Source organism: Pongo abelii, chromosome 8 (genome assembly GCF_028885655.2).
Source record: "Pongo abelii isolate AG06213 chromosome 8, NHGRI_mPonAbe1-v2.0_pri, whole genome shotgun sequence".
Classification (NCBI taxonomy): domain Eukaryota; kingdom Metazoa; phylum Chordata; class Mammalia; order Primates; family Hominidae; genus Pongo; species Pongo abelii.
The window spans coordinates 15,608,082-15,875,327 of NC_071993.2; the positions used below are offsets into that span (position 1 = coordinate 15,608,082).

General features: G+C 40.4%; 1 protein-coding gene across 2 annotated transcripts; it reads right to left on the bottom strand.

Moving 5' to 3' along the window:
• Window positions 1-25,655: 25,655 nt before the first annotated feature.
• ITGA8 (integrin subunit alpha 8) lies at window positions 25,656-224,971 on the bottom strand. Of its 2 annotated transcripts, XM_024253918.3 has the most exons (30): window positions 224,405-224,971; window positions 223,606-223,739; window positions 193,949-194,049; window positions 190,027-190,150; window positions 184,780-184,841; window positions 183,641-183,686; window positions 178,704-178,829; window positions 177,693-177,737; window positions 172,573-172,616; window positions 170,694-170,750; window positions 167,064-167,116; window positions 158,863-159,068; window positions 155,795-155,986; window positions 128,321-128,366; window positions 125,453-125,560; window positions 120,043-120,098; window positions 119,486-119,640; window positions 118,094-118,231; window positions 117,537-117,604; window positions 116,024-116,171; window positions 109,016-109,108; window positions 103,999-104,078; window positions 98,348-98,428; window positions 86,918-87,023; window positions 83,608-83,766; window positions 69,524-69,652; window positions 60,262-60,375; window positions 42,572-42,673; window positions 31,000-31,122; window positions 25,656-28,953 (listed from the first exon to the last, which is right to left on the bottom strand). In XM_024253918.3, the coding sequence occupies exons 1-30, from the start codon at window positions 224,611-224,613 to the stop codon at window positions 28,867-28,869; spliced, it is 3,192 nt and encodes a 1,063-aa protein (XP_024109686.2). In that variant the 5' UTR covers window positions 224,614-224,971; the 3' UTR covers window positions 25,656-28,866. The 2 variants fall into 2 exon arrangements, with proteins under 2 accessions (XP_024109686.2, XP_024109685.2); XM_024253917.3 differs by lacking the exons at window positions 25,656-28,953; window positions 31,000-31,122 and adding an exon at window positions 38,604-40,323.
• Between the last annotated feature and the right edge of the window lie 42,275 nt (window positions 224,972-267,246).

Sequence of the window (267,246 nt, forward strand, 5' to 3'; positions counted from 1 at the left end):
ACCTAAGTAGTCACACGGCAGCCCATGGCCACCAGGAGCGAGTCCAGATTCCTTACCGTGGCCTGGGTTCTGTAGTTAGATGGGGCTGCACTCAAATTCCAGCTCTGTTGTTATAAGTTATGTGACCAGCTCTGTTAACCTGTGAGGGCAGACCTCAGTTTTGTCATCTGTAAAGTGGGCATCATTATTAGTAGCCATCACTTTTCTTTTTACTTTCTTTCTTTATTTTCCTTCTTTTTTTTTTTTTTTGAGACAGTGTTGCTCTGTCGCCCAGGCTGGAGTGCAGTGGCCCAAACTCAGCTCACTGTAACCTCTGCCTCCAGGGTTCAAACGATTCTCCTGCCTCAGCCTCCCAAGTAGCTGGGATTACAGGCGCCTGCCATCATGCCTGGCTAATTTTTGTATTTTTAGTAGAGAGGGGCTTTCACCATGTTGGCCAGGCTGGTCTTGAATTGACCTCAAGTGATTGGCCCGCCTCGGACTCCCAAAGTGTTGGGATTACAGGCGTGAGCCACCGCACCTGGCCACTAATATTCTTTCTTATCACTGTTTTCTCTCAGCATTTTCCCTCACTCATTCTTACATGATCCTTGCCCTAGTTTTTGTTGGCAACTGCAGAACGTTGTCTCTTAGCCTTTATCCTCTCATCCTTTTCTGTCACTCCTCCTACCTGCCTCTGAAACGGGCCTCCAGCATCCCTGACTCTTGGAAATCTGCTGGTATCCTCTTCTCTGCGCTCACTCCTGTCCCCAGGACTTATTGAGTATCGGTGTTCCCATCCCACCTGGTACCTCCCTTGCAATGTTGCGTACCTTCATCTTTCCATACCTGGCTAACTGTTTCTCTAGGATAAATTCCCAGAAGTGAAATTGCTGGTCAAAGGATAGGTGTATTTTGAGTTTGGACACCCAGTGCCATATCACCTTAAAAGGGAGTGTCAATTTCCACTCCCACAAGCAGTGGATAAAAGGATCTCATTTTCTCACACCATGCTAACGCTCGGTAGGGTCACTATTTTTAGTCTTTGCCAATCTGATGGGTGAAATATGATCCATCATTGTTGTTTTAGATGATTTTCTTTGATCTTTAATAGCGTTCCATGGTATGTATATTTCCACCTTTGTGAATTGCCTCGGTTTTTTGCCCATTTTTCTAGTGGGGTTTGATTTGTAAGATGCTCTTCTATATTCGCCTTTAAAAATGTGCATTGCAAATATTTCTCCTATCTTATTATTTACCTTTAAACTTACAGTATATCATAGGTCTTTTATTAATTTTTGTGGTAGGGAAGTTTAAAACTTTTACGTTGCTGAACTTATTTATATTTTTTCTTTTCAAAATCAGAGTTTTTTTCTTACTTAAAAAGACATCCCTCATAGTAGAATTATAATACTCTACTCATTTTTCTTCAAATACTTTTAAGAGATGATGATGATGATGATGATGATGATGATGGGATGATTATATTTTAGAAATGGAGCCTCGCTCTGTCACCCAGGCTGGAGTGATGGAGTGCAGTGGCACCACCATAGCTCACTACAGCCTTGAACTCCTGGGCTTAAACAATCTTCCCATCTCAGCTTCTGAGGTAGCTGGGACTACCAGCACATGCCACCAGACCTGGCTAATTTTTTAATTGTTTCATAGAGATGAGGTCTAGCTATGTTGCCCAGGCTGGTGTTGAGCTCTTGGCCTCAAGCAATCCTTCAGTCTTAGCCTTCTAAATAGTATTTTAACAATATTTAAACCTCAATCTATTTAGAACTTATTTGGATATAGGATGTAAAGTAAGGATCAGTCTTCATTTCTCCCCCAAACTGGTAGTCCATTGTTTCAATAGTGTTGAAGAGCAGTTCTTTTCCATGAATATATTTGAATCATACAATAAATTTTTGTATGTGCATGTGCGCTGTTTGCCTCTAGTTCCTGGACTCTTCATTTCTTTCCATTGCTCTCTTTTCTTTTCTTTCTTTTTTTCTCTTTTTTGAGACAGAGTCTCGCTCTGTTACCCAAGCTGGATTGCAGTGGCGCGATCTCAGCTCACTGCAACCTCCACCTCCCAGGTTCAAGCAATTCTCGTGCTTCAGCCTCTGAGTAGCTAGGATTACAGGTGCCTGCCACTACGCCTGGCTAATTTTTGTATTTTTAGTAGAGACGGGCTTTTGCCATGTTGGCCAGGCTGGTCTCGAACTCCTGGCATCAAGAGATCCTCCCACCTCGGCCTCCCAAAGTGCTGGGATTACAAGTATGAGCCACTGAGCCCGGCCTATTGGCCTATTTTTCTATTTCTACATGAGTTTTATAGCATTAGGTTGGTGCAAAAGTAATTGTGGTTTTAGTGGCAAAAACCTCAATTACTTTTGTACCAACCTAGTTAAATGTGGCATGATAGTATATTTTGATATCTGGCAAGCTAGTCCTCCACAGTCTCATTTTCTCAAATGTTCTTATACCCCTGCCCTTGTTACTGGGATTGAGATAAAGACTCATCCATCTGCAGGCCCAGGAGATGCTTGGGATTCTGGGGATGCTGGTGACCTGAACAGACTGAATGGCCTGGATTAATGTGTTCTTTTAGAAATCCTCAGGCTTTGGGGGATGGCCTCAGATTTGAGGAAACTCGCAGAGATCCTGGGTCTAGTGCCGGCTCTGACCTCTGGGGATCTCTGTGCAGGTCTGGACTGTTCTGTAGCAGGGAAGGTTCTAGGGATTAGGTATGTCCTTTCTGAGGATTGATCGCTATGCCTTGCTGAGGGCAAGAATAGTGGTGAGAGAGGGCCAGAGAAAGAGTGATAGGCTTTTGACCTCTGTGTCATTCTGATTTATACTCAGTACCAGCCAGCTTCCTAGAAAAGGAAAATTTCTACATTCATAAAATTGGTACACCTAAGCTGTTCAATTACTCTTAAAATAAGAATGTGAGAAATGACTGATTGCAAATGTGAATGCTGGTGACTAGGACACGGTGTGAAATGTTCATTTTCAGAAGGAATGAGGCATTGTTGGTGCACACCATGAAATTCTTTTAATATTTCTAGGGCAAAGAGAAAAGGGACTTTACCCTAGTACCTTATATGGGTCTCGTTCCTACCCTTTTTTGAGGAGAGTGCACATGAGTTCACCATGCCTTCATTCACACGTTCGTGTTTCCAGCCACTGAAACCGTCTAACTGTTTTAACTCAATCCAGTCCCTCTAAATACGACTCGCCAGAAACAGATCAGGAAAAACAACAGGAAGCAAGGTTTAGATTAAGCCTCTGAGGAGGGGGAAATGGTTACACAGGTCAAATTCCACTGAGGCAAGACTTGGGCAAAATCTACGATGGTCTGCGTTTTCTTACTGATCAATAGTTTTTCTTCTGATCAGTAGTTTTCCTTAGGTAGGTTTTCTCTTTAGGCTGCAGCCATCTTTCGTTATTGTACATTTTTGTGGTGACCAGATTTAACCTATAAATAGAACTTGCATGACTTTGTTCTTCTAGGAATTAGGAGCAAATCGGCCCTAAACTCAGCTTTCATAGGTGACTTCTCAAATTACGGTCAGGGTACAGTTTCTCCTTCCTTTGTTGGGAAAGAACACATTTTTGCATGGTGGTGTCATCAAAATATGGAATACATGGAATTTCCCTAAAATGCTGTGATTGTGTTTAAGGAGATCTTCAGGCAGCTGATTTCTGCCCTGAGTTTGCAAAATGAAACCCAGATTTCTTTCTGGATATGTAAACAGAATTACTCCCATGTAGAAGCAAGGCCAGGGCGTGTAAAAACAAGTACTTCATTAGCTTTCAATTGTGAGGCCATCCCATGGTGGGAGAGTTGGGGACCTAAAGGGCACCCCTGGAAGTCTCTACTACAGTACAGCTTCTTGCAACGTGGTCTAAGGTTTCTCTGATTTGTCATCACCTAAGGGAACCAGGGTCCTGGGAGTGGGGTGGGTGTGGCTCCAGAATTCTGCATTTGTACAAGCACTCCAGGTACTGCCCATTCTGTCCACGCTGAAGTTGACAACAACTATCTTAGATTGAACAACAAATATTGAGAGCCCTATTTGGCCTGATGTTCATGAAAGTTTATACAAAAATCATCTAACGGCTGGACATGGTGGCTCACGCCTGTAATCTCAGCACTTTGGGAGGCCAAGGCTGGTGGATCACAAGGTCAGGAGATCGAGACCATCCTGGCCAACATGGTGAAACCCCGTCTCTACTAAAATACAAAAAATTATCTGGGCATGGTGGCACGTGCCTGTAGTGCCAGCTCCTTGGGAGGCTGAGGCAGGGGAATCACTTGAACCCGGGAGGCAGAGGTTGCAGTGAGCCAAGATCGCGCCACTGCACTCCAGCCTGGTGACAGAGTAAGACTCTGTCAAAAAACAACAAAAAAAATCATCTGAGACAGAAAGTTAAAAATCCTACTATTAAAAGTTGCCAGAGGACCGGGCACGGTGGCTCATGTCTGTAATCCCAGCACTTTGGGAGGCCGAGGCGGATGGATCCCTTGAGGTTAGGAGTTCGAGACCAGCCTGGCCAACAGCGTGAAATCGCATCTCTACCAAAAATACAAAAATTAGCCAGGGGTGGTGGCAGGTGCCTGTAATTCCAGCTACTTGGGAGGGTGAGGCAGGAGAATCACTCGAATTCGGGAGGTGGAGGTTTCAACGAACTGAGATCTTACCACTGTACTCCAGCCTGGGCAACAGAGTGAGACTTTGTCTCAAAAAAAAAAAAAAAAAAAAAAGTTGCCAAGAATGGGACTTTGAAGGCTTTCATTGGTTTAGAACTGTATACTATTTCTTTATATTGAATCCAAGACTCCTGAAGAACTCAAAGCTTCTTTTTGGTTATGTACTTAGGGTTTAATTGGATATTGCAAGCTCAAATGTATTCAGAGGCTAGGCTGGCATCATAAATAAAAGACAATTAGAAATGATGGGACCCATGAGAAAATGGAGATTGTGTGCCCCCAGTAAAGGCTTCCAAATTCGAAATCGTGTTAAATACCATGGTCAAACAAAACGTATGTCTCAAAGCTGAGCAAGTAAAGCTGTGGGTTTAGGACCTTTGCTAAGTAATTTCTGCCTCCTTCCAAACAAAACGATTCTAAGTTCTTTAATCTTTATTCATGAGCAGGCATTTTTGTTATTGTTTTTAGACCTTTCTGCCTCATTTTTAAAGAGGTAAAGGAGGAAGGTCTGCAAAAGTTAATTTTATAGCATGGAAACTATCAGGGCTGAGAAAAGTTCTTTGTTTTCAAATGTCATTATTACTACATGTTATCAGTGTGTTTGTTTAAAAAAGGTATTTAATTTTTTTGTTATGAAGCTAATATATTAACACACGCCTAAAAGAATAATTGGAAAAGAAAAAGAAAAAAATAAGCAAAATTAACTCATCCTTTGGTGAACGTTTTGATGTATTTTTTCCAGTTCTTTTTTTCTATATAAGTTTGAACATAATTTATTTTTATTTTTATTTTTTAGAGAGGGTCTCAATCCCATCACCCAGGCTGGAGTGCAATGGTGCGATCATGGTTCACTGCAGCCTTGACTTCCCAGGCTTAGGTGATCCATCCACCTCAGCCTCCCAAGGAGCTGGAACCACAGGTGTGTGCCGCCATGCCCAGCTAATATTTTGTATTTTTACTAGAGATGAGGCTTACTCATTTTGCACAGGCTGGTCTTGAACTCCTGGGCTCAAGTGATCTACCCAGTGCTGGGATTATAGGTGCCCAAAGTGCTGGGATTATAGGTGTGAGGCGCCGTGCCTAGCCCATAATTTATTTTTCTAATTATACCTCATTCCAAAAAGGATTAAATACTATTATTGAAGACTAAGTGATCCATTATGTTCTTGTATATTTATGCATACATGTATATGTACATGTACGCGTATCTTTTTTTTTTTTTTTGAGATGAAGTCTCGCTCTGTCGCCCAGGCTGCAGTGCAGTGGCATAGTCTCAGCTCACTGCAACCTCTGCTTCCCGGGTTCAAGCGATTCTCCTGCTTCAGCCTCCCGAGTAGCTGGGACTACAGGCATGCGCCACCATGCCCCTGTAATTTTTGTATTTTTTACTAGAGACGAAGTTTCACCATGTTGGCTAGGCTGGTCTTGAACTTCTGACCTCAGGTGATCCACCCGCCTCGGCCTCCGAAAGTGCTGGGATTACAGGCGTGAGCCACCGCACCTGGCCTAGGCATACTTATAATAGCAATCATATTGTGTATGCTCACGACAGTATTTGTATGCATTTTTTTTTGAACATGCGTTTCAGAGATCTTTCCATGTTATTACTTATAACCGCCATAGTAACCACAGCTAACATTTATTGAACACTTTGTATGTGTACAGCACTATTCTGAGAACTTCACGTGTACTACTTATTTAATTCTCACAACAAAGGGGCTGTTGTTAATTCTGCCTTTCAGATGACACCGAGGCATGGAGAGATTCAGGGGTTGCCAGTGACACAGATAGTAAATGGTGCAGTTGGGATTTGAGGACTGCCAGTCTGACTTCAGAGTCTATGAGCTCAAGAGTCTATGCGTTTCAGCGTCTATGAGGTTAAGAGTCTATGAGTACCTTGTGGTAATGCCTCTCAGGCTTCTGAGCTATTGCAGAGTGTTTATATTGAATCCAAGATTCTTGAAGAATTCTAAGCTCCTTTTTGGTTATGTACTTAGGGTTTAATTGGGCACTGCAAGCTCAAATGCACTCAGAGGCTAGGGAGGCATCGTAAATAAAAGACAATTAGAAACGATGGGACCCATGAGAAAATGGAGATTGTGTGTCCCAGTAAAGGCTTCCAAATTCGAAATTGTGTTAAATGCCACAGTCAAAACACGTCTCAAGGCTGTATTGAGCAAACGAAGTTGTGGATGTCTGGGAGTGGAAACTTTGCTAAGTAATCCCCTCTTTAAAAACTGTACCACGTTTTGAAAAAACTATCAATACTAATTGACTTTAGGTGGTTCAAAAATCTTATTATTACAAGTAAGATGACAGAGATATCTTGGTATACACACGCTCATATTTATGTAGATTAGATATTAGACAATGGGCTCTGCTAAGTCACCAGCTAATAGATATTTAACATTTTATTATATACTACCACAAAACTCTACCAATTTGTATTCCAACCCACAGTCTATGAGAATGACTATTTCTTTGCCAACGCATGATAACATTCTTTTAATTTTTGCTAATGTAGTGAGTAAAAAAATGATGTCTCATTAAAAAAATTTGCATGTCCTTAATTACTAGTGAGGTTTTGTACGTTTGTTGGTCATTTAAATTTTCTTTTCTGTGAATTGTCCACTAAGAATCTTTGCTGAGTTTTCTGTTCTTTGTTTTTTCTTATTGATTTTGGGATTTCTTTATATATTGGAGATATAACTTCATGGTCTCTTTTAGGTAGCATTAAAAGAAATGAGAGGGGGCCAGGAGTGGTGGCTCATGCCTATAATCCCAGCTCTTTGGGAAGCTGAGGGGAGCAGATCACTTGAGGTCAGGAGTTTGAGACCAGGCTGGCCAACACAGTGAAACTCTGTCTCCACTAAAAATACAAAAATGCCGGGTGTGGTGGTTCACACCTGTGTACCTACTACTCGGGAGTCTGAGGCAGGAGGATGGCTTGAACCTGGGAGGCGGAGGTTGCAGTGAGCCAAGATTGAGCCACTGCACTCCAGCCCGGGCAACAGAGTGAGACTCCATTAGCCCTACCCCCCCCAAAAATGAGAGGTGGCATCGGGTATGGGTTATGTGCACAGTCCATGAAGTGAGGCTGTCTGGATTCTAATCTTGGTTGTGCCACTTACTAGCTGTGTGATCTTGGCCAAGTGACTCAACCTCTCTGTATCTCAGTTTCCTAGACTGAAAAGTGAGAAGGATAATTATAGTGCCTACTTCACCCTGTTGTAGGAGTAAAGGAATAAGGCCCCATTAGGTTGGCAACTGGCACATAATTAGCAGCATTTGAAGCAGTTATTATGGTATTAATGTTACTTGTTGTAAATATCTTCCTATCTGCTCTTTGTTTTCAACTTTGTGCTGCCTTTAGTATTAAGCAAGTTTAAGTTTAAGGATATATATATATATATATATATATATTTGAGATAGTGTCTGACTCTGTTGCCCAGGCTAGAGTGCAGTGGCATGTTCATAGCTCACCACAGCCTCCAACTTCTGGACTCAAGCAATCCTCCTGCCTCAGCCTCCTGAGTAGCTGGGATAACAGGTGTGCACCACTATATCAGGAAAAATTAAATTTTTTTTTTTGTAAAGATGGGTTCTTGTTATGTTGCCCAGGCTTATCTTGAGCTCCTGATCACAAATAACACTCCCACCTCAGTCTCCTAAAGTACTTGGATTACAGGCCTGACACACTGCTCCTGGCAGCAAGTTTGAAATTTTTGAATAGTAAAATCCATCAGTCTTTCTCTTCAAAGCTTCCGAATGTCAGGTCTTTTCCAAAGGAGGCCTTCTCTGTCTTAAGTTTATTTATGAACAAATTCTGTTTATTTTACTACCTATGTCGCATTTCTCCACTGTTTAATCCATTTAGAATTCATTTTTGTGTGTAGTGTGGAATAGAACTCTTCCCACTCCATGAAAGAGGCATCCAATGTACGGTGTCTACCTGCAGACTGGCTGGTCCCCCTCCGGAATGTTGCCATGCCAGAGGCTTGCTTGGTCTCTGTTAGCTGGGTGGGCACTCTGCAGTGGTGGTAGCCTGGTCAGTCTTGGGGAGGAAAAGTCAATGTTGCTGAGCTGGTGAATGGCTTCCACCCTACACCCCGTTGACCATTGCACATACTCTGTTCTGTGCGCCAGGCAGCTGACTATGTTGTCCTGTGTTGGCCTCTGTCATCTGCTTGAGTCTGACCAATGACAGGTATTGGTGGGCGAGCAGAAGACAGAATGAGAGAAAGGTCAGAGTGTTGATTCCACTTGCTCTTTCCCTGACTGGCCACAGATTTGTCCTCTGTAAATAATCCTTTTAACTCACGTCAGTCCAATCTTTTGAATGTTCTCTAAGTGTCCTGCAGGGACTTTGATTCATAGAGCAATAGGAATGAAGTGAATGAAAATGTGAAATGACAAGGTTTCAGATGGAAGGAAAGCCGGCAAGGCTGACACATACAATAGAATTTGATATCAATTTAGCCAAAAATCTGTGAATAAGGAAATACTGAATGAAATCTATCATTGATGGCCACTCTAATTTTTTCACCCATTTGGGGAGGAAGTTAATTGTTTCAGCAATTGCTAGTTGTTTTGACACTCTGGAGTGTTTAGCTGAGATTTAAAGTTTGTGGCCATGTGTTAGAACATGACACGTGATCTCCCAGGATGAATATTTGTGTTATTTCTGTTGGGGGAGGAAGAAAGAATCTTGGAGAAGGAGGGAGTGGATGGTGCTACTGTCAACACATAATTAAAAGAATTTTTTCAAGGTCCTGTGTTTCAGGAACCTATGATTCCAGTGCGATAACAAGAATAAAATGTGGCTTGAACTACAGAAGCTTTGGAAGAATTTTTAGTGATTGCATACAAAACCCTTTGACCCAGGTCCTAAGATTTGCCCCATGCTTTAAACTCCTTTAAAAATAACCTCATTACAGCTGTGTGAAGGATGGCCATATTTTTATCTACCTCCTATAAATCAAGACACCATGCTGTAGACCTGGCCAAGATAAAACAGTAGAAAGGTCGAATTAGCAACTTAGTGCACCTTCTGTTATGGTATATTAATTATAGGTGGATAATAGTTAAGGAGTGGAAATCCACTCTACACAATTGTGATTATCTCCTTATTTCTCATTTAACTGACTTAAAAAAACTGTCCATTTCTCCCTCTAATTTGTTTTGGGCAGTTTGGTACTTCCTACTGATTCAACTACCATGAACTTAGCAGGAAGGGATTAAAATGTAAATACCGGCCAGGCGCGGTGGTTCACGTCTATAATCCTAGCACTTTGGGAGGCCAAGGCAGTTGGATCACTTGAGGTCAGGAGTTCGAGACCAGCCTGGCCAACTGGTGAAACCCCATCTCTACTAAAAATACAAAAATTAGCTGGGCATGGTGGTGCATGCCTGTAATCCCAGCTACTCAGGAGGCTGAGGCAGGAAAATCACTTGAACCCGGGAGGCAGATGTTGCAATGAGCCGAGATTGTGCCACTGAACTCCAGCTTGGGTGACAGAGCAAGACTCCATCTCAAAAAAACACAAAAAGCAGAAAACAAAATGTAAATACCCTTGATCGGCTGTTCTGGTGGGAGGCGGGGAGCATGGGACAGGGGAGGTGTTGTCGTTTAGGGATTTATGTGGAGAGTCGTGAGACACCTGATTCTGCGCCATGGAAATCTCTTCCTGCCGGACTCTAGGCAGAAGGTGCCATTTCCCATCCATCATGTTTTAGCGAAGGCCATCTCCTCCTTCAGTGTCCTGATCACCTACAGGGACTGTACAGAGAGTTCAGTTAGAAGAACAAAGAGCAATAGAATTTCCAAGACACAGCCAATATTTGTCAAGCCAATTAGGAGAAAAATAAAGCCTCCATAGAAATAAATAATAATGAAGTATTTAAATATTAGTTACTGGTTAGCTTATTTATGGTTTGTTCATCCAAGAAATTGTAAACTCTGTAAGAGCAGGGAACATCTTCTTTACCAGTCTATGTTTAGTTCCTAAGCAGTGCTTGGCCTATGGTATTTACTCAATGGCTATTTATTGAATGAGTGAATGAATTCACAAACAAGGATTTAGCACAAAGGACTCTGAAAAAATGAAGGAATCCTGAGCACACGCTGTAGGGTTAGTTAGATCACCCTGAGATTACAGAAGGTAATTAATTCAGTTCATACCTTGTGTTAGGCAAAATAATAGCCTGCTAAAGATATCTGTGTAAAGGGGGAATTAAAGTTTCAGATGGAACTAAGGTTGCTAATCAGCTGATCTTACATTAAGGAGTTTATCCTGGATTTTCCTGATAAGCCCAATGTAATCATAAAAGTCCTTTAAATTAGCCAAGGGAGGCAGAAGAGGGAGTCAGAGTCAGAGAGAAATTTGAAGGTTTGCTGGCTTTGAAAATGAAGGAAGAGGCCACAAGCCAAGGAATCCAGGCAGCCCCTGGATGGTGGACAGGCAAGGAAACAGCTGTCCTCTGGAGCTTCCAGAAGGAACCCAGTTCTGCGAACACCTTGACTGTAGCCCAGTGAAACCCATTGCGGACTTCTGACCTGTAGAGCCAGGAGATAATAAATCTGTGTTGTCTTAAGTCATGACCTTTGTGGTGATTTGTTATAGCAGTAATAGTAATCCCTGTATGTAGTAGATATTTGTTAGTTTTCACCTGTCTCCCATGAACAGTGCCCACATTATTCTTTGGGGAACTCCCTTTCTCAACCCTCCAGGTACTTTGTGTAAAGTCAGTTTCCTTCTTCATATTGGATGTGAGCATGTGATTCAGACGTGGCCCTTGGGAATGTTATATTTGCCTGGTCAAAGTTGTTAGTTAAGGGTTGGTCAGATTTGTGTCCTTTAAAAGTAAAAGTGTTTTTCTCTGGGATCCTGGGGAGCAAGGCTTGTAGGCTTGAACTCTGGAGATGTGGGGAGCTGTCCCACCACCATGGAGAGCCTAAAACTGAAGCCAACATGGAGGAGCTCAGAGCCAAGACAGGGTGACATATTGGGTCTTCGGACCAAGCTGCTCTTGAATTTTACTATTACATGAGTCAATAAATTCCTTTTTCTGCATAAGCCAGTTACTTTTGCTTTTCCAATTCTATCATCAAGTTTCAGTGAGGAGGCATAGGAAACTAATAGAAACAACTCTATGTCTTTTATAGTTCATGTTTACATGTATGTGTGATATAGTTTGGATATTTACCCCACCCAGATCTCATGTCAAATTGTAATCCCCCATGTTGGAGGTGGGACCTGATGGTAGGTGATTGGATCACAGGGTGGATTTCTCATGAATGATTGAGCATTATCCTCTTGGTACTGTCCTCACAATAGTGAGTGACTTCTCACAAGTTCTGGCTGTTTAAAACTGTGGTCCCTCGCCCTCTTTCTCTCTTGCTCCTCCTTTCACCATGTGATGCACCTGCTCCCCTTTCACCTTCCACCATGATTGGAAGCTTCCTGAGGTCTCCCAGAAGCAGATGCCGCTATGCTTCCTGCACAGCCTGCAGAACCGTTGAGCCGATGAAGCCTCTCTTCTTTATAAATTACCCAGTCTCAGGTATTTCCTTAAAGCAATGTGATAATGGACTAATACAATGTGTGTTTGTAGATATATATGTATATAATACACTGTATATATTCTCATCATAGCCATTCTCAGTTGCTTTTTCATCTTTGTAAAAATCTGAGTTAAATATTTCCAACCCCAACACCATCAGTTATAGCTCTATAGAGTCGGGTTGTCTGCTTGACATTACGTGACTATTAACATCAAGACTGTATCAGAAAGACAGTACCCTATGATGGAAGTGTGCTGCAACACATCTTAATTCTGTCTTTGAATGTTCCACATTATAATCTTGCTTAGCATAATGAAACGCTTCATCATTTGAAAACATTAGCTATGAAAGGTTTTAAGTATTAACAGGAGGCCATTTTTAAAGTGCAATAAATTTTTTAATGATTTGTCTTCACTAAATAATTTCACTTGATTTTCTCAATATTTAACTAATCTATTTCTTTGAAACTCACCAACTTGTATTTTGACACACCAGTGGCTTTTCTTAGTTGAGGCTTATCTCATCACTGAGTTATTCAGCATCAAAGAGTAACATTTTCTCTCTGATTGTGTGTGTGGGAGCCTCTTGTAGGAGATTTCATTCTAGGTTTAAGGCTGTCATTCCCTTACAAAGTCCAGACTCACCAGTTCAAGTGCCCACCATGGCCAGGCAGGTAACGAGTGAAGTGGGTTGGATGGGGACTGTGGTTGATCAGAAAGCCCACGCCTGTCTAGGGCCCCTGCCGCTCAGGACCAGTGCTTGTTCTTGTAGAATGTAAACTCCATTGCTGATCTTTTAGGTTTTCAGCAGAGGCCAGAAATCCACATATTTATCTACAGCTCTGAAGCTTTACCTATAGGATTCAAATTAAAATAAAAAAAATACTATGTGGGTGAAATAAATCCTAAACAAACAACAAATCCATGCTTATCGGCTTCACTGTGGCCCCAGGCCACCAGTTTGTCCTTCCAGAATACATTGACTCATCCGTGCATCCACAGATGTTGTGAGTCTTACTTTGATCGTTTGTCTAATTGTGTTTATTGCACTCTGGCTTCATTTTCAGGTGTGTTGGGACATTATTAATCCTGACATGCTCAAAACACTAGTGAGGAAAGGCATGCATTTATGATGGGAGAATATTCTCGAGAAAAAAAAAAAAAACTGCAAGAAAATGGTGAGAAAAGGACCAAAGTTGCGCACACATACTGGATGAATCATTAGGGAGCTGGCATGATTCTGAAGGAGAAAGAGAATCCTACAATGTGTGACAAGTTCATGCCCTTGCAATCTACAAAATTAGCAAGAAAAGAAGAAAAGTGATTGAGAAAATTAAAATTAAAGAGTGCTTGACTAGAAGATTTAGTCTGAAAAATAGATGCCTAGTAACCTAACATTAATTCAGAAGGCTAGCAATTTGTTGAAGAACTTAAAAATTAATACCTTGAAAGTCCTGCTGATATAATTTTTATGGCAACCCATGGTCATGTCCATTGGATCAAGGTCTATTTTGGTGATGAGGTAGTAAAATTATGAATATTGGAGCTATTAAGGAATTTTCTGTGATCTTTGAGGGTGTCACCAATGAAGAGATTTATTTGCCTCAGCAGATTTTCAATATTGATGAAGCTTTTTTAAAATTGTGGTAAAAAATATATAACATTTACCATTTTAATCATGTTTAACTACACAGTTCAATGGCATTAAGTACACCTGCATTGCTGGGCAACCATCCTCACCATCCACCTCCAGAAATTTTTCGTCATCCTCAACTGAAACTCTGCAAGTACTAAACACTAACTTCCTATTCTCCCTCTCCCAGCCCCTGGTAACTACTACTTTCTTTTTCTGTCTCTATAAATTTGACCACTCTAGGTATTTCATATAAGTGGAATCATACACTATTTGACTTATTGAAGATGTTTGTGGCTGGGCACGGTGGCTCATGCCTGTAATCCCAGCACTTTGGGAGGCTGAGATGGGCAGATCATTTGAGGTCAGGAGTACGAGACCAGCCTGGCCAACATGGTGAAACACCGTCTGTAGTAAAAATACAAAAGTTAGCCGGGTGTGGTGGTGGATGTCTGTAGTCCCAGCTACTTAAGAGGCTGAGACAGGAGGATTGCTTGAGCCTGGGAAGCAGAGATTGCAGTGAGCAGAGATCTCACCACTGCACTCCAGCCTGGGAGACAGAGCGAGACTCTGTTTCAGAAAAAAGTAGAAGATGTTCTTTTTTACAAAAAGATTTATTCAGTTAACAGATATTTGTTGAACTCCTTAGTATGTGCAAAATAATGATTTACTTGCTGAGGAAATTGTGGTGAAAACAATAGGCATGGTCCTTGCTGTTGGGGTGAGGGTCGGAACAAACATAAAGTGAATAAGATAATTTCATAGTATACTTTGAATATGTAAAATCTAAAATGCTGTCCAGGCACAGTGGCTCACGCCTATAATCCCAGCCGAGGCCGAGGCAGGTGGATCACCTGAGGTCAGGAGTTCAAAACCAGCCTGGCCAACGAGGTGAAATCCGTCTCTACTGAAAATACAACAATTAGCCAGGCATGGTGGTGGGTCCCTGTAATCCCAGCTACTTGGGAGGCTGAGGCAGGAGAATCACTTGAACCCAGAAGGCAGAGGTTGCAGTGAGCCGAGATTATGCCACTGCACTCCAGCCTGGGCAACAGAGCAAGACTCTGTCAAAAAAAAAAAAAAAATGTGAAACGCCTATTAGGTGTCCAAGTGCAGATGTTGAGGGGACAGTAGGGTGACAGATTTACCTACCGTGGCATGACTGGAGGTAGAGAATTGGAGTCACTGTCATCGAGATGTTATCTAAGTCCACGGACCTTTCGGTGGTAATCCAGACAAAGTGTAAACATATTCAATGAGAGAGCCTAGGATGGAGCATGACAGAGCCTCACATTTGGAAACCGACCAGTGGAGAAAGAGACCAACAAAGAGACCCAGACAGAACAGTGAGCAGAAGGTGAATGTGCTGATGTAAAAGCCAAGAGATGAGACTATTTCCAGAACGACCGAATGGCCGGCTGAGCTGAATCCTGTGTGGAACTGGGGAAGAGGCAAAACAGATAGCCATTGGCTTCTTGGAGTCTAACTTATTACCTTTAGAAATTAAAAAAAATTTTTTTTAAAAGAGATGGGGATCTTGCTATGTTGCCCAGGCTGGTCTCGAACTCATGGGCTCAAGTCATCCTCCCACCTCAGCCTCCCTAAGTGCTGGCGATCCTAACTTATTTCTAAATAAAAGACTGTCCCTAAACAATCTTTGGTCAAGCCTAAAAAAGAGTTTAAAACATTTCAGCATTTTTTTTTTCTCTGAGGCAACTCGGGGCAATGATTTGCATAGCAGGTCATGTTTTAGCATAGACAAAACACTATTTTATACTCTGATGGAAATTTAATACTATTTTATACTCCGATGGGAGTATAAAATCAAAATGATTTTATGTGCCAGAAGTATTATTTTTCATTAATCAAATGGTGCAGGTAGACAGGTAAGAGAAGAAGAGAAAGAATGACAAATTCTGATGATTTTAATAAAGGCACGGAGGCTGGGGGATGATAGTCGCTGGCAACACTCAAGGCTGTTAGTCACCGTCTCTTCATGATATCAGCCTGGATTATCAGAGCAGACACCACAGGGGAACGATATATGAAGACTTACATTTTCAAACCCTTTAAAAGATATTCTTCACGAAATCTCAACAAAAGCTCTGTGTGTACCCAGTAACTGCTGTACAAGATTTAGGGTTTCCTTAAGATCTCCCAATTTTAGTTAACAGGATCTTCCTGGTCAATAAATTTAGGGCAAAAGTGGTTTAACAGCCTAAATAAACTGTCGAATTTCTTCTCTGAACACACAGTGTTTTCCTTCTGTCTCAATAAAACCCGCAACCATTAGAAAACATGCCCCTTTCCAAGCGAAAGCAAAATGGTCACACCAGGGAAATCGCCGCATGACATCTTCTCAGCTGCTTTTGCGGCCACACAACTTAACTCTCTCCAGATGTAACCCTTCATTCCTCCCACCTCCTCATAATTTTTGTCTTGAGTGAAACTACTAAAGGAGGTTTTTCTCTTTTTTTTTTTATGTGAACTCAAAAGTGGGAGAGACTGAATTGCAAGTTCAGTGATAAGTACTTGATAGAGTGGGTTTTATCTCCTGACCCTGGGATGAACATATAAGGGTAATGGTATTATGAGGAAAAAAAAAACCTAACAGAAATGGGTCAGAAAGACTAGATTTTAAAAATCATGATAACTCATATTGGAGTCTACAGGCTGCCAGGGGATCAGCTGATCTATACTGGACTTGGGAGGAGGTGGCTCTGCTCCTTGTACCTCTAACTTTTATTCTCCTCCTAGGATAAGCAGCATAGCCCTGGCATATGCTTCTTATGGTGACAGTAGAGGTGAAGAAGACCAGGCTTCATCGTGCATGTGCTTTTTCCAACATATTTGCTTTCCATTTGCTAATATCCCACTGGCCAGAGCATGCCATGTGGCTGAACTCAGAAGCAAGGGTCAGGGAAAGCTAGTTGGCCTTTTGATGGGAGGAACAGCAAAGCCATGTGGCCAAGGGCTTAGATAAAGGGGAAAGTGAAGGATTGGGGCTGCTAATACAACCTACCGTTTAGGGGCATATCCAGTTCTCCTAAATGAGATCATTGAAAGGCATTGCAACACACGAGGAAAAAAAGGTCCTAACCTTCATGCTACATATGACTTCCCCATTGTCCATGGGATGAAGCTCTTTGCAGGGATTTCTGTTCTTCGTGGCTCCCCTGTCCCTGACTCTGTCCCTGTATAAACCTGCCTTTTTTCAGTCTCCATGCTGTAAATCTCATCTGCATTGAGGGAAACTCCCTTCTCTCTCACCAGACCTCTCCTTAGAGTCAGTCCATTCTTCTCCAAAGCATTACATTTCCTCACACTTGAGCATTTAGGCTGGTAGAATGTTCCTTAGGATGCTTGATGGTGCGTTTTGACTTCCCATGTGACACCTTTGAGGTTTTTCCATGAGCATGCATCACAAACTTTCTTCTTTCTCCACATACATATTATCTCTCTCTCTCTCTCTCTTTCTCACATACACACACACACACACACACACACACACACACTTCACACATATTCCTCTAAAGTCCTAAGGATAAATATTAATTCTTGAAGACAGTCGGGTCTTCATAAAGAGAAATAAGAATATTGTCTGTATTTCCCTCTCTTTCTGTCCGACCATAATGAAATGCTGTCAGTCCCAAGATGGCTTCACATCCCACAACAGGCAAAACTACACCATCGCCTTTCTTTCTCTGACCCAGTATTCAAGCCAGAAACGATGATTATCTTTTCCCTCTCTCCATCCTACGGGGGAGTTAGGAGAAATTCATTCTTCTAATTCTACACACAGCATCTCAATTCAAAAAAAATGTATAGCGTTTCAACATCACATAACCTGAATTACATATGAACAGAGATTGCTGTTGATGCAAATGAACAGACCTCCTAGGTTAAGGACTAAATCTGAATTCTGTTTGTCTGGGTTAAACTTTAATAACTTCTAGTTTAAAGAAGATTAAAAAAACTGTTAGATTAATCCCCTAAGTAAGGAGATCTTTAGACAGCAATTGTTTGGGGCCATTGCATCCCAGTTATTTGAGGTTGTAGTTTCCTAAAATGAAACAGAGAAAGGCAAGATTTTTTGATTTGACAAATGAAGTTTTCTCTGCCATTTAAGCTTCTAAGAAGTAGCTTTTTCATGTAAGGAAAATGATTTTAAATACACTGTTCTAAAATTCTGAAATCCCATGGCCTTGGGAGTCAGTTCCAACCTTAGCAGATGACCTAAAGAATGAGTTTCTCTATGGAGTATGTTGAAAATTAAATAGCATAGGTATTAGCCTGTTCTCATGCTGCTAATAAAGACATACCCGAGACTGGGTAATTTATAAAGGAAAGAGTTTTAATTGACTCACAGTTCTATGTGGCTGGGGAGGCCTCACAATCATGGCAGAAGGCGAATGAGGAGCAAAGTCACATATTACACATGGTGGCAGGCAAAGAGAGCATGTGCTAGGGAACTCCCCTTTATAAAACCTTCAGATCTCATGAAACTTACTCGCTATCATGAGAACAGCAGGGGAAAGACCTGCCTCCCACTGGATCCTTCCCACGCCACGTGGAAATTATGGGAGCTACAATGCAAGATCAGATTTGGGTGGGGACACAGCCAAACCATATCAGCATATATCAAAATTTTTAGGTGTCAGAGAATGTTGAGAATGTTTAATCATGTGCATGAATCTAAATAGAATTCTGAAAATAGAGGGGGACAAAATGTATGTGGTTCTCATTCCCAACTCTTTGTAAACTAAAGGAAGGATTCAGCTTTGTAGTTTTGTATCTAGCAGCCCTTCGCAGATCTTAGCTCCTTTTATTCTCTGATTTTGGGAGAATTTAAAAGGGATCATTGAGGTCATGGCAAACCATTTCAACCTCATTATTTTAAACGGTTCTTCCCCTGCTTTCAACATGTGTCTAGTGGGAATTCTCCATATTTGTTACCTGTGGCAGGTTGTAGGATCCTGGTCTCTGGAATTAGGCAGACCTAGATTTGAATGTCAGTTCTGTCATTTGCTATGGGGCAAACCAGCAGAGGAAGCTACGTACTCTGTCTAGCCTGCGATTCATCAGCAAAACAGGGATCATTTCTATATTGGCAAAAATTCTTTCCTTGGACAAACTTTTGTCAGGCTCCTCTGAGCCCTCTCCTTGACCAGAGCGAAACCTGGGCTTTTATCTTTGTCCTTGTAGTATCCTATTTTAGCAAGAATCCTAAGCTCATTTGGAAACAGCTCCCATCCTTTACATCTGACCAAATTCCTCCCCCTCACCATGCCCCAGGTGATGTCTGATTACCTTTGTCTGCCTCGGCCTTAGCCGGAATCACCCCTGACTCTGATGTTTCCTCTTTGTGATTTTCCATCCACCAACCACCACCCTACTCCTTGTCTATAATCCCCACTTTTCCTTGTTGTATTCAAAGTTGAGCCCAATCTTTTTACCTACTGCAAAACCCCATTGCCATGGCCCCTACACCCACGGCGATAGTCCTGAATAAAATCTGCCTTACCATCTTAGTAAGCGTCAGAATAAATTTTTCTTGGTCAGTATCTGTCTTGTATGGTTGTGTTAAGGATTAAATGGAAGATGCACATAAACTACTTAGCGGAGGGCTTCATACAGAGTGGATGCCTAATGCATTTTCATTCTTCCGCTTCTTTTTGTTTTTTTTTTTTTTTTTTGAGACGGAGTCTTGCTCTGTCACCCAGGCTAGAGTGCAGTGGCGCAATCTCGGCTCACTGCAAGCTCGCCTCCCGGGCTCATGCCGTTCTCCTGTCTCAGCCTCCCGAATAGCTGAGACTACAGGCGCCCACCACCATGCCAGACTAATTTTTTGTATTTTTAGTAGAGATGGGGTTTCACCGTGTTAGCCAGGATGGTTTTGATCTCCTGACCTCGTGATCCACCAGCGTCGGCCTCCCAAAGTGCTGGGATTACAGGTGTGAGCCACCGTGCCCAGCTGCATTTTCATTCTTATTGCTATTAATGTTGCTTTTATGATGTCACCCTCAACTCGTTCCTACTTTACTTCCTCTTCCTCAGAACAGTCCATTAGAGACCTGGGGTCAGTGTTTCCCCCAGACATTCTCCTCTTCAGGTTAATCAATCCCAGGTGACTCAGCTCTTCCCTGCGTGGTGTGGTTGAGGCATCTCCTATTTTTGTTGTTTTTCTCTCAATGATGAAATGCAGCTGGTGTCACTGATGCCTGGGGCTCAGGGGCCCAGAGAGACTCCTTAACCTGAGTGTGGGGTGAGAGGCCACTGGCCAAAGGGAAATATTCAGTGCCCTCCACCTGGAGCTGGAGCCACTCCTTACATATAAATCAATGGAAATTCCCCAATCAATACTGGGAAAGAAGGCAGTGGGAAGAGCAAATAGGTGGGGTGGAAGCAAGAGAAAAGGGTAGCTTAGGGGACCCGCAAGCCAATTGCCCAACCTGTGAGACCATGGCGATGTCTGTGGGCAGGCACAGTTCACTCTCACCAGTGGCACCAAGGGCCCTGCCTACTTTTGCTTGGTAAATTCACTTCTACCACAAGTGTGTGGCCCAGTGCCACATACAATATTTGCCCAGAGAATGTTCATTATCTTTATTTTCTTCATTCTGTCACCCACTGTGGCAACTGTTTTTCCCACCACTGGGTCACTGCAGATTTAAACAATGTCTTCTCTGTGTTAATAGTGGGCTGGGGACCAAGCCCTACAGCCCAAATACAGGGACTTCCTCTCTGCTTCCCACTAACTCAGTGATCAGCATCCTTTGGGTTATAACCAGCGAGGAATCTACTCACATATATCATAAAACTCATATTTATGCCTATTGCCCGTGAGAATAAAATGATTATTTCAACGGACAAGAAAAATGGAGAAAGAGAATATGGCTGCTGGTAGTAAGAAATTGCAAAGCAAGACAAAGCAGATGAGTAAATTATATGAAAAATGCAATCGCCTTAATCTTGTAATATGTGCATACAGGCAGTAAGTGAAGGGAAAACATAAATATGTATAAATCTATTATGCACTCAGCAAACACAAGCATATTACCTGGGTGAGTAGAAATCAAAAGACTGATGTAAAGATATCCTCTTTAAAATCTTTATCCTATCCTTAACTCACATACTTAGGAATTTTATTTTTATTGTTAGAAACAGGGTCTTGCTCTGTTGCCCAGGCTGGAGTGCAGTGGTGCAATCATAGCTCACTGCAGCCTTGAACTCCTGGGCTCAGGTGATCCTCCCAGCTCAGTCTCCCAAAGTTCTGGGATTGTAGGCAAGAATCGCCATGTTCAGCCTAGAATAGACACTTTTGGGGGGATGTTATGAGTTGAATTGTATCCCCTCCAAAAGACATGTTGAAGTCCTACCTTCTGGTATCTCAGAATGGGACCTCATTTGGAAAGAGGGTCTTTATAGAAGTAATCAAGTTGAAATGAGAAAATTTAGGGCTGACTATAATTTAATATGATTTATATGTCCTTATAAAACGGGGAAACATGGACCCAGGTCCTCACAGAGGGAAGATGATGTGAGGACATACGGGAACACGATGTGATGAGGGAGTATCCATGTACTGCGTTTACAAGCCAAGGAACACCTGAGACTCCCAGAAGCTGGGAGAGACGCCTGGAAACAGATGCTTCCCTAGTGCCTTCAGAGAGAACACAGCTCCCCCAGTACCTTGATTTTGGGCTTCTGGTGTCCAGAACTGTGAGACAATACATTTCTGTTGTTTCAAGCCATCCAGTTTATGGAAATTGGAGCCCTAGAAAACTAATACGGAAGAAAACTATGGAGTTTTGAAAAATTAAAAACCCTTATGGAAATAAAAATTATAGTTATACATGTACCTTTCAATCAATGAAGTAAATGAAAGTGGAAATACAAAACTTTAAATCCAGGAAAGTCCAGTTATTGCTTAAAAATCAATCCCACCTAAAAGTTGGCTAGCAGAACAATTTACTAATGACTTAGTTGTTTCTACAACACAATCAACAATCAAAACAAGCCATAGCACAGAAAGATGAGGAGCCATTCCTACTGTGTCATATCATGGCACCAATAGAAGTTAAATCCAGTTGGGCATGGTGTCTCACGCCTGTAATCCCAGCACTTTGGGAGGTCGAGGCATGTGGATCACCTGAGGTCAGGAGTTCGAGACCAGCCTAGCCAACACGACGAAACCCCGTCTCTTCTAAAAGTAAAATAATTAGCCGGGTATGCTTGTTCATGCCTGTAATCCCAGCTACTAAGGGGGCTGAGGCAGGAGAATTGCTTGAATCCACAAGGCGGAGGTTGCAGTGAGCCAAGATCATGTGCGCCACTGCATTCCAGCCTGGATGACAGAGCAAGACTCCGTCTCAAAAAAACAAGAACAAAAACAAAAACAAAAAAAACACAAAACGTTAAATCCAAGACTTTTTATTGTCAGGAGGTCCTGGTGTCAGGCTACATTTCTATATGGATTTTGGCCCATAATCACAAATAATGGTGAACTTGCTCATAAGTAATTCCAAAGGTAGATGATATTTGGGGGGTCGGGAGAGTTTTAAATTGCAAGCAGAGTTATACCTAATACACGCTGGCCATCCTGAATGTGCCATTGACTTATGTATCACCGGGGCATTTATCGTTTTACTTGGCTCCCAAAATGAGCCTAAAGTTTCAATGCTTTAAATTTCTCATGCTAAAGAAATCAACATTTTAATGTAATCAGAGTTCTGGAGTAGAAAATCTGCTATACTTGGGGAAAAGAATATTAGACCCTAGGGAGGTACCGTCTTAGCATTTATGGACATCAACCAAAGATTTGCATGCTCTAGATCTTCCTGCGGGCATCAGAATGAATGCTCTTTCCTCTACAGGTAACCTGTGAGGATGGTGCAACTTTTTCAGAGGAAGTGTGCAATCCACAAGAGAATTCTACCTTAGAATTCTGCAAGGTCCATTTCGCCCAGTCTAGGCACCCAAATCTCAACTCAACATTTAGGAAGTATTGCCACAGTTAAGTGTCTACATATAAAATGATGGGAAGTGGCAAAGAGATCAACAGAATTCATTGAGAAGACTGACCTCCCACCTCATTTGTCCAGCTACAGGGCATTGGACTATGATGAAAGACCTCACAGGAGTTCCTCTTCTTCTTTGCAATGAATATGTGCAGGCTTTAATCAGTGGGACTGGCCAAGATGGAGCCTTCTTGTGTATGTCTCAGGCAAGTCTTGCCCCACACAGGCTAGTTTATACTGGATTGAGTGCTTTGCTCTTCAGCATCAGGCCAGGCATGGTGGCTCACGCCTGTAATCCCAGCACTTTGGGAGGCCAAGGTAGGTGGATCCCTTGAGGCCAGGGGTTTGAGACCAGCCTGGCCAACATGGCGAAACCCTGTCTCTGCTAAAAATACAAAAAATAAGCTGGGCATGGTGGCATGTGCCTGTAGTCCCAGCTACTCTGGAGGCTGACACATGAGAATTGCTTGAACCTGGGAGGCGGAGGTTGCAGTGAACTGAGAGTGGAGTGATCCTAGCTCACTGCAACCTCAAACTCATGGGCTCAAGCAATCCTCCTACCTGAGCCTCCTGAGTAGCTGGGACTACAGGTATGCACCACCATGCTAGGCTAATTTTAAATGGTTTTTTTTTTGGTAGAAATGGGGGCTCACCATTTTGCCCAGGCTGCTCTCAAACTCATGGCCTCAAGCATTCCTCCCGCCTCAGTCTCCCAAAGTGCTGGGATTACAGGGATTACAGGATTACAGCCACTGTGCCTGGCCAGGTGTAGGTTTTGAAGTGTGAGTGGTATATAATACAAAGTGAAGGATTCATCCTACTGCTTGCTGTGGGGTACAGGGTAAACACCCAGATAAGTTGTTCTCACTGGGATTCACGAATGCCAGAGAAGTGGCAAGTATTTAAATATCTTATGGGTTATGTGCTCATAACCCATAAGATTGGTTTATATTCTATTATAATATAATATAACCCATAAGATTGGTTTATATTATATTATAAATTGGTTTATATTGAGTGGCTGATAAATATTAGAACTCAAAATTAAATGTGTACATTAAATTTCCTAAATTCTAATAAAATGTAAATTAACATAAGGTAATATTTGAAAACAATTACCAAACTATTTAAACTATGCTGAAATAATTGGGAAGGAAACGGTACACTTAGGTTAATGCAAACTAACTTTGTCCTTTTAAGAGCAACATGTTATCGAGAGCTACAAAACTTTTCATATACTTTGACCAAGCAATCTCATTCTTGAGAAATTCATTCATTGGAATAAACAAAAAAGAAACTCTAAGTATGTAAGTATGAAAGTATTCAATTTAATGCCATTCTTCTTCTTCTTTTTTTTTTTTTTTTGAGGCCATCTCACGCTGTCACCCAGGCTGGGGTGCAGTGGGGCTCACTGCAACCTCAACCTCCTGGGCTCAAGCTATCCTCCCACCTCAGCCTCCTGAGTAGCTGGAATTATAGGCACGCACCACCACGCCCTGCTAATGTTTTGTATTTTTTGTAGAGACTGGGTTTTGGCATGTTCCCCAGGCTGGTCTCAAACTCCTGGACTCAAGCAATCTGCCCGCCTCGGCCTCCCAGAGCGCTGGGATTAAGGCCAGAGCTACTGTGCTGGACTTGTAATGCTGTTCTTAATATAAGAAGCTGTGAACAGCTATTCCCAATAAGAGGGGGATGGTTAAATGAACCATGGTTCACTAACTGAATAGAACATTTACTATTACAATCGCATTGTATGAACATTGTAAATAGGAGGATGCACACACATGTGTCTGTAGCTGGTGCTTAGTAATGAAAGGGAATGACAAAAGCACATGTTCATGTGATTATGACTATGCGTGTATATATACTCATGCATTCATTCTAGCAATTGTTTTGATCACTGATTATATAACAGGTGTTGGTGCTAGGTATACGAAACATACTGAGGAAATGATGTGGTTTCTGCTCTCATTGAGGGGTCACTCAGCCGGAAGGTGGCCTTGGGAAGAAATGGAAAAGTACGGAAATTCACAAAACGCTAATGGAGTACACTTAGGCAAAGATGAAGGGAAGGCTTTGTAAAGGAGCTAACATGTATCTACAGTGGAGAAATCACTTGTATAAGGGTGGAGGTACTAGAAGGTACTTAAAAATTCTTAATGTCTTTATTGAGATATAATTCTCATACGTTAAACGTGCTCATTTAAAATATACACTTTAATCATTTTTACTATACTCACGGAGTTGTTTTGTTTTGTTTTGTTTTTTTGAGATGGAGTCTCACTCTGTTGCCCAGGCTGGAGTTCAGTGGTACGATCTCGGCTCATTACAACCTCCACCTCCTGGGTTCTAGCAATTCTCCTGCCTCAGCCTCCTGAGTAGCTGGGATTACAGATGTGCGCCACCATGCTCGGCTAATTTTTGTATTTTTAGTAGAGACGGGGGTTTCACCATGGTCAGGCTGGTCTCGAACTCCTGACCTCATGATTTGCTGCCTCGGCCTCCCAAAGTGCTAGGAATACAGGTGTGAGCCACCGTGCCTGGCCACTCATGGAGTTTAATACAAACATCACTGAAATCTAAGTAGAACATTTTTATCCTCCCAGGGAGCATTGCATTTTTGCTCTATTAAATTTCTCCCAATGTTAAATATTTTTCTAATAAGGAATTAAGATGTAGAGACAGAAACCTCTGATGTCTGGCCACAATAGGGAAACTTATGTCGCATGTGAAATAAACCAAAAGTATGCCATCGTGTCTTTCAGTTTTAATTTTATTAGTGACAAGGTAAATAGGTACATGAAAATCTTCACAGATATCTATGCACGTATTTAAATAAAACAAGAGTTGAGTTCTAAGAATGCAGTTTCAGGGGTGACTAGTACATATTATTCTTTTATTTACTGTATAAAAATCTCCGAGTTTATAAAACTTAATTTGCCCCATTATTGTGTCTTAAAACCCAGCTGCAAGAATTTAAAAAGGGAATTCTTTGAAGAGAAATACAGACAGACCCTCAGAGGAGCTCAGCACATTATGAATTATGAAGGCAATCGGCAATGCTCTAACTAGAAGCAGATACACTCAGTGTGTTCTCTGTCGTCAGTATGTTCTCTGGGCAGAACTGATTGCTGGAAGGTTTGCCTGACCTCAGTTTCCTCCCGTCCTCCATTTGCTTCCATATTCTTTTTTTGTTGTTGTTTTTTGTTTTTTTTGTTTGTTTGTTGAGACAGAGTTTCGCTCTGTCGCCCAGGCTGGAGTGCAGTGGCGAGATCTCAGCTCACTGCAACCTCCGCCTCCTGGGTTCAAGCGATTCTCTCTCTGCCTCAGCCTCCTAGGTAGCTGGGATTACAGAAGACTGCCACCACGCCTGGCTAATTTTTGTATTTTTAGTAGAGACAGGGTTTCGCCATGTTGGCCAAGCTGGTCTTGAACTCCTGACATCAGGTGATCTGCCCGTCTCGGCCTCCCAAAGTGTTGGGATTACAGTCACGAGCCACCGCACCCAGCCTTTGCTTCCATATTCTAAAGGGCAGAGGGCCACTGCGTGCACGTGCATGTGTACAACGGCCTTCTGCAATTCCCATAGGTAGCAGTGCCTGTGGGCAGGTGGAAGGTGCCCGTCCCTCTAGGAAGGGGCCATCTTGGCTGAGACTCTGGGATGGTGCAGTTCACTTTGGAGCCCTCATGCCTTGCTTCATTCTGGGTCTCAGTCTTCCTCCTGGCATCTCTAGTTCCTTCCAGGTATCTGCATAAACAGTCTCAACAGGGGTCTCTGTTTATGTAGCCCTAAGAGTTCTCAGTTCCTTCACAAATATTGGCTTAAAGACAAGGGGTGCATTTTTTCAGGGACCTTTTAGGACCCCAAATCCCGAGGAGCTAATCTCTATTGGTCACAGATCAGTCAGGATCACAAGAGTCAGGGTATTACCTGGGGGCAGAGAGAGCTGTCTGGCATCGCTCACATCACATCCTGTAGATGGCCACCTACTTGTAAAACCACCTCTACCTGGAAGACTAACACCAAAGACCCCCAGAGGCTGGTGTGGACACCCCTTACATCCTTTAAGGCAAGTTCAGTGCTCATCCATAGTCAGCCACACAAACCAGCCTTGAGCTCCTGACAGACCCGAAACTGCTACCAGGACAGTATTCAATTCACAGGCAGGAAGAACATGAACTGCACCAGCGTGCTTGTCCATGTGCCTTTCATTTGCTCCTCAATGAAGTTCCGCAGCTGTAGCCAAATGGCTCCTCTCCAGCTTATGGCATGACATAAAATTTAGTGTCTGTGAGCTTGGCTCATCTTTCAAATAAAGCATGATTGTTGAAATCGGGACACAAAGTTTTCCAACAGCTTTGTAAACTTAAGGATTTGGGTCAGCTTGTTCTATCATACTTACCATTTAGGAAATTAATTAAAAAAAAATAATGCCAGTGTAAACATGCTTCAGATACATAGGTCTAAAAATATTGCACATAAAAATTTGTTCAGTATTTCTTCATAGTAATTTTTCATTATTAAAAAAGGATACAAAATTGTGCAGACTACCTATAAATTTGGCTGGTCAATTTTACTTCAAAAATGATAATATTACATGATTATGAATTATTTACAAGAGTTTTAAACACAAAAAATTTGTGGTGGTTAAATTCAAGATGATGGGAAAATAGCTTAAATAAAAGATTATTCTCCAAAGTTACATATTATAAAGATTAGCAGTAAAAATAAGTAATAAAGTTGGAATAAGCAATTTTAAATAAAAATCTTTAGGAATCAGTTTTCCCAGTTTGGCTCATGCCTGTATAATTTTATGTTTTTGTCTAAGTTATATTCAACATGTTTTCTCTGTGTATACAAGCACAAGGCATAGCAGGAAAAATAGGTATTTAATCCCAAGCTAAATATCTATAAGAAGTGTTGCTTCTTAGAGATATTAAAAATAATATTTACCCATAATGTTAAATTGCTTTTTAATTAATGAACTCTAGACATTTTACCATTCTTTTTAAACACTCCAAAGGTAGAGAGTACCTTGAAATTCAGGTATTAACTAAGTCAATGGAAAGATACACAAGGAAATATAAATGCAACATCTTGCAAAGCTAAATTAAGCAGATGTGAGTCCCTGGATAATGTGAGTGAAAGGAATTTCAGATCGAAGGCAGCAAGGTATTAAATAGAACTGATTCCTAATGCCAATCTTCCTTTCCTTAGCACTGTCTAAATTCTGAAGAAGCTCTGCTAAATGAGTTATCTGCACGCAGTGATTCTTAGGAGGAAACTGAGTGAGTGATTTTGAAAACTAGCTAACCAAATCTTAATTTCGAAATTCTCTAGATGACGGTTTCTCAACCTAGAGACATGGAAAATAAATAAATAAACTTTCAGCCTCACTCACAAGATTATTTTTGTCCTTTCAAAAGTACTTTCACAGTACCAACAACATATTGCTTGTCTCCCTGAGCCATAACGTCCTTAGAAATGTTTCTTTTCCATAGGGAGGTGTCAAATGTTTCACTGGATACAGTAGTGTTGGACGGTGCGGTCTTAGTTCTAAGTTCTATAGTAAATCAGTCATTTCACCTTAGTTCACCTTGTAAATTCTATAGTGATTCAGACATTTCATCTCGGTAACTTATGCTGGATTGATCTGGACTGCAACTTACGTTCCCATACCCATTTCAAAGTGTCTGCCAAGTACAGAACGATTAAAGCAAAAGAAAATCTTCCACAATTGCTGATGGCTTCTCCAGCTTTGGTGTTTCCTTTTCCAACAGGGCTCACTGGGCACCCATGACAATTTCTCCAAAGTGCGGTGTAGATGAGGTGATGTTTCCAGGGTCCCCTCCATTTCCTGGGTCACTGTCAGGTATCAGAAAGCCTTGATTTTTAACCCTCATGTTCTTTCTTTTTCTTTGAACAGGACCAGTGTTTGAGGTCTTTGGTCTTCTTTTTTTTCTTGTCATGCCTCAGGGGTCTTGTCATTTGTCAGCTGTTCCCTGTCAGTCATGTCCTCCTGAGGAGGTCTGGCTCTGTCAAAGAATCCACACTATAAAGAGAAAGATGGGCTATAAAATCATGTCATTCTGGGAACCTGTGAAACCCCTCATTCAAAGAATTTTCACTTTTTTTTTTTTTTGGTAACTGAGTCTCGCTCTCTATCCCCCAAGCTGGAGTACAGTGGCGTGATCTTGGCTCACTGCAACCTCCGCCTCCCGGTTCAAGCGATTCTCCTGCCTAAACCTCTGGAGTAGCTGGGATTACAGGCCTGCACCACCACACCCAGCTAATTTTTGTATTTGTAGGAGGGATGGGGTTTTGCCATGTTGGCCAGGCTGGTGTTGAACTCCTGACTGCAAGTGATCCACCTGCCTCGGCTTCCCAAAGTGCTGGGATTATAGGTGTGAGCCACCACGCCTGGCCCTTTATGTATTTTCGAAGGAGCCTGGAGCTCTGCACATATAATCAGTCTGTTTCTCCAAATTAGGAGGTGCGAGCAGAGTGTTTGTTACTTGTAGAGAGCAGTTTATTGCATAGGGCAAGGTGAGCAGGAGGGCAGAGTGCTCACACCCTTTCTCCTGCCCTGTAGTTGGAGTGGAAGATGTCCCTCTTTCATACAAACCACTTATGGACCTTGGATATTTTCCTGAGATCACAGCAAGGTGTCCCAAGGATTTCCCACATGCTTACTGGAGCAGAAGCACTAACTATTGACTAGGAAAAGGAGATTGTCTCCTAAAGTATCCTGTCGGCTTCTTTGGGATGGATTACAGGAAGAAGTGAAGAGATGGCCACACATCCCTCAGTGCTTGGTGGAACATAGAGCATATATAGAGGGAGAATAGATTTGTCACTTATTTCAATGCCAAAACCAGGTAGGCACAGAATCTTAGTGACTTTCCAAAGGTTAGCCAGCAACTCAGGGAAGAGGTGACTCTAGAATTTTTCTCCTTTTCAGTGTCGAATTAGTACTTTGCCAAGTAAACTATATCTTTTCCTAGACACCTGGAACCTCAATTCTTTCTTCTGTTTCTCATGTTGGAAGCCAATTAACTGGGTTTGGCTTATAGACATTGAGTCATCTCTCTTTCCCAGAGCTACTGGAATATCCTGTCAATTGGCACACATGGTTGTACCTTATACTCATTGGAAATACAGTTACTATGAGTGACAGAACAATACAAAAGTCCATTCTAAAGGTATGTCATAGACCACGTGGGTGTAGGTTGGACAAAGAGCTGATAACGATCAGAAACGCCATTCCTTAACTCAAAGCCAAGGTTTTCTCAGTTTATAGGTCTATCAGTCATGCTGCATATTGTTTCAAAATAAAAACGCACTATGATTTTAGGGAAAACCGCATAGTTATCAAAGATGTGACTGGGTTAATTACTCTTATAGTCATGTAACTGGGATGTCATTTCCATTTTGGAATGGATGGCTCTGTGAAACTTGGCAATTGTTTAGGTTGGTGGGCCAGAAATTAATTCCTGTTGTGGACTTTTAGAACAAACCTCAGTAAAACACATCAAAGACTAAGTTCAGGCTTCCCAATGGAGACAAACTAATTGGCAAGATTAAAAACCAAGTCCAGGCATCCTATAACATGCACGATCTATTTGGCCTCATTAATAGTTGAAATAAAAAATCAGAATTGACCTATATTAATTGCATTTGCATAGTGCTTATAAAAAATCTCAAAGGATTGATGATAGGGCCATGTCAATAACAAGCTTATGATCTTGGTTAATTAAACCAGAAAAAGAAGTTTTCATTAGAATATTATCACTCTAAGCATATTGGAAAGAAGATCACAGGCCTTAGTTAATACAGCCTAACTATCTCTATATTTATTTACAAGAAATCTGAAGATGAAAGCAACATTAAGCACCTCCAGTCATCTTAAATGTCAGCTATATAAACATATTAAGTATGCCAAAGCAAACAAGACAGGATTTTCCCTTTATATCCTTCAGACTGTTCAAAATTTCCAAAAATGCCTCCATAATTGTCTTTTAAAATCCCTAACTATATCCCTCTAAATTCCCTCAACAGCCCCTCTAGTTTAAAAGGAGAATAAAGTAAATCAACTTACCTTCCATAAAGCTAAGGTTAAAATGGCCAGAACCAACAATCCAAGAAGTATTGCTAGTATTATTACCCATAATGGGATTGAGAAGGAAACATTTGGAGTTGCCCAAATAACTGATGTCTTAATCTGAAATGGAAAACAAAGCAAATGAGCTCTAATGTGAAAACTATTTGGTGAAATAAAATAGTAATTACCAGTACAATATCGGAAGTTGATCTGAAAGGATCCATATGACAATTGAAATCATCTAGGGGATATCTGAGAGGTAGCACTAGAACATGAACTCTTAAAAGCTAGCACATTCCCAGATCTGCTTGGTTCTGTAAAAGTCTAATTAGAGATTTGGTGGGTGGGTGGCTTCGAGTCACAGGAACCCTACAATAGAATTGAGTGGGTCAGGAATCGACAAGGTGGAAAGGAATGGCCTTAACTTGGGTTGGAACTTTTATGGGAACAATGGCCAAAAGTAGACTCAATAAAAAACTGAATGAGTCTGTCTAACATGTGTCCCCTTAGAACTCAGCTAGCCTCATTGAGAGAGGTAAGCTTGTGAACAACCATGAATCCTTGGATGTGCAAGAAGGGTAGAAATCATCTAATCTAATCCCCTCATTTTACAGATGAGAAAATTAACTCCCAGAGGGACGAAGTGATTCATTCACACAACGAATTAGTGTCAATACTAGGTCTCTTTATCCCCAGATTCTGTGCTCTATCAATGAAGGATATCCCAGAGCATGAGGCTAGACATCTTGCATTTTATGGAAGTAACTGCAGTGTGCAAAGCGAATGTTTAATTGTCCTGATGTGTTGGAGATGACTTTAATCCTAAATCCAAAGATCAGGCCAGCGCAGTGGCTCATGCCTGTAATCCTAGCACTTTGGGAGGCCAAGGTGGGTGGATTGCTTGAGCTCAGGAGGTCGAGACCAGCCTTGGCAACATGGCGAAACCCCATCTCCATGAAAAATACAAAAAATTAGCTGGGTGTGGTGGCACGCACCTGTAATCCCAGCTAATCAGGAGGCTGACACATGAGAATTGCTTGAACCTGGGAGGTGGAGGTTATAGTGAGCCAAGATTGTGCCACTGCACTCCAGCCTAGGCAACAGGGTGAGACTCTTTCTCCTCCCCGCCAAAAGACAAAAAAACAAAAACAAAGATCAGATGGGGACTGGAGCCCATTTCATCCCGCACCGCTGCAAGGGGCCTTAGAGGAAAATGAGACCTTCCCAATCTGACTGCATGCTCAGTGTCTATGAACCACTCCCTATGTGGGCAGAAGCACTTCTATTGCTCCTGTGTTGGAGGCCTGTGCCTCCGGAGGCCCAGGCAGCAAAGAAGCTGCAGATTTCCAAAGAGAGACCCAGCCATACTGCTAAAACCTTTTGTCAAAGAAAAGAGCAATACATTATTCTTGGATGCAGACATTATTCACTAACGTAGTATCTGGTTTTATCAGAGTGGCAAGCATTGCCTCCACTCAGCTGGTCTAAGGGCTCCTAGTTTTAATTGTGTTGGTTGAAAGGATCATTTCAATCCTGAAACACACTCAAGAACTCCAAGACACATTCTATAACCCACCCATCGGGAGAGGATGAGACTAATGACTAAGGTTGGCGGCTCTGAGATTTGCCCTAGCAGGAAACGTATGGGTGTTTTCACAGCCTGAACCCTAGCACTGAGACCTAACCATGCTCACTTTGTTGCCTCTGTCTTCTTTTGTGTATTTGTTTGTTCGTTTGTTTTTGTGACACAGAGTCTCACTCTGTTGCCCAGGCTAGAGTGCAATGGCACGATCTTGGCTCACTGCAACTTCCGCCTCCCAGGTTCAAGCAATTCTTGTGCCTTAGCCTCCCCAGTAGCTGGGGTTATAGGCGTGTGCCACCACACCCAGCTCTTTTTTTTTTTGTAATTTTAGTATAGACCTGGTTTCACCATTCTGGCCAAGCTGGTCTAGAAGTCCTGACCTCAAGTGATCCACCTGCCTCGGCCTCCCAAAATGCTGGGATTACAGGTGTGAGCCACTGTGCCCAGCTGCTTCTGTCTTCTTAACTAGAGTTGAGCGCCCTGATGGTGCCCTTCTCAGCTTGTCTTTGTTTTTATTGCTCCTTCCTTCTTGATCCACGTCCTCCATGCAGCAGACACTGATGACTCAATTCATTCGATTCTCCAGCCCAAAATGTCATTTATATCTACACTAATAAAGGGATCGACAGAGGAGTGAGATAGGGAGAGAGTCATTCCATCCTGACAGGAATGTGCCAAGTATGTGATAGATGTTCTTCATGAGAAAAAGGCTGGCCTCAACCTACTCATCATTACATTTTCTTCCTATGCCTGTTAACTTTCCTCGCTAGGAATTATTTCATCTTATCCTTATTTCATCTGACACATCAGTGAGAAGCAAGACAGTCCATCACCACGGTGACATTACGTACACTCTGCTCACCACTGTTTAAAGATGAGACACGTAGTTCATATGTTGAAGAAATCCATTTCAAGGACCCACCGTGGTTGCAATGCTACCTGGATGCTGCAGCCTAAGTAATTTATTCTGAAATGACCTAAGACAAATATTACACGTTCTCATTCATAAGTGGGAGCTGAACAAGTGGATCTCATGGAGGTAGAGAGTAGAATGATGGTTACCAGAAGCTGGCAAAGGGTGGGGAGGGCTGGATGAAGAGAGGTTGGCCGACAAACATACAGTCAGGTAGAAGGGATACATTCTAGTGTTCAGTAACACAGTAGGGTGATTCTAATTAACAATAATTTATTGTCTATTTCAAAATAGCTAGAAGAGATTTGAAATGTTCCCAACACAAAGAAACGATAAATGTTTGAGACAATAGATATCCTAAATACCCTGATTTGATCACTATACATTATGTTCATGTGTGTATCAAAATATCACAGGTACTCCACAAATTTGTACAATTATATATCAATTGAAAATAATTATTTGCATGTATACAGCTACATGAGCAAATGAAGAACAGATTATTTCTCTTGTTATGTACCCTTCCTTAGTTAATTACACCTGATGACATGTATGAAATTACTGCTGAATCCTAACATTTTACTGTACTCAGAGGAACAGCATGAAGTGGTATTTCAAGATGAACATAACATTGCTGGAAGTGGACTCACATAGCTTTGATAATGAGAATTTCAGAGTTTTGGAACTGAAAGGGACGGTAGTGGTCATCTACTCACAGGCCAGTTACAATGACCCCAGGAGAGAGAAATCTGGAGCCATGGAAAATTCCAAGGTTTCATGTAAATGTTACTTCCTCATAACCCCCAAGTCCACTGAGGACACAATATAGTTTTAGTCCCTATTTTGAGCATGTGTCAGAGCTCACCAAAATTTTCTAATAGGTAATTCAGGGTGAGCCAGGCAATGGATCTTTCCTCTCCTGCTTTACCTAATTAATATCTTAAGGCTGGGCACAGTGGCTCATGCCTGTAATCACAGCACTTTGGGAGGCCAAGGCAGGTGGATCACCTGAGGTCAGGAGTTTGAGACTAGCCCGGCCAACATGGTGAAACCCCGTCTCTACTAAAAATATAAAAATTAGCTAGGTGTGGTGGCAGGCGCCTGTAGTCTCAGCCACTTGGGAGGCTGAGGCAGGAGAATCGCCTGAACCCAGGAGGCAGAGGTTGCATTGCAGTGAACCAAGATGGTGCCGCTGCACTCCACCTGGGTGACAGAGCCAGGCTCAGTCTCAAAAAAAAAAAATATTATCTTAAGTTGCTGCCTATTATTTTATGTTAAACAGAAAAGACTTCAAGTTTTATAAGTTAGAGAAAACACAAAACATGCTAAAGGAGTTGAAATAGAGGCTTTTCAAATTGTTAGCTTAATAAAAAAGAAATGGAATGGGCTGAGTGGATACCCACTGAGTACTTTGCTAGGTGACTTTGCCACTTGGTTATTGCAGGTTTTGATGTATCATCTATAAAACTGGTCTATCCATAGCAATAAGCAGAGAAAGTCACTTACAAAAAGCTAATAAAGATATTTGAAGTTTTTTTTGTAGCAGTGATGAAAAAGTACAATGAAAATGTGAAATTGATGAGGATATGCTACTTAGGGTCTTTTGAAGCAGAGAATAACTTTATAGGGATAGTTACAGAACCTACTGGCTTTTTGTTTACATTTGCTCCCAAAGAGCCTGACAGCAGCATCTTTAAAAAGTCTGTGGGAAGATGATGCCCATGCAGTGATCACAAATTCGGAAAGTCCCTTTCAGTTCCCAAATTCTGAAATTCTCATCATCAAAACTGTTGCCAGTCTGCTTCCAGTAACATTAAGTTTGTTTAAAAAATACCACTTTGGGCCAGGCATGGTGGCTCATGCCTGTAATCCCAGCACTTTGGGAGGCTGAGACAGGTGGATCACTTGAGGTCAGGGGTTCAAGACCAGCCTGGCCAACATGGTGAAACCCCATCTCTACTAAAAAAAAAAAAAAAAAAAAAAAAAAAAAATTAGCCAGTTGTGGTGGTGGTGATGCATACCTGTAGTCTCAGCCACTCAGGAGGCTGAGGCAGGAGAATCACCTGAACCTGGGAGGCAGAGGTTGCAGTGAGCCAAGATCGCACCACTGCACTCCAGCCTGAGCAACAGAGCGAGCCTCTGTCTCAAACGAAACAAAACAAAACAAAAAAACAAAAAACACTTCATACCTTTTCTCTGATGTTAGGATTGTGCATATCATATGCATTTCCTACATGTCATCATATGCAATTCATTAGCCGGAAGGAATACACAGAGTCTTAAAAGAAGGCAGCCTCTGAGTGACCCTCCTCTCATGCCTGCTTTCTGCTTTCCTGGTCCTTTTACCTGTAGGATGTCAATATGGTACTGAGGCTGCCCAATCTTCTCAATCTAAAATGGGTGCAGCTGCAGAGACCTTCCTTCACCCTTGGTGTTTTCCTAAACTTATGTAGGCTTTTGCAGCATAGTCCAGAAGTCACTACAGTAAAAACAGTGGAAATACAGAAAACCAACAACAGCGACCCAGAGCATTTCATCTGGTGTCCAGTGCAGAGGAGATGCTTTACTCTTACTGGAAAGAGTTAGACAAGGAGCCGAAGGTAATTATTCAAATAATTGAATAATTTGTTTCTGCTTCACTGTAATGATTCAGTGTTCAGACATATTTCTCCGAATCAGGTGACCTTGTCCTTGCCTCTGCACACAACATCATTAGAAGAGTCACGTATATGTCTCGGCAAGAGAGGTCGTTCTGGGATAGAGTGATGGGGAGTCATGTGACATATTCATGTCTCTAAATCAGTAAATGGCAATGGGGCTTTCCATGTGCAGGTGGAAACCAGTAAAGCAAAGCTTTTCCTGAAACTCCATGCTCTGTATAAATAAACTAGAGACTTGACTGCATAGGCAAGCTTAAGAGAAGATGACTTAACTGATCACTTTTACAGGACCAAAGTTTCTTTAAATATGTGTTAGTGCTGTGGGACTGCAGGCTAGTTTTGGGGAAAGCTTGGGCAGGAAAGAAAATGTTGACAAACACCAAAACTTTGTTATTTCTAATATCTATATTTGTCTTACAGCTCATTTTGAGAAAACTACAGGAAGCTTAGATCGAAGTAGCCATTAGATAATAAATAATGAGGAAAAATAAGTCATAAATGTTAGAGTTTCTCATGACTAAACACTGACATATATGAAGAATCTTTCATTCATTTCAAATAACATTTATTTATTTATTTATTTTTGGAGACAGGGTCTCGCTCTGTTGCCTAAACTGGAGTGCAGTAGCATGATCATAGCTCACTGCAGCCTCCAACTTCTGGGCTCAAGCAATCCTCCTGCTTCAGCCTCTTGAGTAGCTGGGACTACAGGGGTGTACCACCATGCCTGGCTCATTTCAAATAATATTTATTAAACACTCTATGTTCTCTGAAGTTCTGTAGGTATTATCAGCTTCAAGACGTAACCTTGCCCTTGGTCAGCACTGCCCAATAGAAATACAATGCAAGCCACAAGCATAACATAAAATGTTCTAATAGTCACATTAAAAGGAATAAAGGGCCAGGCACGGTTGCCCACACCTGTAATCCCAGCACTTTGGGAGACCTAGGTGAGCGGATCGCCTGAGATCAGGAATTCAAGACCAGCCTGGCCAACATGATGAAACCCCACCTCTACTAAGAATACAAAATTAGCCAGGCGTGGTGGCACACACCTGTAATCCCAGCTACTTGGGAGGCTGAGGTAGGAGAATCACTTGAACCCAGGAGGTGGAGGTTGCAGTGAGCCGACATCATAGTGCCACTGCACTCCAGCCTGGGTGACAGGAGCGAAACTCCGTCTCAAAAAAAAAAAAAAAAAGGAGTGAAAAGAAGCAGGGGATGTTAATTTTAATAACATCATTTATCTAACCCTAAATATCAACTATTATTTATTAATGATAAAAGTATTATCCTTTCAACATGTAATTGGTTCTTCATTATGAATCATCTATTATTTATTAATGATTAAACTATTATTATTTTAATATGTAATTGATATAAAAATACTCATAATTTACTTTTTTTTTACTAAGTCTCCAAAATCCAATGTGTATTTCACATTTGCAGCACATAACAATTGCTAAATTTTTAATGGTTAAAGTGAAATGTACTCCTATGAAAGTAATACAACTGTGTTTAATGGAAAAATACTATCTACTGCTTCAGTTTTTAAGTTTACATTGAAATGTGTGAAAATGAAATAAAACCACAAGTTCTTCAGTTCCACTAGCCAAATAGCTAACATATTGGACTGCATAGTTCTAGAACATTCTGTATAATTTCACACAATGGTGAGATTGCCTGAATTACCCAAATCTTTCATTATAAGATTCTTTTTTTTTTTTTGAGATGGAGTCGTGCTCTTATCGTCCAGGCTGGAGTGTAATCTCGCGATCTCGGCTCATCGCAACCTCCACCTCCCAGGTTCAAGAGATTCTCTCTTGCCTCAGCCTCCCGAATAGCTGGGATTACAGGCATGCATCACCATGCTCGGCTAATTTTGTATTTTTAGTAGAGATGAGCTTTTACCATGTCGGTCAGGCTGGTCTCAAACTCCCGACCTCAGGTGATCAACCCACCTCGGCCTCCCAAAGTGCTGGGATTACAGATGTGAGCCACCACACCCGGCCCATTATAAGATTCTTTTTACCAAGAAGGTAGACTCAGGGCAGAAGACAAAGCATATTTAGGACTAAAGGTTTACTTTCGGCACAGGGGCTTGTGATGAGATATTTCAGTTGCTTTAAGAAAGAAGTTTCATGTTGAATAACTGGAGTACTTAAATTTAGGGAAAACAATTCAATCTTGTGCCAGCTAGTCAATAAACTATTTTAATACAGTTTTATTTATCAAGAACTTCTAGCTATTTTAAAAATAGCTTTAAGTAAGTTTAACAAATCACTTTATTATAATTATCTGCAATTTTAGAAAGTAGTATTCATAAATTGTAAGTGGTTTAGATTTTCTTAAAATGATTCTAAGTAGGGAACATTTAATCTTACCTTCATCATGTCGTAAATCTTGTTGTTTTTTATTATGGAGGAAAGACCATAAATAAACCTTTAATATGTCTACATTTTATTGTGGACATTTATGATATGTTTTTGTATATTTTCACAAAAAATACCAAGGTAGAAGGAAAAAGCTCCCTTGTATTTGCAACGGTAATTAATGTTGACATCTCTATTTATGTATCACAAAATCTTGTGTAAACATACTTCAGTGGGGTCAGAAGAATGTTTTAAATAAATGTACCAAGACACCCTACCTACAGTGCCATTTAGAACAAAATAATAACATGAGGTGAACTAGCTGAGCCCACATTTTGACAACATTTAAACAGTTTCCTTATGAGACAAGCAGTTCCCATCATAAATTTCAACCCCAAATAATTGTTTAATATAAGAGTTCCATATTAAGGTGCAGAAGTTTTGCTAACAATTCTGAAAACCAAATGGGTTCACAGTTTACATATGAGTTTTTAAATAAAGATTTTCATGAAATATTTTGTAATAACCACCTTTGGAATTACACAAGACAATCCCACTTTCTGCTAGATGTAAATTATAGAATTGAGTGTTACTTGTATGGCATGCAAAGGCCAAAGTTCCTTGGTGAGCCAAAAAAGTGTTCAAATAATTGAATTTCAATTTCTTCTGTTGTACTGTAATGATTCAGTGTTCAGGCATATTTCTTTGAATCATGCAATCTTTCCCTTGTCTCAGGACATGACAAGCATCACATGACATGAGGAATTTTATTTGTTACAAACACAGATACTATGCAAGCAGCAAACGGGAATTGTGATTTTCTTCCATAAGTAAAGCTAATACGGGCCTCAAGAGATGGCTGAATTATGACCATGTTGAAAAGGGAGTACAAACCAACTAATCATCACACAAAAGGGTCTAGGAAAACAAGCAAATAGTAGTCTCATTATAGAAGAAGGAACAAAGAATGACTTTCCTCAGGGGCAGATTAGAGCTCTGATGCTTCTCAAACTACCAGTTCCAATGGATCCTACCACCTTAAAGCAATTCCCTTTCTGCTAGGCTTTTTTTTTTTTTTTTTTGAGACAAGGTCTTGCTCTGTTGCCCAGGCTGGAGTGCAGTGGCGTGATCTCAGCTCACTGCAATCTCTGCCTCTCAGGCTCAAGCAATCCTCCCGCCTCAGCCTCCTGAATAGCTGGGACTACAGGCGAGCATCACCACGCCTTGCTAATTTTATGCTTTGTTGTTGTTGTTGTTGTTGTTTGTTTGTTTGTAGAGGCAGGGTCTCACCATGTTGCCTAGGCTAGTCTCAAACTCCTGAGCTGAAGCAATCTGCCTGCCTTGGCCTCCCAAAGTGCTGGGATTACAGGTGTGAGCCGCCCTCTTGGCCCTGCTGGGCTCCCTTCAAGAGAAGAATGGCAAGACCTTTGAAAAGAGCTCACTATAAAAAAATGTCTGCCAGTTCCACTCAGAGTTCTTCTCTCACATCAAGCCACAGTAAGGCAGCATTTCCCTGTGTGCTGCATAGCTAACTTCGCACTGGCAAGGTCTTCTCCAGTTAGTCAGATATTGGGAGACTTGAAAGTGTTTCCATTCCTGGATCTTTTTCCAATAACCTTCACATAACTGATGTGGTAAATCACCTACATCAGATAAAAAGTCTTTTTTTTTTGGCATTTCAATAAAAGGGGTGGCAGGGCTGGGGAAAGCATGTATCGGATTATTTTGTGGATCTTTTGAGATGAGTTGAGAACAGCAGGCTGTCACCTGTGGCCAGCGCAGAAAGATGCAATCCTGTGGATGGAACCAACCGTAACGTGTTTCTGTTAGGGAACACGTGCTTGGAAAAAACAAAACGACTCAGGTTTATTTTCCTCAGAGCTATAAGCCTTTGAACATTTTTAGATGAAACTTCTATATTAAAATCCCAGAGCCTCTGTTTTCTAGGTTGAACATAAATCCAAAACACAGAGGACATCGCCGGAAAGAAAGAGAGGTGGTCTAAATGAAGAAAGATGTGGCTGTGCTTGCTTTAAATACCACCGAAGTTTACTGAAATATTTTGACTGTGCACATCTATCTTTCTTTTCTTTTTTTTTTTTAGAGACGAGGTCTCACTTTGTTGCCCAGGTTGAGTGCAGTGGGTACGATCATAGCTCACTGTAACCTTGAACTCCAGGGCTGAAGTGATCCTCCCACAACTGTGCAAATCTTAATTGCCACTTTCAATTTGGACTTATTGGACTTAGCCAGAGAAGGGGAGACATTTTGAGAGGCTACTCTCATTTATTGAGATTTGACACTAACTCGTTCCAGGTACAATGCTAGAGCTTTACACAGATAATCTTATTGATCTTGTTAATAATTCCATCAGGTGGATGTGGTGGACTGTCTCAGAGAGGCAAAGTGACTTCCCAAAGGTTTCTTAATTAGAACAAGGCAGAGCCAGGATCAAACCCAGGTGACTCTATCTTGAAAACCTTGGATTTTCCTCTAGGCCACCTGCCTGCGATAGACGCTCTCAACCCTGGCTCCGCTGCAGAATTGTCTCTCATAAGACTTTTAAAGCACAGTGTCAGGGTCCCACCCCAGACCTACTGAATATTTGGGGAGAGGTCTTAGCAGTATGTATTTTTTAAGTTGCATGAGTGATGATTCTGATGCATACTCAGCGTAGAGAATCACAAATCAAGTGGTGAATTTAGATCACTGAAAGTAGACTAGGCTAGAAAGATTCAGTGTTACAATTAAGTTTATGATCTAGGCTAGAAAGAGATGACAATAGTATCAACTTATCTAGCATCCAAAGCAGTGCTTCTCAAACTTGACTGTGCCTAGGAATGCTCTGATGATTTTGATAAAATGCAGACTGGCTCAGCAGATCTGGAGAGGTCTGTTTCTGTAGTTCTAAGAACCTCCCAGGTGATGCTGATGCCATTGATCTGCAATCACATTTTGAGTAACAAGGTCTGGGGGACCAAGAGTTCAAGCTGTGGATGGGGAATATCCACTGGCTACCAAGGGATGAAGGTGGAACCCTAATATTGTTTTTTGGAGCACTATGTTTTTCAAAAGTCTCTGACCACCTTCACAAATAACTGAAAAGGCAGAGTTTTGGTGATGGTGCCTGCTGGTCTCATCATTCATTCCTTTATCCCCTTTGCGTGGCCTGGCTGGGTTGCAGAGGATGATCAGAGTTGTTCTGCGATAGATGTTTGGGTGTCAGTAATGTTTAGTAGTTTCAATTTTTAATAAAGACATTTCGGCTGGGCGCAGTGGCTTATGCCTGTAATCCCAGCACTTTCGGAGGCTGAGGCGGGCGGATCACAAGTTCAGGAGTTCGAGATCAGCCTGGACAACATGGTGAAACCCTGTCCCACGAAAAATACAAAAATTAGCTGGGCTTGGTAGCAGGCACCTGTAGTCCCAGCTACTTGGGAGGCTGAGGCAGAAGAATTGCTTGAACCTGGGAGGCAACGGTTGCAGTGAGCCGAGATCGTGCCCCTGCACTCCAACCTGGGTGACAGAGCGAGACTCTGTCTCAAAAAAAAAAAAAGACATTTCATTCAGTTGAAGCTCAGAGTAGACTTTTTTATTCCCTTCTAGGTCAAAATTAAGGTTCTTTGCATAGCAAGAAAAAATGACTGTCCATAGCCATGCGGCTGCTCCGTAGCCTACTCTCCCTAAGAAAGAATTTCCTCCCTTCTTACCTGACTAATCATGCTGTTTAAAATGAAAGAATCAGTGCGATTTCATAGTAATGATAACTGCTATCTGAATTTCTCTGAATAAAATGTCTTCATTTAAAAATGGTATTAGTCCTGCCCTGTAATTTTCTGGGGTAGACATTTATATTGAAAGTTCAAAAACCAGATCAAAAGGCACTAGGAAATTTCCAGACCAATGTAAGAAATTGGTGAGCTGAAGAGGAAAATTTTTCTCAAGTCAATGTAAACACTAAAGCCTAGCACAAGCTAGACAGTGATTAAAACAATTATTTCAATTAAATTATTTGTGCCTATATATATTTAAAGATACTCACGGCTATGCTTCCTTCTGGGAGTTTTGCTGGCTGATCTTTATAAGGCATCTTCTTAACTTCAAAGGAAACCAGGGATGCAAGAGCATAGGGATCATTTTTTCTCTGAAAGTAAAAGTATTTATTTAAATATATTTCATATAAAGTTTTTAAGAGTTATACTGGCAGCCACCCAATTATTTTCAGTGTTTTGCATTTCAAGGCAAAATTTCCTCCTTCCCTTTTAATTTTCTCTCTTTTAACTTCTTTCCTCCCATCCAAGCATTCATCCATCTACCCACACATCCATCCATCCATGCATCCATCCATCTAAGCATCCAAGCATGAATCCATCTATCCAAGCATCCATCCATCCAAGCATCCATCCATCCATCCATTTATCTTCTTCCTATTTCTAAGGAGAATTTGTCTCATTAATAAAAGACTGTGTATAATAAGGTTAAAATAAAAACAGAAAATCAGAGTCCTAAAAAGGAGCAAGCAAAGAATTAATATAATTACTGCTAGTGAAGGACAAAGGAGAAACATAATGGGTGATAAAATTCTTATCAGATGGACGGAAATATTTTAGGAGAGAAACTGGCAGTAAGTTATAAAGAAATGTATTGGCCGGGAGCAGTGACTCATGCCTGTAATCCCAGCACTTTGGGAGGCTGAGGTGGGTGGATCACCTGAGGTCAGGAGTTTGAGACCATCCTGGCCAACATGGTGAAACCCTGTCTCTACTAAAAATCCGAAAAAAAAAAAAATTAGCTGGGCATAGTGGCAGGCGCCTGTAATCCCAACTATTCAGGAGGATGAGGCAGCATAATCGCTTGAACCCGGGAGGCACAGGTTGCAGTGAGCCGAGAGCATGCCACTGCACTCCGACCTGGGCAACAGGATCAAAACTCTGTCTCAAAAAGAAAAAAAAAGCGTAGTATATTTCACAGATTACACAAGACTCACAACAGGGTTTCTTGGCCTAAGCACTGTTACCATTCTGAGTTAGGGTGGGGTGGGGGGGGCCTGTCCTCTGCATTGTAGGACGTTTGGCCAGCATCCCTGGCCCCTGGCTAGATGCTAATAGCACCCTCCCTCAGTTGTGACAATCAAAGATGCCGGCCGGGCGTGGTGGAATCCCAGCACTTTCGGAGGCCAAGGTGGGCAGATCACCGGGTCAGGAGTTCAAGACCAGCCTGGCCAGGATGGTGAAACCCTGTCTCTACTGAAAACACAAAAAATCAGCCGGGCATGGTGGCAGGTCCCTATATTCCCAGCTACTCAGGAGGCTGAGGCGGGAGAGTTGCTTGAACTTGGGAGGCGGAGGTTGCAGTGAGCCGAGATCATGCCACTGCACTCCAGCCTGGGCAACCGAGTGAGACTCCCTCTCAAAAAAAAAAAAAAAAAAAAAAAACGCTCTCGTTACAGCCAAGTGTCCCCAGGGGAACAAAATCACCCCAGTGAAGAACCACTGACCTAGAGCCAAACAGTGTTTTTAACAGAGCTTCTCAGTGAAAGCTCTGTTTGTTTAATTGGGTCTCATATTAACTGTTGATAAAAGTCAATGTTAAAATATTTAAGAGTGACTCAGGAAGGCTGCTTGGAGAACTGAAGCTTCTGTGGCTCTCTTTTGTTGGATACAATGGTTAGATCTACCCAGTGCTGGGTCCTAACTGGCTCATCATGGCTCTTGAGACCCAAGTGTTGACCATTTCAAGACTTTTGGGTGCCGGTTGTTAAACAGAGCCATTATTACAACTTAAATTATATAAATGTAAACTTAAGTAAATTATATTTCTAAAAAAAGGTAATAAATACTCAAAACCACACGCTTGCTATTTTATTACATTTGACTATTATCTGTGCTCAGGATGTGATTTATGTCGATTGTATCTGTAAGACGAAACACTACATAATGGTGTGGGACCTGGCATCTCTTCCCAGCTCTGTATTCCGTGACGATCACGGTGGTGGCTTGAAATCAGTGGCAAATATTATGGATCAGGGCTCTTTTTCCTTCCCAGAAAGTAGTTAGTAAAAATCTACCAGTACATCACTGTCTATAATCCAATGTTGGGCCTCTTGAGTCCAGTCCAACAGGTTGGACTGTAGTAATTTTGCTTAAATATTTTTTACAAAGTTCTTTTTCCCCTATGGCAGAATTTTTTTCTCCATTAGATAAATGCTTTTTTCCTCTACATGGTAAGGGCAGGACATAGTATGTAACTTTTATATACTTAAAGTTACAATATCTTCGAATGTTTCTTTCTTTCTACCCCTACCCTCCAGAATAAACAACTTTACTCATTTGGGAAAATTCCTTTTTGGATGTTATTCTAATGATCTCTTCTCTCTTAGCATTTCCATTTTAACTAAAAGTTGGAGTTTTGTTTGTTTGAGAAGTGTTTTTATACAATTCGGAAACTTTTGCTCATAAAATCGTGTGTACCTGGTGATTTCAATCTAATTTCCTTGCTACCCTCACTGATAGAAACAAGAGAAACTCTAGTAATGAGATCTTGTGTGTAAGGATTATAATTATATTCTCAAATGCGTTTCCATGCTCCCAAACCTCCAATGAAGAAGTTTTCTTTTATCTCCAAGTTCAATAAAAAATTGATAGAAAATATTACTGTTCTTGAAGTCATGTCTTTGATAAATAGTTTGAAAACTTCATCTCTGCATCAAAATCTTTCTAGATGGAATGCTTTTCTCTTACAGATTCTGCATTTATAAATATGAAAGTTTCCTAATGCATCATAGACAGCATTTGAAATCTAGGATGTAGAATGTGGATTAATATGTTTCTCTAAGGGAACTTTCTTTCACTTCCTTCCTTTGCCCTTCCTGCTGTTGGCTGCAGTTTGATTTCTCATATTTTCCATTCATCACATCACCAATCTTTTTTTTTGAGACAGAGTTTCATTCTGTTGCCCAGGCTAGAGTGCAGTGGTGTGATCTCGGCTCACTGCAACCTCCACCTCCCGGGTTCAAGTGATTCTCCTGCCTCAGCCTCCCAAGTAGCTGGGACTACCGGCAAGCACCACCATGCCTGGCTAATTTTTGTATTTTTTTAGTAGAGTCAGGGTATCTCCATGTTGGCCAGGCTGGTCTTGAACTCCTGACCTCAAGTGATCCTCCTGCCTCAGACTCCCAAAGTGCTGGCATCACAGGCATGCGCCACCACACCCAGCCTCATCACCAACCTTGACTGCCATTTCCGGTGGTTGCTGAACTTCAGACATACCTGAGATCAGTCTGAGATTCTGATTCAGCGAGACTGAGATGAGACTGTATCTAACATATTTTTTGGAAGGTTCACATTGTCGTTTAATTTTTAATTTTTCTCTATTACTTTTCTCCCCAACTATGTGATACAAACATGCAAGGCATATTCCATGGAATATAATGTCTATATCTTCTACAGAACCTAGAACAATGTGCACAGGAGAGCTTAATCAATACTGGATGTCTGACCACATGAATGAAGGGTGAATGAACACATCTAATGCTTTGGTCATTTGACGACCCTCCCACTCCATGTACCATCCATTTGATGGCAATTATGAAAGTACTTTCCATTATTGAATTGGACACCCTTTCTTTTCTCCCTTTAATTAGAGTAAGCAATTCAGGAAGTTGTAAAGGGTGATAGTGATACAAAATGAGGGCTACAGTTCCTGTGAAGGGGATATTGATACGCTCTCACCTCCTCAATCTAATTAGTCGTGTGCCTGGATGTAGCCTGGGGTGCTAGCAAATAATAATGAGAGGTGACAGCGTGCTGGCAGCCCTCACAGCCCTGGCTGGCTCTCAGCACCTCCTCTGCCTGGGATCCCACTTTGGCGGCACTTGAGCCCTTCAGCCCGCGGTTGTACTGTGGGAGCCCCTTCCTAGGCTGGCCGAGGCCGGAGCCGGCTCCCTCAGCTTGCGGGGAGGTGTGGAGGGAGAGGCGGAGGTGGGAACCGGGGCTGCGCGCGGTGCTTGCGGGCCAGCGCGAGTTCCAGGTGGGTGTGGGCTCAGTGGGCCCCACAGTCGGAGCGGCCGGATGGCTGGCTGGCCCTGCCGGCCCCTGGCAATGAGGGGCTTAGCACTCTGGCCAGCGGCTGCGGAGGGTGTGCTGGGTCCCCCAGCAGTGCCAGCCCACCCGCGCTGTGCTCCATTTCTCCCCAGGCCTTAGCTGACTCCCGGCGGGGCAGGGCTCGGGACCTGCAGCCCCCCATGCCTGAGCCTCACCCCACCCTCCGTGGGCTCCTGTGCAGCCCGAGCCTCCCTGACGAGCACCGCCCTCTGCTCTAGGGCGCCCGGTTCCCAACGACCACCCAAGGGCTGAGGAGTGCAGGCGCAGGGCACAGGACGGCAGGCAGCTCCACCTGCGGCCCCAGTGTGGGATCCATTAGGTGAAGCCAGCTGGGCTCCTGACTGGTGGGGACTTGGAGAACCTTTATGTCTAGCTAGGGGATTGTAAATACACCAATTGGCACTCTGTATCTAGCTCAAGGTTTGTAAACTCACCAATCAGCACCCTGTGTCTAGCTCAGGGTTTGTGAATGTACCAATGGACACTATGTATCTAGCTACTCTGGTGGGGACTTGGAGAACCTTTGTGTCCACACTCTGTATCTAGCTAGTCTAGTGGGGACCTGCAGAACCTTTGTGTGTAGCTCAGGGATTGTAAACACACCAATGAGCACCCTGTCAAAACAGACCACTGGGCTCTCTGTAAAATGGACCAATCAGCAGGATATGGGTGGGGCCAGATAAGAGAATAAAAGCAGGCTGCCCGAGCCAGCAGTGGCAACCGCTGGGGTCTCCTTCCACGCTGTGGGAGCTTTGTTCTTTCGCTGTTTACAATAAATCTTGCTGCTGCTCACTCTTTGGGTCCACACTGCCTTTATGAGCTGTAACACTCACCTTGCAGGTCTGCAGCTTCACTCCTAAAGCCAACCAGACCACGAACCCACCGGGAGGAACTGAACAACTCTGCGACGCCTTAAGAGCTGTAACATTCACCGCGAAGGTCCGCAGCTTCACTCCTGAGCCAGCGAGCCCACGAACCCACCAGTAGAAAGAAACTGAACACATCCGAACATCAGAAGGAACAAACTCCGGACACACCGCCTTTAACGCCTTTAAGAACTGTAACACTCACCGCGAGGGTCTGCAGCTTCACTCCTGAGCCAGCGAGAGCACGAACCCACCAGAAGGAAGAAATTCTGAACACATCCGAACATCAGAAGGAACAAACTCCGGATACGCCGCCTTTAAGAACTGTAACACTCACCGCGAGGGTCCACGGCTTCATTCTTGAAGTCAGTGAGACCAAGAACCCACCAATTCCGGACACAATAAGATAAACAAACAGCCTGTAACACCACTTCTCCTAGATCAATCTGTTCTTTGTTTTAAACGCATTCTCCAAAAGCAAGGTTTCTTCCACCCTTTTTGGAAGGAAAAAAAAATGCATTTTCTTCACTTTTAAAGAATGCTCTGGAGCTCCAAGGAATGGAAAACGTGGTTTATTAGACTGATCAGCAGAGTCAGCATCAAAGATACCCAAGTCCTGCACTGTAGGTCAGAGGCATGGCACAGGTGAGTATTTAATAACTCTTGAAAAGCCATTACAGGCAGAGTTGTAATAGTGATTCCACATCCAAAGTTAAATGCTTCCAGTTGTGCTTTTTATGTAACAATAGTATTATTCTTATGTTCAAGATAACCTCTCTCCCATATAGCAATCTACTTATGTAATAGCAATCACTGCCACATTGTAGGCAATTTAGGATTGAAAACCCAGCTGGGGTTAATATCCCTTGGCAACATGGAGGACCTTCCTCTTGCCCCAGCTGGCTATTAATCCCCAGAAAATGCCTTGCTCCTCTGTCATTACCGCATCATTTAAACCATGGTTTGTAGCTCATTGGCTGTCTGTAAGATGCACTTTTGCACAATGATTTGCTTATAGGCATGGTACCAATAAATGTAAGAGTTGATAACAAATGGAGGAGTTAGCGACCTAGTGTGTCAGGCAATGACACAAGCTCTCCCACTCCCAACTTCCAGCTGCTTAATTCCTTTCCAATAATTATTTTAAAGCACATATCCATTTTATGTAGCCTGTTTTGAAATACTCAATATTTACCAGAAACCAAGCCTTTTGAGGTGACAAAACCTAAGGAATTACTGGCAAAACTTTCACCTGTGAAGGAAATTTCTATTTCAAGCAACAATCACAGATATAGGGGACCATTTAGGATTAACCTACATGCAATCTGTTTCTGACCACTTTGCATGTTCATTACATGGACAGAAACCAACATAACGCAACAAGTCATATCCACCAAGAATTGTAAACTTTCTAGCCTGGATTAGGAGGGCAGAAAATGTTTCCCTCTTCCTGGGTTGTATGACAAAACTGTTAATAGGCCCCAATGTACAGTGTATTCTTAGATTATAATAACACATTCCTCTTTAGCATTTGGCACCTGACACTGAAATAAGCAGAAATTGTGGCAGTGCAGAAATTTGGGCTAACGATGTGGGTGAGCACACAGCAACTTGTACCCGTCTTTCCCATATCTCTGGAAGTGATGCTTTTCCCTAGACTTAAAAATGTTGCTACAGATTCTTCTTTTCTGACTCTACTTGTGCTAAATATTTATTGTTTCCAAAGCCCCTCAATTACTACTGACTTTTTGCAGACACCGGGTCTTCTTTAACAGGAAAACGAAGATGTAATTTTCACTTGATCAGCCTCCTACCAGAATAGAATGTCGTGTACACAACTGAAGTGTGTGGGCTAAAATAGTAATTTCCCCCTACACTCTAGTGTCATAATGATAGGAGTCCTGCCTCATTGAAAAGTTGTTCTCCCTCTTTTCGGTAGGAGGTGATGCTCAAAAGTAACAGGAGGAATGTGTTGTTGTCATTTAGGTTGTATAGACTTGGGAATTCGTTAAGGCACCTCTCTTCCAACTCTTGGATAAAAAGTAACAATTGGCTGGGCACAGTGTCTCATGCCTGTAATCCCAGTGCCTTGGAAGGCCAAGGCAAGAGGATCACTTGAACCCAGCAGTTTGAGATCAGCCTGGGTAACATAGTGAGACCTCATCTCCACACACACACACAAAAAAACAAACAAACAAAAAAAAAAACAAAAATTAACCAGGTGTGGTGGCATGGGTCTGTAGTCCCAGACAATCAGAAGGCTGAGGTGGGAGGAACCTGGAAGTTTGAGGCTGCAATGAGATGTGATTGCACCACTGCACTTCAACAGAGGGAGACCCTGTTTCTAAGAAAAAAATAAAAAGCAACAGCCAAGCAATAGAGTGATCATAAGCAAATCAACTAAATGCAAGTGGTTCAGTCATCCTGGCTATTCAATTAAAAAGTTCTATAGTTGGCCAGGTGCAGTGGCTCATGCCTGTAATCCTAACACTTTGGGAGGCTGAGGCAGGCGGATCACCTGAGGTCAGGAGTTCAAGACCAGCCTGGCCAACATGGTGAAACTCTGTCTCTACTAAAATATAAAAATTAGCTGGGCATGATGGCGGGTGCCTGTAATCCCAGCTACTCGGGAGGCTGAGACAGGAGAATCACTTGAACCCGGGAGATGATGGTTGCAGTGAGCTGAGATCATGCCACTGTACTCCAGCCTGGGCGGCTGAGTGAGACTCCGTCTCAAAAAAAAAAAAAAAACAAACTATAGTTAAGAAAATTGGCACTCTATGGAAGCCTATGTCACTTAAGAAAAGCAGAATCTAATTTGAAAAGGCCAGTGAAAATATTCAAGTTTATGACAAATTGTTAAGGTGTTAAAATGACATCATTTTTGTTCAGTCTTTAAAGAAGTGCTTTTAATTTAGTTTAGTGCTAATAAATGCATGCCAACAAAATAATTAAATGATAAAAGACTCAGATGACAGTTTATCATGAGGAGGCTAACACTTGGATTCTCTGAATTATTAAACTTAGAATTAGGTTTTCTATGAACTCAGGAGAACTTTTATTTGAAGTTGCAAATTTTACGAAAGACCCTTCAAGAAACCACCTGACATTTTCATTTTCAAGTAAAGTTTTTTTTTTTTTTTTTTTAAAATAACGTTTCCTTAGAAGACAAGGGAATGGACAGACTGGTTATAAACTATACAAAGATCTATGTGTAGCATTTCTGGAAGATATGTTGTATGCAAATATATAGGATATTTTGCAGAGCTTCTTTGGGGTGTGTGCTTACTTCTTCCACTTCAACTACAGAATAGAGGGAAGCTTGCCTCTCATTTCCTCAAAGTGAGAAGGAGTTCGTGAGTGGCTCTGATCATGGAACCTACCTCAAACGAGGCAACAGAATTCTGATTGAATGTCACTAAGGGTCTCTGGTCTCTGTCTCAGTAGATGAAATAAAAGGTATCAAAACACCTCATCCCTTTGAATCTGTCTCCTGGTTGTGTCCAAGGAGCATGGGGAGTTGCAGCCAACATTATTCATCACCATGTCTCTCCCCCAGGTTAAGTCTAGATAAATTATGTCAGCATTGTGGGTTGAGGTCTTGCACTACTCAGACATTTGACACTATCTCCCCTTTGGAAGTGGACCAGAAGCTGAGCCAGTGTGACCCAATACTGCGGGTCATTATTTTGGGCAGGTAATAAAAGAACAATCATGACTCTTTGGACTTGTCTCTGTTCTCTGAGATCCTGAATTGTCTGCCTTGTGGAACTGAAAAGAATCAAATTAGGGTGTGGCTCAAAGAGGAAAGGCAGCCTAATTCTTATTTATTTTTACTGATATCTATTAGCTGCATGCATTTTGGAGGTACATGTGTTATTTTGGTACCTGTATGCAATGTGTAATGATCAACTCAGGGCAATTGGGGTATCTGTCACCTCAAACATTTGTCTTTTCTTTGCATTGGGAACATTACTGATATGATTTGGCTGTGTCCCCACCCAAATCTCGCCTTGAATTGTAATAATCCCCAGTGTCAAGGGTGGGGCTAGGTGGAGATAATTGAATCACGGGGCGATTTCTCCCATACTGTTCTTGTTGTAGTAAGTCTCATGAGATCTGATGGTTTTATAGATGGGAGTTCCCCTGCACATGCTCTCTTGCCACCATGTAAGACATGTTTTGCTTCTCCTTTGCCTTCTGCTGTGATTGTGAGGCCTCCCCAGCCATGTGGAACTGTGAGTCAATTAAACATCTTTCCTTTATAAATTACCCAGTCTCAGGTATGTCTTCATTAGCAGCGTGAAAACATACTAATACAATTACAAATCTTCCTTCTAGCTACTTTGAAATAGACAATTATTGTTAACTATAATCTCCCCACTGTACTATTGACTATTAGAACTTAATCCTTCTGTGTTTTTGTACCCTTTAACCAACCTCTTTTCATCCCTGTACCCCACCTTCCCTTCCCAGCCTCTGGTAATGATGAATCTGCTCTCTGCTTCCATGAGATCCACCCTTTTAGCTCCCACGTAGGAGTGAGAACATGTGATATTTGTCTTTCTGTGCCTGGCTTATTTCACTTAACATAGCAGCCTCCAGTTCCATCCATGTTCTCTTCTCAGTTTGGAAGCCTTCTCATCTCAACCTGGAGGGTTTCAGTTTGAAAGATGTAAGAAAATGAGATGCTCGCCTCTGCCCAAAATGCAAGAAGTCTTTGCTAAACTCACTAAATCAGAAGAGCTTGTGGCTTGAGGGAGGATGAGGTGCAAGTATTTGGGAGGAAAGCCAAATGTCATAACAAACATGAGCCCAAGCTCCTCATGGAAGATTCTTCTGGTGAATGGGTTGGCTGGGCACAGATGTCAGCATAGGTGCATTCTTGGCTGTACCTGTGCTTTTGAGGTATGGGACCGACAGGACTTGTTTTCTGGTCACAATCCTGATGACTAAAACAAGACCTGGTATAGACAGGATGAAGGGAAGAAACTGGCTGAAGGCAGCCAATAGCTACTAAAGCAATCCCTAGCTGCCTTCATTGCTCATCAGCATAAGACACTCCCGCCAGCACCATGACAGTTTACAAATGCCATGGCAACAACCCAGAAATTACTGCCCATTTCCATGGCAATGACCTGGAAGTTACTGCCCCTTTTCTAGAGAGTTCTGAATAACTTGCCCTTCAATTTGCATTCACCTACCCCTTAAGTTGCATATAATTGAACATGGGTATAAGTGGATATAAAGAGAGTTGCCAAGAGCCCACCAAGTCCAGCTCTGTGTGTGCTGCCTAGGAGTTAGCCCTGCTCCTCAGGGAGCAGGGCCAGTTCAATAAAAGGCTGTTCAAGATTGTGACTTTCCTTACATCCTCTCATAAAGAATGAACCCCTTTTTGCCACAAAGCAGTGTCACCTGTCACCTGAAAAGGCAACATGGGGTTGCTTGAATTCTTTTCTGAATGAAGCCAAGAATGCTCATGGGCTAAGCTCCAGTTTTGGGGTTCACCTGCCCTGCATCACTTTTGCATCTCAAACCAAGCCATCAAGGTGGTATTTCCAGAGACCCCAGAGAAAGGCATCAAAAATCACTTCTTGTTCACTTTGTTCAAAGGTATCACAAGTTTTTACATGTCTAGAATATCTGCTGCTTCCTGAGCTAGTCGCCTTAGGCCATGAGGGATAATTTGTTATGATCTCATTTGTTGGTTAGTTTGACTGGTTTCATTTTAAATAGACAAGGACTTGTGTACCAGCCAAACCTAGCATTTGGCCTGAGATGTTTCATTCATTAAAGCATTATGAGCAGTATCCTGTGTCAGGTGATACAAGGGCTGGGAAGAAGATTCAAAGACAAGAAAACATTCCTCCTGCTCTTGAGGAGCTTACCCTCTGGTGTCAACTACAGATATATTTTTGGGGAGATTCCTCCACTTTCCTTCCCAAAACAACTTCCTAACACAACCTCACAAGTTTTTTTTTTTTTTCATTACATATGGCAGAATTTAAACATTTTATTCACTCAGCAGATCTGAATCCAAAAGTTAACTTGCATGCTTCATGCTTATATCTAAACTTTGAAGTAAAGCCAGTATATTCGGCCCCTTGGTCTACATATCACCTCGTTTTGCTGTCTTTGCTCACTACACAGGAGGGCGAGCAGGAAGCTGTTGTGTTTATTCAAACCTGTAACATCACACTTAGGGGAAAGTAGATTCCTGATAGAGATTTTGACTTTTACGGTGGCCAATGACACTGTTATGGGGCAAAGGGGGCCTAATTCTTACTTTACGAGGGGATATAAGGAACGTCACAAAGCTGTTATTAAACACAATCCAGGTCTATAATCATAGATATAATAATTGATTATATGATCGAATCTTGCAATTTTGAATGGAAATATACTTCCCTAATATTTTAAAACAGTGCTGCTGCATAGAACTTTCTTCAATAAGAGAAATGCTCTTAATCTGCACAGACCAATGCAGTAGCCATGAGCTGTGACTCTTAAATACTTAAGATGTGATTGGTGAGACTGGGGAAATGAATTTTAAACTTTAGTCAAATTGAAATACTTTAAATAGCCACACATGACTATTACTACTGTATTGGACAGTATAATTCAAGAATCATAAGATGTTTTCTTTATTGGATTCTGAAATAGCATGCTATCCAATTTAAATATCTTGAAAAAGTTTAATACACAGTATTTAAAACCTTTATATAGAAGTTATAGTATAGTTATCCATAATATAAGAGTTATAGTTTAGCCATCTGTAGTACAGTGATCAAAATATAAAGTCTACAGAGGCTGTTATAGTAATCTTTAGTTCAGCAGTCCAGTGTAGTAACATACATAGGGTAAAAGCTCAAGATTCTCCCCCTTACTCTCTATGTGACTTGGGAAGGCCATATAATATCTATGTCTCAGTTTGCTCATCTATAAAATGCAGCTGACAATAATAATACATGTCCCACGGGATTGCTGTAAGAATTAAATGAGTCATTCATATACAAGCGTGTATCACGGTGCTTAGCTACATGGCAATCACTCAATAATAACCTGACTATTTGCAGACAAACAACCCTCTTTGGAAAGATTGGCGGGCTGTTCCTTAAGTGTAAAGAGCCATTTAGATGTTTCGGTCAACCAAAACATCAACACAATAAAAAAGTAGGCTATTAAGAGCATACAGAGTTATTGCTGGCTTACGCCAAGTAGAATAAACACCATAAATTACCTGTGAGCTACCTATAGAATCAGTGAATTTTCAGGCATGAAAGGAGACTTTAGTCAAATCTCTTCATTTCACAAATACGGAACTTGAGCCCCATGAAAGTTAAGTGCTTTGAACACAACCAGGCAGGAATGGAACTGAGCTCCTGCATCCTGACCCAGTATCTACCAAAGACAGAGAAAATAGACTCTGTCTAATGTTAGTCAGGGGCATTCCTCCTAAAACTTGAATTTAATGTATTTCTGTAGTTTTTTGCACATCCCTTTGCTAATAAGCAGTTTTCACATATGAAATTCAAAAATATGCTCACCCCTGTGTTTACTGATACACTTTTGCCAATATTTACCCAAACTGCAAGAGCATCTGCACTGCATCTCCAGCCCCACTCAAGCCTTCAGATGACTTCAGCCCCAACTGTTCTGGTTCAAAATGTTGCCTATTTAGTGATAATGTCTAAGAGTAGATGGAAAATGTATGTAGTGAACAGAGTCATAACAAAAACAATTTAAACCCTAATTAATTGCTTTCTTCTCATATTAGTAAGATTGGTGAAGTAGTTTAAGGAGCATATTTACTAGATTAAAGAAATTGGTACAATACTGTAGCAAAATAGAGTCAGGCTTTGCTAGTGGGGATGGAAGATTATTGATTTTAGGGGGTTGAATAATGTCTTCCCCAAATTCATGTTCACTTAGAATCTCGTAATATGACCTTGTTTGGAATAATGGTCTTTGCAGAATTAATTAAGGTAAGGTTTGAGATGAGATTGTACTGGGATTAGGGTGGGCTCTAAATCCAATGAGTGTCCTTATAAGAAACAGAAGACACAGGGACACAGAGACACAGAGGGGAAGGTGATGGGAGATGGAAGGAGAGTAGAGTGGTGGTCTACAAGCCACTGAATGCCCAGGATTACTGGCAACCACCAGAAGCTAGGAGGGGCCAGGCCTGGTGGTTCATGCCCCTAAGCCCAGTGCTTTGGGAGGCCAAGGCGGGAGGATCACTGGAAGCCAGAAGTTTGAGACCAGCCTAGGCAACAGAGCAAGATATAATCTCTATAAAAATAATTAAAAACTGAGCCTGGCATGGTGCCAGGCACCTATAGTCCCAGGCACCTATAGTCCCAGCTACTCAGGAGGCTGAGGTGGGAGGGTTGTCTGAGCCCAGGAGTTCAAGGCTGCAGTGAGCTATGACTGCACCACTTCACTCCAGCTTGGGTGACATAGTGAGACCCTGTCTCTATCAAAAAAACAAAACCAAAACAACAACAACAACACCACCACCACCACCAAAACCCCACAGAAACAAATAACTTGAAGGGAGGCAGGGGGTAGTTTATTCCTCAGAGCCTCCAGGAGGAACCAACCCTGCTGACACATTGGTTTCAGACTTCTGGTTTTGGACTTTGAGAGAATAAATTTCTGTTGTTTTAAGCCACTTAGTTTGTGGTCCTTTGTTGCATCAGCCCTAAGAAATGAATCTATTGATCACAACAATATAGCTTACTCCCAGCTTTCATCTGACTAGAGAAAAACAGGATTTATAGTTTATGCTTTCAGACAAATTGCATCTAAAAGTAGGAAATTCAAGAGTTGGCTAACGATCTGTGGTAGCAACCCTCCAAGATGGCCACCAGGGATTCTTGCCTCCTGGTATTCACACCCTTGTGTGGGTGCCTCGCGTACTGAATGAATATGGCAGATATGTGCAAATAATAGGACATTGTGGAAATAACAGAAAGTGGCTTCCTAGGCTAGGTCAGAAAATATGTAAGAGCCTTGGCATCTCCTGGCTTACTTGCCTGGGGGAAGCTAGTTGCCATGTTAGGAGATCGCTCAAGCAGCACTGTGGAGAGGGCCACGTGGTAAGGCCTGCTGTGCATGTCTCTGAGCCATGTTGTGAAAAGAGCCTCCAGCCCCTCAAGTCTTCAGATGACTTCGGCCCCAACCGACATCTCAGCTGTAACCTCAGGAGAGACACTGAACCAGAATCACCCAGCTAAACCATAGCCAGATTCCTGACTGAGAGTGACAGGATGAATGTCTATGGTTTTAAGCTGCTAGGTTTTGGGGAAATTTGTTATGCACCGATAGATAACTAATACAGGGTTCAGAACAGAACTCTTGGTTTCCTCTCCTGAAACAGTGTTCCCCCAAGTCTTCCTCACCATTTGGCTTAGGCAAAAAAACCTTGGAGTCAATCTTGATTCTTCTCTTTCTCTCATCCTCTCACAATAAATTCAACCAGTACTGTTAGTTTTTCCTCCAAAATCAATCCAGACTCATACCTTGCTCCACTTGCTCCACTGTTTTGCCCTAGATTAATCCACCACCATTTCCCTCTGGACTATTGCAGTAGCTTCCAAACCTAGTGCTTTCAATATTGCCCTTTCAAAGCTGTTTTATTAGATGCTGAGTAAACATAAATCATTTATAACACATGATGATAGAGAAAGAAGCCAAGATGAATATCCACATGCCTACCGCTGACTTTAGTGAAACATTACAAGTACCTTTGAAACATTCTCTTCGTTTCTTGCTAAATGTCTTCTACCCTAAGAGGCTACTACTCTCCTGAATTTGTACTTTCATTTCCTTCTTTTCCTTTAAACTTTTACCAACCTACTGCTTAGTTTGCCTGTTTTTTTTTTTAGCTTTTTATAAATGGAATCATAATTGACTTTAAAATTCAGTATTGTGTGCCTGAGATTCATCCATGCCATTGTATCTAATTCGATCCTTTTTATTACTGTGTAGTATTGCTTTGTTAGAGTATGTATTAATTTATTTATTTACTCGTGTTCCTTAAAAAACATAATTATTATCACATCACTCCTTAGGTTAATTTTGTGGTGGTCCATTGCACTTAGACTAAAATCAGGCTCCCATCCATGGTATGTAATTCCTATAATTTCTGTCTCATCAGTGGTAATACTGACACACTGGTCTCCATTTGTTCCTTGAACACGTCTAAAGTATTCTGGCCTCAGGGCCTTTGCACAGCTGGTTGTCTTCTGTCTGGGGCTCTGCCTGCAGGTCTTTGCGTGACTCGGGTCTCAGTTCTGTGGCACCTCCTCCTAGGGCTCTCCTGTGCCCATCATACCTGCAGAAGCAGCCCCACTCCCTACTATTTATCCCACTGCCCTGATCTCACTACCCCATTCCACTTTCTTCCTGGCACTGATGCATCTGTTTGCCTGCTCAGTTTCTGATTCCCTCCACTGAGATAACAGCCCTGTGAAGGCAGGTGCTATGTCTGTTGTGTTCACAGCTATTTCTCCTATAACTAGACCCTGAAGCAGCGGCACCAGTAGGTCCTCCCTACATATTTGATGAGTGAATGAATACACAATGGTTTGATTTTTTAAAAAGTCAAATAAATTGGGCACTGTGCCTCTCCTTAGGTCATTGGTTCAAAATGGGATGATATTGTCCCCCGAGGACATTGGCAATATCTGGAGACAATTTTGGTTGTCACACCTGGGGTAAGGGTGCTACCAGCACCTACTAGGTGGAGGCCAGGGATGCTGCAAAATATCCTATAATGCCCAGGGTGGCTCCCAGCAACACAGCATGATCTGGTTTAAAATGTTAATAGTGCAGAGATTGAGAAACTCTGCCTTAGGAGAAAGGAAAGAAAGGAAGGAAAGAAAGAAAATAAAGTAAGGAAGGAAGGAAGATAGAAAGAAAAAGAAGGAAGGAAAGAGAGAGAAAGAAAAAGAAAGAAAAGAGACACAGAAAAAGTAATGAAAAAATAAAGAAAGGAAAGAGGAAGGAAGGGAAGAAAGGGAGGGAAGGAAAGGGAATGGAAATGAGGGGAAGGGAAATGAAGGGAAGGGAAGGGAAAGGAAGAAAGGAAGATGGCTTCACAATGACCTTTAAAACAAAACTTTAATTTCCCTTGTTTTTATTTTAAAAACAAAAATAAGATTGATGAGACTATAGAAGCATATTAAATCATAGAAAACATAAAAATCTAGAGATAAAAAATTCTATATAGCTAGACTTAAAACTTTAATTTCCCTCATTTTTATTTTAAAAACAAAAATAAGATTGACAAGACTATAGAAGCATATTAAATCATAGCATAAAAATCTAGAGATAAAAAATTCTATATTTATAACTAGACTCAAAGGGATTTGACTCTTTGATTTTTCATGGCACAATAAACCAAATGAGTTCGTTTAGTAGTTAAAATGTGAGCAAGAATGCACAGACGTGGTAAGAGTTAATTTAGGATTAGAAAAAAATCCTCCCCAAGCAATAAGGTTGTAACACAGTAGTATCATTTGAACAGCGCTTTCCAAAATGAAACTCTCATTTTCTTAGCATAAAAGAGATTTTAAACTTTTAAAATGCACACAGTCGGCCAGGAGCAATGGCTCACGCCTGTAATCCCAGCACTGTGGTAGACTGAAGCAGGTGGATCAGTTGAGGTCAGGAGTTCGAGACCAGCCTGGTCAATGTGGTAAAACCCCATCTCTACTAAAAATACAAAAATTAGCTGGGCATGGTGGCCCACGCCTGTAGTCCCAGCTACTTGGGAGGCTGAGGCAGGAGAATTGCTTGAACCCAGGAGGCAGAGGTGGCAGTGAGCCAAGATCACACCACTGCACTCCAGCCTGGGTAACAGAGCAAGACTCCATCTCAGAAAAGCAATAACAAAAAAATGTGCACAAATCAATGGAATGATCCCTGGCTATTGTGGGATGCAGAGTCAACCACAGGAGTGGTGCGTAATCTGTAAATCATACTCACGTACCTGGAGCTTGGCTGAGGGTGCTGTCCTGGTTGGAGCCCATACTGCAGGACCACCTGACAAGAGGAATCTTCTACAACAATCTCCCATTTCCCTTCTAAATTGATTTCTATTTTACTTCTCTGGACATATATATCTTGGATTATGTTCTCATACTCATCATGCTGCCACTGACTAATAGTTACTGTGCCCAACACTGGGTATATAACAGTGGACTAAGTACATTTTCTGAATCTATTCTCAAGGTCTTAGGGACTCAGGATGTTTAAACTGTCTTCACCTGCTGGGAAAAATGACCAGTTCATCTTGTTCAACTCCTCCACATACATTTTATTTGAAATAATTTTTTAAATGGAAACTTTTACATTGAAAAATGTAAAAAAAATTTTTTTAAGTTTAAAATTCAAGTTTTAATTTTTTTTTTTTTTTGAGGCAGCGTCTCACTCTGTCACCCAGGCTGGAGTGCAGTGGCACAATCTTGGCTCACTGCAACCTCTGTCTCCTGGGTTCAAGGGATTCTCATGCCTCAGCCTCCCAAGTAGCTGGGACCACTGGTGTTCACCACCAAGACCAGCTAATTTTTCTGTTTTTAGTAGACATGGGTTTTTACCATGTAGGCCAGGTTTGTCTCGAACTCCTGGCCTCAAGTAATCCATCTGCCTCGGACTTCCAAAGTGTTAAATTAGAAGTCTCTATGAAAGGAGTTCCCACTGAGCTTGTGCGAAGCGGCTCCCAGTGAGCAGTGTGTATGTGCTTCTGTGGTTATTACCTGGAGGAAGGTGTGGGCCCATAATCGTGACCTGACTTTCAGGACTGCGCTTTCTCCTCCTTCGAGTCGTCCCACTGCACAGGAGATTTGTAAACACTCGATATTTGTACAATTCTGCAAACAGCAGTGGGAACACATCAGAGTCTTTAAATCATGGTAGAGACTGAACACTGAAGTTAGCTTATTTACATTTTATTTCCTCAGAAGTCATCACCTTATCATAAATTATTAATGTAAATAAAGAACAATATATTGCAACAACCAAGAAAACACAGTTTAATGGCGAGGATGAATGGAACACAAAATACAGCATAAAATTTAAGCTCTTTTCGAACGACTTTAAGACAGTCTTTCTGCAGCAGCAATTTAATTGTTCTGTTCCTTTTTCTCAGAACTGGGGAAGGCATTGCTTATAGATATTCATAATACCCGATGCTGGGTTCAGCAATTCTGGAAGGGGTTGCAGAGGAAGACTCCTGAGCCTATATTATCTCAAAGATCTACAGTTACTGACCCATTGACATACATTTGTTCCATAACGTTCTTCTGTCTAAATTATTTCCTGGTTATAAAGGAGGCTTTTCTGTGACTTTCATTCATTAGGCTATTTTTTAATCAGTTTCTAGAATTGCCCAGCGTATAATGAATAACCTTTAATATATGAAATGTAGGTTCCTCAAAAGGATTCATTATAATGACATTCTATCTATCAAATCAGATTTTCTTTCTTTCTTTTTTCTTTTCTTTTCTTTTTTTTTGAGACAGAGTTTCACTCTTGTTGCCCAGGCTGGAGTGCAATGGTGTGATCTCAGCTCACTGCAACCTCTGCTTTCTGGGTTCAAGTGATTCTCTTGCCTCAGCCTCCTGAGTAGCTGGGATTATAGGCACCCGCCACCATGCCTGGCTAATTTTTGTATTTTTAGTAGAGATGGGGTTTCACCATGTTAGCCAGGCTGGTCTCAAACTCCTGACCTCAGGTAATCCACCCGCCTCGGCCTCCCAAGGTGTTGGGATTACAGGCATGAACCACCGTGCCTGGCCTCAAATCAGATTTTCTAATAGGATGCCAGCATGGAAATAAATGAACACATCATAATCCATTTTCTGTGTGCCATGCACAGAATGATACTTCTCTAATTGTACTCCCTAATGGGTTTAAATTTATCTTGTGGCCCATGCATATTCATTTTTCATATCTCAAGCCCTCAACATTGGCCTGTTAGTACTCAATAAAAATCAATGTATTGGATATTATGTGAAGTAGTTGACTGAGACATTTCACTTTAATGAAATTGATATAACACAGAATAATCCAAGGAACATATTATGATGAGAACCTTTTTCGAGAACATTTTTCAAGATCCTCAGAATTCTCTGCAAAGGGGTTAGTAATATATCGTCTGATAAATTGCGGTGAGGTTCATTTCCTACAGGATGCTTCCAAAGGCAGGTGGGTGGACTGTCCTTGGGCTGCTAGAGTTGGGTGCTGAGGTGCTGATGTTTGGCTGTGTCCCCACCCAAATCTCATCTTGAATTGTAGCTTCCATGACTCCCACATGTTGTGGGAGGGACCTGGTGGGGGATAACTGGATCATGGGGACGGTTTCTCACATACTGTTCTCATGGTAGTGAATACGTCTCATGAGATCTGATGGTTTTATAAGGGGTTTCCTCTCTTGGCTCTCATTCTCTGCTTGCCTGCCACCATGTAAGATGTGCCTTCTGCCTTCCACCATGATTGTGAGGACTCCCTCGCCATGTGGAATTGTGAGCCAATTAAGCCTCTTTTTCTTTATAAATAACCCAGTCTCGGGTATGTCTTTATCAGCAGCGTGAAAATGGACTAATACAGGTGCCCACAGCAGGAACAGGAATTCTCAAAACTCTGTGGTTTGTGGCCCTTTCAAGGACTCTCATGTTGTCCTGTGCTTCACGGCTGACATGCTGTGTACCACTAACCCTGCCCTTCAGAGGGAAGAGGGGTGTCAAGGTCAGGAGTTGTAGACTCCCTGCAGATGGGGATCACAGTTAGCCAGCTCTGCTAGAGGATTCTGGAGAAGACAATGCTTGGAATGAGACATGAAGGTATGAATGGGAGGTCACCTAGCAGAATGGGAGACCTGGCCCACGATTCTGTTGTACTAGACCAGGGCATGCTCGAGAAAGGGAAGGGCAGGGTATATGAGGGTGAAATGGACAGATGGAAGTAGGATAGCAATGAGAGACAGTCTGTATGAAGAGTCTTCCTATGCATGCTAAGAAGTTTAGATTTTATTCAGAAGGCACTGGGGAGCCTGTGATTCTTTTATATCCAGGGGACAGTGATCAGGTTTGTATTTTAGAGGGATGGGTAATATGAGAGGACAGAGAAGAGAGAGGGAAGAGTTGGGAGCAGGAGGGTGATAGGGGCCCATTGCAAGAGCCCCCGGTGAGTGATACTGAGGCAGTGGAAATGGAGAGAGGAAGATAAATTTTGGAGAAGTTTAGAAAATAGAATAGAGACATGATGACTATACAGAGGTTGCATGGAGAATGCTCTTTGGAGAGGAATGGGGTGGATGGGTGCTGGTAACACTGAGACTGGGGATTCTAGAGAGGAGATACATTTGAGAAGTCACGGAGACAAGGGTTTTGGGTATGCAAGGACAGGGGTGGCTCTCAGACACCCAGATCATGCCTTTAAGGCTTGAATTCAGTAAAGGAGGGCTGAGATGACAGGAGGCACTTAGGAAGGACTGGGAATATGATCATGCAAAAAATTAAATGGATGAGAGAGAAGAGGAGGGGGCTGGGATGGAATCCTGGGGCACAGGGGCATTGAAAGGATGGGCAGAGGGAAATCTTAGATGAGAATTTCTAAGAAGAGACCATCCAAATGGCAGAAAGAGAACCAGGAGGGGATGTTTTGGGGGGAATTTCAGAAATGTGATAGTTTCAAGAAGTGGCCAATGGTATCAAATGCTGGAGAGGCATTAAGAAAGGCAAGGTGGCTGGAAGCTGGGCAATGAAAGGGAAGACAGGAAAGTTTGGAGAGGAGGAGATAGAGGTGATAGCTACAGAAACAGCAGGGGCCCACTATGAGAAAGGGAAGGGTATTCTTAGGCGGAGGAGAAATTATTTTTCAGTGTTTTAGATACAAATTTTTCCTGTGCAAATTGGAAATTATGATCCCAACACAGGATGTTGGTATTTTGCACTTTCAAATTCCTCATCAGAAATGGGATTCAGTAAGTTGTTTTTAACTAAACAAAAAATGTAGGAGGTCTTATTTCGCTTTTGATTTTAGAATAAACTTCGCATAATCACTTTCTATCCAGAGTTGTTTTGACTCCAGGACATAGGAGGTCATAAAATTTGCAATTTTTGAACCAGTAAGAGAGAAAAGAGAGTAATATACATGTTAACGAAACCAGATATGGAAATCAAGAACTGCCTTGGCCTTCATCGGAGAGTTTCTATGATATTCGGAAGTTTAAAATTACCTTACAGCAACACTTAAAGAGAAACAGTAGAAGGAAAAAACTGGACCCTGCAATGCAAATACATACAATTTTCAAAAAAAATTTAGTTATTGATCTCTACTGTCTCAGTGTACTCATGAGACATACCCTGAAGTGGAAATTAAAAAACATACTTGAACTTTGATTTTTCTTTCTTTTCTTTTTGAGACAGAGTCTCACTCCGTCTCCCAGGCTGGAGTGCAATGGTGCCATCTCAGCTCACTGCAAGCTCCGCCTCCCAGGTTCACGCCATTCTCCTGCCTCAGCCTCCCGAGTAGCTGGGACTACAGGTGCCTGCCACCAGGCCTGGCTATTTCTTTTGTATTTTTAGTGAAGACGGGGTTTCACTGTGTTAGCCAGGATGGTCTCAATCTCCTGACCTCGTGATCCACCTGCCTCGACCTCCCACAGTGCTGGGATTACAGGCATGAGACGCTACACCCTGTCGAACTTTGATTTTTCAAATCATTAATACTGCATAGGTTTGGACATTGGTTTTTCAGAGGGATTTTTCCCATTGGTACTGCATATTAGAATTCTGTAGATGTCTCTTTTTTATTATACTTTAAATTCTGGGATACATGTACAGAACATGCAGGTTTGTTACATAGGTATACATGTGCCATGGTGGTTTGCTGCACCTATCAACCTGTCATCTACATTAGATATTCCTCCTAATGCTATCCGTTCCCTATCCCATCACCCCCGGGCAGGCCCTGGTGTGTGATGTTCCCCTCCCTGTGTCCATGTGTTCTCATTGTTCAACTCCCACTTATGAGTGAGAACATGTGGTGTTTGGTTTTCTGTTCTCTGTGTTAGTTTGCTGAGAATGATGTCAATTGTTTTCTGTTCTGTTGTACACCATGGAAGCTTTTTAAAAATGATAACATGCAGAGCTTTATTAATTTATCCTAAAAGGAATAGTATATGGATTCCCTACTGTTATGTTTCTTAAACATTACAGTGTCATAAAAATTTACTTGAGGCTGGGTGCGGTGGCTCACACCTATAACTCCAGCACTTTGGGAGGCCGAGGTGGGACGTTCACTTGAGGTCAGGAGTTTGAGACCAGCGTGGCCAATGTGGTGAAACCCCATCTCTTCAAAAAACACAAAAATTAGCCGGGCGTGGTGGTGGGCACCTGTAGTCCCAGCTACTCAGGAGACTGAAGTGAGAGGATCACTGAATCTGGGAGGCAGAAGTTACAGTGAGCTGAGATTGCACCACCGCACTCCAGCCTGGGTGACAGAGCGAGACTCTATCTCAAGAAAAAAAAAAAAATTACTTGAATTACAATCTTCCAATTGCCATAGTTTTTTTTTGTCCTGTAGCTTCAGGTACTTCTATCATAACAAATGCTTCATTTGACTTAAGTTTAACTGATTATTTAAGTGAGATTTGCTCATTATATTTTTCTGTCCATTTCTATAGTTCAAACATTTTCTACTGTCAAGATGAAATAAATGAATGTCAAAGAGTGTTTAAGACACACCTTTTAAAGCCATTTTAACCATTTTAAAGTGTGCAGTTCAGTGGCATTAAGTACATTCACAATGTTGTACCACCGTCACCTCCATCCAACTCCAAAGCTTTTTCGTCATCCCCAACTAAAACTCCTGAAAACTTTTGCATCAATGAGACACAGAACTAGGATTTGTTTACATGTCTTTTATCCTAATATCCTCTTTGAGGGCTCTTTGCTATGACTAAAAAAAGTTATCCAGCTGGGCACGGTGGCTCACGCCTGTAATCCCAGCACTTTGGGAGGCTGAGGCAGGTGGATCACCTGAGGTCAGGAGTTAGAGACCAGCCTGGGCAACATGGTGAAACCCTGTCTCTACAAAAAATTAGCCAGGTGTGGTGGCATGCACCTGTAATCCCAGCTACTCAGGAGGCTGAGGCAGGAGAATCACTTGAACCCAGGAGGTGGAGGTTGCAGTGAGCTGAGACGGCACCATTGCACTCTGGCCTGGGCAACAAGAGTGAAACTCTGTCTCAAAAAAAAAAAAAAAGTTATCCATGTGATGGGTAACACATTTAGGATTTTCAGGAGTATGATTAATTTAATATGGCATTATCCTACTTTATTGGACTGAAATAAATGATTATCAGAGTTTTAAAGTATTTTGTCATGCTTTCGTTTTTTAAAAATAGTTAATTCAAGGTAAATACAGGAGTGCAGGAATGGAAAGGAAGTTAATTTAGGACTTCCTCAGCTCCCCGCTTGCCACCCATTTGTTTTCCTTAAAAACTCATGAGCTTTCTCTGTATCATCTGATAACTCCAACTGGGACCCCCTGATGAATTGCCGTGAGTTCAGAACTGCAGGAGAGGCAGAGCCTATGGGGGGAGGGGCTGTTCATCTGGCTCCTTGTACCCTAAGCCTATGGATTAGAAAAAATAATGCACTATTCTTTTGGGCTAGTGCCCCTCTGGCATGAAGCCATGGTCTCATGGCTGCCTCGGGGCTGCCCACATCCACCCCTTGCATCATCCTTCCTGAGTCTTGTCTCCTGTATTGGAACTCTGCATCTGTCCTTCCCACCATGTGTGCACCCACACACTTGCACGTATGCACATGCACACAGGTCCCACAGATGCCACTAAATTGGCTGAGAGAATAGAAGACTATTTATCCCCAGTGCATTTTCCACTTTAGTTGAAGGGGCAACTGATTGTTAACATTCCCTCATACTGTCATTACATTTTATCTTTGCAAATCCTTTCTTTCTTTCTTTCTTTCTTTTTTTTTTTAAATGAAGAAAGGAGGTTTAATTGACTCACAGTTCCACAGGCTGTACAGGAAGCATGACTGGGAGGCCTCAGGAAACTTACAAGCATGGGGAAAGGGTGAAGGAAAAGCAAAAACCTTTTTTGCATGGCAGAGAGGGAGAGAGAGAGCAAAGGGGGAATTGCAAATCCTTTCTTAAACTTTAATTTTTCAGTTATGTAAATCAAGTGTATGGATTTCCGTTCTACAGATGAGGAAATTGGGGATTCAATTTCTTGAGCACTGATTTCCTTTCTTCAGTGATAGCTACCATGAATTATTTCAGTTTCATAAATGGCTGGAGCAGTTCTAGTCCCCAAAGCATCCTTGAACATTGTCATAAAAAATGGCTGATTTTATTTATTCATGTCGTAATGTTTTATTTTGAATTCAGCAGGTCCGGTGGCTAATCAATTTGGTCACTACCGACACTGTCTTTTAAATGGCTTGCAATATATCATTGGCTTATAATTGGATTTAGGATTAAGAGCGTGTAGGTTAAGAACATGAAGGGCACACCATGGAGCATTTTAGACGGTGACTCTAAAAGCTATTAATACTGTCTGTGATGAGTTCACTCACTATGTCATTCACATGTTTGTTCAACAGATGAGCTGGTATTATGCTACATGTTGAGAAAACAACACTGAGAAAACAAAACATGACGCCTACCCTAATGGGCTGTCAGGACTGCAGACAGGGAGGGAGGGAGGATCTCCCTTGGGCCAGTGCACCGTGGCACCTCGACAAGTCTAGGAGCCATTCAAAGTTTTTGGGATGAACCCTGTCTGGAGAGGGTCAGCAGCATAGGTAGGTTAGGTGTCTAATGGCTTTCAACCCAGCCAGGGCTGTGACTGCTGCCCCTGTAGAAAGAACTCCAGCATCCTCCTTGGTTCAGGCTCTTCCAGTTCTACCTCCACCTTCCCCCCTTTTTTTCTTTTTTTTTTTTGAGACGGACTCTCGCTGTGTTTCCCAGGCTGGAGTGCAGTGGCACGATCTCAACTCACTGCAACCTCCACCTCCCCAGTTCAAGCGATTCTCCTGCCTCAGTCTCGTGAGTAGCTGGGATTACAGGCACCTGCCACCACGCCCGGATAATTTTTTTTGTGTGTTTTTAGTAGAGATGGGTTTCACCATGTTGGCCAGGGCTGGTCTGGAACTCCTGACCTCAGGTGATCTGCCCACCTCAGCCTCCCAAAGTGCTGGGATTATAGGCTGAGCCACCACGCCCAGCCAGGTCTCTCCTTTGGCTTGCTTCTTTGGATGGACAACCCTGGACTTGTCACTGTGGCCTTTGATTCAGTGTCACCACAAATCACTGCATCTTGGACTGAGCTTCTGAACTGCAGCTTTGGGGCAGGAAGTACCTGCTTGGTCTGTGCCCCCCATACCAGACCCAGTGTTCCCAGCCTGTCCCTGCCCCAAGCACAGAATGTTTGTTTTCTTGATTTATCTTTATTTTATATATCTATTTTAATTTTTATGGTTATGTAGTAGGTATATATATTTATAGGGTCTATGAGATATTTTGATATAGGCATACAATGTGTAATGATCACATCAGGGTAAATGAGGTACCAGCAACTCAAGCATTCATTTCTTTGTGTTGCAAATGTTCCAATTATGCTCTTTTAGTTATTTTTAAATGTACAATAAATTGTTGACTGTAGCCATTCTGTTGTGCAATCCAACAATAGATCTTATTCATTCTATCTAACTATATTTTGTACCTGTTCACCATCCCCACTTCTCTTGTTTGCTTGCTTTTGAGAAGGGTATTAGCTTCTGAGGTGATCTCTGATTACTTCTGCATAGCTGGAGAATGTGCATGCAGCTTCCTACTTTTTATGGACGTGGTCTACAGAGCACAGATAAACCCTGACATTCACTTTGAGCCCTTGCCACATGGTCAGGGAAGAGGATGAATATTCACATGAAAACATAAAGCACTAGAAGCTGCCGCAATAGGATGAGTGGGAGAATAGAATCAAAAACACTGACCCTGACCAGGCGTGGTGGCTCATGCCTATACTCCCAGCACTTTGGGAAGCTGAGGTAGGCAGATCACTTGAGGTCAGGAGTTCGAGACCAGCCTGGCCAACATAGTGAAACCTCATTTCTACAAAAATGCAAAAATTAGCTGGGCATGGTGGCATGTGCCTGTAGTCCCAGCTACTCGGGAGACTGAGGCAGGAGGAATGCTTGAACCCGAGAAGCAGAGGTTGCAGTGAGCTGAGATTGCACCACTGCATTCCAGCCTGAGTGACAGAGCAAAACTCTGTCTCAAAACAAACAAACAAAAAAAGTGCTGTCTCATGAACACTGAAGATAGTATTGCTAAGGGCTGACTAAGCTCAGGCTTGAGCTGCCACAGACCCCAATGCTAAGACTCAGCAGGGGTTTTGGCCCAGGAAACCTGAACACAGCATTCTTTTTTTAAAAAGTAGAGGCTGGGTCTTGCTATGTTGCCCAGGCTGGTCCCAAACTCTTGGCCTCAAGGGATCCTCCCACCTCGGCCTCCCAAAGTGCTGGGATTACAGGTGTGAGCCACCATACCCACCCCTGAACACACCATTCCATTCTTGCCTCTTCCAGATAAGCAGAAGACTCTGAGATTCTGGGACAGGTACAAAACTCCAAGAGTCCATGCTCACTTCAAACTACCGCAGCCCAGCATCTATGTATGGACTAACAACTGAAAGTGAATGTTCCTGAAATGGATTGAAGGTCACAGTTGATGTTTTCACCATTATTCTCCAAAGTGGCCTCCATGGCAGCTTTAGAAAAGTGAAAAGGTTATATTGCAAGTGCTCCTTAATTCTTACAGAAAAGTTCCTTTTCATTCTCGAGATAAATGCTGCCAAACAACGTTAGGAATATCTGAGCACTGAAGGAGACTAAGAACAATCCTTGAAGTTAAAACCATCTGTATTTGGGGGTTCTATCCAAGCCACTCATTTCCCTCAGTTCTATGCACACTGGGATAACTCACCAGTATTTTTGCAGGGCTCTGTCTGTGGAATTCGACCACAGGCACATCCCTCTTCCTGACAAGATGAGGAATAGTAGAGTTTCGCAAAAAGGCGCTGAGCTCAGGGGTGTCCTCTGGGGAGGCAGCAGGCTGCAAAAAGAAAGTGGGAGATACCACATACAAACGCATGAACAGTTGCTGCATTTTCATTAGCCTTGAACTCTAGGCAATTTTTTTTTTTCCTCAGTGGAATATAATTACCATGAGGATCCAGCCACGTGATTACCAGCAGTGTGTTTGACAGTGACGTGACCTGCACGCACAAGGAATAAGCTTTTCCACTCTTCAATGACAGGAATTCATGAAGCATGGGGAATGCATTCCTGGGAAGTTTATCTTGCAAGGAGAAGATTTGAAGCAGAAGTCATTTCCCCATAAGGATAGAAAACATGCAAGTGACGTTTCAGACATGAGCCATCCTTCTCTCATTACTTTCCTCTCATTGTAGAGTGGGGCCGGTTAAACTGAGGAACGTTCTGTATGGGGAGATGAATCCTGAGGTGATAGAATAGTGAGGTGCCAACCTCATTTGGGGAAACAGCCTGATGTGGTCAAAGACCCAACATCCACATGGCTGAACCCCACGTTCCTGCGCTCCTTTTGGAGAAAACTCTGCCCTGATGAAAACGACTTTTCGAAAGCCTGCTACATGTTCACTGTGCTGCAGTGGAGTCTGTTTTCAGCCCTGAGTTTGTTTTGCAAATGTCCTAGAACTTACTATTTTATCTCAGGTTCCATGCTGGGTCCATCTGCTGGCTGGATAAATATTTTGAGAATTCCAATAAATCACACAGAATATCGCATTAACATTCTTTATTTTAGACCCACTGAATGCAAAGACCTAATTTTCTGCTCCCCACTCCCACCCTTGAGAATTATGATTTCTTTTACACAGTTTCTCTTTGTAGTCAGAGGAGCAATAATAGTATGCCCATCTCTGTGGAATGAAGAAAAGAAATTTCTACATTGCAGATGTAGGCTGCGTCACAAAAGATGAAATGAGGGTGCCCAGTATGTCGTAAAAACCTGGAAAAACCTACTAGACAAACAGAAGGATGGAGTCCAAACTCCCTAGAATGGCATACACAGGTCCTCACATGCTGGCCTTGGCCGGTTTCTCCAGCCTCTTCTCTGACCAAGAACCCTAGGTCCCTCACTCCAGCATGTCAACCCGCTCTTCACTCCCGACTGCCCCAGGCACACTCACCAAGCCTCTGTTTGATGTTCTGCATGCTTGGTCTGGGGCCCATCTATGCCTATCCAGCTGTACCTCAACTGCCTGCTAGCTGGCCTGCATTGCCAGATGAGAAAATGCAAAACACAAAGCAGAGAGTCACTTAGAGCCTCCCAGGAAACAGGGAGATGAAGATAATCTGGAGAGGAAAGCTAAGGCAGGGAGATCAGATGTAGGAGGTAATCTAGGAAAGTGTCGTTTTTATAGAAGCCTAAGGAAAAGAAAGTTGCAAAAATAAGAGAGTTACAAAGAATGCCAAATCCTGCAGAGGAGTAAAGAAGGGTGAAGACCTTTATGCACTGAACTTGGCAATTTTGTCATGTCCTTTGTAGGGACATGGATGGAGCTGGAAGCCATTATCCTCAGCAAACTAACATAGGAACAGAAAAACCAAACACTGCATGTTCTCACTTATAAGTGGGAGTTGAACAATGAGAACACATGGACACAGGGAGGGGTACATCACACACTGGGGCCTGTCGGGGTAGGGGGGCAGGGGGAGGGAGAACATGAGGACAAATAGCTAATGCATGTTGGGCTTAATACCTAGGTAATGGGTTGACAGGTGCAGCAAACCACCATGGCACATGTTTACCTATGTAATAAACGTGCACATTCTTCACAGGTACCCCAAAACTTAAATTTAAAAAGATATTACGGGCCAGGCTTACGCCTGTAATCCCACCGCTTTGGGAGGCCGAGTCAGGAGGATCTTGGCTTGAGGCCAGGTGTTTGAGACCAGACTGGGCAACATAGTGATACCTCATTGCTAATTAAAAAAAAAATAGCCAGTGTGGTGGTACAAGCCTGTAGTCCCAGATACTTGGGAGGCTGAGGCAGGAGGATCATCTAAGCCCAGGAGTTCAAGACTGCAGTGAGCTACGATCATGCCACTGATTTCTCAGCCTGGGCAACAGAGTGAGGCCCTGCTTCTAAAAATATAAAAAGAAAAAAAGAACAAAATTACAGATGTCCTTTTATGAGGACAGATTGGTGGAGGTGGAAATTTAACTGCAGTAGCTCAAGAGTGAAAGGATTTTAACAAATGGATAATTATTTAAAAAGATATGAAATTAAATCCTTCTGTTGTTCTTATATTAAATTCCCTGTGGCTCAGAGACAAGATGAGCCTTGTCCCCAAATAAGGCATGAAAACAAATATTGATGTTTGTAGCAACACTATTTATAATAGAGAAGAAAAACAGTAGCTTAGCACTTTGTAGGCATATACAGGTTACTGATTAAGTTATGATCTATTTATACAGAAGGCTACTGGACAGGTTTTAAAAATGATGACATGAAGCTCCATTGGAATTTAGAAAGATACAAGATATTAGTAAGGGGAAAAGACAGCTTTACAACAGCATGCATAGTAAGATTGTATTTTTAATAAAAATGAATGTATCTGACATTGTAGATCTACTATAAATAGAAATAATCTGGAAGGGCAGTCCTCAAAGTGTTAGAGTAGTGGAGATCCAATGATATTAAGGAAGTTTTGCTTATTTCTTTTTAGGTATGATAATAATGTTGTAGATTTTAAAAGGGTCTCCTTATTTATTTATTTTTCATTTTTATAGACAGGGTCTCACTCTGTCGGTCAGGCTGGAGCACAGTGAGTACAATCGCTGCTCATCACAGCAGAGTGATCCTCCTGCTTTAGCCTCCCAAATAGCTAGGACTACAGGCACATCCCGCTGCACCTGCTGAATTTCATTTTTGTAAAGACAGCATCTTGCTATGTTGCCAAGGCTGGTCCTGAACTCCTGGGCTAAAGTGATCCTCCTGCCTCAGCCTCCCAAAACATTGAGATTACAGGCGTGAGCCACTGTGCCTGGCCAAGTCTCCTTATCCGTTGGCTATATATATATGTTTATGGATGTTGTGGAAAAATAAGTTAATGCATAAATAAGTGGAAAAAATAACAGTAAACAGGTGGTAACACTATTAGATATTTAAAATGCTCTTCTTTGTTTTTACATATTGCTTGATATATTCTTATGATGAGCATTTAGCGTTCTTAACATAAAAATTATGAACAATGTACAAAAATGTAAAATTGTAAAAAAAAGTAAATGAGAAATGAAAAAGTAGGGATAGCAAGCACAGCTTGGCTATAAATGGAAGGGGAAAGAGGTCCGTTCTTGGAAGAGAATACAGAGTCAAATTACTGCACTTACTGTTTGTTTTGAAGATGGGAGAAATTTAACAAAGTTTATAGAACCCGAGGAATGTCCAAGGAGAGAGGAAGAGGCTGAAGATACGGGAAATGGGGATACTTGATGTAGCAAAGTTAATTCACGGAGCTGGAGGAATAATCCTGCTTTCTCTGGAAGCATTAGAAAGAAATTGAGGATGGAAGAGAGATAATTAGGGGTGTGTGGAAGGGTGGGGTGGTGTATTAGTCCATTCACACACCACTATGAAGAACTGTCCAAGACTGGGTAATTTATAAAGGAAAGAGGTTTAATTGACTCACAGTTCTGCCTGGCTGGGGAGGCCTCAGGAAACTTACAATCATGGCAGAAGGTGAAGGGGAAGCAAGGTACCTTCTTCACAAGGTGGCAGGAGGGAGAATGAACAGAGGAGGAACTACCAGACACTTATAAAAACATCAAATCTCGTGAGAACTCACTATCACGAGAACAACATGGCGGAAACCACCCCCATGATCCAATTACCTCCACCTGGTTTCTCCCTTGACACATGCGGATTATGGGGATTATAATTCAAGATGAGATTTGTGTGGGGGCACAAAGCCTAACTCTATCAGGTGGGGAGGGGTTTGGGATGGGGAAATGGATCATTCCTAATAGTAATGATAGAGCTATTGCGTAGGAAGGACAGAGAGAGTGGTGAAGGTTTAGGCAAGGCAACGAGGAGGATGCTATCATCACAATGGCAGATGCCCCTGTGAAGCTGGCGGTTCCATGAACGTGCGCCCCGACATCAATCTGTCATGGCACCATCAGGCTATGGGGTAGAGAAGCCAGGTTGTGGGACTGTGCATGACTGAGATTTTCAGGGCAGGGCCTTGGAAGGATATTAGAAACAGGAGGTTATGGGGGCTTGTAAAAGCGTGTTTCAAGTAACTCATCATGGAGTCCAGGCTTAGCAGGAAATAAGGTATGGCCAGAGGAAGTCCTGAGAGTGGGATGGGGTAACTGTGTCAGAGAAAGCATTTATACCAGGGAAGAAAAATTTTCTTGAAGAGAACAAGTGAGACCATCATAAAAATAGGAGATTGAACTGGAGGACAAAGGAAAGTTGAGTCGAATGGCCTGGAGGCAGGGTAGCTTGAGGTGTTGTTGAAGACCAGTGGTAGAAACCCTGGGAGGTGGAGTGCATGGACTGGAGGGGAGGCCTTGGATAGCCCAGCCCTGTGGGTGCTGGGACATCCCAGAACCATGGCAGAGCCTGGCACAATGAGGAGGAGGGGAAGCCCCAGTTGATCGAGGCTGCTGTTATGGTTTGGATATTTGTCCTCCCAAATCTCATGTCGAGTTTTAATTCCCAATGTGGGAGGTGGGGCCTGGTGGGAGATGCTGGGGTCACGGGGGTGGATCCCTCATGAATGGCTTGGGCCATCCCGTTGGTGCTAAGTGAGCTTCCACTCTGAGTTCATATGAGATCTAGTTGTTTAAAAGTGTGTGGCGCTCCCTGCCCACCCACCCTCTCTTTCTTGCTTCTGCTTTCACCATGTGAAGTGCCCGCTCCCCACTCTGTCTTCCGCCATGAGTAAAAGCTCCTTCAGGCCTCCCAGAAGCCAAGCAGGTGCCAGCTCCATGCTTCTTGTACAGCCTGCAGAACCATGAGCCAATTAAACCTCTCTTCTTTATGAATTACCCAGTGTTACGTATTTCTAGCCAGGCAAGAATGGCCTAATACAGATGCCCAATGATCGAGGATCTGATAGAACAGTTTTGATGGCATAAGATAAAAAGTGAGCTTAGACAGAAAATTAAGAATTGTGGAAATCGCTAGCTAAAATTCTCTCATATGTTTTCTATCATATACTATGTGGGTGTACATGTAGATTTTGCTTTGAGATGAATCATGTGAGTTTTTTTATAGGTCATTGACAATTATGTTACAGAGGTTAACTCTGTGGTCAACCAAGCTACAGAGAAGAGGCACTATAAAAAACGAGGGACTGACTCTTATTCCCAAGATATAGCCTATTATTATTATTATTAGCAGTAAGCAGTAATAGTAGTGGTAGTGCTAAAACAATCGCCCAAACAGCCAGGTGCGGTGGCTGACGCCGGTAATCCCAGCACTTTGGAAGGCTGAGGCAGGCAGATCACTTGAGGCCAGGAGTTCGAGACCAGCCTGGCCAACATGGCAAAACCCCGTTTCTACCAAAAATACAAAAATTAGCCGGGCTGGTGGTGGTGCACACCTGTAATCCCAGCTACTCAGGATGCTGAGGCAGGAGAGGTGCTTGAACCTGGGAGGCAGAGGCTGCCATGAGCCGAGAGAGTGCCACTGCACTCCAGCAGCCTGGGTGACAGAGTGAGGCTGTCTCCAAAAAAAAAAAAAAAAAAAAAAAACCACACACAAAAACCAATACCCCAAAGAAAACTCTTTAACTTCCAGTGTGGTTTCATCAGATGTATCTTGTGTACAAATAAAGAACATGTCCTATTAGGGTAAATTGTCATTCACAAACATTTTAAGTGGTCTCTCAATAAAACACAGGGCTTACTTTGAGCTACAGAATGACAGTGTCACATGGCAGGGGTTGATGGAACACATCTCTTTCTTTTGTGACACAGTTTTACAAATAGAGGAATGCCACTCTTAAGCACCATACTCAAAAGGTTTCCAAATAGCTTGCAAACCAGCTTTCTGAAATGACATTCCAGAAATTATTTAAAAACAAAACAAAACAAAAAGGAAGAAGCCACCCAAGAAATCTAAACAACAGTTAAAGCCCATTTTCTACATGAACATTTGGAGCCTCTTTCACAATTGACAATGAACCTACAGGCCATGGTTTTCTACCGAGGGTGGAGGACGCTGGCCTCTTAGCATCCATGATAGGCAGACAGTTCCCAGGACAATTTGTTAAGTGCTAGGAGAAGCTGGTGGTCACCACTAAAGTGTCTTCTGCAGAACAAATGAAAATGACTTCTTTCTGCAATAAGGAAATAATTGTTGGTAAACATGTTTCTTTCTACAGCTGCTACTCAGAATTTAGCCCAACAGGAATTTTCTATTTTCATCATTCTTTACCAAACTCTTCACTGTGTCATAGGTTTAAATTTATGGATTAAAGGGATACTGTGCAGCCAGAATGTGCAGTACAGTCGGAAATGCGGCATTTGAAAAAAGAAGTTGGGTGAAATTAGATGAAGGGCCCTGTGAGCCCAAACAAAAGCAATGCACACTATCTTTTTCTTGTTTGTAATTTGTTTTTGGATTTCAGGTATTCCTAGCACACAAGAAACAACAGACAACTCTCATGTACTTTGCCTATAATTAAACTGAAGTGGAGACAAGTCCCGGGGGGCAGTTCAGCATGTAATTTTCTTTAAGACATGAATGTTGAGGTTTTGTAGGGAAAGATAACCCCCACTTTTTTAACCTCCTGAAAAGTTCATGCAAAGCATAACTAAAAGAATCAACTCACTCCACTGGTGATGTTGATGCTTTCTTAGTATTTCAACATGGTGTTTTTACATTCCAAAATATATGTGCAAACCTGAAGACCATCTCAAAGAGAAGGTAAAAATCGCAGACTATATAATTGTTTTTGATGGTCGAGAATTGGATCTTCAGGCACTCTTAAAAAGGCAGATACAATTCTTCTATCACAGGTAGCATTCCCGTAAGAAAGAAAAAGCATACCTAGGACAGACTGACCAGGTCCGGGGCAAGCCATAGATGTAACTAGCACGTCACAGTTGGAGAGGAAGTAAATTAAAATTGACTACTGTTTTCCTGAACAGACCTTCTAAAATAATAAACAGCTAAGTTTTTTTTTTTTTTTTTCTGGGAGGAGAGTTTATAGAAGACAGCTGAGTATTGAAGGGGCAGGTAACAGCCATCAAATAACGCTTTAGCTAGGACATAAATTACGGTTCCTGTGGTCAAGGCGGTCAAAATGATTTCACAAAGAAATCAGGAGTTAATGGTAAAGATATACTAAATAATCTTCCTTTCATGTCCTGATTTTTTTTTTTTTTTTTTTTTTTGAGATGGAGTCTTGCTCTGTTACTCAGACTGGAGTGTAAGTGACGTGATCTCAGCTCACTGCAACCTCCGCCTCCCGGGTTCAAGCGATTCTCCTGCCTCAGCCTCCTGAGTAGCTGGGATTGCAGGCACCCACCACCATGCCCAGCTAATTTTTGTATTTTTAGTAGAGATAGGGTTTTGCCATGGTTGCCAGGCAGGTCTTGAACTCCTGACTTCAAGTGATCCTCCTGCCTTGGCCTCCCAAAGTTCTGGGATTACAGGTGTGAGCCACTGTGCCTGCCATATGTCTTGATTTTTAAGGGTGTGTGTGTGTGTGTGTGTGTGCGTGCACCTGAGTGAGAGACAGAGGGAAAGAGAACCAAGAACTGTTGTGCTAGGAAGTAACAAGAGCGCCTGCATTCTGAATTAAAGAAAACCAGTACACGAAGGCAGTTAGGAAGAAGAAAGTACCCTTAAGGATAAGACAAAACTATGCAAATTTGCCAAGCCACTGTCTGCGGGCCCACTCATTCTAAAACATAACTCTAAAACTCTCATCCCTAATGAATGGACGGTTTCTGTGTCTCCGCTTTCCATGTTTGTACTATCTGGTTGTAATTTGGACTTCCCATGGGACTGGTCTGATTCAGGAGACATTCTCGGTGGCAACCTCCAGCTTTCCACGGCTCTCACAGCAGTTTTTACAAACAGCATCGGCTTTCTCTCATGTTAAGCCCTTCTTAGTCTATAGAGTCTTTCAGGCCACTTTTATCTTAGGATTATTTTCCTGAACTTCGGCCCAAAATGGTGTTCTGTACTCTTAACATAGGTTATATGTGGGCATCTTATCGGTCTTCCTTTCCTAGGTACGGTCTCACGTCTAAGCCTTTTCCCTCTGCATCTCACACTTAGCTGTCTGTTACAAAATCTTGCCAATTAAAGAAAAATCCTAGGCTGGCATGGTGGCTCATGCCTGTAATCCCAGCACTTTGGGAGGTTGAGGTGGGTGAATTGCCTGAGCTCAGGAGTTTGAGACCAGCCCTGGCAACATGGTGAAACCCCATCTCTACAAAAAAAATACAAAAATCAGCAAGGTGGGGTGGTATATTCCTGTAGTCCCAGCTACTTGGGAGACTGAAATGGGAGGATTGCTTGAGCCTGGGAGACAGGTTGTTGCAGTGAGCAGATAGTGCCATTGCACTCCAGCCCATGCAACAGAGTGAGACCTTGTCTTAAAAAAAGAAAAAAAAAGAGGCCGGGTGCAGTGGCTCACTCCTGTAATTCCAGCACTCTGGGAGGCTGAGGAGTGCTGGGATTACAGGAGTGAGCCACTGCACCCAGCCTCTGAGGAGGGCGGATCACCTGAGGTCAAGGGTTCGAGATCAGCCTGGCCAACATGGTGAAAACCCATCTCTACTAAAAATACAAAAACTATCCAGGTGTGGTGGCGGGTGCCAATGCTAGCTACTCAGGAGGTTGAGGTAGGAGAATGACCTGAACCCAGGGGTCAAAGGTTGCAGTGAGCTGAGATTTCACCACTGAACTCTAGACTGACTGACAGAGTAAGACCCCATCTCAAAAAAAAAAAAAAAAAAAAAAATAGAAAAAAATCCTTTACTCATTATGAAACTTCTGGCTCCTCAATAGGTTTTACTTTTTCGACCTCATCTTATCTAAAGATAACAGTCTGTGTGCAGGACTCTCCAAACCCTAGGATAAAGCCCATCAAATAAGAAAATTGATAGTTTGAAATAATTATTGTACTGGCTTTAGATTAGTTGAGAAATACTTTACTCATCTCTAAAATTTTATTCCAGGAAGGATCTGGAAAAAAATTAGCTCTAATGGATTGCTTTGGATGCTGCAGACAGTTGAACATTTCAAAATGTTGTAGATGGTACGATGTGAATAAGGTGCCATGTTAAAATCCTCTGTCTCTGACCTAGACCCTGAAGCCTGGAGGGAGACCCTTCCCGGGCATCTGCTTATGCCCCTAAATTTACAGAAAACACAGCTGAACCTGATGAAGCAGAAACTATCACTGGAGAAACAGAAACTCAAAGGCAGAGACATTTTCATTGGGAGGCAAAAGAGAAAGTGGGAAGGGACGTCCTCAAGGGACTTCCATGCCCCTACGCTGGCCTCAGTTGGGCCCTGGGGACAATTCACAGGGGAAACACCAGTTGTGCAGCTCACCCAGCCTTTCCTGATCTCCTGCAGCCCCCAGCCTGTTGCCTACCGTTGATTCCACCTTCCCTCATGCCCTAAGGGTTGAAAGTGTCGACAAACCAAGCTGAGTGAATCCCATAAATCCTGATATGAGGCAAGTATTTATTTATTTATTTGTTTAGAGGCAGGATGTCAGGCTGTTGCCCAAGCTGGAGTACAGTAGTGTGATCATAGCTCACTGCAGCCTCCAATTTCTGGGTTCAAGTAATTCTCCTTTCTCAGCCTCCTGAGCAGCTGGGACTCCAGGGACTACAGGCATGTGTCATCATGCCTGGCTAATTTATTTTTATTTTTTGTAGAAATGGGGTCTTGCTATGTTGTCCAGGCTGCTCTCAAACTCCTGGCCTCAAGTGATCCTCCCACTTCAGCTTCCCAAAGAGTTGGGATCATAGGCAAGAGCCATGCGCCTGGTCCAAGACAAATATTCAGAATAAGAACTCACTGACTTCTAGAAGCATTTGTGTGTGGCTGCCCCTGCCCCACCCCAATTTAGTTGCTAATGCTCTGTGTTTGGGCAACAAGTGAGATCGTTGTGGGTGAGAACTTTTCACCACTGTTTTTTAAAGCAGCCATAGGTTACAGGATGATCCCAGTGGTAGCTTACAAAAGCAGTCAGTATCTCCTCCTGAAACTTTGGGGACATTAGGGTAACTTGCTGAGATAACCAAACTGTAACCAGTTTCTACTGTGATTAAAAAAAAAAAAAAAACCTGAACCTTGTTTGGGTCTTATCAGATGCTGAGACTTATGTGAGAAGACTTTCAGGGTTATGTTGTATTTGGAGTGCATATCCAGGTTATAGACCGGTTGTATTTCAGAAGGTTTTAGGCTAGATGTTTGGCATTCAGAATGCATTTCTCTTTAGAAACGATGTTTTAAATGGTGTTTCAGTTCTCAAGCCAGTCCACAAAAACCCAACTTAATCCTCAGTAGGGCTTTGATGCCGTCAAAGTATGTATTTGTAAGAAAAATAACAATGTCCAGGACTGCTGCCATATGAATAATTTAAAAAATAGAAGAAAATCCATTTGTTAAGTACATTACATTCAGCACATTACATTAGGTGGAAATCGATTTAATTGAGAAAAATTAGGAAGTATGTGGGAACTTGTAGGGATTCTCAGGGCATATTTGGGAAGTTGTGAAGGCTTTAGAGTTAGTGGCAATGGATCCCTGGAGTGTGTGACCTCTAAAATGCTTCTTAGGAAGTCTGGCTTATTTTTCACAAGTTTTCCTAGAGATCTGTGGGGGTCAGGGAGAGGTAACGAAGAAGAGAGCGTTTTTCCAGTGGGAAGTGGGCAACTTAAGAATACATAAGGAAGGGGGACGTTGACTACAAAGTGTATCTGAACATGAGGGAAAGGGATTTTGCTGAAAGAAAATCAATGGAATGATTAAAGAGGAAAATGTAGGAAGGAAACGGCCAATCCCTCAGCTTTAGAAAGCTGGGGAGAGAGCACCTCTCTTACAGGCCCACGGTGGCCTGGGACATTTTGGGGGCTAGTCCAGTGGGGACTGGAGCATCCTCAGAAAGGGAGAAGAACTTGTAGATATGAACTACTCACAGATGCAGCTGTTTATGAGACACTTACTACCTAGATCACTCTTCTTATAAAGAAACTGTGGAACCGAATAATCAGGAATTGAACCTTAGTTCACTTCCCCGGTAAGTAGGATTGGATACTGGAATTGAATTCTTGCCTTGACAAATGTTATTTGTGCTGCCTCCCTGTTCATTTTAGTAAGCCCATCCTCTGTCTGCTTCTTACTAAAAATAAAACTAAATGTACAATTTTTTTAAAGAGATGAAGTCTTGCTATGTTGCCCAGGCTGACCTCAAACTCCTCGCCTTACGTGATCCTCCCACCTCAGCCTTCTGAGTAGCTACAAACATCGCTGTGCCTGGCTATGGCACAGTTTTGTTTTTTTAACAGCAATTCATTTTCATGCCAATTTGAATTTAAAATGGTTATTAAAATTAAAAATTCCTCAGATCTATTCTGTTGAAGACAACAGGTAAGAGATTACTTGTTTTTCACTAAAGTCCAAGTCATATCAAGAAAAGATGATGTTTGCATTCTCTAGGAAAAATTAAATTGCCAAGTAAGTTAATAGCAACTTCACCAAAAAATTATTTAGCATCATAAGAGGAGAATAATTTCCAGTAGTCTCAATTATTTATAGCCACTAATATAAACTCTCTTGATTATCTGTTTTTTAATGTCTATTAATAAAAGCTCCTTTAGACTCTCTGGAGCATTTACTAAGTATAGGTGACAGTACTTTGAGAACCTGAAAGTAATAACATTTCACCTTCTCTATGAATTTAGAATTTCAAAAATTCACAAATTGCTATGATTAGTTATTTAAGGGAGATATTACTTTATATTGTATTTAAATCTTATATTCAATTTCCACAGATTGAAAGTTTTAGGAAAATGAACATAATTGAATTGCATTTTAAAAAGTATTAGCCTCAGAGAGAATTTTACTCCAAGCACATACATTAAAGAATAAGTGGGGGCGGGGCGCAGTGGCTCATGCCTGTAATCCCAGCACTTTGGGAGGCCGAGGTGGGCGGATCACCTGAGGTCAGGAGTTCGAGACCAGCCTGGCTAACATGGTGAAACCCCGTTTCTACTAAAAATACAAAAAATTAGTCAGACGTGGTGGTACATGCCTGTAATCCCAGCTACTTGGGAGGCTGAGGCAGGAGAATTGCTTGAACAGAGGAAGTGGAGGTTGCAATGAGCTGAGATGGCGCCATTGCACTCCAGCTTGGGCAACAATAGCGAAACTTCATCTCAAAAAAAAAAAAAAAAAAAAAAAGAATAAGTGGGGAGTAGGGAACACCAGATGCTTAGTATATACTATGGCTTGGTTTGCAAGAATCTGTCAACATTTAAGACAAGTCATCTATTAGTACTATCGCAGTCACAGTATGCCACAAAAAAACAAATAACTCACAACCAACATGGTGTACATTAAACCAGTTACATAATATATACAAACATATATAAATAGTGTCAGATATAAACTAAACATTACACTCAAAAAGAGTTAGAGGTCTCTGCAGAATCATGTGCTCAAAGAATCTATGACTGAAAGTACATGTTAAATGCAGTGCAGGATATGTAAAAGTGTTAATTATTTAAATGTTATACATTTGCATTTGCAGATGTTATTTTACAATAAGCTACTGTCCTTAAAGAATTTAAAATCATCTCAATGAAGAGCAAAGAGGAAATGAGAAAAAAAAATCGAGGAAGGAAGTATTTTAAAGAATCTTGTGTAATACAAGTGGCCTTATGTATTATTTTCACATAAAGAAGGAGGCTGTTGTCTCATAAGTCCTTTACTAATGAACCCCCTTTAGTCTTCCCTTTGAATAGAAGGCATGTTGGGTAGAAAAAGAATGCCTTTCAGAATGAGCAATGACCCAGTGTCACTGGCTGAGGTAGGGGCAGACCTGCTGTGTCCTGGCTGGTGGCGTGGGTATTCCATGAAGCCTGCGCTGCGCCATTTTTAATGGAGACACTGTGTCCTGGTAGCTACTAGGAGAACGTTCATTCTTACATGAAGTTATCTCCTAAGGACAATATCTGACTACAAGATGATGTTGTCTTTTGTTTTTCTTTATACAAATGTGGCATTTTCAAGGGCTTATGCTAATTAATTTCTTTCTTTCACAGAAAAACATGAAAGCCAAATTTGGATGTTAATCTGGATGGGATCAGCTCCTTGCTCCTTGTTAATGAAAGTCGGGCCCACACACTGGCATCAGATACAGGAGGTGGATTCTTGCAGAGAGGCAGAATCTCAGGTCCAACCCCAGCCCCTGCATTTTAACAGACAGCCAGGTGATTCAGAGGAAGTTTGAAAAGCACTGCTCTAGGCTTTAAGCTTCGATTAAAGAATAGGGTCCAGAACATTCCATTCTGGGAGTTCTCATGGCCCTTGGCAAATTATCACAGTTCTCCACTTGCTATGGGCTGCAGCTGGAAGAGCCTCTTTTGGCAAAGACCCTTACGAAATTTGGCAATAGACCAAAAAGACTTTAAAAATAGCATTTTATACTAATTCTCCCAGATGTGACATGTCTATTTATGATTTTGGTTTGGGTGTGCTGCTAATTGAGCCAAAAATAAAAGGTGTCTATTAAAATGGGTGAAATAAATGACAAGTCACCATGGGCAATAAAACTAAAAGAAATTTAAATTTGTTAGGAGGGATATTTTAAATTAGGCTTGATGTTTTAACTATAAAATGAAAAGGTCTGATCAATGATCATTGAAGCAACTTAAAATGATTTCACTCTTCTTTTTTAAACAAGCCCAGTTTGTATTTTTTTCACACCAGAAAAATAAAATCAACAAAGCCACTGATTAGACCAGACTCCTACCTTTATATCCTGTGGATTGATATTAGGATTAGTGTGGCACTGCAGAGGTCCCAGAGTTTGAATATGGAAAATATAGAGAAGAAATTCATCCCGGGCAGAGAAAGGCCAGCCCACCTCCAGGATGGTGTCACTGATGGTACTTGGTCCAATATTGTGCAGCTGTAAACAAGTGACATGTTATCTAATGACACAGCAGAAGGCAGAGAGATGAAATGAAACTCCATATACTCTATACCCATTTTAAAAAGCATGTATTATTGCTTTTAAGTCATCTGGACTATGACTATGGAAAATAAGAAAATTCAGAGTCGATATGGCAAGAAGCACTCTGAAAGCATCATGGGCTGGTGTTTAGAGAAAACTCTTCAATCTATGAAGCTTTAAGAGTGGATTTCCTCAGTTGAAGACCATACTGCCCTTGTCTGATAACTGTGATGCTGGCTTTAAATTTATGTTAATGTAATCGTAGCACTAGAAATTTTAATTTTGATTTTATGCCTTCAAAACTTAGTGACTCTCTCTTTACATTGAAATCTGCCTCCGCTTTCTTGACTACTGACTGTCAATTGCAACCATATGTGATGCACTCTCTTTCACCCTCTGGAAGAACGTCCATCCATCAAGCGCCAAGGCAGGCCCATGATCACCACAGTTCATTTCGAGTGCGTGTTTCAAAGCTGAGCTCCTCCTGTTTCCATCAGCAAATCTCAAGGCAAGAAAGGCCACATCTCATAAAGAGATGAACATTTTTTAACACATGAATCCTATAGTTGGAGGATACAAAATTGTTTGCCTAAAACACTAAGTGCATTTACATTTATTCCAGTGTTTTCAAAATTTAAAGTCAGCAGAGATTTTCTTCTTTTTCTTTTTTTCTCAGTTCTGAAAATTACATTGATCTATAAAACAATGGATAATTGCTTTTGCTTATTAGATGGCCTGTTTAATTCACCTTATCAAAGAAGTTTGGCAACCATTGATTGTATATTTTGAGTCACGAGATTAGCAATGTACAGAATATTTGATGATTGCTTTTTGCACTACCAGTAACTACCCTAAACTTTCATGATCCACATTTATGCTAAGATTTGAAGCAGGACTGCCCTGAGAATGATTGGGTCTGAATATATTTTCAAACTTTAAAGTTTCACCATTCTTGAGCAGAAACCAGGACACACAGCTTTATTAAATTATTTGACAGCTTTTTTTTTTTTTCTTTTTTTCCAGTGAGGTTCTTAATCAGAGTGGCCTTGGAGACTGTGTTATCCTTTTGCTATCAAAAGAGCTTAAGGCAAAGCTTTGATCCAGCTGTGGACAAGGCTCCTGAATCTGGGCCACAGGTTGGGCGGATGACGGAGGGTTTCATGCTGATGCTGCCCAGGAGTTGAGGCATCTTCCCTACGTTTGTAAACAGTTCATCACTTTTGAAAAGGCTTTATTGTTAATCTTAGAGGATGTTATTCATGTCCCTTGTAGCTCAAGATGAAAGTCATAGTCAGAATTACTAGATTAGAGGCATGAGTTACATAGGAAAGGAGCAGAAGGCATTAATTGAGAAGGAACCTCAAAGAGAATGCCTTGGAACATGGTTTTACCAAAATTCCATGCCTGGTCCCTTGAAAATGAATACGAATAACTACTCTTTACTGCTAGCATTGACTGTATTTAAAAAAACAAAAACAGAGCAAAACCAAACAAAAACCTGAATAACTACTAAACTAACCCTTTGCTATATGTTGGTTTCTTTTTAGAAAATTATTTATGTTTATTTATTTATTTATTTTTAGAGATTGGGCCTTGCTATGTTGGCCAGGCTGGTCTTGAGCTTCTGGCCTCAAGTGCTTCTGCCACTTCAGCCTCCCAAAGTGCTGGGATTACAGGCTTGAGCCACTGTGCCCAGCCATATATGTTGGCTTCTAACTGAAAAAAGTTTAAATGTTTCAGGTGATGGGTCAACAGATCCCTGTTCACAACTTAATGCCTGAAATGGGAAAAGAAAATCAGCTCCTTTTTATGCATCACTGGTTCACTTCTGGAAAATATTTTACTAATCAATGAACTATTTAAAATCTCAGAATAAGATATTCATTTCCAATTTGGGTTCTTTGGATGAAAAGTAAAATTATTTTTATCTATGTACCATCTACCCATCTCATATATTACATGTGCTTTTATTTTATTTTATTTTATTTTATTTTATTTTATTTTATTTTAGAGACAGAGTCTCACTCTGTCATCAGGCTGGAGTGCAGTGGCACGACCTTGGCTCACTGCAACCTCTGCCTCCCGGGTTCAAGCGATTCTCCTCCCTCAGCCTCTCAAGTAGCTGGGACTACAGGCTCATGCCACCATGCCCAGCTAATTTTTATATTTTTAGTAGAGATGGGGTTTCACCATGTTGGCCAGTGTGGTCTTGATCTCTTGACCTCGTGATCCGCCTGCCTTGGCCTCCCAAAGTGCTGGGATTATAGGCGTGAGCCACCACACCTGGGTGCTTTTATATATATATATATATATATATATATATATATATATATTTTTTTTTTTTTTTTAGCACAATAGTGAATAGTTCCTATCGTTTTCTATCTGGTACCTTCTAGTTGGTGACCTTCAGTTTAAAAGATGGGTGGGTTTTAAAGATATCTGATATATAGGAAAAAATGAAGTAATGTCTAGGAAGCTAGCCATTTTTATGTCTAGGTTGTTCAAATATTTTAAAAAATGGAAATAACGAAAAACAACAATGACAACAACAACAACAGTAACAAGATAAAGTGTTTTCACCATGTAACGGCTCTCTTACTAAGGGACAGGTGATTATATCCAGGATTACTCAACAGAACACTCCACTACACCCCACTGCAGTATGATAGCATAACAGCACGAACCTAGGCAGCATATACAGCTCAGAACTTGGGTTGATGTCTTCTAAAATGCTGTCTACTGTAGTTGTAGCACTGTGAGGGGCTCAGGTGGGTGGATCGCTTGAGCTCAGGAGTTCGAGACTAGTCTGGGCAACATGGCGAAACCCCGTCTCTAGAAAAAAATACAAAAATTAGCCAGGTGTGGTAGTGTGAACCTGTAGTCCCAGCTACTCAGGAAGCTGAGATGGGAGGATTGTTTGAGCCAAGAAGGGTCGAGGCTGCATTGAGCTGTGATTGCACCACTGCACTCCAGCCTGGTAGACACAGCGAGATCCTGTCTCAATAATAATAATAATAATGATAATAATAATAATGCTACATAGAATTTATTTACACAGAGCTTAAGAATAAACCCCTAACACAACTTTAACATAGACAATGGCTACCTCATAAATATGTTCCACCAATGGTCCAACCTCCTCCTCTTTGTGGGGCTCCTCTTCTGGTTCCCAGTTTTGAATGGGCAGAACAATCTGCGGAGGGTGTGACACTCTGAAACATGAAATGTCCTGTTAATTGTTGACAATGGCCCAGGTAAAGAATGTTTTACTAGTGGACAGTACACTAACAGAAGCAGAAGAAAGTGGCTTTCAATTTATTTGAGTAGATATTCCCTACAGGGAAAAATACTGAAAGTGATGTCCAGTAGAATGACTATAGTGATGGTGAAGATCTGAAACTGCTACTGTAGGCTCTCCAGCCCAGAGGGCAACTATTTTATAGCATCTCATCTCGTGGGCACTAAAGAAGAGAGTGGAGAGTGTTCCTGAGTTGAGATGAATAACCAAACCTATACATATATAAATACATACATCCATCTATTTCACATGTGAGAACGTGTGTGTGTGTGTGTGTGTGTGTGTGTGTGTGTGTGTATGGGTTGTTTAACCCCTGCTTTAAGCCATATCAAGAAATGGGACTCTTTTTTGCAGATAAAAAAAGTCTAGGATGCCGTGTGTTGTGTTAAATGTCCAGTTATGAAGAAATATAGCATCTGGTTGAAGGCATCAGAGTGGAAGAGTGGTCATTGTATATTCCTCCTTCCTATATTTCTTTGGCTTCCCAGGAAAGCCAGGCCCAGAGCCAGAACAAAATAAAGTGTGATTGAGTTATAGAGTGGTCTTATAGATATCTCAAGTGTGAGAGAGAGACAGAGAGTTAAATGGCGTAATCAAGGAAGTAGGATATTAACTTGACATATGATTATTTTTTCCTGTAACGTACACCTAGAAAATGAGCATTGGATAAATGACATACAATACATGGCATTATTTTATATAAAAAGCTGATTACAAGCTAAATTGTTATTTTTATGAAATCTTAAGAGGGTAGTCCTCAAAACCAACCAATGTTTTCTAGCAGTTTTTGGGTAAAACATGTCTTTAAAAGAATTCCTAGACTTTCAACTAAAAGTAACCTCAACAGAAAACATCTCTTTTGGCAATCAGATGTCATAGTGCCCTTTTAAAGGTATCCAATAATTAACATGGCTTCTGGCAACTTCAAATGTTAGCAAAATTTATAGGGTTATATTCTTACCCTAGGGCAAGTAATTTAATGTCTGTATATCCCTCTTTCTTCATCTGGAAAATTATGATAAACTCTTTGGTTTGTGTACCACAAATGTTCGGAAAACATCTCAAATGCTTTTGGTCAAAGTTAATTTGGCTGCATTGTTTTCTAGGAATGAGTACATTTTGAAAACAGACAACCCACAGAAATGTTGCTAAATTGCATAGCTCTTTGCATATGTCCTTACTGTGCAATATTAAATAAGAGGAACAGGGCACAACTTTGCTGGGCTGATACTGCGAACATTTCTACATTTATACTGGTTTGTCATTATGCTATGTTCCCTTTTCTGACTTGGTTTAAGTCATGACAGGCTCCTTTTATCAGAGAGAAGCCCAGAGAGCCTGGGTTTCTATTCCTGTCTTGACAATCTCAACACCCAAAGCTGGACTTTGCTTTCAGCTTCGCAACAGAGAGTTGAGTTCGTGTTCACTATCCATCGTCCATTGTGAGGTTCTTGGGAAACTTTTATTTATTTATTTATTTTTGCATAGAGACCAAACACAGTATAGAAGCTGAACACATTTTCTCTGAAAATTTTTGTTTTCATGGTCATCAATCCATAGGACTGGCCATAAATTCCCTAGGATCATAGAATCATATGTATTTGAATCTTGACCAGTACTATGGAGATGATATCATCAAAACCCTTCATTTTATACATGAAAGGAAGACTGTTGTCCAGAGAAGTAGAGGATTAGTTGCAGGTGAGATCTAGAACTCAGATCCTAAGTACCATCTACTCTATTTCTAATATAAAATGCACCATGGGGGCTCCTAAGCTTCAGTGGTATTTAGTGAAGATGACTTAAATTTCCTGGCACAGTTCTGTAACAAAAATCAAATAGAAGTCTATGAAGCAATATATAATCTATCAAAACATCATGTCAAAATCATTTAAAAAGCATGGCTCACAAAACTCAGTTATTTACCCACTGAAGACTACTTCATATCCAGGGAAACCATGGTAAAGAATGATTTTCTAAAGATCTCAACTAAATCAGTGAAACAGTGTTCATGGTTTTCTTTCTCTTTTTTTTTTTTTTTTTTAAAGACAGAGTCTCGCTCTGTCACCCAGACTGGAGTGCAGTGATGCGATCTCGGCTCACTGCAAGCTCTGCCTCCCAGGTTCGCGCCATTCTCCTGCCTCAGCCTCCCAGTAGCTGGGACTGCAGGTGCCTGCCACCATGTCCGGCTAATTTCTTTTTGTATTTTTAGTAGAGACGGGTTTTCACTGTGTTAGCCGGGATGGTCTTGATCTCCTGACCTCGTGATCTGCCCGCCCGGGCCTCCCAAAGTGCTGGGATTACAGGCGTGAGCCACCGCACTCGGCCTCATGGTTTTCAAAGTGAATTTTTTAGAAAGAAGGAAGAAATCAAGCAAGCAATACAGAATATATTGAACTAATCTGCCTAGGATAAACAGCCAGTGTGGTAATCTTACGACCCTCACTGCATAGCCTTCCATCCTAAGATGGAAGATAGAATGTTATCCCAGTGAGACCCTCAGATAAGAAGAAGACTGGGGTACTGTTAATGGTAACAATAAACATGAGAAATGAATTTTAGGAGAAGCAAGGAATTAGTTGTTTTTAAAATTAAACCTTATTTTGAGATAATTGTAGATTCGTATGTAGTTGTAAGAAATAATATGGAGAGATTCCATGTACCATTTAGCAGTTTCCCCAATGGTAACAGCTTGCAAAACCAAAATGTGATACTGTATATAATATCAAAACCAGAATATTGTCATTGACATAGTCAAGAACACTTCTATCACCACAAAGATCCCCTTTTACAGGAACATTCACTTCCCTCTGTCCTATCTCCTCCATATCTCTTGGCAACCACTAATCTGTTCCTCATTTATATAATCCTGTTATTTCAAGAATGTTATATAATTGGAATCATACAGGATGCAATCTTTTGGGATTGGCTTTTTTGACTCTGCTTACTTCCCTGAAGGTCCATCTGTCAATTGTTCATTCCTGTTTATGGTTGAGTGATATTCTATGGGATGGATGTACCACGATTTGTTTAACTATCAACCCATCAAAGGACATTTGGGTTGTTTGCAATTTTTGGCCATTATTAACAAAGCTGCTATAAAGATTTATGTAGGGATTCTTGTGTGAACTTTAGTTTTCATTTCTCTGGAATAAAGGAATTAGGTTTTCAGTAAGTTGAAGTATATATGCAATCAGGAAATTCAAATCTGAGGATTTGGTAGTGTGCTGTGAATCCTGTTTCAAATCCTTGTTTTCAAACCCTATCATTCCCAAATAGCAAAGACTACCATGTATTGTATGGAACAGTCTTGACTCTACCTGCTGTGGATGGTATCCTATGCAAACCTCGGCTGTTCATGTTTGTGGTCTCTCTTAGTACATACCCATTCAATCCTGATTAATTTACAAAATCTGCAATCTTACTACTCTTCATGAACTCAGTGTATGTGGTGCTGTCTCTTGTGGCCAAGTTTACTTCTCAAAGACATGTGCTAAACTGATCCTTTGTACCACAAAATGCATACAAATCTGCTTAAAGATGATGTTGTCTAGCTTTGAAAGAAATGGAACAATTCTCAGTATTTTTTCCCACTCAAGTAAGTGAATCCATTTTTGTTTATTTTTTAATTATAAAAAACAGTAGATTAAAAAAACTGCTTAAAATAATGCATGATAAATTACATCAGAATAAACACCATGGACCAAAAAAAAAAAAAAAGAAATTTCCGGGAGACGGAACATAGAAGATTTTCAAACAGTAGCTGTTTGTTCTTTGATGTATTAAACATTGAAACCAATGTTTTGCTGCATATTTGCAGGAAAGAGTTTTGCTATGTAAATGGCTAAAAAGGATTTTAACACAGTCTTGGAGAATAAACTGTGGTCAGTTGTTGGACATTAATCTAGCTATTTAAGTAACTGCTTTCATATGAGAAACCCAGTTTTAATGATCTGTTTTGATAATTGGCAAAAGTGAATAGAAATTTCCTTTTTTTTTTAACTGTAAGTAATGACAGTAATATTGAAAATATTAATCTCATAAAATGGATATTGAGAATAAAGACAGTTATATTCAGCCATTAGCTGTCTTGGATTTAGTTACGTCCTAACAAATAGAAACATTTCCCAATTTTAAATTTATTTTGGAATTAAGAAACAGTTTCAACTTATTTTTGGCTAGAAAAACTAAGATACACTAAGCTTAAAGAAGGAGACAAAAGTTCGTATACATTAATTGTAAACTTTGAAAAGATATAAAAATAAGATAGTAAAAAATAATGCTTGTGTTGTTTTCTCTGATTTTTAAAAATAGCAATTTTCTCATCGAGAGAGATAGGAGAATGAAATTAGAAGTCAACAAAAATAAGACATCTATGTTAGCTCCAAATATCTGTAAATCAAACAAGTCACTTCCCATGAGTCAACTCATGACTAAGGAAGAAATCACAAAGAAAACTAGAAAATATTTTGAGCTGAGTTGTAACAAAAAAACCAACATATCAACATTTTGGTATGCTGCTAAATTTATAGCACTAAATGCTTATATACAAAAAAAGTCTGCAGTCAAGCATAAAATTTCTGCATAGAAGAACTAGAAATGGGAGAGAAAGTCAAATCCAAAGAAAGCACAAGAAAGGATAACAAGAAAAGCTGAAACCAATAAAATAGAAAAAAAATAAAGAAAACAAAGAAAAATTAATAAAACAAAAAGCGGATTCTTTGAAAAGATCACTAAACTCTAGCCAGACTGATCAGAAAAAGTAAAAAAAAAAAAAAAAAAAAGAAAAAAAAAGGAGAAGATATAAACTGCCAATATCAAGAATGATGGAGAAGGCATCACTAGAAATCCTACAGCTGTTAAAAGGACAATGAGAGAATATTGTGAACAACTTTATGCCAATACATGTAACAACTTAGATGAAATAGACAAATTCCTTTAATGAGAAACTACCAAAGCCCATTTAAATAGAAATAGATATTATAAATAGCCTTACATCTAAGAATGAAGTTGACTTGTTCAAAACTTTCCTACAAAGAAATCCCCACAAAACCCTCCAGATCATTTTATGGAGCCAGCATTCACCTGATACCCAAATTAGAAAAAGATATCCCGAGAAAGGAAAACTACAGATCAGTACTTCTTACGAACATAGATGTAAAAGTCACTAACAAAATTTTAGCAAGTCCAATCCCAGAATATCTAAAAAGGATAATCATCAAGACTAAATGTGTTTATTCTGCAGAATGCAAGATTGGTTTAAAATTCAAAATCAAAAATCAGTTTACCACTTTAATGAATAAAAAAGGAAAACAATTTAACCATCTTCATATATACAGAATAAGCATTTGAAAAAAACTAAACGTACATTCATGTTAAAAATTCTTAAAAAAAGTAGAAATAAGAGAGAACATCCTCAACTTGATAAAGGGTGTCCACAAAATCCCTGCAGCTGGCATCAAACTTGATAGTAAAAGGCTGAATGGTTTTCTTGTAAAATTGAACAAGGCAAGGATGTCTCTTTTTACCACTTCTATTGATCATGCACTGGTGGTTGTAGTCTATGCAATAAGGGAAGAAAAAAAATGAAAGGCATAAGTATGTAACAAATAATTTAACTTTGTCCAAGAAGAGGTCTGGCCTTTGCCCTCAGCTTCTGGGGGGTAATGAGTAAGATCTTGGAATTTTATGCCTGATAGGAATATCTTTGTTTGCCTGGGGCCTTGAATCACAATGGATATCCTAACAATATGATTTAGAGTAGGGGTTGTTAATACCAGAAAGACCAACAATGTGATATAGAGTGGAAGCTTTGGTCACATCATATCAATCAACTTGGAGACTGAGATCAATTACATGGGCAGATGATCAATCAGTCATGCCTATGGCATAGAACCCCAGTTAAAACTCTGACCACTGAGGCTTGGGTGAGCTTCCCTGGTAGGTGATACTCCAAGCATATTATCACAGGTCAGTAGCAGAAAAGTAACATCCCTTAACTCCACAGGGGAGAACGATGGAAACCCTGTGTTTGGTCCTTTTCCAGATTCCATAGTGTGTATTTCTTCCCTTGGCTGATTTTAATGTCTCTTTTCCCTGTAATAATCTCTGTAAGTGTAATAGCTTTCAATGAGTTCTGTCTACTTCTACTGAAGTTTTGACCCTGAGGGTGGTTTTGGGAATCACCTGAATTTGCAGTTGGCATGAAAAAGGCAGGTAATCTCATGTGGGGACTGTCCCCTCTAACTTTATAATTGGATAAACTTTTACATATGCAGATGGGAAAATAAGAAAACTATGCTGTCTTGATTCGCAGACAGCATAGTTTTATAGAAGATACTAGGAAATGTGCAAACAAAAAACTACTAGAATTTACAAATGAATTTGTCAAAATCTCAGGATATACTCCTACATTTCAAGCCTTACTATTATATAGATTAGAAAGATATACATACATCCATACATCCATCAATAGAAGAGAATAGCAAATCCAGAAATAGACTCTCACATATAATAATGGATTTTCAACAAAGGTGCCAAAGTAATTCAGTGGGGGAAAAATGGTCTTTTCAACAAATGGCACTAGGTATTCATGTGGAAAAGTGGGCCAGGTACAGTGGCTCATGCCTGTAATCCTAGCACTTTGGGAGGGTGAGGCAGGAAGATTGCTTGAGGCCAGGAGTTCAAGACCAGCTTGGGCAACATAGTGGGACCTCATCTCCACAAAACGTTTAAACATTAACTCAGCATGGTGGCGCATGCCAGTAGTCCTAGCTACTTGGGAGGCCGTGGTGGGAGGATCACTTGAGCTCAGGAGTTGGAGGCTGCAGTGAGCTTTGATTGCGCCACTGTACTCCAGCCTGGGAGATAGAGTGAGACCCTGTCTCAAAAAAAAGAAGAAAAGAAAAGAAAAAAAAGAACCTTGGCCCTCACCTCACACCAGATACAATTAGCTTATAATTATAGATCCAAGTGTGAAAGCTGAAATTATACAACTCCTAGAAGAAAATACAGGTGAAAATCTTTGTGACTTTGGAACAGTATTATTTCAAATTAGGACACGAAGAACACAAAACATTAAAAAGTTAATCAACTGGATTTCATCAAACTTTTGCTTCTTGAACATCACTATTAAGGAAATATAAAACCAAACTATAGACTGGGAGAAAATAATCGCAGGACACATATTTGGTAAATGGCTTTGTATCCAGAATATATAAAGAACTTCTACAACTCGATAATAAAGAGACAGAAAACCCAGTAATAAATGGGTAGAAGATTTGAAGGGACACTTCACCAAAAATGAGATATTGATGGCAAATAAGCACTGAAAAGATGCCCAATGTAACTGGTCGTTAAGCAAATGAAAACCAAAAACTCAGTGGTACACTATAGGCTTACTAGAATGACTAAATACAAACCAACATAAAGCACGTGCTGGCAAAAATGGTGCATGACTGCAACTCTCATGCATGGCTGGTGGGAGTGAAGAATGGAAACAGTGTAGCCTTTCTGTAAAACCGTTGCACAGTTTCTTATACACATATCATACAACTCGGTAATTCCATTTGTGAAAGCAGATGTTCCAACAAAGACCTGCACATGAATACTTATAGCAGCTTTATTCTTCATAGCTCAAACTGGAGACAACTCAAATGTTCACCAATGAGTGAATGGATGAACCATTCACTGGACATCCATCCATACAATGGAATACTTCTCAGCAGTAAAAAGAAACCATCATAGCAAAGACTTGGAACCAACTGAAATGCCCATCCAGATAGACTGGATAAAGAAAATGTGGCATATATGCACTGTGGAATGCTATGCAGCCATAAAAAGGATGAGTTCATGTCTTTTGCAGGGACGTGGATGAAGCTGGAAACCATCATTCTCAGCAAACTAACACAGGAACAGAAAACCAAACACCACATGTTCTCACTCATAAGTGGGAGTTGAACAATGAGAGCACACGGACAACAGGGAGGGGAACATCACACAGCGAGGTCTACTGGGAGGTGGGGAGCTAGGGAAGGGAGAGCATTAGGAGAAATACCTAATGTAGATGACGGGTTGATTAGTGCACCAAACCATCATGGCACATGTATACCTATGTAACCTCCACGTTCTGCACATGTACCCCAGAACTTAAAGTATAATAATAAAAAATATGTATATAAAAAGAAACTGTCTACTGATACATTCAAGAACATAGATGTTTCTCAAGTGCATTAGGTTAGGTGGAAGAAGCCAGCACCATTCCCAATGACTTACATGACATTATAGATCATTCCAGAAAAAGGCAATACTATAGTGACAGAAAATAGGCCAAGCTTGCCAGGGTCTCGGGGTGGGGAAGGGCTGGCTATAAAGTAGTCCAAAAGAACTATGTGGAGTGATGGTACTGTTCTATATTGTATGTTCTTTTGATGTCATAACTTCTTCAACTGGACACCTAAAAAGGATGAATTTTACTTTATGTAATTTACATTCCAATAAATCTGACTTTTCAAAAACCCCACAAACTCCATAAACTGTTGAAGGATATTGGCAATCTTTGTAACTGATAAACGATTAGTGCCTAAACTCTAGAATAGAAAAGAATTTCTATACACTAATGAGAAAAAGTCAACTCTTTTAGTAGCACTATGTGTAAAAAAGGCTGGGTGTGGTGGCTCATGCCTGTAATCCCAGCACTTTGGGAGACCAAGGCAGGTGGATCACCTGAGGTCCAGAGTTCGAGACCAGCCTGGCCAACATGGCGAAACCCCATCTCTACTTAAAATACAAAAATTAGCTGGGCATGGTGGCTGTAATATCAGCCACTTGGGAGGCTGAGGTAGGAGAATCACTTGAACCCTGGAGGGAGAGGTTGCAGTGAGCTGAGATCGTGCCACTGCACTCCAGCCTGGGTGACACAGAGAGACTGTAAAAAAAAAAAAAAAAAAAAAAAAAAAAGAAAAGAAAGGAAAAGAAATATGTGCAAAAAATTGAACAAGAATTTCTCTGCACAGGAAGAATAAAGAGTCAACAAAGATTAAAAAGCTGCTGAATCTCATTTAGGAATCAGGGGACCGCAAGTTAAACCTTCAGTAAGGTACCATTTCTTGTCCACCAGACTGGCTCAAAAACCAGATCATGTTGACAGTTAGCTGATAGTGTGGGACAATGGAAACTTCACCCACTTCTCACAGGAGTGTAATTTGGCATAAGTATTTTGAAAAAGAGTTTGATATTATGTAGTAAAGTTAAATAGAGCATACTCTCTGATCTTGAATTTCCACTTCTAAGTATATCCTCTGCTGACATTCTTCCCCATGTGTACTGGAAGATATGTACAAAAAACAATTGCAAAAAGGAAAATAATAAAAGCCCCGCATTTTCATCCAGAGTAGAATAGAGAAATAAATTATGGTATATTTTGGCCAAGCATGGTGGCTCAGGCCTGTAATAATCCTAGCATTTTGGGAGGCTGAGGTGGGCAGATTCACCTGAGGTCAGGAGTTTGAGACCAGCCTGGCCAACATGGTGAAACCCTGTCTCTACTAAAAATACAAAAATTAGCCGGGCGTGGTGCATGCCTGTTATCCCAGCTACTGAGGAGGCTGAGACCCGAGAATCACTTGAACCCAGGAGGTGGAGGTTGCAGTGAGCCGAGATCAGCCTGGGTGACAGAGTGAGGCCCAGTCTCAAAGTAAAATAAGATAAACGATGGTATAGTTTTACAGTGTAACACTCAGGCAGTTGACATGAGTGAATTACAGGCACGTGCACTAAAATGAATCTCAAAAACATTGGTTTGAATGGAAAAAAATTAGAAACATACATAAAATACGATTTTATGTAGATAAGTTTCAAAAAACTATATCCCAGGCAGGATAGCATGATCATTTCTGAGCATGAGCTCTGGAGACAGTTGCCTATATTTACATTCTGGCATTTTCTAGTTTAACCTTCAACTCCTTGTGCCGCAATTCCCTCACCTGTACAAAGAGGATACTAGTTCATTTATAAGATGGGCTAACTTGGAGTAGCACCCAGAAAGGAACAGTATATGTTAGACATTGCTATTATTCTCTAATCCGCTAGGGGGCGCCCCAGCGGCACCAGGACAGCAGGGCAGGACCCATGGCAGGACCCATGGCAGCACTGGCTCTGCCTGCTGGAATACCAGCTGTCATCACCGAAGCTTGTAAACCACCGTGGAAAAGGAAGGAAACCAGGATTCTGGAACCCCAGTGACAACTTGGTCCAAAATACCAGTTGGCATTTTTAGCCAAGTCCATGATTGTTCTGAAAAACCAGAATCATCAGAAAAAAAATCAATGAAGTCCAATTTCATGCAAGATAAGAACTACACACAACCCATTTCTGATTTCTTTTTCCCCCAGGCATGGATTTTGCAGCTGGTAGTCATTTCCTTGACCCTTTTCCCCCTGTCTCTCAGTTGATTGCTTATTGGCACCTTCCTTAAAGGATAGGACCCAAGAAAAAAGATATAAAATATAGATCCAATCGACCCTTGCATCTGAGAGTTAGTCATTTATTAAACTCCAGATGTGGCATGGTAAGGCTAAAATGTCATTATGCTAAAATAATTATTGGAGAATTGAGACTTTTTTTCAGGGAATCACATGGTTGTCTATTTTATCTGGCTTCTTATCAACTGGTTTTTGTAGTTTGATTACTGCACTGTCAATTTGGGGAATAAAGTGATTTTTTTTTTTTTTGAGATGGAGTTTCGCTCTTGTCACCCAGGATGGAATGCAATGGCATGATCTTGGCTCACTGCAACCTCTGCCTCCTGGGTTCAAGTGATTCTCCTTCCTCAGCCTCCTGAGTAGCTGGGATTACAGGTACCCACAACCATGCCTGGCTAATTTTTGTATTTTTGGGAGAGACAGGGTTTCACGATGTTGGCTAGGCTGGTCTCAAACTCCTGACCTCAGGTGATCTGCTCACTTCGGCCTCCTAAAGTGCTGGGAGTACAGGCATGAGCCACCACACCTGGCATAAAGTGATTTCTTGTTTTGACATTCTTGGAGTTAATTATTATTTAGGGTTTACTGTGCTTTCCAATGGAAGGCTAATAACGATCAGTAGAAAAGAGTGAAAATTAATATCCAAAATGAACTGTGATCTCTAATGCATCAGGAGAATTCCACATCATTTTCACTAGTATTTTATCTTAACTCTACATACAGAAGGATATCGTACTATGCATTGCTTACTACTTACCCTCTTATTTCCACCTGTGCTACAGCAGTGATGTTGATTTGCAGGCTCACAAAATTGCTGTCTGGATTGTCCTTGTTGGAACTAAAACACAGGGACATGTGATTTAAATCTATCTGCTCAGGTGTATTATTACAATATATGATCATAAAAAACATTCTGTATATCACAGGAGCAACACACGTTACTAACCTGATCATTCAGGATACAAGTGTATTCATTTTCCAAAATCATAACCATTTGTACAGAAAATGCTAAGATCTTTTATGATCAATAGTAATGTAACAACTATCTATGAAGAGACACTTTATCTGGAAATACAATAGATATTTAGAGAAGCTAAACTAACCGTTTTTTTTTTTTTTTTTTTTTTTTTTTTTTTTGAGACGGAGTCTCCCTCTGTTGCCAGGCTGGAGTACAGTGGCTCAATATCAGCTCACTGCAACCTCTCCCTCCCCAATTCAAGCGATTCTCCTGCCTCAGCCTCCCAAGTAGCTGAGACTACAGGAGTGTACCACCACACCCAGCTAATTTGTGTGTTTTTAGTAGAGACGGGGTTTCACCACGTTGGCCAGGATGGTCTCCATCTCTTGACCTCATGATCCACCCACCTCAGCCTCCCAAAGTGCTGGGATTACAGGCGTGAGCCACCGTGCCCGGCCAAAACTACCACTTTTTTAAATGGCTAAACCAAAAATGTATTGAACTGAGTTCATTTTGCAGCTTCTACCTTTGACAAATTCCTTAACATCTCTGCGCATATCATGTTCATTTCCCATTAAATAGGAAGTGACAGCACAGCCAACTCCTGATTTTCTTTGCTCATAAAGAGAAGAACTGGCATGAATAATGCAAAGAAATACATAATCAAAACAGCATTTGTGTTTGGCTCTGGGATGCATCATACCGTACACCAGCTTGGCAGCAATTTCATCTTCCTTACGGTTTATTTCTTAAGTTAGTATTAAAGTAAGCATATATTCACTGCATACTCACCAGCTAACTAGGACAAGGAGTTGGAGGGTATTTTAAAAGACCGGTTTAAATAACACACTTTTCATTACCCACAATACCCTGAATATAGACCCAAGGAAGTTGGCCAGTTCATAAACAGGCAATTAGGAGATGACATGGATATTTACAAAATGCATTAAGAGTGTCTAGATAGAAGGTGTGTGTTTAACAACATTTCTTTGAACAGTGGCAAAATTATTTTTTAAGTTTGCTGGGGTTTTTCTCTCCAGCAAATATAATTAGATATGAAACAACTTTTAAAAATGCATGGGTTTCAAAATGCATGTGCTATAAGGGAAATAAAACATACTTCACAAAGACGCTCAACCAGTAACTGAGTTTTGAAGGCAGCTTCCATCTGCATTTTATAATCCTATTATGCTTTTACTGAAGTCACTAAAAACTTAGGCAGCTTTTAGCAAACCGAGACACAGCCACATCACCACTAACAGGTCATGTTTATATTCAGGTGTCGTTATGAAGAGAAGGCCTCCTCTTTTTTTAGCAGCAGATCTCACTCTGATTCGATGGACAAGCTCTAGCACCAAGATGATGGTAATGGGGTAGGTTCTGACTAGCTTTTGAAGCTTTCCAAATGTGAGAGCTGGAAAGGATATGATAAAGTTCTGCTTTCAAAGCAGGAGGAGGCAGAATTGTTCCCATGATGCTTTTGAAAAGTCCTGGCCGATTGTATATAATGATAAGACAACTTAAACTGCAACCACACATAAAAGATATAAACAGGCAAATGTCAGGCTCATTTCCTGGAATGGAGCATCACCACTAAACCCGTGACTGAGCTTAAGGGACTTGTTCACCAGAGGCTGAACCCCAGTTTCCAGGCCATTTTATTAAGATCACATCTGGGGAGGATCATTCAACTAAAAAAATGTGTGTGTGTGTGTGTGTTTTTAAGGCAGTGTTCTGAATTCTAACCATTAAGAAGTAATTAAGTAATTTTACTTATTGTAGACTTTATGGTTCCAAATATATTATGGGTAATTCTTCAGTTTGGAAATATAAATATATTTGTGCCTCAGATTAACCAGACTTTTTTCTATTTCTAGTTCACTACTGCTTGGCAGCCGTGGAAATTAGAATTATGAAAAAACAAAGTTTCATGTAAGTTATTGCATAATTCTATTGTATTTTCTTCCCAAGTGGTTTAAATAACACACTTTTCATTACCCACAATACCCTGAATATGTAAATAGACATTGAACATTGAAATCATCCTTGAAAACAAGTCTAACACGAGGCTTTTAGAGGCTGTTTTGAAATGCAGCAAGAACAGCAGCAAACTCTGAGTCCAGACCTTCTGGTCGGCTAATCAAAATCATCTTTTGTCACACAGACTTGCCATGACACTTGCTACTGCATACTAGTGGTGTCAGCAATATCTCTTGTAAGAAAGGAACCAGGCTTGATAAATAACTTGGATGCTTCGTTGACCTCTTTCCTGAAAGGAAAGCTCCCTCACTAATACCGCTGCTACGTCCAAACAAGCCATCCATCACCACCATGGAAGCTGAACTATTTAAACTGTTGGTGCTAGTTCTACACAAGGAATGATGAATTTCCTCTCTACGACTGCACCCTATGTTATATACTATGGATAGACATGTTTTTCACTTTATTACTCTGATGCTATTTTCTTTTTCCTTACTATTTTCTATTTCCTATATTCTAACATTCCCTCTATGCTTTCTGCGGTCTTTGGAATGTCAGCAAAGATAACACAGTATTCATCTCACCATTACTAAGGAAGAAACTCTGAGGACAGTCACCAAGACCTGTTTGTATGTGGCAATTGCAATCTGAGACCCGTTGTACACAGGGAGGAAAATGTTTATGTCGTGTAGACTGAGGGCATGGAGAGACCGCTTAATGCAAATATTTGGTAACAGGAAATATTTTAAGTTTATTAACATATAAAGCCCATTTCTCTCTTGTCTTCTATTTGTGGAAAAGGGATTCATTAAATGCAGGTCATGGCAGTCAATATATGCCTGTAAGAGTTTAGACTTCAGAACATTTGGTTTAATTTATTTTTGGTTTAAACACATTTAAACCAAATGCAAAACCATCCATTTAGATCCTTATTTACAACTTTGGAGTCAGCCAGCAAAGCATGCAGATAAATGCTCACCTCTCAAATACCCTAGTAATTGAGTTTTTACAGTGTTTTCCTCAAACGCTGTATTTTTTTTTTTTTTTTTTTTTTTTGAGATGGGGTCTCACTCTATCACCCTGACTGGAGTGCAGTGGCGCAATCTTGACTCACTGCAACCTCTGCCTCCCGGGTTCAAGCGATTCCCCTGCCTCAGCCTCCAGAGAAGCTGGGACTACAGGCGTGCACCACCACACCCAGCTAATTTTTGTACTTTTAGTAGAGAAAAGGTTTCACCATGTTGGCTAGGCTGGTCTCGAACTCATGACCTCAAGTGATCCACCCACCTCGGACTCCCAAAATGCTGGGATTACAGGCGTGAGCCACTGTGCCCAGCCTCAAACACTATTCTTGCTTTTATATCTATAATGTATGTTTTGGGAATTTAATGCTGTATGTATATTCCAGTTCTTTCTGCATTTCTGCATTTTTATATTTTTTAAGGGTAATGTTAAAATAGTCGCGAGTGGAAATGGAATGTAATCAGTCATGAAACTTTGTTTTAGATGAAGGGGAATGTTAAAAACGTGGCCACTTCTATTTTACAGCAAATTCATCACTTCATTACTGAATTCATTATTTAAATGATGATCTACAGGATGGACTTGGGGAAGGCATCTAGAAAACTACCTTGTGTCTTTTGCTTCTTAGATGAACTACTAATTGCATCCATTCTCTTTTGTAACTTCAACCAAGAGCGAGGAGGAAATATCAATGAATTTGCTTTGTACCAGACTTCTTTTCTACATAAAGGTTGTGTATTTTATGAGAGATGTATCTTTCCACAGGTGACACAAAGCTTCATGTCACTGGAGGATCAATGACAAAGACAATGATGCAGAGGAATAGAAACTTCAGGTTACTGTCTGGAGGGATGGTGGTCCTTTGCCATGACATGTTTTTCTTGTTTTTGTTTTTTTCTTAAGATACTTAGAAATATCAACAGAAGATTTCCAAAATAAAAATATTTAGGGCTACCTAAACCTTTGATATATTTTTATAGATACAAAGAAATGATTTAACATGCTTTTGGTAAAATGAAGGAATATTACAGAAGAATTTATTCCATCTGTATCCCATCACTAAATTTTATCCAGATTTTAAAAACCTAAAATTCAGCAGAAAATGTCTAAGTTAAATTCGAGAAAGACTTCATTAAGGTCAGAAATGAACAGCTCAGGTAAGTTGAGAAAACCTTCCTCTCTAGAAATCTATCACAGAGTTTGGGGTGGGAGAATAATTTGTGACATGGGTTGTGGATTTTTAAAATCTGCTACATTCTTACAGAGTTTATATATTTTTAAAAAATCCTAAGCCTTTTATTGAAGTAGCTATTTAAAAAGTAATCCATTGCATGGAATCATTATTCTAAAAGTTATCACACTGTAATGGTACTTCTTGCAAGATATTAAGATAAACTTAGAAATTAACCATCTTGCACACTAGTATTTGAGACTCAAGTTGTGGATACTGACTTCATATTCATTTAATAGTTAGAGCAAGGGTTCAACATGCCAGGCAAGGTATAAATAAATACAGGAAGCTTGCATGTCCTGTTTACATCAGTGTTTTTCAAACTTTTTAAGCTGCAGACCACAAAAAATACATACATCTCACTAGACATCTTACTACACATGTTTATACTTACCGAAAGGAATATTTCATGAGCTGTATTAATATATATTATATTGTATGATACTTTCCATTCAATTCCTTTTAATATGGGTCTAGAGCCATTAAACTGATTCCATTACCCAGCTAATGGGTTTAAGTTCACAGCTGGAAAGCCCCAGCCCAAATGCCACACTACTACTTTCTTCAGGTCTTCCTGTTCACGAAATATTATTTTCAGACACAAAGGAGCAAACATAATAGGTGGTAAGAGGGTAAAGTTACAGATGAATTCTCAAACAGCATCAGCCTTAGAAAAGAGAGGCAGCTACCTATATGGCACTGCTTATCATTGCTAGAGAAGGGCTTGCCCTCAAAATAGAGTATCTCACCTGCATCCTGCCACAGTGCGCATAGGTAAGCCATCAGAGATTCATTCATTCTTGAAAATTGAAGAGACCTCAGGATTGCCATTGCAAAATCTATGCTTTTTTTTTTTCACAGATTTTGTTCTCAGGGACTAGCTGATGCCCAGCTGAGAGCATGGGAGTTAGGGTGGGGAAAGACATGCCCTTTGGAATGAGGAAAAATGGAAGTAAAGCAGGTGGGAGGGTGCCCAGGACAAAATTTTGCTATCTCATAACTTGGTCTGTATAATTCAATCTCTTTTTCAAAACCCCTAAAATGTTGAAATTACTGAAACAATTGAGAAAAACAAAGAAGAAATGGGCTGTGAAATTCTGGGTTCTAATTTCAGATGAGCTATTTAAGGCCAAGGGCCTTGACAGATGGCATCATTTCACTGTGGATCTCTTTTCTGTTGAGTGCTGTCAACAATATAGGCATGTAAAGGTCTAACCTTCTGATTTGGAGATTGAAGTTAATGCTCATGTTTGTTTTCTCAAGACGTGGAACTGCAAATCGGAGGCCCAGGGAATACTAAAAAATAAAATAAAATCACACAGGACATAAAGCTATTACACAAGAGTAGCTTGTACACAACATAAAAATATTTTGTAAGTCATTCCTGCAAAACCCCACCCTGGATCACTGTAACTCTCTCCTTTGTTCTGCTTCTACCCCAGGTGGCTGAGAGCCGAGAGAAGTCATGCAATGAACTACAGGCCCCAGAAGATTCAGGTCACAGTACAGGTTGGTTGTCTCTCTCCATTTAGTCCTATACTGCCTCTTCTCCTGCCACCTTTTTGTGTGTTAAATCGAAAATAATCCAAATATATGAGAAGACACTGATTGGTTGATTGATTGATTGATTGAGACAGGGTCTCACTCCGGCACCCAGGCTGGTGTGCAGTAGTGCGAGCATGGCTCACTGCAGCCTCAACTTCCCAGGCTAAGTGATCCTCCTTCCTTAGCCTCCCAAGTAGCAAGGGCCACAGGTGCACACCACCACACCTGGTTAACTTTTTTGTTATTTGTAGAGACAGAGTCTAGTCTGGTCTTGAACTCCTGATTTCACGCAATTCTCCTGCCTCGGCCTCCCAAAGTACTGGGATTACAAGCGTGAACCACCACACCTGGCCAGAAATTGACTTAGAAAACTATGATGCTTCTGTTTGATGGACATTTATGTAGTCATTGAAATTATAGCTGTGAAGTCAACACAACACTATGGAAAATGTTTGTAATGTAATAACAACCAACAATGAGTGAAGGTTACAATGTTTATGTGCAGTGCACCTCAGCTATGGTTTTTGGTTTTAAAAGTCTACAAATCAAAAAATTCCTCTACAGTACAGGAGTGCGGATATACTATAGGAAAACATTTCAGAATAATATGTTCTAGTTGAGGTTACAGTTACATGGATTACTTTTTCCTTTTAAAGTTTTCCAAATTTTTAAAACTGCTTTTATTATTTTCATAACCTGGAAATAGATAAAAACATGGGGAAAATAAATTCAATGATGATATAAATAAGGAAGTAAAAATAATAGTTAACACATCTGTAATATTATGTTACTTACTCTTCCAAGCACTGTACTATGCCTTACACACATGATCTCATGTAATCCCAAAAAGCACTCTGGGGTAGGGGCTGTTGTTGCTGACATTATACAATTGAGCAGCAACCTGAGGATTAGAGAGATGAAGTACCTTGCTCCAGGTGCATTGCAAATAAATCACAGAGCTAGAATTTAAATCCCTGCAAGCTAACTTTCAAATCTGTTATCACAGCCACTATAGTATCAGAATCAAACCATTAACAAAAACTCATATTCACATCATGAATCAGTAATAATATGAACTAATAATAAATCATCTCTTTTGTCATAAATCAGCAGCTCCAGTTCACCAGCTCTTGCCGAATGTGCTTCGAGCTGCGTACTGTCCTAATGGCTTTACATTTGTCGTATCATTCATTGCTCCAAACGGTCCTACAGGTAGGTGTTTTCTTATTTCAGTGTGACTTGCTCAGAGTATCACAGCTGGTATAGCTGGTGTTTAAACCCAGAAGTGTCTGAAGTGTCTTAATTATAAGGCATTATGCCCCAGCAAGGAATTTTTTTTTTTTTTTTTTTTTGAGACAGAGTCTTGCTCTCTTGCCCAGATTGGAGTGCAGTGGCACGATCTCAGCTTACTGCAACCTCCACCTCCCGGGTTCAAGTGATTCTCCTGCCTCAGCCTCCTGAGTAGCTGGGATTATGGGTGTGTGCCACCACACCCAGCAATTTTTTGTATTTTTAGTAGAGATGGGGTTTCATCATGTTGGCCAGGCTGGTCTCATACTCCTGACCTCATGATCTGCCCACCTTGACGTCCCCAAGTGCTGGGGTTACAGGTGTGAGCCAAAGGACCCGGCCGGATAAATTTTTTAAAAAATTCCAAAGGAGCAATTTTCTATCAGCCTCTTCTCTCTTTTTTAGAAGGCTTTTAGCTTTTTCTTGCCTTTTCTACTTGAAGAACTCCTAACTCATGCCTGAAAGCTTGGGACAGGAGATATCTCCTGCAATACATTCTCTGATTCTATGGGCTGGGTCAGGCAGAATTGTTCTCCTTTTTATTCTCTGTCTCCTTTTTTACCACTCTGCCACCACTCAACTTATGACACTGCTAATTTTGAGTTTCTTATTGAGTGAAGGTTGTATGTTTTTGTCTTTATATTGCCGACTCTAGCTTAGAACCTGGCATATAGAAGCAGTGCAATAAAAATTGCCAAAAGAGGCTGGGCACAAGGGTGGCTCACGCCTGTAATTCCAGCACTTTGGGAGGCCGAGGCGGGTGGATCACAAGGTCAGGAGTTCAAGAGCAGCCTGGCCAATATGGTGAAACCCCGTCTCTACTAAAATACAAAAACTAGCTGAGTGTGGTGGTGAGTGCCTGTAATCCCAGCTACTCGGGAGGTTGAGGCAGGAGAATCGCTTGAACCCGAGAGGTGGAGGTTGCAGTGAGCCGAGATCGTGCCATTGCTCTCCAGCCAGGGCAATAGAATGAGACTCCATCTCAAAACAAAACCAAAAAAATGCCGAAAGAATGGTGAGAGTTTGTTCTTGTTTGCTTATTTCCAGTGATAGAAACCTTATTGTATTGCGATAGAGGCTACCTAATGATGGTTTTCATTATAGAACAATCAGCATGGGACAAAGACCCAGTGAACGTGTGACAATTTCATACTGGTAAGAGGCGCATATGTCCTTAACTAGGATCAAACACCAGATCTCACGACAGTGATTTTAAAGTGCTTTCGTTGACTCTACCATTTAAAAAAACTTTCCCATGAGAAAATTTGCAATTTGTTATGAATCTTATTGGCATATAAACATCTTATATTACTGTAGCTACTCTATGGAAATGACTTTACTATTTAAAAATCAGAAGTAAAACTTCTGAATACTATCTTGAATATTTTGTTAAGTTAAAATACCAAGTCACTTGAAAATGATTTTTAAAAGATAATAGATAGAACTAAACATTTCTGGCAATTTGTGATGCTTTTAAAATCTTTAGCACTGCTTTTCCATTTGGAATTTTACCACAACCCACTGAGAGTATTCTTTGTAAAGCACAAAATGAAGAATATTAATCACAGTGTTTTATAACAAGACAGAATGCAATAAAAGTTGATGTGTTTAAGGGCACTAAAGAATGAGATAAGAAAGCTATTAGGTTTCTTCTACTATAGACCTCAGAGATAAACGAATATAAACAATTTACTTCCCTGACTTCTAAAGATTATTTGCTGGCAAAATTAATTGGCATCCTTTCATATAAACACATTTGTGGTTAAGACCACACTGCCATTTTTCCTCCACTTTGAATGATACTGGTGGCCAGTTTTGTTCCAAGATTATCCTTAGATGACCTCTGGTCTAGCTGTAACACTTCTAATACTGAAAAAGGAACGAGTGGTCCATCACCTACAGATGCTGACACTGTTGCTACCACCTCAATTCATTTCTCTTTTGTCTTAGGTAACCCTCTTCATATTAAATTAGGCCATTGAGGCCGGGCTCGGTGGCACACGCCTGTAATTCCAGCACTTTCGGAGGCCAAGGCGGGTGAATCACCTGAGGCCAGGAGTTTGAGACCAGCCTGGCCCCCGTCTCTATTAAAAATACAAAATTAGCCGGGCACGTTGGCATACACCTGTAATCTCAGCTACTCAGGAGGCTGAGGCAGGAGAATCGCTTGAACCTGGGAGGCAGCGGTTGCGGTAAGCTAAGATCGTGCCATTGCACTTCAGCCTGGGCAAGAAGCATGAAACTCCATGTCAAAATAAAATAGGTGGTTGGATTTTTCTCAAAAAGCTAGCAAAACGATTCATTCGCTTCCAGATAAAAGGACTATGATAGTGAAAAATGTTCTAATATCTCAATGTAGACATCCCTTCTCTCTTTCAATGCTTCATTTTAAAGTCTCATCTGTTACTCATTTGTTTTTATCCAAGGGCTTTTCACCATGTTGCAGACTGGATAGAACATGGGCTTTGCGGTAAGACTTGGTTTGAATCTTGTTCTAACCTTTACCCTCTGTGAGGCTTTGGCCAATTCATCTGACTTCTCTGAGCTTCAGTTTCCTCATCCATAAAATAAAGAAAATACTTGACTCACAAAGTTGTTTTGAAAATTCAATAAAATAACATAAAAAAGCTCCCCTCCTCCCAGTGATGAGTTTATAACCTAGAGGATAATCAATCCATGGTAACCAATAATAATATGTCATAGGAATGTACTTGCCATTGAAATATTTATTTATTTTTGTCCCAAGAAGTGAGCTTACTATAGTTTCAGCACATTTTTGAATACCCAAGATCAATGCAACGTTATAGCATAAAAGAGCAAAAATATCATTCTAGCATAATATTCTAACTTGAGAAAAGTTTCAAATGCTCAAGCAATAGTATGAAACATCAGGCTAAAAGGTTTATTAACTGAAAGACTTATCAGCATCTTTAAAATGCAAATACGAACCTGAATCTCCCTTGAAAAGGGAATTCTATGGTCACTGTTGAATATCATGTCCTTCCTTTAATTGCCATTGCTAAAATCTTTGTCCTAATTTGGTTATTTTTAGAGTCTTTAACTTAAATTGCATTTCTTTTTGAATTCAAAGAAAAAGTATTTAAAGAAAATATCTATAGTAAAAACAAAGTGTATAAAATTGTTGTAACTAAAAGACAGGCAAGAGTAATGTATAAAGAGAAAGCACAGAAGAGCATGCATCTTTCTGTGTTTTTAGCCTGGGACAATTCACTCTGTGTAGGTTATAATGTGAAATCCCACTACTCTGGTAATTTCCTGCCTAATTTGTTGTTGCTGTTAGGTGCTGAGTTGCTGAGTGGTAACTGGAGAGCTTTCCATTTGTTCCCTGTAAAGTCCACTTAGAAGGAAATCAGTCAGTATTTCTGGTTCTCTCTTACATTTGTTCCAGACACCATAGGGTTCCCAAGGTCGCACACTACCATCCTGGTTACATTTTCCATCTTGTACTCACAGCTCAGTGGTCGAAATCCCTACAATGGGAAAGAACAGGGGGTTTAGGGGGCAGGATAAATGACATCCTGACACAAAAGCCATGCTGGGGGCCTGGGAGCTTCCCTGGATCTCAAACACCCAGGAGGGTGACAGTGCAAAAAAAGTAATTGATGACCCTTAACTCAGAAGAGAAAATGGAGAGAGAAAAGTAAAAGTTAAATTTTAGAAATAAATGTATTGGGTGGGTAAACATATTTATTGTGTTTCATTAAGGAAGACAATGCGTAATATAGTATTTATATAAATAGTTTAGACAATATCTTCACTAAGGTTAATGTGAAACTCAGGGCATGAAAATCACAAATTATTAAACATGGGTAAATAAATTTATTCTATTAAGACTTCCAAAAACAAAATGATCATATTATGTATAGATTATCATATGATTCAATGACCATTTTCCAGAGAATTGCCTTGAACACAAATTTCTATACACCATGGTCCCATTTTGAGATCATGCAATCGACTTTCTTCTGTTTTTCAATATTTCAGATGTAAAGAGAATACCTTCATGTTTAGCAGTACTTCCTATTTCCTTTCCTCCCCCCTGTATCCTATTCCAAGTAGAGTTCATACAAACTGAAGTTAGAAGAGGTTCTTGAAGCTGTATACTGGAGAAATTCTCAAGGCTGAGCAGATGAGAGGGGAAATACAGATTTGTTCTGGAACAGTTGCCCTTGGCTCCCAGCTCCTCTTCATATCCACATGCTTTTCCCAGTTGCTCAGAAACCCACCTCTCACTCTCTACCCTATTCTTTTTCCATACCTCAAACCCTGTGGTCCCACTCTGCATGCAGCCATAGCTACTTACACTTTTCCATTATTTCACTCTAACTTGTTATGTGCCATGGATATATTATCCATCACCCTTGTTTCCAAAGGTAAGCTTGCAATATGAGGACTTTCATAAAGGAGCAAATTTGTGGGAATTTCTGTCCCTGTGATAGGTTTGGAAGAGGGTTCTCAGTATAATGACCGTTTATCCATCTGTCAGCTCTTGAAATTTTATTTTATTTTTTATTTTTTTGTCCTTTTCTGTTATCTATTGAAATTTTATGTAAGAAAATAATATAAAATTTCAGAAATGATCCTCCATTCCCTTCTACGTTATTAACAAAAGCCCAAACCCAAAACCCAAGCAAAAAACACGAAACATTCCCCAGACATCTAGCTAAAGAATTCTGTAGGTAAACCACACACTTGGAGAATGTAAACTTCAAGAAGGCAGAGGTTTTTGTGTCTGTTCTAGTCCTAATGCCTAGAGCAAACTTGGACACAAAGTAAGTGATGGTTCAGGAACAACAGAGTAGAGGCAGCTGACACTTTCTTGTAAAAGAGAAGGCTACAATGAAACAGGCAAGTATGCAACTAAGTATAAAACCCTGCTCCCAGAATCCCCAGATAGACAGACACATGGAAATATCTGTCCTAGTTATTGAGAAAGGAATGGGTCACTAATATTTGAAGGCACAATTTAATAATCCTCTCTTCAAATATCCTGAATGACAGTTAGTTACGTCGGTTGAGCTAAGAAATATGTTTTCAAAAAGGTGATAATATTCTTTCTTCTCGAAGTTAGGTTTAGTATGTATTCAGCTCCTTGAGGATCCATAACTAACCCCTAATCATACAGAGATGCTTTGTGTTGGGATTATTAACTCAGTCATGAAAACAGAAAAAACAAAACCCAGAAAAATCTTTTGTAAGTGCTCATATGTCCCTTGAATTACATTCAAGGATTTAGTTTCTATAGTAATTTTTTTTTTTAATCTCACCTAAAGGTTAAAAGTTATATGTAAAGTTTTTTCCCAGCTTTCTGGAAATAGTTCTTTGACATCACTCAAAGAGTTTTTTCTCCCTTTCACATCCCCTCCACCCTTTTTCTTTTTTTAAGCATTATTTCCTCTCTTTAATAAGAGGAACAATGACTTTTTATGGACATTTCTGGATTATTTTCCTCTGCAGTTCCAGGGACATTCTTGTTCTAATCCATTTATAGCTCTTAGAGTGTTCTTCATTCACTGAAAATATTAACTGTGTACCCACTGTTTACCAGACATGACAAATAAGACCCCTTGTCCTCACTGAATTCTTAATGATTTTAACAATGTAACAAGTAATTCTAAGCAATTATAACAGCAGTGGAAACACACAATTGCAGTAGAGATGGGAAATTTTATGATAGGATAAATAAATAGTGACAAAGGAGGACCTGCACATAGATCCAAGCAATCAGAGAAGGCATCCTGGAGGAAGTGGCATCTAAGCTGATGGGGGCAGTGCATATCAGTGGTTAAGAACAGGGGCCCAGCCAGGCGTGGTGGCTGACATCTGTAATCCCAGCACTTTGGGAGGCCGAGGCAGGTAGATCACCTGAGGTCAGCAGTTTGAGAGCAGCCTGGCCAACATGGTGAAACCCCGTCTCTACTAAAAATACAAAAATTAGCTGGGCATGGTAGCCAGCACCTGTAATCCCAGCTACTAGGGAGGCTGAGGCAGGAGAATCGCTTGAACCCGGGAGACAGAGGTTGCAGTGAGCTGAGATCGCGCCACTGCACTCTGGTCTGGGTGACAGAGTGAGACACCATCTCAAAAAAACAAAACAAAACAAAACCAAAAAACAAAACAAACAGGGGCCTGGACCTAACAGTTGATGTTTGAACTTGCTTCTGCTACATAATAGCTGTACAACCTTGGGCATGTTACTTAATTTATTCTTATCTATAAAACAGGGATAGTGACAGCAGCTTCTCTATAAGGCTGTTATAAGAATGAAATACATTCTTTTTTAAAACTATTATTATACTTTAAGTTCTAGGGTACATGTGCACAATGTGCAGGTTTGTTACATACGTATACATGCGCCATGTTGGTGTGCTGCACCCATTAACTCCTCATTTACATTAGGTATATCTCCTAATGCTATTAAAAAAAAGAATGAAATACATTCAAGAACTCAGAGGATTACCCAGTTCATAGCAGTTGTTCAGTAAATGTTAGCCACCTCAATTATTATTGTCTTAATTATTATTAAGCCTCAATTTTTATTAAGTCTCAATTATTATTTGAAGGATGAGTAGAAAGAAGTGAAAATAAGTAGGATAGATAAAGAGGATGAGGGAGCAGAGTTGGTGTGTTGGGAGGAGAAACGGCTGGAACAAGCTCTCCGTGTCATTACAGGAATGGAAAAGGAACTCAAGCCAGCTGGAAGCGTCAGCATTTAGCGATGAGGCTGAAGAGGTGAGCAGGGGTGATATGATCAAGGGCCTCATGCATTACCTGAAGGATTTGGATCTTATCCTCAAAGCAATGGGGAGCTAGTGAGGATTTGAAGACAATGCCATGCTCAGATTTGTAATTTAGAAAGATGGATTTTTTTCTAGGTTAGAGGTAAGGAGTTGGCAAGATGAACTAGGAAGACTGTTGCAATAATCTGGGCAAAAGATCATGGCAGCCTGGATGAAGGTAGTGACAGTGGCTGTTGGATGGATTCAGTCCACAGTCTCTCTAGTGCATATCCTCTCCATCCAACTGCTACTGTCATCACCCTCATCCAGGCTGGCATCACTTTAGGTATTAGAAGCCAGGGGATGCTGGTGTCATTCTTGTACATAGAAAATGAAAGGGAAGCTGGATGTGGTGGCTCCCACCTGTAATCTCAGCACTTTGAGAGGCAAGGCTGGGGGATCACTTGAGGTCAGGAGTTCAAGACCAGTCTAGCCAACATGGTGAAACTGATCTCTACTAAAAATACTAAAATTAGTCAGGCGTGGTGGTGGGCGCCTGTAATCCCAGCTACCCGGGAGGCTGAGGAAGGAGAATCGCTTGACCCCGGGAGGCAGAGGTTGTAGTGAGCCAAGATCATGCCTCTGCACTCCAGCCTGGGCAACAGAGTGAGACTCCATAAAAAAAAAAAGAAAGAAAAAAGAAAATGACAGGGAAGAGGGGTGTGAGTGGGAAGACCAAAAGTCTGGATACAGACATGCTGAAGGCGAGGCCGCTGTGAGGGATTGAACAAGAGATGATAACAGGTCCCTAGAATCGTTCACAGAGACAGAAAGTAGAACGGTGCTTACCAGGGCCTGGGGAGAGGGAGCAATGGGGAATTATTTTTAAGGGTTGCAGAGGTTCAGTTTGGAATGATGAAAAAGGTCTGGAGATGGACAGTGGTGATGATTGCACTACCATGTAAATATGTCACTGAACTGCACGCTTGAAAATGGCTAAAATGATAAATTATATCTTACATGTATCTTACTACAATCATAATGATGATGATGATGATGATAAATATAAAGCATATACACCTTTTTTCACAGAAAAATTAAGGAGAAAAATCACCAAAAGGAACTATAAAGGCTGGCTCAACTAAGGTTTCTAGAGCAAGAGATGATAAGCATTTACATTTTCTAAAAAGATGAATGTTTTCAACAAAAGAATAGCCAACCTTACAATCAGATAATGCCTAATATTTTTCCCCTTGAGGAAAAAATGGTTAAAAAATCTTGAACTGAGTTGAAGTCAGAAGGTAGAAACCTCAAACTGTTTCCAAACAGGGAAGAAATTAGAATGTGGCTTAGTCACATAAAATTCAAAGACCGAGCTAAGTCTCTGCCAAAGGGAAATTGACAGAGAAAAAAGTAGTGAAGGAATCATTTGAGATTACAGATAATGTCCCTTGTAATGTTTACAGACAAAGAAAGAATCCTAAGTGCTCTCCCGTGTTTTCTATGCAACAAAGCCAACAGTAAACTGGATGTTTTGCTAAAAGAACATTTTAGAATAGGTCCTTTGTCTAGTGAAGTCAGGGGTGGAGTGACAAGAAGGGAATTGAAATAAAAATATGAGTGGAGCTCTGGAATATTAAAAACAAAACATACTCAAGCTTCGTTTTTGTGTTTGTTTATGCGTTATCTGCAGGTAAGTATTTGTAGATGACATTTTTCTTTCTGTTTTTGCTTGTAGAGATTTTATTATGAAATGACATCTTCAAATCAAAGTCGTTATTAAACACCATTTTTATAAGTTGTGTGTATAATTACTCCATATATTCTTATTTATTTGTATCTTAAAGTGACTTTAATAGAGAAATGAAGAGGATTAAAAAAAATCACATAATTGGCCGGGCAAGGATGGCTCGTGCCTATAATATCAGCACTTTGGACCGCCAAGGTAGGTGGATTGCCTGACCCCAGGTGTTCAAGACCAGCCTGGGCCATATGGCAAAACCCCCTCTCTACAGAAAATACAAAAATTAGCCAGGCATGGTGGTGCACACCTGTAGTCCTAGCTACTCAGGAGGCTGAGATGAGGGTTTTGCTTGAACCCAGGAATCGGAGGTTGTAGTGAGCTATGATCATGCTGCTGCACTCCATCCTGGGAAACAGAGCAAGATCCTGTCTCAAAAAAAAAAAAAAAAGAAAAAATACAAGAAAGAAGAAAATGGGATGATTATAAACCACTCGCTGGAGAAATCAGGGTTTATATTGATTTTCATATTTGAAATAACAGGGAAATGAAAGCTGAGTGGAGAGTTGCAAACACTCTTGAAAAGAAATGGAATTATTTTTCCCCTCTATCCAACTTCACTGTCAACATGGAAGAGCTAAGAATAATTTAGGACTATTTTTTTAAAAACTACTTTATTAAGATGTGACTGACATACACAAAACAGCAGTACATATTTAATGTATAACGTTTGATGACTTTGGAGTTTTTTTTTTCCTATACATTTCTTCAACAGAAACTCAAGGATTTTAAATGACTGTTAAAGATGCTCTATCATTACCCATCTGGATTTTTTAATTTTTTGTTTTTTACTAAGAAGATCATTCAACTAAAACAAACAAACAAACAAAAATCATGAGACTAGAAGTGTGAATAGAGAATTTTATATTCCCTAAGTTTTTTAATGCCTTTAAAATACCAATATCACAACAACAGTTTGCTAACATCTGTTTAGAAGAATTACTTTTCATTACATTATTCAATCATTAAAATGGACAAGGTCCTCAGGGGGTGTGGTATTTGGAAACTAGTAGACATTTAATATATTTAAGCTAAATGAACAACGCTATCAGCAAGTATGTAAGGAGCACCTACTTTACACCTCATCCTATGAAGGGAAACGTGACACTTGGGCTTTACCCTTAATTGTGAGTTTGTATATTTCAGACACTGAGGGACTTTCTCTGTTATTCTACAATGTATTTTTAATGGTTTTCTAGACCAAGTGATTAAGGACACTGCAGAACTGGAGGATGCTTTGAATGGGAAGATTCATGTTCTGATAAGGAAGGGGAAGACTATAAATAGCATTGTTGTCATTTAAACAAATAGTGGCATTGAGGAATGGCAAATGAGGAAGACCAGGCTGTTCCTGGTCATAATTCTGACAAGGTGGACCAAGAAGAAAGGGAAAGGACCTTGTTTCCCTTCCGGTGTCAGTCCAGGCTTTTATCAGTGTTCAGCAGGGATTGGCTGGACCTTCTTTCCTAACCAATAACGAAAACCAGGCTCCCTGACATGTGCTTGAAACTGATAGGAACTCAGTGCAAGGCTAGAAAAGTCAGCGAAGACAGGGAGTTAGCTTGGGAGTTTAGCTTTTTGATTGCGTTGGTAAGCTTCTTCTTTCAGCCAGTCTTGTTCTCTTTTTTGCTTTAGCTCTTGATCTTTGGCCAATCTATCTTTGCACTGTGGCAAAGAAAGACATTAATACTGTGTAAGCCCACCTCCGCTTTGTGGCTCATTGCTGTTATGATTTAACAAAAGAAGGTATCATTTTGCTGTCTTTCATTAAGGAAGAAACTCTCAGCCAAGATGGCCCTTCTTAACATTTACTTGACTTCAAAAATATACCTAGCTCTTGACTTCAAACAATTTGCAGGCATTACCTTGTTGTTGCGTTCGATCCCAACATAATCTGCCTCTTCTGGTATCATTACAAAGAGTTCAGCTTCATATGCTCCTTCCCCTTCATTTCTTGCATTTATTATGAGCATAAGGTGATTTTCATCTCCAATGATTACCTGATGCTTATCTCTAAAAATGCAGTTTAAAAAGAAGTATTAGGTACTCTACTTCTTGGCTTCGTGAATATTTTATTTAAGGATTTATCGAGGAGGAAAAGAAAAATGGCACGTGCAAAAAAAGAAGATGGACCATCCTGAAGAGATGGTAGGAAGAGGCAAGAGAATCACCTCTGGGTAAAAAGGGCAGGAAAACATCCAGTAGTGTGTTGGTAAATGTTTAACAACCAGTTCTCAAAAAAAAAAAAAAAAAAAAGGATTGATTTATAGCATTTTCAGATTCCAGTGGTGTAAATCCATGAACCGTGGTCGTTTTCAAGCTACCAACATATTTAACAATCTACCAACAAAATTACTGCAAATTTAACATTTCACTTACAAGCCAGAATGAAGCAGCTTCAGCACTTCACTAAAAACATACATTAGGAAGAAAATGGGCAATGGAATAAAAGGAAGAGAGGTGGTTTAGAAAGTAAGAGGGATAGATTAATGCAAAGGAAATAATGAGAGGGAAGAAGCAGGCAGATACAATAAGATCTTAAATCACTGGTAGAGGACTTCAAGGTATTTTGAAGAAACGCAGTTCACTTAGAACTGCAAATCAAACCAATAGTTGGAAATGCCTACTCCACTTTTTAACCTTACTCAAAGCGATTGCATTTGAAGTTGATAAATTATGAAATTTGGGGGAAGTCCCTCTGAGAAGTTACCAAGCAGATTCCAAACACTGGCAGTGAGATAGTTACTGGGAGGGAAAGAAACACAAATCTGTTTCTCGACCACAGAATGTTTTACATCCTAGTCCATGTCTTCCCATAACAGAATACAGTGCAATTTCCAGTGCTGGAATGGGGGCATCCATTACTGGCAACTGTGAAGCCCTTTGATTCTTTTCGATTTTGTGACACCTTCTGCTTTACTCCATAGAGTGCTATTTAGGTTTATTTATTCAGTCAGTTAAAATTAATTTTGTTTTGACAGTTTTAAGGATGCCTTTGAGTCATGGGGTGCTGAAAAAAAGTTTGGTTGACGGTGTAGATGGGACCTGCCTGTCTGAATCCTTTGTCTACTTGACTGAGGCAAGTAAATATAACCCGAGCCACCCCATCAATGAGTTTACTTTCAACAAAAACATTTTTTTTTCACTTTTGCTGAAAGATGAAACGGCCCAGGCAAAATCTTAGGGTGTGTCATTTGACACCAATGACAAATAACTGACCCAAACCACAGGCTAACCCAAAGTGTAGCCAAGCTCAAGAATTTCACGCAGCATAGTTTTTCATAGTCATTGGAAGTGTATACTTTCTCCAGAGAACCTTTACATAAATACCTGTAATTCCATTAGATAGAAAGCACACGTTTAGTTGTTTAAACTTACGTTCTAGCCGACAGCTTCAAGTCAGGAACACACAGATTGTCTTCTCCACAGTCCACCAGAATGTGAGCCTGTGTTGTATAAACATACATCAGGAACAATCTAGGAAAGTCTGATTCACATCCTTTTTCTTGAAAATTCTGAATGGTGCCACGAACGGAACCAGAGCTTTCCTCTCACTATGCATGACCCTACCCAAGCCAGTAGCCTACATTTCACAGTGACCTCCCAATACAGGCCACTTTACATAATAGCCCAACTCCAAGGCACTCTGAAATATCTGTAAAGAATGCAACTCTGGCCATGGCTTGAGGATTACAGGCTGTATTGCTTCCATTACAGCCACATTTTGAACAAATTAAATCTTGGTTGCACAAGAGGAAAGGCTTCCGAAAAACACAATCATGCAGTGTTTCAGGAAACATGGTAGGAAAACTCCCAAATGTTCCATGTCTGCATGCAGAAATAAAAATGAAAGCTGGCTTTAGTCTTAAAGCCATAAGAACAACACCCCAGAGAGTTTGCTTGAGAAAATGCCATCAAAGACCGTGAAGGACTACCTGTTCACTAACAATGTTTTCTCTGTAGTAGTTCAATATTGGTTTCACTTCCAGGCCTTCTTTAAAGATGGATTCGTCCAAACTGTAATTCAAACTAATGTTGATTGGAGATAATTTATCTCGGAATTCAGTTTCATCCTAGGAAAAATAATCACAAACTCAACAGAGGCTCCATGAAATAGCTGCAAGATGTCAGTCTGCAAAAGTTAGGCAACACTGGAATTTACTCAATGAAAGTGAATGATGAAACAATTATCTTTGCAGCAGGCTTAGATGGAGGCTGATTTATGTGGTATGTAGTAGCCAGCATACCTAATATACGTGCAGTGATGAAATCATTTAGAGCTGCGGCTTCATTGAAATACACTTCTGGAGCCAATCTTTGGGTTCTCCAGACCTTCAACAACTCATGCAGAACTGGTCAAGTTGCAAAGTAAAAGATTACACGTGTATATCATAAATGTCACAAAAAACATCATGAATTTGGATTTTTGTTTTCGTGAGGTTGCCAGAATTTATGAGTTCTTTCTTGGGGCTCAGAAGAAGAAAACATCTTGATTCTCTTCCTCTCATCATCTTTTTAAGCCCTTGCCTGCATGAACTTCAGAACACCTTCAGGATATTTGAAGTTCTTTTGGAAAAAGAAACAGAACTCCTTTATTAGGGAGGGGTAAGCAGCAAACAGCAAGCACTAAACACACGGTGGATATGTCACCCTTCAATTGTGTGCCAATCAAGGGTCAGGTATCCAACTTTTCATTCTTGAGTGTGACTGTGAACCTGTGATCTTCCCTAGGGTGGTCCTTGCTAACTAAGCTCCCTAATGGAAAAGAGAAATTAAGACAGTTATCACAACCTCACAACTGGCAAGGTGAAGATAGGTAATTGTGTTATAAATATTTTTACTTTAAAATTTCGGTAGGTTTTGAAGTCATTGTAAAAAGACATTACTTTAAAGAAGATAATTATAAATTACTTCTAATAAAAGCTTTGAATGCCTAAATGTTTTCCTGAGTTGGATCTGAAATGTGCATTGATAAAATCTAACAAGACATACTCACATAGGAGAAAAATTCACATAAATTGTGTTGCACTTTTATGTACTTTGGGGAGGAGGCGGGTAGAAATGAAAACCATGTGAGCTGAATGCCATTATAAAGATTTTGTTCAAAATGAAAAGAAGCCTTAGAAATTAATAGCAACACATCATCAGGTTAGTTGAAGTCAGGATCAAGAGGAGAGTATTTGACCCTAAAATAAAGATTCCTGCTATGAAAATGAAAACAGACAGATGGGGGTCTATGCAGACAAACATGATGGTTAAATGGAGAAAAATGGTTGGAATTTGGATATGAAGGTGAGAGGCCAGAGAAGTCTTTCTGGAATACTTACTCGAAGGTAAACGATGAAATCCTGGCACTGGTGGGATTTCTGCCATTTTATCACAAGAGGGAAGATGCGATGAGCCTGATGGTTTTCAAGGAAGAGTGTCCGTTTAATGGCTCCTTTCTGTTTCAGGGAATCTAATTGCACCTCTGCCATCAAGACTAAAGGACAGAAGTAAAGTAGAGAAAAAGTATTCAGTGAACACAGTGCTCTATCAGAGAGATGAATTTCCATTTCAAGTTGCTTAGTCAGGAAACATTTATTTTTCATAGTTGAGATCAAGCATGATAAATGAGCTGGAAAAATTTTATAACATACTCTCCAAGCTAAAAATGTTTTATAATGGTTTTATAAAAGTTGTAATTTTCCCTACAATTATATGTTCTTATAAATAATAGTATTACCAAGTATTGAAGTAATATTTATTAGAAGGTTCCATATATGCAAAAGACATCTTGGTATTCCTCAAGGGTTCTTTCATTTTTTATGGTCTGTGCAGAGACATGGTTACTGTTCAACTTTCTTAGTATAGCATAAGAATGTAAAAATGAAAACATGCTTACCTATTGTGTTTGCAATGCTCTGGCCTGTGACAGATGCACATACTCTTAAAGAAAAGCTGTAGAAAATAATAGTAATTTATTGGTTAATGAAGTTTTGAATCTAAAGTAGAAGCCTTCCTTTACCTCATCCCAGATCATGAATATCATTTTCTCTATATATTTCTAATTACACACACACACACACACACACACATACACACACACACACCCCTTCCTCCAATTGATCTCAACACTAATACAATCAAGACAAGTGACATTATTATTACATGGAAGGTAATACTGGAAAATAGTACAGGAGGTTAACTGATTTAATCAATTGCTCAATTAATCAATTACATGTTGCTTTTATTCAATGAATACATGTCAGTATCTTCCATGTGCCAGGGAGGGAAGAATTAGGCAGCAGAGCAAGAGGATAGCTAGAGGTAAAATCTGTAGGTGAGTAAGAATCTGGACCCATTTGAGGAAACTGAAGAAATTCAATGTGGTCGGGGCACTGAGCAAGATGGCAAAGTTGTAGGAGGCAAGGCTGGCTTGGTGGATCGGTAAGGAACAGGGCTTTGAAAGTCATGCTAAAAAATGCAGATTTAATCTTCAGAAGCATGGAGCACAAGGTATGCTTAACTTAAAACACCCACTCTGCTTAGAAGGAGATGGAATTTGGCAGAACCTTGCTACAGTTGGGGTAAGACTGGAGGTAGAGACGAGAAGAGGGAGGGGAGAAAGAGAAAACAGCAAGCTTAGCATGGCTGTCTCAAGCTAGGTGCGCAAAATGATACAGGAATAAAGACAATCAAGAGAGGGCAGATGTCCATGAGAGACATTTTGGAGTTGTGCCTTGAACACACCATCACTACCATTCAAGGCAATGTCTGCACTGGCTTATAGGATGATCTGCACTTGGCTTTGGTCTGTGGCTACAGATGGAATGAGAGACGACTGACTCCCTGGCTGCCTTTGTTGAATGAAAGTGCTCACCTCTCCCTGAAAAATTCCAAGCCCTAACAGCCATCACTAGAGATGGGGCCTTTTTGCATTTCTAGGAAAGTGAAAATATAAGAAAATACTTAAGTATGGTTTAATGACAATCATAAACTTTTACCAGTAAAATACTATAGTATGATTTGGATATTTCTACAGAATTCAAAGGGAGTAAATAATCCCCAATCATACTTTAATTATGTGTCAGCTTCCTGTGTCAAATATAATGAAAAAGTGTCACATCTGGGACTCATCTATCTACTGTGACCTCAGTCAATGTCTCCCCCCCGGGGTAAATAATTTGCCACATACCATTAAGCCAAAAGTTTTCTGAAATGTCTATGCTATTACAAGTGTTTATTCCGCTTCCCCAGAGAAATCACTGATTCCAACTCGCTTCTGCTTCAATTAGAATTATTCAAGAAAGATGGAAAGTTAATCACATCTTTCAATTTTGTAGTAAGCCTGGCTTTCAAAATTAGAATTTTTCTGTATCCAACATTTTTGAAAGTATTTGAGTGTATGTTCAGATCAGCCAATGATCTTTTTTTCTATTCATCATCAACTGTGTAGACCAAAGCCATTAGCTTTTATAAAATAAATTCCTATTTGTAATGAAATTATCAACATATATACATTAAAATCATTTTAGATACAGTATTTTTAATTCAAACAATTCAAAATCAATAACAAATTTTTAAAAAGGAATAAAGTTATACAAATGAACTTTTTTTTCTTATGGGATGGTATATAGTTGATAAATGATGTTATCAGCTAAAGGGTTACTATTTATTTATGAATTACGTGTCAGTATAAATCTCTATTTCTTTCTTAGCTCTCTCTGTTTTCTGAATATCATTAGCAAATGGATGACTTTAACTTTTTTTCATACAAGTGTAATATCACTGCTACAATGTACTGAATTCTCAATAATAGCACTCCAACCTGAACCTGCCAGTTCATAGATTACTTTAGTGGAAAAGAGTCTGTGAAGTCATAATTTTTCAAACTCTCTGTTATGATCTAAAGAAAATTTCAAGATTTTATAGTAGCGGGCTGATGTGTTCATTCTGAATTTAGAAAAACATACGTACTATATTATATATAAGCACACATACATCACAGGTCATATGGAGCATAGAATTAGGATGACTTGCAGGCCTACAGCTAATTACAAAGTATACTTGGGTCATTAGGGAAAGCTGTAAACTTTTATTAAATTAGAATTAAAATTTCAAACTAGAAATATTGGTCATTTTCAGTATGGCCCATTAGTCTAAATAGGTCTGATTGGAACAAAAAACCCATCAAATCAACCCAGGTCCCTTATTACATAAATTCTAAATTAAACTGTCTGTGGACAGTGCTTTTGATATGGCCAGAAGGCAGGGTGATACACTACATGATCTTCTGAGGCTAGTCCCAACCCAAGCATGGTTGGAATAATGATTCTGCAATTTGACTGTGCTCATAGCTGGCTATGATGAAGAGAAAATGAGATAAATGTGAAACATGATTTAAAAGTACAAAGCAATTCATTTTACATTCTCATCAGTTTTCAGTCCTATTTCAGTGATAGCAAATAGCAGGTTTCACACAGTCACTGACATCTGACAAGTTTTTTTAATCAGGTTGGGCAACTGGGTCGTTACTCACTTTTACATTTTTTAAAATGAAGTATTTCGCTAGTTTTTCTTTTTATAATTGGTTAGTTGCCAGTTATATTAATATTTATTGAGCTGGCTTTTTTCCCCTTTTTTCTAACTTAGAAATGCCGATTAAAGATAGACACTTTATAAAACTACACCGCTGTTTGAAAGACACAGAAATCCACATCGATGGAAGTGAAGAACTATTTGCCAAGTAGAGTTTATGTGATAGTTTTCAGATGTATGATATAAAGTTATATCAAATACAGACACAAATAACAGCAGAGAAAATCAACAGAGACCTTTCAATCATTTTGGAAAAACTAAGCTAAGTTCCTAAAATAAGGAAAAAAGAGAATCGAAGAAACACATTCTAGACTAAACCAGCTGTTAACTTTCTGTCTTCTGAGGCTCTGAGGCACCATTCACAAATTTTGCATGTGAAAATAAGACCTCTTCCAGAAAAATGTATGCAATAGAAACAAATATAATTGTAAAGGGATATAAATTTGTCCGCATAACAAATTGCACTTTATCTTAATAATATGATTAAATACAGTTAGAAAATGGCTCATGAAAATAAAAGACATTTTCTTGTTAAAAAGTAATATTCTTTCCATAAAACCAAACAGAACTCTTTTTTTTTTTTTTTTTTTGAGACGGAGTTTCGCTCTGTCACCCAGGCTGGAGTGCAGTGGCATGATCTCAGCTCACTGCAAGCTCCGCCTCCCGGGTTCACGCCATTCTCCTGCCTCAGCCTCCCGAGTAGCTGGGACTACAGGTGCCTGCCACCGTGCCTAGCTAATTTTTTGTATTTTTAGTAGAGACAGGGTTTCACCATGGTCTCAATCTCCTGACCTCGTGATCCGCCCGCCTCGGCCTCCCAAAGTGCTGGGATTACAGGCGTGAGCCACCTCGCCCGGCCCCAAACAGAACTCTTAATCTGGTTAAAAACAAAACAAAAACATGCTTCAGTCTTATACAAATATCCATTAAACTAAAAACCCTCAGAATCAATTATCTAGTTCAAAACAACAACATTGTATATCAGAGTGTACCACATGTGCTTAAAGGAATTCAGCCTAGAAGTCCGTTCTGTTATGAAGGTGTGAACATGAGCCTATTTGGGGGAAATACTGAAGTTTTAATACTCTTGAACAAGTAGCAACTCTCACAGTTCATTGTTCATTTAATCATGCATGGGTAAGGATAAATGCTGGCTCTCTGACATATTTTCTGAGCTCAGGTTTTCATTATACTATTTTATGGTTTTAAACCATTTTAAAATGTGCCCAGGGCATTTTCCAACTCTTTTCAAAAGCAGTTAAAGAAGAGGATGCTCTCCCGCCACACTCCCCAGCTCCCAGCAATAGGATGTTTTTCAAAGAATTCTTCAGGGTCCTCTAAGTCCCCACCCTCCACCCTCAAAAGCTTTGACTCCAGTATGAACTCCTGTCAAAAGGCCATCAACAACATGTTAAAATTGGCTGGAAATAACTTCTCTGGGTCAAGAGTGGTTAGTTCTGCAATTCTGACATTCTCAGAAACCAAAAATACTGTCTGAGTTAGACCACATCTCCTGAAAAATGAGGGCAAAATATTAAACACCCCAAGGATTTGTTGATCTTTCAGAGGGTATACCCTGAAGGTATTAACCAACATAGTGACTTCTAACTCTTGAGGACCTACATATTGGGAAACAAAGTGGTATTTTCTTGAACTGTGTTATAGTCAAGTTCCATCTTGTACTCCCTCCAGATGGCTGACAAAATTCAGAAGGAACACTTTCAGGAGTCATATCAGCCATCTTCTGAAAGTACAAGCAAAGCCTCCATCATCCAGGCAAAAGGAATAATTCAATCGCTATTCTTAATGACAGACACAAAAATACAGCTTATGGCACAAAAATCTTGTATAATGTGTTCCTTCTGTCTAGCTGTGCATGCTAAGTTACAAAACTGGCATCTGTTGTCAGCATAGAAAACCCAGTAAATTAACCCAGTAAATTGACTAGAAATGGGACATCGGCTGGGCACAGTGGCCCATGCCTGTAATCCCGGGACTTTGGGAGGCCAAGGCAGGCGGATCACCTGAGGTCAGGAGTTCGAGACCAGCCTGACTAACATAGCGAAACCCCGTCTCTACTAAAAATACAAAAATTAGCTGGGAATGGTGGTGGGTGCCTGTAATTCCAGCTACTCAGGAGGCTGAGACACGAGAATCGCTTGAACCTGGGAGGTGGAGGTTGCAGTGAGCCGAGGTTGTGCCACTGCCCTCCAGCCTGGGTGACAAAGTGAGACTCCATCTCAAAAAATAAATAAATAAATAGGACATTATATGTGCCTGAAAAGCAGTATCTATAAGCATATGCCAAAATGTAAGAGTCTAGGTATTTTGTTATATTTTCACCTTGGTTAGTGTTTATTTTAGTACACCAAGAATCTAAGAGCTATCTCCAAGATTTGTCTCAATGGGAATTTCCCCAAATGTTTTTACACTTCTCATCTCACCTAGAGCCTGTAGATTAGAGAAGTAGCCTTTCAATGGTAAGTCGATAGCCAAAGATCAGCATCATATCATAGGTTCTCTTGAAAGACTAACTCCTTGCAACTCAAACTTGGGCCACAGACCAGCAGCAGCAGCATCTCTTGAAGCTTTTTTCGAGAAATGCAAAATCTAGGCCCTATGCCAGACTTACTGAATCCAAATCTGTATTTTTCACGAGATACCCAGGTGATATGAATTCACATTGGAGTTTGAGAAGCACTGGACTAACTCACCAGGCTGCAGATGTCATAGAGTCTGGAACCTGGCAAGTTTTATTTTCAAGATTGATAATCATTGGGTGCAGCAGAAGCTGGGCATCTACAGTCACAACCGGTCTTGCTCTGCAGGGAGAAAATGCAGGGTTTGTTTGAATAAAATGCAAATGTGATAGGCAGGCAGAAGCCCGCTTCACTGCATACCGAACTCAGTAGTAGACAGAATACTCCAGAGGCTAGTTGCCAACGTTCTCAGCATTTGTGCCAAGAATTTTGCTCACTGCATGAACAGGTGGGTAACACACTCAGCTAATTACCTCAAAACACATCTGGAAGCACACAAACACAAATAAAGAGTGCTGTGGGTCTGTCAAGCAAAGTTGTGTATGCAACCTAATTTCTTTATGAAGTGGGCCTCCAGTATTATGGCAATATTGCTGTGAAATATTGCTCTGCCACTGGCTAGCATATCTACATCCGTATCTGATGAAATACATCATCTTACAGCCATTCGTGTTTGTGAGTACTTGAAGTTTGCAACTTTTCATTGATAATTTTAATTTTGTGAGTACTTGAAGTTTGCAAATTATCATTGATAATTTTTAAATTTCTATTGATAGCTTTCAAGCTGAGCTTTGCAAATTTAGCTAAATACACGAAGGTGGGTTTGCAGAATAATTCTGTACATCAGCCAGAGAAGTGGTTCTCAATCCTGACTGCACAATATAATCACCCAAAGAGCTTTAAAACAAATTCTATGCCCAGGCCCTGCCACACCAACTGAACCAGAACTTATGGGGTAAGGATCAGACATTGGAATTTTAAACAAACTCTCCAGGTGATTCTAATACGTAGCCAAATTTGAGGAGAGAGACTGACAGCGTGTAAGTAAACTCAATTCCAGCCACCCAGATGAGGATAACAAAACAAAAAAGTATTAATAAATAATGGGGAAGGGAATAGAGCAGATTTTAAAGCTTGGTTCCAAGATATGATCGTTGGAAGCCAAAGTCCTCAAATGACAGGGAGAAATGAAGCCATGTTGGATAAGTTCCCCCCGCAACAAGAGGAAGGGCTGTGGCTTGGGGCTGAATGGGTTTACAGCACTGCTTTAAACAATAAGCAATGGGCCTGAAGGGATTTCTCCTAAGTTCCTTCATGCCACTTCTCTGTATTTTGTTACATAATTTTGCTTTCAATACTGTGTTAGTTCCACTCCTTGGAAAAGCAGATGATAAAACGGAACTAGATATGCAAGAGATGTACTGGGGTCAAACACTTATGAGGAAAAGTGGGGAGATAGTGGAGGGGGCTGGGAATTCTGATCCCTGGAAGGATCAAGGGAAGGACAGAGGACTGGATAAGAAAGTCCTGGCCTGGGCAATGGAGAGTCCTTGAGCCAAATTCGCCCGTGAGAGGAGTTCCATGTCTTGCAAAAACAGGCCTGCATTTGTGTTCTTGTGTTCGCTAATTGGCTGGGAGCAGCTCATGGAAAACACGGCCTTGGCATGAAAGTGGCAGATTGGAAGCGGAGCAGCTGAGCCCTGTGCCCATTCTGCTCCAGCAGCTCTGAGTGGTGCACTCCACGGCCACCGCAAACCCAAGCCCCATACTTCAGACACCTTGAGGGTTTTGACTGTCTGATTCTCTAGAACCTTAAGTGGGATATGGCTGGTACAAGTCAACCCTCTTTGAGTTTGTCTTGGGACTGACGAAGAAGAAAATCTTACCTATTTGAGGAAACTTAACCTTAGAATATCTCTGGAAGCCGACTAGGTTAGCACTATGCACCTAGTACACCCAGGTATGCCCTCAGCCTTTTGTCTTGATATCCTGACCTAGTGTCTTGAATTCTCATAAGTCATAAGACATTTTTTTGTTTGTTTGTTTGTTTTTGAGATGGAGTCTCACTCTGTCTTCCAGGCTGGAGTGCAGTGGCACAATCTCTGCTCACTACAACCTCCACCTCCCAGGTTCAAGTGATTCTCGTGCCTCAGCCTCCCGAGTAGCTGGAATTACAGGCATGTGCCACCATGTCCGGCCAATTTTTGTATTTGTATTTTAAGTAGAGCTGGGGTTTTGCTATGTTGGCTAGGCCAGTCTCAAATGCTTGACCTCAAGTGATCTGCCCACCTTGGCTGCCCAAAGTGCTGGGATTATAGGCGTGAGGCACCGTGTCCTGCCATTAAACTTTTTTTTTTTTTTAAAGAAGCTAATGTTGAGCACCATCTCTCTCCCAGTTACTATTCTGTGTACACCACACGCATATTCTCACTGAATCCTTTGAACAAAGGTAACCTTATAAATATTGTTTTTATCCTTCTTTTACAGATCAGAAATCTGAAACTGAAAGTGATAAGAACTTGCCCAAGATTACAAATCAGTCAGTGCGTGGAATGTCCAGGCTTGGAATCCATAGCTGTTGTATTTGAAATGTTTTCAATACTTGCCTTTGGAGGCTACCAACTCTTGGAATGTTCTATTCCCTAACTTTAGTGTCCAGTTTGATTATAGAAGCCAGGATAAATAGTAACATTCTTCTAACCTGCACCCCTTCTTTACAAGTGAACATTTCAATGCATTTTCAAAGCAAAGAGAATAAATCAAATTCAGTAACATCTAAAAAGTGGGTCATTTTATAAGATCTGCTTCATTTCATATCTTATTTAACATTATGTTCGTAAAATCTGGAAGTTTGATCATGCAGTATGAGAGTAAAAATGCAAAGGAAAGAAAGAGTGAGAGCAAAAAATACTTCTAGACTTTAAAAAGAGCATCTAAATATTCCCCAGAATAAATCGTTGGAATGCTCTCTTTAAGGCAAAACTAACAAGAAAATGTATTTGAAACAATGAGAAAAACATTTGAATACTACCAACCACATACCTGTAAACAGCGACTTTTCCTGTTCCAAATGCACCCACAATCAAATCTTAAAAAGACAAAAACACAGAACACATGCGTGAATCGTATAGAAACAATTTACTAAGTTCGAAATCGTAAGTAGCACATAGAATACCCCTACATGCTGATGGTATGAGAGCCACAAAATTAGAAGAGAAATCACACCTTTCTTAAGGCATTTTGGAAAGCGTGTTGGAGCTTCACTATAACCAACTTGATAAAACATCCATTAGTGGATCTCAAACCCTTCTGTGCTTAGGAAGGTCAATTTCTAGAAACTTATCATCGCATCACTTTTCCTATCCTCCAGGTTCAAGGCACATACCCCCAGGGAAGGAAAAGGGGAAAGTCAGGTGGTTAGTGTCCGCTAGGTACCAGGCTCATTACACATTTCATGTTATCACTCACCAGTGAATACCCTATGAGGAAGGGTTATTAACCCAGAAGTGGAACGTTCTGATTGTCATTTTGATACAACCGTTTGCTCTTTACAAATAGTATGGGTGGTGAGTATACTTTTGGCAAAGCAATCAGTAGTATGTAAAATAACTAACATATTATAATGATCTGAAGTAACAACAGCAATCCTAATAAATAGCACATGGAACAACACTGTATGCCAGGAGTCCTTTTAAAGGATTTCCTTTGAATGATTCCTAACAAGAAGGTAGGAGGTCTTTATTATTAGCACAATTTTGCAAATGAGTCAATTGAGACTTAAGAAGGCTAAACTGTAAATTTCCTAACATTCACACAAGTAGGTCAGTGGTGGAACTGGGTGACTGCAGTGGAGCAATCCTGGACTAGGTAAGGGGGAATGGTCACAATTATTTAGGTGATTGGCTAACATAGAGGTCAAACTGTCTGGTTTTTTTTTTTTCCTTTTTTGACAGAGTCTCTCTCCGTCGCCTAGGCTGGAGTGCAGTGGTGCAATCTCGGCTCACTGAAACCTCCACCTCCAGAGTTCAAGTGATTCTCCTGCCTCAGCCTCCCGAGTAGCTGGGACTACAGGCACCCGCCACAACGCCCAGCTAATTTTTTGTATTTTTTTTTTAGCAGAGACGGGGTTTCACCGTCTTAACCAGGATGGTCTCCATCTCCTGACCTCATGATCCACCTGCCTCGGCCTCCCAAAGTGCTGGGATTACAGGCATGAGCCACTGCACCCAGCGGGCTTTTCTTAATCTCATTTACAATGGCTGTCCCTGGTAGAAGCAATCAAACACAAATAAAAATGACAATGGCTAAATCTGCAGAGTAAAATTTAGATGTAAGAAAACTGGACCTCCATGGAACCAACCTAAGTGTCCATCAACAGTGGATTGGATAAAGAACATGTCGTACATAAACACCATGGAATATTATGTAGCCATAAAAATGAATGAAATCATGTCTTTTGCAGCAACATGGATGGAACTAGATGCCATTATCCTAAGTGAACTCAGAAACAGAAAATCAAATATTGCATGTTCTCACTTATAAGTGGGAGCTAAAACAATGAGTACACATAGATGTAAAGATGGTAATGATAGCCACTGGGGACTCCAAAAGTGGAGAAGGAGGGAGGGAGATAAAGGTTGAAGAATTACCCACAGAGTCCAATGTTCAATATCTGAGTGATGAGTACGCTAGAAGCCTAAACCCCTTTATGCATTATACTCATGTGACAAACATACACACGTATCCCCTGAATCTGAAATAAATTTAAAAAGAGAAGAAGAAAACTGGATTTGGTAGAAATAAGGGCCACAGAAGAAGGCTTACAACAGTTGAAAGTATAATTGGTTAATTCTAGCACAACGCGAATGAAAATAGAAAAACAAAAAACAAAGGTGGAGGGAGGTCCTATTTGGCCACTCCATATGGAAAACCAAGTCAGGAATTAAATTGATGTAATGGAATTTGTACAGGAAAATGATTTATAGCCGTATTCCCTTTGGCACTCACCTTTTGCACAGGTGATGTTGAGTGTCAACTTGATCAGATTGAAGCATGCAAAGTATTGTTCATGGGTGTGTCTGTGAGGGTGTTGCCAAAGGAGATTAACATTTGGGTCAGTGGACTGGGAAATGCAGACCCACCCTGAATCTGGTGGGCACCATCTAATCAGCTGTCAGCACTGCCAAAATAAAAGCAGGCAGAGGAACGACAAAGACTAGACTGGTTCAGTCTTTTGGACTCCATCTTTCTCCCGTGCTGGACGCTTCCTGCCCTCAAACATCGGACTCCAAGTTCTTCAGCTTTGGGACTCGGACTGGCTTCCTAGCTCCTCAGCTTGCAGACGGCCTATTGTGGGACCTCACCTTGTGATCGTGTGAGTCAGTACTCCTTAATAAACTCCCCTTTATGTGTTCAGCCATCTTATTAGTTCTGTCCCTCTAGAGAACCCTGACTAATACACCGTACATGTGAACAGAGAGATACTGCAGATGATTCTCCCCTTGAGGGCTTAGTATCCCTGGGAATGGCTTTTAGTCAATTACAGGTAGGAATTAGAAAGTGAGTGGCCCAGCTTCCTTATCAGTCAAGTGGGATAGCTGAGGTCTGTTCTTCGACTTTGCTTTCCCCAGCCAGATGGGGCCCTGATTGCCCATAGTGGCAACTGGCTTGATGATGATCTTTATTGCATTCTAATTTTCCGTGTCTCTCTTCTCTACCTTTACCAGTATTTCTCAGGATTTCTTAAATACACTGCTTGTTTTCTCATCCTCGTCTTAATGCCTGTTCTGGGACAACCCAACCTAAGACACAATAATACTTGTTAAAATTAAAAAAAAAAAAAGATCTGAAAGTTCTCCAGGTCAAAACCACTGTCAGATGTCTTAGGTTTTATGGATACAGAATCAGATTCAGTTATTAGACTTGGAACTTGACTCCAGAGCTCCATATTTAAAAACATGTGCATGCTGATGTTCAAATAAGTCGAACAGACGTCATCTAAAGAGCTCCGTATTCACGAAATTAAAGAACACGTTAAGCAAAGGGCTACACCTTGGCCACCTGCGACTCATGGAATAAAACATTCTTTTGTAAGGGTTTAAATCTCTGAAGCCAGATGCCGAAGTTTCTAAGTTTACCAGTTCTTAAAATTATAATGATAAATTCTATCAGAATTTCATTTTTTCAACTATGTTTACATGTATTCTTTCTGTTACATTGTCTCTTCTAGCAGATCGGTACATTTCTTTTTTCTAAATCAGAGAAAAACAGAGCTACTGATTTGAAGAAACATGAGCTCTGTTCTTCCTGTGTAATTACAAACTCCAATATTTAGACAAGTGTAACACAGGTGGCCCTGGCCTTAATCCATATCTTTTGACATGACACCAGATAGGAGAGCTCTGTTATGAAAACTGATTCACGATGAATTACGTGCTTTGTTCTTGGCTCCAAATAAGGTGAAATATTTATTTAATAAGATTAGACATTTTATAAATAACAGGCGAATTTTAAGAATTGGTTCTCTGGAAATGGCAAAGAAAATAAGACTGTAAGCCCTTCCAGGGCAGGAATCTTTGCGTTTGCACATCCCCAAATATTCATGGAATGGTATGGGTTGAAATAAATGAAGAAAGAAATAACTTTTGCATGCATGTTATCAGGCACAGTGCCAGATACAGAACAGAGACTTCATAAATGCCTGATTAAATAGGGAGCATAAGTAATAATGTAATAATAAGCTAAAGATACGAGAGATGAAGAAAATGAAACAATTAATTAAAACCGACTAATGTCAACTGCAGCTAAATTCTGCTGGAGTTTTGCATGTATACTTGAAGGTGTTGAGATACACACACACACACACACACACACACACACACGTTCCAGATTCTAGAAAGTAATATAAAGTCTCCATCACAACTAGATTGTCATTATAGGTGAGAATTTGAGGGACACCCTCCCAACGGTAATGAGACATGGGCTTTTCCTTTAGAAACTTTAATTCCTGTGCCTTCGGGTGGGAATTTTTTCTACTCTGGAAAAAATAAAATAACTGGCAGCACAGGCCACAATTTTCTTCATGAGAATGTGGTCACAGTTATTCAGAGACAAATAAAACAGTTACCTACCACAAAAGTATGTTTGCCTTTAGAGACGCTACCTTGGGACTATGCCTGCTAGAAAGAGCCAGAAGTACTTATGCTCGGGACCTTAAAATTGTCAGATCTCTCCAGGGGAGGAGAAATGATTTGCTAGTTTGTGTTTTGAATGAATTTCTCTTTTCAAAATATGTGGTTGGTTTTGGAAAGCACTACAATGCTTCCATCTATACACACATAAGTATAGAAGTTTGTGTATGCAGCGTATCTGTTATATATCTGTTCTATTTATATACACATACATTTATATTTATGCTGGAGTGTGTATATTTATGTGTGCATGTGAAATAATATTTAAATAATACTCAGAAATAATATTTTAAAATATTGCATAATTCTGTGCTTAGGAATTTAAATGATAATCTGGAGACAAAGTAGTTTCGGGGCTGATATTTGAATTTATAACACTTGGAACATTTTTTTCTCCCTTACTTTGAGATAACGGGTCTGATACCATTATCTATGTTTACTTCCTTTCTATAAATGCCTTAAGGGCAAATTGAAAACAAACCAATAAAAAACTTTGCCTTTCTCTATACATAGACACTTAAGCTGGCTTTTTTTTTTTTTTTTTTTTCTGGAGGAAATAACCGACAATTAAAATTGGTTCTTTCCTTTCAATCAAAAACTGTTCCTAAACTGCTGGAGGCCTTTGCTATTACCTCACATTGCCTGAGAAACAGTTTATTTTCTTTTTGACTTTTGATGGAACAACTGAGTACTTTTAAGGAAACAAAAAGGGGACATTAGCATGAATGCAGGATCAGTTGGCAAGAAAAAAAAAATCCTAAAAATGTGAGGTCATAGGAGATGCATTACACCTATGTTTTGTATTTTATTTCTTGCAAATCGTTATTTTTAAATGAGGAAGAGCCAAGCCTTTAAAGTGGTGCTTGGTTTGCAGAGTCTGATTTCACTAATTTGGGAAGGAAATTTTAGTGTTGGAAGAAGTTCTATTTGAAAACATCGATTTGTTTTGAGTGTAGATCTGAGGTTTGGATTAGGTGGGCAGGAAACAGTGAAGGGAGGGAGAGTGGAACCCTCCTAGGGAATGGTCAGGCCAAAGGGGAAGACGAGGAAGAGCTGACAGTATCAGATTAAAGAATCAGTCGGGCATGGTGGTATACAACCTGTAGTCCCAGCTACTTCAGAGGCTGAAGTAGGAGGCTCGCTTGAGCCCAGGAGTTTAAGATTGCAGTGAGCCATGATGGCACCACTGCACTCCAGCCTGGGCAACATAGTGAGACCCCATTAAAAAAACAACAGCTGGGCACGGTGGCTCACACCTGTAATCCCAGCACTTTGGGAGGCCAAGGCAGGCAGATCACCTGAGGTCAGGAGTTCGAGACCAGCCTGGCCAACGTGGTGAAACCCCATCTCTCTACTGAAAATACAGAAATTAGCCGGGCATGATGGTGCATGCCTGTAATCCCAGCTACTTGGGAGGTGGAGGCAGGAGAATCACTTGAACCCGGGAGGTGGAGGTTGCAGTCAGCGAGATCATGCCACTGTATTCCAGCCTGGGCGACAGAGCAAGACTCCATCTCAAACAAAACAAAACAAAACAAAAAACAAAAAAGAATCACCCAGAATCATTTCAGGGGAGCAGTCTCTGTGGCCACCCAAGCACCACACTTCCTAAGCTAAGTCACCTTCTTCCTGCTTCCTTCTTCATGCTTCCTTCTTCCTGCTTCCTTCTTCCCACCTCTCACTCTCATCTCCTTGATAGATACACTAATGTTTATATCTGTTCCCAAAAATGCCATCGGACATCTCCTTTTTTTTGGAATTAAAAAACATTTACTATTTTAGAATAATTCCAGACAATGAGAATGGCTACCAGGAATTTCCAAACAAATGTGAAACATGGAAGTGTATATCTTATAGTTGTATAAAAACATTATGATTAACCAAAAGGGAAGACCTCTTTAAACATGACCAAAAATGTAGAAATCACAAAGGAATTTTAAAATCTAAACTACTTTTATAGCAAACACACACACACACACACACACACACACACACACACACACACACAAACAAGGTTGAAAGAGAAACAAAAGCAACAGGGTGAAATGTTTATAATGTATACGTCTGATCAAATGTTAATATTTTTCAATGCTTAGAAGAATGGCACTTGGTTAAAAAAATGTTAACATTTATTGTTATGCCTAATCTGTAACAAATTCATACAAATTAATATTAAAATTATAAATATTCTAATAAAAAGATTACAAACAGGCATTTCACATAAAAATAAATACCTGTGACTAATAAATACATGAAAAGATTCAACCTCACTAGTCATCAAAGAAATCCAAATGAAAGGAACATAGAGATATCATTTTTTAACCTTGTAAATTGGAAAAGATTAGTACTAGGCAGTGTTGGATAGAGAGCAGAGGTATGCTTATAGGCTGTTTGAGGGAGTATAAACTGGCATTATTTTCATGGAAGGCAGTTTGCTGATATGTATAACTGTGTACCTCTGACCTAGTTTCTACTTCTAGGAATTTTTCCTGAGGATATGTTGGACAGTTGTATAAAGATAGATCAAAGAAAAGCTAATATTCTAAACGTTTTAAATATAATTGCCTCCTTTAAGTGCTACAACAATCCTATGAGAAAGATACGTTTATTATCCCCATCTTAGAATGAGAAAAATGACGTACAGAGCCCGAATACAGTAAAGTCACAAGACCAAAGTTTAAACCCAGGCAGTCTGGCTCCTGAGCCCACACTGGGATCCTTTTTACACTGCCTTCTAGGTGCACATCTACATGCTGTTTTTATTCTCTCCTTAAGCCTTTAAAAAAAAGTTAAAGATATGTCCAGGCATGGTGGCTCACGCCTATAATCCCAGCACTTTGAAAGGCTGAGGTGGGTGGCTCACTTGAGGTCAGGAGTTCAAGACCTGCCTAACCAACATGGCAAAAACCCATCTCTACAAAAAATACAAAAATTAGCCTAGTGTGGTGGCAGGTGCCTTTAATTCCAGCTACTCAGGAGCCTGAGGCAGGGGAATCGCTTGAACCCAGGAGGTGGAGGTTGCAGTGAGCCAAGATTGCAGCACTGCACTCCAGCCACGGTGGCAGAGTGAGACTCCATCTCAATAAATAAATAGATATAAAAATAAATAAAGATACATTTTATTATGATAAATTTCATCCTTTTTAGTAAGCAGAGCTAAGGGCTTTGATAAATGCACCCAGACCTGTAACCACTTCCACAAGACAGAGAACAGTTCCATCATGCCCAAATGTCACCCATGCTGTTTTGTAGCCAAGCCTGACCTATCTCCTAACCCCCGGACTCCACTAATCTATTTTCCAGAATGTCATATAAATGGAGTCATAGAGCCTTTTGGGTCTAGCTTCTTGCACTCAGCTCGGTGCATTTGAGATTCATCCACAATGTTGTGTGTTCCAGGAGTTCATTTTTTACTGCTGAGTAGTATTCCACTGTGTAGACGGCCCACAGTTTATTCATCCATCCCCGGCTTAGGGATCCCTGAGGTGTTTCCAGTTTTTGCAGAGTCACTGTCAACATCTGCATACAGGAGTTTGTGCATCGATAGGCCAATTTTGACTTGCCCGTTGTCTTCTCTTTGAATTTCTCTAAAACCTTTGAAGACTTCTTTGAAACACAGTGTTGTATGTCAGGTGGAAAATTACCAAGTGGCGGCTGAAAAATCAGCAATTCTCAACTCCAGTTCACTTTGCTACTGGCTTCTAAATGACATTGCACAAGTCAATCTTCATTGCTGAATCTCTGGTGGTCTTTAAGCTTCTCTAGATGAGAAGGGCCAGAGCTCAGTAGCATTTGTTGGAGTCTGATGACTGCATTCTGGGCACTTTGATGTACAATCCAGGACTCTGCTTTGCTTTTGGACTCAGCTTTGTTCCTGCAGATTTAGGGACTCCTTGTGCCTCCACTGAGAGACAGCCAGTTTCTTGCTTTCTCCCTGGCTTCACCAGACCGGACTTCTTCCCATTCGCCTTCATAACTCAGCTCTACAGACACCTGACTCCTGTCTTGGCAATACCACTGCCCACAGCTCACAGAATCTCCTCCAGGAACTGCCCATCACTGCCCAGGTCCCATCCTGCCAATCCTCTTCCCACAGCACCCAAATGTTTTAAAGACGAACTAAGGCCGTCAAGTATAGTTGTTTACATAAACCAACCCAAGGTTGGCTCACTTTCATACAATGATGATATTAAGAGAAATAAGAGAATTTGAGATAATGTGTCCAATGGTGGGGTTACAGATGGGGGATACATCTGGCATTGTCCACTTGTGAGTGGGCTATGAAATTGGCTGAAGTGTCTGGCATTGCAAACACAGCTCATGTCTGTGGGAATCCAGCGTTTAGATAAGTCTCCTTGACTTTGGCAAACGTGTTAATCTAAAAATAGAGGTTGCCTGTCTGCCTTGCTTTTTTATTGCAACATGCAAAATATTACTGAGAGGAAGGTTATGAGTTGAGGAAGACATGTTTGAAAAAAAAAAGCATGATTTTATCCCAGAAAGTAATAATCCTAACAATCTGTCTGAAATGCTTCCAAATGAACTCTGAAGAAAAACATTTATGAGTTGGAACGTGGTATTAGGTTGCAACATTCTAATTTACTGGGGGATTGTTTTCCTTTTAAAAAAATCCCACAAAAAATAACAGCAGAATATCAAATGATGAGTCTGCCTTATGAAAATAGTTTTCTGTATGTTATTAGCATCCTGTGGCTACGAGAATGATCCTTCCCCCTTCAATTGTTTGATCTCCTCCACTTGTTACATTTCGTGTCACCGTATCAAAGGCATTTAACTTTATCCTCGTCATGGGCCACACTGAATCGCAACATGTGTGCTGTCTGTGCAATTGCTGAAAGCCCTGGAGGAAGGTTTATTTCTGCAGTACCAGTGCCACTTATATGTAGCTGCCTATTGGAAAGGGTTTCACAGTCTCCAGAAGAGCCTGACAGCTCACAAAGATGCTTCCCTGACACCTAGCCTGACAGATAGACTCCTATTGATAAAAACCTAATGGGACTTGATGCTTTCACTAAGTGTTTTAGGCAGAATTGTGTCCCCCCAAAAAAGTCCTATGTTGAAGTCCTAACTGCCAGCACCTCAGAGTGTGACTATATTAGGAGATAGTGATATAGGAGTTAAGAAGAAATTATTTAGGCAGATATGAGGGTACGGGAGTCCTCGGTAAGGTTTTCCTTTTAATGAAAAGCAGCCCCCAAATCATTTTCTTTTCTAGCAAAGAGCAGCCTATAAAATCGAGCTGCAGACATAGACAAGCAAGCTGGAAGCTTGCATGGGTGAATGCTGGCATCTGTGCCAATAAGAAAAGGCTACCTGGGACTAGGCATGTTCAAAATGGTGGCTCCATCTTTGCCAGCCAGGTATACAGTAAGGAACAGGCAACATGGCACCTGCCAGGCAAAAACTCCATTTGCATGATAAGATTAGGGTGGGGCAGCCAGCTTCCTTGCAGGTTATATAAATGTCACACCTGGTCCAACCAATCTTTGGGCCCTATGTAAATCAGACACTGCCTCCTCAAGCCTGTCTATAAAATCCAGTGCACTCTGGAGAGAGAACTGTTCTCCTTTCTTTCTTTCTTTTTTTTTTGGAGACAGTCCCATTCTGTTGCCCAGGCTGGAGTGCAATGGCTCACTGCAACCTCCACCTCCCGGGTTCAAGCAATTCTCCTGCCTCAGCCTCCTGAGTAGCTGGGATTATAGGCACTCACCACCATGCCTGGCTAATTTTTGTGTTTTCAGTAGACACGGGGTTTCATCATGTTGGCCAGGCTTGTCTCGAACTCCTGATCTCGTGATCCTCCCGCCTTGGCCTCCCAAAGTGCTGTGATTACAGGCGTGAGCCATCACACCCAGCCTCCTTTCTCTTTCTTTTGCCTATCAAATCTCTGCTCCTAAACCCAGTTCTTGTGTATATCTGCACCCTCAATTCCCTTGTCATGAAACAATGAACCTCAGGTATTTACCCCAGACAAAAACGCTGCTTCAGTAGGGTCTTTAAAGAGGTAATTAGTTTAAAATGAGATCACCTGGGTGGGCCCTAATCCAATAGGACCAGTGTCCTTATAAGAAGAGGAAGCTAAGACACAGACATATGCACAGAGAGAAGTCAACGTGAAGACGTAGGGAGAAGATGACCATCTACAAGCCAAAGAGAGAGGCTTAGAGGAAACCAACCCTGCTGACGCCTTGATCTTGGACTTGCAGCCTAGAGAACTGGTAGGAAATGTATCCCTGTTTGAGCCCTCCAGTCTGTGGTGATGTCTGATGGCAGCTTTGCGATTGACGGCATTGCCAAGGGAGATGGGAGAGGAAGGGAAGAACTTGTACACAGGTGGTTCCCTATTCTGGACACCCTCATCTAACAATTCATTATTGAACTTCCAGCATGAGCCAGGTCCCACCCTAACTGCCCAGGATTCAGCAGGGGGCTTTAAAAACAGACACTCCCCTGCCTTCCAGCTACTTAGAGTCTATCAATCATCTCACTGAGGGGTCATATTACAAACACAGGCCAGGATCCACTGAATTGAAGTCCCTGGGTGGGACCTACTTTCACTGGATCACTCACATTCTGATAAGATCCTTCTCTTTCACATGTTTGAGAAGAGGAAAGAGTGTAAGTTTCTGCAATTGGTATGCGGCAGCCCTCAGGCACAGAAAAGAAAGGAAACAGGATGAGAGGGCTGAGCATCCCCCAGATAAGCTTCACCTGCTTCACTCTGTAGTCTGTGGTCTGGTTGGACCGCCAGCTTTCTGGCTTACCCTTGGTCTCTTATGAACTTCTCTTAGGGTTGATAGTTTTCAGGTAACCAGCTATTAATGTAATTGCAGGAAAACGTCAGTAAGAAAATCTAGAAGGGTTGGCATATAGAAAGAAGAGCATCACATGAACAGTGCTTGCAAATAGGAAGGACAAAAGAGACAAAAGAGGACTTTGTTGCTGTATTAGTTATTTTGAAAACCTCCCGTCTGTCATCCCAGAGGAGGTTTGAGACAGAGATTCCCCAAGTCAACATCTGATGGCACAGGCCTGGGTCTGGGGTGCAGAACCTGGACCCTCAGCCTTGGAGGTTGTTTTCGTGCCTCCTACTGTCAGAGGCATTTGAACCAGAGCAACTCCATCTTGAATAGGGGCTGGGTAAAATAAGGCTGAGACCCACTGGGCTGCGTTCCCAGGTTAGTCATTCGTAGTCACAGGATGAGATGGGAAGTCAGCACAAGATACAGGTCCCAAAGACCTTGCTGATCAAACAGGATGCCGTCGGTCAAAACCAGCAAAACCAAGATGGTGATGGGAGTGACCTCTGGTCCTGCTCACTGCTCATTATATGCTAATTATAATGAAATGCATTAGCATACTAAAAGACACTCTCACCAGCCGACAGTTTGCAAATGCCATGACAATGTAAGAAAATTACCCTATATGGTCTACAAAGGGGAGGAACCCTCAGTTCTGGGAATTACCCACTCCTTTCGCAGAAAACTCACGAATAATCCACCCCTTGTTTAGCATATAGTCAAGAAGTAACAGTAAGTATAAGCAGCTGAGCGGCCCATATGCTGCTGCTCTGCATATGGTAGCCATTCTTTATTCTCTTACTTTCTTAGTAAACTTGCTTTCACTTTATGGATTCACCTCTAATTTTTTTTGTTTTTTTTTTGTTTGTTGTTGTTGTTGTTTGAGACGGAATCTTGCTCTGTCTCCCAGGCTGGAGTGCAGTGGCTGATCTCTGCTCACTGCAAGCTCCACCTCCCGGGTTCACGCCATTCGCCTGCCTTAGCCTCCCGAGTAGCTGGGACTACAGGCGCCCGCCATAACGTCCAGCTAATTTTTTGTATTTTTAGTAGAGACAGGGTTTCACCTTGTTAGCCAGGATGGTCTCGATCTCCTGACCTTGTGATCCGCCCACCTTGGCCTCCCAAAGTACTGGGATTATAGGTGTGAGCCACCGCGCCTGGCCAGATTCACCTCTACTTCTTGCATAAGATCCAAGAACCCTCTTTTGGGGTCTGGATCAGGACCCCTTTCCAGTAACACTACCTCCATTTGGCCAGTGGTGTTTAAAAATAAGAACAATTGATGTGCTCAAGGTGATGGATATCCTTAATACCTTGACTTGCTCATGACACATTTTATGTGTGTATCAAAATATCTCATGTACCCCATAACTACAAATATTATGTATCAAAAAATTTAAAAATTAAAAAGGAACAATTAACTATGCAGAGTACTTTACAGCATGCAAATTGTCTCCACAACAATCCTGAGTGGTGGGCATTGGTCTGATCACCTTTCTTTTGTGGCTGAATAGGCTAAGGTTAAGGAGCTGCAAGTGCAGCCCAGGCTGCAGAGCTGGTAACAAAAGAGAATTTAGGTCCCCTGACTCCCGGCGCTCTTTCCATCACACTGCCTACTTGTACTCCTGGTCTCACAGTCAAGAGCAGCTGGCATCTGAAGGCCCAGTGAGAAAGAAAATTAAATCTTGGGATCCCAAACTCATTAAGCCAAAGGGAGAAGTCCAGCTAGGAACTGGGTCACACAAACCTGCCTCTCCCTTTTTGGTTCCTGAACGAGATGAAAAGCTACATGCCTACCCCATATTTTGCCCACAAGGAAATTCCTAGTGAGCTGCGAGATCTTCACTCTAAGGGGTTTCTGTTAATATTTCACCACGGCAATGTAAATTGATAGCATATCTTTATAGGTGCAGTCACCCCCACTGCCCATTTTGTCTATGTCACCCCCTCTGCCCCATTTCATCTATGTTATCTTATGTGAAAGGCAGGCTTCCTGCATTTTTCCTCTGCCCCACTTGTCTATGTCATTTTATATATTAAAAAAAAAGCAGATTCACTGAGCCAGACAAATGCAGGAATGAATATTTTTCCCTACCCTCCACTTACATGAAAATTGTGTATTTCTCAATATTCTGCCCTTTCCCCTTTAAATTTGGAGCCCTTAAAATTGCCTTCAGAGGCCGGGCATGGTGGCTCATGCCTGGAATCCCAGCATTATGGGAGGCCAAGGCAGGTGGATCACCTGAGGTCAGGAGTTTGAGATCAGCCTGGCCAACATGGCGAAACCCCATCTCTACTAAAAATAGAAAAATTAGCTGGGTGTGCTGGCATGCGCCTATAATCCCAGCTGCTTGGGAGGCTGAGGCAGAGAGAATCGCTTGAACCCGGGAGGCAGAGGTTGCAGTGAGCCAAGATTGTGCCACTGCACCCCAGTCTTGGTGACAGAGCAAGACTTATCTCAAACAAACAACAATAAAAAACAAAACAAATAAACAAAAAACATGTTTGGAGAAAGGCACAGACCTGTCTCCAGGAATGCATCCTTAACTTTGTCAAATAAACCTGTTAAAATAATTGAGACTTGTCATTTTTCTCGATTGACGCTGGTGAAGGCAGAACTAGGGTCAAGGGTTAAACGCTAGCCAACAATCAGTCTGCCACTTTGAGTAACAAAAGACAGATGCCAACATTTATTTTAAAGGGCATCATCATCATCTCTACTTATATTTCCATTCTCATTCTGCACAAACATAAAATAGTTGACTGGATTTTAAGTAGAGTTGAAACACAGTGGCAAGTTAAAGATATGAGCAACAATTTACATACAAGGTGTGCAGCTGGAAGGACGCTGGTTTATTTATTTATTCATTTATTCATATTCATTCATTCAATTATTCACTTAACAAATATCGACAAGTTGCCTTTTGTGCCAGCTGCTGCCTTGGGCATTAGGATTTCGCACTGAGTAATGCCAAATCTAGTCCCAGTCTCAACTAATACAGTGTCCAGTCTAGTGGAGCAGAAAGGACATTTATCAAAGAATTGCACACATGTGTAATTTCCATCTGAGATCATTGTTTTCAGGGGAAGGACAACAGTTCAGGGAAGGCTTCCTGAGGAAGTGACATTTGACTTCAGTGTCTAAGTGGGAAATGAACTCCTGGGAAAATGGCCAGGGCACAGAGAGACTGTGAGGCAGAAGGGATGCATCAGGTGAATGACATGAAAATATGGCTTCCAATTTACATATTAATAAATTTAAAGTGACATATTAAAAAACATGCAGAAGGAGGGAAGAAATAATGTGAGGTTCTAAGCACAGGAGAAATTGACTCCAACTAATTCATACTCCATTCCTCATATGCTATTTTTTAAAAAAGCCTGACTTTTTAATGGTATCTCATTGTGGTATTGATTGGCATTTCTCTAATGACCTGTGATGATGAGCTTTTTTTCCTACGTTTGTTGGCTGCATAAATGTCTTCTTTTGAGAAGTGTCTGTTCATATCCTTCATCCACTTTTTGATGGGGTTGTTTGTTTTTTTTCTTGTAAATTTATTTAAGTTCCTTATAGATTCTGGATATTATGCCGGAGAGGATATGGAGAAATAGGAACGCTTTTACACTGTTGGTGGGAGTATAAATTAGTTCAACCATCGTGGAAAACAGTGTGGCGATTCCTCAAGGATCTAGAACCAGAAATACCACTTGACCCAGCAATCCCTTTACTGGGTACATACCCAAAGGATTATAAATCATGCTGCTATAAAGACACATGCACACGTATGTTTATTGCAGCACTATTCACAATAGCAAAGACTTGGAACCAACCCAAAAGCCTATCAATGATAGACCGGATAAAGAAAATGTGGCACATATACACCATGGAATACTATGCAGCCATTAAAAAGGATGAGTTCGTGTCCTTTGCAGGGACATGGATGAAGCTGGAAGTCATCATTCTCAGCAAACTAACACAGGAACAGAAAACCAAACACCACATGTTGTCACTCAAAAGTGGTGTTGAACAATGAGAACACATGGACACAGACAGGGAAACATCACACACCGGGTCCTGTCGGGGGTGGGAGGCTAGGGAAGGGATAGCATTAGAAGAAATACTTAATGTAGATGATGGGTTGATGGGTGCAGCAAACTACCATGGCACGGGTATACCTATGTAATAAACCTGCATGTTCTGCACATGTATCTCAGAAATTAAAGTATATTAAAAAAAAAAAAAGCCATGGCCAAGAGGACTCTGTGGCACAATTGATAGTGCATTGGACTTCTAGCCCCCCCGCCGCAAAAAAAAGCCATGGCTAAGCAGCAAATTTCTATTAACTGTATCTTTATAAGCAAGATCAAGTATAAATAATATCCTATCATATACACTGGGTTTCAGAAAGAACCCAGTCTCTGATTATTTGGAAGAAGTTAGTTCAAACCTAAACGGACAAATGATTTGTGGCATAGAAAATCTAATAGCCATATAGTTAGATCTCTTATATCTGGTGAGGGAAATTTGCTGTATTTACTATCTATGAGTGGGATATGATTTCAACCTGCTTTGGGACAGAATCTGGATTCTGAAGGATATATTATTTGTGAAATAAGAAGGATTTATTACTTGTGAAAGGCTTTATCTGAGAACTGATTCAAGCATAGGGAGGGATGGAGTTCAGGTGTGTGAGGGAGTCCTGGCTTCACATTTAAGGTCATTGACATAGCTGTGTCGATAAGGTCCATTTTTTCAATAGGGTTGCCTCTTCAAAGGGGAGTCAGAAATAAGGCAGATGGAGGTACTCAGAGGTTTTCACAACACACTAAGCAAAATAGAAATATCTGTTTGAGAGAGATGACAGTTCCTACATTTTCATATCTTAATCTAAAGCTTAAAAAAAGTCAGATATTATGTTATCAGACTTGAAAATGACTATAGCTAATCTTTGTTTTGGTCTTTTCATAAATGCAGCTGTGAGTGTAGACAACGGTCATTCTCAACCTGGATCTGTGAATTTCTGTAATTCCTTCTTGGAAAGACATCCCACAAACAGGAGATTAGTGTATTTTTAAGTGGCTGGGCAGAAGCAGGTCGGTATTTCAGGTTCATTCAGTGATACAGATAGCAATTGTAGAACTCTTATCACGTCAAAGTCACTACAGCTTGAAATCAATCATGGTGAGGATATTTATACCACGGAAATTGGTAAGTGGTACAAATCTGGGCTTGTTTTTTTCTCTCCCTGGGGAGCTGGTTGTTAACCATTTTTTAACACACCTCTGAATATAAAGGCATATTTCAAGGTTAACAATATATAGACAGTGGGATCTCTTGAGAGGTGTGCACAGCAGCTCCCGGGCTGTCTTATGAAGGATGGGAGGCTGGGCAGTCACTGCTGGTCCTCATTCTTTAGGCTTTTAATCTCCAGACACCTCCAGCTGCCCTGGCCTTGCTGCTACATCACGTGGTTCATCTCATTATCCTCTCCTGGGATACTTTAATGACTTTTGATTTCATGTTTCTTTTTCATTATTACGCATTCTGCTCATTGCTAAGGAAAGAGGTCCTTAAAGCACCACTTTGGAATACAGAGCATATGTCTTTTTCCATTACTTTCCTAATAACTAATTACTAAACATGCTATTCAAGGCTCTTTGTTACCTGTTCCCAATCCACCTTTCATTTTTACCTCTCTCCATGTATGCTTCTGTCATTTTGGACCAATTCACTTCCAAAACTGCCTTTTTGAAAAAACTAGGAAGCATTTCCTTTAACTTATGTATAGAATTTCCTTTTTAGCATGATCAAAAAAAATAAAGAAGGTATGGTTAAAAAATTCTGCAGTACATAACAACAAACGCAAACTAGGTAACATTTTCATTACATAAAACTGAAACAGTCAACACTAATTATTTTATGCCAAATTCCTTTTATTTTTATTTATTTTTTTGAGATGAATTCTTGCTCTGTCACCCAGGCTGGAGCACAGCAGTGCACAATCTCAGCTCACTGCAACCTCCGCCTCTCAGGTTCAAGCAATTTCCCAAGTAGCTGGGATGATAGGTGCGCACCTCCACACCTGGCTAATTTTTGTATTTTTAGTAGAGTCTGGGTTTTACCATGTTGGCCAGAGGGGTCTTGAACTCCTGATCTCAGGTGATCTTCCTACCTTGGCATTCCAAAGTGCTGAGATTACAGGCATGAGCCACCATGCCCAGCCACCAAATTCCTTTTAAATTCTACCTATATTATATAGTCCTAGAAATCTGTGGATCCCTTTTTTCCCCCCTCACTCATATATCGCTAAGTCAAATCATTAATTCACAATGTTGTATCCCTTGATAATACAAAGGCTTGTCAAAAGTAGGAAATTATCTGGGTCAGATGATGATCAAAAGACATTGAATACGTATGGCCTTCTGCAGTTTTCTCATCTAGTCCTTCTGTTCCCTGATTCAATGCTCCCTGTTCTGCGAAGTCTTGCTTTTTATGATAGTGGCAAGAACACACTTGACATGTAATCTCAGGGTCTTTGCTCATGTGGTGTTTCCCTTCTGAGATGCCTTCTCCCTATAACCACTCAGAGTCATACCTATCTCAGGATCCTACTTATCTCCCTCAGGAAACTTTCACTTATCACCTTAGCAAGAAGCACTCTCTCTTTTTAACTGTTTCATTATTTTTTGCCTTCTTAAAGCTCTTCTCATCTGCTGCTTACATTACACTTCTTTGTTGGATGTTTTATCTCTACAATTACATTGCTCCTTAAAGGCATGCGTTATGCCCATATAGTAACCATATGTCATTTATAACTAATATTTAGTGGCTGCTACTAGATGCTATTCACACCGTTAACTGCTTTATACATATTATCTAGCTGAACCTCCAAAACCCATCTTTAAAGGAAAAAGCTATTATTAGGTGTTATTATACCTGTTTTACCACTGAGAAAACTGAGACTCCAGAAAGTTGATTAACTTGGTAAGGTTACACATCCAGCCAGTGTTAGAGCTAGAATTTGATTTAATTCAGTCCCGTGAGAGCAGGATCTTTGTTTAATTCAGTGCTGTATCCTCAACATCTAGAATAGTGCCAGGCACATGGAAGGCACTCAACACATATCTGTTGGGTATATGGATAACAATCTCTTGAATATCATATAATCAGCACATATTCTACCATCAGCGTCATTGGTCACAGATTGGAAGAGAGTAAGGAAATATAACTAAATGCAACATGGGATCCCAGATTGAATCATGGGACTAGAAAAAAGAACTGTAGAGGGACAAATGGTGAAATTCGATAGAATTTTGAATAGGTCCATTGATTCATTAATAGTTCATTGTACTATGTTTATATGAGATGTTTATCATTAGGGGGAGCTGGGGGAAGAGTTTATAAGGGTCTACTATTTTTTTGCAACTTTTCTGTGAGTCCAAAAGTATTTCCAAGAAAACATTGAGAAAAAAGTCTTGTATAATTTCACTAAATATTTTTTTCTTTTAAAGTTTTTCTTTCTCTTTTTTTTTTTTTTTTTTTTTTTTGGAGATGGAGTCTTGCTCTGTCGCCAGGCTGGAGTGCAGTGGTGCAATCTCGGTTCACTGCAACCTCCGTTTCCCAGGTTCAAGAGATTCTCCTGCCTCAGTCTCCTGAGTAGCTGGGACTACAGGCAGGCGCCACCACGCCCAGCTAATTTTTGTATTTTTAGTAGAGATGGGGTTTCACCATGCTGGCCAGGATGGTCTTGATCTCTTGACTTCATGATCTGCCTGCCTCAACCTCTAAAAGTGCTGGGATTACAGGCGTAAGCCACTGCACCCGGCCTTCACTAAATCTTTTTAAAGACAGATCCTTAATAATCTACCCAACATTACAGAGCACTGTGTAAAGGCAGGAAATCTAGATCTGGGATGATAGTATCAGAGAAGTGTAGAATTAAAAAGACCCTGGGAGGAGCAATCCATGCACCTTTGTCACTTCTTGATGAGGAAGGCAAGACCCAGAGAGGTGGAATTACTAAAATCACACGTGGGAGAACTGGTTCTAGAAGTCAGGCCTTTTCACTTTCCACTCATTTTCGTTTCTACTTGACAACACTCCTCAATTCAGGTCCAAGAGCTCTCCCAGTTGAACTACTTCAATTTGATCTACACGCATGAGATATTTTTACCCAAAAATTTAATATTCTAATTTCTAATGTGTTTATCATGAAACTACGAATATCTTAGTCAATAAGAACGTAATGTTTTGCTTTTCACACAAAACTTGAGTAGCAGTTTGAGAAGTAAAAATAAACTTTGACTATAATATTTGAACCTAGTTCAACTAAACTTCAAATTAACAATTTCAAGGAGCTTAAAGTTTAATTAAAATGCATTATTCCCTTTGGATAAAGCCTCCTTCCGTGCGCAGGTTCTGTGTTACTTGTTTGCTTATACTACACACGCGCACACACACACACACAGAGCACTCATTGAAAAGATAATGGGTTATTTTATTTCACTGAGTGTAATTGTCTCAAATGGCTTCATGATGTAATTATATAGTAGGGGCCTGGATGAGACAATGATAGTCTTGGCCTTCTGCCCATGTTTTCCTCCAGTTTTTCTTGCCTGCAGGATTTCTGCCCCTCAACAAAATCTGTACCACCCCTCCTCCACCTTCCAATGCCTGAGCTATGCGTTTAACAGATGGTGTTGTTATACAATCACGTTTCATGGGATTAGAGGAGAGCACTGGATTTCAGGATTCCTGACTATCACAGCTGTTTCTCCTCTAAAATGCTTTCACTCAATTAATGTATGCAAGACACTCCTCTGGTCAACCCCACTTTCCCAAGGAACCCCAACATAGAGACCTGAACACATCTACATTTTGAATCAGAAAATGAATTTTGATGCTAGAAATGAAAATACTTACGACTCTATGTAGTGTGTGTGTCAGTGACAGTATTTGTTGTAAAAAGCCTAAAAATGTATTGGGTAGTTGAGGTGGATGTTAGGAAAATTATTCCACACATTATTTCTGCAATCAAATCTGTATATTCTATAACAAAATCCCCCAATCTGTCCATAAGACTATCCTTTTCTTGGGTACACTGCATTCAAATCTGAGTCATCTTTTACACCCACCTATTCCTTACCTCCTACCACCTCCTCTCCCTTCCATCAGTGCTAGTTGTTACCAAGCCTTGTCTATTTTTCATTTACACTGTTGTGTTAGTTCCTTCCTTTCAATTTCCACTGTCATCACCATACTTCAGGCCAAATTTAGATGAATTTAAATATTTTTAAATGGCTAAGGGGCAGCGAGGGAGCAGCGTGTTCCTTTTCTGGTAACCAATAAGGCACAATAGTGAAAAATGAAAGAGGTCGGGCCACGGTGTCTCACACCTGTAATCCCAGCACTTTGGAAGGTCGAGGCGGGTGGATCACTTGAGGTCAGCAGCTCGAGACCAGCCTGGCCAACATGGTGAAACCACATCTCTATGAAAAATACAAAAATTAGCTGGGCGTGGTGGCAAATGCCCATAATCCCAGCCACTTGGGAGGCCGAGGCAGGAGAATCCCTTGAACCTGGGAGGCGGAGGTTGCAGTGATCCGAGATCGTGACGCTGCACTCCAGCCTGGGTCAGAGAGTGAGACTCTGCCTTTAAATCAGATTTTAAACAGAAGCTGTCCCTCTCCACCATCCTAGAATGCAGTGTTTCAAAATCTTATGTGGCCCCACGTGACTGTCAGGTAAAGTAGCTCATATTCTATTCATGATCAGCAAATTGGTTTCCTTTTCTATTCTGAGCCATTTGACAGCATTTTGTAAAAATCCTCCCCCACCCTAGAAAGTGCACGCACACACAACCCAGTGAAGTGGGTATTATCAGCCCCATCATACCAGATAAAGAAATAAAAGCTGAAAGTAAATCACTGCTCAAGTGTTACACTAATCAGTGTTCAATGGGATCTGAACTCAGGGAATCTGATTTTCCTTCCCCTGTTCTCACAGACTCTTTAACTTTTTTTTTTTTTTTTTCTTTTGAGACAGGGTCTCACTCCTGTTGCCTAGGCTGGAGTGCAGTGATGAGATCTTAGCTCACTATAGCTTAGACTTCCCAGGCTCAGGTGATTCTCCCACTTCAGCCTCCCAAGTAGCTGGGACTGCAGGCATACTTCAGCATGCCTGGCCAGTTTTTTGTATTTTTAGTAGAGAAAGTTTCGCCACATTACCTAGGCTGGTTTCAAACTCCTGGGCTCAAGCTATCCACCTGCCCTGGCCTGCCAAAGTATTGGGATTACAGGCATGAGCTACCGTGTGCATTGGCTAACTTTAAAATAGTTTTTTTTAATTGGTTTGATATTTTCCAAAAAGATGTGTGTCATCCAATCTTACCCTATAAACTCTGTGTACATACATATATAGTACATATAAAAAATACATACGTAGATGTTTGAGTATATGTATCTGTGAATGAGAGAGATTCCACAATATTCTACAATATGCACTGTATTTACCTTCTATGCAGTGGCTGGCATGCTTGGGTTCTTAATTATTAGCACTAATAATTAGTATAATTGCAAAAACATTACCAACATAACAGACTCTATGCCTGCACTTTGCTAACATTCCTTCCTCCAAAGACAAGAAAACTAGTCTTGATTATATGCAGAATATCTGTAGCGTGCAGAACAGATCATGTGACAATGAATAAATATAAACCAAACCACCTTTTATATGTCTGTGTTTTTGGTTATTTGAGGTGCTGTGTTAATTTATTTTGAGTCAGTTTGGAAGATGAAACAGCTATAATGCACAAAAAGTACACATAACATCACAATCAGCCCTCCTCTGTCTGTGAAAGGCAGCCAGGTTGTGTTAAGAATATGTAAGAGTGTTTGCTACTATCTATGAATGGGGCAATGTGTATGCCCTGCCATTATTAAAGGTAGATTTCTTAATAGGCTGCACAGAAAAGGGTTTACATGAGACAGTGAAAACCAGGGGAAGCCAACACTGCCCACGCTTTTAGACAGAGCTGCTAAGCATTTTGTCACCTGAAATGAGGAGAAAGTATTGATCTCAAGAATGAGAAAACCAACCCCATCATAACCCCATCAGAAAGCATTGCTGTTGTTAAGTGTGGCTTCTCAGGGGTGTTCCATTCCCTAATCACGCCGTTTGACTTGTTTCCATTTAGCATTTTAAATGTTTGTTTTTGCATTTGTTTTCTCATAAATTCTGCAGGTAACCAGATAAAGTGACAAATTTTGGAATTTTGTTTCTGATCTATTTAGAATGGAGAATTGGAAACAGGGCAGCTGAATGCCTGTATATCTGTGAGTAAATTTTAAAAGGATCCTGGGCATAGTGGCTCATGTCTGTAATCCCAACTTCTTGGGAGGCTGAGGCGGGAGGATCGCTTGAGGCCAGGAGTTTGAGACCAGCCTGGGCAACATAGTGAGACCCTGTCTCTACAAAAAAATTTAAAAGTTAGCCAGGTATGGTGGCATACTCCTGTGATCCCAGCCACTTAGGAAGCTGAGGTAAGAGGATGGCTAGAGCCCAGGAGTTTGAGGCTGCAGTGAGCTATGATTTGTGCCACTGCACTCCAGCCTGGGTGACAGCACAAGATCCTATCTCTTTAAAAAAAAAAAAAAAGTTGCCCCTACCCCTTCCTGAGTGGGGTGTGCCCAAGCATCACCATGGCAGGAACCACACAGGGGCAATGTTGGAGAAAAGAGCGGCTGGTGGGTTTGACACCCTTGTAAAGAATAAATGAAATGCTAGGGCTTAGCAAATCGGTTCTTGGCAAAAGAGAAAAGGCACATCTGACTCCTGTAGACCTGGAAGTGGGCCACCAAGATTCTAGGGTGGTTTTGCTCAAAGGGGGTGCTGGGTAAAGGCACAGATCCCTCAGCCCCATCTCAGAGTCAGTCATCACAGTATCTGAAGGGGTGCTGTGCCTTCAGCCTTTATTAACAAGCCCCAGATAACATGCATGCACATTGAGTCTCAGAGCCTCAGTGGAAAAGCTCAGCACTCTACAACTCATTGTGTGGTGTGGTGTGAAGGCCAGCAGTAAGGGCCGCACCTTAAGTGAGGAATCTCGTCCCACCCGCTTGATCTCTGCATCAGGATCTGCAATTGATAAACACGTCCAGGTGATCTGTTTGCACACTCAGCAGGGAAACACTGCTCTAGAGGACTATTCCCAAAGTGCTGCACACCAGAATCACCAGGGTCACTTAAACATGTCACTATAGTCTGTGCTCCAGCCCGGAGCGGCTAATTTAATCGGTTTGGAGGGTGGCCTGAGCATTCGGATTTTTTAAAGCTTTCCACGTGATTTTAATATGCAGCCATGGTTGCGAACCCCTGTTTATAAAGGATGATGAGATAGATTTTAGACGGAGGAAGTCAATTTGTTGAATAGATTGTGAAACTCAGAAGGCACAGTAATCTGTGTTGTAGCAAACCCCCATCAACTCTAGTGGGGATGGCGGCATGTTCAAGAGGCTGAAAAATAGAGCCAGCAACCCACGTACAGGGCAGAGAGTCCAGGGGTAGAGGGCTGGGCAAGAGAACTGCAACCACTTGCAAAAGACTTGCAGTTTATAAAGCATCTTCACTTAGTACTCTTCCGCTGACAACCTCCACCTGGCAACCTTCATTTAATCCAAAAACAAAGGGCCTCAATCCCCTCTACGGCCCGTGTTCCACGGGACTGGCCTGAGTGTCGGGTCTTCCTCATAGACAAGGAATGGATCTGGCCACTCCCAGATTCCATAGCTCGGCTTTCCCAGCCATATTCGGGTGTGTGTGCCACCCAGGGTCATTTTGGGGTATGCCGACGTTATTGCTCTCAGGTGCATTTACTTCACAATTTGAAAGGCAAAGTGCTTTTGATTTGAAAAAGCAGGACCCCAGAGTGAAAGAAAATTGTTTCTCTTTTTAAGTTCTGAAAAGCACTGGTTTGGAAAATCACAAAACAAGTCATGGAGGCCTAGAACATAGCATTTATTGACTGAACTATAGGATTTAGAAAGCATACCACCCAACTACCTTTAGGGGAAAGAGGGCTTTTGTTACTTCTCAGGCAAAACATCACAAGACTGCAGCTCAATCAGGAGCTGGAGCAATGAGATGCCTGGGTGGAAATTGGCAACAGCTAAGGAAAATCTAGGTAGATAAGCCTGACGGCAATCACAGGAACCTGAATACCCAACCTGTGAGTGTCTGAGTCCTAACAGTGGCTCAGAAGCATTTGCTAAAAGGGGACTGAAAGAGCCTAACAGAGGACGAAGAGGGCCCAGGACACAGGGAACTTTTGAGCAGAGGTCACTACACAGACAATGGAACGAGCACAGAAGCTTGAGCAATGCCCCAAAAGACCACAAGGGACTGAGCTACCCTTTAGTCCGAAGCCAATAATAGCAGATAATGGGTGTGAGCCAGATATCTCTTCCCAGTCACGGGACAACAGGTAAACCCCTTTCTATTCCATTCCTTGGGAGGGTGGCTACACAGGACGGAGAAAAAGAGTCTTTTTTTTGAGATGGAGTCTCGCCCTGTTGCCCAGGCTGGAGTGCAGTGGCGCGATATCGGCTCACTGCAACCTCCGCCTCCTGGGTTCAAGCAGTTCACCTGCCTCAGCTGCCTGCATAGCTGGGATTACAGGTGCATGCCACCACGGTTGGCTAAGGGGTCTTGAATCTGAATAAATACTTAACTAAATAAGACTAAGTCTAAATCTAGAAGTGATTGCAAGATCAACATTTTCTATCATGGTGGAAATGGAGGCTTTGAAAGTTAAATGGAATTCGTTTCTAGAAAAATGAAGAAAGTTACATGTCTGATTGCTGAATTTTGCCTGCAGCTTTCAATCAACTGTAAGAAGAGAATCTAATCGCCTGCCTCTAAGGCAGTTTCTTCTCTGTAGGTCCTGGGATCTTGCTATGAAGTTAAAAAGGCTTCTTTGAATGGCATTTTTGCTAGAGGATGAGGATCAGGCAAAAATGTTACAGAATCATGAATCACAAGACATCCATATTCCTACTTGAGAGACAGAACTGGGGCTAGAACCCAGGTCTACTAAGATGCATGGATGAACTCTGAAAACCTCAAGACTCTTGAGGGATAAATTCAATCAAGCAGCATTGACAGGCCTGCCTTAGTAAAGAACATTTAATTCAGAGACAAGACGCACTGCACTGACATGTCTGATTATTATAATTTGCATCAGACTCAGCAAAGTTCTTGTCTAGCACATGGCCTCAAGTGAATATTTCTGATTAAGGGAAGAAAAAGACATAATTAAGAGGTAATCGGCTGGGCGTGGTGGCTCACGACTGTAATCCCAGCACTTTGGGAGGCTGAGGTGGGCAGATCACAAGGTCAAGAGATTGAGACCGTCTTGGCCAACATGGTAAAACCCCATCTCTACTAAAACTACAAAAATGAGCTGAGCGTGGTGGTGCATGCTCGTAGTCCCAGCTACTTGGGAGGCTGAGGCAGGAGGACCGCTTGAACCCAGGAGGTGGAGGTTGCAGTGAGCCGAGATCGTGCCACTGCACTCCAGCCTGAGTACAGAGCGAGACTCAGTCTCATAAAAAAAAGAAAAAGAAAAAAAGAGGTAATCAATTACTAACATTGCACAGACTTTAGCTTCCTTTTCCTTTCTTGCTGCTTTTAAAGTTTTTCTCCCTGAAGGGAGTATTTCTGGGGAGAAAAGTTGACTCATGCCACTGTCCTTCCTGGCTTTGATTTGGGACATGTTTAGCCTTCGAAGGAAGTCGAAGGGCTGGCTATGTGATGGATACATCCTCTGTTTCCTTTGCCTCATTGAAGGCACAGCCTTTCTGTCAATTTCCCTGGTACTAAGGGTGGGAAGGAAACCTATGACTACCATAATAAATAGCAATAACTTTCTAATTGTTTACCTAAAATGCAACCCAGGAGTTGAATTTCATTAATCACCCTGACATTTTTGGAGCAGGAATTACATAAGGGACCTAGATTTTTGAATTACTTTAAATTTGGATATATTATGTATACAAACCTCCCCCAGTAATAACAACTAACCACCATTGATTAACATAATGTAACCTAAGAAAATAAATTTAACTAGATGTTCTTGAAATTGCCACAGGTAGGAAGCATTAGTATACAATATAATACCAAATCCACTTTGAGCCCACTAGGACGTCTCCATTAGTGTCATCAAAGGTTTATGGCAAATTTATAAGAATATGTGCGGTATCCTTTTTGTCTAACCCCAGAGGAGAGAATAAAGCCAAAGGCCTGAAATTAATGATGTATATTTAGGCAGTCAGCTTACTGGATGCTGCCCCAAACCAAAAAATGGCTCTACATATGGAAAATTCCCAATTAGGGGAAGGGCTGGTGGAAAGAGACAAGGTTTTTATAAGTAGTTGAAGCTGTCATTTAACTATTAATGACTTCTAAGTACTTGTTGAAACCATCTTAAACATAAAAGTGAAAATCAAACCATAAAACCAAGAATTCTGATGTTCTTTGCTAAAAAATCTGGATAGTGAAATAATCTTTTAAGACAAATCAATATCTTCATGTAGCATGCACAAAACATAAATTATCTGTGCCTCATGGCTTTCCATGTGCCTTCAATATGAATTAGGTAAATCAAGAATAGTTTATGGTTCCTATCATGAACCAGTTCTTTTTTTCTCTACTTTAAAATGTTCAGTCTATCTTTGGAAAACCAAAAAATATGGCTGGAAGAGATACATATATTATATTTTTTGAGACACAGTCTCACTCTTTCGCCCAGGCTGGAGTGCATTGGCACGATCTTGGCTCACTGCAACCTCTGCCCCCTCCCCAGGTTCAAGTGATTCTCGTGTCTCAGCCTCTCGAGTAACTGGGACTACAGGCATGCACCACCATGCCCAGCTAATTTTTGTATTACTAGTAGAGATGGGGTTTTACCATGTTGGCCAGGCTGGTCTCGAACTCCTGACCTCAACTGATCCACCCACCGTGGCCTCCTAAATACTGAGATTACAGGCATGAGCCACCATGATGGGCCAAGCTGGAAAATATTTATGCTTTAAAAACATGAGCTTCGTGACAGAAATGTTGAGGTTCATACTATAATAGGAGCTATGAGCTCAAAAGGTAAGTTGCTCCAGAAAGGATGCAAGCTGTCTAAGTCAGTGCAAGCCACTGTATTGAGGAGTTTCAAATGAAAACTTGGGTTGTGAAGTTGACAAGTTTTATGTACAATGCAGATTTTTAAGCCATTTTGCATTTCTATCATTGTCTCTTGACAGGAGAAGGAAGTTATGTGTTTGTCTTTATTCAAATTCTCATGAAAGTCTCTCTGGAATCATACATTTAAAAAGCCTGTGGCACGCTTAAACTTCAGCCTCATCTGTAGAAGAAAACTGCCTTCGCATGATGCATTTTCCAGAAAACGGACTTTTTTCAGGACGTAGACTCTCACGTGGGAAAAGAAAGAAAACCTTACCTGGGTAATCATTCTTGTCTATGTCTGAATCTCCTCTTAAAGTAAAGCCAAATCCAGAAGGGACAGCGTGTGAGGCCCACACTCCTTGCAGAACTTGGGAAGGCTTGGTGTTTAAGCCATCTTTGTTCCCATTATAAATGAGCACTTTGCCTCTTTGATCCTTGCCTGCAAAAGGCACGCCGATGGCAATGTCTAAAAACAGACATAAAAACATATTTTATGTGTATATGTATTTAATTCTTCATTTATTCATTTTAGAGACAGGACCTCACTCTGTCACCCAAGCTGGAGTGCAGTGGTGGGATCATGGCTCACTGCAGCCCCAAACTCCTGGACTCAAGTGATCCTCCTGCCTCAACTTCCCTAGGAACTGGGACTACAGGTGCACATCACCATGTCCGGCTAATATATAAATATATATATAAATATATATATATTATAAATATATATTTATAATATAAATATATATTTATAATATAAATATATATTTATAATATATATAAATATATATAAATATATATTATATATTATATAATATATTATATATAATATATAAATATATAAAAATAAATATATATAAATATATAAATATATAAATATAAATCTATATAATATATAAATATATAAATATATAAATATATATAAAATATATAAATATATAAATATATATAAATATAAATATATAAATATATAAATATAAATATATAAAAATATATGTAGAAATATATATATAATATATATATAAAATATATAAAAAAAATAAAGTATATATATATATATTTTATATATATATATATTTTTTGAGCAATGGGTCCTTGCTTTGTTGCCCAGGATGGTCGGGAATTCCTGGCCTCGAGTGTCACCCCCTCAGCCTCCTACAGTGTTGGGATTAAAGGCACGAGCCACTGTGCTTGGCCGTAGAGACATTTCTTTTTTCAGTACAGAAGAATGGTTCAGAAATAGAGTTTAGTATCCTCAAAGAGCACTGTCAAAACTCTAAAGGGCTTATAATGTTTTCCATGAAAATTCTGTAGTACTGCTGCAATGACAAATTATTTGTTGCCTTTTATCCATCCAACAAATATTTATTAAGAGCCTCCAGGGCCTGGAGCGGTGGCTCACACCTGTAATCCCAGCACTTTGGGAGGTCGAGGCGGGTGGATCATGAGGTCAGGAGATCAAGACCATCCTGGCTAACACGGTAAAACCCCGTCTCTACTAAAAATGCAAAAAATTAGCCCGGCGTAGTGGCGGGCGCCTGTAATCCCAGCTACTCGGGAGGCTGAGTCAGAGAATTGCTTGAACCTGGGAGGTGGAGGTTGCGGTGAGCAGTAGGTTGAGGTCGTGCCACTGCACTCTAGCCTGGGTGACAGACTCTGTCTCAAAAAAAAAAAAAAAAGATGATCTAAAAACTCAGATTTTTGTAGAAAATAAAGATATTGTCCTGTGTCAGGTGAAAAGGAACACTTTCGACACTTTTTTAACTTTCTCTAAGTCAGTGCCTTGACTCCCATCCCCTTGTTTACTCTCAGTGAATTTCATATTATTTTACCTACTTTGTATACTCAGGGACACCAAAGCTCAGGGAAGCTAGGATCTCCCTTTATGTCATTTAGAATGCTTCTTTTATCTTTTAAAAATACTGTTAAAAGTTTGAGAGAAAAGACAAATAGAAGAAATATCATTTTAAAAGACAACTCCATAGATAATTTAGTACTGTTTATTTTACTTGAGTGATCAGGAATAGAGCAGCAAGTCACTTAAAGGTAAGCTTGTCTTTAAAAAATTTCCCTGGAACCATAAGCTTTTTACATGTACTTTGTTTTATGGTACTTTAAAATTTACTAACCATATGTTGCTGAGGACTTTTTTCAAAGAATGCATAAGAGTACAGTAACATTTGCCAAATATACTAATGAATACTAATCTGATGTGAATACTTCCAAGGCTACTTTGTTAGAGCAAGTTGCTGTTACTTCTCTGACTTCAATCAAGAAATTCACTATACTCGGTTCTTAACTTAAAGGTCCTCAAAATGTATGCAAACTTTTGTGTGAAGGTGTGTGTTTTTCTGAGGAGAGGGTACTTGGAAGGGTTTCATAAATTCTAACCTAAAGAACTACAAGCCTACGCTACCAGTTTAACACTACTTTGTTGCAAATACTGAAACTAAGGTGAAGCTTACGTGCCAGTTAAAATTCAGCATATCCTATACATAACCCATGTGGGCTGATCAGAAGTCAGGATACTTGCTAATATATCAACATGTGTTTATTTTTCTTGACATATAGAAGGTTTCCTAGTTATCTTTAAGTCACAAAATCCAAACATCAATTTTAAAAATAATTCCTGCCTCTACTGAGAGCTATTACAGGACAGCCAACATCAAATGTGAGAAAATTGCTTGGACGTCAGAGCAATGACTATTTTTGTATTAACTTTGGCTTTAAAGTTTTAATTCTTAAAACTGAATAAGAAATATTTCTGCAAGTAAACAGCACTTATAAGTAGAGAAAGCTAAAGTTGAACATTTGAGATGTTATTTTGAAGTTTGCAGAAACCTAAATGTACTTATTTTTATTGTAACCTGGAGTGCCTGTGGCCTTCCAATGTCTCTTAGAATTCATTTAGAGGTTTTCAAAATGTAGTAACACCCTGAAACCATTACCTGGAGCTCTGAAGACTGAGCTCTGAGGTATGGTTTTGACATTGCTTAATGAGGTTTTTCTGATGTTTCTGATAACCGAATGTGTCTTCTACAAGGAGATCAATTATACTAAATTTAGGATTGAAACAAATTATGTTACAGATTTTTCTCTGTGTTGCATTGTAATCTTGTGAGATTTGAAATAAAAATTTTCAGAAAGGTGAGAAGGGAAATTTCCATGTAATTATATTAGTCAAAATGTATAAACATAAAGCTGCCTTGAGATTTGTGATAGTTTATTAAAAATCAGTAATAATAACTTTACCCACACACACCACACTGAATACTTTAAAACAGGCATGGTCTCCTTTATGCAGTGGTGACGACACATAAATGACTTCCACGCTTTGGTTTAAATTACCATTGTATCCATCTTGGTTCAGGTCTCCTAAGTGCGCCATAGCACTACCGAATCTCCCAAACGTCTCGGTGCCGATGAGGATCTGGGGGTCTCTGAAGAGGAGAGAGCTCACTTGCAAATACAGGTAGATTTGCCCTACTTCTCTGGGGTTGCTCTCAAATTCACGTTCCATAAAGAGAGGTGCTCCAACCAGGACATCATCCAGTCTGTAAGGAACAAAGAAAGCAGCTCAGCGCGCTAGCAGAGAGGAGAGTCACTTTGGGTTATTTGTAATCGACTAGACTAGTAAATTTCCATTGGTATTTTTCCTTTTCTGAGGGTTATTTTACAATCATCAGATTGCTTTCGCTGCTTTGTTATGTCTGTGGAATCGAACGCTGTAAGAAAATAAGAGTTGTTAAATTATCACACTGAACATTTTAGCTATGTTAAAAATGTCTACTTTAAGAAAACCACAGATATTTCACCATTTTCAGTTTTAGTGCATTTCCAGAAACTGTACTTGCACAAAGAAAACATATCGAGAAAGAACAAAATAGCTTTTTATAAAAATAGATTAGAGTTTGTCTGCAATTAATATACCTATACATTTAAATTATTCAGTTTTTATGCAGTAATGTTTAAGATCAATTTTGTCCTTCCCTTTCCTTTTGTTAGCTCAATTTAAATAAAACAGAGATTAGAGAGGTATATCAAGCTGGCTAGAAAGGTAGCAAACAACTTTTCAGCCCAAATAAAAATTTAAATTCTTTTGATACATAGATTATAGCAAAAAACTAATATGTAATTTTTAAGGTTAAAAAATTTTCAAGAGATATTCAAGCAAATTATTTAGAGATAAAGATATATAACCACCTGGAGAAAAAAAAGTGGTTACAGGTATTTCCTTCACAGAGCCAGATGGGCAGGAAGAGGACTGAAATGGGAAACTTCACTGTAAACCTTCTAAGTGATTTGAATTTTTAAAAAGGTATTATGTATAATTTCTATTTTAAAATTTTACAAGTCACACCAACCAAAAAAATATATATATATAATTTGATCTAAATTAATGGCATCTGCTAAAGTTTGTCTGCAGATACAGTGTCTTGACAGATGCAATAATCTCAAGAGTGACCTGAGGCAGGAACATATATTTGCGTTTGACTTTTATGCCTATGTAGATTAAGTAATATGCTGAAGTTTGCCAAGCAAACCGATTAAAATATTATTAATTGAGTTATAATATTCATGTATATGAATGATATATAACAATGTATATTAATACATTAATGTATGAAATATATAAAATATAAATAGAGTATATTATATAAATATAAAGGTCAAGAAACAATACTATATTAATATACAATATATTAATATATAAAAAATTAAGATATATCAATAACATTAAAAACATAAAATCAATAATATGTATAAAAATATATCTTACTAACAGATTCCATATCAAGTAGCTCATACACATCTTTGATATAGTTTATATCAAAAGTCAGGGATGAGGTGGGAACAGTTACTGAGAACAAGAAACTTTCTTCAAGATCTGAGCAGTCTACAAGACACTCCAACATCACTCTAACCTACACTCTCTCCAATTTATGGCCTGCCTTGTGGTATTTATCTATTGTCTTCAGTCTGAATCAAAAGACATCCTGTGTACTTCCTATGTTTAAGGTACTTTGATAAGTAGCTGTAATGCAATGATGACTATTAGGTCAACCAATTCATTCCCTAATAACTTACAAATGAGGTGAAATGACTACCCATATTACTATAAACAAGGCAGATTGGGAAAAATAATATGAGACAATGAAATTAATGCTGGGTGTCCTGGACCAGGGAGAGACTGAGTGCTTGGAGGGAACTAAGGAAGGTTCCATGGAGGAGATGGCATTAGACCTGGGTGGGATCCTGAGGTGGGCTCTCCAGGTGTAGGTGTTGTGAGCCAAACCAAGTGTCCCTGAGTAGAGTGAGGGTAGAGTGAGTGTCTAGACATGCTTGGTGCTAGGAGCATTCCAACTAATTTATTGTAAAAGTAAAATGTACAAAGAATTCTTAAAAATTAACCCCATGAAGAAAACATATGTAACAATAACATATATCATTATTATATATTATATACTGTATATTGTTACAATAAATATTATGTGTACATGATATACAATAAGAAAATAAGCCAATTAAAAATTGGGCAAGGCCAGGTGCAGTGGCTCATGCCTGTGATCCCAGCACTTTGGGAGGCCGAGGTGGTCAGATCATGAGGTCAGGAGTTTGAGACCAGCCTGGCCAATATGGTGAAACTCCCGTCTCTACTAAAAATACAAAAATTACTGGGCATGGTGGTGCATGCCTGTAGTCCCAGCTACTCTGGAGGCTGAGGCAGGAGAATCGCTTGAACCCAGGAGGCGGAGGTTGCAGTGAGCCGAGATCGCACCACTGGACAGCACAGTGAGACTCTGTCTCAAAAAAAAAAAAAAATTGGGCAAAAGATTTGAATAGACATCTCATAAAAAAAGACAGATGGCAAGTAAGCTTATGAGAAGACACTCAATATAATATGTCATTAGGAATTGCAAATTAAAACCACAATGAGATACCACTACACATCTCTTAAAATGGCTAAAATCCAAAATGCTGATGGCACCAGACATTGGCAAGGATGTAGAACAACTCTAATTAATTGCTAATGGGAATACATAATGATACAGCCACTTTGGAAGAGAGTCTAGCAGTTTCTTACAATGCTAGACATAGGCTTACCACACAATCACAAAATTACACTCCTTGGCAGTTACTCAAATGCGTTTAAAACAGATATACGTATAAAAATATGCACAAAAATGTGCGTAGAATAATTGCCCAAACTTGGAAGCAACCAAGATACTGTTCAATAGGTGACTGGATAAGCAAATCGTGGTACATCATATAATGTAATAATATTCAGCAATGAAAAGAAATGAGCTGTCAAGCCATCAAAAGACATGGAAGAATCTCAAATGTACATTGCTCAGTTAAAGAAGCCAGTCTGAAAAGGCTACCTGCTGTATGATTCCAATTGCATGACAGTCTGGAAAAGACACAACTATGAAGGCGGCAAAAAAAATCACACACCTGGGTTCATGTTTTAGGCAACCCAACAGTGTGCATAAGTTACTAGGCTTTTCATGTGTCCCTCAAATTTCATGTATTAGACACTTAATCTTCAGATGCATATATTAATGGCATTTGGAGGTGAAACTTTTAGTAGGTAGTTAGGATTAGATAAGGCCATCAAGGTGGAGCCCCAAAGTGGGACTTGTGGATTTATAAGAAGAGGAATGAAATACAGAGCTGGAATGTTCTTACCCCCCTTGACATGTGATGCCTGGCACCACCTCAGGACTTTGCAGAAGGTCCCCACCAGCAAGAAGGCCCTCACCAGATGCGGCCACTTGACTTTGGACTTCCAGCCTCCAGAAGTATAAGAAATACATTTCTTTTCTTTATAAATCATCCAGTCTCAGGTATTCAATTATAGCAACAAAAAACAGGCTAAGCCATGTATTGCTTTAACATAGAAACTTTTCTGTTTTTTTTCCCCAGTAGTACACTTTGCATGCTAATGCTCATGACTAATATTCAGAATTTATTTATTAAAAGAATACAGATTAGTGGACTATATAGTAAATATCAAATCAACCTAATTGTTTGATAGGCAAGAACTAATGTCACTTCATTTACATTACAGAAATTAATTTACAACCTCTTTATGGTTTAATTTTTTAGAGTTTTCTACTAATTGAATCGTAATGATATATCCTGTATGAATGAACATACTTGGACTAAATCTAGCATAAAAATATAGCTCCCTAAGCTGTTTCCTTTCAATTGGATTCTTCTGTAAATTATTCTCAAGTTAACCACTACGAATCTGTTTAAATTTGGCTCCTTTTGGTCCTGCAGAGGTTAGAAACAATGGTAGTGTAGAAAGTATCCAATGGATTAAATTGTAATTCAGTTAATTTCTGAAGTAGTATAACTACTATAACACTCAAAAACCATAAGAAAAAAAAACATATTTGCTTGTTTAGGCACGAGATGAAAAATACCACCTCCATTTGTTGTTAACAAGTTTGTTCAGAAATTCCTAACAAAGCTTACATCGACAGAGTTTGTAGTACTGGAAGTCTTAAGATAACAAAACTGAAGATAATTTCCCCAGCTTGTTTATATTTTCAAAACTGTCATAGGCTTGACAATATTAACCATCAACCAGCATGCACACAACTGTTAAATCTAAATGTTTGCAGTCCACTCAATCATACTGGGAGATTTTTCTTAATAGAAAAATATCAGGGAAAATTTCCACCAGTTAACTTATCTGGCCACTTATTGACGCTGTCTTTTTTTTTTCGTGATGTTGAGATTTTGGAGCTCTTTTAGGGACCTCGTTTTTGTTGTTTAGTTTTCAAAGAATATATGTTTTCCAACAATGTCCACTAGATAGCCTTGTGCACAAATGTACTTAACTATCTCCAGCTTGGGGAAAGGAGAGTCTGGTTCAAGCCCATAAATGTGTGTGTGCAGGGAAGTCCTCACTTCTGAACCATGAGCAATGACCTAGCCAAGTGATTTTTTAAACCCTATGAAATATATTATATATATCACCATTGTTGTAATTTCAGACTTCACTTGAGTTGTCTATCTGGCATCTTTCTTTGGCCTATCTCAATTATTTCCAGAGCATGCTTATATATAATAGGACCTTGAATTTACATAGCATCTAAGTAATTAAAAACAGCAAATGATATACTGAGAATCTGTGGGCACTTTACCTTTATGAACAGCATTAGTAAATTAATGGAAATATCCTTCAACGCAGTCTAAAGAATTCAGAAAATACTACATAATAAAAAAATAGTATGCATAGCAGTTTTTAAGAACTTCAAGAAAGAGGAAGTTATTACTTTATAACAGTTCTGTGTTTGTTACTACCATGTTGTTTTGATCAACAGGAAGCCAATGAGGTCCTTTTCTCACAATTTTTTTTTTTCTTAACATGGCAAAAAAAAAAAAAAGTACTATAAACATTCTCACAAAACTTTGCTATAGACTAGAATGCGCATGTTTCCAGGAAGGACGGTGCCCTGCAGGACATAAGGCGAAACTTGGGCGAAGTCCTGAGGATTCAAAACAGAAGTGGCCCGTGGAAGAGAACACACGGAGTGAATCGTATAGCAGGGGAAGAGCCCCTGGTGCTGGTTGTGTGGCCATCAGTGGGGAGAAATGTGTTTGTGCATATCTGAAAGGCCACAGTGGGATTTTTTTTTTTTTTTCCTGATGTTGAGATTTTGGAGCTTTTTAAGAAACCTTGTTTTTGTAAGCATTATGAAAATTGGATGGCATGCTATGTCTGGCCTTCAAGTTCTTTAGCTATTTTCTTTCCAAATAACTAAAAGGCTTTGATTACAATTACAGTCCACCTAAGATGGAAATCTTGAATGACAGTCCTAATAGCTACTTTATTTTTACAACTTAGATAACTGAAGATGAAGGCAATTTATTTTTAAATTAACTGCTTTCAGGATAAGATTGGCATTCAACTATAACTTCGAAATACATGCAGAGTGCAAGCACTGCAATCTCCCTCCACTGCTATTGCTCATACAGAGTCATTTCACTGACCTCCAAGCCACTGTCCTGTCTCCCCTGGTGCATGGTAGTAGAGTTCCAGAAGGCTCTGTGACGATCTAGAGCTGGTAGACAGAGCATAGTTGATAGCAACGAAGCCTGAGCTGGTACTGCTCACCTGGAATCCCCATGGCTCACAGGACATTGTAGCCTTCTTGGAAATGGACTTGTTCTAGTCCATGCCAGAGTTTGTGTGGCACTGTGTGCAGCAGTTTGGAGTAAAAGCAGTGACTTTCACACATTCATGATCCATCTCCCCAGGGTTCACGCTCCACAGCTCTCCGCTGCTTCTTGGATACGCCTGGAGCTCCCGCCTCAGGGAATACGCACCTTTTGCTTTTCCACAGGGAACACCCTTCCTCCCTCTGCCTTAGATCACCATGGCTGGTCCTCACCTCTCTTAGGTGTTTCCTTAGCTGGAATCTTAACCCTAAGACCTTCATGATCTACCCAGTTGGGGATTGCATCCCTTTAAATATTCCCTATCTCTCCTCTCTTTCTAGTTTAACAAGTTTAATTCATAGATTTTATTTTTTAGAGCAGTTTTAAATTGTTTAGATTCAAAGCAAATTTGAGCAGAAAATACAGAGTTCTCCCATTTCCCTCTCCCTAACCTGCAACCTCCCACACCATCACGTCAGAGGAGCACATTCATTCCAATCAATAAACCTACATTCATACATCATTATCAACCAAAGGCCATGGTTTACATCAAATTCACTCTCGGTATCAAACCTTCTATGGGTTTTAACAAATATATAAGGACACATATCCACTATTACTGTATCATACAGAGTCATTTCACTGCCCTAAAAATCCTGTTCTTCACCTGTTCATAACTCCCTCCATCAGAACCCCTGGGAAACACTGCCTTGTTCCTGATGCCATAGTGTTGCCTCTTCCAGAATGTCATAGAATTGGAATCATACAGAATGTAGATCTTTCAGACTGGCATCTTTCACCTAGCAATATGCAGTTAAAGTTCCTTTGTGTGTTTTCTTTTTCTTTTCTTTTCTTTTCTTTTTTTTTTTGTTTGAGACAGAGTCTGGCTCTGTTGCCCAGGCTGGAGTGCAATGGTGCAATCACGGCTCACTGCAACCTCTGCCTCCCGGGTTCAAGGGATTATCCTGCCTCAGCCTCTCAAGTAGCTGGGATTACAGGCACCCGCCACCATGCCCAGCTAATTTTTTGTATTTTTAGTAGAGACATGGTTTCACCACATTGGTCAGGCTGGCCTCGACCTCCTGACCTAAGGTGATCCACCCGCCTCGGCCTCCCAAAGTGCTGGGATTACAGGCGTGAGCCACCGCACCCGGTCCCTCTGTGTGTTTTCATGGCCTGATAGCTCGTTTCTTTTTATCACTGAATAAAACTGAATTATCAGGATGTACCAGAGTTTGTTTATGTATTCATCTACTTGGTTGCTTTCAGTCCTTTCGTTTTCGTCGTCTCCATAGTACTTATAACCATCTAACATACTCTTTACTCATTTAATTTTTGTCTGTAGCACCAACCTTCCTAACTCTAGTATAATCTTCATGAAGTTATGGATTTCTCTGCACCTAGAACAGTGCCTGTTAGTGCATAGTAGATGCTTGAGAAGTTTATGTTCAATGAAAGAATAATAGATATTTCCCAACAGGTACAAAAGGTATAAAATTTATCTCCAGTCAAATGCCATGACACAATTAATACAAAGTCCATTGACAGCTATATGAAGGTCACAGAAAATATCTAGCAAAAGTATAGCTAAAGTGCTTAGCCCATTGCCTATAACAAAGTATGTATTCTTCAGATATTTGCTTTCTGTGAAAATGTGAGATCCCTGAGAGACCACATCTGTCTTATTCACCTGTGTATTCTGGGCACCAAGAACAAAGCCTGGAACATGGTGGGTGATCCAATAATATTTTTGGGTGGATAATCAATACATCTCAGTCTAATTTTTTTTTAATTTAATGATTCATTAATTTATCTGTCAGGTCCTTTTAGTGAATCAAAGGGGTGTTTAATCATAATTTATTTTTGAAGTAATGACTTAAACACAACCAAAACTCACTGTGCTGTTTGGTCCATGATCAACTGTAATTTACTACTGTAATCTGAAAAATAACAATTTCATCTTCTCCATGGCTGTTACATTCTTAAAGCAACTTAAAAATCCATTTATGTGCAAATGTTTTGTGAATGTATCACATGCTAGGGGAAAATTCTAGGAGTGAAGAGAGATAGATGAATGTCCTCAATGGCTATGAATTTTGAATGGCTGAAGACTTTATAAAATTAAAAATAAAACGAAATAAAATAGTCCTCTTCTAGAAGCAGCAGATGTGGAAAATCTCCTTAAGGACAAAATCAGATGACAGAGAATTATTTAATAGATGTATCTTCTTGTCCTGAACCAAAAAAGTTGAGAACAAGAGAGGCTCTATCTTATTGAGGCAGTAAGGAAGGATGTATTTTGTGAAGGGAAAATATAACATCTTTATGGATGAATGTAACATATTGTATATGAGAGAGGTCTATAAACTTACCCGTCACTGTTAACATCTGATACGACAACGGTATATCCAAAATAAGATGCCATCTGCAAAGGAAAATCAGGAGATGACATTTTGTGTCCAAAAAGTCATTTTTGTAGTCATGTTTCTATTATTCCTGAAAGATTCATCTCATTGTGGTACATTTTTGCACTGAAATTCATAGATTCTTGGAAGTGGCCAGGGTCCTTTTGCCTCATTTAGTCTAACCCCTGACCCAGTGAATAATTTTCCCCATAATAACCCTGACATCTGCTTGGACATCCTCTGGGGATGTTCAACAATCAGCCCATTTAATTTGTGGACACAGCTATCGGAATGTTGACTGCTAAATCTGGCTCTTCCATAACTTCTAGCACTTAATCCCACCAAGTTCTGCAATCTCGAATCTCGCAGAAGGAATCTAATTCCAATTCCATATGACGTTGTATGAAAATATTTTCAGGCTGGGTGCGGTGGTTCATATCTATAATCCCAGCATTCTGGGAGGCCCAGGCAGGAGGGTCACTTGAGTCCAGGGGTTCAAGACCAACCCTGGCAATATGGTGAGACCGCATCTCTACAAAAAATAAAACAATTAGCAGGGCATGGTGGCACATGTAGTCCCAGCTAGCCGGGGGTCTGAGGTGGGAGGATCACCTGAGCCTGGGGAGGTCAAGGCTGCAGTGATCTGAGATTACACAACTGCACTCCAGCCTGGGTGACAGAGAGACCCTGTCTCGAAAGAAAATATTTTCACTTGGCTCGCCATCCAACCTCTCTGTGTTAGAGATATGATACGTGGTAGCAAAACATAGATGACACTTGTGAGTGCGCTGATGACAAGAGAAGAGTTAGGTAAGATTTACGCTTCCTGCTTCAGAGGAAGCATAAAAAGTTTTCATGTCGGGGGAACCGACATCTCAGCGTCAATTTGTATTGTTCTCATAGTCAACAAAAGCTCCTAAATCTTTTCCATGGGTGTACGTAGTGCACCACAGTCTCCCCACATTTTTTTTTAATTAATTTTTTTTTTTTCGAGATGGAGTCTTGCTCTCTTGCCCAGGCTGGAGTGCAGTGGTGTGATCTTGGCTTACTGCAACCTCCACCTCCTGCATTCAGGCATTTCTCCTGCCTCAGCCTCCTGAGTAACTGGGATTACAGGTGCCTGCCACCATGCTCAGCTAATTTTTCTGTTTTTAGTAGAGACGAGGTTTCACCATGTTGTCCAGGCTGGTCTCGAACTCCTTACCTCAGGTGATCCACCCACTCGGCCTCCCAAAGTGCTGAGATTATAGGTGTGAACCACCGCACCTGGCCTCTCCCCATTTTATCTCTGCAGTTTTTCTTTTTAAACCTATGTTTTTGGATTTATAATCTTTTCAGTATTTATGCTTTCATGAGATTTGACCCATAGTTTCAGCTTGCCAATTTGCTTCCATAGTGTGCCATGCAATGTTTGAGGTGACGTAGCTTCCATCATGTCCTCATTTAATGAACATGCACTCCCTTAGAAAGCACACACCCCAGGAGGCAGAGACTTTGGTCTGTTTTGTTTGCTGTTCTATCTGAACTTCCTGAGCAGTGTCTGGACCAAAGTAGGTGCCAGGTGCCAAATGCTCTTTGCAGAGAAAATGAATACATGAGTTAACAAGTGGCATGTAACAACTCAATTCTCACACCTCTTTTCTCTGTTCCAAACACAGATAGTGAAATTCTTACTCTTGGTGTGGTGGTGTGTGGCCTTTACTGAGAGGAATTTCATCATTTATGAAATTTCATTATTTATCACCTTCTGAGGTTCAGGATTACAGAACTAGGTGGTATTGAGAAGAAGAAGTTATAGAAAGACTAAATTTAGCAATGTTTAAAAAGTTTCTAATGATAAAAAGTAAACAGATCTGGGCAAAGGAGCAGCATTGCTAGATTCTCATTCACTTATTAATTATCACCACTTAGGAATAGTTGTTTGAAACAATTCAATATCTATTCAACTTCTTGTTCATCTCAGTCTGATTTCTCCAAACCTTCCAAAAGAATATCAGGAGATATAAAATGCTTCGTTGAAAATTTCAGAGTAATAGACTAAAGCCCCAAATTATAGCAAAAAGATGTCAAAATCATTTTGTGTTTATTTTAAAACTGGTTTTTCTTTTCTTTCATTTTTTTTTTTTTTTTTTTTTTAACTGGGACAGCGGTCTCACTATGTTGCCCAGGCTGGTCGTGATCTCCTGGCCTCAAGCGATCCTCCTGCCTTGGCCTTCCACACTGCTGGGATTACAGGTGTGAGCCACATTTCTTTAAATACTGAGTTGGTGCTTCCGTCTAAGGGAAGCCAGTTGTGAATTGAATTGTTTCTCCAGGCAATCAATTTTTCTCTCCTCTTCAAATTAAATTAACATGGTTAATTTTAAATGTATTAATTCCACAGCTTTGTTCATATTTAGTTTAAAATCAAGTGTGTAGTTCTGCTTGTAAATAGTCATATATAAGTTACAAACACAAGGAGTTCATTTATTTTAAATTTGTCCTGCATTCAAATATGGAGGCATGAATCTATATCTTACTGAAATAGAGATGCAATAGTTTATGATCATCATAAGCACACGTGTTCGCATGCATCTCAAATTATAGAAGATTTAATGGCACATGGGAATTTAGTGGCTTTTGTTTGATCAAAAGGCAGGAGACAGGAAATGAGATGGAAAGGAATTAACATTTCTTGAGGAGTTGTTATGTGCCAGGGAATCTTCCAAGTAATCTACAATCCTTGATTTATTTCATTCTTAAAGGGAGCTTGGAAGATAAACATTTTATTCTTATTTTGCAAAGTGGCTCAAAGAGGTCAGATGATTTTTCTGTGGTCTCACACAGTTCATGAGCGGTGCAGTGGGAACTGGAAGTCTAATCTGTCAGCTGCAGAAGTCCAGGCCCTTTTTACAGTGACCTTCTTCCCGTATCTTATGTCAAAACCTTCAGGCTTTTATAGACTGTTGAAAGATTCATGTTAATACAAAACCACTTTCCATTGTTCTTAGAAAAAAATTCCTAATCCCAAACACCGCCCACCTCCCCCACCAGTCTCCCATGAGTAGCCCCTGTCCCCTCTGTCCTCAGCTCCTACATCTCTCTTGCTTACAGAGACTGTGGCCTTCACTTGCTCTTCACACATGTCTGGCTGGTTCTTGTTTGAAAGCCTTCGTGTTAGCCTTCCCTTGCCTGGAAGGTTCTGGATAAGATGGCATAGTTGGCTCTGTCCTGTCATTCACATCTCAGCCCAGACACTGGCACCTCAGAGGCCTCCTGATCACCCCATCCAAGGGCTTCCTTGCCAACTCCCTCCCGTGTTACATCACTCAGCTTTATTTTCTTTAAATCATGGTTCACAATCTGAAATTATCATGGACATTTATTTGCTTGTTAATAAACTGTCCCTTCCTCTCCCTTCCCTGCTGCCTCACTGCTGCCTGAGAGCTGAGTGGGCTCTGTCTGATGCATGATTGCATCCTTGGTGACTAGGACAGTTTCCAGTACATAGTAGCAGCTCATTAAATATTTGTTGAATGGATGAATAACTGATATGAATATTATAGTCTACTGGTAACCCAGAGTGATTTTATTTATTTGATATTAAAATGTCTCTACCTGTTCGCCAGTGAAATTCTGAATAAACATCATATCCGTAGAGTTAATGATTGAAACCTGAAATCACAGAAATTAAACAGGTTACATCATTTGCCATAGAATTGGAGCCCTTTTTTAAAACTGCAACTTGAATCATTTAAAAGTTTTTGTAAAGCGTGATAAATGGTTAGCTAAATGTAAAACAAAAATGAAAGCCCACAGAATGATCTTATTTAAAAAAAAAAGCCAATTGAAGTTTTTGTTTATGGTTAAGTCTGGGATGCTTTCAGACAAAATGCATGCTTATTAATCTGAGCTGGAGAAATAAAGGTTGAATTCAAGAATATTGAGAGCAATTAACTTGATGATTAGTTGATTTAATCAGGATTTTTGTCTAAATCCATTTCTGTTCTTATGCTATGATAAATTGATCATTATGGTCCTTTGCAAGAAAAATTAGATTTTAAAATGCTATCCACATGGCAGAAATACTCTTTTTAATCCTACTTAGCCAACCATGATGCTTTCTAGATACTTTTGTAAAAGATAAACTTTATTAAAAATATGTTTTTCTTTCAGAAGATCTATTTATTTGCTTTTCCTAATTTCAAAGTAATGGGTTTGAATAGTATCACCCCAAAATTTCATATCTACCCAGAACATCAGAATAAGACTTTATTTGGAAATAGGGTCTTTGCAGATGAAATTAGTTAAGGATCTCAAGATGAAATCATCCTGGTAGGCTCTGAATCCAATGACTGACGTCCTTAGAAAAAGAGGAGAAGACACACGTAGACAGAGAGGGCAGAAGGCCACATGAGGATGGAGGCAGAGACTGGTGGGATGTTGCCACAAGCCAAGGAATGCCAGGGACCATCAGAGGATGGAAGGGGGCAAGGAGAACCCTCCTATCATAGATGCTGTGGTGAGAATATTGTCCTGCCCACAATTTGATGTCAGACTTCTGGCCTCCAGAACTGTGAGTGAATAAATTTATGTTGTTTGAAGCAGCCAGTTTGTGATTCTATGTTATAGCAGTCATGGAAATAAATAATAAATTTACAATTAGTTAAATTTACAGTAAAATTAAATAATGCAATTAATTAAAATAACTGAAATAACAATTGCTTTTATTTCTACTGTATGAGGCAGATGTTGATCATAACCATGGCATCTTCCACAATTATTCCCGGATTATACCCACAGGTAGGACCAGCCTTGTGGGTATGTGACTTGTGCAGTCACACAGGACCCAGTGCTTAGATGGGTCTCACCCTTGGTTTAATGGTCTGCTGTTGGTGTCCTGAAATTTTTAATAATTTTTGAACAAGGGGCCTGTGTTTTCATTTTGCACCAGGTCTCATCAGTTAAGTAGCTGGTCCTGCACGTGGATCAGAACAAACCTAATCTGACTTATTTTCCTTCCTTTTTCGTAAGCAAGCAGCATGAATCGGGAGGAAGAACTCCTTCATAAAGGAAGTTTTAAAAGACTTAAAAGTTGCACAAAATGAAACATTTCTTTGCATATACAGATGGTCCTACAATTATGATGGTTCAACTGACAATGATTCAAAAGTGATACACATTCTGTAATAATCATACTTTGAATTTTGAGTTTTGATCTTTTCCCAGACTAGCAATATGCGATATGATACTCTTACTTGAGATACAAACACTTTATTATACAATAGGCTTTTGCCCAAGTGTGGGCTAATGTAAGTGTTCTGAGCATGTTTAAGGTAGGTTAGGTAAGCTATGATGTTTGGTGGATTAGGTGTATTAAATGTGTTTTCAATTTACAGTATTTTCAATTTATGATGGGTTTATTCAGATGTAATTCCATCAAGGAGCATCTGTACAAGAAAATACCCTATTCCTATAATGCCTTCTCAGTACTCACATATCCAAAATTCTGTGCTCCTCTTGGAACTCCAGCAACCAATTCTGAGGATGAAAATAGTCATTTAGGAGGGGAATTACACACACACACACACACACACACACACACACGCCATATAATAAAAGTGGTAAAGACAGTGCTTGTAAAATCAGTGGCTGTCATATAGAGCAGGGGTCCCCAAGCCCCAGGCCATCAACCAGTACCTGTCTGTGGCCTGTTGGGAGCCCGGCCACACACAGTAGGAGGTGAGCCTCAGGCGAGCCAGAATGAAGTTTCATCTGTATTTACAGCCACTCCCCATTGCTCACATTACAGCCTGAGCCCTGCCTCCTGTCAGATCAGCGGTGGCATTACATTCCCACAAGAGCGCGAACCCTATTGTGAACTGTGCACGCAAGCGATCTAGGTTGCACACTCCTCTTGAGAATCTAACTAATGCCTGATGAACTGAGGTGAAACAGTTTCATCCCAAAACCATCCCTCACCCCCACATCTGTGAAACCGGTCCCTGGTACCAAAAAGGTTGTGGATTGCTGATGTAGAGGGTTGGAAGTTTCAAGCCAGGGTTTTGCGTTTACTGTTCCATTAGCTTTTGTTTCTTCTCCAGATAATAGAAAGCAGAAAAACAGAAGTCATACTTCGTCATACTTTATGTCTTCATTACAAGTCTCTCTGCACTTCGGTCTCTAGTTCATGAATCTGGCTTCTTGGGTCTGCATGTGGTTTATAAATTAGACCTCTTACTCTGATTCTTCCAGCTTTTACTATAGTGACATCTTTTGTACTAGTATAAAAATTACAGTTCTGGTTCCGTCTCAGAGTCAAGGGAGGGAACGGGATCAGGTGCGAAGCAGAGAGGGGAGCCTTGGACAGGAACGTGGATGATTCATCTACAGCAATAGGAGGGCAGGGGAAACATGCTCTTGAATCATAATACAGGGTTCAGAAAAACTAAGCAATCTGGATAGACTGCCAGGAAAGTTGACGGAACTGGTAGTACCCTGTCCAGTTTTCAATAATCTTTATTTGGTATAAATTAAGTTCTCCTGACACTAAAAACAAACCACAATCAGATATAATAGGGTTGACTGATTTCAGGGTCAGGCCTGTGGGTGAGGACAGATTCTAGAGGATTGGGCCATTTGAGAAATATGGCAACCATAACTTCTCCCATCCCACAAACATCAGGAATTTTGTTTTTAAAATATCAGTCATCCCACCCAGTAACTGTGAAGTCTGCAATCTCATATGACCACAACTCTAAGGAGTTATTAAATGTAATATTGAGTAAAGATGCTCCTAATTTTTTTAATAAATGATCAGGACAGCTTAATTGCTTGGGGTCTAAGGCAAGTTTGAACTGTCACTCAACTACAAAAAATATTCAGTTGGAAGAAAAAATAGGAGACTTTTCCTTTTCAATAACTCAAGGTGAAATCTTCAGAAGGTCCTTTTTTTTTTTTTTTTTTTTTTTTTTTTTTGTTTAAACAGGGTCTTACTCTGTCACCCAGCCTGGAGTGTAGTGGCATGATCATCATGGCTCACTGCAGCCTCAACCTCCTGGGCTCAAGCCATCCTCCTACCTCAGCTTCCTGAATAGCTGGGACCACAGGTACATGCCACCATGCCTGGCTAGTTTTTGTATATTTTGTAGAGACAGGGTCTCACTATGTTGCCCAGGCTGGTCTCAAACTCCTGGGTTCAAGCCATCCATCTGCTTCGGCCTCCTAGAGTGCTGGGATTACAGGCCTGAGCCACTGTACATGGCCAGAAGGTTTTTAATAATTAACATAATCAGGAAAAATTTAGATCCTTGACCTGGGAACACATGACTTGAGTAGCATCCTGACTAGTGAGAAGCAAAAATATTTCTTTCATTTGCAGCTTAGAAAGGTTCTATCACCGTTGAAATCATATTTGGTGAGTAGTACAAGTCGAAAATGGACAGCAAAGTCAACATTCTTTCCAACACATCAAATTACATTCCTGGAATTGGTTAGGGACAGATTACTTTCTTGGGCTTTAGCTCACTACACCTCATTCTAAAGTGACAACAAAGGCTGTTAACCTTTTTCGAGTCATGAACATGTATGAAAATTGGAAGAAAGCTATGGATCCTCTCACCAGAAAAATTATACACAATCAAATCTTGCATGTAATTTTTAGGGGTTCCAATCCAGTGAAACCCATCCACGTCCCACCTAGCAGTGTGAGGATCCATATTAAGAACCCATCATCTAGAGGACATTGAAGTGCTCACTGTTTTTTTTAAAAATAGAATTCTCATTCCCTGTTGTCTAATTAAGTAAATCATGAACATGCACAGTCCTGGATTTGTAGTGGTCTGGTGAGCTGATTGCGATGCTCCTCGATAGTGCTTTTATTTTAGATATCCTCAAAACACTTAAAACACAATCCATTTTCAGAATTTTATTTTAGATATTTTATTTTAAATAGTTTAGATATCCTCAAAACACTTTTTATTTTATTTTAGATATTTTAGATATCCTCAAAACACAAAATATCCTTTTATTTTAGATATCCTCAAAACACTTAAAACCCAATCCATTTTTCAGATATTTCTGAGGTCTGATGGAAAATCACTACTGTTTTCCACCATCTTTCCCTACAATGTACTCTTGTGCATCATTATTTATTTTCTTGAGTCAAAACTGAATACTATTCCTGAGAGCTTTCCAACAGGACTCTTTTTTTTTTTTGACAAGATCTCAATGTGTCAGCCAAGGCTGGAGTGCAGGGGTGCAATCATGACTTACTTCAACCTTGACCTCACAGGGTCAAGCGATCCTCCTGCCTCAGCCTCCCAGCCTCCTAAGCTGGGACTACAGGTGCATGCCACCACGCCCAGCTACTTTTTGTATTTTTGAGAAGAGGTCTCACTATGTTGCCCAGGCTGGTATAGAACTCCTGAGCTCAAGCAATTCCCCCACCTTGGCCTTCCAAAGTGCTGGAATTACTGGTGTGTGAGCCACCACACCCAGTCCAACAATACTCCTAATGCCACATTAAAAAATCGTAATAATTTGGCATGTTTTACAGTTTCCTTTGTAAAATTTTTAGTGATTTTTAGATTTGACCTTTTTCAAGGCAGTAGTTACTCAATACTATCTTTAATGGTTCCTAATTCAATGGTTTTTCTTAAAGCCAACAGCACCTTTTAGATATCAGGCCTCGTACTGTTTTATGGATACACAGAGTTAACTCATTTAATTCTCACAAGAATCTTATGAGGTAGACAATACTATTAGCATCATCATCCTTATTTTAGCAATGAAAAACATTGGAGGCACTAAGATGCTAGGTAACTTTTCCAAGGTCACACAGATAGTAAGTAGTGAGGTCAGGGTTTAAACCCAAGAGGTCTGGCTCCAGAGTCCAGGCTCTTAAGCGTTACAATATACTGCCTTTTAATACCTTGAAGAAGACATAATGAGAGGACAAGTCCTTTATGAATTAGTTTGTACCTAAAACAAAAATGTTCTTTGAAAGGAAAAAATAAAAACCTGATTATCTTCAACCTGAACTGCAAAGCTTTGTTTATGATTTTTTGCTTTGTATACCTTAACACAAAACTATGAAAGGATCTGTGATGATTCCTAGAGGTGACCATATTTCATTTACTCTTAATTATTTGTGAATTAAACCACTTGCATTAGTGAAATGCAGTCAGTGTTCATATGAAACAAGATGGAAAATGGTAAATACTGACTGATGATTGACTCATTCAATAAATATTACCTGTTAAGTGAAAGCTCCCATTTATTGCCTTGTATCTAAGTATTTCTCATGCATTAGCTCATGCAATCTTCAGAACATTATTTTGAGTTAGTTAATATTAGTGTCATTTAAAGATGAGCAAATAAGAACCAGAGAGGATGTCATAGCCTAAGGAGTAGAGAGTCTGTGAAGTCAGAACTTGAACCTATGTGGATCTTGACTCCAAAGATTCAAATTACTTCTGTCAGGCTGTTTCCCATATGAATCTATTATGAGCAACACATGGTCTAGTCTTTGTAAAGGAGATAAATACGAACAATACATAACAATACTTAGATCTTGCCTTCAAGGAGGTAGACATGAAGAGAAAAGTGACATATGTGATACCATTCTTCCTTACTCTCATCTCAATCAAATTTACATAGGCAGCCAGTGTGATTTGTTCTCTTTTTTCTTTTAGATTACAAGCATAATTGGATTATATTTACTCCTCAGCTGAAACCTTTCATGTCTTCTCCCCTGTATGTTGAATAGATCCCAGAATCGTTTTCCATGACCCGTAAAACTGGACATGATCTGAGTCCAGACTTTTCTTGAAGCCAATCTCATTTCACTATCAAAGTCTGGCAGTCAAGCTGAGGTCCTTGAACACCCCCATTTTCTACACACCTTAGAATATAGAAGTTGGCCCCTGCCCCTTTGTCTGTCTGACCCCCCGCCCTCATCATCCCAGGCTCTATTCAAATGTTTTCTTAACACCACAGCTTTCCTTACTCTATGTTTAGAATTTTATCCTAGCACTTACCATTATTTAATTAGGTATTCTGTGTTCATTATTTCATGTCCATCAGTCCCAGTAGGCAACAGCCACAGCAAAGTAGAGAAGACAGGACAGAAGGGATATATAGGAGATAGGGATTCGTTTGTTCTGTTATTTGGGGTTTGGGTATGTTCAAAGAGGAAAAAGGAAGTAAGGTTGAGGTGTTGAATTGGAGTTGGTTGGGGAGAGTAATTTTGGACATGTTCGATATGAGAGGTACTAGAAATGAAAGTTAAAAAGGGATCTTAATTTCACATATTTGTTCTGTCACTAACAACATGGCATTTAATCATCTATATTTTTCATTCATAGCGTGGGACTATGGACCTAATATTTTATTGCTTAACTAGATTTTATAAAGTTGATATTCATTCTTACGAAATTCTTTCAGACTTAAAATGCTGTATCAAAGTATTTTTTCTACAAAATATAGGCACTCTGGGATTCCATTAATATCCCTTTTGTATAGCAAATAAAATCACATTGATAGAAAAAACTTTATATGCCATTTTACCATTTCCCCATGCTTTATAAGTGATTTAAACTCCACAATGTCTCTCACCTTGCTGAGAATCCCCAGTAAACTCCCCAGCAGCAACTGAGTATCCTGTTTTAAAGAAAAAGAAACAAACTAATCACACTTAATGACTTAACCAAATGAGTGATATCTAGAAAAAGGTGAAAGGGCTACCATGGTACTGCTTTATTTAGAAATCTCTACAAATATTATAAAAGTAGAGATTCTATAAAGGGAAAAATTAATCACATCGAAAGGAACATTTTTATACTAACTCCTGAATGCATAATAGATTATCTACTACTTAAGTAGGAACATAGCTAAAAAATAAAAATAAAAATAAACAGATTCTGAGTCAATTTTAAAAGCATGGATACTTCATAATCCACCTTGAGTGTAAATGGTGGCTGTTGCATTTTAAGAGCTGCTGATAGAAAATAATCAGAACACTCTGAAAGATTTCCTTTGGGGTCAGGTTTTGCTATTTCTGGTCACCAGCACGACCTACTTGCTAATGTCTCTCGTGATGGTTTTCTACAATTTCATTTAGCTCTAAAGTGAGGTGCTAGCTACATTGACAAAATATAGTCACATTTCTTTTTCAAATTCATCAAGCAATCAAAAGGCCACTAGGATACCAAAGGTGGGAAACAGTAGTGGTGAAATGACATTGTGTGGTTTGTGCATAATACAATTTGAGAATATTCCAGCAACTCAAACTTCTCTTGTGCATCTCTGTTAACTAAGAAGACTGCTATCATGCTGTCCCTGTCACACTGGTAGCAGCCCTGCTAATACATAGTATCTACTACTGGTGAAATAATTCATGTTCAAAAGACTGCTATGGAGCCAACAAAATAGCTGCTCAAATTATGTATTACACATCATGGCTGGAAAAATAGCAGTATTAAAAAAGAAAAATCGAGTCCACTCTAATAAGAGAACATTTGTATAAGATGCCAAATAACATTGGATAAGTCAGGGATAAAACTTGCATCTACATTTACTATGCTTGTCTTTTGAAAAACCAGAAATGTCTTGGGCAATGGGTCTTACCAAGGTAACTGTCATCATAGGAAGCTGGAGCCACTTCCGTCTGCTTTTCTCCTGCCAATTTCCTGAGGATATCCTTGAATGAGTAATTTGCAATGATATCTGCAACACTGGCAGTGATCACTTGCCCTGTGTTTAAACAAATTAATATGTTAACTTAGTGAATGCAAGAGGCAGGCCCTCCGTGAGCAGACACATGTTCCCTTGAAAGCTATGGTGGAATTGCTTGCTTTTTGATGATGAATTTTCCTGCCTGCCACTCGAACTCCAAGGCAGAGTTAGTTACAGCTGGGTAGAACTTTCCATTCTGACAGAAGACCTGAGATGAACTACAATATTTTATTGGGCTTCCTGCTGCTTTCAACATACACACTCCACCTCCAAATGATCAAAGTATCCAAGAGTGGAGGCCAAATTTGCAAGTAAAATTTATGTGATGTAATTTTTGTTTGTTTGTTTTTGTTTTTTGGGATGGAGTCTCGCACTGTTGCCTGGGCTGGAGTGCAACGGTGCAATCTCAGTTCACTGCAACCTCTGCCTCCAGGTTCAAGTGATTCTCCTGCCTCAGCCTCCCAAGTAGGTGGGACTACAGGCACCTACCACCATGCCCGGCTAATTTTTTATATTTGTAGTAGAGATGAGGTTTCACTATGTTGGCAAAGGCAGTCTCAAATTCCTGACTTCGTGATCTGCTTGCCTCAGCCTCCCAAAGTGCTGGGATTACAGGTGTGAGCCACAGCACCCGGCCATGATGTAATTTTTATTCTGGAATATTCCACCTGGAAGGAAGCTTTGAGATCATTTGGTCAAATATAGCTTCTTGTAGGTGGAGAAACTGAAGCCCAAAGAGCTAGAGTGCATTCTCTAAGGTCATATGGTTTTGCTAGTAGGATATCAGGCATTACAACCAACGTTTCCTTTGGCATTCTAATAAAACTTTTTGTGCTCTTGCAAAGGATAGATATTGTATTCAATCTAAATCACGTATCTGATTAATAGATGATAAAATATATCAGCTAAGTTAAATGAAGGAATTGCAAAATCTTTGAGCCATCTGCTTTTGTTGCTAAAATATAGAGAGAGCATAAAATTAGGACAATGGGAAGCACCTAGGTCCAGTGAGATCCAAAATTCAGCAAAAGAGAAATCCATGGGCACCAACATTGACATGATAAGAACTTTGGTTAATCTCTCTCAAAAGTCACTGTCAGAAGTCTTGAAATAAGATTGCATTGGGGTAGACAAGTATCTAAAAGACAACCAGCAATTTCCGCTGCAATTTCTATGCATTCCCATGTTTACCATGGACATCTAAGGCAAAAGTGTGATATCATGCTCTTTGGGAGAAAACTGAAGAAATGCTTTCAAAAGACTATCATTTAACATGAATTTGAAAGCCAAATTAGTCTTTGGGAATTCACACATAATTCCCACAGTCTTTCTGTTGGAAGTCCACAAAAAAATGAAACTGTCAAACTAGATCATAAATATTGCCAAGTAACTGGGATTTGAAATGACTATTCTGATATTAAGACAATGGTATTTACACATGAGTTTCTGAGCACTGCCTGTAGAATTTGCCAGTTGTCTCTGGGTTAGAGCTAAATACCCTCTTTCCTCCATCCCACGTACACACTGTCTTTGCTGTTTCCTTTAGCTATGTCTATAAACATTATAATCTTAAACCTGAATAAAATTTTAAATTCTATGTCTCAAACATATGTTTCTATATGCCATTGCTATGGCAAATTTTTAGCAAATCATTTGTCTCAGACATTTTTTCAGTTTAAGGAAAAGAATGGATTATGTGAAATTAACCAAGTGAATTAGAAGAAAACCTTCCATAAATATAATTTTAATTTTGTAGCCATCTGTTGTGCAAAATATATAGTTTTTCAGTTTGCAAAGTAGTTTTTAAATACCAAAATGTTAATTATTTGATGTTTATAATTGTATATGCATGAATTGAGCTTAACATTAAGTTTATATACAATTTTATCATAAATCCGCTGGGCGCGGTGGCTCACGCCTGTAATCCCAGAACTTTGGGAGGCCGAGGCGGGCGGATCATGAGGTCAGGAGTTCGAGACCAGCCTGACCAACATTGTGAAACCCTGTCTCTACTAAAAATACAAAAATTAGCCAGGTGTGGTGGCATGCAACTTTAGTCCCAGCTACTCAGGAGGCTGAGGCAGGAGAATCACTTAAACCTGGGAGGCAGAGGTTGCAGTGAGCCAAGATCACACTACTGTACTCCAACCTGGGTGACAAAGTGAGACTTGTCTCAAAAAAAAAAAAAAATCATAAATCTATCTCTCCTGGATCTTTCTCAATGACTTTTAAACATGATCAAGTTTCTTCCATTAAAAAAATTCCTTCCTCAACTCTTAATCTCAGATTCTACTCTATCCTAAACTTTATAGCCCAAATTACAGAATCTTCTCAGTATTCTCTCTCTAGGCCTCCCGTCTATACCCATGGCCTGAGTTATCACCAGTATGCAAGTGACGAAAATTTATATTTCACTCTAGATATTCTCTGGGCTTAAGCCCTAAATACTTAGGTGAAACCCTTTGGGTATCTTAAATATTTTCATACACAACAGAACAAGAAGTAAACTCATCATCTTCTCTCTCCAGCCCACTCTAAACCGATCCTCTTCCAGTGTTCTGTATCTCAGTGAGCGGCATCCACCTACAGCCATTCAGTAGCAGGCGTCAGAGACACTCCCTTACCATCTTTCTTCCCTTACCACCATATATCCAACCCATCATTTAGGCTGCTTATTTTGCCTCCAAACTATTTCTCACATTTCTCTTCTTTTACAGTCAGTACCATCATCGCTCTAAGAAACAGACATCTTTACCTGAAACTTATACAACTTGTTTACCTTATAAACTTAAAATTAGTTTATATCCTTGGAACAACCTTGTAACTACTTTGCTGATATTTCACGTTGGCCAACTTTCAATCTATTTTCTGTAACACAGCCGGAATCATCTTTTCAAAACATAAATTCGATTGTAGCACTCCATGCTTAAACTCACTTCATAGTTTGTCACTACACTCAGGACAAACAACACCTTCTTACTCTAGCTAAAGCCATCTATTTAAACTCTTAAAATCCCCCAGTGGTTTTCCATAGTTTGTAGAATAAAGACAAAACTGCTTAGCATGGACTGCAAGCCTGCAATGTGAAACCTGAATAAAATTTTAAATTTCTTTGTCTCAGACAAATGCTTCTATATGCCATTGCTATAGTAAATTTTCAGCAAATCATTTGTATCCAACGTTTTTTCAACCAAAAGAATGGATGATGTGAAATTAACATAATTTATGATAAAAATATCATAAAAATTTATGATAAATTTTTAAATTAACATCATGTTAATTTCACAACATCCATTCTTCTGTTAAATTAGGGGGCCACTCCATACCACCCAAGCTCTTCTTCCCTCACTAACTCCGGTCACCTTGACTTTCCTCCGTTCTCACCTACACTGCCCTCCTGCCTCCCTCAGAACATCTGCACGTGGTCCCTCCTCTCTTCACCTAGGTTACTCCTACGTAAGGTCCAGATCTCAGTTCAGGGTTGTTTGCTTTCCAAGTTAACTTTGCGCTGCTGCTGGCCTATGCAGCACCTTAGCAAGAATTAGAAGACGTCGTTTCCTCTCGGCAGATGCTGTCTGTACCTGGGTTCATGGCTCCGTAAGCAGAGCAAGGTTGTATTCCAGCTCCCTGTCAGCCAATGGTCGGAGGACAAAACACACCTATCCACAGCCACCCAGGAGAAGCCTCCTAATTTCTCCCAGCCCCATCACCACATGCCTTTGCTTCGGATTGTGTATCACAGTTGGGGGTTCTTGGGTACCCCTGTGAGAGTTCGATTAGTGCCTGTTATCATTCTCTAGATATTAACCTCCATGACAGTAAGAACAATGTCTGTTTTTACTCATTAATGTGTCCCCAGCCTCTACCACAGAGCTTGGCAGAGCCTCAACACATTGTTGATGGAGAAATGAATTGTTAAGTTGCAAGAGCATTTTAAAATATTATTTACATTACAGAATACAGGCTGGGCAGTGGCTTACGCCTGTAATCCTAGCACTTTGGGAGGCCGAGGCAGGTGGATCACCTGAGGTCAAGAGTTTGAGATCAGCCTGGCCAACATGGTGAAACCCTGTCTCTACTGAAAATACAAAAATCAGCTGGGCATGGTGGTGGGCACCTGTATTCCCAGCTACTCAGGAGGCTGAAGCAGGAGAATTGCTTGAACCTGGGAGGTAGAGGTTGCAGTGAGTTGAGATCGTGCTATTGCACTCCAGCCTAGGCAACAAGAGCGAAACTCTGTCTCAGAAAAAAAACAAAAACAAAACAAATGAGAGTACAAATCAAAATGATGCTTTTGTTCTCACTCATACATGGAAGCTAAAAAAGTTGATCTCATTGAAATAGAGAGTGGAAAAGTGGTTACTAGAGGCAAAGATGAATAGAGATTCAGGTATAGCCAGAGATGGGTTAATGTACACAAAAGTACAGCCTGGTAGGGGGAATAATTTCTAACATTCTATAGCACTATAAGGTAAATATAGTTAACAACAATTTATTGCATATTTTTAAATAGCTAGAAGAGATTTAAAGTGTTCCCAACACAAATGATCAATGTTTGAGGTGATGGTTATGCTAATTACCCTGATTTGATCATTACACATCATATACATGTATGAAAATATCACATGTACCCCATAAATATGTACAATTGTTTTGTCAATTAAAATAAAATATTAAAAGCAAAAAAAAGAAATAACTCTTCATTTGAGAAACTATGAATAAGGATATAAAATTAAGGTAATAGAAAGTAAACATTTAACACTACTTCTGGGTCCATCCTTCTGTTAGTAACAACAAATGCGCTTTTCTGCTCTGCCAACAGAACATACCTTGCCAGTAGAAACTCCCAGGTCCTCCCACAATAAGGTCTCCATTCTACAAAACAGAAACAGCAACAGCAACCATAATTGGAAAAGAAATATTAAACATTTTTAAAGGGTTATAAATAATTGTTAATAAGCATTGCTCTAACAATTTGTTACACATAAAAAGCAATTTTTAAAAGAGATCCTTCTGAGGCCTGCAGTTCATTTTCTTTCCTCTTTTGTTTTCAATTATTTAGTGTGTTATCATATTAAATAATTTTAATTTGACTCAATTAGGTAAGTTGAACTCTCTCCCTTGAGAGAGATAAATTCCGTTTTTTGGCATTGCCTCTTATAAGCAAAATATCAACATGTTTAATGCTGTGCAATTTTGCAGACATGGTCTTTTGAGCCTTTGTGATAAAAATAAAATTCTGTTCCAATTTATTTCAAGGCCATAGTAATGCCTATTTTTTTCCATACATCCCCAGTGCCACCCCCTTCTCAGGAGAAAGAGCAAACACATATAAGACTAGCAAATATAAACATTTTCTCATGAATTGACATCCCCACCTTTCATGCCTCATATCTTTAACTCTCAGTGGAAAATATAAAAACAAAAAAGTAATGATAAAAAGTACGATAAAAGACAGTAAGCAGTTTATACGTTGATGAAATTTTTCTATACTGTTTTCAAAACCACAGAATCTTTTCCCTTTACATTCTTACTGAACATCTCTTTTTAATTTTGTGAAAGGATATATGAATTTTAATATTAATATTAAATGTAACTGGTCAATTACAGTTAACAAAACAATGAATAGATTCTTGTGATCTTTTTAAGAAACATTTCTTTACTGAGTTTTTTAGATTTTCATTTAAAAAATTATTGTCACAAAGGGTAAGAAGAAAGGCTGTTGCTTTTTATCATGTCTATTTCTCTACTATTTAATAGGCTGCTATGTGCATAAATTATTTACATAAAAATAAAAAGTGAATGGAAAAATTTTTTTAGAAAGCATTTGCCCAAACAGGCTACGTATGCTCCTCAAGATTCTTTGGTTCTTTGGTGGTGGTGGTGGTTTTGGGGTGTGGGAGTGAGAGGCAGAGGGTAAAAAAAAATCAGATTAAATATTAGAAACTGCAAGACCAAAATAATTCACCTTATAAAAATCCAGACTAAATCCTGCTTGGCAGTAACCCTGGCCTTCCGGATCAGCATTGCCTAGAACGATCAAAATACATAAATGTTATAACGTTATCCTTCCTGAAATATTTTTTAATAACCAATTCAGGATATTTTGTTATTTTCTCTAGAAACCTCTAAATTAAAAATGATCAATATGTGTTTTATGTTTATTTTTAAAATGTTGTCCAAGTAATTTATTAAACATATTTATGTCTATTTTCTTACACCAGATAGCATTGTGATTCTCTAGTAAGATCAACAAGAATAACATCCCTTTTGGCTACTCTATTGGGTTTTATGACTCACATTCGTTTGAAGAAATAAAATCTCTATCTTTGACTATATTCCAAATTTCCCATGAGGCAATAACGTGTCTCTCTTTTGCCCCCTCATGCTGAGTGAAGGCAGATAGGTCTGTCATTCCCAAAAGGTGACACCTTGAGGAAGAAGGGGCAGTGCAAGATGACCTTTGTAGATGTCATCTTCTGGGCCACCAATAAGTGTTTCTACTGTTATGCTCTTTAATAGGAACTTAATTTTAAGTTATCCTATTATGGCCGGGCGTGGTGGCTCATGCCTGTAATCCCAGCACTTTGGAAGGCCAAGGTGGGCAGATCATGAGGTCAAGAGATTGAGACTATCCTGGCCAACATGGTGAAACCCCATCTCCACTAAAAATACAAAAATTAACTGGGCATGGTGGTGCGTGCCTGCAGGCCCAGCTACTTGGGAGGCTGAGGCAGGAGAATCGCTTGAACCCGGGTGGCAGAGGTTGCAGTGAGCCGAGATCATGCCACTGCACTCCAGCCTGGGTGACAGAGCAAGACTCCATCTCAAACAAACAAAATAATAATAAAAATAAATTATTATAATAAGCTAGGTAAATTGGGAAATTGCATTTCTGGTCACAGTCTCACTGGACATTGCAATGCTAGTGTTCACAAAAGAGAAAATTCCAGTAGTGGCTTATCTTGCTTTCCATCCAATATGATTCACTAACTCATTGTCCAATAGGAGCTCATGGTACAGTTGTAAGCTATAGGCAGGCCAACACGTTGATTTCAAGGCTATTGTTATCAAAAGTCTGTAGGGCATTAGGACTAGGAATTTACTACTTATAACTTGTACTTTTAAAAGAGTTTCCATAACTTCTAACATGCCTAAAATAGCCAAAATGTAGTGAATTAAGTAGAGGGAATCTCAATCCTGCATAGTTAGATTTGGACATGTAAATAATGACTCCTTTCTTATCAAGGATATTCCTCAATGGAAACTGAAATAAGAGGACAGGAAAGGAAATACATGTCGTCACAGGAAATATTGATGACTGGGCATGCGTCTGTTCAGAAGCTTTTTGAAATGGACCTGGCCTTTCCAGCTTCCCTTAGAATGTCTTCCAGTTTTTTCTTTCCTCTGGTCATTACTTAGCTAGTTTTAGCACTGTCATCATCAATTTTTTCCAGATGCTCCCTTTTTTTTTTTTTTTTTTTTTTTTGAGATGGAGTCTCTCTCTGTTGCCCAGGCTGGAGTGCAGTGGCGCGATCTCAGCTCACTACAAGCTCCGCCTCCCGGGTTCACGCCATTCTCCTGCCTCAGTCTCCCGAGTTCTTTATTTTTAAAAACACTTTTTGACCCCATACACTGCGTTTTAACAAAATTTGTTCCTTATTTTACAGCTATATTTCATGATTTATGGTCATGAATCCTATAAAGTTCCCTAAAAGCTCATCTCTGTAATCTGGAATATCTGAGTACCAATTTTCTAGAAGCTCATATGTGTAAATGTTTATATGCATCCAGAAGTATATGTGGATGCATGAGATATTACTCTGAACATGTATGTGTTCATATATGTGTTTTTATATGTATTTTTCCATGCACAAGCCTTTTAAAAATCCCTTTTAAATTCAACCCTGACTTTTTATTTTTATGATTGTAAATTAAATTATTCAAAAGGGAAGAAACATGACCATTCTTTGAAAGTATTGCTTTAAAACAGCAGGCTGAAAAAAATTAAGAGAAAACATTCATTTTTTTTTAAACAAAATACACTGAGAAAATAATCAGCTCCAAATGTTTATTGTAAGTGGCAATTATAATAGAGTGTGAGGTTCTTTCCATTGCAAAGTCTTTTTTTTTTTCCTTGTTGAATCATAATTTCTGAGAGCTGAAGGAATCTTTCTTCCTGGGACTTCAGAGCATCTGTGAACTTGATAATTATGTCCTAGAGTGAACTCAGGAATCCAAGGAAGCATGTGGATAATTTGCTGCTATATGTTGACGTCTCATCCAACAAATGGAAGGGTGTGTGTGTGAACCATCTCCACCTGAATTATGAATGACCATGAGAGCCATAGGCAGGTCATCAATATGAATGAGCAGGTAATGGCTAACAATATCAGCAGAGGAGGTTTGCAGTGTAAGATTAACATGAGGAGCTTCTTTAAATTCTCTTTCGAAAATAATATTGCTGATGTTTCCTGTTCTGGGATACTGACCATATGCTCGTGAACAAGCTGGCTTTGTGTTAATGATCTGTAACTTCTTGGCCATGACGGGAAGTCTGCTTCTTGGATGATTTGAGGAGGAAGAAGTACCCGTAGGAATAGGGAGACCAGGAGGATGTGAAAACTGTGGCTATACACCACAGAGGAAATAATTCATGGCAATTTATTGAGCTATTCTGCAACTCAACATGTGCTCCATTCTGTCTTTGTTGAGCTGTTAGCCTACTGTGTCCATGTAGCTTAAGATGCAAATGTACATTAGTGTACTTTTTAAAAAAATCGTTCAAACTCACTCTGAAATTTTCCCCTAGAAGTCTACATTTCATGTGCTGTATTTTGATCTGAGCCCTCAGATCCCATACAGGTAGTCGGGCAAAAAGGCAGAACAAGGAGTGACTAGTTTTATAAATATCATCCTTGAAGGCAGTTGGAAGAATAACCTACATTATCAAGGCAAAAGGCATATGAAGGATGGTCTTGTCTTTTGTTACAGTTATTTGCTGTTTGTTGAACAAGCCAGCTTGTCCGTGAGCATATGGTTAATATCACAGAATAGGAACATGGGCAAATCATGGAGTGTAGGATATGGACAGGTGTAAATATTGATGAAACAAGTTCAATAATGAATCTCTCCACTACCATTCATTTTCTGATATATTTTGGATTTCCTTTGTTATTGTTTGTGGGATTTTATCTTTAGCATAACAATACTGACCTCTTAATAAACCCAAGGGCACAGCACTTTGAATGGAACATGACACAAACTATGCCTCGTGTTGGTTGTTGCCTGAGTCTGGGAAGTTTCTCTCCTCTCTTCTCCAATAATCATTTGGTAGAAGAATCCCTTTCTATCGTCTTGTCTAAAATGTTCCTCCTCCCCTGGCTTCCCCAGCACAGGTCTCTCCCTCCTTTCTTGTCTTGCTGTATTTTTTTGTAGCACTTTTCACTGCCTGACATTGTATCATAAACACATTTATTTACATGTTTACTGTCTAGAGCTAGTTCCTTGAACAGAGGGCTTTTTTCCTCTTGTTCTTTGCTGAATTCCCTAAACATAGAAGAGTTATTAGTGTACTGCTCAATGTGTGGTTTTTCTTTTTAAAGAAATCCTGCATTGAATAAATAATTGAGTCCCATGATCTACAAAGAACCCCTACTTTAAAGCTATTTAAAATAAAATCCTTATTCCATGGACTATCCATTCAGCTGACATTTGTTGTCATCTGAAGAAGTGTCTGATTTACTTCAGTAGTTTTAAACAGAAAGCAATAATCTTCTCCTTGTTAAAAATCCTCACTAAAAGCCATCAGAGTTAAAATGTTCAAGCCAGGTGTGGTGGCGCACAGCTGTAATCCCAGCACTTTGAAAGGCTGAGGCGGACGGATTGCATGAGCTCAAGAGTTCAAGACCAGCCTGGACAACATGGCAAAACCCCCTTTCTACAAAAAATGCAAAAATTAGGCATGGTGGCACATGCCTGTGGTCCCAGCTACTTGGCAGGCTAAGGTAGGAGGATTGCTTGAGCCTAGGAATTCAAGGCTACATTGAGCCATGATCAACTATCATACTCCAGCCTGGGTGACAGAGTGAGACCCTGTCTCAAAAAAAAAAAAAAAAAAAGTTCCACTCCCAGTTCTTTAGGCTTCTAAATCTCAGCAGCCTCTTTGTTAACCCTCTAATATCACTAATCTATTTTTCTCTTCATTTATTTATGACATTTGATCATTATCTTCCCTACATTAATCCTGAATTTTAAAAACACTCAGGCAAAAGAGGGAAAATTTACGTTTTAGAGTTCAAGCTAATTTGGGATTTAGTTTTTTTTTTTAAATCAATATCTTGAAATCAGTCCTAGAATCTTCTTTCTACTACATTTGCCCTCCAATATGGTCTTGTGAATTATCAACAAGAATGAAAATCCATAGGTATCTTATCAACAAATCCTAGTGATCTATCTGGCACACTGAAAACTGGAGGAGTTAATTAAAGGACTCGGAGTAGATGAATCCACCCGTCTATCCATCCATCCATCCATCCATCCATCCATCCATCCGTCATGCTATCCCGAGTCTTGGGTATTCCACAGAGATAAAGTGATTAAAACACAATGCCCCAAAGATGACACTCCCAGGTTTGCTTTGAAGACTGCTTGGCTGCAAGATTCTTAGAACTGCCAGATGAGATTTGAACTCTAAGTATACAGAGTCATTTTGAAAAAAAGGATTAAATATCTTAAGCAGAAAGGCATATCATGCAGACCGTCTGCATACACAGCTGGTAAAGAAGAAACAGCCATTGAGAACACAAGCCAGACAGAAATCTCAAGTTGAACATATGCCCAGGTCCAACCATGCTAGCTAACACCATTTTGGCAATAAACAAGTAAAGTGGGCAGTCAGCATTCTTTAGGACATGGAGCGTGAATTTTGAACAGCAACTGACACTTTATGGCCTAAGATAAGGAACCAATCAATTCTGCAAAATATCTTACATCAGAAATGTTCTAAAACACAGAAGATCAGTAGAATTCCATGCTTTTGACTTGCTGTCACATCAAGACACCTGTAAGGCTGACAAAAATCTTTACCTACCCTCAAAGCTTTTTCCTTGCAACCCTGTAAGTTATCAATGGTGTTTTGAGCCTACCTGCACTCCTGTGTACAATAGAAAAGTGCTTGAGCTAATGTTCGTTTCAAGGAATAAAAGTTGCTTACTGTTCCGGCAAGGAGAGAACTCGGCATAGGCGCTGAAGTTCTGAATTGCTACATAGCAGGTGCCAACTGGGTCCTTTTCTGGTGTCGGTTTAAGAGTTCTCCAGTGATATAAAGGAGCACAGGCCTAGGAAACATCAAAGACAAAAAAATACATTTTTGATGTAGGTTTCTCATACTATAGTTTTATTTGAATTGTTGGTATAACAAACTTAAATTATTGGGTGAATGAATTGGCCTCTAGCATGCTAATGAGTACGTTGGTCATCAGAGGTAATTAAACTTCCAAAACAAATTTTTAATGTTAACACAGAGTAGAATTGGTGAAAATTAAATACATGCAAAAAAAATGAGTTTTCTGACTTTTTTTTTTTTTTTTTTGGAGACAAGGTCTTGCTCTGTCACCCAGGCTGGAGTGCAGAGGCATGATCACAGCTCACTGTAGCTGCAACATCCTGGGCTCAAGTGATCCTCATGCCTGAGCCTCCCAAGTAGCTGGAACCACAGGCACACACCACCATGCCTGGCTAATTTTTTTTGTTTTGTTTTTTGTAGAGACAGAGTCTCACTATGTTGCTCCAACTGGTCTCAATCTCCTGGGCTTAAGTGATCCTCTTGTCTCAGCCTCCCAAAGTCCTGGAATTATAGGGAAGAGCCACAGCACCTAGGCCCCATAGAAATTAAATTTTTTTTTGCCCCTAAAAGCAAGCAGAAAATAATTCCTAAAAGCGAATAACTCATATTTCTTTTCTTTTTAATTGGACCTACATAAAAGCAAATGATCATGTAAACAGTGAATTAATCAGTGTGATGTCTTATGAGAACAAGTTCCTTTCTGTGTCTAATTATTGCTTTTAAAAGATAACTTTCAAATCAAAGGATGCAAACAAGCTAGTAAACCTCTGTTTTGTGACGCCCCCTAGTTTATCACGGAAGCCGCATATTATGACTTTTAAACAATGACTTTCATCTGGACGCACTTCTCCATTTTCACGTGTTTTTGGCTTGGTTTTTCACTTCATGGTTTTTATTCATGGCAAAACTGAAAGTAGAAGCATCTTATGCCTGTTTTAGCAATTTTATCAGGGATGATCAGAAAGTCAGTAAGAGAGCATGTTAATGAGCTACAAGCATTTCCAAGGCATTAAACACCACAGGTGAAGCAATTCAAGTCTCTGGCCCTCCTTGTTATGGAGAAATTTATCGAGACAAACTCCAAAGCCCTCAGACAATCTTTTTGAGAAAGGAGAGTTATCCAAATTATTTCATAAATGCCCTCTCCATTCTAAGGCAGCAAATAACCAAAGGGTTAGAAACAAAATGTCCTATGCTTATTTCCAGCTAACATATAGAGTGGTAAATTAAATAATGTTGCATACTGTACAAATATTTGCTCATACGTTGGAACCTTTTTTGGAATTGATTTAACTGCCCACAAGACTTATATATTAAGGTTTGCATATAAAGCTTGACTAATAGATGTATAATATGTTGAATTAAATGCATGCCTATCAGATAGAAGTTGAAACATAATTTTACAATACCAAATGATTATGCATTTGTTGGTATATCTTTGCTTTTATGATTTATAATTTGTAATATCAGAAACTGATTTGATGCCTCATCATGCCTTGTCATTTTCGGAATGTTGCTTTAGAGAAAATAAGACATACTTTATGTCATTGCTTATGACCCCTTTTTAGAAATACATTATGGTAAAAAGAGGGAACTGCTTCTGAATTAGTTTGCCTAATATCAGGAATATTATCGGCAAAAATGAATTGAAACAACAGCAAGAAAAACATGAAATGATCTGGCTGCTTTTTTAGAAGTTTAGATTCTCACAAGAGCACTGTATGGAAATCCTCTTCAAGTAAATGAAATAACAAGAAATCCTCTTCAAGTAAATGAAATAACATTTTCTTAGGAATGAGAGAGGAAATAAATGCTTATGAAACATTAGCATGGTTTGGACTTCTGTTTTTCTTGCCTGGACCTTCTGTAAATATTGTACCTGATTCTCCAAATACTCATCTCTAAAGACAGAATCCTAGAACACAGGGCTGCTAGCCTGCCTTCTAATTTGATAGTATGGTGTCACACTTAATTCCAGAGAAGTGAAAAAAGATCCCAATTTGAAAGTAGTCTATGCTTCCAAATCTGTCCTTGGTAATTTGGCCCAATGTGTAACTATTTTTAGTAAAGATAACTCCTAGTCTCAAATAAATTACCCTTCTACAACTTCAGTTGTTTGGTTTTGCCTCTCTATATATTGTAAAGTCTTGGCCAATACCCCAAAACTCTCTAACTCTTCTAGGTTCCCCAAGTTATCTGGTTCATAAATTCAGCATAAGGTGCAGATGCAAAAGCACAGGGAAGTCTACATCATGAAGCATTCACTTGTGTAGTTTGATCTTCTCCAACTGGCCTCACCTTCTGTTTCACCAAAAGGCATTTCATGCCATCAAAATGCTTTCCAGTGTTTGCCTGATATTAGCTCTAAAAAGTTACTCTTTCAATCTGCTCAGTTTCCCATTGATGTGAAACATACTGATGGGACATATTTAGGCTTTGACCCAAACCTGCTACGTATACCCGTGGTACCTGGATATACAAAAATGATACTTCTGGAGGTAGGATTTTGCAGTTATAAAATTATGTCATATAGGAAAGAATTTAAATATTCCTTCTGCTAAGTTTCAGCACTCAAAAAATTTAGCTTGAAATATACTCTTTATTATCCTATTTCCCATCACGTATTTTAGAAAATGCAGGCATGCCAAAAATTAATCATTTTTTTATTATGAACATGGTGTATTATTTTAGTTTCCATTGTTTTGAGGGTTTCTACAATTATTGAATAAATATGCAACTATTATATGTTATAGCTAAAATTTCAAGACACACAAAAAAATCAAAACAGTATCTAAAAGATTTTCAAAGCCCCAAACAGTTATTACAGAGTTAATTTTTCAACAGCAATTCCCAAAAGTCACATACCACCTTAAAAAATTCTTACAAATTCTGGAATGTGAAAATTATATTAATGCAAAGACAACTCTACAAAAACTATATTGTAAATGTTGGATTTCTTAACTGGAGAGGGCTATATACACTTTATACATTACCTGTTTTATGTCAAAATCTTTTTGGGGTTAACAGACTAAATAAAGTAAGGCATTTCCTTTAGATACTTATTAAATCATAATTCAAGTAGCTTTCAATAAATCCTAAAAGCCAAAGTTATTGCTTTATTGTTATAAGGAAATTAAAGCCAATAGGCTGAAAAATTCCCCAAACTAAAAAAGACTTCCAGATCACTTCAATAGTCATTTGCTTCTCAGTAACTTAGACATGTATCATTGCTCAGAACAATAAAATAATAGAATTATTAAGTCATAGCACTTTGAAGCTGAAAGATTATCTATTTGAGAATGAGTGTTTTTACTTTAAAAAGTATTAATGAACTCAGAGAATCATGCAGTTAGCTGTTCAAAAATTATTATAAAAGACAGCTTTCCTTTCGGTGTGAAAAGGATCAATGAAACCATAGCAGATTAACTTAGCATCCTTATGGGAATAGTCCCATTTTTCTGGTCAGATTTTAAGTAGTCCCTAAGTCAGTCTTAAGCACTACAATATTTTACCACTTTAAGATTTAGCTTTTACTTTTCTTAGTTGTTTTTGAAATATTTGAAAATATTTAACTGCTCTTCTGGAAAACAGGCTTTATTTCCTATAGCTTTAAACACTAAAATACATTCTTTAATTTTAAGCATTTCGTTGCTTTTAAAATGCCAACAGGCTTATCGTTGAAAGTCTAACATGTTCCTATAGGAAAGAGCTTTCTTAAACATGAGCTTTAAAACATTCCAGTGCACACCATACTCCAAAGCAGCAGCACAAGCCCATGGCTCATACTCACCACAACTTTTCCTTTGTGAGCTTTCACTGTTGCTCCAAACCACTGATTGGATTTGAACTCGATAGGTTCTTTGGTTCCATTAACTCTGATCTTTCTGTTGTCTGCCAAAGAAGATAGGAATAGTTAATAATTTGTAAAACGTGGCAGCCAATTAAAACACATAATAAATTTGTACATTAAAAATACTTGAACTAATACCAATCCTTGTCAAACTCCTCCAAAAAAATTGAAGAGAGGCTGGGTATGGTGGCTCATGCCTGTAATTCCAGCACTTTGGGAGGGTGAAGCGGGAGGATCACTTGAGAACAGGAGCTCAAGATCAGCCTGGGCAACATGGTAAAACCCTGTCTCTGTCAAAAAATACCAAAAAAAAAAAAAAAAAAAATACTGGGCGTGGTGGCTTGTGCATGTAGTCCCAGCTACTCAGGAGGCTGAGATGAGAAAATCACTTGAACCCAGGAGGTGGAGGTTGCAGTGAACTGAGATTGTGCTGCTACACTGCAGCCTGGGCGACAAAGTAAGACTCTGTCTCAAAAAAATAAAACAAAAAATTGAAGAGAAGGAAATAATCCAAGGGCCAGCATTATCCTGATACCAAAGCCAGACAAGGGCATTACAAGAAAAGAAAATTACAGGCTAATATCGTCAATAAACGTAAATGCAAAAATCTTCAACAAAATACTAGCAACTCAAATCCAACAGCATGTTAAAAGTATCATTGATCATGTTCAAGTGGGATTTATCCTTGGAATGCAAGGATAGGTCAACATAGCAAATCAATACATGTGCTACTCCACATTAATAAGACGAAGGACAAAAACCATATCATCTTAATAGATGCAGAAAAAGCATTTGACAAAATTCAATATACTTTCAACATAAAAACTCTTAAAAAGTTAGATATAGAAGGAATGTACCTACACACAGTAAAAGCCATACATCACAAGCCCACAGCTAACATTATACTTGGCAGTGAAAAGTTGAAATCTTTCCCTCTAAGATCAGGAACAAATGCTCACTCTCACCACTTCCATTCAACATAGAACTTTTAAGTCCTAACCAGAGCAGTTGGGCAAGAAAAAGAAATAAAAGACATCCAAATCAGAAAAGAAGGTAAATTGTCCCTGTTTGCAGATGACATAGTCTTATATATAGAATGCCCTAAAGATTTCACCAAGAAACTATTTAAAAATGATAAACAAATCCAGTAAAATGGCAGGACACAAAATCAACATACAAAAACCCCATTTACAATAGCATTTAAAAAGTACTTAGGACAGATGGCATCAGCCAGATGGCAGACTAGAGGGGCCTAACACTTGCTCGCTTACAAAAAAGGACCAAAACAAAAACAACTACATTGCAACCAGACTAACTTAAGGAGATCGCTGGAGTACAGCAAGGGAGTGGCAAAAACCCTGTGAGAGCAGAAACTCCGGATGGCCGCAGACAGAGGGGAGCAAAACATCTTGCCTCCACCATTTCATCTTGCAAGCCAGGATGAACTCAGAACCAGGAGGGAAAAGATGAGCAGGAGGTCTCCCGAGCCCCATCGCTGTCGTGGACACCTGCAGTCTTTGCTTCGGGAGAATTCTGCAGTCCTCACAAGCCCTGAGCCCAGCTATGGAGCTACCTGCAGTTCACACAGCGGCACAACTCCAGAGACAGAGCTCACTTTGTACCCCACCCTTATGACCCGAGCTGCTACTGCACTGAGCCGTCTGGAAACAGGAGCCACTGCTAGAGTGCATCCCGCTCTGGGGGCCACTAGTCACTGCATCCCTCCATCCTTGAGGCTCTGCCATCATTGCACTATCCTCACACACACACACACACACACAGCGTGCACCAATCCCCAGTCAACCTGCTGCAGCTCCCTATGCACTGGGCCCTTCATCTCCCCATCCCAGTTGCTACTGTGCCCTGCTGCCAGCTACTCAGAGTGTGGGCCCAGCAGAAAAGCTGAATCCAAACCCACAGAGGAGCTGCACCCCTTCGGCGCCAGAACCAACCTTGTGCTTTGGTCCCAGGGAATTGGTGCTTTGGTGCAAAGGAGCAGCTGTGACTCTGCACTCGAGCCCGTGCTTTGCCCACCCTCACCGGGAAACACAGCTTTCTCTGAGCTGTACTACCCAACCTTTGGGCCAAATGGCAGCAGCACCCACCTCCCTCCCTTAAGTGCTGGAGCTCATCCCTCCATTGTATGGACTGCTGAGGCTCCCCACCTCCCTGGGGAGTGAAGCGAACATTTGCACCTGGCCTCATAGAGCCTGGTCCACTGCTGTGTCCAGCACTCCAGGGTTCAAAGTCAACACTGTGTGGTATTTTTTCTTGTATGCCCTGTTGGCTCCAGAACCTGAATTGCAGCTGTGCCCTACCCTCCAGGGCCTGAGCCTCTGAAGTACCTCTTCCTCTGCAGAGCCATGCCAGTGCTTCACCCTCATACCCAGGATCACTGTCACAGCTCCATCCCTGCCTCCTGGGCCTCAGCTACAGGTGAGTGCTGCAGTCACAGCCCTTGGTTTGGTGGGAGAGCTGCATCTACCCACACCCGAAGAGTGAACCTGTGTCCTTGTCACAGGGGCTACAGTAGTTCAACAACAGGACCCCAGTTCCACAGCCACTCTGAGCACCTGTGATCTGAAACATAGCACCCCGTGGCTGCCTGCAGTCCACGTCAGACCCAGCACAAAGAGGGATCTCCTTGGCTATGTCTTCTCACTGTGGGAAAAATGAAAACAGAAAGATTTCTGAAACTCTTGGTATCAAGAAGCCTAACAACCTACTTTGCCACCACCGTGGCCACAAATCCTGCTGTCATCACTGATGGTGATCACAGCTGAGGAAGCTTCAGAGAAACTATACTACTGTACCCACCTAGAACCAGAGCCAATGCACCCTACCCAACCAGTCCCCTAAAAAGCTTTTGCACAGCCAAGGAAACAACCAACAAAGTGAAGAGGCAACCTGTGAATGGAAGAAAATATTTGCAAACTATACCTACATAAGGGGCTAACATCTAAAATACATAAGGAACTCAACAGCAAGAAAACAAATCACCTGATTAAAAATTAGTCAAAGGGCCTGGATAGATATTTTATGAAAGAAGACATACAAACGGCCAACAGGTATATGTGAAAAAATGCTTAACATCCCTAATCATCAGGGATATGCAAATTAAACCTCTGTAAGACATCACCTGACCCATGTTAGCAGGGCTATTATCAATAAGATAAAAGATAACAAGTGTTGCTGAGAATATGAAGAAAGGGACCCCTAGCATACTCCTGGTGGGAATATAAATTAGTACAGATGTTATGAAAAACAGTAAAGGAAGTTCCTCAAAAAATTAAACATGGAGCTACCATATGATCCAGCAATCCCACTACTGGGCATATATCCAAAGGCAAGGAAATCAGTATATTGAAAATATATCTGCACCCCCATGTTTACGGCAGCACTATTCATAAGAGTCAAGATATGGGATCATCTTAGGTGACCTTCAACAGATGAATAAAGAAGATGTGGTGTGTATATGATGGAACACAATTTCGCCTTAAAAGAGGAAATCCTCTCATTTGCCACAACATGGACGAACCTGAGGATATCATGCTAAGGCACAAATAATTTTGTGCCTGAAACAAGCCAGGCACAAAACCACAGATATTGCATGATCTCCCTTATATGTGGAATCTAAAAAAGTCAGGCTCATAGAAGCAAACGGTAGAATGGTAGTTACCAGAGGCTGGGGAGGGCAGAAGGGATTGGAGAGATGTTTGTCAAAAGGTACAAAGTTTCAGTTGGGATGAGTAAATTATGGAGATTTATTGTACAGAGAGGTGACTAAGAGAATAGATTTTAAACATTCTTAATATACACACACATATACACAAAAGGCAACCGTGCTAGGTAAGGAATACGTTTATTAGCTTGATTTAATTATTTCCCAATGTATAAATAGATCAAAACATTACATTGTAAACGATAAATATATACAATTTTTTTTGAGACAGGGTCTCACTCTGTTACCCAGGCTAGAATGCAGTGGCACGATCACAGTTCACTGCAGCATTGACTTCCCTGGGCTCAAGTGATCCTCCCACTTCAACCTCTCAAGTAGCTGGAAATACAGGTGCATGCCACCATGCAGGGCTTTTTTTTCTTGGTAGAGGCAGGGTTTTGCTATGTTGCCCAGGCTGGCCTTGAACTCCTGAACTCAAGCGATCTTCCCACCTTGGCCTTCCAAAGTGCTGGGATTACAGGTATGAGCCACTGTACCCAGCGTTATACAATTTTTGTCAATTAAAAAAAAAAACTTGAGCACCAATTTTCATATAGAGGGGGATTTCTCTTTGATTAAGTCTAAGAACATGACTCCCATTAGATAAATATTACATGAAAATATATATTCAAGCATGACATTTCACAACTTAGAAGAAGCATTTTCTTAACATTTGCATTTCAGAGGTAACTGTCTTGCAAACTTAGTGTAGACTCTGGTATCCTTGAATCTACACTCCAGTTATTGATTTCATATTGAAGACCATATATTTATAACTGCTCTAAATATTTTCAAATCTTTCCCAGTAGTGAAACACATGGGATTCTGCCTACTCGGAATAACAGAGGCTTCCCAGCATGTGTTAGCAGGAACCAGCATGAAGGACTCCAAAGTCTTGGTTTTTAACTCAGTAACACATGTCTACACAGCCACAGTAGATAACACTCCAACACAATTGTACCTACACTTTGCAGATGTCAGCATGAGTGGGGCCATCTGGGTAGAAACTCAACCCAATTATAGCACACTTTAGTTCTTAATAAAAAGCATGCATCTTGGCCAGGTGCAGTGGCTCATGTCTGTAATCCCAGCACTTTGGGAGACCAAGGCAGGTGGATCACTTGAGGCCAGGAGTTCGAGACCAGCCTGACCAACATGGTGAAATCCTGTCTCTACTAAAAATACAAACATTAGCTGGGTGCGGTGATGCACATCTGTAGTCTCAGCTACTCAGGAGCTTGAGACATGAGAATTAGACCTGGAAGTGGAGGTTGCAGTGAGCTGAGATTGTGCCACTGCACTCCAGCCTGGGCAACAAAGTGAGACTCTGTCTCAAAATAAAATAAAATAAGATAAAATAAAGCAAAGCATGCATGTTTTCTTTCACTCTTGATTGCACATTGAACTATTTCACACATGGTTCTAATTGCACGGTTTTAACTAGAGCTTTATCAGTAATAGCTAATGAATTTCAAAAGACATTCGTACTAAGGGCATCTTATTTGTGTGTTTCCTGTGGTATGCATTTTATTTTTTCTTCCTTCACTTTATAAAAATACATTACAAAATAAACTTTTTATTCCTGTTAAGTGAAGCCAAAATAAACATGTAATTAAACTTTCAATTGAGTTTACTTATGATTACAGATTGTTTAAAGAATAAATTATACATACTCAATCTTAACCTAAAATTTACATTTTGACATTTTAGTAGAAAATCATGAATTTCCCTCTTAAAAATCTTATGCTTTTGATGTTTCCAGATGTTTTTAAAAAACAAGTTCTGGAAATCCTCACCCAAAGTGCACATGACTAACAAAGAATTACAGCATCTTGCAGTTTGTAGCTTAAACTGGAAAATATAGACATTTCTATTTATGTCTAGGCAGCTTGGAAGATGATAGAATTTGAAGCTGAAGATTCTTCCCATCACTGACTAGGTTACCTTGGGTGATTCATTTAATCTTTTGCAGTTTTGATTTCTTCTGTAAAATGAGGCTGAGAATAGCTTCCCCTTCTCCTCCTGCACAGGTGGTCGTAAAGTCACGAAGTTTCCATGAGATAAGTGAGCGTGAAAGTTCTTGTAAATTGGGAAGTCATACAACAGAAATCTTGTAGCAATACAGCTGAAGGTCCATAGGTTTTTTTTCTTTTTAAATCTCTTAATTAGAGATAGCTTAAGATAGTTGAAGACAGCGTAAGTCTGTGTTTTGGTATCACAGCTTGGTATCACCAGCTTGAGGTATTCCCCCTTAAGCTGGGATGTTGATGTTGTACTAGAGAGATCTTGCAGCATTACAGCTACATGAAAGTCAATGGCTTTAACATATACATATTTTAAAAAATCTATCTATATTATATTTATAATATACCTACATATTATATATCATATATCTTAGTCTGTGTGTGTTGTCCTCTCATTGACCTTTGAAGTCAACAAATCACCTTTCTAAAATTCTTTTTTATTATTTCAATAAATTATCTGACTTTGAACCCAACATTGTAATTGAATAAAATTTCAAATAAGTAAGATGTATGTGGGTTGACTGTGAAGGTGAGCTTTCCCTAATTTCTTATTTCCCTTTTCTAAGCAAGGTTCTTTCATGCCAAATAAGCTGACACACTGCTCATTACTATGTCAACCTAGTGCTCAATGAACCTTTGATGCATGGAGGATGTTTTTGATTTAATTTGATCTGACCTTTAGTGAAAACTACTTGGAAGTAATGTCTGTCAATACTCAGCACTGTGTCAGCCCTTCGAGTCTCTTCTCTTTATGGCAAGGACTGAAAGTATGGAAAATACATTTCCTAGACTTTCTAGTGAGCAGGATTCTGAATGAATGAGAGGCTCAGGAGCGATTTGAGAACAGGGAAAGAAAGAGAAGCCATTGTTTTCTGGTGACAGCCACAGGAAGCATGTGGACATCAGCGGTGACAGATGTGATGTTCTTCCAGCAGCTCCCAAATATTCTCCTGACAATCACCTCTTTAGTCCTTTGGACAGCAGAGATCAAGTCCTGTGATCCCTGAACTTCCATATTCCTTGATCTGCAGGTAGCAACTTTCCAGACTTTCACACCCTGTCCTTGCCAACGTCCATGGAAGCCTGCCAGACTCTGCGTGAAATTCCTTCCTAGTTGTAATACTCAATGTGCTTTCTGTTTTCCTAACCAAACCCGCTGACTGACACGGGACAATACATTTAGCGTAGGGCCGCATGTCCTCTGAAGCAGAAGGAAGGCATCGGGTTACCCCGGGAGGACTGTCAACCCCACAGAACGCAAAAGGGCCAGTGGTTCCGGGAGAGGATGGAGCCCGTTAGTTACCTAAGCGAGTCTCTCAGCATATCACAAACTACAGAGAAAGCAAAGGCAAAAGCTCAGAAAAGCTTTTATGGTGACTGCATACAATGTCAAGTTTTCTAAGTGGCAGGAGGTGATTAACAAAACTAATAAACGAAAACCAAAGTGAAAATTTTTCAAGAAAAGGAGGAATATATGTAATATGTAAGAGTCCCCAAATCAATGAGAAAAAGACTAAAATTCAATAGAAAACAATTTCTAAGGATCCGAACAGGCATTACAGGTAAAAATAAATTAGCCTGAAAATTCAGAGAGACAACCTGAGCCTCAAATTAAAGCAGTAATAACTTACCACTTGTCACTTACCAATCTGGCCCCAAATTAATAACATTTGCTTTAACTTCAAGACAATAATTTCATGCTGAAGTTTGGAACAGACATTTGGCACCACGTATCCTAATTTTAAATATATACTTCCTTCTGATCAAAAAATTCTTTCAGTATTTGGTCAGTAGAAATAATAACACAGTGGCTCATGCCTATATTCCTAGCACTTTGGGAGACCAAGGCAGGAGGATCGCTTGAGGCAGGAGTTCAAGGCTACAGTGAGCTACCATAGCGCCACTGCACTCCAGCCTGGACAACATGGCAAAACCCCAACTCTTACCAAAAAAAAAAAAAAAAAAATTAGCCAGGCATAGTAGCCCATGCCTGAGGTGGGAGGATCAGTTGAGCCTGAGAGGTAGAGTCTGAAGTAAGCCAGGATCGTGCCACTGTACTCTAGTCTAAGTGACAGAGTAAGAGTATTCTGTCACTAAAGTCTCAGAGTAAGTACTCTCCTGTCTCTAAAACACACACACAAACACACACACACACACACAAGAAATAGTATGAAAACATTGCTACACTGTTTGTGACTCCAAAAACTGGAGCAACTTAAATGTTTATAAATAAGGGACTCAAAAAGAAACATCTGCTATCTGTAAGATAGACTAAGATTCAACTGTTATACACATATGATAGATTTGTATGCACTGATACAGAAAAATGTCTACACAGTACATGTATTTTTAGCTTTTCTGAGGCTTTTTAAAAGTACAGAGAAATATAAGGACTTTAATACATGAAACACAGGTATTCTCACCAGGAAGAATCAATAATTGTGAAGAATGGACAATGTTTGTAAATTGCGATTCGCAAACGTTATGGCACGTTTTGACACCTGTCCCCAGTTCCATTCCTCTTCCCTCCTCCCCCTCCAGAGGTTGCCACCATCAGGAATTAAATGTATGTGTTTCTGGCCATTTAAAAAATAATGCCATGAATAATATAGGGCTGTAGTCTACAATGCTTTTCCTGTAAAGGACTAGATAAATGTCTTAGGCTTTGCAAACTGTATAATCTTTGTCACAGCTACGCAATTCTGCCCTGTAACAAAAGCAGCCCATAGACAATATGTTAAATAATGGGCTTGGGCTTGGCTGTGTTCCAATAGAATTTCATATAGGAACATGGAAATCAAATTGAATTTTATATAACTTTTATGTGTCGTGAAATATTATTGTTTAAAAACATTTCTCCAGCCATTTAAAAATGTAAAAACTACTCTCAGCATATAGGCTGTGCACACACAGATGGTGGGCCAGTTTTAGTTGTAGTTTGCCAACAATTAATAGAGTAGTCTTTGGTGCAGTCTTGTGAACTAAAGAAAAATGGTATTATATTTTCTTTTTAAATTTATTTCAATAGGTTTTAGGGGAACAGGTGGTATTTGGTTACATGAATAAGTTATTCAGTGACAATTTCTGAGATTTTGGTGCACCCATCACCCAAGCAGTATACACTGTACCCAATGTGTAGTCTTTTATCCCTCACCCCTTTCCCACCCTTTCTCCCAAGTCCCCAAAGTCCATTGTGTCATTCTTATGCCTTTGCATCATCATAGCTTAGCTCCCACTTATCAGTGAGAACATACAATGTTTGGTTTTCCATTTCTGAGTTACTTCACTCAGAATAATGGTCTCCAATTCCATCCAGGTTGCTGAGAATGCCATTATTTCATTCATTTTTATGGCTGAGTAGTATCCCACAGTGTATAAATATACCATACTTTTTTTATCCACTCGTTGATTGATGGGCATTTGGGCTGGTTCCATATTTTTGCAATTGCAAGTTGTGCTGCTATAAACACACATATGCAAGTATCTTTTTCATATAATGACTTCTTTTCCTCTGCGTAGATACCTAGTACTGGGATTGCTGGATCAAATGGTAGATCTTCTTTTATTTCTTTCAGGAATCTCCACACTGTTTTCCATAGTGGTTGTACTAGTTTACATTCCCACCAACAGTGTAAAAGTGTTCCCTTTTCACAACATCAACACCAACATCTATTTTTTAAAATTTTTTATTATAGCCATTCTTGCAGGAGTGAGGTGGTATCACATCGTGGTTTTGATTTGCATTTACCTGATCATTAGTGATGTTGAACATTTTTACCTATGCTTCTTGGCCATTTGTATATCTTCTTTTGAGAATTGTCTATTCATGTCCTTAGCCCACTTTTTGATGGGATTGTTTGTTTTTTTCTTGCTGATTTGTTTGAGTGCTTTGTAGATTCTGGATATTATTAGTCCTTTGTCAGATGTGTAGATTGTGAAGATGTTCTCCCACTCTGTGGGTTTTCTGTTAACTCTGGCGATTATTTATTTTGCTGTGCAGAGGCTTTTCAGTTTAATTAAGTCCCAGCTATCTATCTTTGTTTTGGTTGCATTTGCTTTTGGGTTCTTGATTATAAAGTCTTTGCCTAAGAAAACATGGCATTTGGCTAGGCACAGTGGCTCATGCCTGTAATCCCAGCATATTGGGACTCCAGGAGGCATATCACCTGAGGTCAGGAGTTTGAGACCAGCATGGCCAACATGGTGAAACTCCGCCTCTATTAAAAATACAAAAATTAGTTGGGCGTGGTGGCAGATGCCTGTAGTCCCAGCTACTCAGGAGGCTAAGGCAGGAGAATTGCTTGAACCTGGGATGCAGAGGTTGCAGTGAGCTAAGATTACGCCACTGCACTCCAGCCTGGGAGACAGAGTGAGACTGCATCTCAAAAACAAACAAACAAACAAATAAACAAAAACATGGCATTATATTTTCTGTACTTAGCAGTTTGTACTTGTGTTTTACCCTCAGTTTTATGTTTGTGAGAAATATCCATGAATAGATAGATGGCTAGCCAGCTTAGATACATAGATATATAGAAACATAGATGAGTGAATGGATAGAAAAATAGATGATGGATACATACATACATAGACCAGTCTAGCTTATTCTTTTTAACTCCTGTATAGCATTGCACCCTATTGAATAATAGTCTACATTTTATTTATCCGTTCCATTTACATATGAACATTTATGAGGTTTTTTGCAGTTTTCCCACTTCTACTCTGAGCTCTGAACATTCATATATCCACCTCCATGTGCCTATGTACAAGGGTTTCTCTCTGGCACCCAAACTAGGAATGACATTGCTGGGTCATAGAGAATGATCATATTCTTTTGATCAGACATGCCAACTGATCTCCAAAGTAGCTACAATTTTATGCCCACTAGCAGTGGAGGAGTGAGGGATTCTCAACTTTTGTTATTATAGGAGGACTTTTAAATATTTTCCAGTCTAGATGACTATGCAATGGTACCTCATTTTGTTTTCATTTGCATTTTCCTGACTTTTAGTAAGGCTGATCATCTTTTCATGTTTGTGGACCTTTCAGTTTTTTCTTCTGTGAAGTGCCAGTTTGTATTCTTTACTCATTTTCTTGTTTAGTTATTAGTTTTATTAATTCATAATTCATATATTTTGGGCTACTGATTCTCTTTCCCACATAAATGTTGCAAGTATCATCTTCCAATTTTTTCCAGTCTTTTAACTTTCTTAATTGGGATTATTGTCCATCTGGAATTTATTCTTGTTTATACAGTGGCAGAGATAGCTTTCGTATTTCAATATGAAAAACCACTTGCCCCCACAGCACTTACTGAACAATCCATTTCTTCTCGGTGGTTTATAGTTCCACCTCTGCAATAATAAAACCTGACTTGGTCCAAGGGGCCAACATTGTCTGGCCCCTGATTGCTTCTCCAATCTCAGCACCTCCTGCCTTCCCATGCTCCTCAACCTGCAGACACATCAACTTTCTGTCCTGTGAACACACCCAGCGTTTTCAGTCTTGCCATTGCATTTCCTCTTCCTGGAATGCTCTTCCCACAGTGCTTCACTTGGCTGCCTTCTTCTCATTACTCAGATGAGAGTATTGTATGCTATTGCAGTAAACATGCAAATAAGACGTTGCATGCAGTAAACATGCAACCAAACCAAAGATAGATAGCTGGGACTTAATTGAACTGAAAAGCTTCTGGACATAAAAAGAAATAATCAGCAGAGTTAACAGAAAACCCACAGAGCGGGAGAAAATCTTCACAATCTATACATCTAACAAAGGACTAATATCCAAAATCTACAAAGAACTCAAACATATCAGCAAGAAAAAAAAAACAAACCATCCCATCAAAAAATGGGCTAAGGACATGAATAGCTCCAGTACCACATCCTCAGAGACACATGCCCTAAGCCATCAGTTCTGTCTACTCATTGTCATTCACTCTCCCATTACCCTTTTACATTTTCTTCATAGTACTTACCACTATCTGAGATGATTGTATTGGCATGTTTACTGCAATAGTATACAATACTATATAGGAGTTAAAATCTATGTTTTTATATAGGTGTTATCTACCCTTTGAGAATATAAATAGATTCCACAGAGATGTTCTCTGCTTCACTTCTGCGTTTTCCAGTGCCTAAAACATAGTAGATCATCAGTGTTTGTTGAATGAATACCCAAGCTCCCATCTATTCATTCAAAAGTTTGTCAAGGGTACATTGTTCAGTATGATCCCACTTTTCTTTAAAAGTCAAATTTTCTGTGCGTGGATGTGTATGTGTGACTGTGGTTGTGCTTGTGTGTGTTTGTATTGACACTAACCTATGAGTGATGGTTATCTTGAAAGCAGGGAATATAAAGGTGTCATTGGCTTTTATATTTCCATGCAGTATGTTTCTGAATCGTTTGAGCCTTTACTGTGAGTATTAGTACATCTATGATCTGAAAAGGGGAAAACCTAAAGATAAACTGAAAAGATCTGTAAGTCAACCCAGGAAGTTTAGATGGGTGGTATCAATACAATTGATTTGACTCATCCTCCATTTCTGGCCTTTGAAGCTATCTCTCTCAAATTGGCAGCTTTTGGTTCTTTTTTTCTTTTTTTCATGGGAATATGCATTTCAGAGCAGGAGTGAGGGGATGTGGAATATGGTGGACACGTGGGCTGTAAGCAGATTTTTCTAATCTTTTAGCCTAGGGAAATGGGAGGAATTACACGAAGTGAGGAGAGATCATGCTGGGACAGGAAGAGAAGAGTTGCAACTCACACAGGTGTGACCAAACATTTTGGCAGACAGGATAATTTTTGATAACTATTTATAAAGCCCTCGACCCAAGAGAGAAAACAGTAGATTTCCCTACAACCTTCAGTCATCACTTTAAGTTTGTCTCCTTGGAGATTTTCTTAAAGCTGTTGCAGGAGCTATCCAGACCTTTTTAATCAGGAAAAGGGTAAAAGGAATCCTTAACCATTTGTTTATAATCTTTATCATAGTCAAATTTATGCTATAAAAGTTTCCAATTGGGACGATGAATCTGAGAACAGGGAATACTCATATGTATAATTCAAAATAAAACAGCCTTGGCTAGAGAACTCCTTGTCTACAAGAAACAAATCCAAGAAAAGGACATGGATTGATTTTTATATCACAGAAAATTAAACTTCCAAATGCATGGCTCCCAATACTCCAAAACCACTCTGAAAAACCTTTAAAGAATATCACACTAATTCAGTTTTCCTTATGATGTTTGAGAGATGTGTTATTTTGATTAAATGAGTATTTTATGATTTATATCATGTATGCATACTATATAAAAATATGTGCATGCTTACACGCACATTAAATAATTTTCGTATATTTACCTGATAGATCAAATATAAATACCCCGCCCTCCACATCTGAAGATTTTTTTTTTTTTTTTTGAGACGGAGTTTCATTCTTATTGCCCATGCTGGAGTGCAACGGCACTATCTTGGCTCACTGCAACCTCTGCCTCCCGGGTTCAAGAGATTCTCCAGCCTTAGCCTCCCGAGTACCTGGGATTACAGGTGGCTGCCACCATGCCCACCTAATTTTTGTATTTTTGGTAGAGATGGGGTTTCACCGTGTTGGCCAGGCTAGCCTCAAACTCCTGACCTCAGGTGATCCACCCACCTCGGCCTCCCAAAGTGCTGGGATTATAGGCGTGAACCACCGCGCCCAGCCCATGTGAAGATCTTGACCCCACAGCCTGAGCTCTAGGTATTGATTGGGCTTCCTTTCCATTTAGGTTAACTTTCTTTCTGTTCCTTGTTGAGTCTCATTCCGTGACCTTCTTTCAGACATTTCTTTTGTGAAATTCCTTTTTTCCTCATTTGCCAACTTGTTCAAATCAATCCTTAAAAGCCCGTTTTAAAATGTAGGGCTCAAAACTATCTTTTCAAATCAAAATTCTTTGAGATTATTGTTTCAAAATTTTCAAATAGTACAAAGTAACAAAACTTGTATAGAGAATTGTATAAAGTAGCAAGTGAAAGGCCATTAGAATCCAACTCCCTGGACTTAGTCACTGTTCAATTTGGTAAACTCATTCAGAATTTAAGAAGCTTGTAGACTATTCCTCTAGTTCATAGTGAAATAAACTATTCTTTCCTGGAAATCATGAAACTTCCCTTTTAAATTATTTGTTCATATCACTATTTAAATATTCAGTTTCATATATAAATCAAATACTATAATAACAAAGCTAAGTGAGTTAAATGCATGCATTTAGAGTTTTAATAATCATTTTCATAAATATGGGCTTGTAATAGCAACAGTACAGATTATATTAGTCTGCCTATTGTATAGTTTTCCTAATCTGGATGAGAATATAAATTTTCTGCTGTAATTATTTTCATGTCTAGACTGTCTTCCTTAAGAACAGAAATCATATTTCTAACTTCCTGTGTTGAATAACCGATAGTGCCTAGCCAGTGTTCTTCGGACATTTGCTTGGTAGTAAATATGAATGGCTTTTTCACATCACATACTATCATTCAGAATGTTTTTCACATATAAAATGACAAAGTAGTATGTATGATTTGGTCAGGAAATACCTATGGATTATACGATGCAAATATTTTGGATACAATGCAAGGGAAATTGGGAGTTGAGAAATGAAAGAATTATCTCCTCCAAGGGAAATGATAAGTTATCTGTGCCAGATCAGATTAAAAACAAAAACAAAACCCCCAAGTATGATGCAACAGTGTGAAACACAGAGCTGGTTACAGTGGATTGTATTGATCGAGACAACTTTGACCTCATCTTCTGCAACTGACTTCACTACATCCACATAGGCTGGAACAGTTTTTTCTCTCATCTGTCCATCCCAGAGACAGACATGCACACACACACACATAGGCATGCTCGAATGCACACACACACCACTCTTCAGCTCCAACCTTTCATGTTGTACTCTCTGAAAATCCTCCCCCAACACACAAAAGCCCCGCCTTCATTCAAGCATAGGAGTCCTTATTTTGCACACCTGAAGCCTTCTTCACTTTCTGCTGTTACAGCACTTAAGCCCAGCTTAGAACTGCCAGGCACTAGTATCCCATCAAAGTTGAATATTGTGAGATCAGAGGATGTCTGTCTTGCTCACTATTTTTACCTAATATAATGGTAACCCCATTAACCAAGCCAGAAGCTTGGAATGCAACTTTGACGATCACCTATCTTGCACTCCCATATTTCAATGAGTCATCAATTCTTGTCGATGCTTCCTTTTGTTATCTCCCAAATCCATCTACTTCTTTCCATCCCTGTCGCCACTTCACTAGTTATGGTCATCATTTTCTTTAGCCTCCGTTGCTGTGACAGCTTCCTGACCAGTCTCCCTTCCTCCAGCATTGCCACCTTCTAATCCATTCTCTATCCTGAAGCCGGAGTTATTTCTCAAATGCACCTGTTTCTTAGGTGCACACTACTGCACCTGCTAATTTTTTTTTGTAGGGATAGGATCTTGCTACATTGTCCAGAATTGTTTCTTTCCAGAGTTGTTTCTCAAATCTCAACTTTTCTCAAATGCAAAACCAGGTTTACAAAACCCTTCCCCTGCCAGCATCATCTTTGTCACTCTCAACCACAGTGGTTTTCTTTCAGCTTTCTTCATACTTGAATCTTTCATACTTTCTTTCACCTCTAGATTTTTTTCACGCTTGGAATAATTACCTAGGATCACATATCGTAGTCATAGGTACAGCTGGGGAAATGAGAACTCTCAATATGGCTTCAATGTCAACTTCTGATGGCCAGGAACACAGCATGCTTCTATTTAGTACCCAATCATTTATTTGCTTCAAGAAGTAATGAAAACCTCTCAGCATGGGCATCTCAGGAAGGTGACTCACTGACATAAATTTCTTCAATATGACCTCAAAGGAGTGCTTTTAAATACAGGATATGATTGGGTTTCACGATGAAGGCTGTATAAATTTGCCTCCCAATAACACTTGAAAATGTATTTACACTACCTCCTGTTACATGGTCTTATATTTCTAAGAATCTCATGCCTGTTGCCAAAAGATATAGTAAAGGGTCCCAACCATTCACCTAACAGAACAGTTCATATTATGGTTTTTGTTGTTGTTGTTGTTTGTTTGTTTTTTTAAAGTCACCATTCCCAATGTTACACAAAATAGGCACAGCAGAATTCAAACCTTCTGTGTCTGTAATTTATCCTTAGGGAAGATTAACACTCAAGAGGAAATGATTCTATGGGAGATCTTCTTAAATCCTACCCAAACAGGTAGGGCCATGCTATAGGCTGAACAGAGGCAGAAGGTTACTTATCCAACTTACTGCCTGGTAATCCTTTTATTTCATGACTCCACTTTGCCATTCTGTCACTACTCTTTGAATTTCCTTTTTCTCCCAACCTTCTCTTTGACCTCCTCAACCTCAGATGGTGACCTTGCTTGTTATTTCAATGACAAAATGCAAGCAATGAGAAAAGATCATTTTCTTCCTCCTGCCATCCAATCCAGCAGCTCATTCTCAGTTGTTTCCTGGCTCTGCCTGCCCTCCTGCCACTGCAGATGAACTGCATTTCTGCTGCTCTAAGGCCAATCCTTCCACTTGTAGAGGAATCCCCTGCATTTCCCTCCACTCAGAAATTTGTTCCTGACTATTCTGTCTCTCTTACAGTCATCTGAACTTGATAATTCCTATTAGACTATAATCAAGCTATAATGCCTTCATAACTATTAAACTTCTCTGGTCCCATTTATAGCCAAACTTTAAAAATGGCCACACACACTTACTCTCTCCCATTGGCTATCTCCCATTCTCTCTCGACACACTCCACTGCAACTGGATTTTTCAGTCATCAATAACCTTCAGTTGCCAAATCAAATGTTCTAAATTTCCATCCTCATTTCACTTCACCTCACGAGACTTTCTTTATTGGCTTCATGGCTTGCTTTTGCCTAACTGGTGGCTCCTTGTGTTTTGTACACATCCTCTTCAAATCCACAGTATTTCTGTAAATGTCATGGTGCCCCAGGACTCAATCTCAAACTCATTCTCATCGCTTTTCCGCTCTTGTGTCTTGGCCTCACTTTGCCTCTCTCCTCTTCTCTTCATCCACACTCACTCCCTAAGTCATGGCCTTAAATATTATCTTTGTATTCAGACATCTTGCCTGAGCTCTCAGTTTATTTATCCAAGTGCCCATTTGACGTCTGCTGGGAGGTCTAATAAGCATCTTAAATTTCACATATCTGGACTCATCCCTGAGTATTTCATCTAAGACATGCTCCTTACCCACTGTTCTCTAAGTCTTATTCCTTCAGTTCCTTAGGCCAAAATTTCCTCTTTTTTTGCACTCTTCATCTGATGCATAATGATAACCTGCTAATTGCATTTCCAAATAAATCCCCAAACCACCCATTTCTCAGCTCTAACTGCTACCACTCAATCCCAGCCATACTTCCCTTTCACTGGAAAGGGAACGGTCTTCTACCTAGTTTCCTTGCTTGCTTGCTTCTGCTCTTCCTTGTCTATAGTCTATTTTTCAACAAAAGCTAAGGTGATCCATTTTTTTCCCTCCTGTCACTCACTCTGTCAGGCTGGAGTGCAGTGACACAATTATAGCTCACTGCAGCCTCTAACTCCTGGGCTCAAGTGGTCTTCCCACATCAGCCTCCCTAGTAGCTGGACTACAGGTGCACACTACTGCACCTGCTATTTTTTTAACTTTTTTGTAGAGATAGGATCTTGCTACATTGCCCAGACTGGTCTCAAAGTCTTGGTGTCAAGTGGTCCTCCTGCCTTGGTCTCCCAAAGTGTTGGGATTACAGATGTGAGCCACTGTGACTGACCAAAACTGATCTTTTAAAAAACATAATTCAAATTATGTTACTTCCTTACTCAAAACCCACCATTGGCTACCCACCACTCTTAGAATAAAATCCCAAATCCTGACCTTGGCCATGAAGATACTACACCATCTTGTTTATGCCTGGCCTTCTGGCCTAATTTTCTATCACTCTTGCCCTGATTTGCTTTTCTCTAGCTCAGCGACTTTTCTCCATTTCTCAAGCACACCCACATCTCCAGACTCCAACTAACACCGACACTCCTACAACTTGGAACATGTCTCCCTTGGATACCACCTGGCTCCTTTCCTCCCTCAAGTTAGGTCCTTGCTCAGATATCAGCTCCTCAATGAAAGTTCTTGTGACCACCTGTGGTACACAAAATAATACCACCCGAGAGGGCTACATCTGAATCCCCAAAACTGACTACATTAGGCTACATGGCAAAGAGGGACTGGACTGAGATTGCAAATGGAATTAAGGTTGCTAATCAGCTGACCTCAAAATGGTAGATTATCTTGGATCATACATGTGGACCTAATGTAATGATAAGGATACTATCAGGTGGAAGAAGGGGCCAAAAAAGGAGACCCAGAGATATGGCAGTGGAAGATGATGTTGCTACTTTTGAAAAAGGAAAGGATCCCAGAGCCAAGGAATGTGGGTCACCTGTAGGAGCTGGAAAAGGCAAGGAAATAAATAGGTTCTCCCAAGAGCTTCCAGAAGGAATGCAACTCTGCCAACACCTTGATGCTAGCCCAGGGAGACCCATTTTAGACTTTGGATTCCAGAACTATAAGATAATCAAGGCTAGGCACGGTGGCTCACACCTGCAATCCCAGCACTTTGGGATGCCGAGGTGGGTGGATCACCTGAGGTCAGGAGTTCAAGACTAGCCTGGCCAACATGGTGAAATCCCGTTTCTACTAAAAATACAAAAATTAGCCATGTGTGATGGTGGGTGCCTGTAATCCCAGCTACTCAGGAGGCTGAGGCAGGAGAATTGCTTGAACCTGGGAGGTGGAGGTTGCAGTGAGCCTAGATCCTGCCACTGCACTCCAGCCTGGGTGACAGAGTGAGAGTCCGTCTAAAAAAAAAAAAAAGAAAAAGAAAAAAAAGATAATCAGTTTGTGTTGTTTAAAGCCACTAAGCGTGTGGTAATTTGTCATAGTAGCAATGGAAAGCAAATGGCCTGCCCAAGCTAAAATAAATGTGCACACACAGACACACACACACACACACACACACCCCCACCATTCTCTGTCCTCTTGACCTTCGCTTTCTTTTCCTCCACTTTGTCGCTGGCTGTTCCTATGAACCCCATCCGAGGGGGCAAGATCTTAGGCTTTGTTCGTGGATAGACTCCACGTCAAGAACAGCATCTGCCTGTGCAATGTTGCAAATAGTAGCACCAGAAACTTAATTTTACCACTTGCTAACACTAAGCTTTATTTTCAACTCTCTTTTCCCCCCTTAGATGACATTTTTATGAGTAAAGGTGTGTTAAAGTGTGTTATGATTTGATAATATGTCACCTGAGGAACCAGAGTGAAAGGAAGAAGGTCATCCAGTCTTCCCAGGTAATCTTTGTGGTAAAGAATGGATAATCTACCACAGGAGTAGAGAAATGAAAAGAAAAGAGAAAAAAAATTCCAATGGAGACCAGGTGGAACAGGTTGGGGGACTGAGTGTTGGTATAAAAGTCTCACTTATATCTTTGAATCTGTTCACAAAAACATCCTCTCCTTGCCATGTGTCTGTTCATAAGTGAAGGGGTTGAGACTGTAGCCCCCAATAACTGTGTATTTGAACTGAGTGTCCTAAAAACATGTCCTGCAAAATTAAAAAAAAAAAAAAAGTTTTAATCAGATTTCCCAAAGACAATCTGTTTGTGTGCATTTCCTTTCTCATGCTCTTTTAAAGATGGTAGATATAATTTCGGTAGGTGCAGATAAGTAAAGTTTTCCATAGTTAAACAAATTGGCACAGCAAACCTCCTAGGCATGGTTTGGCCTACAAAATATGTTAAATAATAAATGTCAATTCCAGGTGGAAGCTGTAGCAGACAGTGTGCAATTGGACACACCCCTTTTCCAATCAGGGTGATCTCAAGACACCCGTGCCAATAAGGAATCTCCATGAAGCTGGGTCCCTGTGCGGCTTGAACTGGCCAAACCTCCCTATCAAATCACACTGAACATACAGTGTGAGCAAGAAATAAACCTTAGATGCTTTAAGCCAAAGATACAGGGTTATTTGTTTCTACAGCCATTTGGGTCTGCTTTGGCTTCATAAATGTGAGGATAAATAATGAATGTCAACAAAGGCCCCATCCTATGAATCCAATGGGTTGCTTTCGTTTGTGAATTCTTAGTGCCTTTTCTAAGAGAATATGCATTGTAAGTGTCATAAAGGGAGCAGATGCAGCCATTTACAAACTCATTTGACATAAAACCTTTTTTGTTCATTTTTGCGCAAAAGAATAATGTGCAAGAGATTTTCAGAAATGTTGCTCCAGCTTTCATTCTGTCAATTCTCCCCGAAACTTCTCACTTTTCTCTGCTCAACCAAGATTGTTGGCAGGTGTGTTGACACACTCTTTACTTAGTAAACAGACACACCTTTACAGAACATTTAACAAACCATACTTGGAACTGAGTAGAATGGTGCACCCCAGAAGAAATGCTCCAGGTAGATTTTATAACTCATCCTTGACACATATATAATGTTTTAAAAGAAAGAAAAATCTCATTATTATACATGACAGAGCAAGAACTAAACACCAATTCATGCTATGATTTTTGACCCTACTTCATGAGTTTATCTGGATATCTTGACTCTATCCAATGCCTTCCATATTTAAAGTCTATGGGATTATCTGGACCTATGGTCAGTCTTGATTTCTTTCCTATGGGCTCTTATAACAAGTTTTGTGAACTGATTGCTGTATAAATAGATTGTGAATTAACTTCTGGCAAGCTCATCTTACTCAGACACACTCAAAAGCTATTCCACACACAAATAGCTCTTGAAACTGCCATGTCAGAACAGGTCTGTATTTCTATCTTTAAAGATAATCTAGAATGAAAACAGGTGAGACTTACACTGCATCTTCTTATTTTTACACATACTGTTACTGAAAATACCTTTGGTCTTTAGTATTTTAGAACCTAGGTGCTTTATATAAATGAATGCATTTCTAAACCAGTCAACCATCAGCTCCCAACACAAGAGAAGGAACAACTAAGATGCCATCTTCCAATCCGGAGCTTTAATTCTGATCTCTTATTGTTAATCTTTACAGCACTTTAGTGAACCCAATCATTTCATTTAGAATTTTTTTTGTTTAATCTTTTCATTATTTTTCCTGATCATAAATAGATACTTGTTCATGGTTTGAAAACAAGAAAAAAAATTGCATGAGAAAAAACACAGTTTTAATCACATTTCCCAAAGATAGTCTCTCAATGCAATTTCCTTCTTATATTTTTCAAGAAGTTGTAGACACAATTTTGACTTTTATGTTTTTTATTTACCATTGAAACAAAAATCTTATGTTAATCTTGATTCTTTGTAGACTTCATTTTTAACGGTTATATAATATTTAATTGTGTGCTTTTATGCCCCAATTTGATTGACTATCCCCATATAGGCTGCTCAAAAGCATTATTTATTTAGTGTTGTGCCCTTTTTCTTTCTTTTTAAAAAAAGGATTTGTAGCTACTTTAGAATTAATTTCCGAAACATGTATCCTGGTGGGAACTATAGGAGGAGAGAAGCCAGAAGTATCAGAAAATCATTCTGGAAGATAAGATGTCCTGAGTGGCTAAGAAGGCAGGAGGACATGGTGCAGGGTGTGTGACAACACGTGTGTATGCAAGAGTTGTTTGCTGTGCTCTAGAGAGACAAGCAGTACTATGCTGTGTGGCACTGTGACAGAGATCAGTTGTGTAACCAGCGAGGCAAGAGGGGGCAGGTATAGGCTGGAGACATCTGGGGAAATCATAGGCTCTGACAACTGAGACAACTGGAATAGAGCTACAAGCTGGCCACAGGAGATTGGCTTCCTCTGCTATACCTGGGGTGAGATGCTGCATATAGTGTGGGCCGGGTCAGGTCCTTGAATAAACCTATTCCTATTCCTGTAGCAGTGGTGTGTGCCCTTCTCTCTGGTGTCAGTATGTCCTGGAAGTCAGGGCAGACTGATACAGGGTTTTTTGCAGTATCATATTCAAATTTGTGTCCATATGTCAAATATCAGAGCTGAAGAAGAAAACTGACAAAATGTTTCTAAGTAAATACCCTGCAATGCCATTATACTAATTTTGATAACTACAACCATGTGTTTAAAGTGAGCTCTCTTCAGTGACTCCCAGTGAGGAAATTTTGTGCCTGAATTTCATAAGGATACAGGAATGACACAAGTACAATGCTTCACTGCATAGCTATGCAGTGTGTTTGCATTCACACTCTTCTTATCAAACACATTCGGAACATATGATCCTTTATTTAAAGAATGTTGAAGTTCCTACGTGATGATCTGACTAATCCTTCAGCCTTACCTAGGAGCAGTGTCCTATACTTCTCAGGGATATGTGTCTTTACACCCCCAGGTGTTGTTATATCAGACCCTCCCACAGCCTAAGAGCTTCTTGCCCGTGGGCTCAGAGCAACAGCCACAAAACCACATTTAATCATCCTATCAAATATGTAACTCTCTTGCATTCTCCATAAAGGTTTTTTTGTCTTCATCTTTTTGTTCATATTTATTTATACATTTATTTTATTTACATATTAATATATATTATTTATTTACATATTATAAAATCCACTTTTGGTGATCTACAGCATCATGGGTTTTGATAAATACAGGCAGTTATGTATCCCCCACCACAATCAAGATACAGAAAGTTCCATCAACCTCCCCCGCAAAAGATTCCCTGCTATTACACCTTTGGAGTCAACTCATCTCTTCCATTCCCAATGCCTGGAAATCACTTCTTTAAAGACTTATTTTCATAATCTATACCTTAATTTTACCAAAAAAAAAAAAAGGGTAAATAATCACTTTCTTCAGTGTTTATGGGTCTAGGAAATTTTCTCAATTTGCATACCTTTCGGCCAATACACTAAACTCCACAGACCTAAACTCTGGCCTTTCAGCAGGGTTGAGGTGGAGCTCCACTCCTCTCAGACCATCTAGTGACATTCATCTAAGAGTTGCCCACCTGAATTCTATAGCAGTCCATAGCTGGTTTATTAGATGTATTTGGTTTTAAGTGTAAATCACTTAGTCACAATTAGCTTGCATATCTTAAATCTCCTTATCATGTGACCTGGAAATGAAATTACTTTAATCTATTTTAGGATTTCATTATGGAGGAACACCTTGCTTTATGCAATAAATATGTTCTTTGTAAACATGTATTTAAGCTGAATTTTGAAAAATAAAAATTATTTTAAAATGCTTTGAACATGCTTGCTGATCAAAGGATGAATGAGTGTTTTTTTAATAAAACCAATAATTAGTCTTTCAACTATCTTCCTCAAAAATCCATGTTCAATGGCTGGGTGTGGCGGCTCATGCCTGTAATCCCAGCACTTTGAGAGGCCAAGGCAGGCAGATCACTTGAAGTCAGGAGTTCAAGACCAGCCTGGCCAACATGTTGAAACCCTGTCTCTACTAAAAATACAAAAAAAAAAAAAAAAAAAATCACACAATTAGCTGAGCTACTTGGAAGGCTGAGGCAGGAGAATCATTTTAACCCGGGAGATGGAGGTTGCAGTGAGCTGAGATTGTGCCACTGCACTCCAGCCTGGGTGACAGAACCAGACTCCATTTCAAAAAAATAAAATAAAAAATAAAAAAAGTCCATGTTCATGTACTGTCATGGTATCCACCAGGGTACCCCTGAGCTGAGCTTTTTCATAAAGTTGGCAACTCTCTCCATCAATGCAATTCCCAGATACAAGACTTTTTATACACTAACAAGTAAAGTTTGAATGTGCACATCTCAACCTGTCAGCTTAAATGTAAAAGTGCATTTTTCCTTTCAGAATAATTTCAAGACTATTTCAAGATAATTTCAAGCCATTTCTCCCAGCATGCTGCAGAGCCTACATGGAATATTCCTGCCAAGAACCTTGAAGCCTGTTCCCTCACACAGACTTCCAGCTTCTTGAAAGAATGTTGCAGATTAAGCAACGGGTGCCTAATGCTCATACTGCTCAACTAGCCATACAGCAGATCTGTTTCCCATTTCTAGTCGGAGTTTCAAGGACTTCCTTTTTCTAATTGCTTCCTCAGTTGCTATGGGCTGTAGGGACCACTGCCTCCTCCCTTCTCATACCAAGGTTCAGTTGTATTCTGTTGCATGAAGTCTGAACCAACAGAGAAATTTAGGGATGATGGTTGCCTCTCTCATGCCAACATATCCAGACATAGTAGCCATCATGAATTGCTTCTAGAATAATAAGTAAGACATCCAGCTAAACCACCTTTGATGACTCAATTGGATCAACACTTGGCAGAGGAAGATTTCTGCAAATATTGTGGTGTGTACCTGTGTGCACACACTGCTTCTTTTTTTCTGAGTAGCAAAACTTACTCTCATTGTTAAGTCTTGAAAAGAGGAGGTTATCTTTGGGCTTCCCTCTTCCCCCACCTTTGTAATCTTCCAGTTGAACATATAAGAGCACAGATTTCTCCTGTCCCTAAGTCCTGTCACATTTATGTTATTTCCTCTGTCATTACTTGGGTAGCTCTAACCTACATTTTTATTTTCTTTGTTCCTGAACAAAAACTGATTTCTTTCTGGGAAACTAGAAAGGCAAGACTTATGCAGCCAATATGTTTCCCAACCCTCACATGAGAAAAAGGGCACACCGAACACTATCAAAAAACAACCCTATGCCAGCTGCAGAACCAGATGCTTTAAGCTGCTTCTCATTGTGGGATCACTCAACACAAAATAAAACAGACCCCCCAAAACAAAGGCTTCCGGTCTCCCGCAATTCCAACAAAAACCTTGTCATCCAGAGCTTTGAAATATCCTAACCCAATTGTCTTCCATTTTAAGTTTTCTTTTCTTTTTCTTTTTTCTTTTCTTTTCTTTTTTTTTTTTTTTTTTAACACAGAGATACTAAGTTGAGGCCAGGCAAATTCTAGTAGTCTTTCTCAGATGACTTCCAAATCTCAATGGCACCTCCTACCTCTTCCTGTCAGCTTCTTATGTGGGCTCCTAATTGTGACTGGTTCCCAGCTGTATTGCTTCTCTGTCATTATTAGTGCTTTGATGATTATCATAATTAATTAGCACACATCACCTTTTTCCTCAAACATTTTACTTGAGCATTTAAAACAATCAAATACTTGTATGCTATACTTTGGAACTATGTTGCAATTTGCTCTTCATTATTCCAAAGGTGACAGTCTGTTTCATTGTCTCATTCGTTCTCCCTTTTAGCAGAAGGGTTACAACCTAACATTCTTTAACCCATGCATTGGTTTAGAAAATGTAGGAAAAAGAAGAAAGGGAACCTTGGAGTAGACACAGAAGTGAGAGGCATGAATTAGGCAGATGTGATATTTTAAACTCTTTAAGACATGGGGCATAGTTTAAAGAGTTCCTGAGACAAAAGTGAAAGAAACCAATTTGGTGATAGGAGGAATTTTCTTCTATTGAAGTAAAGAGGGAAAGACAGAAGGGAGATGAGAGAAGTGCTTTTTTGGAACCCCTTGATTTTGTACAGAGCAGGACAATTATCTACTCTTTGCACCTCCCCCACCAGCATATGCTTCTAGGATTCATGCATTTGAAGTGCTGGGCTAGTGTAAGCTTCCTCAATTTTTGTATTTATCATCAGAAATGTTAAAAAAAATCAAGTTATATGATAAGGTAAAAATAAAATAAATAATTATTATTTCATGGAAAAAAAAAAAACCTGAAAGGCAGTTTTTAGAAAATGGCAATTGACCTTAAATAAATGGAGGAACAGGATCTCAACTGGACTCTGGTACTCAGTTACAGGGCTGTCTCCTTCAAAGTCTAAGCTGAGAGAATTTAGTTGGTTACCAGAGCAGAATACCCAATTGTAGACAGGCCAGGGACCTGAACAAGTTGAAACAACTTCATTAAAAGGTCAAATTTACTTAGGATGTCTTGAATTCAGATGTCATAGTAAAAGTAGGGTGAAAGACCAGGAAAGTCACTGATGTCTTGACAGATGAATATTTGCAATATACATTTTTATGCCCGACACATCACACTCCGTTATGCGGATGTCAATTTGGGGCCACTACTTAGTTAAGGAGAAAATTTTTCTTCCTTCTTTGCGGGGGAGAACAATACATTACTGGCACTGAGCAGAGAGTAACTCAGGAGGCAGCTTTTCAGAGACCGTGAAGGGGCATTCTGCGGGAGTCTGAGCAAACCAGGGGCGTATGCAACCCATCATTCCCACCAAGACAAACCCTGCTTCTACAATGCTCCTACCAAAACTGTTTATCTTTTTCAACCCCTCTCTGGAGAATAATTTAAAATGGAACTGTAAATCCACTGTTGGAGTAGGGGAATGGAGGAGAGGGAGGGAAGGCGAATATAGCCTTCCAAAGCTCCTTGGGGGCTTAGTCATAATCCTGAACTTGCAGTTTATCAGGGTCAATCCTCTCCCCATTTCTGGAAGGAAGGTGAGGGGAAGAAGCAGGCTGCGAACTGGGCAGACCTCTATTCCAGTCCTGCCTCTACCGCCTACCACTGTACAGTCTTGGGTATACCTTTGATGTTAGTTTCCTTATTTACAGAATGAGTGTTACATAGTTGTTTTGATTTGTTTTATGTAGTAGACACAATGTGTGTATAGTGTCTGGTACATAGTAGCGATCTATAAATGGGATGCCTCTGGCATTGCTGACTTTGGGACCCAGAACCAGTGATGGTGATGTCTGTTTCCACCTTTCATCTTTGGTTTTAATATTCCACTTTGTCCACAAAGCGGATGTTCAGAATGGAAATAGCTACACTGGCGTCTGCTGTGCCTTCTTTACTTGCACAGCTTTGCATCAAGTAGCCGCCACTGCTAGTTCCACTGTCTGAGGGTATAAGGACAAAGCAGTTGGCACAGATGAGGTATAAACGGTGATCAACCACTTGGTAGCAAACACCTGAGCTGTGACCCTGTGGATTCCTTCCCCACACCCATTTTCAGGCCATTCCCACTGGCAATCAAGGTTTCTGTGCCCACAGTACCCCCTGATGGCCGACATGGGGAACTTTCTTTTCCCAACGATTCCTTTCTCCTCTCCTAGTGGGACCTCCCTGTCTTTCACAGGTCACAGCCTTGTTCATTCTGTCATGGACCATTCATTTCTCACAAACTTGTGTAGTCTTTCCTGCCTTGCTTTTTAAATTTCCTGTTCAATTATTTCAGGAACATTGATTTTTCTCCCCCTTTCTTTCCCTCACTTTGTTCCATTTATGAATTCTGAAATTATTGTGATTGTAGTTGATAAGTATAATAGTAGGATTAGTGCATTCATCTATTTATCAAATAAACCACTACATATTTGGAGTAAAATAAGACACAGTGTGGAATGAACAGCATCAATCTCTAAAGCCCTTTGAGATATCTAGACATTTTCCTAACCTACACAAAAGAGGACATTGTCTTCTCCAGGTAACACTGACTTTTTCTGGACATTATTTTTCTATTTAATTGCCAACTTGTTCTAGTTTGTCTGCTACTGTTTTGCTGCAAATATAATTCAGCTACAATAAGGGTTAAGTGCATTCCTGTGGGCTATTCTGGAAACCAAAGCACATCTTTCAGCATTAGTTCTATATGGGAGAGTGAATTCAAGGCTTCAAGCAATTGCTTTAGAATGAACCTGGAAAATATAACCTATTGTGTTTTTTTTTTTTTTTTTTGAGATGAAGTTTCGCTCTTGTTGCCCAGGCTGGAGTGCAATGGCGCAATCTTGGCTAACTGCAACCTCTCCCTCCTGGGTTCAAGCGATTCTCTTGCCTCAGCCTCCCAAGTAGCTGGGATTACACCCTTACGCCCGGCTGATTTTGTATTTTTAGTAGAGATGGGGTTTCACCGTGTTGGTCAGGCTGGTCTTGAACTCCTGACCTCAAGTGATCCACCTGCCTCGGCCTCCCAAAGTGCTGGAATTACAGGCATGAGCCACCGCACCTGGCCTACCTATTGTAATTTAATATTGAAAATTTTCAGTTAGGAGTGGTCAGTTATTTTTTAAATTCATAGTTGACATCTGGATTCTCTGGTTTTTAATCTATTGGCCTATGACATCTATTGGGATGAGTACTTACAAAGTAAGTCAGTTGTAACTTATCTGGGCAGACATTGATTCTTCCTTTATCAAAAGAAAAATATACTAATCAGATCCTGATTTGATGTTATGAGACTATACAAGAAGATTATTAAATTCTTTTCCACGACCATAAATTGCTTCTTGGTGAAAACACATCAACCATGTCTCAAAATATACTTTCCTTAATGGAAATTCAAATAATGTCAATGATTCATGTCTTTATTTGGCCTGCCTTAAAATACTTTTAAAAATACAAATGATTTGGGTATGAATTATTAAAATGGCATTAATTTTATGTTTAAATGTTTAATTCTTCTGATTTAGGAAGCGCATTCTTAAACCAGAGAACAGTAGCTAGAAAGTGTCTCAAGTCTTGATAAAATAACTAATTAAAAGATTTCTGTCACAAATTAACATCAAAAGGTTTAATCTTCCTGGTTGCTAATACTCAAATTTAAAAGTAAAAGCTTATAAAAACTGGTATAAAATAACAGAATATTTAATAAAATGTTAAGCTATTGTGACCATATATAGACAGGCATGATAAAAATATAATTTTCCAATGCTTTTATAAAATACTTTCCTAATTTGGCCATAATTCAAGGTAATGCTTGCATAGTATGTTTTGCTTTGAAATATTTTCATATTTATGAAACTGAAATTGTTGGCTCCTTTAATATAAAAGATACAAATTATAGTAACAGGTAAATATCATCCAGCAAATTTCATTGAAATTCTGTGAAAATATTCTGCATAAATTCCATATGCACACTAATCAAACAATTAAAAATCAAAGAAATCAAGTATGATATCATAAAATAGTTGTGTTGTACAAAAGGTATTTTAAATGATCATTTATCAAGGACCATTATTCAAGCTGACATATTCGCATTTTTCTGGAAAGAGATATTTGCTTTCTGATAATATATACCTTTTGAATTCATAAAGTTTTGGTAGTAAAAATTAAAGCATTCGGTGTTAATGTTTTTGAAAGCATTGCATTTAAATTATTTTCTCAGGCTCTAAAGAGAAAACACCAGAGGAAACATAACCAGACTGAATTGTTTAAAATGTATTTTCCCTTTAATTAAATAAGAAACATCTGTCTAGGGATTTTGGAAATGAATGTAATCCATCCACACTCTGCCTGCACTAGTTTGCATTCAATGTCTAATACTTTGAAAGAAAATTCTTTCTTTCTGTAAAGAATTAAACAGCAACGCGGAGTGATGTCTGGGTCTGCGGCAGCTAAGTCCTGCCTCCGGAGCTTGGGCATTGGAAACGCTAAGGATCTCTCTTTTTCCAGATCGGTCCTTGAGAAGCGACCAAATTCTCTCCACAGCCAAAGTTAGGACGTAGTTTTTGTATTTCTCCAAAACATCCACTCACCCTGAAACTGCTCATCTCAGAACGGTAAAGAAACAGGAGTTGCCAGGATGCATCCAAACACTCAGGGTCAAAATAGTGTCCTTTCTCTAGGGTTCACTAAACATCTTCCTTCACTTAACTGAGAGTTGAAAAAACTGATTTCTCTAGAGACCCACACAGCCCACAACACGGACACATCAGACAAGCTAAACGAGTACCGCACCAAGACAGCGGGAAGTCGCCTCTGGGATGGCCCTGGTTCTTCCAAACTCAGGCCCGCAGCTTAGAAGGACAAATCTCACTTACTGGTGGTGTCAAACGGTATCTGCCTGCACTGCGCAGACCCCTCCGCGGGCCAAGGACAGTAATAGACGGCTCCCCCTTCCACGATATCGGGCTGGCTGGTGTTGGCTTTCGGCGCCCCCACCAAGACACTCGCTCTGCAAAAGGGTTGGAAAAAGTCACTCTTTGGGCGCCACAAAAGCGTGCGCATGCAATGCAGTCTCTGTAGCCTCCTGCCCGGGGACACTGGGGCAGGCGTGGAGGGCAGGAACGTATTTATGATGAGGACCGACTGTCAAACTTGATTTCCTCTTGGAAACCTATGGGGGTCCGCAACCTGCTTTGCAAGAGTGCAAACGGTCCTGCTTCTCTAGGTGGAGCTCTGTGGGTACAGTGAGATGAGAGAACGGGGTGGGGTGGGAGGAAGCCAAGGACAGAGCCCAGCTGCTGGTAGCCGACAGCTCTTGCGCCCAGACGCAATGGTTACAGGCTCTGCATAAACAGACCTCGCTGTGGTCGTGGTTTTAACTGGCTTGGGTCTTCTGGGTCCTGTTCTTTCCTTTGTAGGATGCGTGCATCTTGGTACCCGGAACACCCAGGACTTGCGTGTTCTATGCAAGTGGCGTGTCTCTAGCTCGAAGTTCACAAGGCACATCTAGCATGGCAGGGGAGAAAAGGGGCTGGTGGCGGGGAGAGGGACGGGGCCCCGGGCAGGCGGCAGGACGGGGATCCCAGGCTGCAGGGACTGCGCGGCAGAGCGTCTGGGACCTGACCCGGGAGCGCCTTCGCCCCCGCGAGCACTTCCCCGGGTCGGGCGACTTACGTGCGGGCGTCGGGTATGTGGAAGTCCACGGCGTAGCCGAAGTAGCTGCCCTTGGGGCCGCTGTACACCGTGAGCTTTTCCACGTCCAGGTTGAACGCCTGAGAGGCAGGGGACCACAGCATCATCCCCAGCGCTGCCGCGGCGCAGCAGAGGGGCGCGATCAGCGGCGCCTGGCTTCCCCGGGGACCGCGGCTGGCCCCGGTCGACATCTCCCTCCGCCCTGGTGGCTGCTACCCAGGAGCGCGAGCCGAGGACCCCTGCGGGGCAAGCGGCGCTGGTGGAATCTGGCGGTCCCCAGCTGCCCGCGTCCCGGGTCGGTGCGCTCGGCGCACCAGCGGTGACAGTGCCCGGCGTCTGCTCGCGGCCGCCCACCCGCCCAGCCGGCTCGGGGGGCTGGCCCAGGCGCTCTAGCCCTCCTTCGGCCGCGGGCGGGGACCAGCGCTCTCGCGGCGCCTCCTCGCGGCTGGTCTAGAGCCGGGGACGCCCGGGCGGCCCCGCTGGTGGCTGGAGCGCTGGGTGCCTGTTCGGGCTGCCCGGATTTCTATTGCTGTCCCATCTCAAAGACAATCAGTTTCGCCTCTGTCACCTCAAGGTATTTATTGCTGTAGAAGCAATGCCCCACGTGGAGCGAGGGCTTGCTCCAGTTCTGTCAAAGGCGCAGCTTGGATGGAGAATGTGAAAACCAACCCCACCACCAGGAGGGGCAAAACAATTACCTCTGCATCACCTCTGCAGCCTGACCTCAGCGTTCATGGCTTTGCACGTCTGTGATGAGTGTTAAAGTTGAAATGCAACAACCCTCTCCTCCCCTAAGTCCACCCCACCTCCTGGCAGAGCTAACTCATAAACAAGAAAGCCTCGAGGGTTTTTTGTTTTTGTTGTTGGGTATCTGTGTGTGTGTGTGTGTGTGTGTGTGTGCGCGCGCGCGCGCGCGTGTGAATTTTTTGTTTTTGTTTGTTTGGTTGGTTTGCTTTGTTTTATTTATTTATTTTCTTTTTGGAGACAGAGTCTCTCTCTCGCCCAGGCTGGAGTGCAATGGCGCTATCATAGCTCAATGAAACCTCAAACTCCTGGGCTCGAGCGATCCTCCTGCCTCAGCGTCCTGATTAGCTGGTACTGCAGATGACTCATCACACCTGGTTAATTTTCTAATTTTTTTTGTTGACACCGAGTCTGCTCATGTGGCCTAGGCTGGTCTCGATCTCCTGGCCTCAAGCCATCCTGCCACCTCGAGTGGACTTTTAAAATTTCTTTTCTTTCTTTGTTTCTCTCTCTCTCTTTCTTTCTTTCTTCTTCTTCTTTTTTTTTTTTTTTTTTTTTTTTTTAGGAGATGGGGTGTCTCACCATGTTGTTGTTCAAGTTGGCCTTGAACTCCTGAACTCAAGCAATCCTCCCACCTAAGCCTCCCACACTGCTGAGATTTCAAGGTGAGCCGCTGTGCCCAGCCCTTGAGATTTTATTTAAATCTTTCTTAAAGGCATCTTGGGCATATTAAATGACTTAGTAGTAAATCTCCATCCTGTGTAATTGTGATGAAGTTTGGCATAGTTAAGAATGTTGGAATTTACAGTTTACTTTTTGTGGGGGTAGAAGGTGTAGTTCGCAGTCTACAGGAGTTCAGATTTCGGTTCTGATCCATGGGTGTTGTCAATCTCTTCCCATGTCTCCTGTGTCGGAGAGGAAGTGAGGCTCGAGTAGGGGAGGACAGAGAAGAGAAAGGAGTATAGATCCCCTTACATAACATATGGTCATTCATTAACATTAAACAAAACAGGTCAGCATGAAACCGGAAGGGGCTGAGGTTAAACAGATATGACGTTTAGAGACGGAAGAGCTAAGTTGTTTCTGAAGCATTGTAAGGGGATTTGGTGGCAGATGTAGATTTACTCAGGATTTTGAATAAGGGGCTTACATTTGGGCATTGTTGGGGGAGAAGTTGAGGGAAGGTATTAATACTTCGAAAAGACAGAGATTAAATGGTTGTGTGTGGGACTGGAATAAAAGGCGTGGGTTAGGAAGTGGTAGGAAATAGGGTTGGTTGGATCTGCAGGAAGAGGATCTTAATAACAGTAACATTTATTGAGGCAAAGGGAGCCAGTTCTAGAGCAGAGATGGGACATACCGCCTGGGGTTCCAAAAGTTTAGGAGTGGGGAGTGGGGGGTAGTTGTTGGAAGGAAGGGAAAGCAAAGTAGGTGTTGCCCAGTGCACTGGGAGGCAAGGACCTCAAGCTGGTTAACAGAAGGGAGGGGAGGGCCACAAATGCTAAAGAAAAGGACAGGCTGGGTACGGTGGCTCATGCCTGTGATCCCAGCACTTTGGGAGCCCGAGGCGGGTCAGGAGTTTGAGACCAGCCTGATCAACATGGTGAAACTCCATCTCTACTTAAAAAAAAAAAAAAAAGCTGGGCGTGGTTGTGTGTGCCTGTAATCCCACCTACTCAGGAGGCTGAGGCAGGAGAATCGCTTGAACCCAGGAGGCAGAAGTTGCAGTGAGCCAAGATTGCACCACTGCACTCCAGTCTGGGCAACAGAGCGAGACTCCATCTCAAAAAAATTCAAGGTGTCTCAAGGTATTAACCTAGAAAAGAAGAATAACGAACGGTAGCAGTGGGGCTAGGACAGCAGGTTGGGGAAGTAGAAAGTGGGTTAGACGCTGGGCTCACTGATTTGAGTTACTAGCCTGCGATTAGCAATGTAGATGGCAGTTTCGGGAGTGGTCAGTCTGTCCATCGATTTGAGGGTCTATCCAGAGAAAAAAAAAATCTCTGAACTTACTTAAAAGCTGGACTTCTCGTCTCCCTTACATCAGAACCCACTCAGTAGACTGATCTGAATGTTATATCTTTACTTGTCATGCCCCTGTAAAAATAATACAAATGAATACGCTATCAAAGATTTCCCTGGCAAGTTGTCACATCTGGATAATTTCCTGAGTATTCCTTTCCCAGATAAAGACTTAGGAGTAGATGGTAGAAGACTTGCTTCTCATTTTAAAAGTTCATTTGCTTTGAACGCAGAGTCTGCTACTCTGATCAAGTTACTGTTGTTCATCAAAGTGGTGTTCCCTTCAGTAATTTTCAATGAGGAATTCATGGGCAGCATACAAATAGGAATGTTGACAACTGTGTTGGACACTGAGGTTAGAAAAATAACCTCAACTCAATCATTTCCTGACACTGGCATGCTGAAATTTGGAAATCTGTCCTATTGCAAGCTAGCCTGAGATGGATGAGAAACATCTAAATAGGTAGAAGGTGATAGAATGATCCCAGACATGCACCTGACCTGTGTGCTGACTTACCAGGTGGAACTAGCTTTATATTACACAATGCTTTGATTTGCATAGGGAAGCACATCACCAGGGTATCCCATGTTGTACCCACTTGCTTACTTCCTTGGCATATTTCTTAAATTTTTAGTCTTTTTGTTCAAACATAGAGTGAGAGGCTGGGCATGGTGGCTCACGCCTGTAATCCCAGCACTCTGGGAGGCAGAGGCGGGTGGATCAACTTGAGGCCAGGAGTTTGAGACCAGCCTGGCCAACATAGTGAAATCCCGTCTCTACTAAAAATACAAAAATTAGCCGGGTGTGGTGGCACAAGCCTGTAATTCCAGCTACTCAGGAGGCTGAGAAAGGAGAATTGTTGAATCCGGGAGACAGAGGTTGCAGCGAGCCGAGATCACGCCAGTGCACTCCAGCCTGGGTGACAGAGTGAGACTCTGTCTCAAAACAACAACAACAAAAACAACAAATAGAGTAGACAAGGAAAAAAAAATCTGTTTACTGACACATCATTAGGTATATTCTTATTTCTGTTTTCTAAAACACACTTGCTGTTGACTTACACAAGTCTATATTCTTAATATGGTCACTTTCTACTTTACAGATGAGGACGTTAAAGTTTGGGGAGGTATAATAATACACATGTTTACAGGGCAAGTAAGTGGTACTATTTTAACCCTATCAAATGCCAAAACCAGTTCCTCATGCTACTAGATCTATAAGGAATCAGGTTTTAAAGCCGTAATAATAATGAGAAGTCACCTTTCTAGAGGTAGTAAGCTATTCTGGGCTGCCCTCTGGGCATGCCTATGATTAGTCCTTGAGAGATGGCATAAAGCTGCTGTGTACTTTTCCGAGAGGTCGTGGAAAAAGGTTTGGTTGCACCTTGGTGTTTTGGAGGGAACGCAAACTAACTCCAAGCTCTTTGACCTCCCTGGGAGGCCAAAAGCCTGGGAGAGTAGTAAACCTTCCAAGAAGCCAGGAAACAAAAATACCCAATTGCAATAATTGCAGAGAAGGGATAAGTCTGAATAGGTGTCTTGTACATTTCATCATTCTGACGTATGGGAACCATGCCAATTGGTAAGATCTGGGGACTCGTCAGAAAAACACATGGACAGTGACAGGTCTCATGCTGAATGAGAAGTTTGACATTTTAAAGATCTACCAGCACTGATTTATTTGTCAGAAAAGCAAGTCTGCGAGTTGTTTATCATCCATGTGAGCATATGTGTATGCTTCGTACTGGGAAAGGTATACATAGTTCTTTCCCTAAAAAGAAAAGAAAAGAACCCAAAGGTCAAAGATGGAACAGATTTGGCGCAAACTTTCCAAAAATAAACAAGTAAAGAGTACCACAGGGGAAAAAAATGATGTCTGAGTTGTAGCCATGTACGAAGTACTTAAAAATAGAAATGCCAGACCATTTAACCAGTTAGTGCATACTTTTCAATCAAAAACATGTCTAACTTAACGACCAATTATTATTTCTGATTGTGTTTCAATCTATTTCTTTATATGATGTGATCATGCCTTAAAATCAAGAGGTGTGAAGGTGCCAATATAATTATTTCATTAATATAACCACACTTCAAATATTTTAAACTATTTACAGAATAAGCCAGTGTGAATGCAATGTATGCTCAGAGGCTCCATCAACTTTAAAAATCAATGCACTAGAAATGGAAGGTAGCTTTTCAGTCTCTACTTATAAAGTGGATAATTGAGGTTATCTCAGATTTTTCTTTTGCCCAGCTGAACTCAGCTTTCCTGCAATATTAGAAACAACTGATTAGTAGAAACTGGATGGTTAAACTTACTGAGGGGAAAAGACTTCTAAATGTGTCAGGTGTCTCTGTTGACATCAGCTTATGTCTGCAAATTTTCTATTCGGTCCCTGGAGGGTGAATTTCACCATAGTAAAACCATTTTTTTTTTCTTTTTGATGATTTTGTTTGTAATTCTCTTTTATGGTTTTCCTTCATGATTTTATTAGCCACTTTTAACTTAAAAGTGCTGTAGCACTGGCCCCTGTATTGGCGGGAGTTCAAGCACAGCCAACAGTTGGTTTAGTTGAAGGAAAATTCCCGCTAGTCAAAACCAGACTCCAATTTGATCTCTTTTTAGAACAAGCCTTGAAAAGCAGCTCTGCTTTAAACAAAAATAAAAGTAAAAGAATTCTCCCTCCAAAGGGAAGGTAACTGTGGAAAGCTATGTTCTTCCAAAGCATTGACATTTGAGGATCAATCTTCCTGAGATTCACAGCCCTTGCGGGTGGGGAGGGCTGAGTTTGTAATCAGGATCTTGAGTGATTTACATGTTTCAATTAGGGTCAGTTCACTCCAGAATGCTGAAAGACCTACACATGTGTGATGGGTTGGTGGGCTGGATCATTTAGTAACTGTTGGCCAAAATGACTAAAGGAAACTTTTGAGAGGAGAAGGGAACTCATAGCATCTAATCCGTAAATGTGGAGTCTGGCAATTGGAATTCCAGTTCCCCAAGGGACTCGTGTTGGAGTCCAGTGCAAAGGGTGGGGGGTGGGGAGGGGGCCTGCAGGAATGTTCAAGGTTTTTATTTTATGACAAAAAAACTAAGTCACCATAAAGTGCTAGGGTTCACAGCAGCACCACCCTGGTCCTTGGCAAAAAGGGCAAGATGGGAAGTGGGGCATTCTTCCCACCCCTGCACACCCCAGGACTTGAAAGTGTAGACCTCTGTGAACACAGGGCTGCAGGCACCTTCATGGACCCCAGGTAACAGCAGCAGTAGATGTGGTTCTGGACAATCAGGGAGCTACAGCCTTCTAAAGCAGCCAGATACCACTTTACTCAGCTCCTGGGGGAGGCTACAGGACTCAGATGACACATCCAATGCCTCCTACAATTAAGTGGGGAAGTCCTTCAGTTGCAGAAGTGGGTGACGGCTGGAGCAACTGATGTATTGATAAGAATGTGTTTAAAACCCCAGGCTAAGTTGCTGTGCTTCGTTTGCCTTTAGGAGAACCACAGGATGTCTAGGACTGCCCTCTAGTGTCTGTGATCTTATTCAAGTGTGTGGGATTTTCCATGAATAATACAAACCTTCCTTGTGAAAAATGCTTTAGCCTTACAGTTTTGATAATTCTTACAAATGGATTTTAAAAATATTTTTTATTAAAAAGTTTACAAACATTGATTTAATCTCTCCCACATTTATTAAGATTTTTATTTCCTTGTTATAGCTTTGCAAATCATTAGGTGAAAAACAAAAAAGAAGAAACAGAGAAAGGAAGGAAGGGAGGGAGGGAGGAAAGGAAGGAAGCAAGGAATGAAAGAAGGAAAGAACGAAGGAACACTGGCAGGGAGAGAGGGAGGGAGGGAGGAAGGAAAGGAGGGAAGGAAAGAAGGGGGAAAAGAAGGAAAGGAGAAGGAAGGAAAGAAGGAAGGAAGGAAGACAGGCAGGGAGACATGGAGGGAGAAACTGTCCCATGAAAATAAAAATAATATTTTCCCAACTAATGACAAAGTCCAAATTAGTTGTCACTGTGATCCATGCAAAGACTATGTCCTGCTCAACCTCGCTTGTCTTCCTGATTTTGATTTACTTATACATTGTTTTTATGCTTTTAACAAATATGGGCACCAGTTTTGTCTTAGGCACCATGCAAGCTCTGGTGATGCAGTATTAAGCTAAAAAGATATAGTTCCTCCCTTCATGAGCATACAGTGTAGTGAGGTGCTAGGTGGTGAACAATCAAGCAAACTGAGCAGAATGTAACTAAATGGATAAATGCCAGATGGATAAATGCCAGGATTGAAACTAATGGGGTGTGGTGTGAGAGAATGATGGGGCTGGAGATAAGATGGGGAAGGCTTTATGAGATATTTTTCATCAGAGAAGACAAAAGCCATGTGTTAAGCCAGAGAATAAAACAAACTGTTCATAGCATGACTTAAAAAATATATGCCTGTGATTGTAACACTCCTTACTCAGATCTGGAAAACAAGGAATTCTATGGCTTGTCTGGGGCCACTGATTTAGAGAAGTTCAACCTTAGCAGAATTCATCTGAGCACATCAGACCAAGGTGATATGGTTTGACTGTGTCCCCACCCAAATCTCATCTTGAATTGTAGCTCCCATAATTCCCATATGTTGTGGGAGGGACCCAGTGGGAGATAATTGAATCATGGGGGCAGTTTCCCTCATACTGTTCTCATGGTAGTGAATAGGTCTCATGAGATCTGATGGTTTTATAAGGGGTTTCCCCATTCACTTGGTTCTCATTCTCTCTTTCCTGCCGCCATGTAAGACGTGCCTTTCACCTTCTGCCATGATTGTGAGGCTCCCTAGCCACGTGGAACTGTGAGTCCATTAAAGCTCTTTTTCTTTATAAATTACCCAGTCTCTGGTATGTCTTCATAAGCAGCATGAAAAGAGACTAATACACAAGTTAAGACATTTACTGCCCCCATAAAATGCTATATGCCATCCATGGCATCTGCATTTTGTTCTCTGTGTAACTTACATAAAAAGGCCTCTTACTTATCATGTTACAGGCTCCATGATGGCATCTTCCTAAGTTATCCATGACGACAGCCTTGACCATTTTAATTCTCTCCATGTAAGAACGCCTTAGCCTGTTTTTAGAGCTAGAAGTCTTTGAACAACTTGAAAGCTGGAAGTGAATTCCTCTCTTCTACTGAGCTTGCCTAAAACGTAACTCATTGACTTAAATTGATCTTCCTTGTTTTTATGGTGTTAATGTATTAAAAACTGGGTCCTTTTCGCAAAGGCCTCTGGTCCCATGTACAAAAAAAAAATAGAAATATGACACGTTAAATTAAAACCAGCAGATGAAAGTTAAAATACTCTCAAAAAGAAAAAAGACGCCAAGTAGCATTAGTAGAGGGAGAAAAAAAGTAAGCCAAATGGATTGAACTTAGCCCATTTTTCAGTCTGCGAGCTGGACTTGCTCAAAGTGGATGTTAGAGTGACTTCCTACAAATTTCCTGAAAAACTATTTGCCACTACATATGATCACACCAAATCAGCATAATAATGGTAATTCCAGAGACAGAAGGGATTCCAATTGTAGTTCTTTTCGTAGGAAGGTTGGGATGGTCTATCTAGCTTTTAGTCACTGTGTGAGCTTACTCATCTGCATCTCACTTGTGGGAGGTGAGAGATGAACTCTAAACATAGGAGCCTTTCTCTCTTGAGCTCTAAATCCTGCCCAGTGTAGTTACGGTGTGATTCTGTTTGGAAACTGGGAGGTGAGAGATGGACTCTAAACATATGAGCCTTTCTCTCTTGAGCTCTAAAATCCTGCCCAGTGTAGTTATGGTGTGATTCTGTTTGGAAACCAGTGCTGTTCATCCTCGGAGAGGCAAAAGAGCATGACCATTAAGAGCATGGATTCTAAAGCCAGATACTTAGTTCCCTGGCCTGTTTTTGCCACCTACCTGCAGGACCCTGGGCAAGTTACTTACCATCTCTATCCCTCAGTTTCCCCATTTGTAAAATGCAGGTACAGGTTGCATTTTATAGGTACATTTCTGATCCAAAAATCCCAAATCTGAAATATTCAAAAATCCAAAACTTTTTGAGCACGAAACATGACATCATAAGTGGAAAATTCCATACCTGATCCCATGTGATGGATCACAATCAAAACGCAGTTGCATAACACAGCTTATTCAGTATTCCCGAAGGAAAAATACAATCACTTTCAGGTTGTGAGTATAAGGTGTATATGAAACATAGATGCATTTCATGTTTAAACTTGGGTCTCATCCCGAAATATCTCATTATGTATATACAAATATTCCAAAAGCCCCCCAAATTCCAAAATCTGAAGCTCTTCTGGCCTCAAGCATTTTAGAGAAGGGATACTCAACCTGTGCTAACAATGTATCACATGGACTTGTGAGGACTAAATGAATTAAAATATACAAATCTATGTAAGATTCCATAGGAAAAGCAATGTGTTAGCTAGTATTGTCACTTACATTTCTAATTGGCTATGGATTGCTAATGGCATAATGTTATTGCTTGCTTTCGATTGTCCACACGTACCTGCCCTTCACCAGGGTCAAGCGCTCACTATTTGCCAGAACTTAGCCTAGATATTGTCATACTCTTGAGTACAGTTCCCTGCTGTCTTGGTCAAGCCTTCTCAGTTAATACTCCTCTGGTAATGAAGCAGTCCCCCCTTGCCTACAGTTTCAGTAATGCAGTAATGCAGTTTCAGTTACCAACAATCAACTGCAGTTTGAAAATACTGATATTTTGAGAGAGAGAGACCACATTCACATAACTTGTATTACAGTAGGTTGTTATAATTTTCCCATTTTATTATTTACTATTGTTTTTAATCTCTTACTGTGTCTAATTTTTAAATTAAGCCTTATCATAGGCATGTATGTATAGAAAAAACAAAGCGTATATAGGGTTCAGTACCATCCGTGGTCTCAGGCATCCACTGGGGATCTTGGAACATGTACCCTGCAGATAAGGGTGGAATGCTGTAGCAGGTTGCAGAGAGGTTACCACATTATTTAGAGTATTTTGGGGGTAACAAATGTTTTAGAAACATTAATCTGACAGTTATGTGAATGAGGGAAAAATGGAAAATAGTTATTACATACTTGTATTTGTATGTGAAAAAATAAAGGTCAGAATTAGGATGGGGCAATGCAATGGAGATGGGCAGATATGATGGCTGTGAAGGAAGATTTAACTGAGCTCTGTGACTAGCTGGCAGGAAAGAGAGGGAAGAGCAAGCAAGAGATGTTTTTCTTTTAATTTTAAACTTAAAAAAAAAACCTGAAGCACAACAAATACAAGAAAATCACACAATATAAATATAATGCATAATGGATTCTCACAAAGCATAATACCCCCGTAACTACCACCCAAATTAAGAAATAGAATACTCCCTGTGTCCCAAAAGCTCCCCTAGTACCACTTACCATCATACCCCTCTCTTTTCCTCAAACTTGATTATCCTGACTTACAAAGCAAAGCTCAGTTTAATCTGTGTTGAACGTTACATCAATGGAATCCTACAGTATGAACCTCCTTTGTGTCTGTTTTTTTTTTTTTTTTTTTTTGTGAGACCCAGTCTCACTCTGTCACTCTGTCACCTAGGTTGGAGTGCAGTGGTGCGATCTTGGCTTACAGCAAACTCCGCCTCCCAGGTTCAAGCAATCCTCTGCCTCAGCCTCCCAAGTAGCTGGGATTACAGGCACCTGTCACCATGCCCAGCTAATTTTTGTATTATTAGCAGAAATGGGGGTTTCACCAACTTGGCCAAGCTGGTCTTGAACTCCTGACCTCATGATTCACCCACCTCAGCCTCCCAAAGTGCTGAGATTACAGGTGTGAGCCACCATGCCAGGCCTTGTTCTTTTATTTCATATTTTTGAGGTTCATCCATATTACTGTTTGTATCACTGGTTCATTATTTTATGTTGATAAGTACTACTGCATGGCATAAATACACCATGATTTATTTATCCATTTACCTATTCATGGACATTGGGATTGTTTCCATTTGGGGGTTCCTATAAATGGTACTGCTATGATCAGTTATGTGTATGTCTCATAGTACTCATCTGCATGCATTTTGGTTGGGAATATATCTAGGCACGGAATTGCTGTATCATAAGGTACTGTTTAGTGCTGTTTGTGTTTAATCTTTTAATCTGAATGTGACTGTACTAAGTAACTGACAGGTAGATTCTATTGTTTTACCCCATCTGTTAGTCTTTGCCTTTTAATCGGAACATTTGGTAAATTTACATTTAATATAGTTATTAATAGATTTTAAATCTAAATCTACTATCTTACTATTTACTTTGTTCTGCTCACTCTATATTCTTTTGTTCTCTTTTCTTGCCTTATTTTATACTGGTATTTTTATTATTTAATTTTTCCCTCTATTAGCTTTATAATTTCATACTTTTTTACCAGTCTTTTAAAGATGCAAAGTTACTTCATTTTAAATTCTACTATAAATCAACATTTCATTTCTTTTCAGAAAATTTCAGAGACTTTTGGATACTTTAAGGCCATTTATCCCCTCCCAGCTTATAGGCTATTGTTATCATATATGTTAGTTCTCAAAAATGTAATTCATGTTATTATTACCTCAGACAAACAATATTTATTTACATTCATTGACATATTTACTCTGTTTTTTGCTCTTCATTCTTTCCTGAATTTCTGAGTTTCCATTTGTGGTCTTTTGCCCTCCGCCTAAAGAATGTCCTTTAGTCTTTGTTGGGGTTTACTGATGATGAATTCCTTTGGTTTTGGTTTGTCTGAAAATGGCTTCATTTCACTTGCATCCTTGGAGAACACTTTTGCTGTGTATAAAATTTGGGATTGACAATTTTTATTGATTGATTTCACTTTGAAGTTATCATTTTATTGCCTTCTGGTTTCCGGTTTTTTTTTTGTTGTTGTTGTTGTTGTTGTTAAGATGTCAACTGTCAGTCTAACAGTGACCTTGAAGGTAATTCTTTAAAAACTGCCTGCTTTTAATATTTCCCTTTGCCGTTGACTTTTAGTGATTTTAATACAATGTGCCTAGTTGTGATTTTCTCATTTATTCTTCTTGAGGTATAGAACTTCTTGTATCTGTGGGATAATACTATCTTTCATAATTTTTAAAAAATTCTCAACTATGATTTCTTCAAATATTGTTTCTGTCTCATTATATCTCTGATCTTTTGAGAATCCAACTGAGATATTAGACAACCTCATAGTATAGCTTATATTTTGACTTTTATATTTTTCGTTTATGTGTTTTATCTCAATATTTTCTTCTGATTTGTCTTTATAATTGTGACTAATTCTGTTTATCTTTATAATTGTGACTAATGTGCTATTCAATCAGTCCATCAGGTTCTAAATTTTAGCTTGCATATCCTAAATAGAATTTCCACAGGCTATTTTATTTTTACTGTTTCCAATTTTCTGCCAAAATTCTAAACATTGTTTTTTATTTCATGAACATTTTCAGAGTTATTTTAAAGATATGTCTGTTACTGTGTCTATTGTGTGCACTCTGGGGTAGGGTATTTTTGTATTTTCTCTTGTTTCTCTTGAGTTTTGTTCACACTATCTTGTGTTCTTGTTTTTCACATAAAAACATTTTAAAAATTAAATATTAGATCCCATGTATGAAAAAAAATATATGACAGATTTAAGCCTAGAATGATGCCACCTTCTTCCAGATGGAGTTTAACACTTACTTCTGGCAAGCTGCCATGAACACTAATACTATGCAGCCACTTTAGTCAATTGTCAAGGATTGAGATGGTTTGAATGTGGGCTTCACTTGCTGGAAGGGCTTGTCTATTTCCCATTCATCGTTTGTCCTAGACCATAGACCAAGTGTGAGGTATTTATCACTGAATCCTTTCAAGACCCTGGATTACAATTTTTCTCCCTCTAGTGCCACAAGCCCTTCCCACCCCCATCTCCAAGTACTTTATTTCAATAGAAGTATAGAGGCTTCTTACAGATAAAAATAACTCCAAATATTGGCTCCTAACTCTGAATTTCCTTCTTCCTTTGGACACTGGCCTTACAATTTCTGTAGTGACTTATAAATAAATGCTCTTGTGTCTTTAAGAACATTGAAGAAATACTTTGTGAATATTTTCTAGTTGTTCACGGCAAGAGTGTTAGTCTGAAATATCTAGTTTGACATTACCAAAAGCTAAAGACTTTGAGTTTGAAAAACATGAGTGAATTATTGTGCTTCCATTAGAAATGTAAAATCCTAATGTGAGACTTGGTTTAACAAAAATAATTTAGCTTTAAATGTTTTCAATTTGAAGTAACATTTATACACCCATGTGGCATTGTTCCATACAGATTAAGTATTCCTTATCTAAAATGCTTGGGACCAGAAGTGTCTTGGATTTTAAATTTTTTTCAGATTTTGGAATATTTGCATTGTACTTATTGATTGAACATTCCAAATCTGAAAATCTGAAATCTGGAAGGCTCCAAAATAAAAGATATTTTGAACACCAGCACAACACTTACAGGAAATACTCATTGGAGCATTTTACATTTCAGATTTTCAGATTTGGGATGCTCAACCTGTAGTTGATTTGAAATACAGGACAGAATCTCAATAAATAAGTCAAGTGACTCTTGCATTAGATTTTACATGTGGAGAAACATATTTACCAAAGCAATTATTTCTTGTGAAAGGTCCAAAGTGAAGAAAGAATGAGTGACCCTTTTATACTAAGCGGTTGCTAATGTTTATCAGTCATGAGCTTGATGTTTTATTTTATCCTTTATAGACATCATATCATTTAATATGTTTTAAAGTATTCTCATTTTAAAAATGATAAGCCTTTGGCTTGATGGAGTTAAGCAACTTGCAGGAAGTTCCATGTCTGCTAAGCAGCAACACCTAAGGTAAATCACAGAATGTCTACGTTTTTGATTATTCCATTTCTGTTTTGTAAGTTCGAGACAAGGCGCTACCATCAGACCTTGAAAATTCAAAATAAGGGCCATTAAAACAAGTGCTACCAGCCAGGTGCAGTGGTTTATGCCTATAATCCCAGTAATTTGGGAGGCCAAATTGGGAGGATCACTTGAGCACAGGAGCTCAAGACCAGCCTGGGCAACATAGTGAAACACCATCTCTACACAAAATAGAAGGAAAAAAAATTTAGTCATGTGCAGTGGTGCTTGGCCTATTGTCCCAGCTACTCTGGAGGCTGAGGTGGAAGGATTGCTTGAGCTCAGGAGTTTGAAGTTGCAGTGAACCATGATCATGCCACTGCACTCCTGCCTGCATGGCAGAGTGAGACCCTGTCTCTTAAAAAAAAAAAAAAGTGCTACCACTGAGTGGGCCTAGAAACAGCAACACTCCAGTAGCAACAAGCATATCCAGGACCCAGATCTTGGTTTCTAATACCATTCTCCAAAAATGGGATCCAGGTCCCTTAGATGAATGGCTTATTCTAGGGCTGGGGCAGGTAATATACAAGTTTAACCTGGTGTGTCTTGTAATGCAGAAAAAAAGGGAGGGCTCAAGAAACAAACTGATGGGGTATTTCAAAGGAACACAGGAGTCAACCAAAGGAGCTCCCAATGGCCAGAGCTGGAACAGCTTGAACAACAAAAAATAATATAGAACTGGATTATAACCTAAAATATAAAATAGATATCCATGAATTCATACTGATGTAACTAAGTCATTAAAAAATAAATAAACAGAGGGAGAAGAGACAAATTCCCACATAGAAGAATTTGAGGAAATTTGTACAGGTACTTCCCCCTCAAGGAGATGGAACATTAACTCCCCATTGCTTAAATGTGGGCTATATGTAGTAGGGACTGTCTTCCAAAGAGGGTGCCATGGAGAGGGGCTAAATGTGATGAATATTAACATCACCAGCGAGAAGTCATGTTGATAATGTACCCTTAGATATGATGTGATGAGAATGGCTCTTGACCTCTGCAGCGTTCCTCTCCCAAATCTACCACCCAATCCAATCAAGAGAAAAACATCAGACAAACATGAATTGAGAGACACTGCAAAATATCTGACCAGTATTTTTCAAAAGTACTAAGGTCTTCAAAAAGAAGTGAAGCTTGAAAAACTGTCATAGTCCAGAGGAACTTAGGGAAACAAAAAGACTAAATGTTATGTGGTAACCTGGATGGAATTCTAGAACAGAAAAAAGGACTAACAATGTCTGAATAAGGCAGGAGCTTTTCTAACCCTGCTGGAAATGAGGAATAAGAAAAGGCATGAGTTTCGGTTAATAATACTATACCAATTCTGGTTCATTAGTAGTGGTGAATGTATCATACCCATGTAAAGTCATAACAACAGGGGATACTGAGGCAGGATACATATAGAAATGATCTATATTATATTTTGTAAGTTTTCTGTAAATCTAAAATGATTTTAAAGCAAAATGTTTACAGCAAAATGCTAAATTATGTAGTTGTTACATCTTACAGATTTTTTTTTTTTTTTTTTTTTTGAGACAGAGTTTTGCTCTTGTTGCCCAGGCTGGAGTGCAATGGCACAATCTCAGCTCATCACAACCTCCGCCTCCCGGGTTCAAAGGATTCTCTTGCCTCAGCCTCCCAAGTAGCTGGGATTACAGGCATGCGTCATCACGCCCGGCTAAATTTGTATTTTTAGTAAAGATGGGATTTCTCCATGTTGGTCAGGCTGGTCTCAAACTCTCAACCTCAGGTGACCTGCCCGCCTCGGCCTCCCAAGATAACTTACCTTTTATATTGTTTCTCTGAATATTCCAAAGAGAATACTTACTGCTTTATCTTGGGAACAAAGTTGCATTTTTTTTGTTTTTGTTTTTTTCTCATTGAGTAGGTCCTATACTTTTTTTTTTTTTCTTCCTCCAAGACAGAGTCTCATTTTGTCATACAGGCTGGAGTATAGTAGCATGATTATGGCTCACTGAAGCCTCAAACTCCTGAGCTGAAGTGAACCTCCCACCTCAGTCTCCTGAGTGGCTGGGACTACAGGCATGCACCACCATTCTAGGCTAATTTTAACTTTTTTTGCAGAGACAGGGTCTCGTGATGTTGCCCAGGCTAGCCTCAAAGTCCTGGGTTCAAGCAATCCTCCCGGCTTGGCCTCCCAAAGTGCTGGGATTATAGGCTTGAGTCATCATGTCTGGCGTGCATTCTTGTAGTCAATATTCTGCCACATGTTGGCAGAAGCCTGGGAATAAAGGGAGGCTTGGGGAAGGGCAGGACCTTCTGAAAATGTAGTGTGTTTATCTGTGTCAATGAGGAAGTCCTGTAGCCATCTTTTAAGATGGACAGGCAGTCCCCACATACAAAACCTCTCCACGGTTGTATCTCTCTCCTCCTTGGTAGTCAGTCTCTTTCTCCTTTTGTAGAGAATCTCTGAAAATCCCGAAAACAATATTTGCTTTTAGATGTTTTGGATTAAATCCTCTATTGTCTTTTTCCTTTGAATCCTCTCTCTCTCTTTTCCCATAGAGAAACCCCCAGATTTTTCACTTTAAGATTATGTTACTGAACCAGATGATCCATCTTGATCCTTTGCTTCTCAGGCAACAAAAAAAAAAAAAAAAAAAAGAAGAAAAAGAAAAAAAACAAATGCCTGCCCATGCTGGGAGATTTAACAAACACTACTACCTCTTCTCTTCCAGAACTTTTCAGCTGCACTATTCCAATCACACTCAAAGCAGATCCACAACTCCCAACCCCATTCCTGCTGGATTTGAGTGCTGGCCTTCCACCAAGAACTTGCTGCAGCTGCGCCTGCCCTCTGAGTTCCTTCCTTAACCCTTTCCTCTTCTTTACTCTCATTTTGAGAGTTAGAGATGGAGGAAAGGAGGTTCATTCATTCTCCCCACAACTGTTAGCCATTATTATACAGCAGCCACACTGTGCCAGGCCCTGAAGTTCTGGCAGTGAAGAAGGCAGGCCAAGTCCCCATCCATAGAGAGGTCACATTCTAATGGATGGGTAATAATCATGGAGCACTTATTATTTTTGTTTTTTGTTCTTCCGTTTGTTTTGTTGTTGTTGTTGTTTACATGTTTGTTTGTTTTTGGGGGACAGATTCTTGCTCTGTCGCCCAGGCCGGAGTGCAGTGGCACGATCTTGGCTCACTGCAACCTCTGCCTCCCAGCTTCAAGTGAGTCTCCTGCCTCAGCCTCCCTAGTAGCTGGGAGTACAGGTGTGTGCCACCATGCCCGGCTAATTTTTTGTATTTTTAGTACAGACAGCATTTCACTGTGTTAGCCAGGATGGTCTCGATCTCCCGACCTTGTGATCCGCCCGCCTCTGCCTTCCAAAGTGCTGGGATTATTATTTTACAATAATGCTTGTATTATTGAATGTAGTCCTTATGATATAGGCACTGTTGTTATTCTCATTTACTGAGACACAGAGATGTTTACTGACTCACACAACATCTTGCAATCAGTAAGTGATGGAGGTACCATTTAAATCCAGGGACACAGCCTGGGCAATGTAGCAAATGTAGCAAGACCTTGTCTCTACTAAAAATAAAAAAAACAAATAGCTGGGCATGGTGGTGTGCACCAGTACTCCCGGCTACTTGGGAAGCTGAGGTGGGAGGATTGCTTGAGCCCCAGAGATTGATGCTGCAGTGAACCATGACCGCCCCACTGCACTGCAGCCTGGATGACAGAGTGAGAACCTGTCTCAAATACATACAAATAAGTAGGCAGGGTGCAGTTGCTCATGCCTGTAATCCCAGCACTTTGGGAGGCTGAGGAGGGCAGATCACCTGAAGTCAGGAGTTCAAGACCAGCCTGGCCAACATGGAAAAACACCATCTCTACTAAAAATACAAAATTATCGAGGTGTGCTGACATGTGCCTATAATCCCAGCTACTCAGGAGGCTGAGGCAAGAGAATCACTTGAACCCGGGAGTTGGAGGTTGCAGTGAGACAAGATCGCACCGCTGCACTCCAGTCTGGGTGACAGAGCAAGATTCCGTCTCAAAAAATAATAAAATAAAAACAAATAAATAAAAATAAATAAAGCCAAGGACTTGGATCCCAGAACACTAGGATTCCTAATCACTATCATATTGATAAAATTGTTATTTTAGGGTTGATAAATACTATCCTATTTCTGTCTTTCTCTTTCCACTTAAAACATTGTATTATGCTTAAAATATATACTGTAGTGTTCCCTTATTAAAATTCTAAAAGAAAAAGCAAGTTTCTTTTTTATTTGTTTAAGGAAAATGGTGCAGTAGGCATTCACTAGCTGCTTCTGTAGCATCGATCACCTCTCTTTCTCATTTCTATGGTGAAGTTCTCCTTCCCCTCTTTTCTCCTTGCCCTTTTACAGAGCATCCAGGTGGGATGAACCCACCATCAATTCTGTGGGTGGGCTCTGATTGGCATACGCCAAACAACATGTCCTATTCCTTTGGCCACAATTATTGGTAGGGCTAAGGTTAGTGCTTCAGGCATGAACCAATCAGTGCCTGGCATTCAAATCACCACTATGATTGGTTCAGACTCAAATAGCAACTAGAGATGGTGAGAGATGAGGCTCCCTCTCCTCCTGGTTGGGAAAGAGGAAGTACATAACCCCAGTAGCTGCCCGCAGCTATCAGGAGGCGCGTGGAACATGAGAGCGCTATGGATAAGTGGAGTCAGCGTTGTCACCAAATCACACCTAATTTCTGCCTCTCTTTTGGACTCTTCAGTTATGTGAGTCATAAATACTCTTTACTGTACTTGTATAAGTCATTTTGAATTGGAGTTTGTTATACTTTCAGTCCAAACCATGTTATCTGATTGCAAATAATTTATTGTATTTTAGGCACGTACATCCTAAATATTGAAGTAGGTTTAAAGAAACAAACTCACAAGAAACTTAAAAAAATCTAAATTATCCAGAGGGCTTCAAATATCCAGAGAACATTTGCAAACAAATTTGGATCTCTGACTTATGTGCAAAATAATAATAATAATAAAATTAAAAAAGGAAAATAAAATACCCATAGCCCAGGTGATTTGTTTGCTTCACATCTGAAGACAATCAAGATTGTGAGTTGGTAGTTTGGGGCCAGATGTAACAGATGCTCACTTAATTGGCCCACAGCATGCTGGTTTCAGATTGTCGTGTACAGTTGTCTTGGATTTTGTTGCTAAAAACACTGCTGTTTTTGCCAAACAATACTGTTTTGGAGGTTTGCCACCACAAACAGCTTGCTGTGATGAAGATTTGTTCTTTTTGTGGGACCACAGAATACCATTAGATTATAATAATGTGAGAGGGAAGACATCAGCCTGCCTGTGTTCAGTTTATCACACACTACTCACTAGATTTAAAAGCATAGTTTTATTCTCAATAGCTAGCAACCAAGAATGAAGATAATAGTGATGTGATTGGGCTTTTAAAATGCATGGGAAATTGTGTTCTCTTGGAGTCTGTACGCGTCCAAGGACATTCCTTCCACAGCCAATTTAATGTTCTGTGGGATCTTAGCCTATGCAGGAGAGAAGGCCAAAGCTAATCGAGAATCGTTGGGATGTAGCACAACAAAGCTCAGCTTTTACCCAGCTGGGGAGACAGAGTCTGCCGAGGAGTTAGCTCTCTAAAAAAGATATCGCATTATGTTTTCAGCTTCTTTATTTGCTTTGTTGGCCCAAACCTGGCAGCTTTCCGCTCTGTTCCTAGAACAAAATATTAAGAAAATAGAAGTCACTTTGGGAGACCAAGGCGGGCAGATCACCTGGGGTCAGGAGTTCGAGACCAGCCTGACCAACATGGTGAAACTCCATCTCTACTAAAAATACAAAATAATAATAATAATAATAATTAGCTGGGCATGGTGGCAGGCATCTATAGTCTGAGCCGAGATTGTGCCACTGCACTCCAACCTGGGCAATAGAGCGAGACTCCATCAAAAAAAAAAAAAAAAAACTAAAAAGAAGTTGGCCTGACAGTGGTAAAAATAAATAAAAAACAGAAGTGGATAGAAGTTTTTTTCCATTTTTATTTCTTTTAACATTAACTACTGTATCTGACATTTGGGACGTGGATAGACATAAATCATAAATTTATTCCCTTAGGAATAAAATACATCTGGAACTCTATTAAAACTAATGAGGATGAAACTCATATTGAGTGTGAGTATAAAAACATCATAGGCAAGCACAGCCCAGGCTCTAGACAGACTGTGCTCCCGAAGTCAGCTTTTATGGGTTGTATGGAACTTGGAGCACATCTCCTGATGCGAACAAGCATGGACGGTCACAAAGTCAGCCTGCTTGTTCAGAATGGCTTCAATAGCAAAACAGTAAAGCCCAAAGCCTGTGTCAAGGTTGCTTCTGGGGGGAAATGGCTTGGACTTCACACTTGGCTTGCTGTTCGTCCCAGCTGCACTGAGCTTGGGAGTTCCTTGGCAGTTCCCCAGGAGCTTACTTAGAGCAGTGTTGGGGAGGCTGTTGATGAGTGGAAACAGACAAGGACTCAGGTGTGGAGGGAACTAGCACCAAGGCGGATGGGAGTGTGAGCCAGTCAGGGGATGAGAAAGTCTGTGGCTCCTAACAGCATATGTTGTAAGGTCTCCACTTGTGACTCATCTCCCTTTTAAAAATTCTTACCTTCAAAGGCAACATCAAAGAGGCAGACCTTGCCTCAGGTCACTTCGTTGGCAAAGGAAGTGATGGGGTATGTATTCAACTCAAAGAATTGCGGGGGATGTCCAATGAATGTGAGCTTGGACTCTTCTGACACAGTGAGCTTTAGAATTCTGATTCTGGGGGACTACCACAGAGTTTTGTGTAGTGGAATAATCCCACTTCTTATCAAAATATGAGCAGAATGTTTTATTTTTTATACATCTTAAGTTCTTTTTTTTTTTTTGAGACAGAGTTTCGCTCTGTCACTCAGGTTGGAGTGCAATGGCGCTATCTCAGCTCACTGCAACCATCGCTTCCCAGATTCAAGCGATTCTCCTGCCTCAGCCTCCTGAGTAGCTGGGATTACAGTCATGCCCCTGGCTAATTTTTGTATTTTTAGAAGAGACGGGGTTTCCCCATGTTGGCCAGGCTGGTCTCGAACTCCTGGCCTCAGGTGATCTGCCCGCCTCGGCCTCCCAAAGTACTGGGATTACAGGCATCAGCCACGGCGCCCAGCCCCTAAATTCAATTTCTATTTTAGGAAGTACACCTTATTTTTTTTTAATGAAAATCATAAGTACACTTCTGTACAATTTGAGTATGTCAGCAAAACACATTTAGAATGAAATCAATTACATAAACATTTTTTTCTTGACAGAGAGTACCTACCTTTTGATCAGCTCTTCAAAATGTTGATATCCCGGGAAAAGCCAAGATTCACTTGTTCTACAAAGACTGAGATTATGGGTGCATTTATAGTTAGAGAGTGATGGATGGTTTTTCAGAAGAGCTAGAGATTTTTCAGCAGCATCCTTAATGATGACTTTGGGACATACTCATTTGAAAGTACTAATGTCTCAATTTGTTTTAAGATGACAAAAGCAAAATTTAAATATGATACTTGTGAGGTTTCAATTGCATGATCTTGCAGTTTATTAAGGGGGATGTGGTTATAAATACATAATTATATTATAGGTATTTAAAGGTATATGAACATGTAAGTTATCAGAGCTGATAGTAATTCCTGATTATTATTATTATTATTATTATTATTATTATTATTATTTGAGATGGAGTCTTACTCTCTCACCCAGGCTGGAGTGCAGTGGTGCAATCTCGGCTCACCACAACCTCTGCCTCCCAGGTTCGAGCCATTCTCCTACCTCAGCCTCCTGAGTAGCTGGGATTACAGGTGCATACCACCACGCCCAGCTAATTTTTTTATTTTTAGTAGAGGCGGAGTTTCGTCATGTTGGCCAGGCTGGTCTTGAACTCCTGACCTCAAGTAATCCACCCGCCTTGGCCTCCCAAAGTGCTGGGATTACAGTCATGAGCCACCATGCCAAGCCCTGATTATTAAATGATTCTTTCTTGCTGTGACACTATGTCCAGGTGTTGTTAATGAAAAAGTATGGTGTGTGAGCTCTTTGAGACTGGGAGCTCTACCTTCCTTGTTCTTTGAATTTCCCTAAAGACCTGCTGTCTTAGTCTCCATTTTTTTTTATATCTGCCATAATCTATTCAACAGCCAGGTAGCATAAGTACTTACTGTGGGTCTGGTTCTCTTGCTTGCTTTTTGTCTTCTTCCTGCTTCCACATAATCAATATCTTACTGACTCTTTTAGGTGTTTTTCCCTTTGTCAATATCCTCTGCTACTCCTCTAAATTCTCGTCTGATTTTTTTTTCTGATATTCCGTTGTAATCTTTGCTCACTTAACCAGCTTTGTCTTGTCAAAGGCCTCTTTAAAGTCCCCCACGCTCCAATGTCTTTGGTTGGCAAGAAAGACCAAGGGCATGAGCATACAACAAGGATCCCCTGAACACACTCTGGTTCGTGTCAGACAATATGCTGGGTGCTGGGGATGAGACGCACAGTCTCTACCCTCCAGGAGTTAAAATCCAGGCAGGTTAAACAGTCTGGCAGGATCTGCCAGGACCTCCTGTCACTTAGCAAGGAAGGAAAAGGGCTGTTGAAAATGAATAGTTTGGGTGCCACTCATTCTGCCGTATTTATCCCGTGATGTCCCTGACCTTTGCATGGGTGCTAAATAAGCTGTTTCTCAGTTTCATGTTACAGAAGAAAAGCAAAACTACACAGTTGGTGACCATTTTACAAATACATTCATTTTTAAAAGTCAGTCATCCTGAGAATATTCCAATTTCCCCCACCACCTCCAAAAAAGCCTCATTCCTTTCCAACCACTTGAGGATGCATTAATACTTTTTTTTTCATTTTTTTACTGTATTTTAAAAATTTTTAACTTTTATATTTAGTTCAGGGGTACAGGTGCATGTTGGTTACATAGGTAACCTTGTGTCATGGGGATTTGTAGTACATATTATTTCACCACCGAGGCATTAAGCCCAGTACCCATTAGTTTTTTTTTATGCTCTCCCTCCCATCCTCCAACAGGCCCCAGCGTGTGTTCCCCTCTGTGTCCACGTGTTCTCATCATTTAGTTCCCACTTATTAGTGAGAACATGTATTTGTTTCTCTGTTCCTGCTTTAGTTTGCTAAGGATAACAGCTCTGCAAAAGACATGATCTCATTCCTTTTTATGGCTACATAGTATTCCGTGGTGTCTATTCTGTGTACCACATTTTCTTTATCCAGTCTGTCACTGATGGGTATTTAGGTGGATTCCACGTCTTTGCTGTTGTGAATAGCACTGCAGTGAACATATGCATGCATGTGTCTTTATAATAGAATGATTTCTATTCCTTTGGGTATATATCCAGTAATGGGATATGCATCAATACTTTGAGGAAGATTGCTGTGGACTTTATTTAATCCATCAGTCAGTCAACAAATGTTTACTGAGCACAGGTTGTTAGGTGCCAGGCACTGAGGACACAGCAGAGCCCAGGACAAATCCCGTGCCCTGAAGAATTTGTGATGTACTGTGGAGACAGCAGATGGAGGATCTATTCCATCACTACTGCCTCATTTCTTTTACGCCTGGTCTAATTTCCTTCAAGTCAGGTAAGTCCTATAAATAGCTAGTTTAGTTTGCTCAGCAGAACCAAACTTGAACTCCTGATTTCAAAGTCCCTGGGGTGTGGTGAGGTCCCTTCAAGTGGCTCCCTCATTGGCCGAACAATGACCTGTCTGCAGTTGCTGCTGATTTCACTGACTGTGTGGGATCACTTTTCAATAGAGAGACAGCTGTAACCTTAACCACACTGCATTGAGCCACAACAATATCTTTTTTGCCAAATTCTCCAACAAGAGGGGCTGTCTCCCACTCATGTGTACTCCTGTGAAACTCATAAAGGTGGATGTGATTCATCATATTGCTAAGGCTTTTTCCAGAAATATCTTCATTCAATTTCTGTGAAAACAAATGAAGCAAGCTTTCTCCTTCAAAAACATGGGATACAGGCTTCAAAGCACTTAAAGGCAAACATCCCATCAGAATGAGGTTTTAGCCATGTGAGATTCCATACTTCCCTTCACCCTATACAATCTATACTTTGCTCCAATGCTTTGATACCTGACACGTGTTGCTCTCTTCTCATTCAGGCCCCTAGACTAACATACCCTGGAGATGACAAAGGCTTTCTACAAATGACACTATTGGTCTTTCCAGTTCTTGCCAACACAAGGAATGAATACCATTCTGGCCAGAGTAGTGCTCCTATAGATTGGGAGCCCTTCTGCACTTAGTTCTTTTAGCCATCCCTCTGGAACCCGGACGGATGGTGACACACCTGTTGCTGAGTCCCACTGCCTGTTGATTACTCTCCAGTGCTTGGGGTGGTATTCTGGGCTGACGAGGGCACCCACTGAGTGCCAAGACTGATAGTTTGGTCAACAGATGTCTGGGCCACCAAGATATCCTCACAGGGAGTCCTTTGGTCCCAAAACTTTGTGATGTTGTAGCTCTAGATAGCAGATAGATTGCTTAGGTGTGGTGACCCTGCCTTGAAATAAGAAGGCAGTCATGGGAAGTGGAGAGTGCAGAGGAGAGGATGGGGAGTGTGTTAGGCAATTGTTACATTGCTATAAAGAAATACCTGAGGCTGGGTAATTGATAAAGGAGGTTTATTTGGGTCATGGTTCTGCAGGGTGTATAGGAAGCATGGTGTCGGCATCTGCTTCTGGTGAGGGCCTCAGGAAACTTCCAATCGTGGTGGAAGGTGACAGGGAGCAGGTACATCACATGGTGAGAACGGGAGCAAGTGAAAGAAAAGGAGAGGGCCTCAGACTCTTCTAAACAAACAGATCTCAGGTGAATTGGGCAAGAACTCACTTACCACTAAGAGGGGATGGTGCCAAACCATTCATGAGGGATTTGCCCCCATGGTCCAATCACCTCCCAGCAGGCCCCACCTCCAACACGGGGAATAATACTTCACCATGTGATATGGAGGGTACAAACATCTAAACCATAACAGGGAGAGAGAGAGGCCCTAGGTATCAGCCAAGGAGGCCTCAGCCCAGGTACTTGGCCTGCGTCATGGCACTGTACCCACTGACCACTGGGCCTATTTAAAACGTTGAACGTGATCCAAAGAGACTTTTGGTGGCCTTGTGTCTGTCATGACATTTCAGCATGCTGCCTTCTAGTGGACGTGTCTGTGGATTGACTGACTAGTCAGGAATTTGGACCCTTGGATCATCTTCTTCTTGATCAAATTGAGCAGTCAACACTGGGAACTTTGAAATGAAATGTGATCTCCTCACTGGAAATTGTAGTAAAAGAAGGAAGTGGAGACAACAATGGACTATCTACTATCTAGTCTTCCACCCAAGCTCCCTAGGAAGATACTTTCATGGGTGGGATGTAGGTGGCTGGCACATGATTCTAACTATCCCCTTGTGCTTGGCTTGATTGCTGCTGGAATATCAGTTTTTCCTTGCTTTCCCTATAGGGAAACCTGCTAAAGAAGTTGAGTCTCTTCATCAATATGTTCCTGCAGTGGGTACCATTTCAAAGGGCTCTGTTTTCTCATGGCATCCACTTTACCTCCTCCTGTCCCTCCACTCCCATTGCAATCAGAGCAGAACCTCACTTTCACTGGCAACTCTTCTTGTTCAGTTAGAAAGTCTTTATGAGCCAGTGGCCTGTTTATTAAAATCCAGTCAGAAGAGTAGTGATACAAATCCTATTGATCCCACCTCATTTAACTTAGTGAATTGAATACTTAGGAATACAGGGTGTATCTGGCTAGGTAAAGGTGACCAGAACAAGGTTATCTATGATTGACTATATATTTTAAAATATTATCAATATCTAAGCTTAAACGTATTCACTGTGACTCAATTCTCTTCCAACAGAAATATTAATAATCCAAATAATATTCTTCGTGAAATAACCTGAACACAGACTAAAATTTGTCCATCTCTCCCGCTGTACCTCCTAAAGTGAAATGATCTCAAACAGAAGTGGAAGTCATTGCCCATTAGTCCTATGGTGAAGGCACATTTATCTCCCATTCATCTCTGTGTCACAACTGCCACCATGTCTGTGAAGTTGACCTTCTGCCTCCACAGATGTCCTAAGCCTAAAACACTTCCACAGATGACCTGGCTTCAGCTTCAGCTTCATGGACCGCATAATATCAGAAATCAGCCATCATTTTGCCTCTCAATTTTGGAAAGCATTGTTCTACAGTGGAGGCTTACTTACATCCTTGGCTCTGCCTCAGAATCACTTGAGTTTTAAAAAATGTACATGTGCCATAATTTGACCCCTGAATATTCTGATTCTGTAGACTTAGGATGAGGTCAATTGTCTGTAGTCTTAACTCCAATGATTCGTTGTCAGAACAAACAGCCGACTGTTCTAGACTTTCCAAGTCTTGTTCCACATGTTCACTGCTTGTTGTGTACAGACCATTAGCCATACGGAATGGATCAATTCATACTCAAATGGTAACTCCAGAATAGCACCTCTTACTAAAAAAAAAGACAAATGCTCTATGTATTCCCAACAGAGTTCAGTTGTGATGACTCACCATAGTTCACTGGCCAGAACACTCCCTTTGGAATCCATCACTCTTCCACTTCTACTGGTCCTCCGCCACCCCTGTTACCCCAACAGCTGGTCAATATTAAGCTGTCATCATATACATATAAGGAATTCAATGACTAGTGCTGGGCCCTGGGGGACTGGGGGGAGATTTGTGAGTCTGGGCTTGATTCCAGATACAACGCACATTTTGCCCAAGCCGGCTGCTGGAAGACCACAACTTCTGACTCTCCAAGGAAACAACAGATGCTGTCTTCAAGGTCTTTACACCCCAAGCATTCTACTCATGCTCATCCAAGACTCAAGACTCCCTTCTCTACCTTGAACCCTTATGTATGTGTTTGAAGAGGTTCTGGGAACATAGTGGCATTAAAATCAGCTACTGGGTCAAACAGCTAGGTGAAGAAACCCTTCTCCCACCTCAGAAATGTTCTGGGGCACATTAGGGCCTGCCCTGCATAAACCTGGGGAAAGCAAAATCCCTCTCCTGTTGATGAGAGGCGGTGTCTAAATTCAGTGAGCCCCTTGTATAATTCATCCTACTAAAACCCAAGGGTTCAATTATCTTTAATAAAAGCTACTCACTGCAGCCATTTTCTTTGACTTGGAGAATGTTCTCAGACTCTGTGCCCACCCCCTGGTTCAAATCTTTTCACTTAACCGTGGTTTCCTTGGCTTCCAGCTGGTGGCCTCCCTCGCATCTGTATTTTCTCTTTCCCCCCAATCCTAGCCTGAGATTGCATTGCTGATCAGCCGTCCTACCGGGTTCTGATTTAAAGATGCTGCTTCTTGGGTCTCCAGTGGTCAAGTGACTTTTTCCCTTAACATCCTTTCTGGCCTCCTGGAATAGAACATCATGGCTCAGGCCTAGTACCCATACTCCAATTTTTTGAGTAGGTGGGGGGGCTAGCCCCAAGGACTCAGTAAGAAAAATTAATACCCCTTCCTGAATGTAGGGAAGGAAATGCAGAAGAACACTTAATCCCCGTGGGAGTCTTCCCTCCGATTCCCCAAGCTGTGACCACCAGTCCTGAGCTCTTTCTTAATTGCTGCATCATTTTATTTCATGACTTTTCGTCGTCTTTCATCTGAGCAGATTGTTAGTTCTCTGATGGCAACAATGTGCTACCTAAACTTTGTTTCTTCGTAGTATCTGCTGTAACCTTTTACTTCAAATAGAGGATCAAATAAATATCAGTACATATAGATGCTATGAAAGAGGCAAACAAATATCACTAGTGCCCTCTCTACACAAAGACAGAGGTAAATGTGATGGGTTCAGGAGTTTCTGTGATTTTAGGTAAGATGTGCTGGTTGGGTAATCAGAGGCTTCTAGAGGGAGTCAGTGACAGGGAGGGACTGCTCAGCCCTCACAGGAGGGGGAGTGTATTAGTCTGTTTTCACGCTGCTGATAAAGACATACCTGAGACTGGTTAATTTAGAGAAAAACAGGTTTAATGGACTCACAGTTCCACATGGCTAGGAGGCCTCACAATCATGGCAGAAGGCAAAACACACATCTTACATGGTGGAAAGCAAGAGAGAGAATGAGAACCGAGTGAAAGGGGTTTCCCCTTATAAAACCATCAGCTCTCATGAGACTTATGTACTACCATGAGAACAATATGGGGAAAACTGCCCCTATGTGTCCATTATCTCCCGCCGGGTCCCTCCCATCACATGTGGGAATTATGGGAGCTACGATTCAAGATGAGACTTGAGTGGGTCACAGCTAAAGGATATCAGGGACAGCATCTGACAAATGCAATGGAAAGATTTCTTGAGAATGACTGAGTTCATATCCCAAATGAGAACCATACGCAATTTCCTATAGATTTTTCCAGATCTCCCCCTGAAAGCAATAAGGGGCATCTGCTGGATGGCTGTAACCATGTTCAGTTCTTCCTCATTCGTGAACCTGTGAGGGCATTCACCGGAGTGGGCTCAGACTCTTGCGTATAATCTTCTTTTTCCAGGCCCTGGGGTTTGTTCTGCACCAGCTGTGCTGTGACATCTTTATTTTCCCCCATCAAAGTCCACATGACTAAGCACAGAAAGGAACTGGTCTTTTCTGATGTAATTGCTTTTAGCACAGCCTGTAAGTCATGAATCTTTACCTGTTGATTTTTAGGAAAAGATTTTTTTTTCCCAATGTGTTATGCAAAATGCTGGCTATATTCTCTTGAAATGAACGTTGCTTCTCTCTGTCTTTCTCTACCTAGATGAACTTCTGCTTGGGTTGTCTTTGCAAGCTTTATTCTCTGTGGGCAAGAAGGATCTCTGCCCAGTGAACATACTGTGTGCGGTTGTTTTACACAGCTCTGGTGGGTGCAGCTGCTGCTTGCTTGCAGTCTGAGTTGAAAATGGATTTTCCTCTATGCTGCTGTGACGCTCTCTGTGGCTGGGAATGAAACAGTTCAAAGTATTCTCATCATCCACTCACTGTGGGCTATGTGGCAGGCCTGCAGGAGGCGTGTAACGGGAGGATGAAGAGAAGGAAAGTTGCTGCTGCTGTTCGTAATTGGAGACTAAGGTTGTTTGATGATGAGGGTAAAGAGTACATAAGAAATATCTCTACAACCCATAATCAATTTGATGTGATCAAAACAATAAATATAATGTAATCACTGGGGAGCCAGTAATCATTTCTGAAGACAGGGTAGCAGGTGTAAGAGGAAGTACGAGGAGGCAGAGGGCAGGAAAGTTGGTGAGGAACTCACCGGGGCAGCTGGGTCTTACGGTGGCATAATGTAACAGAAAGGAAATACCTGAGAATGAAAGGAATGAGAGAGGAAAGGTTAAGTACCTGGAACCTCAAAAGGATCCTTTATTTTTTTGAGATAAGGTCTCACTCTGTCACCCAGGCTTGATTGCAGTGTTGTGATCATGGTCACTACAGCCTCAACCTCCTGGGCTCAAGCAATCCTACCACCTTAGCCTCCGAGTAGCTGGGACTACAATGGTGCAACACCATGCCCTGCTAATTTTTTTTTTTTTTTTAGTAGAGATGGGGTCCTGCTATATGGCCCAGGCTGGTCTCAAGCTCATGGGCTCAAGCGATTCTCCTGATTTGACCTCCCAATAGTGCTAGGCTTTCAGGCATGAGCCACCATGCCTGGCTGACCTTCAAAAGAACCTTGACACCACTGCCAACACTCAGAGACTCTGAGAAGTTGGAAGCTGGCTCTGAGTTAATGAGCTGAGTTTGTCAGTCTTTTTGACAAGAGATCAACTGCCATGCTCATGGACTCGTGCGTTGCTCCGTCTTGGGTTCTTGAGTTTGGCCTGAGCCCCAGCCCGTCCCTGTGGGTACAGGTTTTATGGACTGATCGGTCCATGTGACTGCTTATTTTCCTTCATACTTTCTACCACCAGTTCATGGAGAACTCTGCTTGCTGCCAGCCTGTATGTATCTTCAGGGACTTGTGTGACTTACTTTTTCCTGCAGTGCTATTATCAGAAGATTGTATCTTCCTTAGGTGATTTTTCCATATCAGGCAGCTCTATAAAAATGATAACAGTGGGTGTAAAGTAAGTTTTGCACAAAATCTTAAAAAATATTCTGCCTAGTGGCATTATTTTTCATTTGCATTTGGAGGGGACTGAAGGCTGTGTGAGGGAGTGAGAAAAAGGGACACCTTGGGAGATGCGTTTTTGGCAATAGAAGAGGAGGCTTTTCTGGTGTGTGGCTCGGCCTTTTTTTTTTCTTTTCTTTTCTTTGAGACAGAGTCTCATTCTGTCACCCAGGCTGGAGTGCAGAGGTGCCATCCCAGCTCACCTTAATCTCCGCCTCCTGGGTTCAAGCAATTCACCTGCTTCAGCCCCCCGAGTAGCTGGGATTATAGGCATGCACCACCATGCCCTGCTAACTTTTATATTTTTAGTAGAGACAAGGTTTCACCATGTTGGCCTGACTGGTCTCAAACTCCTGACCTCAAGTGTTCTGCCTGCCTTGGCCTCCCAAAGTGCTGGGATTACAGGCGTGAGCCACTGTGCTCCCCCTTGTTTTGTTTTGGAAAGCAATAAAGCCCAAAGCTCAATTTGTTTTTGATTTGCTGCAGTTGCTGAAAAGAAACACTTTGTCTCCAGCAAAGACAGAGAGGAGGAGTTTATGTAGCAGTAATGTGATCACAGATATTTGATGTGGCCTCCATAATGAGGCCAACAGTGAGAAGCAAAGACAGTTCTCTAGAGGAGGTCAAGGCAATAACAGGTAAATGAACACTGTGCTAGATTCAAAAGATGGGATTTTGGTCTGGGTGAGGTGGCTCATGCCACTAATACCAGTACTTTTGGAGGACGAGGCAGGTAAAGTACTTGAGCCCAGGAGTTTGAGAGCAGCCTGAGCAACATGGCAAAATCCCAGCTCTACAAAAAAATACAAAAATTAGCAGAGCGTCGTGGTGCCTGCCTGTGGCCCCACCTACTCAGGAGGCTGAGGCAGGAGGATCACCTAAGCCCCATACTGCAGTGGGCTGTGATTGTGCCACTGTACTCCAGCCTGGGCAACAGAGTGAGACCCTATCTCAAAAGAAAAAAAATGGGATTTTGAATACATCTGGAATTATGGCTGAGTTGTCTCTTGTAATATAGGTGACCCATTGAAATCAGAGGTCCTGGGTTCTGAATAGGGCTGAGCTACATCTGTTCTCATGAAGTTCTGGACAGCAGCTGCTTGTGTGTGTGTGTGTGTGTGTGTAGCTTAGCTCTAAGACAGAGATAGGTTATAAGAGCCTGTCTTATTTTTTTTCTTTTGGTGTTACAAAATAAGTTGGGGTGTGTGTGTGTGTGTGTGTGTGTGTGTGTGTGTGTGTGTGTGTGTGTGTGTTTGAGATGGAGTTTCACTCTTGTCCAGGCTGGAGTGCAGTGGCGCAATCTCAGCTCACTGCAAGCTCCGCCTCCCGGATTCAAGCGATTCTCCTGCCTCAGCCTTCGGAGTTGCTGAGATTACAGGTGGGCACCACCATGCCCGGCTAATTTTGTATTTTTAGTAGAGACGGGTTTCGCCTGTTGGTCAGGCTGGTCTCGAACTCCTGACCTCAGGTGATCCGCCCGCCTCAGCCTCCCTAAGTGCTGGGATTACAGGCATAAACCACAGTGCCCAGGCCAGTACATTATTTCTTTTCGCAACTGAGACATTCTGGGGCTCATGTGGAAGCATTCAAAAATACAGTCACTGGAAAGACTTTAGTCAAGCCACTAACAGTTTGCTGGCACAAAATAAGGAATTGAGAGACGATCTTAGTGGTACTGTGAATGTTTGTGTGAACTGAGAAGGTTTTCCTAGTTGCAGGACAAGGCTGCCTGCCCTTTAGTTTGTCCTCCCCACCACAACTATCCTGCACACAGCTGGCAGCTCTCACGAGCTGTGTCCTGAAAGAATAACCAAACATCTTTTATTCCTCACCAAAGTTCTTCGGCAACTCCCCTTCTTCCCCGGCCCCTCCCAATTCAACGTGTATATTTAAATCAAGAACGGTTCATATTGTAAGAAAGTGAAATACATAAAAAGTTTAAAAATCTCAATTTAAGTATAAATTGCATCTGTCATTATGCTGCCACCTTGCTACCGTAATCACATAATCTTGGCAGCCAATGGACAAATTTGAAATACGTCAATAAGTCTTTGAAGTTGTGACATCACACATGTAATTGTACTGAACGGAACAGATTCATGGAGAATCTCCCATTTTTAATGACAGCACCAAAAACATATGCTAATACAATGGTGTGAGTCAGCATTCATTAAACCACTTGTATTTCCAATGATAATTGTCAAGGCATGAAAGTGCAAAACATACGCCCAGGGAGAACTTCTGGAGTGCTGCAAATTAAGACCCTGTCATGTCTTGAGGGGCAGAAGATTTTATCATATTGGCTGCTTTGCTAATATAATAGCTAATTATGCTAATATAATATAATATATATAATATATAATAATAGTCAATATTTGGGAAGATTTTCTACATGTTAATAGTTGCAAAACTGTATTCCTTTTTTTTTTTTTTTTTTGAGATAGAGTTTTGCTCTTGTTGCCCAAGCTGGAGTGCAGTGGTGCGATCTCAGCTCACTGCAACCTCTGCTTCCTTGGTTCAAGTGATTCTTCTGCCTCAGTATCCCCAGTAGCTGGGATTACAGGCGTGTGCCACTGTGCCTGGCTAATTTTGTATTTTTTGTGGAGACAGGGTTTCTCCATGTTGGTCAGGCTGGTCTCGAACTCTTGACCTCAGGTGATCTGCCTGCCTCGGCCTCCCAAAGTGCTGGGATTATGGGTGTGAGCCACTGTGCCCAGCCTAGAACTATTGTTTTCAGGGGAAGGGAATGTGGGTGTATTAGTCCGTTCTCACACTGCTGTAAAGAAATACCCAGTACTGGGTATTTGGAATACCCCTGGCCGTATTCCATTTTTTAAGGTCCAGTTGAGAGAAATATATTTTTATTATCCTAAAATCAACACAAATATTTATGGAAAAATTAGAATATACAACTAAGCATAAAAAATAAAAGAAATCGGCCAGGTGCTGTGGTTCACGCCTGTAATCCCAGCACTTTGGGAGGCTGAGGCAGGCGGATCACGAGGCCAGGAGATTGAAATACAGTGAAACCCTATCTCTACTAAAAATACAAAAAATTCGCCCGGCGTGGTGGCATGCACCTGTAGTCCCAGCTACTGAGGAGGCTGAGGTAGAAGAATCGCTTGAATCCCGGAGGCAGAGGTTGTAGTGAGCTGAGGTTGCACCACTGCACTCCAGCCTGGGTGACAGAGCGAGACTCCGTCTCAAAAAAAAAAAAAAAAAAAAAAAAAATTAATAACTCTTGTTTCCCAGAATTAAATACTATTAAAGCCTTGGTGCACATTTTGCCAGGTCCTTGGCTGTGTATGTGTGTTGTAGAGTGACCGACTGTGGCAGTTTGCCTGACACCGAGGAATGTCCTGGGTTACTGGGCTTTGAAATCTAAAACTGGACAGTGTTGGGTAAACTGGGAGAACTGGGTCATATAGACAGACTCATGTGCATAGACAGATTTACCCACACCATAGTAAGTGAAATTATTTTATTGAGGACTCAAGGGCAGGGCCAAACAACACTAAGCTTCTTCTATGTTTCTGTGCATTATTAGTATTCTCAGTTTTCAAGAGGGAAATCAGCTGCACGCATACCTGTAATCCCAGGACTTTGGGAGGCCAACTCTTCAATTGCTTGAGGCCGGGAGTTGAAGACCAGCTTGGGTAACATAGTGAGACCCAGTTTCTACAAAGAATGATATGGGTGTGGTGGTACACACCTGTAGTCCCAGTTACTCAAGAGGCTGAGGCAGGAGGATCACCTGAGCCCAACAGTTTGAGGCTGCAGTGAACCATGATTGCACCACTGCATTCCAGCCTGGGTGACAGAGCAAGACCTTGTCTCTTAAGGAAAAATAAAAAAGGGAGGGAAGCCAAGGCTTAGAATGGTGTTTTTATTTTTTAAAAAAATGTATTTATTTTGAGAGAGAGTCTTGCTCTGTCGCCCAGGCTGGAGTGCAGTGTCCTGATCTCGGCTCACTGCAACCTTTGCCTCCCGGGTTCAAGAGATTCTCCTGCCTCAGCCTCCCACGTAGCTGGAATTACAGGTGCCCACTGCCATCCCTGGCTAATTTTTGTGTTTTCAGTAGAGACGGGTTTTCACCCTGTGTTGGCCAGGCTGGTCTTGAACTCTTGGCTTCACGTGATCCACCCACCTCGGCCTCCCAAAGTGTTGGGATTACAGGCGTGAGCTACCGCACCTGGCCAGAATGGTGTTTTTAAATTAGTGACTGTACTGTTAAAATGTTAGGTCTATTTTCCTGTTGGAGTAGAGTAGTGATGTAAACTCTTAGACACATGCATGTTTTTTCCTAATTTGTCATTTAAAAAAAATGTTAGTTAGGGTTTTCTGTATACAGACTTTATATCATTTATGTGTTAGTGCTATCATTTTCCTATTTTTTTTTTTTTTGAGACAGAGTCTCAGTCTCACTCTGTTGCCCCAAGCTGGAGTGCAGTGGGGCAATCTCGGCTCAGTGCAGCCTCTGACTCCTGGGTTCAAGTGATTTTCCTGCCTCAGCCTCCTGAGTAGCTGGGACTACAGGTGCATACCACCATGCCCGGCTAATTTGTCTTTCATATTTTTGGTAGAGACAGGGTTTCACCATGTTGGCCAGGATGGTCTCAATCTCCTGACCTCATGATCCGCCTACTTTGGCCTCCCAAAGTGCTGGGATTACAGGTGTGATATCATTTTCCTATTTTATGTGATGCTTTAGAAAGTCTTTTTCCCTCCTAAGGCCATATAAAAAGTCACTTGTAACTTTTTACCAGAATTCTTAAGGTATCACATGCATTTGGGATATACTTTAGTATAACATACAAGGTAGGCATGTAAGTTTTTTTCTCATACGGATATAGGTTGACATATAATCCATCCTTTTCTCTTCGATTTAAAATTCACATATTTAACACACAGACACAGACATGTGTATAGACATGTCCACATACATGAACACATTTCTATACCTTCTATTCTGCTCCATCAGTTTATTTCAGAACCTGTATCACGCTATGCTAATTATTATAGCTCGAGGATAAGGACAGGATGGGAAGAAGAAGTATTACTTGGCCAGGCACAGTGGCTCACGCCTGTAATCACAGTACTTTAGGAGGCTGAGGCGGGCAGATCACCTGAGGTCAGGAGTTCAAGACCAGCTTGGCCAACATGGCAAAACCCTGTCTCTACTAAAAATACAAAAATTAGCTGGGCGTGATTGCAGACACCTGTAATTCCAGCTACTCGGGAGGCTGAGGCAGGGAGAATTGCTTGAACCCAGAAGGTGGAGGTTGCAGTGAGCCCATATCATGCCGCTGCACTGCAGCCTGGGCAACAGAGTGAAACTGCATCTCAAAAAAATAAATAAATAAAAATTTAAAAAGATATTACTTAACCTTAACTCTAGGAAATATGAGAGTAAAGATGAACCTGTAGGTGACAATTTAGCCATGAAAGATTTCCTCCACCTCAACCCTACCTTATGTGTCTGGGGATGTTCCATGGGGGAAACAGTCTGTGTTTCACAGTCACGTGTTGATGATTTGCAGTTCCCGTAGAGACAGGCCTTGGAGACCTACAATAAGATTTAACCTTGTAAAGCTCGTAATTGCTGTAACAGACAAGTTTTAGCCTTTTGTCTGTTTTATTGCTACATAGCACGACACAGGGATGGAACAGTGTTCTTTCATGTCCAAGGTTTGGAACTCTTCTGTTTTTTCCCTTAGATTCGTTCTCTTTTCTGGCTACACAAGAATGCTTGAAGGGATAATGAGGACAGTGATACCAAAACTGCAGAAAGCAAGTTGCTGCAATTTTAGGGGTATCGCAAAATCTGAGATTCTGGTCCTATTGTCGAGTGGCTCAATGGAGTATTCCGAGTATTTTTTTTTTCATCTTTAGTTTTCCTTTTCATCCTTAACTATGGTATCAACAATTATTACAGACAGAAATGAAAATATCAATGATTCGGCTTAGTTGTAGCCATAGATGGTTTCCTTGTTTAGTGGTGCTCATAAGAGCTTAAAGCTGTTTTCTTTCTATTTGCTCAGTAAATGTAATTGAAGCTATTTCATGTTTTTTTTTTTTTTTGAAGGCGCTGAGCAAAGAGACAAGTGATTTCTCATTTTGCTATAATTTCTTAGTGATAGCAAATTGATGTCTTATCAAAAACATGCCTGGCTTGTTTGCAGTTTGCTTTGGCTATTGAACTAATAATAGTAGTTTGAAAAGTTTATCAGGTTTTGATAAATATGACAGTTGTTTTGTGTTCAAGTCTTTGAGAGTGCGTAGAGTTATTTGTTTTGTTTTTTCACTTAGATGTTGTGATGTACTCTACAAGCAAAGGCATCTGAAAATAGCCTAAAAGACAAACAGCTGCGATTCAGGCTTTGTTGGAGCTTATAATCCAATGCCATGCATCTTAAAAAACTTAATTTAGTTCGTAAAGACTGCATTAAGCAAATGAGGTTTAAAAGTCAAATATCAGTGAAAGATATAAAACATATATCAGTTTGGGCAGTCAGTGCACAATAATAAAAAGAGGCAGGAACTTCCTTAATAAAATAGTGGAATGTGCCGTTTGTTCTAAAAGTGTGTGGCAAAACTGTGCTAGGAGACATTCCAGCAGCCTCCGTTGCTCACTTTTCCATTCCTTTTTCACGTCCACCTTCAAACATTTGGAAATTTCTTCTATTTGCATAGTCAGTAATTCATTCAACAAAGAATGTTCAAGTGCTTGGGGTGTGCCAGATACTAGGTGCTGGGTACACAGCAGCGGGTAGATCATAGCCTCTGCCCTCATGAGACTTACATTCTAGGGAGGAGAGACACACAATAAAATAATGAACCATTCAAGGTAGAAAATGCCAAATAGTAAAAAGTGCCATGGAGGAAAATAATACAAGGTAAAGGGGATAGCAAATGCCTGGCCAGTAGTTGTGGGTGGCAGTGTGGGGGTGGGGGAAGGGGGGCATGCTGTTGATATTTTATTGAAAGTAGACAAGAAGGCATTGTGTAAAGAGCTGGAGAAAACGAGGGTGTGACTCACATGGGAGTCCTGAGGAGGAACATTTCAGACAGAAAGACCAAGAAGCACAAAGGCCGTGCCTGGCGAAGTCCTGGAGGAGCAAGTTGGGGATGTGAGTGGGGTTCCGGCAGAGCTGGGAGGGGAGGGGGCGCTGATAGGAATGATCTGAGATGGGACTGCACAGTTGTGGATGCTTTTTGGCCATGAAAGGATGTTGTTGATTTTTCTCTGAATGAGAAGGGAAGCCTTTGGGGGATTTTGAGTGGGGACATGACCTTGGCTTAAGTTTTAATAGGATCGCTGGGCTCCATTATTGAGCATAGACCCTAGGTACTCAAAGGAGTGTGGGGTGCAGGGGTCTCATTACAAAGCTACTGCAATAAATGAGGAAGAGGAGAGGGCTGGATGGTGGAGATGGGGAGAAGTGATTAGCATCTCCATTCACTTTGAAGACACAGCCAAAGGTATTTGCTGATGGACTGGATGAGGGATGAGAGAGAAGGGGAATGAAGATGGTGCCATGGTTTGTGGCTATGCAACTGGAAGAGGGGAGTTGAGCTAAGAAATAGCAACAACCATCCTTATCTGACTGATGGCTCTAGCTGTGGTTCTGGGTCTCTTTCCTTTTGTCTTAGGCCCTACTTCTCTGCTCAGCTCACTTTTTTAAAACATTAATGAAATTTAATTTTTACATCAGTTTTAGGTTCATAGCAAAATTGAGCAGAAAGCACAGAGAGTTCCCATATACCCTCTGTCCCCACCCACATATAACCTCCCTTACTAATGGACATTCCCCAGCACAGTGGCACATGTATTACAACTGATGAAACTGCCCTAATACATCATTGTCCCCCAAAGTCCAGAGTTGACATTGGGGTTCACTCTGTGCTGTGCATTCTATGGATTTGGACAAATGTATTATGACACATGTATACCACTGTAGCATCATACAGAATAATTTTACTGCCCTAAAAATCCTCTGTGTACCTAGTCATCCTTCCCCCCAAACCTATCTCCTGGCAACCATTGATCTTTTTCATGTATACATAGTTTTGCCTTTTCAAGAACGTAAATTTCCTCCACATCTTTTCATGGCTTGATACTTGATTTGTTTTTAGCAGTGAATAATTGTCTGTACGTACCAGAGTTCATTTATCCATTGTCTGTATATACCAGAGTTCATTTATCCATTTACTCACTGAAAGACATCTTGGTTGCTTCCAAGTTTTGCCAATTATAAATTAAGCATAAACAAACATCCTCGTGCGGGTTTTTGTGTAGACCTAACTTTTCAATTCATTTGGGCAAATATTAAGAAGCACGATTGTTGGAGTGTATAATAAGAGTATGTTTAGTTTTGTAAAAAAGTACCAAAGTGTCTTCCGAAGGGGTTGTACCGTTTTGCATACCCACCAGCAATGCATGAGAGTTCCTGTTTGCTCCACAGCCTTGTCGGCATTTGATGTCAATGTTTTGCACTTGGTCCATTCTACTAGGTATATATTGGTATCTTGTTGTTAATTGATTTCAGTTTCAAGACTTTCAGTTTGCCAAGGCTTCCTTTTAAGAATTAATTGACGCTTTCCAAGCCCTTGTCCTGGATCAGTAAGGTCTTTGAAATATCCTGTTATTTTAAAGTCTCAGATTAAACAAACCAACAAACAAGGCCCTGCAATGGGCACTGCTAGTGGATGAAGTCATCTGAGACTCACTGCCTGTATTTACACAGCTTCAGTCCACCTTGGCCTCTCCCTGCTCTGGTCATTGATCTCTGTGAATGGCCCTATGTCTCCCCTTCATTCTGCTAATTTCTAAAGAATACCCACCTTTCCATGACTTGTTGTTCCTGTTCTATGCTTAGCCTATTAGTGTGTATGAACATTTGAACCATCACATTTAGGCTGATAAGTTTCCAATTTACATCTGCAATTCTAACCTTTCATCTAGCTTTTATCCCTGTATTTCTAGGTACCTGGAGAATCCTCCCATCTTGAAAATCTTGCTATTCTTTCTCTTGCTGTCTCTCAAATCCTGCATTTTTTTTTCTCTCCCTCAGTGCCTCTCACTTTCTGTCTCTCTCTCTCTCTTTAGGCTCTGCAGGTACCAGCCTTGTAAGATTACCCTCTTTTCCTCACCTCCCACCTTAAGCCCATCAGCAAGTCCTATTAGCTCTTCTATCAAAGTTTATCTACCAGTTGGACAGTGCTCAGCTCCTCTGCTGCCAGCACATAATCCAGGCCAACAGCTCTTACTGAAGTCCTGCAGTAGCATTCTAACTTACCTCTCAGATCCACTTTTGGTGCTTTATATTACATCCCCCACAGAGCAGTCAGAGTGATCTTTTAAATCAGATCCTAACACATTCGTGTTTCATGTTCTCCCGTGGCGCCCGTAACTATGAGAATGAAATCCAAAATTCTCACCGTAGCCTAAAACCCTGATATCAACAGACCTCTGCCTGCCATCCCCAAACTAGTCTCCTACCTTGTCTCCTTCATTTCTAACTTCCTTTTTTTTTTTTTTGAGTTGATAATTTGCCCTATTAATAAAACAGGGTCAAATTTAATAAACTATAATGTAAAGATGGGAACAAATTGTAGTTTTCCTTATTGTTTTTACTTGAGCATGCATAACTCTTGAACCTCCATTCTCATAGATGCCAGAAAGACAGTTACATTTGACAAGTAAAGATAATGGTCTTTTTGTCTTTAAAATAGTCCCTTCCAGATACATTGATTCAATTAATAAACTTCAAATTCCCTATCAGGGTCTTTCCTCCCACTCATCCTTCCCACAGTGTCACCTGAATGAAAAGAGAAGTTCATGAATTTCTGGGGAGCTGAGACGCCCTCTCCTTCCTGGTCACTTTGTACCCTGTGCAGGGACCTGCTGAAGTGTGTTAGGTCTGTGTAGCATCCTCCTGGTGCCTTCTGGGGAATTCTGTCCTCCTGAACTCTGAGATGTCTTTGGGCTGACCCCACACCTCCTCAGGCCATTGGTACCCTCAGCACTTTGATTTGAGAGTCTGTTGAGGGAAGCAGGGTAGTTAAACAAGCAATGAGTACACAGCATAAGAAACGCTATGATGGAGGAAGTACTCAGTGTCAGGAAGCACCATTTCTATGAAAATAAAAACTTTATTTCCAACTTTCAAACATGCAAACCTAGTTCACAGCCTAGAGCCTTTCTACTTGCTGTTCTTTCTACCTGGAATGCCTCCCCGTGAGATGCTTCCTTAGTGAGTTCATTCATATCATCCCCATCTCGGGCTTTCCCTGACCTCCCCAGGTCATGCAGTTACCATCTCCCCATCAGTCCCATTCACTGTCCTGTTTCCAACTTTTATTTTCTTGATTTATATGTTATTATCAGAAATTATTTGGTTTGCTTAGATGGTTGCAGTATGCCTCTCTCCAGTGGAACATGAGCTGCCTGAAGGCAGAAACCTTGTCATATTTGCCACTGGAGCCTAGAGCTTAGAATTGTGTCTGGCACTTAGCTAAAAAAACATCTGTTGAATGAATAACTATATTTGAAACTGAATGTGCCTCTCAAATAACTTATCCTCCTACTTCTTCTGATTCCAGATGATTTTTTTTCTCTAATTCCATTTTCAACCCTGAAATAAAAAAGTTAAAATCATCTTTATGTCCTCCTTCTCTTTGTACCCCATATCCAATGAAACCCTCAAACCCCATCCTGTTGATTTTTCTTTCCTGTGCTTTTTCATCTTCCTTCTTCCCTTCCCCAGTCAGGGGCCTCATCATTAATTTATTTTTCCATCTTTGGTCTTTCTTTTCCTAACAATCTGATGAGTGATGCCAGACTGATGTTTCTAAACACTTGTTTTCAAATTTTTTTTTTTTTTTTTTTTTTTTTTGAGACGGAGTTTCACTCTCGTTGCCCAGGCTGGAGTGCAATGGTGCAATCTCAGCTCACCACAACCTCTGCCTCGAGGTTCAAGCGATTTTCCTGCCTCAGCCTCCCTAGTAGCTGGGATTACAGGCATGTGCCACCACTCCTGGCTAATTTTGTATTTTTAGTAGAGATGGAGATCCTCCACGTTGGTCAGGCTGGTCTCAATGTGTTCTCGTTGTTCAGTTCCCACCTATGAGTGAGAACATGTGGTGGTTTTTTGTCCTTGCGATAGTTTGCTGAGAATGATGGTTTCCAGCTTCATCCATGTCCCTACAAAGGACATGAACTCATCATTTTTTATGGCTGCATAGTATTCCATGGTGTATATGTGCCACTTTTTCTTAATCCAGTCAATCATTGTTGGACATTTGGGTTGGTTCCAAGTCTTTGCTGTTGTGAATAGTGCCGCAATAAACATACGTGTGCATGTGTCTTTATAGCAACATGATTTATAATCCTTTGGGTAAATACCCAGCAATGGGATTGCTGGGTCAAATGGTATTTCTAGTTCTAGGTCCCTGAGGAATCGCCAAACTGACTGAAATTGCCAGTTTCAGCGAGTGAGATGGAAGTTTCATTTTTTAACTTAGGGAATGGTAAAAACATCCAGCATCATTGGCTTGCTGTAAGTGTCCTTTTGACCACACAGTTTCCTTTTTGCTATTGATTTGCTCTCCAATCAACCTGTAATTTGGTCTCTTACTGCCCCTCATCCACTGTGAAGCCTGTCATGTGCACATTGATGGTACTGAGTTTTGATCTTGGCATATTTACTTTTTCTTTCTTTTCTTTCTTTTCCCTCCCTCCCTTCCTTGCTTCCTCCCTCCTTCTCTCCCTCCCTCCCTCCTTCCTTTCTTTCTTCCTTTTTTCTTTCTCTTTATTTATCTTCTCTTCTTTCTTCCTTTTCTTCTCTTCTCCTGTTCCTTTCTTCTTTCTTCTGATTTCTTTTCTTTTCCTTCCCTTTCCCTTCCCATTTTTTTCTTCAGAGTGTTGCTCTGTCACCCACACTGTCATGATCTTGGCCCAGTGCCACCTCCACCTCCCAGGTTCAAGCGATTCTCCTACCTCAGCCTCCTGAGTAGCTGGGACTACAGGTGCACACCACCACACATGGCTAATTTTTGTATTTTCAGTAGAGATGGCATTTCACCATGTTGGCCAGGCTGGTCTCAAACTCCCGACCTCAGGTGATCCGCTGCCTTGGCCTCCCAAAGTGCTGGGATTACAGGCATGAGCCACTGTGCCCGGTCTTGTTTTCAAATTTTATGCCCAAATTGCGTGCAGTCCTTTTAGGAATTGGAAACGTGCAAAAATATCACTCGCTACAGCTGATGTAAAGAAGCAGCATCAGGATTTGAATGTGATTAGTTATTGGGGTCACTAATGAACTGTGAGGCATTATGTACATATTTTGTGGTTGAAACAAGTATCCTTGAATTTCTTCCAGAAACCACCAATTTAAACTAGAACTAGTGGATGATGTCCCTGGTTACCTGGTGGTATGTAATTCTCACATAATGACTGCATGAGATCATATTAAATCTTTACAGAAGAAATTTTGAGGGTAAAACCTGGTTTCATTGTCTGTTGTACTGGAGACTCATTATATCTACTTTAATTGCCAGTTTCAGTGAGTGAGATGGAAGTTTGATTTTTTAACTTAGGGAATGGTAAAAACATCCAGCATCACTGGCTTGCTGTAAGTGTAATTTTGACCACACAGTTTTTTCCCTTTTTGCTATTTATTTGCTCTCCAAACAACCTGTAATTTGGTGTCTTACTGCCCCTCACCCACTGTGAAGATCTGTCACATGCACATAGATGGTACTGAGTTTTGATCTTGGCTTATTTACTTTTACTTTCTTTTCTTTTTTCTTTTTCTTTTCTTTTCTTTTCTTTTCTTTTTTTTTTTTTTTGAG

Coding starts and splice junctions, on each gene's coding strand:
- ITGA8 (XM_024253917.3), bottom strand. CDS start 224,613: ATGTCGACCGGGGCCAGCCGCGGTCCCCGGGGAAGCCAGGCGCCGCTG. Junction 125,561..128,320: donor GGAAAAGTCGCTGTTTACAG/GTATGTGGTTGG, acceptor TTCTCCCTGCAG/AGCAAGACCGGTTGTGACTG. Junction 117,605..118,093: donor AAAACATTGTTAGTGAACAG/GTAGTCCTTCAC, acceptor TATACAACACAG/GCTCACATTCTGGTGGACTG.